At 39.0% G+C, this 256,804-nt stretch overlaps 4 protein-coding genes across 4 annotated transcripts; all 4 read right to left on the reverse strand.

The window, feature by feature from the left end:
* Positions 1-25,434: 25,434 nt before the first annotated feature.
* tent5c (terminal nucleotidyltransferase 5C) lies at positions 25,435-30,401 on the reverse strand. The gene is made up of 2 exons (XM_084724955.1): positions 30,243-30,401; positions 25,435-28,377 (listed from the first exon to the last, which is right to left on the reverse strand). Exon 2 carries the CDS (start codon positions 28,353-28,355, stop codon positions 27,204-27,206), a length of 1,152 nt encoding a protein of 383 aa, XP_084581081.1. The 5' UTR covers positions 28,356-28,377; positions 30,243-30,401; the 3' UTR covers positions 25,435-27,203.
* Positions 30,402-59,106: 28,705 nt separating this feature from the next.
* Positions 59,107-212,923, reverse strand: man1a2 (mannosidase, alpha, class 1A, member 2). The gene is made up of 14 exons (XM_084724956.1): positions 212,579-212,923; positions 209,324-209,849; positions 180,703-180,964; positions 158,104-158,200; positions 134,778-134,896; positions 121,440-121,520; positions 95,427-95,521; positions 90,550-90,673; positions 90,298-90,391; positions 76,440-76,555; positions 74,509-74,728; positions 72,097-72,269; positions 63,405-63,520; positions 59,107-60,534 (listed from the first exon to the last, which is right to left on the reverse strand). Exons 2-14 carry the CDS (start codon positions 209,635-209,637, stop codon positions 60,399-60,401), a joined length of 1,947 nt encoding a protein of 648 aa, XP_084581082.1. The 5' UTR covers positions 209,638-209,849; positions 212,579-212,923; the 3' UTR covers positions 59,107-60,398.
* A 19,296-nt stretch (positions 212,924-232,219) lies between these two features.
* Positions 232,220-245,757, reverse strand: trim45 (tripartite motif containing 45). The gene is made up of 8 exons (XM_084724067.1): positions 245,133-245,757; positions 243,339-243,627; positions 242,952-243,097; positions 240,837-241,153; positions 236,980-237,109; positions 235,295-235,409; positions 234,661-234,787; positions 232,220-233,114 (listed from the first exon to the last, which is right to left on the reverse strand). The coding sequence occupies exons 1-8, from the start codon at positions 245,609-245,611 to the stop codon at positions 232,960-232,962; spliced, it is 1,758 nt and encodes a 585-aa protein (XP_084580193.1). The 5' UTR covers positions 245,612-245,757; the 3' UTR covers positions 232,220-232,959.
* An 817-nt stretch (positions 245,758-246,574) lies between these two features.
* vtcn1 (V-set domain containing T cell activation inhibitor 1) lies at positions 246,575-251,627 on the reverse strand. Its single transcript, XM_084724068.1, has 5 exons — positions 251,408-251,627; positions 250,636-250,700; positions 249,348-249,701; positions 247,605-247,856; positions 246,575-247,249 (listed from the first exon to the last, which is right to left on the reverse strand). Exons 1-5 carry the CDS (start codon positions 251,437-251,439, stop codon positions 247,137-247,139), a joined length of 816 nt encoding a protein of 271 aa, XP_084580194.1. The 5' UTR covers positions 251,440-251,627; the 3' UTR covers positions 246,575-247,136.
* Between the last annotated feature and the right edge of the window lie 5,177 nt (positions 251,628-256,804).

Here is a 256,804-nt window from a genome sequence, read left to right on the forward strand (position 1 = left end):
AACAAACTCCTCTCCATATATTCTTGATTTGGATGCACATGCAAAGCCTCATGACTCATCTTAGCCTCTGTAAGATGGACTGGCATGCAGCTGTTTTACATGGTGATGTTTCCCATAATCCACTCTAACCTCACACCGCTGTGCACACCTGTAAGGGGGTACGGGAGGACGGGAAAGGCTGTAAATCAGAATGATTCATCTGCATGTTTTTTTTTTCTACAACAGAAGGTTCACACATTTGTACATTTCCAATATGATGCATAATAATAACAAATTCACTAAACAGTAACAAATGAGCTACAGACTTCAAAAGTGCAATTAAGGTAAAAAAAAATAAAATAAAATAACATTTTAACCACACAGTCAGCACCCATATGTTCATGACTGATATGAACTCAAAGCCATTAGGTCTCAGCTTCTCCTTTGAAGTTTAGATTTAGACAGTCGTATGTGACCCTTGGATTAATAAAACCTGCTCTGATCCCCAGATGATAAAAAATTAAAAACTGTCCATATCAGTAATTAATACCAGTACACAAAGCAAGGGGAGAATGTTAAACTGCACATGGAAGCTGTGTGACCTGTTTGTAGAGTGTGTGTTCGGTCAAAATCACGGCTGCACCCATAAAAAGTGTGTGGCCGCACTAATGAGAGAATGGAGAATGCTGAGTTGAGAAGCTTCCAGTGTCATTACTTCTAGTCCTGCTGATATTTTCACTCTTATTTATACAAAGATTTGAACACCGATAGTGCTGTTAAAAATGATTCATTTTCTTTGGTTGTTGGATTTTATTTACTGTCACCCGTCCAGCGTGGTGGTTTGTCCCTTTTAACCACTGGTAACCACAAATTCCAAACGTCTGTAACCCCAAGTAAAGTCTGGATTAGTCCAAGACGTCTGCTCCTCAACATAATAAAGGGGAAGAAGAATACACACAATTAGAAGAACTTGAATGTCTACAGAGGCAAATAGCATAAAACCAATCGGAAAATCTGCTGCATAGCAGACTGAGGTGACACAAAAGTGGAAGAACAAGCAACACAAGTCTAAAGTCATGTTATCAGTCAGTAAATCTGTGTGGCTGTACTTAGGTACTGTAGAAATTTATGGTATGCATTATGATGGAAAAATTGTAATGTTTTTGTCATAAATTAGACCAAGTAAATATCATTTGAAGAAATTTTCAGAAAATATATTTCTGTAGGTTAAAGCTTAGGATGCATTACCTTAAAGCAACACTGTTACATAACAGTCAAGAATGAAAAAACAGTTATTGTTTAAAATGTGAATAAAATGTAATACAGTAGTATTGGAAAATATGTAATTGCCTCACCAGTTAAAATTGAACTCTCCTAATAAGTTTGTCTGGACGTTACCCTCAGGTAACATTGTACCGCTGTGGAACGGCCGATAGGAATCAATGTGCTGAAGAATTCACATTTCAGTGTTTGATCATCCCTGTTATATTTAAATGCTTGTTTTCAGTTTCCTGCTGTGTGTCTTTCCTGACGTACAGTATACTGCCATCATTTGTTGTGTCGCCGCCATCTTTGACTCACTGAGTTAAAAGAAAATAAAATGCATTTTAACAGTTTTTTATCAGATAAAATACATTAAACAATGAAAAACTAAACTGCAATGACGGAAATGAAACGAAATGACAGAAAAAGATGATTTTTGTGAAAGAATATAATGGAGATGAACCATGTGAGGAAGGCGTTACCATGGCTTCCAGAGTCATGTGACTGATATTTGTTTCCTTAGAATCCTGCCTATTTTTTTAAAGCATTGCACTATAATTTGTGATGTATTGTGTGAGTGTAAAGCATCAAAGGTTACCAAAAGGCAACATTGTATGTAGAGCTTTAAGATAAATGGTCACATCAGCACGCAAACATACACAGAATGATTTTCCAGCAGGCGCAATGTTTGCTAATTAATTTGCTAAAGAAAAAGTTGTTGCCTTCACAGCCCTCCTGGCTCGCTGCCTGATACTTCTGAGGTGGAAGGAGGCCAGGAATATAGAGGTTAGCTGCTGACACACACACAAACACACACACACGACACGAAAACAAATGTCGGCCATAACTAGCTCAAAAGTCAGCGCACTTTACCCTCTGGGGACCATAAATGTCTGCACAAAATGTTGTGACAATCCAATAGTTGTCAAAATATTTCAGTCTAGAACAAAGTGGTGGACGGACATATGCTGCATTCCAAAGACAGAAGAAAGGTAACGTTGGAAAAATATCCCACATACGCAAATCACACATACTGCGCACCTGAGCTCAACATTGAAAACTATAGTTCACCTCATTGCTCCATAAAACACACATTACATATGGAAAATAAGGAAAAACAGATGTGTTCAAGCTGAGACGGCAATATTTTATCACAGATAACTACTTTAGGCAACACATGAGTTGGGAGTTCAACTGGCTCTATGCTGTCATTAGCTCTGTGTGTGAATATGCCTTGGTCAACTGAGTTGTCCGGCCTGTCTTATATCACAGCTCAGATATGTGGCAGGGTTTCAAACATGTGCTCGCTTGATTAAAACACCGCCCCGGGTCTGCATCTCTGAATTCTGTGTAATGTTGAGGACCGGGACAGAACACAGCAGAGAGATGTGGCCATGAAGAGGACAAGCCGAGTTACAGCGTGGAGTGATGGTTTCTATCTGTCACACTGAAACAGAAATACTTCAGAAAAGAAGAAAAGTAGAATTACTGCCTTGTGGTTGTATGCCTCTGCAAACCAGACAAGTTGCAGTTTACGTCTGTTTTTGTCCAGACTCATGTAATATGTGCAGTGAAGATTTTGAATGACTTAAATAAAATGTATTAAAGGAGAAACCGGTAATATATTTAGTGTAATAAATCATAAAATGACCACAGTGTGACATCAGAGACCAAGGAAACATGCTAAGCGGAATTACATGCTTCACCTGACATGAGAACTACAGCCGCAATAGTCCCCTTTGAAATTTCCATTCTGGACTGGAATCACTGTTTTGTATGTCCATTTCACATTAATCAGAGTTCAAATTAATGCTGACTTTTTTGCCGAATGAGTCAGTGTCTGTTTGAGAGTCATTAAAATCATTATTAATCTTGTTGAAAGTGTAGATGTAAATTAAGTTAAATTAAGCAAAATATTAATGGAGTTTGGCAGGCAGTGAGACAGGCAGTCATCTTGCTGTTGCAACTTTGTGCACGTCCTGCAGCCTGCCTGTCTCTGCCGTGTCTGGGGAAGATGGAGCAACAATTCATTTCAGTGACAGATGATATATTCGACAGGATTCCAGCCTGTTAAATATATGGTCTATAGCTCCACTTCGCTATTTGGACTGCAGTTCTCATTTTTCCACACGCAACGGCAACATATGTTCCCTTTGAGTGTAGTTTTTTTGGCAAAATTATCACTACATTGTGATAATGTACAATGTCCAGTGAGAAACATGCTGTCTTCACTTAAGAGACCATGTTTTAGAGGAATACAGAGGACTGACATAGAGTTGAACATTATGATGTCACTGTGAAGTTCACCTTTGACCTTCTGAATAAAAATATCATGACTACATCGTTTTGTTCTACTAAAACATGAAATGTTGTGTGATTTGTGTGTTTTGTCATAATTGGCATATTAATTCTTGAGTTACGGCCAAAAACGGTCACAGCAACCTTTGACCTCCAAATTCTAACCAGTTCAGCTTTGAGTCCAAGTGATCATTTGTGCCACATTATCACATTCACAAAAATAGGATGGACAGATGGACAGACAACTCATAATCGTAATGCCTCTGGCCACAGCGATCACCAGCACAGAGGCATAAAACGGATGAAAACGCATGTTCATTCTCACCTATTTCACTTGATTTTTTAAATTGAATTTATCATTTTATTTTACTCCGATCTATGCATTTTATAGCTTTTATGGGTTTTTGTAAATCACTCTGTACCTTTTCTCTGAAATGTACTACATAAAAGTGCTATCATCGTATTAAAAGATGTGTGGTGTTAGTGTATGAAGAAACATGTTGACTGTGGCCACATGCAGACAAGCGTTCACTCAGGATACGCAGGCATGTTGTATCTGAATGTAGCACACATACAGTAACAGTATCAATGGTGCAGATAAGCTGTTGTACTGATTATAAGAAGCTCCAGGACATCTGTGGTTTGTTGATACTAGCTGAGACACTGAGGCATGGAAGGACATTATCGCTGTTAACGTCTGCTTTTCTATCTGGAACATTTAAATAATTGTTTACAGTACATAAATATTTAAGGCAGTTTTTCTCTGATAACAAACGCAACCTTAAAACCCCTGCAGATACACTCAGGGGTCAAACTGTATTCAGTTTGTGGTGCAAACTGTTACTAATAATTTTATCTTAACATGGGCACTCAGCAATCCAGTCCACACCCACAACAAGCTATTAATTATTAATAACCAACCAACTTCCTCTTTCAGTCCCTCCAGGATCCCACAGACTGATTTTGGGATTGTTGCTGCCTAAAGTAATAAAACACTGAGTTGCTTCATTGAGACGCACATTGTTGAGGGCTGCTACGATTGGTTGAACTCACAGGAAGTTACAGTTATTGGTAAAATGTGGGAAAAAGTTGCAGTGATTGGACAAAATTGCAAGGTCGTGCAAAATTTATGGGGATTGGTTGAATTTACATTAATTGCTATGATGGAAACAAAAAAAACCCTCATGCAATTAAAGAAAATAACCCTTAATAAAAAAGGTTATAACGACACCATGGTAGCTGCAGCGTGCAGGGGAGGACTGTAATTAGGTGAATTTACACAAGTACTGCTGCAGTCTGATAAAGTTTGTACAACTCCACTTTTATGAAGAAACTATTACAAACAAAAGAGCCATACTGTTGCATTTGGGTATGAGAGAGGATGAAGATGTTTCTGCACTCCAAAACATTATTTGTAAGCATGTTAAATTATTCATTGGTGCAAACTGTGTCCCCAGCCGTTCAGGTTTTGTTTTCCCATTATGTAAATTCACGAGGGTTTTTGGGCTCAAGGGACAACTCACAGGGGACAGCAGCTGAGTTGGGGGAGCAGAGGAAACGGTGCCATTACCAGTAATGTCAGATCCAGCTGACGTTAACTTTACCAGCTGTAGAGCAGGGAGTCCCACAGTGTACAGCAGCAGATGGGCTCCAGAATGCTGCAATAAATGTCAGGTGTTATGATTTCTCAAATAAACCGTGGAGTCCCTCCTTCCTTTATCAAGAACAAATACTCACTTTCAGTCAAACTGACAGACAATATACATTTATAATACTCACTGTACTCAAACAAGCAATAAAGTTGAAAAAAAAAAAAATTTAAAGGGAAACTTCACCAGTTCTCAAGGATGGATATTTCATGCCACAGTTGGTAGGGACAAAGTTCCTCTGTTGCCTGTTGTTGGAAAGTTTCAGAGCAGATACACTGTCCCCATAAGTAACTAGTAAAGGCTCACTCCTGTGCCTGAGGATGCACAATGCAAGGGGAGACAGAAAAATGCTGTGCTGCTGCCAGAGGAATCCTGGATGAGCTTATAGCGTGCATGAGAATAAATTCCACTGTTATAGATTTATGTATATTTCTCACTTTGCCTCTGATGATCTGAGTAACTCACCAGATTTGTCTCTAGTCACTTAATACCAGAGGAAAACCTTAAGGGCCTTCTAGGCTTTCAGAGAAAGCCAAACATTTTTGTTATATTTTAATTTATCATAAACAGATTATAACATTTCTTAATATTTATTCCAGCGTAATGTGGCCAAGTGCCACAATATATTTGCACCGAACATAATGTAATGTATGTAAACATAAGGTGAAATTGGGTGATTTGGGATTTTTTTTTTTAATTAATTAATTAGTTAATTTTATTTATTGTTTTCTAACCAGACCAGAATACAGAAAGGGGACACCATACCCAGAGAACACATGCTTAGCTCATTATTACCAATCTCTAAAAAGCACTATGCAAAGATGATAAGAACAGTAAGCTGACGAAGAAAATGTACAGGCTAATTCATAAAAATGTCAAAACCTACCAAGATTTTAACTGCAACACGAAGCACATTATAGTGTGAAACATGTTTGGTGTGTACAAGGTGGACAATGAACAGTATGTCCAAACTTTATGAGAGTTTCACATATCAAGGGTTTCCTTCTAAACACAACCAACACAGAAGAACCTAGCACATAGAGCTGAGGCTCCACCAAATACCACAAGTACCAACCTTACTGAACTGCTATTGGAGCACAGAGCAAAAAGGTACCGGACTTAGAAAGGTTAAGTTTATGTCTCAAGAGGTGAACATGTGATGATCGTCTCCTGTGAATTGACTTGACTGGTGTTGCATGTGACTTATTGCATAAAAGTTTGAATTTGACAAGAATATTTATTTATTGAACCTGAAAAAATAATGTTAAGACATTTGTTTAAAGAATAAATAAACAAATAAAACCATCCTCTTTGTCCTGGTGATGTATTAATAGCCTGATAAAAGCAATCATTACATTATCTGATCTCAGTTCTCCACTCTGCAGTCCAGACAGTGTGAAAGATGTGCTGCTTGACAGAATGCACAGATAAGGCCCATTTTCTGATTGGTCTGGAAGCGGATCAGACACCCTGAAAGAGGAGGGATTTATACGAAAGGAACATAATGGGAACCGCATGTCAGAGTACGTTAAAAGTACAGAGGCAAACTCTCGGCCAAAGGCTGTTCTCAGAGTTTAGAGGAGACAAACACAAATGCAGTCAGACTGATGCAGAGGTTCTCCAGTGTTTACAGCCAAACACATTCTGTTCTTGCCTCGCTCTGCTGGAAATATGCAGGATGCAGCGCACATATGTTATGTCACATGCATCTGGTGGCGAGATATACTCGAATCCTCAGGAGAGGCAGACAAGCAGGTTTGTCCAGCCCATGATGCTTGGCGTTGGATCTATGAGGCTGTGGGTGTATATTTTACATAGATCGATGGATACAAGGACGTGTGTGTGTGTGTGTGTGTGTGTGTGTGTGTGTGTGTGTGTGTGTGTGTGTGCTGAAGGGTTTTATTGCAAATCTTTCTGGGAAACAAACCACCAGTGCGTGGAAAGGTACATGAGAACATGCTGAATCCTCTCTCTCTCTTTCTTTTTTTTTCTTTCTCTGTTTCAGCCACAGGTCAGTCACCCCTCGCTCAGCCACCACACACCACCCATCACCTGTTTCTCGGGACCTTGGCGTCCTCCTATATATGGCACTTGTCTGGGGGAAGTGGCTGTTGTTGTTTGCACAGCTTGCTTGACTCCTGAGAAGCGTGGACAGTTTACACGAGCTGCTCAACTTCTCACACTTTTTCTTTTTTTTAATGTTCATTTGTTTCTCTCGCAGGTCAAAGTCCAGGCAGCACACGGAGGAGAAGGTTTAATGGGTCTAATGGACCTTCAGGCTGTGATGGATAGTAGGTGCTGTTGCTTTTAAATCCTTGTACATTTACATAAGGGGGGCTTTTCATGCTATGTAACACGGACTGTAAGGTGTCATATATTCTGTCTCTAAAAGTAATCTGAAAAGACTAAACCTGGTTTTCTAACATGTGTTAAAGGAACAATATGTAACAACTGCACATCCAAAAATGAGTACTGCGGTCCAAATAGGGTGTTGGAGCCATAGATGGGATATTAAATACATTAATGGGTGAAGTGAGTCGTTCCCCCTTCCACCTAATCCCCAACATTACAATTTGACGATAACAAGTGACGAGGAGTCCTCCACTATAAGCTGATCAGCTGTTTATAGCTGTCAGTTGTTGGTCAATGTAAAGTTAAAGCCATTATCCTGGAAAAAAAAAAAAACCCTGCTTCAAAAAATAGGAGCTGGAATTGAGTGACTTTCTGTCTTACTGCCTGCCAGACTCCATTAACATATTGTTCAATTTGACCGTTATAAACATCTACTGTTTTTACAATATTACTGATTTCTTACAACTCATGAACAGACACTTACTCATTCTGTGAACATTTGGCATTAATTTGAACTCTAATTAACTTGAAACAGGCCAGAGTAGAAATTTCAAAGGGGGATACCACGGCTAAAGTGAGTATTTCAACTCAGCATGTTTCCTTAACATCCGATCACATATCAAAGACATTTTATGATTTTTATGATTATGATTTTTTTTTTTACAGACAGATGTGGACAGATTTTGCAGCAAAACATATTTAAGTCACTTTACAAAAGGCCCACCTAAAAAAATCAATATCAGTTTAAGTGCACACTATATTTAGAATATGTTCACAGCTTTACCTCGCCATCTTGCCTCTCTCTCTCTCTCACCCAACCCAACTCCTTTGGTAAAAATTGATCTTGATCAACTTGATCTTGATCCTTTAAGCCGTTTTCACACAGGCACTCCAAACTATACTCTGAGAATCAGTTTGGGAAATCGTCTGAATGTGTCCTTTCTTACATGCCACACACATTCGTCCTGGACAGCAGCTAGAAGGAGGAAGAGGACTCATCTGTAATTATGACTGTTTTTGCATTGACATCAATACAAACTGCATCTCAGCTGATGATGATATTGATGGCGAGCAGCTGCACACTGTGCAACATCTTCAACAGGTCCACTTGCTCGCTCTGGAATCTGAGGTGCTCAGTTAACACATGAGGCTCACCAGGACTTATCATTAGGGAACTGGCAGGGTTCAGTCTGGGCATATTAATGCAGACAGTTTTGTTCATACTTAAAGCTCCTCAGTTAGTATCTAGATAATTAGAGAGATGCAGTGTGTGTGAAAGGGGTTTCAGTTTGTTTGTGTTATTGCGTGACTTTGGTGAATCAAAACCAACCAATCAAGGCAGCAGAAGACCAGAAACTCCTGTTCTGTGAGATAAAATTACTGCTAAAGGGGTCTGGTTGCTTTGGAGACAGCGATATTTCGATCAATGATGGACTGATGGATGATGATATTGATTTTCATAGGTGGGCTAAAAATATGTCTTGCTGCTGACCCTGTCCTGTTTATTGCTTAGCTTCCACGCTGGTACTCCTCTCTGCTTCTCCTAACTGGGGATGTCCTGACCGCTATCTGCTGTAGGTTATACACTGACTATTGATAAGTACCTCAAACAACCCCACTTCAAATAATCCAAACTATCCTTTTAATGCTACAACATACGGTAATACTTTCAAAATATAGTGTTCCTTCAGCGTTGTGGAAGAACAGTTTTGGGAAGAGATTTTATTCCCACCCAGAATATTGGAGGCTGTTATTGCAGCATGTAAAATAATATTATGGAATAAGATACTCAGCAATCATATGTGGCCATATAATGTTTCTGTGTCCACATATTTTTGGCCATGTAGTCTGATAGCAAATCTAGTAAATCAAGTTGAATAAATGTGTTTGTGTTAAAAAACATCATACCTTTGGTCAACACAAAAATTAATTTAGGTTTCATTTTTTTATTATTCCAATTAAATCTACAATAAGCAGCTTCCCATGTGGACAGCTCCAAATGGCAACAGACATTAGCTTCATGTAAAGGCTTAAATTTCCTGTACCTAGGTTTTATCAACACCTATCTTATCAGACCAGCTGATCTGTGAGTCTGTTATACAACAAACGTCAGAGGCAGGTTTGTAGTTTCAATTTGTCCTTTGTCTTTTGGGCAGATCAATGCACTTTACATATCTCATCACCATTTCTTAAACTGAACACACAGTGAATCTAGGATGTCAGTTTGACGCTATTCTCTTTGCAGACTTGATGACTTGATGACTTAAAAATGATCAGAACCAGTGTGTTGGTAAGATTATTGATTGATGATTGATGCTGATAATGGCATGACATGGAATACAAGTTGAGTGAAGATGAATAAAAGTGAATGAAACTGATATCAGGACATCTTTTACATATGAAAAGGTCAAAGCTCTCAGTGGCTCGGGACCAAAATGGACAGAAAGATCCTCGGCTCTGAGTACAATAACTTGTCCTGCTTGGTCAAAAGGACGCCCGGTGTTACAGAGGTTTATCCCCTGGTGAGTAGACAGGTTTGTCAACATTTGTCTCCCGTCTGCACTACAATTCACTACCTCGCTCACATGAACACACAACACATAATCAGCAAAATCATCATCTCAGCAAACAGATGCTATCAGTGCCACAGCTCATTACTCTTGGATCGCTCGCATGGATGCTGATGAGGTTTCTCAGGGATCTACAGTACATCAGCCTTAACCGAGCCAAGTTCTAATTAATCTGCCCTGACCCTTAGGACCCCGCACGATGGTACTGAAAACAGGAAGGAACTGAGAGGATATGAAAGCATTTTTCAGCATTAATTACCACACAAATGAGTTCCATTTAACTGGTGGCAACACACTCCTCGGCTGCGAGGCCAATGTGAATGAGCAGCAGCTGCAAAAGATTTTGTGCCTGTTTGAGTGTTTCTAAACACAACACCCTGCTGAAATACTCCACTTTCTCTCCGATTCTCACTAGCTTTAGAGTACATTGGCTCACAGTCTGATGATTCCTGGAACACGAGCGGCTCTCGTAATGACTAATCATGCTAACTTTATTCTGCCACACATAGTCAAAAAGCAGTGGGCGTTGTGAAACCGAAAAAAAAAAAACACCTTCTCTGTAAATACACTCGTTTACACAAGCAAATCTTAGTCATGATCCCTGATCTTTGAGAGACACAATGAAAGAATTTCCCTCAGTAGCTGCGATGGTGCTGCACAGTAGGTCAAGCTGTGTTCACGCACTCAGGAAGTGTAGGAACTATCTGTTGTCACTTGTCCTGCTGAACTGTTTGTGAGGCACTGGTGTCCCTTTCAACTTGTGAACCAAAAGTCTGGAAATGAGTTAGCATGTTTGCACTTCTGGGCTTGAACTCAAAGGTTTGAATGAATGGGTTTTTTGGTAGGATGCCTGAAATAAGGTCTGTGGCTAATACAAGCTTAAGAGATTTTCACATTTTGTTCAATGACCTGAAATATGTCAGTGAAAACCCCACTTGAAGTTTGAAGCTTCTGTGTGTCTCAAAGACAGCAGCTGAAAACAAGTGGCTAAAAGAGATTACAGACATCAGTCACTCAGTGGGGGTGACATAAAGTTATTTGACCAACTGGCAATTGCATTTATGCCTCAAAAATAAATAAATAAGCAAATAAATAAATTATTAAATAAATAAATAAAATTTAAAAATGAGATCAAGACTTACATTTGCTTGCATTTACGTGTAGACAACAAAACTCTGATTAAAGTAAATTAAAGATTGTGGTTTAAGTTAAATTGATGATTATTTTGTCAACATTTAAGCATTGATTGTGTTGCTATTGGGGGTCTTAAGCATTTTTAACACTGAAAACCTTGTTCTTAAGTATTTTTAGCATTGATAACTTGGTTCTTAGGCATTTTTAGCATTGATAACTGGGTTCTTAGGCATTTATTGCGTTGAAAACTGGGTTCTTAATAAAGCCCACCATCTTTCCCTAACCTTAAAAGGATAGTCCACATTATTTGAAGTGGGGTTGTATGTTTGTGTTTACTTTTTTTAAAGTAATAGTGTTTGGACTGCTTGCCATTACTCTCCACCTCTGCTGGAAATGAGTTATATTCAAGGATAAACATTAAACAAGTGATAAAACCATAAATGAGTACAGTCAAACAACGAAAGAAGGACAAATTCAGATGCTATCAGAGAGCAGCAGCAGGTCATAGAAAGATGGAAGGTGACTCCCCGTCACTGATACCCTCTCTGTTGTGTGTTAACTGTCCATTGTTTATACCCTGCACACTTGTGTCAGTATTTTTCCAGAAATCATGCATTGTTTGACCCAGCCAAACACAGTGCTGGAGGGGGTTTGTGTCTGTGTGAGACAAGTGGAGTTGTGTTTGCATGTACAGAAGTGGGGGGGTTGCGTGGCTTAGATGAGGCCCTGAAACAGTTGTTACTTCATTCTGTGTTTCTGCCTCTGAAACTCAGGAAACGAGACACTCAACTGTGACTGACAGACAGTGACTACTCAATAAAATGAAATGAAAAAGAGTTGTGGAAAAACATGCATATAGTATATCACTACATTTATTTTATCAGGAAGTCCCATTGAGATAAAAAAAATCTCTTCTACAAGAGAGGATTCGGCCAAGGCAGCAAATTTATAACATATTAAAATGAAACATGATATAGACTACAAAGATCCATGATAAAACAGAGGAAAAACCCCTTCAAACACAGTGACCACAGAAAAACTACCACATCTCTCCATCACTACATTCTACATGATTCCCTTAAATTTATCAAAACATATAAATGTCTCTAATTTTAGATGTTTTTCCAAACTGTCATATGCCCAAGGTGCATAGTAGGAAAATTCAGTTTTCCTCAATCTGTCAAAACTACGGATAATATTGCTGGTTGCTGAAAAGCTAATGTTAGGTTCCCTTTTGGAAACAGTCTCAAGTTGCCATTTTAGAAACTACAGGCTATGCTTCATTTTTCAGACCAGGTGATTGCTGCTTGGTCAAAATCTGCAATACGCAATCAATAACAAAAGCCCACTTGAAGAAGCATAGCTGGTAACTACCAGACCTGCGGCAGAGATGGGTCACAGAGTTAACCTGACAATTTACGCAGTATTAGTTTATGGATAAAAAATATTGTTGTTGTCTGTGAGTAATCAATGACGTCCAACCCAAATCATAAAGGATGCAATGGTGAGTGTCAGTGTCTTTGAAATAGAAATAAAATGTAACTATGCATGCTACTCTGAATCAAACAGAGGAGGCTGTGTGCATGTACAGCATGTCAATATAATCAATCACAGACAGTAAAACAACATTTGTTTCTAAAGTAAATCAGTTTTCACTTTGAGCCTCCTATCTAGATTAACAGTATGTAACAAAATCTTGCCAGGACTCAGGCTGACCAAGCTAAGGAACAATCAGACACTACTGTGCTCACACACACAGACTCGCTGCACCACAACATCCGGGATCAAGGAATTGCAACCGACAGGCGGATCGTTCAGAGCTGACGGAGCACGAGATGATGTTTACATAGATGACCACTGGCAGTCAAACACAGCCAAAGTCAATGAACAATGTTTCCCAGATGTACCAGACGTACAGACGTACCTTGATACGTATATGAATAACTGTAAACATTGTTTTATTTTAATTTATTGTATATTTCATCCAACTCTATTCTAAATGTATATATCTGATCTAGCTATGATCTTGATTATAAAAACCAAGCAAGAACAAACACAGTTTTTACATTGTTTACAGAGTAAATATTAATAAAGTAGTTGATGCATTTACAGAGATAAACAGAAGACTCAAATATTGTATTTTCCAGATGCAGAAATGTTAATATATGATAACCATCTGAAGTGAACTGAACTGAAAAATGACCTGGCTGCCATGGGAAAAAAGTTTGCTCTGCCTAAAGAACTCAAAGTGGAAAAAACAATCTGCATGCCAGAAATACTACATGGGAAACTGACATATCAACCAGGAAGGACTGACCCGTATTTAAGATATGTTTGATGATTGTGGAAAGTTGACCTGTTGGTCAGACTTGTGACCAGCCATGCAATTATCTGGAGTGACTTTTATATTCAAACACAAAAGACTGTTTCAATAAGTATGACAGCTTGTTGGGGTAGACTGAGTTTCAGCAGTCCAACAGTTTCTTTGGCAAGGACAAAAAGATAGATAAAACACTGAATATGTTTGTGAGGCAGCAAGATCACATTATTTAAAGGAGAAATACAGTGATGGAAAGTGCCTGCAAATGGTTAACTCTGGGAAAAGTGTAAGTCATGCAATCAACATTTTACTTGAGAGGAAGGTTTGGTTATATGATCCAGAGTTCAAACATACCATGAGCAGTAAAGCTTGGAAAACACTGTACAATTTTATAAATGTTGTTCAACACTAATTCACACTTTATGAGTCAGTCATCTGTGTTGTAAAACCAAAGCTTATGATTTATGTGCTCACACTGTACATAGACAGATGTAACAAGATGAAAACGTTTTCACGTTTTCATTTTCACTTTTACTTAAGTAAAGAGGTTGAATCAGTTCTTCAGATAAGTATCTGTATTTCTACTTGGGTAAAGAATGTGTGTTCTTTTGCACCTTTGCCAGTGAACATGGACTTGCACTTGGCGAAGAAGACGTGGACAGTCAACTTGTCCATTTTGTAGAGAGAACTGGATGTGAACCAGTTACATTTTACTGTCCATGTTTTCCATCCACATGACTCTGCGTGTAGCAGAATCTGCTCAGAATCGGCTCAGGGGTCCGCTTCAAGTGTGTGAGAGCTTGATCACAGCTAACCAAAATTTGTGACAGATCAGAAATTTATTCACCCGATGAAGCTGAACTTGGTCTAAGATAAGTTGTGTGGCTCAAAAACTGGCTCAAATGGTACAGTGTATGTCTAGTTTAATTGATTTCTTCTTCTTCCTCTCCTTCTTCTTCTACTTTTCTTCAATAAAATGTATTTTCAATGAAGTCGGCTTGGCATTTTTGTGGATTATCCAGAGACAATGCTGTCAGTGCCTGTAGAAAATAGTTGGCGAAACAGAATACTCACAGGCGTGGAGTCAAGAAATCAGCCGTTGTGTGTGTGAGTCAAGGATCACACTGGCTCAAGACAAACCTGCAGGATTTATTATTAACTGATGTGAAGCAGACCAGGTGAATACAACCCACACCCCGCGTCTTCCTGACTGACTGAATTGACTGAACAACAATCATTCTGATTGTCTGGCTGCAAACAGAACTACAAGTATGGTAGCTCGCAAGGGACAAACAGAACAAATCTTTGGCCAGATGATGTACAGTGCCATAAACAAAAAATCCATTATTTTCCAGTGTATTTGTGCCATGGCACTGAATTCAGTGTGATATCTCAAAACCTGAGTAAATAAAACCAAAACTATCTGCATGATATACCACTCAGAATATGACAGAAAGGGAAAATAATGTTCACAACTACAACTATAATTACCTGAAAATAAGAATCATAATGTTTTTGTTACCTTAGAATGAGCTGCTTACATCTGGGCCCAGGTCATCTTCCATGGAGTCCACCATGTTACATCTCCGTGTTTCTACAGTAGCCCAGAGCTGTCAAAACCAACACTGGCTCTAGATACTACCTTTCGCCTTTGGTGCAAGTTTTGCAGCCACTGTAGGTTCTGCAGTCTGCAAGCTCACCACTATATGAAGAAGGGACAGAGAAAAATAAGTAGTAAATAAAAGAAAAAGACAACTATGAAAAACGAGGAACGATGATCAAAAATAAGAAAAGTGAAAGGGACAGGAGGAAGGAAAAGAAACTCAGCCAAGCCATATTTAAGTCTTGTGGTCTCAGTCAACCATGTCAACAAGTCTGTCAAGATTATGGATTCCACAAACATGACCCTCTAAACCTGAGAGACAGTAATATGTCTCACTAACAGCTTCAATCTGGGATCATGCATTTTATGTCCTATCATCAGGATTTTATTAAATGAAAATAGTGTTGATGCTGATTTGATATCGTACGCTGCTGACCCCAACCATCAGAGAGTGTTGGAGCAACTGGGCTCTTGCTCTGTAATTTCACGTGCCGGTGTGTGTGTGTGTGTGTGTGTGTGTGTGTGTGTGTGTGTGTGTGTGTGTTGCTTGTAGAACAGAGGGTCTGGGCTCACCTGACTGCTCTCACCAATTCTCCCCAAGACCTGACTCAACAGGTGTTTGAACTCACTGGTGGCTCACGTTTTACTTTGATGGTATGAAAAAAAAAAACATATCAATAACACAAGTTATGTTTTCAGTCATGACAAAATTATTAAACTCTGGATGATGAAAATACAGATTTAAAAGTCTCAGGAACCAGTTGACTAATCCACTGGTTCCGAACTTGGGGGTCTCGACGTCCCACCAGGGTTCACCAAAGCTTCATGAGGTCTTTTTGATTTTAAGGGGTGTAAAAAAAAAAAAAAAAAAAACTTACAAAAAATCAGTACACCTGCATCTCAGCATTTCATTCATTTCTGCAAAGACAACTAAATGAATTTTGCTATTTTTAGAATTTAAATGTTTTATTTAAGATACAACATTAAAAAGCAAAAACACTCACAGAATAAGAGCAGTGAAGACCTGACTTTGTCTTGTAATATAAAAGTATTAAGTTAAAACAACCAAAGGGCTAATAGAACAAGGGGAAAGCAAAAACATAATACTGATAATACTGATTTCATAAAAATATCAGACAAATATCATCTCTCTTGTAATAGTCATGGGAAAGAATCTGCAAAAAATTTAATCCAAATCATTTTATACAAATTTCCTGCAGTTACTGCGTTCACTAACTGGGTGAATTGTACAGTTTATGAGTTGCTTAGAACTGTTATTGTTATGAATTCAATATAATGTGAAATATCCATAAAATATGTCACTTAGTCTGGGGTGACAGTCTACTCAATGACAGAAAAGAGGTCCGTTAAGGAACCGCTAATCTACATTATTGCAATATTGCAGAACAATTTTTTTTTTAATCAAGAGTATATCCTAATATTGACCCCGTTTGTGAGAGGTCTGCCCCCGACATTCATGCTTTTTAGTGGGAAGTGTTTGAATCTCTACGTGAAGCACATTCATACCTAACATCCATAACGTGATCGTCCCCTCTGGGGTGCCGCCTCATACTGTTAAACTTGAGAGGGTCTGGACCTCTCAAAAAGAAGTCATCTGGCAGCAGGGCCTTTTCCGACCGTGTCCCCGACTTCCTTGCCAACATCAGACAATCAGACTTTGTTGTGGCCTTTAAATCAAAACTTAAAACACATCTATACACCTTAACTTCTAACCAGTGCATTGATCAGTTCAGGTCTCACGCCTTTTAATGTTACACTTTCAGTGGGTAAGTCTTAGTCTCAATAATATGTGTAGGTCATATTTGTCCTGCCAACAAGACTAAAACAGCAACTTTCTAACAACATGTATCTCTAACCCTAGTTTGTTTCTATAATGGCCTGTCCTCTTCTTCCATGGTGGTGAGGAGGTGGACACCTGAAGCTGTTCAACATTCTTCTGGATTTTTCTGTGCGACTGTGACTCTGGTTCTCCCTATGGTTTCTTTAGTTTTCTTTTTTCCTGTTAAAAGGGTTCATTTGGGGATAGTTTTTCCTCTTTCTACTGTCTACAGGACGGGTGGTGTCACACAATGTATGGGTTGTGAAGCTCCCTGAGGGAAACTGTGATTTGTGACTTGAACTTGAACTACTTTCTTTCTGATAGAATGAAAGTGTTGTGGTGAACAGTACCTTTAAAATGTTTTTTTCTTTGGTGATTCATTTTATAGTCCCTCAGATGCAGATTCAGATAGTGATCATGCTAGGTCACAAATTAAGTATGAAATGGAAGGCCTCCGATGCTCCCTCTGTGATTCAAGCTTAGCTTTGGCTAGCTTTAGCAAGTTGTCTTTCAGACTTATGGATAATGTAGACCCTTACATGCTGAAACTGAATAACTGGGAAACTCACATTAAAGGCTCTGACAGAAGTTCAACTCATCTAAAACTCTCTGTTATTCTGTATCATTGTAAAAACTTTTTTTTTTTCATTTTTAAATGTTTTATCTTTATTCTATTTATTTCTTTATTCCATTACTACTTATTTCTGTTGTTGGTGTTTGTTATTATTTAGGTTTTGTTTGCACTACAGGTATTTTCTCCTGCTTCCCTTTCTCTCAAAAAATATTTTTAAAGAAGGAACATAATGTATAATTTAAAGGGAAAATTTGGTTAAATTGCTAAAATTAGCTTTATGTATTGTGCATAATACAGTTCAAAATGGTAAAATGTTACATATATTTCAGTATTAATAGTGGTCTAAAAGAAAACTATGTTACTAAGAAATGTAATCCTGCTATTTGTACAATATAAACGTTCTCTAAAAACATCCAAAACTTAACTATCAGATCATTTGTTTGTGTTTTGACAAACTCAGTTGTGACAAAGAAAAAGTTGCATGTTGTGGCTCTTATGGGATAGTTTCATAAAAAACAAAAAGTGGTTGAACCACTGCAGCTTTGCCTGCAGTCACAAGCACAGAGGGGCCAGGTGCTACTTTGCAAGTTAAAGAAATAATATCTGGTTGAGAAAAGAGTGTTTTCAGGTGACTGGTCCAGCTGCAGTGTTGTTAGAGACCAGTGTGCGCTGCATTTTAAGGATTCAATTCAAATTTGTGCAGGCAAAAAGTTTGTTTTTTGACAATTAGACAAAAAAAAGGGAAGTCTTTCGAGGACGGAAGATAAGAGCCTAAATTAACATTACAGGTTTATTCACATGAAACCACAAACCACAGTGGAGAGAAGAGGTGGAGGAGGGGGAGAAAGACAAGGAGGAGGAGGGGGTGGAAGAGGAGGAGGGGGGAGGACTGAACAGAGGCTTGGCTGAAAAAATTAAAGGTTAATACAGTCTGTGAAGCAGCATCAGCACATGGACAGAGGGGAATGGAAAAAAGATGTTGGTGGGGGCACATTGCTGCGTCACTTAAGTCTATACAGTGAGTCATTCCCTGCAGATAAGTCAATGTGTTTTATGAACGGCAGCTAGTGGCTCAGGCCTGGAGGAGAGCTTCCTGTCTGAGCGGAAAATGACATAACAGACGAGGATCGACACGCTTTCAACCACACACACTTTTGTTTCACAAATACGTACTACACCAGCAAGCAAAGGGAGAAGTGAATAATTAACAAAAATAAAGATGTCAAGCCTTTTTTCAACTAAAACTTCCTTCCCTTGTTCAGTTATAAGCAGTGTGGAGTGTGTGTGGATGTTAATGTATGGTGACAGGCTTAAAAGCTTTGAAGTACTCCTAAAGCACCATGTTCACAAAAGCAATGACAAGGCTTTTATTATCCAATAAAAACTCTGGCAGGAGGACACTGGTTTCCACTCGACTCAGATCACCGAGAACAGGATTTAAAGCTCTGAATGCTGAGCTAACTGATCTTTCTGCTAACCGCTTCCCCAGTGATGGAGATGGAAAACATCTATGGTTAAAGCCACCACCGGGGTGCCCACAAGACCGGAGTGAAGAAGTCGGGGAGTCTGAACTGCACAGGATGGTGAAAGCGGGAACCAAAGCTGATCAGATCAGTTAAAGGGATTCATTGGATTGTTTAAAGTGGGGCTGTTTGAGGAACTTACCCGCAGCCAGTGTATTACTTACAATCGATGGTGGTCAGCATGCCCCCAGTTTGGACAAGCAGCAGGAGGCCCAGTGTAGGAAGCTAAGCAATGAACTGCTGCAGCAAAAAAATGTATTTTAGTCACCTAAAAAAATCAATAGTTTAAGTGGACACTCTATTTAGATTATTTTCGCTGCTTAACCTTGCTGTGAGACAGCCTTCTTTGACAGGACAACGCTGTCCTAGAGGCCAAATATTGTTCTCTCCAAACCAACCAGACTCCATTAGCAAAATCAGCAATTTTACCTCACAGGACACAGGAGTTGTTGGTCTACATCTGCCTTAATCTGTTAGATTTTTTTGTCTTATTGTGTGACTTTGGTGAACTAGAACTAACCTTTAAAACACCTAAGTCACACAATAACACAGACAAACTGACTGATTGAGGCATCAGTAGACCAGCAACGTCCTGTGATCTGTGAGGTAAAATTGCTGTTTTTGTCAAAGGAGTCTGGTTGGATTATTTGACTTATATAATGGTGGTTTGCCATCAGTAAATGGTGTCTGATGGAAAGTTTAAGCAGTGAAAATAATATATCTATCTATATATCTAAATATACTGTACATGTAAACTGATGTTTTTTGTTTATTTGTTTGTTTGTTTAGGTGGGCCTTTTTTAAAATAATTTAAATAATTTTTGCTGCCACTTAGCTTCTTACACCAGCACTCAACTTACTTTCTGTAAGTGCAATCAAAGATGAAATATTCCTACTGACTACAATAAAGCAATTAAGTTAGTGCTTCATTTTACTGTTGTAAAATTTAATACTTTAATATTTGTATGTATTTACTGATAGAATATCCTCAAGCAAGATCTGAGGGTTACTAAGTGTCACATTACCCAAATAAAAATATTTTCCCATTTACATTTATCACCACTTTCTACTGAATAAATAACACACAAAAACTCTTGACAGATTTCTTTTTAAATTACAATCAAAGATGTGAGTAACGCAAACAAAATTCCATTCATTTTCCAACAGCAAGCTTAATGAGTTGGCATTTTGTGAATACAGTATCCTGCATCATTGTGCTTGCCATTATCAATCCTCAACATGCACTTAACCAAATGAACACCACACCCCTCCAGTTCACTTACGCCAGCAGTGTACTGTACATTATCTATCCTCTGCACTCAACTCACTGCATTTTATGCTGCTCTCTGCATCTTACATTGCTGTATTCATATGGAAAGACTGTGGGCAGATGGGGCTTTGGCCCCCTGTCCCCGACATGCATAAATTATTCTTGAAGGTGTTGCGGTAACTTCTTTGTTCTGACATTTTGACAGTGAAGATGTTTTACAGCAGGACATACTGAACGCATATGGAGTGGATGATCAGAGACTGGAAATAGGGACAGGATGTGTAGGTTGATTTGATTTTTGCTGTTTTTGTTGAATGTTGATTCCTGTTTGATTAGATTGTGGTGAAAACTGGGGTTAAGAGATGAAATATTTATACTAATCACAAAGTTTATCAATGAAATATATAAAGGTCAGAATTGATAAGTATTCACTTCTTGATATCTATTCACTTCCTCCTCCTCCCTTGTGGACATTATTTATTGTGCATCTGTTGAAGTTTGTTTGTTCGTGTTTTTTTTTTTCTTATTTTTTACATTTAGTTATTTTTTACATCTTCAAAATAAAATGTAATCATGATTTAGCTCCGGGATTTTCCAACAAGAAATGTTGTAAGAGTGAATTATCACTCACTATATTCTCCAAGATATTCCTGCTGCTCTGTGTACTCAAGCCTTATTGAGTCTGTATTGTCAGTTTTTATTTTCTCATCTGCTTTCCTGTATTTATTGTATCTGATATATATTGCTGCACTGTCTCATACTTGTTGCACACTAATGTAGGACTATATGTCATGTTCCTCATAGTTGTTGCACTGTGGTCTTTGAGGTGCGAAGTATACTTCCGTTCACTGTTTACATGAACCGCCTATGAATGAGTTCCCCTTATAATCAAGTTTATCTGAAGGGACAGTTCACGCCAAAATGAAAAATGCACATTTTTCCTCTTACCTGTAGTTCTGTTTGTTCATCTAGATTGTTTTGGTGTGAGTTGCTGAATTTTGGAGAAATCAACTGTAGAGATGGAACTTTGCTTGTGGCGCTCAAATCACCAAAAAATACATTTAAAAATGTCAACACCCAGGTCTGTTTCCAAGAATCATGACTGGGTTACTCAAGATAAAATGAAACTCCTCTTAACAAGGTCTGTGGATTACCCTGAGAGACACTGGTGTAAAAATGAAACCATTAAACTACTGAAATGTTAAAACTTTAAAACTTGTTTAAACTGAATGCCTTTAGGTTTCAATACATTCAAAGACATCACCTTGGACTGGTATGGACATTTTTCAAAATGTCCTGATATTGTAGCCCTACATTCAACAGGACTTTAGTCTGTTATTTGGTAACTGCTGATAACTAAAACAACTTGAGGAGTGGTATGTTAAAACTGACTTTGAACAAGCAGATTTCTGACCAACTTGTTTGACCGGGTAGGTGAAAGGATAACTTTGAACCCCGAGGTATGTTTGAACTAAAACATTATATGCAATATTACATTTTACACATAAATCCCTTTGAAGTGCTAGTTTGGGATAAGTCTGTTGGACACATGAGATTCAAATCAGAACAGAAACAGCTGAGGCAGGTATTGCAATTAATACTCTTTATTCATTATTTCCTCTTCAAACACATTTTCCTGATGTACATGTACATTTCCATTCAAAGGAAAAACTCAAGTGAGGTAAAAGTGCTGAAAAATGAAATAGTATAATGGTTGTAACCATCAAACTAATTGTCACAATCACGAAGCTGACAAAAAAGCTCTTTTGCATTAACTATTTCAAAAAATATATAGTGCGACAAATTTCATGTTTTCCCCCACTTTTTTAACTTGTACAGCCACAGGCATCCCTTCATACACACATGCAAACAAGCACACACACCTCCACGCGTTAACGTAAACACAGATCTGCTGCAAAATAAAATTCACAACTCTTCATATAGAAACTGTAGGAGAACTTCCAGAGGACCTCCCTATGGTTTAAGACTTGTACTTCAGACAAGTGTAACCACTAAATATCTAATCCACAGCTTACTCTGCACCCCCTCCAGCAAAGAATACATCTACAGGTGTCATAAATTAAAAAAGAAAAAGAAAAGAAAAAAAAAAAGAAACACGCTGTACTAATACACAAAAGCCCAAACAAGTTGGACAACCAAAGGCAAGGTGAGTGCAAGAAGCAACAGGATCAATAACACTGACAAGTTTACAGCAGAAAAAAAAGGCAAAATACACTTCATCCTCTTATTTTTTTTTTTTTATCCACAACGTCCTTCACAATAAGTTCATACATTGACACACATACGTACATCAACCCTGACGAAGGAAGTGATTTAGCATGAGCCCTGCTGCACCCCACTCATCTACTGGGGAAGGTAAAGCTTTCATTATTAACAGCCACCAATTTTCCATCGCCAGGGAAAAAAAAAAAAAAAAAAAAAGCCACAATAACCGTAAACACGTGAAAATGTGGTGGACTGAAAAACACGCAGAGGATTTTTACATTCCAGGCTGCGTTCACCATTGACTATCCAGAAAACACGTTCATGCATTTTCTTTGACCTCGCTCACAACTACATTTCGCCAGCGACATCAACAAGAAGCCCAAGAGGAGACGAATCCTCACCCTGCTCGCCAGACTTCCACCTGTGACCGTGAACAGCAGCATAACTGGGCTGCTGGTTTTGAGTGTGGCTCCAAGCTTTGATGAACCCATTTATCATCACTCAGAAGATAAATAAACTTGGGAATGATTGAGATTTAAAGTGGTTTTAGCACTAAATGTTTTTTTTTACTCCTGGCTTTCAAGCAAAGCAATATTTGACTTTGGGATAAGAGTATGGGGATAGCTGTTAGCGCTAAACTAGGAGAGGACTATCCACTGAGTGGTGATAAGGTTTCAGAGCTAGTGGGTGCAGAGATAAAACCCAGTGCTGCTGTCAGGGTGTAACAAGCTGAAGGCTGCTAGCTACCTCCACCTTCAACCATCTACTATACTTAGAACCTGTAGTTTGGGTAAGAAGAGGAAAAACAGGGTTACAATTAATACAGGTAGAAGAAACGCAAAATGAAGGAGAGCATCAGAATGGGACGTCTCAAACTCTAGGGCAGCATTAAACCAATTTACCCTCCAAAATAAAAAAAGGGACAAAACAAAGCTCTCAAAAACACATTATGTCCCTGAGAACCAGCTCAATTCCCTCCAGCAATTGACTGAATTAGCTTATTTACATTCCTCTCTGGTGGCTGGGTTTGGAGTAAAACAAGCCCTCTTTTAAAGTGCTTCTGTTAATATGGGGTCTCTGCTGGGTGACCTCCAGCTACTGTGCCACAGTACGGCTATGTCGTGGCACTTAAGGTATTGCTTTGGTTTGGATGGGAACAAAGCTGTCAGCAAACAACAATTTAGCCAAGTTGCTTTGGAGCAGGTGGAGCTAAGACGCTAGGCAGTCCATTAAATTAAGGGTGTAAATATAATGTCTTATTTCCAAAATCTGAATAAAACAAAAGTTGGATTTCAAAGGCATAAGTCAACAGGGCTGCCAGTGAAAATGAGGCTGAAACATGTAGGAAAAGACAAAGAAGGGAATAAAACGAAATGGCTGAGAAGACAGTGACAGGAATGACTAGACAGATACAGGGAAAAGTATGGTTTGGGACTGAAACTAAATGAAAAAAATAACTAAGGGAAAAACTTACTTAGACTTAAAATACCAAAAACTCAAATTCAAACCAAAATGATTTTGTTCCCCAACCAAAAATATGTTTTCTCCAATAAACTGGTATTTAATACAGAGATTACAACTTTCACAGGGTTTACAGGGGATGGAAAAAAAAAAATTGGCCAACCCTTTCCCTTGTGATCACCATTTTTAAAAAACCCTTTAAAAAGATAAATCACTCTCCAAAAAGTCAAAGGCACTTGAATGCTACAGTTGCTGGTTGTAAAATACTTTGGTCCAGAGCGAGACAGTGTATGGCACCTCACTTGTTGTTAAAAACACTATGGCAGTTCCCATACCAAAGTTCAGCAGCTGAGCCAGCAGAACATGCCCTGACCCAGTGGGTGTGTCCTGCAGTGTGGGTTGAGCTGACCTTCCTCTAACAATTCTCAAAACCAGCCGCAAGCCGTGGGCCAGCCAGATAAGAGAATTTCCTGGTTATCTGGTATAAACACGAGCCACGGTGAGACTGAGCAGCAGCCGCGGCAGCAAGGCAGTGGGCAAGAATAAGCAAGGGTTTCTGAGGAACTGAGGGGTGAGAGGAACAGACACAGCAGCTGCCACTTACATAAGATGTTTAAAGGGATAGTTTGGATTTCTTAATGTGGGGCTGTAGGAGATAATTATCAATACTCAGTGTATTACCTAGAGTAGATGGCGGTCGACACACTACAGCAGTCATGCCAATGTAGGAAGCCAAGCAATGTACTGCTGTGGATGAGGTCAGCATATTTTAACCACTTAAAAAACAAAACAAAACAACAAACAAACAAAAAAGCATCAGCTTAAATGTATGCTATGTTTTCACCACTTTACTCTGACAGCAGACAGCCTTTTTTAACAGGACTCCACTGTTAAATAAGCCAAATGTCACTTTCTCCAAAGCCACCAGACTCCATAGGCTAAAATAGTAATTTAACCTTGCAGAAGACAGTAGTTTCTGATCTCCTGCTGCCTCCATCAGTTTCTTTGTCTTACTATGCAAGTTCAGTGTTTTGAAGGGTTAGCTGAGATTCACCAAAGTCACATAATAACACAAAATAACTAACAGAACAGCAGAGAACAGAGCAGTGGTAGACCAGCAGTCCCATGTTGTGCAAGGTAAAATTACGATTTTTGCCAAGTGAGTCTGGACAAAGCAATATTTGGCATATAACAGTGGTTTTCTGTCAGACTTGTCTGATGTCAAGGTAACCCTTTAAAACTGCTGTTGATATTTTTAGGTGGGCCTTTTTTAAGTGGCTACAATACATTTCATTGCTGACCCTGTATTCCTGCTACACCTCCAAACTAGAGGTGTGCTGACCTCAATCTACTGTAGGTAATACACTGAGTATGGTGGGCCATACAGCACCACTAAAAATAATCCGAACTATCACTTTAAGTTAGTTTTTCCTCTTCTCAAACCTGGATGCTGTGATGTCAGGAGAGATGACAGGTTTGTGTCACAGCTCAGGCCAACTGCTAGCAATACCATGCTGCAAGTGTTTAAAATTAACAGCTAATAATAGGCATGGCTAGAAATAGAAATTCATACAGTAGATTTTGGGGGGCAACTCCGTCACAACTGGTGGGGGCGTCAGTTGTAGCTTCCAGGATAAATCAAAATACACGTCTGAAAAGGGAGTGGTCTCCCACTAGCAGGCTGGTGTTTCTCTTAACATACCAGTCGCACTGCCTGGTGCCTGTCCTTCATGACCACAAAAGGGGTTCAGACACCGTGTGGTCCCAGCAGCCACCGGATAGGAGAGGACAGGAAGTGATTCAGCTCCCACACATGTAAGGTGGCAGGGCTGCTACTGCTCGCACACCCATCCCCGGTTCCCTGCTCTGAAGGTACCTCCCCCAGGAAAACAAGAAAAAAAGCATAATTATAAATGGCCTGTAGTTTGAGAGCCAGTCGCTGAGCTGCAGCACAGGAGGATCACATTTCAGGGCTGCCGTCAAGCCCGCAATGGTTGTGAGGGACAACCCTGCCGGCCCACCATGTGCTGCTCCTTTTAAGGGAAGGGACAGCCAGTCAGCCTGTCACTCCCAAGACTCCCAGCCAGCTCTTGCTCCAAGCAACGAGGCTGGCCACATTCTCTCAACAGGCCTGTGTCTGCTCCGTCCTTTCAGTCAGCCTCCAACAATAGCCAGAGGATTGTGACATCTGGAGGTCACTGGTGAGGCTTTGGAAGTGACTTAAAAATAAGGAAAATAAACTCCTCAGACACACAGGAGCTCATGGATCTGAGGCCTGAACAGTCTTGCTGCAGATGTCCACGCAAAGCCGGTCTCGACTGAAAAGTACAGACTGAGCAAGCTGGATAAAGGTAGGGGAGGGGAGCTTGTCCTACACTGAAAATTCACAGTGGAAAATAAAAATACACTTTTTTTCTTGCATTGTTTACAAATCACAGGCACTGCTGGCATATTAGGGAGAGCACAGTGTCTGAGAGATATTTACATGTCAAAATGAATTAAAACAAACTGACTCCACTTACTTCTCCTTCATCTCTGATGTGAAAAAAGTTATTAGTGTACCACCTTTCTTCCCTCACCAGTGAACTTAACTTTTTTTTTTTTTAAACACTGGTGCTTTTTTGGCCATCACCCATTATATTACCCCTTCCCCAGTAATACTATTTTTCAATATTTTCAGCTTTTTTTCTGCCTTTTCACATTTTTTTTTTAATCACAGGAGAAAACCAAATTTAAGGCTACAACATTTTTGTCTTCCCTTTCTTCAAAAAATAGCCCATACTTAAATTACTGCGGGGTAAACCTGGAGGTTAAGGCACAAAACACAACACAATTAAGAATAAGGTTGATAAACAGGGAAACAACCAAACATGATCAGGAAAAAAAAAATCTAAACACTTAAAATATCACTTTCTATTCAATGACCTAGACAATTCTGCAGATAAGGAATGAGAAATGATTCCAAAAAACAAAGCAAAACACTTGTCCACTTAAATATAATTGTGCCTCGAGAGGAACATAGCATTTTATTGCCTCAATAATTTTTAGGGGAGTTTTTTTCTTTTAAATTCCTTCTCTCTTCTCCTCCAAAGCAGCAGCAGCAGCAGCAGTGCCCTCCTGTACATCATTCCACTTGTATTGTCAGTTACACGGCAGCCATGTAGGAATGTTCTGGTTAGCCACATAGTAGTTGCTGAAGTTGTGGTCTCGGACATAAGGCGCTGGCTGATAGTAGCAGGTGACGCAGGATGCATCTGGGATTGCATTCTGCTCTGCCAGCACTCGGAAGGCCATCAGCGAGATGAGGTGGAGGGTCTGCCGCCGCTCGTGGCCCATGAGGCACACTGTGCTCTCGTTGACCACTCGCCGCAGGATCATGAGGTAGTCGTACTTGCTCTTTTCCTCACCTATGAAGTGGCTCTGGAGGTAGGCCTCCACCTTGCGCTGCTGCTCACCAATATCAGGGAAGTCAATAAAGAAGCGTGAACACATGTACCGCTCCAGGGCCTTGAACTCCTCCTCGCTGGCTGGCCGAAAGTCTCGCACCAGCAGATTACAGTATTTCAGCAGGCCGCCACCTCGTATCTCCTCGGGCCGCTTGGTGGCGATGAGCTTGTTCCGCAGGTGGCTCAGTGCCATGCTGAAGTCTCCATACATGCTCTCCCCACTCACAGTTGGATGAAAGGCCTGTGACATGGGCGTCTGCGCCAGCTCGTAGTAGGAAAGCATAGAGTCCAGCACAATCTGAAAGGAGTCCACACTGAACTCAAACTGCCGACGTATTGAGTCCACAAACTTCAGCTCCACATTGCGGCCATTATTGTTTGAGAGGGAGATGAGGCTCCAGCGATCCTGCTCGGTGTTGACCTTCACCAGCTTCTGGACATATGCCTCTTTGAGAGTCATTGGTGTAATTTTCTCTTTGTTCACACCCTCAGGCAGAAAGTCCAGCAGGGTACCCAGCACCACATCCTTACTGAGGCGGAACGTTGACTCGTGTGGCAGGTCCACCCTGAAGATGACGTCCAGATCCTTGTAACTCCAACCAATATCCTGCACCAGTACGTGGCTGGCCGTGGAGCCATTGAGCCGTACGTCCTTTACCTGGATGCCACTCAGCTCCAGGCGGGAGCGCACCCGTGCCACTATATCTTTCAGCCGTACCTCTAAGGTAGGAAAGTTCCCTCGTCCATGTACAGGCACAACCTCGGTTAGAACTTCATTCAGCCGGCTCACCTGCTCCCAGGTCAGGACACTGACGGAACAACTCTTTGATTCCTCCTTGTTATCCATCTTCTCACAAAGTTCAGATTAACTATGATGGCAGGAGAGAAACAAACGATGTTAGTTATGTAGTTATGGCTTTCAAATGGGACACAAACCTAGCAAAATCTATGAATCAGACCGTTCTAATATGTTGGTTTCCTATCACAATAATAAAAACAATTCACGCAGTACAGGCTAATTGGTAACCATGAACATCAAACAACTTTAATTAATGTTGTCAAAAGTATCAATATTTCAATACTTTTTTTGATCATAAGTATTCCTTCAAGATTTCAGTTCTGTTTAGTCTTTATTTTCTTGTTTGCCATTTGGTTTGCACCAAAAAAAATACACCATTTTGTGTGCCTTGGACTTTTTTCTTTTTGCTGTGGTATCCAAAGATGTATCAAGTATCATTTTTAGGGCTGCAACTAATGATTATTTTCATTTTCAATTAATCCATCTATAATCTTCTCGATTAAAGCTAGAGCAAGTAGTTTTCAAATGGTTATGATATGGCCTCAATTTAATACTGATGCCTCCATATGACCTACATATGCAAACAAGATTTCTATTTCTATATAGTTATTCTTAATGCCTCCTGCTTGGTCAGATTCTCAGTGAAATCAGATACAACAAGCCTGTGTTTACATTTTCCCTGGTAGAGTTACAATGAGAAGTATGTTAGCTAGTTAAAGGAAGAAAGAGGAGATTTTTGTTTTGATCATTTTATTTTTAACAATATATTTTGTGGTCATGGCAGTGGAAGCACTACTGCTTTTGTCCACAGAGGTTTCCCAAATCAAGTTCCCTTTAGTAGCTTTAATCAATTAAATGTTTGATCTGAAAAATGTCTTGTTGTCTACAGCCAAAAGATATTCAGTTTACTGTCAGAGGACTAAATAACCCAGAAAATTCTCTCATTTGAGAAGCTTAATTCAGAGACTTTGAATATTTTTTCTTTAAAAATAAGCTATACTAAACAATTGTATATATTAATATTGTACCCAAGTTTAAAACTGATACAGCGACAACCCTGATTCCGTTATCAAATCAATACTATCAGAAATAAATGGAATAACTTCAAACTACTGGCTTAGCAGCTTTAAAATATCTCATGAAACAGCAGCATCACCCATTCAGCAGCACGAGCGGAGCAGAATTGGAGCACGAGACAACCTGCGCTCTCTCTCTCTCTCTCTCTCTCTCTCTCTCACATTCTCTCTCTCTCACACACTCACACACACACACACACACACACACACACACACTCAGAGAGTAAAGGACAGAGCGCGTGAGGTTTCTAGAACAGCTCACCGCACGAGCCTGGCTTTTATTCCAGAACCGTTGAGAGACAAACACCAAAGCTAAAGCTAGCTTCAAGTGCACCGGCGTTTTCACACAGAAATAGCCGCGTCCGGAATTAACCGCAAGATACCGATAACGCTACACACGTTTCTTCGAAACATCACCAGTGATTAATTGTTCCAGCTGACTTATCAACTTACCACTGAAGATAAGGTTGAGCTAACGTTAACCGCTAACTCAACTCGGTGCTACTTAACGTTAACATTAGCTTCAACCAAGTACCAGACTGGGCTTTAAAATTAACTAGCTTAACTTGCAGTACCATCAACTGTTACGCTAAGTAGAAAACTACAAGTTTTGACTCAGTATCAATCCATATGGCGACTCCGTATATTCAGCAAAGTCATGTACCGCTAATGTTACAAGTTTGGAGCAATCAAGGAAAAAGCAACTTACGCCAAAACATCACGTTTTTGAATCATGGCTACGACTGCGTTAGATTTAAATTTAGCCTATCTTAACTTAATTAACTACTTTACTAACTACGGAGTTAAAGCAGAAGTTTGCCTTGACAGAGGTGAATGAGAAATGGAAAGCGGTACATACATGTCCAAAAGTGTGCTCGGGAAGCATTCAAAGTCGGTTAAAGATGATGTTGATTTGGACTTTGTGCAGACACCTCCACATAATCCACTGCCTGAGAGAGAGGGACACACACATGCAAAGCCGCTGCTGAAAAGTTGATATTTGAACCATTCCCCTCGTCGAAGACACGCCTGTTTTATAAAGCCGAAGTACGACCCACTGAAACAGATGCACAGCCGTGGCACGACACAGTCCCTCTGTCTGTGTTGCGTGGCTTTTACTATTTAAGGGTGCAGTTATACTAATATATGGCGTTTTATAATTAAAACAAAAAAGTAACTCTATATATTCACCTCAAGGTCCAATTTTCATTGTCAGCAGATCCCAGTCGTAAAATCGTCGATTGGATTATACCAATGCGCTCAGCAAAGCGTCTGATTGGTCAACGAGGTTTTTGTGTTGCCAAGTAACCAGAACCGTCTCCAGGCAGGCGACGTTCTCTGACTGTTGCTGAGCCACGGCTCATTTCAAAAGCAGCAGTCATCTGTCCTTATTTGAGATTCTGCTGCTTTAATTGTTCTCTAAAATGTTCTTATTGGATTATAATCATGATTCTCTGCCCAAATTTTACAAATATACAACTGTATATGAGTGAAGATTTATTTTTAAAAGGGCAAATAAAGGGACAGATCACCCCAAAATCAAAAAATGCTGGTCTGTAGTTTTATATAGTTCTGGTGCAGAGTTTTGGAGATATCGTTTGGAGTCTCTTGCCTTCTCTTGAATATTATGGAACTAGATGGCACTGGTCTTGTGGTCCTCAAAGCATGAAAACAATAAAAACATTTTGAAAAATGCAACAGCAATGTCTCTGTCCAGAATATTATGACTCAATTATTCAAGATAATCCACAGACCATGCTATGAGCAGTTTAATGTAGGATCTATTTTCTTTTGAAAATAGATCCTACATTAAGGCCTACATTAAGGCCTATATTTGATTTTGGGGTGAACTGTCCCTTCACAGTGAATACAAAATGACAAGTTTACCACCAGGCCCAAAGCCCCCAGGAAGAGTGCCAAGCTTTGAAGCCAATTTGACATGTGGCCAAACCATGTAATGAGAACGTCATGCAGTGGTGGCTCTAGACCAATTTCACTGGGGGCAGGCTGGGGGCAGTTGTTTTGTCCCATGGATATATTTGACCCTGGACAAAGACAAGACACTGTAAACTTTAAAAAAAAAAAAAAAAATAGCTCAGTATATAAGATAAGGGTGAAAACACAAAATATCATTAACCGTCCCAGACCCCACTACAGCCCAAAAAGACTTTTCACAAGAAGTGACTGTAAAAAGGTAGCTACATTTTTTTAACCATCATAACCCCCGCAAAATGAGTTGTGTCAGTATCCGGATTTGATCCACTTGGTCCAGTAACATTTAGAAAACCTAGAAGAGTTACATTATTAAATTATTTTATCTTCATTCAAGTTGGTTGAGGACTAAACCAGAAGTTAGCTGTTGAAATTTAAAGTTGGCTTCAAGCACCACAGATCATATACAGAGGCCCGCCTCAACCACTGTATCCATTTCTGCCTTATATATCCATGCCAGGCTCTCAAACAGCCGACAAGGTACCAATACCTGTGACTGATTAAGATTTTTTAAATGTTAAAAAAATAAATATGATCTCTTATGTTGCATGTATCTTCAATACATGGTGGGCAAGGTATATACCAAGTTAATGCTAAATATTAATTTATTATGAATGTTAAATGTATCTATTACAGTGAACACATTCAGTTTATTGTACTGAGATGCATTTCTAATATTCAGTCTACACCAAATATTAGAAATACCTCTATATAAGTTTGAAAGCACCACAAAGTATATTCTCAAGACTGGTCGTAATGTCAAACTGACACAGCCTTAAAACCATTTCAACCGAAACTGAACATTATAACCTATATAGACAGCATTCGTGGTGTTAGAGGTGTACCTTACAAACATGGATACTACAAAGACACATACATCTACCACAGGGAGACAAAAATGACAAAAAAAAAAGACTACAAGGAGACATGAAACTATCAGAAAGAGACATAAATATATATATATATATACTATATAAAAATACAAAACAACTACTATACATATATGCGTGTGTTGTGTGTGTGTGTGTGTGTGTGTGTGTGTACAGATTTCTCAGTTTCTCTCTTGAATAGTTCACCTGAAAAGCAATAAGCGTTGTCTTACTCATGTAGTGGAGACTCATCAAACCGATCGTCAGACAATTGTGTGCTTATGTACAACTGGTTAGGCCTGTAAAAATATTGTGGTGTGTTTTGGAAATGGAAGAACAGGCTGTTGTTTAGTAGCAGAAGAAGCCAAATACTAAGCCCTTCTCCAGTGGTCTTGACATACTTTTCTAGTACACAGGAAACATTGCAGGCAGATATGCTCTGGGTGAATGCCATTGACACAGCAGGGAGAACTTAGATTTCCCTTAAATTTCTATGGAAGAAAGCCCTTTCATGAGAAAACATAAAACTATTTCTCTCTGAATCTGTTTCTGTTATGCACATGCACATATTTTTACATTGTCTAACAGCACAGCTGCATTGTAGAACCCCCCCATGACACACTCTGGATGTCAGTTCTTCCCACACCAAGCCAGAGGTGAATTATTGTGAATGATTCAATGAAAAATGAAACCACAAAAGGTATGTGAGTGCGATGATTCTTTGGAAAGTAAAACACAGACACAGACCACAGAATCCTCCTACCACAATAAGAGCTTGGTGCCTTGTAAGGATGATGTTATTGTGAAACAGAACATTTAATAATTAACAACAGTAACAGTTAAAAGGAAAAGTTCACTCCAAATTCAAAAGTACATAATTTTCCTCTGTCCTGTAATTCTATTTATTCATCTAAATTGTTTCGGTGTGAGTTAATTATCAGCCATAGAAATATCTGCCTCCTCTCAGACATAATGGGACTAGATGGCTCGACTTGTACTGCTCAAAGCTCCCAAAAATAAAATTGAAAAGCACAAAAGCAAAGTCCTTCCAGAAATCATGACCCAGTTACTCAAGATAATCCACAGACCTTGTTGTTCACACTTTCATGTAGGAACTGCTTTTGTTCTATGCGAAACACAAAGTACTTCAGATTCCTCAAAGTCACACAATAACTCAAACTAACAAACCGATCATGGCAGTGGTAGACTTGAAACTCTCGTTTCCTGTCAAAAAAGGCTGTCTGATAGGGTAAAGTGGTGAGAATACTTTCGATACAGTGTACACATAAACTGATATTGATTTGGTTGTCCTTTTTTAAGAGGCTAAAATACATTTTACTGCTGAGCCTGTCCACAGCAGTTCATTATTCATCTTTCTTCACTGTTGCTTCTCTAAACTGGGGACGTGTCAACCACCAGCTACTGTAAGTACAACAATGACTATGGATGAGTACCTCATACAAGCACACTTAAAATAATCCAAACTATAACTTAATATAAAATATAAGTCATGGATCAAGACCTACGTTTTCTGACATAACAATTTTGAATTTTTATTTTCATTCTTTGGTGAATTCATAATATTCTCCACCTTTTGTCTTCAGCAAGAGATAAGGAATTGGAACCTTTATTGGTCAATAGTTCATTTTGCAATGAAAGAGGAAATCAGTTCTGTGACAAATGCTGTTTTCCTGCAGTGATCACATCCATCAAATGTTCATTTCTTTTTAAAAACTGTCAAATATCTCATTATCTCAGGCAAGTGTCAAAATCTTTTTCTAAAGCTGTGTAACTGGCTATGAATGTTTAAGTGTGTTTTCTGCTTGACTAAAAAATATAGTGAGATATGTTTAGATAGCTGCAGGAAACACACACACACACACACACACACACACACACACACAATAACCCTAAGTGAGTCAACGACAAAGAGAGTTGGAGGTTACAGGGAACAAATCCGACTTAAGATACAGTTTCTCGCAAAAGAGCTTTTTCCTTTTCCCTGCGGCATCATTGGTGAGACAAAGAGGAAAGAGGGGGTGAGAGGAAACCGCTGATCGACAGTGCGGAGATTGAGCCGTGTCAGCTGTACGGTTGGTGGTTGTGTGTGCTGCAGGGGAGCCCCTGAGGGAGTGGGGTTGTACATCACCTCAGTGAGTCAGCAGCAGCACTAATAGGAAACTAGAAGACCACGGAGGGGATTTCCTCCCTCTATGTGTTTGCGTGCATCATACTTTCATTACAACTGATATTTAACTGAGAAGCAGACACGTACAGCTTTTATTCTGTCATCATGAAAAACGGATGTAGAAAAAACTACGGAGAACATGAGTCAGATTTTGACTCTCCTTGAACATTTGAGGAACTGTTCAGGTTTTCATTTGAACGAAAGGGGGGAAGGTGCAGACTCTTTCAGATTCTTTACACTCAAGTATTAATGTCGGTATGCCTTAAAATCCCAGTGTGGTTCAGCCTTCAGTTTCAGGAAGATAAACAGACTCAAAAATAAGATAATGGATTGCATTGTAGTAATAAATATGGCCCTACACATGATAAAAATACACAAAACTTTAAATATTTGTTATTATACATTGAGTGCAAAATAAAATTTCCAGGATTTCCTTAGGATGTTGTCTTTAAAAACCCTTTAATCTGTAAGTGTTTGTCATAAACCACTTAAGTATCCCCTCATGCGGTACAAAAAGGCCCTTAGCGTCCATTTTCCCCAGTCCCTTAAAAGTGAAATAACTTGTGGAACATCGGTCAATGGCCAAATTCACAGTGATTGAAGAGAAGGAGGAGATACCAAGAAACAATTTTCAGGATAGGGAAAACGCACTGGCACTTTGATGTTAGCACTAGCGATGTTGCAGCTACCTAGACAACCTTAACAAAACTCTGTCTCATATATTAATCTGAGGTGTGATTGAAACTCTCCAGTTTTTTGTCTTCTCTTTCTCTTTGTTTCTCTTTGTTGTCCATTTTGGAGAAGCTGGCTACCGCAGGCTAAGTGAGTTAGCTAGGCTAGCTAACAACTGACAAAAAAGCTGTCAAGTAACACTAAACAATGATGTGAGTCAAGTCTAACCATGGTAACTTAAGTGGACATGTGCTGTACTGACTGCTGTGAAAGCCTTATTCTAAACACTCATCCTAAGAGGTTTTATCCATCATTCTTAAGTGAATCCTTTAGCTTAAGAACATATTTTGCTTTATACAATCAAACACAGACTATTTGTTAGGACGATGCTGATCTCAGGGTGTCTGGTGACCACCCGGATGAATATCGTCCTTTGCTCTGAAGCCTTGCTCTGACAGGCACAGAAAACAGAAGCAACTTTCGGTAGGTTCCTCTGACTTGTGTTCAACATATGTAACGCAGTGGAGCAACAGCGAGTGTGTGACTCCCACATTATATACACTACACCCTAAACCCTGTTCTGCTTATTTACACAATTTTCTTAGTAGTTTCTCTTGCAAAATTATTGCCCAATTTGTCTTCACTTTTTGTGGTTTAAGGAAAACAGCTGATTTTCACAAATCTTGATGCATAGCTTCAGTGGTCGTGGCCAAGTATTTTTATTGTGTTCCCTATGGGACAGAAGCTCAGTGCTGATGCAGAAAACATATGGATCTGAAGTTTAAACATTAGAAATTTAGCACAGAACTGTATAAATTTAAAGGGGCAGTCCATTATTTTTGTTTTATTTGAGGTTTTTAAAACGTTCTTTTGCTTTCCATTAACATTCCTTAGCTATCGAGATCCATCCATCCATCATCTATATTGCTTATTGTTTGGAGGGTCGCGGGGGGGCTGGAGCCAAACACAGCTGACGTTGAGCGAGACAAGTACAGTTCATGACGGAGCTGATACACAGAGACAAACAACCATTCAGGAGATTTCAGTCACCAATTACCACAGACATACATGCGAGTCCACGCAGAAAGGTCTTGGCCGGCGGGTTTGAACTCAGGACACTGTTGCTGTTAAGTGACAGCACTAACCACTGCACCACTGTGCCACATTCAAATTTTGTTCGAAGTACATATGTTTTAGTGTCAAAATGCCATTTTCCCAAGCACTTCTAAAAAAATTTTTCCTACGTGACCTGACGCAGGTTTCTGCATGATGACGTGTGGGTGGGAGTTTGAGACTGAATTTGGAAAGTGCATAAAAGAATGAAAAGGAGTTGACCTTAACAAAAACATTGCCAGTGAGCCACAACTGGAGTCACCAGGACTACGTACAGGTCAGCCAAGTACTTCCGCACCAGTTGATTTCTTAATGGACTGGCTTTGTCATGCTGGAACAGGAAATGGTCCTCACCAAACTGTAACCACACATTTGTCTAAAATATCAGTGTAAACAGTAGCATTAACATTAAGATTTGGAATAACGGATCCTTGAATGAGCCATAAACAGACCCAGACAGGACATTTTTTCGCCAAGCTCTCACACTCTCTCGAACCCCTGTGCAATATTCAACAAATAACTGTATGCAACCTTCAGAACACACAGCACACACAGACAGACACAATATTCAGCTGCAAACAATCTTTAACTGCTTTTATATTTATATGTCTTCTTCTTTTATTGTATATTTTATTCTTCTTTATCTTCTTCCTTTACTATTCCTCTGTATTTCAATTGTTATTTTTTTTTTTATCTTGAATTTTTTTATCTTTGAAGGAAATTGAAGGCATGACCTGCCTGACTCTGCCTTTGTTGGTTGGGTTGGTCAAATTTAAGCATGAGGAGCAGAAATAACTCTTTTGAAAGCAATGGTTGCAGACCCCTGGGTTATGGTTACGGTAAGAATATCAAGCAAACTGACTGAAACACTGAACTGAAACATCATGTTTGCCTTATTGAAGATATTCATGCATTCTGTCTGTGTAGGCCAAGTAATATTTGCAAACTAGCCCTGAACAAATAACATTAATTTCATAATGGAAGCACACTCTGGTCTACACTATCTGTAGCAAATCATGACTGAAAAATAGTAATAGCTAACTCAAAATGCACAAATATATAATTACCTCACTCTGTAGTCTGTGAACCAGCATTGATAGAGAAATCTGCACTGCACTAATTTCATAATGGCAGTGACTAAATACTTGCCTTTTTTTTTTTTTCCAAATATGCAAGAATAGCCATATATGTCATTGTTCATTATCGTTTGCTGGACCTCTCCAGGAACCACTACACCACTGAGTAGATGTGGTCTGATACAAAATTTGTGTACCATTAAGTTGTGGTCATGTGTGCAACAAGGTTTGATTTACAACTCGTACCAAGATTTCAGCTCTAATGAAAATTTATGCGGATAAAATTCTTCAGATATTTTTTGGTGCAACCACAACCAAATCCTCCCTATTATTGACCAAACTTGCTTACGTCAGTTGTTGCTGTTCTCTTCCAGCAATGGATATTGTGAAAAAAAAAAGCTTGTTCTTGCTGTTGCAACATCACACTCACAGCATGTAGTCTACAGGACTCATTTTATATGTTACTTGTCAGTTCACAGAAATGAAAATCAGATATATATCTCACTTACAATAGTGTTCCCTTTTGCAAACAATATCCCAGTAAAACTATTTTAATCTAAACCAGGACCTGGATCTTTATCACTGTTAATGCATAAAATTTTTTGCCACGCTGGAGGCCCACGAGATACAGCTGGTGTTTTTTTGCCCCTGCCCCTTGAATAGGGGCAGGGTCTGCCACTGTTACCCAGTTATAATCCAGGCTGTTGAAGGGAACCTTTGATTTGCAAAGCTCTCATGACACTTGTGTGCATTGTTTCTTCACTGCAAACTAATTATGTTTTAGAATTTGAGAGCACTGTGGTTAATATCTGAAAAACACCCGGTTAGGGTTAGAGAAAGATCATGGTTGGGGTTAAAATGATCACTATTGTGAGATCTTTCGCAGATCTGGGGTTCCTTCTAGACATGACTGACAATCTACAGAATATGAGAACATGGTGGTGTGTAGGGTGTTCACAGTGAGGTCTGTTGATTATCTTAATAAACATGGTCCTGGAAAGAGATGTTGGTGATGTTGGCGATTTAAAAACCTCATCAGAAAAAAACTAACCTACCTGCATGGTTACATATGACTGGAGGTTTAGTCAGGACGTATGTCTTTTTTAAATTTGTGTGAACTGATCCTTTAACGATTTTGCGACTGTAGGCACAGTGGAGTAGTAGGGGGAGGATGGATGGGGCTAAGACACAAAGATAACTAGAGATTGAGACTGAGGACGTGGTGGGCTGGGTAGTTTGTTACTGCTGACAGGAAAACACCTACACAGAAATTACAGTGTGTGGAGTCACAGACAGTTCATTATAGAGCCACTCCTCTAACACTGGGACAGACCTGCTATCTCAGCCTGAGTTATTATTTGTTCACTGCATGTGGTGAAAGAAAGCATAGGCTGGATTTCCAGTGAAACTATAACACTACCTCTCTCCACGGGGCAGTTTCCTTGGAAATGAGGCTCGACTCCACTAGTCATTGGACTTTTATTTTGGGAAGTGCTGTTTAGTTTGAAAATTAATTGGTTTTATATATTAGTGAGGACTTTGGTATTGAGCTGCAGTGATTCCAGGGATAGTCTAAAATTAATCTTGCAATAATTATCATTTTTTTGCATCTTGGTGGGACTGAAACAAGCTGCAAACAAAAAAAAAATCATTTTTTTTCTTATAAAGTTGAAACATCCAGCATGTTAGCAAACAGTTGCTTATATACGCATCATGAGATACAAAAAAAAAGTGTGCACATGGAGTCAAGTCTCTGGCCACCTGGTGATGGCTTTAAGTCCAATATTCATTAAATGCAGCCCAGTTTCACTGCAGTTTGTGGAATAGATACAAAATTTAATTTAGCAATATATATTTGTGTGCACAACACTAATTGTCCATTTTTTCCCCAACAGTCAACGCGACTTACAAACTAATAAGGACGAGAATAAGTGTGACAAAGTCCGCAAAGGGGGAAGGATGTGGACAATGAACAGTTCTTACATCAATGAAGGAAACGTGTATTACATAAGTATCCTAACTCCCCAAAATCTTCAATAAACTCCCCTAACATCTGGATAACAATTAAACTGTCTTTACCTTTATTTTTCCACCTATGGTACTAGCCAACTCACCAACTAGCTAATAGTAGCTAGTAGTAGTGTTAGTTAACAGTAGCAAATGTTTAATCCGTACAGTTGCTATTTTATTGCTTTTACCAGGGATTGTGTCTGCCGTATCCCCCAAGTTAAATTTCCCAGAAGGAACAATTTGTCTGCAGACGTTACAAAGTCAGCCTCAGTGTTAAGTGCTTTCATCCATTTTTCAATGTATGACTCAGTATGTTTCAATGAATAAAAAAATATAAACAGTTACAAAGTTGTTTAGCTAATGACAACATTAGTGTCAGCTGCTAGGTAACAGACACAAAAGTTTATAAGCGATGTTGGATCGAGTATTTAGGATTTCCTAAGATAGGATGAAGTCAAATAAAATGGGAATCCTATTTGCTTCTCTAATACTGGGAAATACTGGGAAAGTCATATTTTAGACTCTGCAACTTAAGACTTAAATCAAAATCAAATTAAATTTATTTATATAGAAAACATAAACAAAAACATTTGAACAAATGTAAAAAATAAAAAATAAGTGCAATTAAAAGTTGACTGCATGAAATAAAAGCAAGAAAGTATGTTTTAAGTTTTGTTTTAAAAAAATATATTATACTTTTGCGTCTGCACTGATCAACAAGTGATTTTGCCCATCTGCCCTTTTTGAGTCATACATTGACAATGGAAGGCCTGAAAGGCAAATAAGAAAGAAAAAAAATCTGGTGATCCATTTTCAAAGTCTGATCTAAATTGTTTTCACTCCTGTGCTTATGCAAAGCGGAATAATGCCCAACACTCCCATCTTGAATAGGCTGTATAAAATGGGCTTTTGTCCATCTTCCGTTTGGTGCTGGGATTGTAGCGTCCGTGACATGCACGCGATACGTCAGGTTCTAGAGACTGCTGAGAACAGCTGCCTGCCGCTGCTAAAAATGACGCTGATGAGAGCAGAGAGACTGAACCGCAACAGTAAAGTTGTGGGTTGGGAAACCGAAACAATGAGCTCAGAGATGCAAAAACCCTCCATAGAACAGAGGGCAGCTGCAGTCACAATTATCTACAAGGGATCCCTTTCCCATTACACCCATTACACACAGCCAAGAGATCCTTGTAAACATATATATATATGTATATGTATATATAGCCAGTCAACAGATGTTGGGCAGCTGTGTCTGCAAACAGCCAATGTCACTTTTAAACTAAGCCATATAAAAAAAAATGATAGACGTGTGTATGACTGTGTGAGTCATAAATAAATGTTAAATTATAGAAGAAGCAGTTAGTACTGTCACAGCACAGCGACTGGTAAAAAAGGCTTTTTTTATCTAGAGGATTTAATTAGCACTGAGTCTTATGTCCCAGGTACTATAGGCCACGACATACGCTAAATGTCTTGATTGATGCTCAACAAGAAAAAGGTTGCAGGTCTCACTCCGCTGGTTCCCTGCAGCGCTGCTCACTCGACTGTGTGATTGAGGCAGTCGGTTTCACTTCATTGGACTTATCAAATAGACACAGACAGAAACTAAACTGAAATACTTCAGGGATGACAGTTAGTAATTTATTGTTCCTCAGCAGCACTTCACTCCTGTAGTTCTGTTCTCTGTCCCTGTGTGTCTGCATCCACACAGGTTTACATTAGGTAAGACCTATCTTATTAAAACTGGCAACCAATCAAAAACAACAACCTGTGACTGTGACTTGCATATTGAACTTGCTAAAATTAGCACATTGGCTAGTCGGACAGGAAAATAAACAGAGCAAATGCATTTGGACAGAATCCAGGGTTAAACATACATTTACTGGTTCAGTTTAACTGCTTCTTACACAAACACATGCACCCATACTTGAAATTATTCATTTAATGCTGATTTAATGCTTATCTTCAAATAATAAGTTGATGATATTGTTTTCTCTCCAAAACAAAGCGTGTTTTCTTGTGATAATGAGGTTGTTTATGTCATCTCGAAATAAGAAAAGATAGCAAGATAATTTCTGCCTCTCAGCAGGATCACTGAAGTGCACTCACCTGTGAAGCTGCAGCCACACTAGTCCTCCCTGTAAATGACGAGGACTGAATGTTATTTTTAACCAGAAGAGAATGCAAGTTCAAGATCATGATCAAACGCACACTGATCAGTAATGGGTGCAGCTGCCCCCCCCAGCATTACCAAGTATTATTGTATTTTGTAATTAATGTGCTAACAACACAATACCTGTACACAACAATGGACCACTTTATGTTTAGCTCTGTGGAGAAATGACCAACAGCTGTTTGGAAATAAGACAGTATTAAGACAGAAATTAGATATTGTAATGATGTGCACTCTGTTGTGATAACATAGTTAGAGTAATGTTAGACTGTATTTGCACAAACAAGTAACTAGGGCAGGGGATGGTATTGGGGAGGAGGGGGGAGTAAAGTTGGGATAAAGCAGGAGAGGAAGCAAGAATTTGTTAATTAATTTAGTTTATGATGAAATTATCATTTTCCTGGGGAAAATGGTGCGCAGTTGCAGTCCAAGACAAAGTGAGGCTTACGGGGAATCACTCTAAATGTGGATGATATCATATTTCTATATTGTGCAATCAACATTTACTTCATAGTGATAGGATAAAGCAAAAAAAGTTGTCTACTTCCACTTTAATGTGTAACTGCAGCCCCAGGACTGAGTCTAACTCCACCCACTACATAATTGAAAAATGCTAAAAACTGGGCAGTGGGCTGAGGAGAGGGGCGGTGGTTCACAGGAAATCTGCTCTATAACAATGACCAGAGCGACTGAACAGCCCTCAGTGTAGACCTAATAGCTAGCAGTCGAAGATAACCGACGGTGGGCAGCTGCTGTCAGACTCTCTGTGTCTGCAGAGAAACACGGTGAAGTACTGGAGACGCAGCGGAGCCTTGACAGTCACTAGAAACACATTTGCGGTCCTTTTTGAAAAATGACTGTGTTGTAGCGAGCTGAGCTAACCCTAGCTGCTCAGAGAGGCTGCTCTCCGGTGTGCATGTGTGTGTGTGTGTCTGCGGCAGAGTGTCAATACATAGCCAAAAGTCTGTTGCTGCAGTCTGGTGGTGCTTCTACAGCTGTCGAAAGAGCCAAAATTTAAAATTACTATGGAGAGAGTTAGCAAAAAAAAAAAAAAGTGTGAACTCCTGTGAATAATAAGTCTCAATCAGCATATATTTAGGTGGCATCTTGAAAACCCATGAAATGCATAATTTATTTATTTTTTTTAACAAATTTATTAAGAAATTCCAATGTTACATCAAATCACAGTCATATGAATTAGTTTACTGCTCAAAAACATGTTTAAGTGTGCAGTACCTCTTTAAGTAGTACAATGAAAAAATTGTTTGTTGTCTCTCGATAAGAGGTTGATTATTTCGTTATCTTGAGATAAAGAAAACATTAACTTGTGCTCTTAAGATAACAGCATCAAAACATAAGTAGAAGAACGCCTGTTCTTGGCTTCCGTACAAATACACACAATCTTTTTCAGGTATGTCGGGAGTCGAGGCTAAAGACAATTCTCCTCTGGACCTCCATGATGGAACAAGATGTGTTTGCTGGCAGATTTCTATTGCAAATGCAAGGCTCTTGTTGACAGAACAAACTATCCCTGTGTCTATGCTTTAGTTGTTGTTATTTTAGCTGTCGTGCCAAGCCATCTGTGTCCTGGCTGTGAAAATATCCAGTATGTATTGTACTTGTCTCTCTGGCACACACAGACACCCTGAGTTAAGTATCTCTGAGGTGACAACAGAGTGTTATCATGATGCTCTTGTTTAGGGATGAATGACAGCAGGTTTATGAGGTGTGCGGTTTCTCTAGATGAGTACAGGGCTCAGTCTACCTGAACTGTGTGTGTGTGTATGTGTGTGTGTGTGTGTGTGTGTCATCCTGTTGTGCAGCTGGAGCTCTGCCACCTGCTTCTCTCAGGCACCGTGCCACCTGAGAAGTGACTCAGTGTGTCCAGGCCACGGATGGGTAAGCAGCCCTGGCCATTAACACATTAAACACACACTGAGTCACACACACACAAACACAATTGATTTGCATGTACCTGGATGCACATATTGTACCCATGTAAGCAAACACACACACGAGAGCGCCATTAAAGGTTCCACTACGTCTGCTGACGAAAGCATGTGCTAATCTTCTCAGAATGACTCAGTCTGAGGGTCAAAAGCCCTTCGCTTCCTCTGACATTATTAGTTGTTGTTGGTTAGCGGAGGGCACATCACTTGCCCCCGCCTCCTCTAAACGCTCATTATTACATGATTGAACCTCAGCTGAAGGTCAGATTCTGCTCCGTGACTGTATCTGGCTGGTGCACTTTAATGATGCTTTAGTCAGCAGTTAAAAAGGAAAACTTTCCCTTCTTCCTCTCCTCAACTTCCAAAATAATTGATCGGGTGCATAAGTGACCAATAAAAATAAGTCTTGGGACTGACTCCACGGTGGAAAGACAGGCCTATACAGTCTGAAGGGAAACCCTGTCTGTCTGCTGAAAGATTGTTTTCTACTGAAACCACTGCAATCCAGAGGGAAAGTTTCAATGGCTTTGGCTACATTTCACAAAGACAGCATGTGACAGACAGAAAAGCATTTGCAGGAGATACAATTTGTTGAGTGATGGACTGGAAGTCTGAGAGAAAGTGACATGAAAGAGATGATAAAGCTTTTAATGGCCTCAGCGCAAGGATGCCAGCGTTTAGAGCAGTCTGTCCAACAGACTCACTGAACTCCCAAACAATCAGTTTTTCCAACAACCTCACTCAGTCTGCCTGGACAAGCAAAGAGGCAGAGAGGCACTGAGGGGCATTTAGCACCTTGGAGTCTAAGCCAGGAGATGTGCAGTTGTTAAATATCACAGTCATTCATTCCTGTCAAGCATCAAATTTGAGGCTTAAATCTAAAGGTGACCGTGATTTTGCCATCGGGGACTTCAGCTTTGGAGCAGCTTGCCTGAGGAGATAAGGCTCGCAGAATCAATGACATCTTTTAAATCACTTCTTAAGACCCGTTTTTACAGACTGTTTTTATGTGATGTCGTCTTTTTATCGCTTTCAGTGATCAGTTTGCATATATACAGTGATTTATAATGTATTTACTTTGACATTCTGTCTATGTAACAGAATAAAAAGTGTGTGTGTGAAGAAGTGTGTCAGTGTTCATGCCAACTGGCTAAAAGGGGTTGTAGCAATGGGACTGGCTTATCACAAAAAAGTTGGTGATGAGCAAAAAGACAGTTGACAGATGTGCCCCTTGAGTTAGCCAAGCCAAAATACTTTAGCCACGCTGCCCTCCATAACTCATTTCCTGTTTGTTTCAAGCGCATGTCGATGTCATTAAGACTACACACTGGACTTAGCAGACTTCACTTTTTGTTGTTGATGGTTTACCTGGCCCCTTAGCCACACCCTCTTTATTAAGACAATGAACCTTTAACCACAGAGGGCGAGTGGGTATATGTGTGAATCTAAGTGTGGTGAGTGTGTACTGCCTTCTCAAAAAGGGCAGGGGACATGTATCCTGTGTCCACACGCTCCCGTGTTACAAATGACCTATTTCGTTTAGGTTAGATGACTTGCTGGCATCAGGGTTGGGCAATACAGTACAGAAACACCACAGCTAAATAAAACCCAAAACATCCCAATTTAATCCAGACTTTTGGGAGGCACCTCTGACTCATCACCACATCGCTGTCCCTTCACTTTCAGTGCTGCTGATTGTTCCTTTTCCTGCTGTGTGTCTTCATGTAAACAGTTCAGTTAATCCAGGATTACGATCAGCCTCTGTCTTCCTCATGCCTGCTCTGTTCTCTCTTTGTCTGAACATACTGAGGCCATTCATGTTAGCTGCTGCAGGGCCAAATAAAATAAGGCTATGAGTAATTTTATAAACAGAACAGGTCTGGTTCAGCAGGGTATAAAGTCTGGAAATAAGCCTTCATACTTTAACAAAGGGAACATGTGTTGGAATGACACATGAGGAACAGAGAGAATTACAGAGGCTTGATGACACTGATTGCAAACATGTCTGTGAACATAAAAACTTTGTTTCACCACAGACGCAGTCTGAGGTATTGCTGTCTGGCATACATCATGTCACAGCTCTCATTTAGGAAGTAAAGAAAAAGATGCTGATTATTAGCGAGGAAATAACTCATTGTGATTTTCTGACATCTAACAAATTGTGGTTAGTTTGAAAAATTTCCGGCGACTGATGGAAATGATTTGGTGGTTTTTCTGACACTTTCTGGCCGATTGAATGTTGTGGCTGTGATGTAAGTAGTAAATGTAGCGTAAGTGACACTACAATACAGTTCTGAGTAGTACAACGTAAGGTGTGTTTCAAAGTACTGCAGACGTGTTTCCCCGAACAGAATAGGAAGCTATGTTGGCAGAAACCGTCAACACACTCATGCAGCACTAAAACCTGTCGGTTGACGTACAGAAACCAAAACCTTTGACATAGATTTTTCTTTTTCATATTATAAAGTGCACCAACATGAGATGACGCAACACAGCATTTCAACATGTTGGAAGTGTGATGTAATGATTGTGATCATTCAAGCAGAAAAGTGTTTCACTGGTTACAGCGGAGACAGATGCATATTTAGAGTACATTAGTCTTCGAAACCATTGTAGTGGACACACCGTATCCACACCTGTATGTGTCTCGAAGTGACCCTTCACTAAGCCCCTCCCCCACACAGCAACTGTCCAGCCATAGCTTAGTAACAGTAACTAGGCGCCGCGGGCCTGTCATGCTTTGTATTTCTCTACATGTTGAAGCAGTGTGCATGTAGCAGAGCACATGTGTGAGGAACGGATTGAGTTTTGTCTTTATCTGCTGCATGTCCAGATGAAAGTCCAGTATACCTGTACTGTCCAGGGGTCACATATGTTGTTCATATAGGTATGACAACGTGTTATCTTTTCTTTTAATTCTGCAATATCCATATATTCTGCAATATTTATATATTCTGCAATATTTTTGTCTTGTTGGTGACTTGAAGAAGTGAAAGTGTTACAACATCTGTTTAGTATTAAGACGAATTTAAGATAAGCTTTTTTTTTTTTTTTAATCTCAGTGGGGAAATCAGGTCACTGCAGCAGCCAGATCAGTTAATGTCAGTACAGAAAATATAGAAAAAAAAAAACATTAAAGAAAGCAATAAAATAAAAATTATGAAATCATGCTATAAAACAAAACAAGGCAGTTAAAGATTGTGTTAACATATGCGGTTACGTAAATGTAAGCTGGCTTCCTATGGATGTTATTTTAATTTACATTATTTTAATTTCTCACACGATTATGGATGCGGGCGGCACGGTGGTGCAGTGGTTAACACTGCCGCCTCACAGCAAGAAGGTCCTGAGTTCGGGCCTTTCTGTGCGGAGTTTGCATGTTCTCCCCGTGTCTGCGTGGGTTCTCTCTGGGTTCTCCGGCTTCCTCCCACAGTCCAAAGACATGCATGCTAGGTTAATTGGTGACTCTAAATTGCCCGTAGGTGTGAATGTGAGTGTGAGTGGTTGTCTGTCTCTGTGTGTCAGCCCTGCAATGAACTGGCGACTTGTCCAGGGTGAACCCCGCCTCTCGCCCAGTGTCAGCTGGGATAGGCTCCAGCAGCCCGCGACCCTTACGGAATAAGCGGTTACAGAAAATGAATGAATGAATGAATTATGGATGCCTAAATTAGGAACATGTGCAGCACGTATGTAAATATGTTATAACGTAATGAAATATAAAACATAACTGTGGCAGAATATAACCACCGGAGGCAAATGGAAAAAACAGGTCAGGACAGTTACATGTACAGAAACCTGTTCAAACCTGTTCAGCTGAACATCAGATTTAATGGGTTTTCATGTTAACTTTGGCAAAATTCAAGCACTCAAAACCATAATGATAAATATTCAACCTCAGCACTTTAGTATAGTAGTATAGAGCATGCCAGTTCAATCACTTTTATAGAAGGGCCAGATTTGAAAACAGTAAAGTACCAAGGGGTTGGATGTTTAAATTTCCCACTTCTGACCTATAAACATTTGGAATTTAAATGTGTAAAACAAAGAACCGTTTTATTTTCTCTCCATTTCCACATTTGGAAAAGGAACATGTACAAAAGCACAGATTAGAAGCTTGTTGTTTTGATAAACACCGTGCCGAGCCTGAGTTAAAATTTTGTGCTTAACAACAGACCAAATCAATGGATTGACTCAGCCTGCTGATAAAATGATTACCAGTAAACTTAAAAAGTTTCCGGGTTATTTAAATAAAGTCTTAATGATTTTTCATAGACATGAATGATGAAAGCACTGGATTGAGGTTATTAAAGGACTGAATTCAGCTCATGGGCCACCAGTGTAATAAGCCTGGTATATAGTATGAACACTGTCAAATGAAAGCTGCAATTGAAAGTCTGTTTTTTTAGTTTAATTTTTTTAAAGTTCTCATATGGCTGCTTGTGTTTCGACAACATTTATTATTCAAGAAGTCTGCAGAAAAAAAAAATACCTTACTTCATAGTGAGGTATAAAAAAAAGTATTGTTTTGGGTTCTGAAGTAAAAGTTCACTTGGAAATTTTCAAACAATACCTTACTTAAAATCACATTTTGTCCTTGCTACAATTTACTCCTGATCTGAGGGCAAATTAAATTCCATCACAGACTCAAAGTACACAGAGTAGACCTAGAGATCAAAGTACACAGAGTAGACCTAGAGATCAAAGTACACAGAGTAGACCTAGAGATGGATGTGCAGCATACTGATGATATATAATGATCTTTTAATTTTCTAAAACCTTTCAGCACCCCTCAGATCTTCAGTCATAACCAAATGTGAGCCACATAATTTACTTATGTTTTACCTATGTTTGCTAACACCTGCTATATTAACACATTTGCCTGTTAACACTTCTGTGACATGCAAAAATGATGTAAAAATGGGAAAGTTAATATTGGCGTTCTGTGACTCCCTGCAGTGTGTGTGCCTGCTGCTACACTCCTTCACCTGCTGACACGAACAAAGTGCAGAGACAAACACAGGCAACAGTCTGTACAGAGTCTCACACACTGATGTAATGATCATCAGCAGTAAAGTTATCAGGGCCCGTGTGTGTGTGTGTGTGTGTACTGGCATCACAGCTTTCCAGTTCACAGCTATCTTTGTAACAGGAAGCACCTGTTGACTTTCCCTCTGACTATCTGAAACAAACACACACACACATACACACAGCAAAGTGCGCTCCAAGTGCCAGGAAAGATTTTTTAACACAAATCTGAAAGTGACCTTGACTTTTATACATCTATGTTTTTTGTTCCACAGGTAAGTTTTTTTTTTTCCACAGGTAAAAGTTTTTAAAGTTTGTGTTTTCAGGTGATCCCATTCTTGTGAATGCAGCATCTCAGGAAGGTCTTGAAGAAATTTCTTCAGACTTGGTACAAATGACCACTTGGACTAACGGATGAACTGATGACACTTTGGTGGTCAAAGGTCAAGGTCAATGCGACCTTACAAAACATACTTTTGGCCATAACTCAAGAGTTAATTTGCTAATTCTGACATAAATCCACAAAAATATTTAATAGCATAAAATGATGAGATGATGACATTTTATATACAAAAGGTCAAAGGTAAACTTCACTGTGACATCATAACGTTCAGCTCTCTATCAGTCCTCTGAACTCCTCGGTGAAAATAGCCTCAAAGCAAAGACAACATATTTCTCACTGGAAATAATTCACTCGAATCATATTGTCCATATTACAGTTACTACTCAAAATGTTGGTGATTATGCAAGAATTTCATCTGAATATTCTTTTTGGGTTGCCTTTTGGAGATCTGCAGTCTACTGAGTGACCACTTCTAGTTCACACCTAGTTTTAATACAACATATAATGAGATTTAGTCTCATTAAATCATATTATAATGCCCAACCTTCTTGCTGCGGGGTGATGGTGCTTAACACTTCACCACCACGCTGCCGTACGGTAAAACAGTTCCAATCCCTGGTTTGCATTAAAATTGTTTCATCCTTTGACATAAAATACACCAACTACTACACCTCTGTAATGAAAACACACAGGGAACGATTAACTATTTAAGCATTTAGAGGCACAGAGAGGTTTTTTTTTAAACCCTTTAACCTGAAAAAGATGTCACACAGAACAGTCCTGAGAGAAACAAAGAGTTATAAAAGTGTCTTCAAAACCCTTCTTAAAGAGACGATGTCTGATGTCAAAAATCGTGTTTGTGGGTTCCTGGGTGGAACTGACAGTTACAAAGAGACGTTACTTTGGTTTCATTATTGGTGGTGGTTGTGAAGGGAAAAATAGCCCTGCAGGGTATCTACGTTCTTCACACACACTTAAAGGAGTTAGGCTCACAGAAATACTGTGCGACGGAACGATCTGTCAAGCCAAATATTTGCCTTCATTAATGAAGAGATTCAGAGAATAAGCAGCAGTCAGCGGAGTGAAGCAGAACACAGATCTGTCACATAGAAAAACACTAAGCTGCTCTGCAGATTCAATATGTACACACTGGTATTATCAACCATAACCTGCGCATAAAAGTTTAGTTTGGAGATCTGTGTGTGACCTTCACATGATCAGAGAGTTTAATTTGCAGATTGTTTGGTAAGGAAAAGGGAAAATATCAGGGAAGAAATTTTGTTCATATTTGTTAGTTGCGCACTGACTTAAGGATGATTTCATCCAGGGACTCTTTATTATTGGTGCTACTGTATTCTTTTTAATAGCTGACTGTGGCTAACTGCAGCCTAAACTTTATCAGACAGTGAGTTAGTCCTTATTGTTTATTGGTAGTTATTGGTTCAGCCTGGGTGAAGGGGATTTGTTTTGCAATCCTCCATACTGTATATGATGACATGATGATTTATTACCTCCAAAGAAATACTTTTGTAAGATTAAGTGTTGTTTTTTTTTTTTTTGTCATTGCCGATCTAAGCTGATGTGCAGCATTTCAACATTATGTGGGTGGGGCCAAAAATACACCGCTGGACTTCCCGCGATGTTCATAATTTGACCTGCATGGCAATCATAATCAGGCCTCCAGTGTTCAGGTCACGCCATCCCATTTACATAAAACTCCAAATGACAAATGGAAAAGGGTAAATACAAAAGGGGAAAAAACAAGAACAAAAAGCAGAACACAGAGACTTGTTTCTTTCCACTTCAAAATCCAGCCTTCGATTTGAGCTCTTCCACTTAAGCTTCTCAAGTCCCATTTCAGATTATTCAGATTAAGTGTAAACATTTAAATTGTTGATATCCATAAATTAGTTCAGTGTCAGACTGATTTCCATTATTTAAAGATTTAATCAAGATTTAATCAGGATCAGAAGAGGCTTAAAATATGTGATACTGATAGTTGTTTAGAAGAATACTTTGTACTCAAGTACTTTTTAACACCAGATAGCAGGACAAAATCATGATAAAAAGGTACATGATTAACTATAAGCAGGTTCATATGAGATAATTTCTTGGATAAATAATTGTGAAATGAGATTAATCCTGCATGTAGGCTAATTTTAATTCCACAGGAACACTTAAAAGTAAATTATATGTTGCGCTGACAGTGGGAAGATTGTGTGTCAAGGGGGAACCTTAGAACGGTGATGAATATGAGCGGATGCAGCCTCAGCAGAGAAAGTATTCTGTGAATAAACAAAACCTGTCACAAAGAAAGGTGCTTATTAGTATGTGAGCTGCCAGCTTGGAAGAAGCTGCTGTGTGTTTGTCCAAATTGTTTGGCGGCTCTGTGCCAGCATCCTGGAGGGATGTGACAGCAGGCTGAGCAGCAGAGACCAGAACACATTTGCTCTTTCAAACACGTCTGAATGGCGCTGACATAGAACAACGCCTCGATTTAAAATGATGTTCAACAATTCATATAATACACGTGTCAGTGTTAAAGCAAGGTGTTCAAAGTTGTTTTTAATGGCGGTTAAATTTACGCTGTTGGTAGTTTTCAGGATGCAGTGTTTGAATCAGACTGTCTCAGTAACTGGACTGTGGTTCTCATTGGTTCCTGTTGCTAAAGAATCACTGAAAACTGTCCAATCAGGCCAGTTTGTAACTGAGCTGAGAGGGCTCAGCAGGTTTACCTTGTTTGACTCAGATGAGCCTCTGTTCTTGGCTAATCAGGTAATCAATACTATAATTTTCATATTTAACACTAGATCAGCCAAGATGCTTATTTTGACCATTTTCAAATTTGTATGTGCAAAAACTGTTGAATTAAAAAAATACAAGGTACCTGATTTTTATTAAAGGAGTCTGTATTTTCATTTTAATGTTTTTTTTTTTTTTATAAATTACACAAAAGGTAAATAAAATGTGACCATTAATTAGACTCAGTTTTTAAAAAGTAGGGGAGACCAGGGACAGTTCTAACACTTTTTGTCTCAGCACCTATAACTCACTTAATTTTTGTGTTGAAGCTCACAAATTCTGAATCAAAGTACCCGTACTTATTACAAATAACAATGTTTCCAACTTTTTTGGGTTCATTTTTGCACTTGTTTCCAGCCTTTTAGCATAGGCTTTGATTATTTTTTTTTTTTTGGTTCTTAATGGGAATTTGTTATTACTAATGTTAAAATAACATGCATGATCTTAAAAAAAATATATTTAACTGTTTCTCGCCCTGAGTAATTCTAGATTAATCTAAAATTTGAACTGGATCACTGCTGGCTATTATGCTACAGAAAATGTGAATATATGCAATCATTACAGTTTACTACACACAATGGCATGCATATTGATAAATATATAAATAAATCTTTAAAAAAATAATTTTAAATTATTATTATTTTAATTTAAACTAACAGAATAGATGCATTAATCTCTTAGTGTGGTATTTGTCCTGAGTTTGGAAGTCAAAGGTCAAAATCACCTCTTACGACCATCCTAGTCGTTATGGAACTCTGGTACTTCCAGTGTTAAAGTCATAATATGCAGCATTTTCTTCAAAAAACATTGACTCACATTAAACAAATCACTCTAAAGCCTCACTTGTGACCCAGTGTGTGTTGGTGGCTGTATCTACAGAGCCTCTGCCCAGTCTTCTCTTTTTGGTCCTGTGTTCTTGTGTTCGCCACAAACTGTTTGTTTCTGCTCTCTGTCTGTGTGAGCTGTACAAAGAGACATGGACACATACACACACACACATTCACGGGCAGAGCAGAAAATCAGAAAAATATGTTTTATTTCTCTGGTTCACAGCTAACAGTGCTCGCTCTTTTAATTCACTCTATGTCTCTCTCTCATTTGTTGGGCAGAAGGGTCTGACTTTGAATGGTGCGTTTGCAAACAATGCTACACATTTTACTTTTAACATCCAAAGACATGAACTAATGCTAAATGAGGACTAAGAGCATGTACTTCAGCTCAGCGGTACTTTGAGCTAATTGCTAATGTTAGCATGTTGATGCCAAGCAGGTACAACGTTCTTCCTTGTTCAACATGTGTCCATCCAACATTTATTAACAGCTGAGGCTGATGGGAGGGTCAGTAGTTTTCCAGATATTTACTCATAAACCAAAGTACTGGAGAAATTACAAATGTGACTGGATTGCAGCACTTGATGAAAACTGAGATCATCAAAGTGATTACAAATTATCCTGAGGTGATTTATGAATTTCAGTAAAGTTTCAATTATGAGACAACCATAAAACAAATCGACCAAAAATAGCTGGAGCGTTCTATAAACTGTGGAAACTAATTTTTTTTCAAAGCAAATATATAGTGCGACACTTCAGAAAAGCAATTCACCTGCAATCTGAGTATTCACATTAAAGAATTTGAGTGTCCTTTTTTTGTGGTTGTGCATTCTACTTATAGATCTGCTGCCAAGGTAAGATTTAAAATAAGCCTCGGTTTTATACAAATCAGGTTCATGCTCAACGTTTTGGGTTGTAACACAGAAACAAAACTCCTTACTGCTATAAAGTTAAAAAACAAAAAAACACGGAATGCACTCTTCATTTCTGATCACTTTTAATAACATCTTTATTGAATTTGTGTCTCAGTTTTAAACATATTTACAGATACTTTAATTGTATTTTTTTTAGTTCAGTAAAAATACAAATACAGAACACTCAGTTTTCAAAATCAGCGTCGCTCCCAGCGACTCGATGGCCGTCCAGGTTTTCACCTGGGCTCCCTCCCTTTCAGAAATAGGTGTTGATGTCAGCTTGATGTCAGAGATTGGGGGAACAGAGGCTGAGAGCCAAGACTGCACTGCATCAATGGACTGTAGGATGACTGCCACCAGAGTGAAAGATGAATGAGAGGTGGATGACGATGATGAAGAGATGATGGAGAGAATAAAATATGTTCAATGAGGGACTGAAGAAAAGTCTCTTGATTGATGCTGTAGAAGAGTGTTAACAAGAGGTGAACTTATTAAATATAAACTCAACATTGACATTTTTTAAACTGTCTGTAACTACTACCTGGTTTGTCAAATTAGGACGTACATATTTCTGAAATCAGGTGACTTAAAATTACTTTTTTTTTATTTATTTATTTTTTTTATATTAGATTATTGTCATCCAATCCCATGAACAGACCAGAACCAACGTGTGTTTCTATACCAGCCCCATCTCATTCTTAGGTCGTCAAATACCGGCGTTTTGTCGCACCCATCGACATCTTAGAGACCACTGACATAAATAGAGGTGGACGCCACATCTCCAATTCCTCCGGCCATACAAAACGGAAGCCAAAATATCCCACATGAGTGCTGCCACCTCGTGCTGGTGATGTCATTTGGAGCCAGTCTGCACAGTAGTGATCAACGCTGGAGCAGCGCTTTCAAGTTTCAATCCATACACTCAGCCGACTCAGTCACAAGCACGGCTCAGCTGCCACTCATGGCATTAAAACCCCATTTTAAAGCATCAAATAACTAATTATAACCAAAGTGATAAGAAAAACAAACACTTGAACAAACATCAGCCTGATGAAAACTGCATAAAATGAGAGAAACCATCTATAAATTTATTTGACATGTACTTTGATGTTTTTGGCCCATGTCTTACCTTTTAACACTGGGGAGGCAGGATTTATGACTTATACTGCAGCCAACCACTAGGGGGTGATTGAGATGCTTTGGCGTCATTTGAGGGGAGCTCTGATGTTCACTCTATATGTATGTCAATGATACAGACGCACAAGGTACCATTTAGTCTCTGTATGAGACGCAACAGGTTTTCAATTAACTTAAGTGTTGAGCCATTCGTGTCAGGTGATGTAGTATAAAGAGCAAGAAAGTCAGTGTGTAGAGGAGGTGGATGGATGGATGGATGGGTCAAACAAACAGGAGGCCTGTGTTCGTGTCCTGTGTGAAACCAAACATTAACTTTTATCAAACCTTATGTGCGTTGTGATGTATGTGACACTTATTTTAACCCAAACCATAATCTTTTTCTTAACCTAACCAAGTAGTTTTGGTGCCTAAACCTCACCAAGTTGGGACTGTTTCACTAATGTTTTGGGGAGCATCTCTGACAGATGCTAAAGTGTACATTGTGCATCAGTATGAGTTGCCGAGGAGTGTGACCAAGGCAAGTAAAATTAGATGCTTTCGGATCATTAGAAATGTTTCTTTAGAACTGCTGGAAGACCTGGTGATGGTCATACTTCTTGGGGATATTCTTTATGTCGTACTTAAGTGATTCAAGTGTACAGTGATTAGCTGAACACAAACCAATGCAGCAGCAGCAATAGCCATATTAATAAGCATGTGTAAAACGTTAGCTGTGTAAGCTAAACAGCTTGTAGCCTAAAAAAAATGGAACTAAACAAAGCCCTTGAAGGTATGTAGTTCTTGGAACAGTTTGGTCTGAAAACGCCTATCGCCAACTGCTGTAGTTTAAAACTTCTCAATCATTACATTTAATGGTTTTTTTTTCTACGGTCAGTGATATTAATTGTCACCTACAGCAGCTGACCTACTGCAGAGCAGGGGCAACTTCTGCCACGACATGAGGGGATATAGTAAGCTGATAGGAAGTCAGCATATTGATACGTTTTTAGAGAACCTTTCAGACATCTGGCTGGACAGGTTGGATAATTGAACATAGCTAGACATATCTAGCAATCACAGGATGATGGGCTGATGGTGACCGGTTGGAAAACTTTAACATATTGCCCAACCCTACTGCACAGTAAACGAGAAAAGGCTTTTTCTGTTATCTTGATGCTCTGAGCAGTTATCTTTTGATCTTGTAGTCTGGTGTTAACGGTGCTGTCAACTCTGTTTTTAATCCATCACAGTTCTGAATCTATCTGCGTGTTGGAGGACAGACGATGTTTGTGCAAACAAAAACAATAACAAGAATTCATATCATAATGATATATTAAAAAACAGAAAGCAAAAAGCGTGAAAGAGCACAGCATAGGCTGCAGCGTCACATTTGACAGTAAGGCTCGAAAAGAATCAAAGTCAGAAACAAGAAAACTTCCTGGTTTAGTGCAATTCCTTCACTTTATGCCTGCATACAAATCATCTTTAGCAGTGACCGCTGCTCAGTTTCCTCTCTTTGGCTAAACCAGTCAGTTGATACGCAGAGTTTGGACACACTGAAGATTCATACCACACAAACTGGTGTCCAACAGGCTTATTAATGAGCTCACAGAAAATGTCAGAAGATTCAAAACACACTCACTTTCTCTCTCTCACACACACAGTACAGGTTTACTGAGCCCATCATTAAGCCTATTGTTTGTATTTTTATGGACAATGTGACCTTTTTTCTTAAGAACAAAAAAAATCATAGATGGTGGATCAGAAGGACGTGAAATAAAAAAAAAAATGAAAAGCATTGGGCTAATGGAGGATGTAGTTTTAGGCACTGGTGTTACACCAACAAAACAAAGTTTATAAGTTTTTGCAGATTTTATGATGAAAGTTTGACTTCCACAAGTAAATAGTTGTTCTAATATTGGACTCTTTAACCTCAGCAGTTCTCACTTGTTAGACCAGTAAAGCTGTAATAATGTTCTCTGTATGCTGCTTGGTTTCATTTATGTATTATTTGCCTTCACTGAACATCCTGTCACCTCCTCACTGCCATATTGTCTCCTTGCTGGTTATTAACATTTCTTGCAGTTCGATCAAAATCATATTTTTTTGAGATCACATGACTGTTATTTTTGTACAGCGTCTAAAAATGATTATGTGTCTGATTCTTCTGCATCCAGTGGTGAGCTTGCAGATCTGAAACACCCTGACTATCCTTTCTGGTCCAGTTATGTAGGAGAACCTACAGTGATGTGAAACTTGCAAAAAAAAACTTGAAAGTCAGTATCTGGAGTCAGTGTTTGTTTTGTTCTGGGCTACTGTAGAAACACAGCAATGGAACATGGTGAATACCATGGAAGAGGACTCACACCCTCTCTTGATATAAACTGCTCATTATAAAACGAAATCCCGAACAAACTCCCTCCCAAAGGAACCTGTGAACTCATGGTAAGTCATACACATGACTTGTGAACTCCCATTTTCATGAGGTCATGAATACCGGAGGAGGGGGGCTTTCACATGGATTCTTCTCGTGAACATGGTAAACACAACCCCGTTTCGAGGCAGCAAATACACAAATGAAAAGACTTCTATTTCATTTTTGCCATATTCTGCCAACGAACACTTGAAAATCTTACACAATGGACATTAAAATCCACACTGGCAATTTTCATTTCTAACTTTTAAACATAAAACAAAAAATTGAGCAGGTGACTTTTGTGCACTGTAGAATATATGGAATATATTCCCATATTCTAGGGGTAGAATGAGGTCTAATAATTTTTAAATATAAATTTGATACATTTTTACCTTAAAATGGGGTTTGTACTGAACCTGCCCTGCCAGTCAACAGGAATGAGCTCCTTTCTTTTTTCTGCAGCCCCATTTTGTTTGCTTTACCAGATTTTAGCATAAAAATCTTGCCCAGAGAGTCTTAGAATAAGTGCAGGTCACATCGCATTAAGATTCAGAGTTGTTTTGGTTGTTTGCTAACATAATATATTTTTTAAACAGACTGTAGTCTCTGTTATGTGAGCAACTTGAGCAGTAAATCCCTCGTGCTGCTGGACATAACAGAGAGACAGAGCTGTGTCTGGAGTGAGAACCATGCTGGTAAGTGAGCAGACAGGCTGGTGCGACTTCTCTCAACAAGGCCAGGCTCTTGATAAATCGCAAGTAAAGTAAGTAGCAAGTAAAATATCTTACTATCAAACCCTTACAAAGAAGAGAAATTCTAACTATAGCGATGCCTTATTTAGATTTTCTCACTTTTTCCAGACCTCAATTTCTTCATAGATACTGAGGTTCTGATGTTTGATTCATGATATGATGTCGGCATTTTGCAGTTGGACAATATGATGGAAGGGTCTAATCAAAGTACAGTAGCTGGTCATGATTGTGCACTACACAATTAACACAAATTGTAAATTGACAGGAGAATGAAACATATTTCTGAGGTTGAAAACAATGTTTACACATTTTTATCCAAAATAGTTTCAAGATTCCCAAGAAAGGGAAATTAATAAGATCCAAAAGTTGGACATTATGAAGTTGAAGGGTAACTTCAATATTTTTCAACCAATTTCCACCATGTTTTTGTGTCTAAGAAAATAATGAGGACAACTTTTATAAAACTGGTACAGTGCTGAGGTGCTGCCCACAGCAGAAGCAAAACTGAGCTACAGAGTAATCCCTCCAGGCGAGTGCACTGTCGAAGTACGTCCACGAAAAGTCCTTTTTTTTTGCTACCAACAGGCTCAGATTCTTATAAATGTCAGGCAACACTATAGAAAGTATCGCTCCTGAGATATGACATACTTAAACGAAAAAAGACAACAGATAATTTTTAACCAGAAACAAATAATTTAATGCTCTTGCCATATTGACCAAACTCCCTTTGCAAAACTGTAAATCAGCTCTGGTTTGGTTGAAATGAACCATTAACTCACATCATTAGATGTGAAAATATTGGGAGATAAATTTCAACCAGAGTTGTTTATTAGTTTTAGGTTTATTTTGTTTCTGTCAAGTTTGAATGAAGCTGACAATGATAATGTTGAGTTTATAGTTTTGTAAAGGGAGTCTGTCTAGTTTGCTGAGATCCACAGAACAGCGGTTTCTGGTTAAACTTATTTTAGTCTTTGAAAAAGACGCTCTCTCTGTAGGGATCCTTTCCAAATTGTTGTCAGACACTTCAAATCTGAGCCTGTCAGTGTCAGCACTTTCAGTGGACATATTTTACTTACTTTGGTAGCTTAGTTTTGCTTCTCCTGGCTGCAGTTCCCCCCCCCCCCCCCCCCCCCCCTTCAACTCTGGACCACCTTTAAAAATTGTCCTCATTAGTCATTTAGACAAAAACGCGTTCAAGTTGAAAAACACCAGAATTACACTTTAACTTGATCAGACTTTTCAGAGTCATGTGAGTACCCTGAGACTAAAGGCCTCAGATTTGTATACTTTTTATTGTGGACAGGAGAGGTAGAGGTAAAAATGGAGGAGAGAGGAGGAGGTGTAAAAAATAAAAATAAAATCAGGAAATAAGAAAGGTGATGATGAATGATGGGAAATTTTAAAACAACAATGAGTTCAGGCAACTTAGAGACAGGTGGTCCAACTGGTGATATGAAGTTGAAAAGAGAAAATGTGGCATGAGTCTCAGCAGGGGGACACAGGAAAGTCTTCATTTATTCAGCTCTTTCAGTGCTAAACCTCTACCTTCATCTTCTTCATAGTCTTCCCATACAAAGTGCACAAATAAATGATTTACAGCAGAGGTTATTTAAAAAAAACACACACACACACACACACGCTTACACGCATTCATACATTAGCATGGTTGGGTTCTAGCCTCACAACGTATGAACTGAAAATGATGTGGAGTGATTTATGAGAAGGTGGGATGAAAAGGTGGATAAGCTAGGAAGAAACTATGTGATGGTTTGGTCAGAAAAATGTGGAAGAGGGTTTTTAAAAAAGCAGCATCCAAACAAGTAGCAGCAGAATGTTTTGGGGGGAAAAGTTGTGGCCCGGTGACATCTCTGACTGCAAGAGAAACTGGAAAGATGTCAAGAAAGATGTGTGGAGCAGTGAAGATTGGGAGGCCTGCTGCTGTCCCTGTGTAACTACTGTTCCTCTTACAATGGTCCACTTCTCTGAAAAAAAAAACGGAGGATTAGAGGAGGAGACTGTTGCCACAACCCGCCCTCGCACTGATGATGTGACGAGCTGCTAACAGCTAACAGTTCCAGGTCAGAGTTCATCGGATGAAGATTAAACAGGAAGTGGAATGGGGAGGGGTTGGGTTCAGGGAAAAGCGGAGGGCTTTGATTCAACCCTGTGTCCCCATTAATGATTTGTCCAAAAAAAAAAAAAAAAAAAAAAAAAAAAAAGCACATCCTATCAACAGACCCTGTAAAGTCCTCAAGTCTGTCTGCCTGGAAAAATGACACTTCCATCACTGCAGTGTCAAGCTGATCCTTCACAAATCCCCATATGCACTCTCAGTGCCTCAGCTTGAGTCTGTATGGGAGGAAAGTTTGGTCAAATCTCAAATAAACACTAAAAATAATAACAAAAAACTAAATCAAGCCTCTGATTTTGGAGCTCGGTCCTTCAGAGAAAAGAGTCAATTCAAGCCAGTCGTGAGGCTGAGCAGCAAACCCACCGTCTTTCCGAATTAAGCAGAGAAGACAGAGAGAGTCAAAGAGTAAAACGCAGAAGAGAGGCAGACTCGACGCCTGAGTCCTCTCCATGCTGCAGTGGTCTGTGCGGGAGGCTCTCTCTCCATCTCCTCTGGTTCATGTCTGCAGTCCAAAAGCCGTTGAGAGTCCATAGAGCTGAATGTAAGTTTGTCCAGTGTTGGTGGGTGGGTTTTTGGGCAGGCAGGCAGGAAGGCAGACAGGTGGCGCCCCCTGGTGCTGTGGTGGAGGAGGAGGGTCTGTCCGTCTACCGCTGAGCCGGCTCACTGCCAGGCAGGGTAATGTTGCCCAGGTGGAGGACAGGAAGTGGGTGAGCCTCCGTGTTGAAGACCCAACTCTCCAATGGCATCAGGTCGTCACTGGAGAACAACAGGTACAGATACCTGAAGGGGGGGTGGGTGGGGAGGGGGCAAAGAGGAATGAGGATGAGAGGGATTGGGTAAGGAAGGTGAAGGAGAAGAAAGAAGTGAATCATGAATCATGGCCACACAAACACTTTGTGCATTAAATTAAAGCAGATATGCTGTGGTGGCAAATCAAGGTCGAATGTTGGCACCATCATAAAGCCTGTTTTACACAGCCTGTTCAAAACAGCAATGTTGCGCCATTATTCCGCCTCACCATTTTGTACAAAACGTACAGACTATAAAATGGGTAGCGTAGGTAGCGATGGAACCAAACTGACGTCTGTGTAAAATGGAGGAGCCAGCAGGATTGGATACGACGCTGTTGTGTTACGTCACAGTTTTTGTCCCCCCTTTCTTTCTAAAATCACACAGTGGGGCAGCATTAATCCGGTTTCGTTTGGGTGAGTGTAAAAAAGCACAGTGTAATGACGAATCTTCAACTCTTCAAATGCCTCATACAATCTATACGACTAAATAGTTATGTAAATCAATAATCAACAACAATGATAATAATAGATCAGACACCTGCTTAAAATCTAAATCAAGTTTTCTTCACCTGATGAAATAATCTTCAAAAAAAACTACCTGTGTTTCTGATGCATTTTTGTGTACACATCCCAGTGAATTAAAACTTGAAAGATTTCAAGCTTTTATTTAAAACATGCTCACAACTCTTTAGAAAATCTAATTAACATTTAAATAAATGTGACAAACACACAAACTGCTGTAATGAAATTTCACATTTCAACAATAATCATTAAATGGTCAGGTCTATCTCAATATCCACAAAGTAGATCAACAGAAATTTGGATGCTTTTCAGTGTGACTGGCAGCCAATCAGCAGCTGTTTGACAGAGTCGCTGTATTGCTTTGATGTGATTGGCTCACAGACAGCAGGGACAAAGACTTAGAACAGATACACAGCAGAGGCTGCGTAACACCGAGGCATTCAAATGTCATCGTCTCAGAAAGTTACCAGCACAGTGTGACCTTTAACGAATTACAATCCAGAGACTAATTTTTACTGGCATTTGATGCTTTTTGGGTATTAAAGATAAAGACACATTAAAGATAAAAATGGGCAGATAAGTTGCTTCCTAGTAAAACAAAGTCTGACAAAGCAGCTAATAAGCCCCAGTTTGCTCTGTTTTATGATCATCTCTGTCGTGTCACACAGTTTGACCGACAGTAACAACTGTAAACTGAATTATATCAGGTCACTTTACATGTACAGTTTTGTCTGGAGGTGATAACATTCAAAGAGCTGCCAGCAGAGGGAATCAGAGAGCCACATTAGGCTTCACTTAACCCTCTGGGTCAAATTCTGCATTCAGAGCTTCTTCTCCCTTCATCCATCAGTGATGATGATATCTTCAAACCTTAGAGCTGCCCTTTACATAAACCAATCTTTAAAATACTTAGTGACAAGAAACAGAAGTGGAAAGAAATAACAACAGCTGCTACTGTGTTAAAGGGATAGTGCAGATTATTTGAAACGGGGTTGTGCAAGGTGCTTATCAGTGGTCAGTGTTTTAGCAACAGTAGATGCCCATCAGCACACCCGCAGTTAGGAGAAACTGAGAGAGGCACCAGTATGGAAGCTAAGCAATGTACTGCTCTTATGTGTACGCTATATTTTCGCCACTTTACCTTGCCACCAGACAACCAGGAAATGGTCATCATATAAGACAAACAGCGCTCTCTCCAAACCTGCCAGACCTCATAGCTGAAATCAGTGATTTTACCTCACAGAACACGGAAATTGCTGGTCTGCTGCTACTTCAACCTGTTAGTTTGTTTATGTTATTGCGTGAATTCAAACTATCCTTTTAAAACACAGAGGTCACACAATAACTAGTAACTGTCAAGGCAAGGTTTGAGGTGGATTTTTTTTAAGTGGTAAAAATGCCTTTGTTGCTGACCCTGTCCACAGCAGTACTTCGCTTAGCTTCCTGACCAAAACTCCTAACTGCTTGTCCAAACGGGGGACACGCTGTGTGTCATCTACTGTAGGAAATGCACTGACTGTAAGTACCTCACACAAACCCACTTCAAATAATCCAAACTATTCCTTTAACTTTGATTGCTGCCCTTAGAATATTAATGTTGATACGCAACACCTGAACAGAAAATGAGGGCTCTCAGGTGACTGGCTCTATGATAACCACTATGAAAATGTAAAAAAAAGTGAACTGAAGGTAAACATAAAATACCCAGTAATACGATTCAGAAAGCACATTTTAATTCTGACATATTGAAGGTTTTCAATTTAAATAATTTAAAACGCTGTTGTAATCTGTGTTGGACTATTTGAGCATGACAAAGGCTTCATTATGTTACTAAGTAGTTCTGATGCAGTAAAATTACAGGGAGTACGGACCAGTCAAGAGGCCACAGTGAGCTGTTAGACGTGACAGCCTGCACACCGTCAGCTCCTCAGCAACACGATCAGCTCCTCTCACTGTGCATCACTGCTGTGTGGAAAACTACTTGCACTATTTGTAGCATGAAATCAGATGGTGGTTGCTCATGTCCTGATGGAAAAGGGTCAATTATTGCCTGAGTTCTCTGTTAAAACAGATACATCAGCTGCTTTTCTATAGCATTCCTGACAAATAAGCTGCTCATCAGTCAAGCTGATTTTGCATTTGAGGCTTGTTTTTTGACACTGGAAGTCATTTTACTGCAAGTACTGGCAATCACTTTGTACCGACAGGTCCTTTAAATTAGAAAACCCACAACCCACCCACCGAACCATTGTATTAATCAAAAAAATGATTAATTAATCAATAAATGTACTGATGATTCATAAATCAAGCCAGTTAATCAACCCAATAGTGGCTTACTTGAGTGTCTCAGCCAGGAAGAAGCTCTGCTGCACATCATCATAGGTCGGGTTGGAGGAGTAGACGTCCTTCACTCCTGAGAAACCTCCACTCACCCTGCAGTACTTATCAATGGCCTGGAGGACAAGAGGAGAGAAGGAAGGAGAGAAGGTAAGGAAGAACAAATGGAGGGAAAAAGGAAAGAGGAACAGTAGTGGAAGAGGGAAGGAAGTTGGACAGAAAGAGAAAGAAAATAAAAAGGAATAGTGCAAGTGGTGGTGTGGAAATGGACAGAAATAGACAAGGAAGTCGGACAAAGGAGGCAAGAAAGAAAAGGGTAAAAGAGTGATGGGGGATCAAGTAGAGGAAGAAGAAACAAGGAGAAGCAAAAGGAAAAGGACAAAGAGAGAAAGTGGGGGAGAGTGAAGAGCACAAGTTTAATAAGCTTTCAAAAGCATGCTATAATTAATTTCTTTGCTTGTGACAGATTAGGCTGAGTCCTGGGGAGACACATACAGGAGACAGCAGCTGTAGAAAATGGGAGGAAAAGAAGATTACCACAAATGCCTCGCCCTGCCTCCCTTACATTTACATTTTATTCTCATATTTTCTTTTCGTCCCTCATCAACCAGAGGCAGCTTCATAATGAGGGAACACACTCAATTTTTTCACGTTATGCTGAATATGAAGGAGCTGCTGGGAATTTCCAAAAGTAAAACCTTTTCTTTAAACGAGGCAGAGCCTGTGCTGGTCTCTCAGGGGTCAGTTTTACAATCTCCTCATCAGGTTTCCTTTGCAATGAAAAAATGAGATTCAACTGGAAATTGTGGGATTTTCTTTTTCTAAACATGCCTTTTGTTCTCTGTTTTAAGTTGTTCTGATTTCTTTTTTTACAAGCTGTCTGAAATTTAAGGGATAGTTCAGATTATTTTTAGTGAGACTGTATGAGGTACTTATCGATCTACAGTGGATTACCTACAGTAGATGGTGGTTGACAGGCCCCCTCAGAGATGCAGTTACCAACATGGAAATTTAAGTATTGTACTGATGTGGACAGGATTGGCAGCAAAACATTTTTTTGGCCACTTAAAAATATCAATATTAACACACACAGAAACTGACCAACCAAGACAGTGGTAGACCAGCAACTCCTGTGTTCTGTGAGGTAAAGTTTCTGTTTATATAATGGTGATTTCTCATCAGAAAAAGCTATCTGATAGCCAAGTAAATCGGAGAATATATTATTATTATAGTGTGCATTTAAACTGACACAGATTATTTTAGGTGGGCTTTTTAAAGTGGCTAAAATAAAAAAAAAAACCCTGCAGCTTCTCCAAAATGGGGGCAAGCCAACTGACATCTGCTACGAGGGTAGTAAGTAATACACTGATTAAGTACCTCATACAAGCCCATCTCAAAAAACTTAACTATCCCTGTAAGAACAACAGCTTTTGAACCTTTAATGTGTGTATGCATTGATTTTAAGATACATTCAAGGCGGGGTTGAATCTGATTTGATGGGCATCAGATATATTTTCTTGAAGTCATATAAAAAGACATATGATGTCCATGCTTTTCAGGACAACTTTAAGCCACTTTTGTGGGTGGTTTGAATTGTGTTGTAAATCCTCCTCTCTGCCTATTCACTTTGGATTTCTAGGGTTTTATCTCAGATCCTCCAAACACGACAGATGTGATGTCAGTGTTTCAACAACAAACATGGGGGACAGCCAGTCAGATAACGGCAGAGCTTGGACTGCTTAAGTGGTGTGATGGCTGCATTTTCTTCTGAGACTCACAAAAACATCCAGAATAAGTAACAGTAAAACAACAGGTCTGTTGCATGCAGAGCTGTTAGTCAGAATAAATTCTGTAACCTTAGAAAAATCTAATTTAACATGTACTGTAAAATCTGATAAACTGAACAAAAATATCTATTTATTTCTGCTGATTTCCATCCTTAAATCAAAAATACATCAGAACAGCGGCTCTCCAAATGAAAGATGTATATATTAATAAATCATTTAACTGGAGTGCTGCCCTGCAGATGATTTTCACTTGGCACCAGCTACACAGTGAAGCTGAGCGTGTTGATTCTTTATCATTTCTAATAAACAGATCACACCACAGTAATCATATTCCTCAGTGCTTCTGTTAACCCAGAAGAACAGCAAATCAGCGGTGCAGCAAAACCAAGAAATTTTTCACATATACTGTAGTAATGGCACAACTGTGATGATGCTGTGCTGCAAATGTTATGCACTGCTTTGTCTGTAAGAGGTAACGGTGTATCCAGAAAAAAAGTCCAATTTGTGAGCAGATGCTCTCCTCATGTACACACACACACACAAAACACAAAACACACAATATATATGATTAAAAATGCAGCGATCGTCCAGCTGGTGATAGTGACAGTGCGCTATCACCTGTGTGCTCTATTGATTTACAATGAGGACTTGTTACAGTGAAATTGGTGCCTCCATAAAAATTCTGGCTGCATTACACTCCTGCTCATACCTTATCGACTTTCACCATTAACGCATGTAAATGAAAGCATTATCTCTGTCCTTGTCTTTCAGTCTCTCTCTCTCACGCACACAACACACACATCTTCTCCCTCCACCCTGTCCTCGAGTGACCATTTTGCTGTCAGCAGAAAATTCTGTTGCGAGGAGTTTGAATGGTAATTCCTGTTATTAATGGACTGCTGCACCCGACATGCGTTTGCCCTTCTGGATCCACACTGCAGTGTACCACAACAGTCTGTACTACACACACACACACACACACACACCAATATCAAGCCGAGTGCATCCTTCATTATGTCTAGGTGCTTAAAAAACCCTGAAGTCAAAAATACATATTTTTCCTTTTGCCTGTAGTGCTATTTATACATGTCTGCCTTCTCTCGAATATATCGGAACTAGATGAAGCACTAAAAAATATATTTGAAAAACTCAACAGCAATGTCTCTTTCCAGCAATCATGACCCGGTTACTCAACATAATCCACAAATCTTGTTGTGAGCAGTTTCATGTAGGAATTACTTTCTTTCTACCAACTGTATCAGTGCGCTAGCTATCTCAGCGGTGCTAATGTTACAACTCAGCCAAGGAAGTTGCCATTGTTTACATCCTGCGCCCTCTCGAGCACGAGCCTCTTGTCTATGAGTAGGTACATGCTCACTTCTGCTTTGTGATACAGTTGGTGGGTGTAGTTTGGTAGAAAGAAAATAATCCCAGCATGAAACTTCTCACAACAAGGTCTGTGGATTATCTTGAGTAACTGTGTCATGATTTCTGGAAAGAGACATTATTGCTGAGTTTATCAAGTGTATTTTTTTGGTGTTTGAAGCACCACAAACTGAGTGCAATTACATTCAAGAGAAGACACCTCTACAGCCAATATCTTCAAAACTTCAAAACTCACACCAAAACAATCTAGATGGTTAAATTACACTACAGGTAAGTGGAAAAAAGTCTATTTTAGATTTTGGAGTGAACTATCCCTTTAAACATGAGTCAGATTTGCACTCGAACAAATGATTTAGAGTCTGGGTACTTCAAATCTTCCTACTGAGTTTAAGTGTACCCAGGTTATCTGTAAGTGTTCCCAACGACCATCTGTGCTAAATAAATGATCTGATAAAAAGTCTACCTGTAGGAGGAGGAGGAGGAGCAGTGTGCAGCTACTAAAGACATATTTCACATCACAGCAGCTGGGCTTCACCTTCACACACTCTGACACACATGAGTAAAGCTGCGTGCACACAAATACACATGGATGAAACCCAGCCAGTGTTAATGGCTGCTGTTAGAAGAGGAAGCGTGACAAACAGAAGCAGGTTTGGTGTACCAGATGGATGTAGCTGGAGTACAGGGGGAGTGTGTGCATGAGTGTTTGTGTCAGTGTGTGTGTGAGAGACAGTGAGAGTGGAGCTACGCTTTGAGGCACCATGCAGAGAAGATCACAGGTGTTTGTGAGAAGAGTGTGTATGTGTATTTGTGGGGGATAAAGAGCCTGATAGAGAGTGGGACGTTGAGCTTCATGTGAACACAGAGAACACAGAGCCTCAGGTGTGACAAAGTTACTGCATGTGTGTGTGAAATAAGAAAGTAAGAAAAATGAAAAGAAATAAAATGATGCAGAAAGGACAAAGAAAAACATTTTAAAAGAGAGAGAAGAATAAATAAGTGGAGTAACCAAGGTGGCCTAAAGCCATACCAAACAATAATGTTAGGCAGATTCTGACTGTGTTCTCACTGGCAAAGTAAGTAATTCACAGTTGGATTCTTAAGTTGCACATGTGCTGATTTCTTACAATAACTGTACAGAACAGTATATGTGAGACACAGAAATGGAGATGCATTTCCAGAACTGGTCCAGAAATTGGAGAGATTTTTAATGGAACAGAATCAGAAATGAAGAGGATTCAGGGTTACTGATTCCCGAAAAATTTCTGCCAACTGTCCATCAGACTACACTGGTTTCATACACATCAATGCATGTCTATAGTATCTACAGTAAATTGGACTCGAGCAGCTTCATAAAAGACAAAAGACATGGATAACCAAAACATATCACCTATGATGGAAATACACTTGTAAGCATGGGAAAAGTCAATGCAGTTGGCATCCTCAACACTGTGGATCAAGTGTTGCACTTGGTGGGCAGATTGCTCTCCGAGTTGACAGGACACAGCATTCAAGTGTCTGGCAGGATGAGGGGAAGGGACTCTGTTTTTACACTGATGATGCTTGGAAACTGTCCGTAAAATTCCTTGCAAATCCATGTAAAACTGAACTAAATGCACCTGTAGACCACAGCCAGCCGCTGTCCAATAAGTCCCAATGGGCGTAAACTGGTTGAATAAATGCCTCGACTAATTAATCCAACGAAGAAAAAACGCCGCTGCCACCAGTCTGTAACCCTATTTTCTTGGTAATAAGCAGTTATAACTTCTCTTTGTGTACTTAAGCACACCCAAGTACACTCAACTTCACACTTTAGGGTTCACAGCAGGGTAAACAAAACAGTTGCACACATGGCACCACACTCATAACCTGTCCCCCCCCAAACAATGACAGGTAGGAACTAATTAGCTCTTAGACAAGAGGGACATTAAGAACAAACTTAAATACTACACATGTAAATGTGTTATTAAAACACAGTTAAAGTGCTGTAAATGATAATGAATTATCACATATAACAGCATTTGTAACAGTAAATTTAAATATATCATATACACAGTAAACTGCAGCTTAATAAGAAATTCAGAATCAGTAAAGTAACTTACTACAAAGAACCCAAAAATGTCATGTGTACAGTAGCTATGGTTACACTTGTAACAGGAACCAGCAATAATGCTCACTTTAGAAAGTGAGCATCTGATTGAAAATAAAACATGTTTTTAAAGTGATTGTAAAATGTTTAATGGCATAATTTAGTACTATCGATACTCGGTATCAGCAAGTGCCCAAATGCAAGTACTTCTACTCGGTCTGAAAAAAAGTGGTATTGATGCATCCCTAGTTTTAATTTTTTTCTCAAGTCTAGTTTTCATTGCTATTTCAGTTAAGTAAATGTTAATTCAAACCCAGTTTTAGTTTTTAGTTCAGTTCTAGAAAATATAATAACCTTGATCTGTGTTAGTATGTATGTATATGTGCAGTATTAAATAATGAAAGAGAGGCAAAGATGAGCCCTTCAGCACCAGCTCTCTTTAGTGTCACTCAAATCACACATTACAAACACACTTGCCAATGTGTCTGCTTGGCACATGGTTGCGTATGCACTTACTCCCACTCAGAAAAACAAAGAGAAGTAAATTCACTGCTTACAAATGGAGGAAAAAAGGTGACAAGCAGATTGGCAGGGGAAAGAGAAAAAAGGAGTGTATGAAAAGAGTCAGAGAAGGGGGGAAAAACGATGATGAGCAGGCCGGCTGAGATTTGGATGGAGAAAACACATCGACTGCTGTATAGAGGATGAGCTCTTTAATCCTCTGTCAGGAGGAGCAAAGCAGAGGAGGGAGAAGGAAAGGGAGAGCTTTCACTTTATGTTCAACTTTCATAAAGCTTTTTCATATCAAAACACAAAAGGAGGACTAAATAACTAATAACACCTGAAAGGCTCAGTGAAAATCTCAAATCCTCCTAAAGGTTCATGTTTCCAACACACAGAAAACAAACAAGACACTTTTTTGCTTTGTGTGTGTGAATATTACTGAAACAAATCCATATGTGCTGTATACATTGCTGGTCAAAACCTGAAGACAATACAAGAAACTGAGAGATACAAAGCCACTTTGGAGTTGGTGATTGGAGCTGCTGGAGCTCACATGAAGCTTAAAACAACTCCCTGACACAGACTGCCATAGGCGCAGGGGAAATGGCATTGAAACAGCCCTTTATTTTGCTTTTACATGCAGAGAGGAAAATGAAGGCTCATAATTACACAGCCTGACCTCAAACCTTAACTCATCTGGTGACTCAAAAGTCAACATTAAATTAGTTTGAGTTTTAACTGCAACAAAACAAGCTCATCTGACTGCTTATATATTTCCCTTTTTCTATTTTACACAAAGCACTAGTATAATCTATTGTATATTTTGGCGTTTAGATTCTTTTCTGATCAACTCCCAAATCAAATAGACAGCCCGTTTAATAGTACAGTGGTGCAAAGGAGATATTTTTTTTTTTTACGTATCTAGAACTAGGATTACTTAAAGGAAGGTTTGTAGAGTGTGAACTTGCAATTCATCTGTGATTGCGTGATTGTGCTTTAAAGCATTGGCTCATGCCACAAAGGAAACTGAATGTTCTCATATTTCTAAGTGCCTTCAACATCAGTGCCAAATTCAACCAAGCTGCCTGTACTTTCCTACCCCATTCATCTGTAATCATCACAAATGTACTCTCTGCTTTGGACCTCTAAAAACTGTGTCGTCTACTATAGAAGATGAACTGGTATAGCTGTGGTTCAGAGGTTGTGGCTCAGAGGTGGAGTGTAATACTAATCACTAACTGGAAGATCGGCGTTTGATCCCTGGTTCCTCCAGTCTGCATGCCGAACTTTCTTTGGGCAAGACACTGAAACATATATTGCTCCTGAAGGTGTTGCCTTTGGTGTGTGTGTGAATGAACATAAGATACTCCTGATGAGCAAGCTGGCACCCTGCAAAGCAGCCACTGCCATCAGTGTGTGAATGGGTGATTGTCAGCATGTAGTCTAAAGCGCTTTGAGTATTCGGATGGCCAGAAAGTCATATAAATGCAGCCCATTTACCGTTACTGTGGCTCAGTACAAACATGCATTAAAAATAAACTTTGAAAGGAAGAATGGATTTGGAAAAAGTCTGGGTGATCGAACTATGTTCAAATCATACTTAATTATTAATATGATTACAAATGCGAAGACAGTACTTTAAACTGCTCAGCATCAGCACTTCAAACCCATACACAGTCCAACAAATAATAGACAGAGCCTCCGTGATATCACTTATAGGTTTCTGAGAAGCCACTCTGAAGTGAATTATATGCAAATTCCCCCCTGTACAGTTGTCACGAAAGGAAGAAATTAGCTTTAGAGACCAAAACCATTTTTGTACCAGGCTGTAAACATGTTAATTACTGCTGTAGAGTTGGTCATTTTAATACGAGGATTTATGGGGATTGATTCACTTTTGGAACCAGACTTGAACCAGCCTTTTGGAAAATCCATGTTGGCTTCATTTTTCAGCCCTTGAGGCTGCCGCTTTGTAAAACCCCATTTAAACAATGTAACCAATTTGTTACATTTCTTACCACTGTTAAATGGGATCTTGCCATTCATAACCTCCCTCTTCTGTGATGCTCTGTCTGCAATTGTTATCAGGAGCAAGACATTAAAACAAGAGCTTATGATTCATCGAGGGAACTTCTCTATCATCCTTTCCCTGTTTCATGGCTGTCCTCCAGTTCGTGGCATCGCCAGGCCAATTCACACGTGCAAATTATTCTAGATCATCTCATTGCATTTTTTATGTCTAAGGCACATTGTCAATAGGTGCAGACCATAATGCTTTTGGAAGCAATAAGACAGAACTACAATCAATCAGAGAGAGAAAACGTGACATAGCATCGTTGTTACCAAACCTTACCAAATCCTGTCATACTACAAACACATCTTTCTTATCAACAAAAGCTTTAAGAGAAAATATACTGTCCAGATTGTTTAATACTGACACTGTGATAGTGGAGTCAACATGCAACATCAGTGGCAACCATCTTGTTTTTTTACGAAAATGCCTCAACAGCCAGTGAGGTGACATTCATCTTCATATCAAACCCACTCCATATTAGATAAACGGTCGTAACTGGCCTGACCAAATACAGGATGGATGGAAATCTGTCTGAATAGGAGGGGGACCAGACATAGCTGCCAGAGCAAATAAAACATGAGCTTGCAGATTCGTCTGATTCCCAGGTTATGTCCTCCATGTAACAATGCCAGAAACTGTTGAGCGCTTTAGCTCCTTTTTGTTTGGCAGAACAGGGTCTTATACTGTACTTGTTTTGGGCTGCAAAGCAAATCCAACAGATGTCTTATCAGGTCCTTCCTGGTGCTTCACATTGTACAAAACACTGCAGATGTCTGCAAAAACTGCTTACAGTCTTTAAAATCAAAATGAACAAAAAGCCCTAACTCATAACTTGGTATAGACATTCCTTACCTGCGCTGCCTCCCAGCCCCACTGCCGATATTTGGGATCGTGCGTGAACCTCCACATGTACCAGTAGGTTTCGATGACCTCCGGCCGCAGGATGTAGTACTTCTCATTTTGCCGTACTGCCACCGCCTCCAGGCCGCTGTCAAACTTGAAGGCTTCCGGGCCGAGCTTCAACACTTGAAGGAAGAAGAGAAAGATGGAGGTGGAGAATAACAGTGGAGAGAAAATAAAGAGAGACGGATGGGAAAGGGTAGAATAAGTGACACAGAAAGAGGGAAAAGAAAACAAAAGACAGGAGGCAACAAGAAGAGGGGTAGTAATTGGAGAGTTGGGAAGATTGGAGGAAAGTAAGGACAGTGAAACAGGAGAGAGAAGATAATCATTATCTTTTGCTCCTTGTCTGTCTTAATGGTTCAGCTGCTGGTGATTACAGGTCAGAGCTGATAGGAATTACTGCATGTGTGTGCGTGTGATGAAAAGCTGCAGACACCGCTGATTTTACAGGGTTTTCTTACAAGGCTTTTTTTTTACAAGTGTTTTTCTTGCCAATTAAGTGTGATAAGTATTAAGACTGTAACTGTGGAAAATTACTGAGAAGCTGAAGAGGTGGTGACATTACTGTCTGAAAGGATTAAAACGCACACACACACCCTCAATGGTTGCTGCGAATGACTGCTCATTAAGAACTAACAGTCCAACTTTAGACAGCCTGACCGTTGCTATCAAACTCGCTGCCACCTAACCAGAGTTTTCTCCTTTCTCTCTCCTGCCCTCCCTCTCACACTCTCTCCCTCATCTTCATTTGTTGCCAAGGCAACCTCTCCTCTTTCCCGCAGCAAGCTCGCGATTTCTGTCTACACACACACACACACACACACACACACACACACACACACACACACACACACACACACACACACACACACACACACGCAAGCACACAGACTTACACATACAATCATGATGCAAGATCACACACTATTGATCCTCTCCGGAAAACATCCCAAGCAGGTATTTTGAAAGGTCTTCTTCGAATTGCAATGATACATTTAAACTTTCAGCAACTGAAAATGTAATACCTGCTATAAAAAACGTGACCAATGGAGTTGCCAGTCTTTAAAACACACCATCATTCATAAGACAGATACAGTGGATTTTTTGTCCTTCAGGTAATTAACAGTCTCTTATTGCTTGTGGTGCTATAAATCACTGCACCTGTTCCACAGGTCTCTACAGTTTTTTAATCAAATTAATCAAAAAATAATAAAAGTCTGGTTTGACATTGAAGGACTAGTTCATTTTGTGGTCATAAGTGTGCATTTATTGAGCATGAGACCAATAATAAGGCCGTTAGGGGGTGTAAGGATCCATCCATCTGGATTGATACATTGGTTCAATGATGAACGATCCAATATGATCAATGTAAAGTGAAAACATCAGTCTATATCGCCACCTTTAAGATAGCCTTTGTTTTGAAATTCCCATGCCACACACCTGTATCACATTTCTGTCCAAGCAAACCTAAACATTATACAGTATACAGCACGCTAACATAGGTTATCTTTCACCATGTCCACTTCAGTGTTTTGTGAAGATGTAACGTCACTTCCAAAGGTTAAACAGAGTTGAGTTTCTTCGCAGACACAGCTTACAGCAACATTTCCAGCATGAGATCAGGTGGATAGAGTGTTGCTGCTGGCTAAAAGACTACCTGAGGCTAAAACTGACAATAAACAGAGTTTCATACATTCTTCTATCGCTGCGTTGTAGGCCCGTTTTAGCATCTAGTTTCCTGTTCATCAAACAAGTTAAGAGTTACAGGTATAAGTTACAACTTCTGGTAGGGCTGCACTGCTGCTGAGGGCCAGAGAGAAAGTTAATCTCAGCCACAACAACAGAAGTCTCACATCAGGGATTACATATGAGTCAGAAAAGAATTTAATCATTTCGTTGTTTGCCTTGTGTGAAGGGAGGGAGAGATCAACTAGGCAGCGAGAGTGTGAGGGAAGATTTTCTATTTAATATCAGCCCTTTTGAACTGCTGGGAACTCTCCTCTCCCTGACATTTGCCATCAAACCTGACTGCTCATTTTTGTGATTGTCAAAAGAGCTGTTACACTCAGCAATCCCATGTAATCATCACGTAACTGACTGTTAAATGGGGACATGATATAGTCTTATATAGACTGCGGACCCCTTGTGATATTGACAAATATTGTAAACGTATTGTATTGAAAACACTACTGTAATCAAATTTAAATAATATTATCTTCAGGTTGTTATCATTAATAGTTATTTCTAACACACTACTTTACAGACAAATCTGTACTGCGATATCGTGCCAGTTTTATTCATACTATAAGTATGTGTGTGCCTGTGAGTTTGTGCATGCAGTCCCCAACTCGCCCTCCTCACCCGTCCTGTCATAGGACTCGTGGCAGGTGTGTGCGATCTCAGCTCCCAGCTGCAGGTAATGTCCAGCCTTGTCGTCGGGAGAGCCGTCAGCACCCAGCGCGAACATGCCGCCGGCGAAGCAGGCCAGGTGGCCCATCTTCCTCTCCAGGTGGCCGTTTTTCCACTCACCAATGAATGTCAGACCGCCGTTGGATTTGCGTATCAGGTGGCGCTCGATGGCCTGCAGAAATAGAGTGCGCGTGTGTGAAAAAGTGGATTGAAGCAGTATGTTTTCAGTGAGAATGCGGAGTGAGGTTATACATGGAATATTAAGTGCACATATGTGAGTGCGTGGGTGTATTTGTATGCAGGCGGCGGTTGAAACGGTACACGAGGATGTGTGAAATGTATGTGTTTAGGTGAGAATGTGGACATTTGAAGATATAAGGTGAGAAGAGGGGGAATGACACAGCATTTATTATAGAGGGAGTGTGGATGGAGAATATTAAGTGAATGTGTGTGTGAATGTATTAATGGGGGTGAGTTGTGTGAATGGGGCACTGACATTGAGTGCATGCGTGAGGGTGGAGAGGATCAAACTGGAGAAAACAGAACAAAGTGGTGAGTGCGGAATTTAAAATCCAGCCACATCCCTCACCCTTCACTCTGCAGCATCTGTTCTGCTCACTCTCTGACACTCTTAATGACTGACAGACTTCTTCATCAGCTACAGACCACTAACATCTGCTTCCTGTTAAATCCAACTTTGTTTTTTGTTTTTTTTAAAAAACAAAGGACATCTCTCTTCCGTAAAGATGGACATTGAAAACTGTCAGCAGGAAGTGAGGATAATTTTATTTTGAGTCGATGTTGGTTATATTAGAGGGATTACTGGTAACAGTAATAGTTAGAGATGTTACTTTTCTTGCTGATATGTTACGCAGATCTGAAGCTGGTGGTGTTGTGGTTTTGCAGCTCAAGGATACTAGGTGAACCTTGCTTTTAAGAAAAAAGCTGGAATTTAACCACCTTAGTTTGAATTTATTCACTCTATCAAGAAAAGAAAAATTCCCACTGTACTGTTTAGGTGACCTGAGTTTTCTCACTGTCTGCACTCATTTTCTCAAAGTACACTCCATTATCAAGGAATAAGATAAAGATATTTATGAGCCAGGGCATAATTATTATGTGTTTCATGTGCTTTAATGCATTCAAGTGAAACTATTTTATTAAACATTTTATTAAACAATTATCTTATTACTTTTGAGGAAGTGTCTATTGCAAATATATATCAGTATTGATTTATTGCCCAAGTTATTTTTGTCCTTTAATAAAAATGTTAATAAAAAAAAAAAAACATGCACAAGAAACTAAACACTGAAAATGAAATTACATGTCCTACCTAACTGACACGCCATAAATAAAATGACATGCATTTGTGACAATACTTCCTGAATGAACTCTTCTTGTTGGTGTCACGACGATTTGTTGGGGAGCTGACAGAAATCAACTAAGGGTTGTCCCGAATAGCTTTTTGAGCTTCAAAGTAGCAGCAGAAACTTCAGCGCATGCTTGAGGCAGACTGACAAAACACTAGCAGCATGAGCAGTACTGAGGAAAAAAAGATATATATTTTGGCAATTGTGGCGTTCAAATGCGAACGACTGAATGAAGCTTCGAGGTATCGAGTTCAGGCCTAAATCAAGTGATGACTTTGTCTGTACTGTGGTGGTTTATCTCTCTGCAGCAGTGTTTTTATTCAGTATAAGAATAAATGGCTGCAAGTGTTATTTTCTAATGGAGGTTAACAACGTTTTTTAAGTATAAATAGATTTTTCTTGGTTCTTCAGATTATGCACACTGTTAAAATGTGTCTCTTTGGTAACTGGTCAGCAGGTGACATCTGTGGAAATAACTGTAAAACTGAAGACATATTTCTGATTGCACCATACCTCAATGGCGTCATCATAGGTCTTGCGGGCTTCTATATCCGTCTTGTCTGACATGAGCCATGCCTTCAGTAGGTACTCGTAAAAACTGTCCCCAAGTCCTCCAACTGAGGTATGATCTGGAGAAAGGGAGGGAAAAGAAAGAAAGAGTTCAACAAAGGAGGAACATGAATGGACAGTGTGACAGAGCAACAAAGAGAGAAAAAACAGTAAGACATGGACAAATGAGAAAGCCAAACAAGTATTATTCGTTTCTCGACTTTGCCTAAAAGTCTGTGGCAGAGCGCAACATATGGCATTAAAGGCATCTACTGAGGTCCTGGGTGGTTTTTCTTCTCTACACCCACAATGAATTGGCAGCACATTTCCTCTCATTTCCCATTTTGTTTATCCTTTCCCTGATGTGCTCACATTTCAATGTCCCCAATCGCCCTCATGAAAGTTTACACAGCTTTCATGGCTGTCCTAATTTCTGGGACACCACACAGAGACGATGGGACACAGCCAGCACTCATTCTGATCAGACTAAGAAAATAACTTCTTTTCTCCAGAGGGAGTTTGAAGCCCACTTCATCTAATTTTTAATGGCAAGTTGGTCTATTTCAGGGGCAATTTCACTGACACTTGAAATATTATTTAGAATATTAGCAAAGGAAAGACACTGAATATTTGCCGGAGTAGTCAATTACGGCAGGACAAATCCAAATTACTGTCAATTCTGAACTTTTATGTAACAGTAAGTCTATTATAATTTGATCATTGAAGGATCAGTCGTGTCATGGGAACCCCAGATCAACAAAAGATCTCGTGAGAGTGACTGTTTTAATCCAAACCAGTATCTTTCCCTCACCATATCTAAGTGCATTTTGTTCATGAACATAAGCATATTTCATGTCACATGAAATAAGCTGTTTGTCACATTATAAAACATTACTAGGTTGTAGAACATGTACAGTTAATCAAAGTGTAAAATTTTTGTGTCTAGACATGACTCCAAGTGTCTCTCTTGCAGGCAGAAATTATGTTCACAAACCAGGTAATGTATTAAAGTTTTCCTCATGTTAGGTTTAGTCACGTTCACCAGCCTCTTTCCTCACTCTCTGACATATCTGACATATCCTGTGTTTTCCTGGAAGTTATAGCAATTTGTGGCTATTCGGAAAACAAACCTACATACATACATATAACTTAGGTCTAGTGTTCTGAGACATTTTCATGTGGAAATGTTGAATACTATAGCTTTAATTTAATTTTGTTAATGACAACCAAATCATCTGCAATAGTACAAACATTTTGTTTGTTGAGTAGGTGTAAAGAATTACTTTGAAATTAAAAAAATAAATAAATATGTGGTTACATTCCCCAATGTCAGGGAAGAAACTTCAGCCTTTCCTTTGGATCTCCTTTTGTGGTATTATGATCTTGAAAGTCTAGTTAGGGAAGCAATTTTGGATGAAAAGAGATTTATTTAGTTCTGACTGGAATATTCTTCCTCATCTGTGTATAACTATCACTTCGGCTCTGTGTAATCACATGTGATATCTGAACAGATTGCTTTGTGTCTCATCTAAAGAGATTCTTTTCTGTATATGATTAACATGCCCCGTAGGTAAATGGAGGGATACGCAAAGACGGGGAACGAGAAAGATGAAGAAGCAATGGAAGCAATGCATTATTTATCTTTTGTCATGGAGAGAGAACAAACCTCACAAACAACCTTCGAGCCATGAGGGCAGAGTGTACTGGTGTGTTCATGTCTGAATAAACGTGGGTGACTGAATTTGTATATTTACACAGATAATGACAAGTGACTGAGCACTGGTGTGTATGACACTAAATTAAAACAAGCACATTGTGAGACAGCTTCGCACTGTTACAGATTTAATCACATTTGGGAACAAAATTAATTAATAGATGAGTTGAAATCCATTTGAAACTGTTAATCCAAAATTATGTAAATAAGTCCATTTGGAATTTGGAATAAAATCATTTACTGTTGGTGAGCCAACCAAAGAGACCCCAGCTCAATTACAAAGGTGATAGCAAGTCTGTGTGCAGTGGCATTTTGCTGCAATAGATGTTGTACTGTGCACATGTTTTATGATATCCATAACAACATTAGCAGGTGTTCATGTAGCATCAGCAGCACTAAAGCATTCACAGGGATACAGACTTTCTCTGGGGTGGTATGGCTTGTATTTGGCAGTTAATGACACGTGTGTACGAAATAAAATGTTATTTCAATAATCCCTCTGCTCCACTATTCTATCCTGGGTTGAAAATAACTACCAGACCTGGTTGAAAGCTGGTATATTTTGTATTCATCTTGAGCATTTCTACTCTGCCAGCCTCTGGCAGGTCACCAGCCCTCTTCTGGTGGCTCTGTTCCATGTCAAATTATCATACTTGGTTGGTGAAGTACTAAAAGGGGCATGTGGGTATTTTTGTGTCTGGTATCTGAAAGAAAAATACGTTCATATTCTGACTGTAACAGCATGACACCCTGGTCACCACGGCTGACAAAGAACATGCAGAGCCCCTTCAGGTTTCTAAACTGTTTCAAAAGTCAGTCTACCAACACTTTTGGTCAAGTGCACAAATTACATCTCTTGTCGTCCTTCATTTCTTTAGGGTGAACACACAGAAAGGACAGCTTCTATCAGGCAGCTTGACAGGAGATTCTGACCAACAGTATATATTCAGGAGTAGTAATGAGGATTCAGTCCTGGTTGCAGAACAGTGAACCAGCTCTTCACTCTTGTAAGCAGACACAAGTAGCTGAAAAGATTTTGTCTGGGTTCATTTTTTGGATTATTGTCAAGCAGCTCAAAAATCCCCAAAATATAAGCCTAGAACCACTGGTACTTTGCTTAGAAAGAAACCATTTGACATGGATCAGAGATCAAGACAGGAGACCACTCAGACCCTTCCATGCAAAGGTTTTCAGTGCATGTCCAATTAGGAAGAGACCCCAGGGTTAACCCAGTGCCAACAGGAGGCTGGATCTTATTTCAGCGATTGAAGGGATGATTGGCAATCGCTTCTTACATTAATATTGAGGCAGATGATATATTTAAAAAAATATTTTAGTAAAACCAGCCCAGTATCAGAATTTTTCAAAGTTCAGTACTTGTTATGGGTCAATCTTGATGTGTTCACATTTGAGAAGGCTAACAAAATAAATAAAGCCTGCTGCTATGAAAAAGCACAGACTAAGGTCATACACTGTAACAGGCCAGCAAGGAGCAAAGTGGGGAAAAACGCAGCTCTCCATGTGCTGACAGGCAGGAGGCAGAGTACACAACCAAATCAACTGATATCAATTGCAAAAAACTCAGCACCGAGTTAGTTGCTGAAAAACAGAGACATCCCACAGATCAAAGCTAATGAAAGAGCAGGAGAGGACCGAGAAGCCATCATCATTGATCTGTGCAGTCACATGTGGACATGGTATAATGCTGACGTGGGTGGTTGGGAAGAAAGACATTTGAGCTACTTTATTAAGCCTGCTGCCACTTTGAACAGATCCAGACAAGCAACAGAAATGGATGACTTCTACTGCAGTTAATGTCCATTCTGAGTAGGAGATTAACACCAGCAGTGAGCCAAGTGCAGCTCAAAGTTGAAAAGGTTAACTTCTTTTTTAGTGATGAAGCTCTCTAACTTAAGGAGGGTTTTGGAGAGGACAGATCTCCGCTCTCTTTGGATCGGAATTCAATAGCTGTCTGTTCACGTGCAGAATAATTCATTAGCAGCACAGTGACAGAAAATCCATTAAAATACAGAAAAAAATATTTCACCATCACACAGCCACATTTTCCAAAGTTGTAACTAAACTTTTAAAAACTTTCAAATGTGAGACTTACATACAACTGGATTATTGTATCATCACATTTTAGGTGAAGTCAGCAATTAAAAGGTCAGATCAAGTAGAAAACTGACACTTAAGACAAAAATTCACCCTGTGCTTTCACTTTCTCATATGATAGTTGTTTGTTTTCCAAGGTCCATCTTATATGTTAAAGTTGTGTCTTTTGTTTTGGTTTTCTCTCTTTTTGTTTCGTGACTATATGAACTAATATGACAAAATGTCACAAATAATTTGTCGAAGGTTGACTTTGTTAAAGGTCTAGAATGAAATTATTATTTATGAAGATGATATTCATAGTAACACGATCATAATTAAAACAAAGCCAATACCAGCACCGTTTGTGGGCATAACGATACAATAGGGGTGTAACAATACACTGATCTGGCTCAATAAATCAATTCAATATTCAATGAACCAATATGATCGTTGCAAAGTGAAAATATCTATCTACAGGGGCGCCCCAATAACTCAGTTAGTGGAGCATTCGCCCCATGTGCTGAGGCTGTTAGTCCTCTGCAGCATTTGCCGGTACGACTCCTGCCTGTGGCTCATTTGCTGCACGTCATTCTCTCTCTCTGTACTCGCTTTCTTAAAATAGAAAAAAAGAAAAGAAAAGGCAAAAGCCCAAAAAATAATCTTAATCTATCTGCATCATCATCAACATCATCTTTAAATATGCCTTCATTCTGAAATTCCCATGACATGTCTGTGTTACAGATGTCTGGAAGAGTTCAGTCATTAAATTGTTGGATCATAAGTTAGCTGCTTTTGTGAGTTAACATAAATGTAACGGAAGGTGACGTGATATTGTGTGATTTTGATTGCAGGCCACTGAAATGAATTAATTCAAAATTGTATGATGGCATATGATATCGGCAAATATCATATTAATGTCAATATGATATTTGCTGAAAAATCAATATATCATATTAAGACAAAACTTGTGAGTTACAGCCCTAATATTCCCTCAAAGTTGTCATGCTGTCCACAAGCTTTTTTCTATCTAAGCCTGTAAATTACCAGACTCTCGTCTATCTTAGAAACTGAATAATGTCGTGCTGTGCTCATCTTGCATTGTCTCTCTATCTGTTTGCCAATCCCCTGACTGACTGAGCCTTTGTTTGATTTCTACAATAAAATATGTGAAAACACATTTGAAGCGATGGCACATGAAAGCAAAACCACTTGTTTCAAACATGGTTCCTGATGTATCACAGGGAGCACCACACAAATAAGTAAAAGTAAAATCACAGAAATTGAAAACACAGCATCAGACTAGAATAAAGATAATACACCACCTGCAGCTCCAACTGCCCTTTTGCATAAGGCAGTTCTTGAATGGAAAGAGGAAAATTACAAGGCAATGCAGATTACAATACAAATTAGAATAGGAAATGCTCATTCAAGTTCTGTCTGATCTGTTTTGTATTCTTCCATTAACCTTCTATTTTTCCCTGTTTCACAATCACTCCCACACTCTTTCAACTTAGCATCCACCCACACACTCTCCCCAAACTCCTATCCTCTCCATTATTTTCTGCCAATCAAAGGATCAGGGTCATGCGGGGAGCGCCTGTCAATCAAAGACAGGGTCTGCTGAAGAGGCTGCTTCAAACGAACACTAAAACCCAGGCAGAAAGATGCATGTATACAAGGAGGCATTTTCACAAAGCTTCAAACACACTGTGATTTAAAACACAGGTCACAGCCACAGGCTGCTGAGGTAATATTAATAACTTCTTTGTATGTTATCAAGTGCAACAGTACAATTTGCTTCTATGCAGTACTCATCCCAATGAGGAACGGAACAGCAAAGGTCAGCCATGTTTCAGTCTCCACTCTCTAGATCATGATATGTTCAAGCACCACACAATTCATTTTGACTGATTTGACTAGTTTTTTTTTGTTTTTTTTTACAAATCTTATACAGCTACAAAATCTAGCATGGTGCACAAGGGATACTGTGTGTTTATCATTTAAAATTAATTTGAATTAACAGCCAATTTGGCCAAAAACAAAATGTTATAATCTCCACCAGATGTGAGCCTAGAGGGGATTGTGCATTTAGTCGTGTGTGTGGATCTGTCCAAAGCTAATCCTGCATACTACTAGACCCATCAGCCTAATACTTTTTGTGCACATTAATGACTGTATGCTCAAGGGCCTCTTGTGGTTGTGGTGAATCACAATTTTTGAAAAACCTCAAAAGACCTATTTTATTGACAGCTCTGTTTTATACCACAACTGATTGCAGACTCCATACTCCGGTATAAGTGGCTGGTAAGGGGCACAAATTATTAACAACTGCTTCAGTGTAGAACCTTGTTTCTGCGAAGGACAACATACATGTGGTGGTCATGTTAGGCTTGGCAGATACTTTTTTTATGTTATGGACTCACAGCTTCACACTGAAATAATATGAATAATACTGTCTGCTTTATGTATACATTGTGCCCAATGTTTGTCTCATATTGCTGTTCTAATCCATGGTAATGGTACCCATTTTCATACATTCTCTTTCATACATAGGCTCCCCTGCACTCTGTGTTCCCCACCAACATACCTCCAACACACCTGGCAGAGATCTGCACTCTACTGAGTACACTCTTTTACATTTTTACTGTTATCAACAATTGATTCAAACTGAAATGGTTTAACTGGAGAAGGGACCAACAGGAGGACAAAAAGAAAGCAAAAATGCAAAAAGAAAAGTTTTTTTTTTTTAGGTTTTGGAAGTCTGGTGTTGTGCTCACTGATCGCAGTTGGGGACAACCAAGACAAACAAAGATTTGTAGACAGGATTAAGAGTGCAGACATTACTTTCCTGTGTCAGAGTCAGTAAAGTTGCCACACAACTGGCAACAAATACAAGGTGTATGGTACAAGGACCAAGGTAAAAACAAAGAATTACAGTAAAGACAAACAGCCTGATCAGCCTGTAGCAGTGTGTCACTCATTAAGAGTGAGAAAGTCCTCGATCCATTGATTAGACTGTAAAGAGTCAATGGAGTGCAGGTGGGTCTGCTGCTGCCGGCCACTGTGTCGCTTTAAACTGATGTCACACAGCATCACCCTCAGCGCCCTCCTTGCAAACAGTGGAGTCACAAGTCAGAAATGACAGTTGTTCCCAGAATGTATAGTTTGCAAATAGTGGTGCACAAGAGTGTGCACAAGTTGGGACAGCTTAGTCCCTCATTCATCACCAGTCACCTCAACACAAGCTGGAGGAAAACATCGCCAGGATCATTAACCTCCTGGCGTGATCCAGAGAGCTGGCTGTTGCTCCCTGGTCTGTCTGACTGACTGTTTTTTCTTCAAATCGGGAGAGGCTGTTTTTGCAAATAAGGAGAGACTGTTGTGTTTTGTTTTGTTTCCAACTAAGTTCTTTTTGTCTTTTTTTTTTTCAAAGATTATTTTTTGAGCTTTTGCCTTTATTCGGATAGGGACAGCTGAAGATATGACAGGAAAAGGGGGTAGAGAGAGGGGGAATGACATGCAGTAAATGGGTCACAGGCAGGAATCGAACCAGCGATCACTGCAGAGGACCAACAGCCTCAGTACATGGGGCAAATACTCTACCAACTGAGCTATGGGAGCACCCGTTTTTGTTTTTTGTCTTTGTTCTTGTCTTTAGCAAGGAGAACTGAGTATTTTGTGTTTCTTGTAGTTTGAGAAATTGTTGTTGTTTAGTTTATTGGAAAAGCAGTGCCTCTGTTCTTGTGTTAATACATTCTTTAATTGTGAAAAGCAAAGTTGCGTCTCATTTGCAACAAATATTTACTTTATCTTCAGGTTGTATGAGTTGGTTGAGGTGCATCCTTTGTGTTGGCTGGCTTTATGTGTCTGTGACTGGGCAGCTTTTAGCTTGGTACCCTATGAATAAAATAAAAATAAGATAATAGTTGCACACAAAAGCTGTGATAGTACAAGACTAGGTTGTATAGTGGGATTAAGATGTAGTTCCAGCTATGCATTATGCACAGTGTTAGACTTGTTCGTGAAGTGAAACCAAATAGAAGTTCTGATTATTGGGCTACAAAAAGATCTATACACAACAAAAGCACACAAGGTCTGAGGCCATTTCTACTGTACACTATGTTTGTGCCAAAATGTCTGCTGTTGGGAGACAAATAATAATAATAATAATAAATAAGGAATCAACTTTCATAAGCTTTAAGGTTGTACATAAGTGGAGTTTAACTTATGTAGAACACAATGTTACAATTCTGATTAATGTCTTTTTCAGTAGTAATTAATTTTGCCATATGAAAATCCACTGATGAAAGGAGTGTTTGACAGACTGTCGGGCGTGTGTGCATATGCGTTGAGCAAAGAAAAGTGTCGGTGAGTAGGTTAAAAAGAGGGAGTGGGTGGTGTGTGTAGGCAGCAGTGTTATAGTAAGACAGAGGAGTGTGTGGTAATAAGGCTGTCAGTCACAGCAGGATCTCATTAAGAGAGAGGAGCTCAGCCTCATTCCTCATTAGTCGGGCTTAACTACTGTCTACACACCTACACTCCACAATAAGGGACACACACACACACAAATTTATACACAGTGATACATTTGCACACACTCTCCACAAATACTTCCACCCTTCAAACACTTCACACATTGTCTTGTACACAGGCACACGTTCCCATACATTTCTCACCCAGTACTCAAATGCTCATTATTCAAACATACACACAAAGCTCTCTCACTTACACTCCCACATGCACACATCATAACCATGATGAAAGACAATGTATTGCCAGCAACAAGCAGGATGGAACCAAACCAATTATACTGTTTAAGAAGATAACAAAACCAAATGGTGGTTGTTCACTTGACACAGCAGCTGATATAACAGAAAAACACTCAGGCCGCAGGCAGATCCTGGCTGGTGGTTTGTGTTCATTTTGTGCCCAGATGCCAGTACATATAAATCTAACATGAGACAGCCACACTGCCTCTGTTCAGTCCTAAAACCTCAGTCAAAGTTGTCCTGTAGTGAATTTAAATGGAGTTGATATGTTCCTGTTTGATGCTGTAGCAGCTACAGGTGCAAATAACAATCACGTTCTCACAACAATGCATATCTTATCTGGACTAAACCTTTGAATTAATTGGAAGAATAATTTGTCATATTGTATGTTAAAAAATTGTCATGAGATTACTATTAATGTGTAGTTTGTAATTATGATTCAAAGTAGCTCAAAAAGCGCTCAAAAAGCTAGAGATTTGAATATAACTAAACTACCACCCCACTGCTGTAAAATGTAGTTAAACTAGTAATACACCTACATGTAGTTAACAACATCTCAATACTACCTCATACTGCATACTGTTAACATTCCCTGGAGAATATTATGCACATTCTTGCACAAAACTGTACAGCTGCTGATTTAAATAACAGTTTGTACATATTTTTTATAATATTTTTCTAGATTTTATTGTCAACATGTAAACCTACTTGGCGAGAAATCTTATTGAGATTAATGTATTATAATTTTCTGCCTTCCTGAATCTGTGAATTATTATCATGGTATCATGCCAGTGCCATGAGCAGCGACTGTAGAGGATCTTTATTGCTGCTTTATTGATGTGTGTAATGTTCTTTCAAAAACATGACTTAGTGATGTTTGTCTTTCAAGGCTCTTCCTCTTATCAAATCTCTAATCCTAACTGTCAATATGATTCCACAAAAACAAAATTAGAGTCAAACTGAAATTCTTACAAGAAATCACAATACACAGTATGTCCTTGGAGTTTGTTTTAACTTGAGTTCTTGCTTTGTTTTAATTTTCATTTCCCAAAGAATTTTCTGCCACAATACCATCCCTTACTTTAATATTCTCAAGGAGAATTTGATTAAAAATTTGAAAGGTGAAATATCTGTATGGGCAGACATGAACAAAAAGTAACATCTAGTGGGAGTGAGTGCTACAGTGAAGTTAGCAAGTTGGGTTAACTTAACTTTCCGAGTAGAATACAAACTAAACAGTACAGTCCTCTTAAATGTTAATTAACCGTATATGGAGTTAAAAAAGGGAGTGTGTTGAAGCAAAATTTGTAGGCTATAGAGAACTAGACTAAGCACACCACAGAGGTCTATAGTGTGTCTCATAGCAGTGCCCACTATCAAATGGCAGTCAGCTGCTGCCATGGGAAATGCCCACCCAGTGGCATGAAAGATTATTCAAGTGTTAACAAATATGTCGGAAAATGTTTTCATTAATTTTTGAAAAATGTGGACAATAAATGAAGCATCTTGGTTTACATAGTCTTCACAAAAAATAGTCAGACTTCATTTTATGCAGACATTTGATCAAGATACATGGAGCACAAGAGAGAAAAAGGGGGCCTTGACTGTTCAAAGATTTGACTCACATCACAATAATGCCTGAAAGTAATTCTCAACAAATCAAGGTGACTGCTTTGTTGTGCTGCAGTATATGCAGAAGATAGATTCAATAAGACAATATTACAACATGGAATGTTTTTTTTGCTTTTTCTTTTTTTGATTCATGCAGCTATTTATGAGGATTATGCTGATAATGTAGTGTAGTGATATGTTCTCCCCTAAAAGCTTTTTTCTTCACTATAATGCACTTCAACACAGTTGTCCAGCAACAGACACCTAGAAATAATCTACAGCAGGCAAGGTAGTGGTAAAGTAGCCACATGACTACTAAACACTTCATAGCTCAGTAAATAAACTGGAAATGTGGTAGCAGTAAGAAAATTCTCATCAGTGGTATCTTACCTAATCATTTGTTTTTATTATATTTTAACCATTACATTTGCATTATATTTATTTTGCAATTATTTATCAATATTCAAGGGCGTTTTTGCTCGGAGCCCTTTCAATTTGAACATTCATTAATTACAGACCTCTCACCGTATCATGCAGCCTCTCCATGGAGCGCTCAAGGGGCACTACAACAGGTCAGGTTGGTTTGGAGAAGTGGTGAGCTTTAATTAAACTAGTGCTGCTTTGCTGCAATCAGCTGGTAGAACGGCAGCTAATTAATGTGTCCAGGCATGAGACGACATATATATATACACACACACACACACAGTAGGATGCAAGATCAACAGATAAAGATGCAGCAGACACACACTGGTGCACAAAAACAAACACATACACATTATTTTTATGATCAAATATATACTGATAGAAAGACTCGCTCCCTGACTCACACGCATACGGGGAAACAAACAAAACATCCGTCATCACATGCTGCCCAGTCATGCAGCTCGACAGCTAACCATCCATCTGTTAATGTACTCACCCATTCATCAATCAATCCACCCTCTCTCCATCTTCTGTCCATTTATTTTTCCCTGCTTTTGGCCCAAAGTCTGTGTACTTACAAATACATCAGTCTGACTGCAAGCCACCTACCCATCTATTAATGAGCCCCTCCATTTATCCATCCAACCATGGCTGCTCTCCATTTGTTTTGTCGACAAGTAAAACAAATAAAACAGAGATTTCATCTTGCTAGACCACAGTAGTTGTTAAAAAAAAAAATCTGTATTTTGCTCTAAAGGGACTGTTCACCCCAGTTTTTCCTCTTACCTGTAGTGTTGTTTATCCATCTAGGTTGTTTTGGTACGTGTTGCCATGTTTTAGAGATATTTGATTACAATAGTTTACACATGAAACAACTAGATCTGATTGATTTCTGAAAAGAGTTTTTAAGTGTGTATGAGTGAACTGTCCCTTTAAGAGTGGCAGCTTTGTTTTCTCCTCTGAGGATGGTCCATGTATGTGTACTGCAGATTTTCCATTTACTTGGTAGTGTGGAGAAACTGAAGAGACTTATATAGATATATATAGATATTCAATTTTAAACAGATTTAATCTCTTCATTTCCTTTCACTGAACTAAAGAGTAAAACCGAGCAGAGTTATATCTGATCAACAGGCAGAAATTATAGTGCTCCATTCTAAAAAACAAAAAAACAAAAAAAAACTTGAACACAAAAAAGAATATTTTTATAAACAATGTTTCAATATTCTGCTGAAATGTTATGATAACCAACGTCAATCCTCCACATATCTATAATCCAGCATCTCAGTCTCTATTAAATGCCTTTTGCAGGTTCCAAACTCTCTCTAGTGACATGTTGAAAAATAAACAAAAAGGAATACTTAAAATTCCCATGTGAATACTTGGATGATAACTTGAAATATTCCAAATAATATCCAAAGAAAAGTACAAACATCCAGACTGCATGTATGAAAGAAAATGTGGATTATTCTGAATTAATGGAAGATCAATTAAATGACTGACACACTGTAAATTAGACCAAACTCACGGAAATCAGGAGAAGAAAATCTAACTCAACAGTCCACTAAAGCAATAATCATGTAAGGATTCTGTAGGATCAATCTTTCGACTAATAATTCCAGCTTTACCTGAAACATTAAGTTTATTTATTACAAACTTCACTCTTGTGACACAGACTTGAAAAAAGTCAACCTATCCTTTAACAATTTCAACTTTCTCAGTGTGAGCACAATTACACTATTTGTCAATCACCAAGTGTCAAGCTGAGTGATGTAGGAAATGATTGCAGGTGCAGCTGACCAACATATATGGTGTCTCACCATCTTTAATTATATGTTTACTGAAACCTACTTTAACCGGAAATGGCAGGTTTCAGAGCAAGAACAGTATGCCACTGCACATTAAGCTTCACTCAGTGAACTGTTAATTTCCCTGGGCACACTGCCAAAATGTAATCAATACAACGGGAATACTGTGTTCCCCCTCTTCTTCCATCTTCCTCTACTCGCTTCAATTTGTTCTCATTAAAGAAGATCCATTCTACTCCTTTCTCCTTCACTCAGGGTTGATTTCTCCTGTTTCTCTTCATAGTGTTTCTGGTACACGATCTTCTGAAGCTCACAAGGAAACTTTGACACTTCTCTCAACTGGCTGCTTGTAAATCAGTGACCCAGGTATGTTCTTTAAATTAAATGCTGAAAACAAAAATGCCTTCACAACAACTAAACTTTCATTTCATTTTACAATTGTTGAAAAGTTTCTTTTAATTATAAAAAAACATGAAGGTACTTGCAAAGTTTTCGGGTATTAACCACTTGTATTTACTTCTGTCAGGTGAAACAGTAATTTAATGCTAAAGTGACTTATGAATAGGGCTGCACAAATATATCTGAAATGCCAATCATAATTATTTTGATCAATGTTATTTATCATGATTATTCACTGATTTTAGGGAAAAATATTTTTAATGCACTTTTACATTTAAATGAAGAGAACACTGCTTTCACTTCCATGTTTTCCTGCTGATGTGCAAATCTGTGGATCAAAAGAAGACTTTTACTGAAAATTAAATCAACAGAGCTGTCTTTATTTTTAAGTTGTGCTACATTCACACAATGACATGCTGTACAGCATCACTATTATGGATGTGAGTTTATGCTGAACAAGGACGACGGTGCAGTGAGGTGACGTTAGTGATGTTATTCTTCTTGGCCTTCATCTACTCATTATATTGCAGTTTGTGGTGTGTTTTCAGGTGGTTGAACAAGTTAGTTGTGTTGCTTTGCAGCACAGATTTAAGTCTCATGCACACTTTGCATAGGATTTGTTTTTGCTCAACATCACTCAACCTATATCTGAAATACTTCAAAACCACAAATGATGATATGTTTCAAAGTCTCCTGTCTGCTCCCAGTTATATATTACATTTCTACTCAGGACTGCAGCTGCAACATCCAGGAACTTTTGAACAGGCTGCCACTGCAGGGTGGCTGCCTGTTAGTTTGGGAAGTGCTTGATTTGATATGCAGCCGAGTTTTCTGTGAGTGGGGCTTGCAATTTAAACATCAATTTCACAGTCAATCATGTTCATTCATTTGTGGGAAGCCAAAATTGTGAACACAATTGATATTTTATTAATTGTGCATCCCTGCTCCTGAAAATAATGTTTGATGCAAACTCCATAGTTTTCTAAACCAAAAGTTGTACTTACGTTGGCCCCAGCGACCCGTGCGGGGATTCAGGTAATTTGGGTAGAGCCCGTTGGGTCTGTCCATTTTGGCTAACAGCTTCCGGATGTGCATCACCTGTGATCAGCACCAGACACAGTCTAAGTTTTAACCCAAATAGAGGATATTCACCTTTTCAAAAATGCTAGTTTTTGATATTACTATGCAAAAGATTCCTAAGCAAATGTAAGGACACCCAGATGCCACAAACACACACATAGACAACATTAATTTACCTTCTGGTAGTAGGCAGGATTCCCTGTCAGGTAGGTGAGGTGAACAAACTCCATATGGAGAGTCCCAAACTCAGCCAGGATGCTGCTGCCCGCCGATGCCCAACCCCAGTTACGACCAACACCACTGGGAGAGGGGGAAGAAGGAGGGGTAAGGTGACATGAAGAGATGGTGAGGACAGAGAGAGAAGACAAGAGGAGTGAGAACAGAGTTAGTCATAGAAGGTAAAAGATTGATATGATGAAGAGTTTGACAGTAAGAGAAAAATACAGAACTCCATACAGCCAATATAAAAGAGTAATAAAGGTTTTAAATGGCTCATAGAACAAAATGCCCATGTATCTGCCAAGGCTGACAGGTGACAAGTTTGAGTAATAATTTTGACTAATAATTCACTGGTTAATAATGACTTTGTGAAGTGAAAGGTTAAAAATCAAAACAGGAAGAAAACAACAAATATGAGCTTCTAGCAAAAAGATCAAATGCAGTGATCTTTACATACTGTAACTGTACGTCATCTTTGGCTTGACTTTCTAGTAAATAATATAAAGAAAACTTAATATCTGTAAATAACAGCCTAAATACACATTAAAATTCAATTCAAGTGCAAAATGCAATTCTCTCCAAATGTAAAAGAATTTCAGGTAGGATACTATTGCTCTTTATAACATCACCAAACCCTTGGTTTGTACATTTTCCATTTCAAAACATCCTTTTCCAGGCTTTGTTAGATTTTTCAGACTATATTTAGTCTATGTATATGCAATTCAAAATGTTGCTGCATTTTCTGTTAAACTAGATTGGTTGTGGATGTCTTGATATGGTTTAGTAATAAGGCACTTGGGGCAGAGATGTTTATTTTTTAGAAATTAAGAATTTTACATTTTAGAAAAGAGATTAAGGTAGACAGATACACATATTTTTCAACACTTTTCTTCCTTATTTTCATACTCCAGGATCTGGAAATGACTAAAATAAAAATTAATTATTTTCCATACTGCAAACCATAATATATATTTTTCATTCTAGTGAAAGAAGGAGGTGTTGGTGTTGCACTGATTGCAGTCTGTGCAACAGGTTCACTACGTTCAGGAGTTTGTCTTGGTCACAGCAGGTAAAATGACATTTACACATGACCATATGTGGCACAGGAGGCATCTCGAACCACATTAATTTTACATGAGTGCATAATAGGTTGCAATTTGTGGCTGCGCGCTTGTGTCTGAGGAGGAAGCACATGTATGAGGCACCTCGTTTGTCTGATCAAATGAAGGAAGAAAGATGTGTCACGTGTGTGTGTTTTCTGTTAAGACTGAATTCCTGTGTGTACAATTGCTCTTTGGGGCATCTGAGTGTGTTTGAACATGTGTAGCTGCATTTTCACCGCTGTGTGTTTGTCTGGTGGCAGATTAAGACAAAACACACAATGTCCGCTCTCTAACAAATCAGAATTACCTCTAGAAAAGGAGGCCCTTGCTTGTACAACACACAACAATAGGCCAATGCATGTAACAGAACACTGATTAAACACTCTCATATACACACCAAGCTAGAGTGCTTAGCAACAAAGTAGCCTGTGTGTTGATGTTGCAATTTTATTTCATTTCATTGTTTCATTCAATGAATAAGTAAATTGATAACAGAGCAGTGGGGAAGGGACTGAGATAAAAGGAGTACACACACATGCAGGCACACACACTTTCTCACTCTCTTCACAGGTACAATTACATGAAAAAAAGGCAGTAGAAACCAATACGAGGAACAGAAAGGGATGGAGATGTTAAGGTAATGTTACATTTCAGGCTCAGACTACAACAGGAAAATGGACCATTGTTACAAGCTGTAGGCTAACAGGGTGACGACAGGTCTCTAAAAGTTAAATTTAACACTTCTTTCAGAGCCTTTTCCTGCCTGTTCACAGAAGTTCCAAAAACTACCCTGAAGACTCAAAGCCCAGTTCTCACACACACATACACACACACACGCACAGTGTATTTTCAGTTATTCAAACCAGTAAGAATCCTATTCAGGTTGAAGTTGAGTGTAGCAACAATGGCAATAATACAAGGTCACCAAATTATGTACTGTTAAGAATGATGAAGACAACTTCTTCTGACAGTTTTTTTCTTTGTTCTTCTCAAATTAGTCGGAATAACTGAGATGACTGTTCTTAAGAAGAACTATTACATTTGTAGGATTGAAGGAATGTGAATTGGCTCTTTCTCATGACTGATGCTGATCATTGCAAATAGCAACTCTGCTATCAGTTTCAGATGCCTCAAAAATCTTCGCAGACATAATCACATCACATGCCCATAATTAAAGCAGCATCTGATCAGCCTGCCTATCTACAGAAATCTTAATTTCAGATCAATACCGATATTTAATTTTAAAGCCTTTATGGGAGGATACTGATGACCTGCCAATATTATCATGCATCCTTACCCCTGGCCTCAGCAAAATACAGAACTTTGCCCAGGAAATTATATCCTTTGTGTAGAGGCTCATCAACTGTCTGAGATGTTGAGTTTATTTTCTCTTTGAGAGATCTTTCATGGATTTGTGGGGGAAGAGGGTTTACTCTGGACAGATTTGAACAAACTGAATTTCTAGCTTTTGCTGTTTGTTCCCTGAGGAGTTTTTTTTTTCCTTTTCTTTTTTTTAGTTGAATAGCATCTGGACTTTTCTTTGGATTATTTGGACTTGCCTGTCAGACATTTTCTTTTGTGTGTTATTTTTTTCATTGTACCACAAATACACTGATTTATATTGAACTGTGTTTGCATTGTCACTCATATTATTGCTTTATTTATTTGCATTCTGTTTAGTGCTTTCAGTTAAAGAGAAGTGGGTTCATGGGGTAGGGATGCACCAATACTGATGCTGTCCTCATGTACTCATACTCATAAAACTACTCCGATACCCTCCACACAATACCATGTCATGTAAAGTAGCCGCTCCACACAAGCAACTTGATAAAACATCTAAAGAACCAACATGATGCAGAGTTCAAGGTATTTGCTGCTGCCCACCTATTTTTTGGTCAAGCCATTATTATCAGTGAGAGACTCTTTGTCCTCATTCACTAATGATTCCATGTAACTCCATGTAAAACTGAAACAACCTCACAGAGTGCTCCTGTTGACTGCAGCCAATAAGTCCCAGCGGGCGTAAACTAGTTGAATATAGGGCTGAAACATAGGCAAATAATTTGCCTTGAGGCTTTGTTTAAATCCGGACAGCTATACAGCACAGTGTGTTTCGCATGTAGGGATGGGTACTGAAACTCTGTATTAAATGGGCCCAGAACTTAATTATTAAAGACCAGAATATTGATAAGCTCCAACGTTTCAGGTTTGATGTAATTTATTATCACACGGCTGCATCATCTCTCCTGTCTGTGACTGTGCGGCTCCTTCATTCACACTCACACACACACATGCATGCATGCACACACACACACAAAACAAGGTCAGTGCAGTGGTCAAGAACTGTAATGGCATTATTAAATACTTGTATCTGTACTCAGTATTGGCAGTGTGCAGTAAGTACTTGTATTTGGTCTGATAAAAAGTGGTATTGGTGCATCCCTAGTTCATGGCAGGGTGTCCTGTATGGAGCAATGATTCATGTACCCATGTGGGGGGGCTGACTTAAAATCTCAAATGTTAACATTGTTGAACTAAACTTTGGCTGACGCCCCAAAAACATACAGACAATCTGAACCGATTCCTTGAGGAACCCGAAACTAAATAACTACATACAGCACAGTGCTGGGGCATCAGAACAATAGTTTGGCACAGTTGACTACATTTAAGCATCAGCATGTGAAATATAGTTTTACTGCCACTGTTACTTTTCAAACTAATAACTCCTTAAATCTTGATGCAGTGTTGCAGTGAAAAGAGCGGACAGATGCACACTGTGTTTTACTCTGAAATGCAATACTGTACGGCAGCAGAGTCTTCAAACAAAAAAAAAAAGAAAGAAAGAAATTTTAAAATTTAACATTTAAAATGTTGCTTTCATCTCAACTTGCTCAGTAGTGTAACTGGGAAAATGGGCTTGCTCATCATCACAGAAATAGATCATAAGATTGTGATTCTAACTTCAGTGAAATCTGCTGACTTCCCTATCACACAATGCTGCTCTGTCTCATTGGAGGAGCTTACACTTGCTTTGCCTGACTGTGACACAGACTTCAGTGTTGACTGGCTATTACTGTGACTTCTAACCATAATCATAGTGCTGTGGGCAGGACAGTGAGCCTACAGAGTGCAATACTGCACAGTGTATAATTAGTTGTTATATGCATTATAGCATACTATAATACAGTAGAGCACAGTATTAGTAGTATACTGTGTATTATTATAAAATATTTTTTCTAAAAAGGAAATCAGTAAGTTTTTCATTTTAAGAGACTTATTTTCTCCTTTTTATATTTACAATTGCTCTTTACTAAAAGTATTTCTTATCTGATTACTCCATTAATTGATGAAATAACCAGTAGAATACTTTATTAAATTAATGGATAGCTGTAGCCCTATCCACAATGGTTCACCCTATCAATATAAGGCAGTATGTCAGTGTTGTCTTTATAGCTAGTTTCTACTGTCCCCAAGTGGTCTAAAAAATGGGATTACTGCAGATTCAACTTTTGATAATATACAATGAAGACATTTATCTTTAGGTGAAAAATCTCTAGATTAAATAAAAATTTACAGCATTTGTGCAAGGACCAATCTGTCAAGTCACACTAGAATTTGTTCAAGGCTGCTTGGTCAACTGTTAGGAATATTGAGCGGCATATCTCTCTTTATATTCATCTCAGGGCAGCTACTGGATGAAGGGGGTGGTTTTCACTGGCAGTGTCACTGACCTCTTAAGGTTGACCATGGCCCAGGGGATTCCTGTGGGGGTGTTAAAAGCAGGAAGCAGCTTCTCAGCTAGCTGGACAGCCTTCAGCTTGAACACCTGGATAGGGAGAGGGAGGGAGGAAGGATGAGAGAGAAAGAGAAGTTTAATTTCAAGATCGATTACCTTTTATCGTGTTCACTCAGAATACTCTGCAGTCCATCAACGTTTCCTGCTTATTATTCTTCTCAAACAGCTGACAGGTACAAGCATAAAACAACTGCCAACATCCAAAACAAATGCAGGACGAAGGCAAATAAAGCAGAGCGAGGTGTCAGGAGACAAACGATTGCTAAATGATGGCCACAAAGTGTCAGAGTCAAACAGATTTATGGAAGAGACTGTCAGGATAATATATGCAAAAGCTCCCTTCAAACTGTGCTGCAGTAATATGAAATGTTGCAGAATACCACAGAGATGTCTACAATGAAAAGCTTGGAGGTCAAACTACATTGACTGAGCAGAGTGAGATACCAAAGTACACAGTCAGAGTTGGCTTTCTATTATCGTGACTGGCGTCTAATTTACACAGACTGATGGAGAGAAATGGACATGTGTTCATTTTGAGATTACACAAGTTCTTGCACTCGTCTGACAGATGAAGGGCCAGAAAAAATCTGCTGCAGCCCTTGTTCTTTGCTGCTTCATGCCAATCAAAGAGATAAAAGAAAACTAAGGTTACTCTGCTACTGAACTCACTGCAAGTGAGCATATGCTGAAAGCTGGTGTAAAACTGCTTAGAAGACTCATGCTAACACTCAAAGCAAACAGCAAAGAAGTACACAAAATAAACACACCTTACTACCACAACCATTGTCCCAATCTGAAGTTGTTTTTCCCCATTCTGAAATTGCTGCTTGTTTCAACTTTCCTTAAGATGAGTACGAAAGGTCATAGCCTACACAGTAACGCTAAATTTAACAGTGCAATTATTATTCAGACACTGCCATACACCACACATTAGATGAGATGTGAGAGGACACATGTATTGACCAACATGACCAATATGGTGCAGCTCAATTAGCACATTCAACTTTTGTGGCACAGATATAATGACAAGGCAGCCTTGCATAACACTGTACATAGACCCCTTTTCTATTGGTGAACATTCTTTATGGGTGGAGCTTAGGTGGAGGCAAAACAATTCTTTAAGCATGTTAGTTGACACTAGCTAGTAAGTGTTGTGTATTTGTTTTGACACGATGGCTGAAGAAAATATATGCTCTACTGAATATGTACAGTCGCTCAATTTGCAGGGTTGTGAGTGTTATTTTGAATATACAGGATGTCCACAAAGTCGCTTTACAATTAAAAAAAAATATTACAAAAGCAATTGATGACATATGTTAATCAGACTTCTTCTGTGTACTCAGTGGTTAGCAAAGTTTTTAATCACATTGCATTTGTGTATTTGAGGTGCCCTGTTGATGAAATAGGTTCTGTTAAATAAACCCCTAAAAATGGCTACTCCTTAAGAAAAGGCATAATGTGTATCGTGGTTTATTGAAACAAAATCGGATACGCAGACTTAGCGAAACTACAGGATTAAGTATGGAAAGCATCCACTGTCATGTCCATCAAGTGGTGCATGGCACAAGAAATGTATGGAGACAGGGACAGTGTTGGATAAAGAAAAGAAATCGAGTACCGTCTTGATGTGCTTCATGCAACTAATGGTGCCCATATAGAGGTGTATTAAATGAGGCAAAAAACTTCAATATCTACTAATTTCCACAGATTTGTCTATTCATTTGCTTTTGTAATAAATTTGTTCAAATGTAAAGAGACTTTATGGTCAATCTTTTTGTTTTACTCCCTTTAACCATAGTTGTCTTCAATCTTCTTTGACTAGCAGTGACAGCTGGTAGGCAATAAAGCTTCAATTTTGAGCCATTACTACTTCTTATTATGTGGTCTACTACTCTGAGGTGAGTTGTGTTTGCCTCCAGCTAACACCGTGATGTAATCAAAAAGGGCCTGTTAGCAATTTTACAGTGTCCAGTTTTCATAACCATTTATACAAAGTGCTAAATGTTACATATTTTGCTCTGCTCACGAAGGGTGCAACATGTGGGGAAAATAATAATCTCTGCTTGCACATGAATCTTTAGTCTTTACTAGATAATAGCTGATGGGTTCAGAGGTTGGGAAAGTACAAACTCTGCTGCCCTCAAGTCTACTGCTGCAAGCTTGATGGATTCACCTTCTCTGAGCTAAATCGGTTCCCTGATGCACATCAAAACAATACACCTTCATGAGAAACTGACCATGAATGACTAAATAAGATAAGGTCAATAATTAAATTAATACGTCCTTTTGTTATTTTTTTTTTTCAGGGAACAAAGTAAATGTTTCAATTCACAATTTCTGGTGAATTTATCCAAAAAACAATTATTTATAAATTTGTACAGATGTTTTTGTAATGGTAAGTTTCTCTACTGTCCCAAACACTGTATATTTGTGTCCCAGGAGCTATTTTTTATTGTTCCTGGGACAACAGGAGTGCTAATTTCAAGTGCTGAGAACACTTATGTAACTTACATAATTATTACCACCATTTTCAAGCAAAGAGAGGATAGAGAGCATAAATTTTCTTTCCTTATCATTTATTTGTTTGAAAACAATGAATGCATTAACACTTGTGTCCTATAAACTAAATTTTAATTTGACAGACACCTTAAGAGAGTGTAATAAACCCACAAAAATGTTTTGCCTTACAAAGGTGTCAAATCCGAACAGATGTTCAAACAAAACATGAAAGCTTACTTTAAAAAAAAACCAATTAATCACAGCATGAACTGCAAACCTTAATGGAAGTAAACAAGACATACAGAGTAGGATGTGGAATGAAAGAGCTGCATTCTGGTTTTTGACAGCTGACAAGCACACAACAGTCACACAGCTGAAAACATGGCATTCATGAACTATGTGCAGAAGATAATCCAGTGAAAACAATTAACACAAGTGGTGCAGAGAGAAAAACATAACCCCTTTACTCATGGAGCTGAATAAAAGCACAGTGCTGTATAAAAACAAAATCTTTGCTCTTTTCCAAAATGATAAAAAAAAATCGATGATTAATAATCTGTGGTATATGCAAGCTGGTATAGCGACAATTAAATTTGGCATTGCAAAGATAGTTTTAATAGAGTTCATGCTGAGTATGTTGTAACTTTCAAAGAGGTCCTACAACTTTACAACCTGCCTGTATGTCTACCTACATTTTGATCTAGGTTGTCAGAAAAGTCCAGGAGAAAAGCTGAAAAGAAAATGGCTCCAGACTGTCAATCTGTGCCTTTTTTAAGATTTGCAATGTATATTTTACGTGTGAAGGACAGTTGTGAGATAAATGCACGAAGAGGGAGTTGTACAACTTGCAGACAGCAGTCAGGCAAAGCAGCACCACAGAGGAAAGCACTTCGGCACGGGGCAGACGGAGGCTGATTCATCAACACAATCTGTCAGGGCTGAGCAGTTTTATAGAGAGACCAGATCTATGGAAAATTCCTGCTGTCTCACAAAGTAAGAGGGAGCAATAACACATGCTGGTGTTTGCAGAATATTAAGCAGCTAGTGGGACATCTTACAGAGAACTTGGAGGTCAAACTGTGGAGTTAAAGATGGTACAAATCCAGACAAAGACAAGAAGAGGGAGAGGGAGAACAATGCAGTGAAACAGATGTCGAGATAGGCCTGCATATGAGGAGGATATCAAGAACATGAATGGGAAGGGAGAAATAGTCAGGAGGATGAGACACTATTTAAAAGACTCTCCAAGGCTGGACAATAAAGCTAAAAAATAAAATATTGTCATTTTGTATTAAAGCTTAGGGACAATTCCTGATTATACTGTTTTAATGTTTATGTAAAAATGACAACATAATTTCTAAATCACAACCATTTGCCATCAGTGGTATCCAATATTTTACAGTAAAAGAATGTTGATACCAGATGTGTCAACTATTTAAACATGAGCATCTACTTTAAAGGGATATTATTATTCCTTTTTTTGGTTTTTATATCATTCTGTAGCTTCAAATTAGGCCTGTGCGGTATACCAGTTCATACCGAAAACTGGTCTTTATTTTCGTTATGATATGAATTTTTCATATACTGCCATACCGGTGAATAGCCCAAACAACGCCTGGAACGTGCGCAGCAGCCAAGTGTTTCAGCGGGGACCCATTTCACTGCTGCACACCAACACTACAGGCGTGCTTGCTTGAGCGTGTGCACTAGGGATGTTCCTGGCAACTAATTTCCCTGTTGATTAGACACAAAATATAATTTAGACTAGTCGACTAGTCTAACACTAAGAAAACACTTAGAAAGCAGTTAAATTTAGCATAATTTATTAATTTATAATGTTAAACACTGTACGAAAAAATAACGTGTGTATTAAGAGCCATTTGAAGCTGTTAATCACAGTCTACAATTGCCAAATCGTACTGTAAATGCCTCTGAAATGCATGCTACTTTGCGCTGTGCAATACAAACCTTACACATTAATGTACAAAAACATGACAACTCCTCAATATTTTAATAATAATATTTTAATACATTATAATTAATATTTTAAACGACTAGTATTTCTGGTGCTGACTAGCGTGGGATTTAAAGCCAATCAACTGCAGTAATTCTTTTCTCATTAGAAGGAAAAGTGGGTAAGAACACTGACAAAAAAAAAAAAAAAGTTAAATACCGTGAAACCGATATGAGTTTTAAAACAAACATAATATGAAAATTTTGTCATACTGCCCAGCCCTACTTCAAATCCAAACATTTATGTTCAAATAAAACAAGAAAGCTTACTTAAAAAATGAAATTTTTCACAGCATGAATTGGAAACCTTAACGGCGGTAAACAAGACACACACAGCAGGACATGGACTAAAAGAGCTGAATTCTTCTTAATCCAAATAGAACAATTAAGTCAAATGGTGCAGACATACAAAAACATGTAAACCTTTTACTCATGGAGCTGACCATAAAATACAGTGCATAACTGCCAAACTTCTGGTGCTACAGTGCTATATAAAAACAAAATTGTATGCCTCTTAACAAGACATCAGCATGGAGTCTGCAAATGGTTTGCTAGCTACCTGGTGCTTTTTAGATCCCACCCAATCCACTGTCAATCATGATGTGAAATTCCCTTCTTATAGCTTCAAATAACTAATTAAAACCAAAAAGATCAGAAAGCAACAAACAGAGTGATAAGAACCAACTAAAATGACAAAAAACATGTTTGGGAAAAATGTATTTGATGTGGACTTTAATGTTTTCGTTTGGCCCATGTCGTATTTACTAAAATGGAGGGAGTGGTATTTATGACGTATACTGTAAGCAGCCACCAGGAGGTGATCAAGATGTCCTGGCTTCAATTTTGGGGAGTTGTCATGTTGTCCATCTCTCTACATGCCAATGGTGGGGACAGAACAAAGAGAGTGGAATCTACACACAGTTTTGTCCTCTCTCATGCCTTCACTTCAGACAGGCAATGTAAGTAGAGGTTTGAAGAAGGTATCTATTTGTTATCACCGTCTACATCTCTGCTTGTAAGTTTTTATGCATCAAAGTCTGTGTGTGTGTCTGTGCATAGGGTCATGGTGTGTGTGTACTCATCTTGTCTACCCAGTCATCATAAACTCCTCCACTGATTCGTGGCCTGTCTACTGGCCACACAGGGGCCCTTAACAAACTCCACTGCATTTTATTGGCAATCCTGCTGCTGATGTCATCAAGCAGGGACTGGAGCCAAACGACCCGTCAGAGGAGGCGTCCAGTCGCCTCCACAGATAAAACTCTACAGCTTATGATAATCATCTTCTTCCACTGCTTTCATCTACAGGCAAGGATGAAAGGAAAGGCTGCACTCAGGGAAAAGCAAACAGGCCTTCTGAAGAAACAAGGGTGGTATTGTTGGTGGTTAAAGGAAGTGAGCCTTCTGAGAGAAGGAGAGGAGGGTAGAAAAGCTGATTAATTAGTGCCTGTACATGAGCCTTATCTTCTTTTTAGTACTATAGAGCATTATCACTCTTGAGACAAGTGGTGCTCTGCCTAGCTTTACCTGTGTAGCCAAACTCTGTGTTCAGCATCTGGCGTGAACAGACTCTGAGGACATGCAACAACACGCTGCCAACAAAAGCACAAAAAAGTAGGTACAAACAACATAAGTAAAGTTTGGCTGTTAATTTTCAGGTTGTCTACCATGCAATCACTCCAAAGCCTCCATAACCAGTCACCCTCCTACCTCACTGACATATTCCCACTTCCCTTCCCGCAGCTCATTTGATGCCAGCCTCCTCTCTATACCTGAGGCTATAAAGTGTTCACCATCGCTACCCCCTCCCTCTTGAAGTATGTCCTCAAACATATCTGAGACTGCTATGACCAGTCCACATTCAAATCACTGATCAAAACACACCTCTTCAGACTTGCTTTTAACTTGTGACTAATGCTGTGATTTATTCTGTGTATGATCTTTTTTATGTAAGTTTTAGCATATTGTGTTTTTGAATACTCTGAAAAGCACTCAATAAATAAAATATATCAGCACACATCTATCATTTTGGTAGAGGGAAATGGAACTTAGCCATAATATCTGTACCATTACAAAAAAAATACAATACCATGCAATAACCACGAAAAATGCAAAATCTGTACACTCTTATTTAGGTAATACAATTCACATTAATGAAAAAATGAGGGAACCAAAAGTGTATATGTTTCTTATCCCATTAGAATTTATGAGAAATATTTCAAAATTCAATCTCAGTGCTGCTTCAGATGTATTCTGGTTGCAGTCACAGGTTTTAATAGAAATAATTCAAAAACGACAACATCAGACATGGCTGGGAACAGGCTGGGGACACATTCGACCTTGTGCAGTTCAGGGAGCGTATCCTCAATTTGCAATTACAGTCTTCATGTTGAATGAAAGTTATTCAACCTTCAATTTCACATTCTGTCTTTTTCTACCAGAGACTACTGAATTGTGCAACATTCCACTGTTAAATTGCCAACAGTAAGCCCTTGACACAGTTCCAAAATCACTCCAGCAAAATAACCACATGCCTATGTATATCTATCCACTTGATGACATCATATGTATTGCAGCAAGACGACTAGACACCAGACAGTTTGTTGTCTGGCATCTCCTTTCCTATTTCTATCATTTTCCCCCAGGTCTGACAGCTTTAGAGTTCAACCTCTTAAAAGGCATTACAGCACACTTTAAAATCAATCACTGAACCGATACACACACAAATAAAGATTTGTAAGACACAATTCGGAAACAAGACAAGGTCATAGGCAATAAATTTGGTCTGACACATTTTTTGAGAGCACGCACAAACATTACATGTATGAAAAGCTGGGGTGATGCTGTCAGATAGTTGAACTTTATTACATATACATCCGTATGAGCATATATGTTGGCCAATAAGTAAGACACAGCAGTACAGAAATGTCACGATTAAGGTAAAAGTGTCACCACTATGCAATTTATTCACAAGAGAGCACTTTCAAGCTTATTTTTCATTATTTTAACAAGCAAATTTAAGGGATAAAAAAAAATAAAAAGTAAAAATTCTTGTTTTTCATGTGTTTGATAGCTGAATTTTAGCCAAGACATTTTTATCAGATGACTCAAATATAATTTCTGATGTCCATCTGTCTAAAAATCCATGATCCATTGAACCCTGGTTCTAACATTCATCAGAAAGAAAGCTGAACACATTTCTGTCTTCCACTCCTCTGCTTTTCTTCCTGTATTTTTCTTCAACCTGTTTTCCAATTATCTCTTTTCCCATCTTTCAACTATCTCTCCATTCCATCTCTTTTTTCCTATAATTCTTTTCTGCATTCTCTCCTCCTTTCAGGATTAGTTGTGCCCTGAGGCCACTCGGTTGTTTGTTTCGATGGGCCAAATTCCCAGACAGCAGATTTAGAGTATGGCAGGAGGTTAGAATGGGACACAGGCTGGTTTTGTCTCCCTTGCGGTGGAGAATGATGTTAACACCGCCTGGGTGAGAGGTTTGACTACTGGGACCAGCCATGCTAAAAACGCATGCAATGGTCCTGTAAGGAGCTTTGGATGAAATCATCTGCCAAATGGTACATCAATGTTACGTCCCAGGGACAGGGAGAGCTGTAATCCGCCACTCAAACACATCCTAAACTCAGCCAATGATCCAGTTATTACACATGAGGATATAATTTGTAAGCTGTGAGCAGCTGGGAGAGACTGAAATCGTTGTAAAGCAGAACAGTCTCTGATAAATTTGACAATGTAGACAGAAACACACACACAAGAATGAGTGCAAAAATACAGAAAATCACAAAGAGAATGTAGCCTATTGCAAACTGCATTGAAAAGGTAAATGAATTGAAAAGGTAAATTTAGATGCAGAAGTGGGAGAGCTAACACCATCAAATAAACTAGCAGTGATGGAGCTTAGTTCAAGTTCCATCAGGTCCATCCTCTCGAATGCATGCTCACATTATGTTTTAGTGCTGCCACGACACCAGCATTTTTGACTTTAAAGCCAACAGCAAGTTTAGTATCATGATCGATACTAAAACGATTCTTGGAACTGAAGAGAGACCCACAGAGTGTACAAATTACTATTTCATTTTAATTTTATACTTATCAGAGCCAGTTGCTAATCTATTTTTTATATCTATTGGGTCAAAGGTTAATATATGATGCATTATAGACCTGTCCTGCACAATGCATATGTATTAGTCTATAAACCATAAAAACAAAAAAATCCAGCACAACTCTACCAATAGAACATTTCCACTTAAATGTTCCTCCAGCAACCCAGTAACTTATTTTATATTCACTATTACAGTTACAGCTATTACACAATTTTCAGTGGGAGTCAGTGTGCCTCTTTTTCTGCCCATTCTTTCTGACACCACAGAGCCACCACAGTTTAGACATGGCATGTAGCTAGTGCTAGTAGCCTTATGCTATTAACCGTTTTAAAAAGCACCAAAACAAGACACTAAAATAACTGTAGCATAATAAAGTGTCACTAGTCCATTGTATTAAGCGTGAGTTAAAAATATTGAACTTGAGCAAAAAATAAAAAAAATTGCGTGTATCACAGGACTGTGTAAAGTGTGTGGGGAGGACTTGGCAGAACGGAGGTACAGAGCCGCCACTCGCTGTCAGACGGCTGCTGAGCACCGAGGGATTCTCTGGAAGAGTGCTGGGAGAAGAGTTAGGGCTTCTGTAGGAATAAACACAGTGACTCACACTGGATTCTGCTCATGGGGTAGATCAATCAGAGGCTGAAATGAACACAAACACACACTCTTGGTGCTTGTACGAGGCAAAAATACACTGCTTTGTGTTAACAGACATATTAATATTATTTTCAATACTGAAAAGTTTTTAACAAAACAGAATCGAAAAATTGACTAAATGTTGGTATACTGTGCAACACTGTCTAACTAGCAAGTGAATCCTGTCAGCTGTGTTTAGATGTTCCTTGTGTTCAAACTTGTATTTAATATTGCATAATCAGATTTAATCAAAGCTGCGGTTTAAACATCTTCTTTTGTTTAGCTTTTAAAAATGTTCCCTTTGCTGCTGCAGCTTCCAGTTGTCAGCTCTGTGCTGCTGTTCTACATCCCCTCTCCACCCCACCAACAGAAACCCTAGTCCAAGTATAAACAGATGAAGATGAAATACACAAAGAGATGTCTTTGTTCACCATGTTCATTTTGTTAACCAAGCCATATCTTTTGTATGCATGTGCTTTAACTCTATCTGATGAATAAATGTATTGATGTAATGTTGCTGTGAATATAAACCCTTCATAGGGTTCTTTTTTGGGTTCCATCTTCTAATGCTAATATACTTAAATATTATATTAATTTGTCATTCAATCAGTACAGGTATATTAATTATTGTTATCATTAACTCCTTATTGTCACTAATGACTGAAATGTCTACATAACAAATACACTGTAAAAAGAACAAAAACTTATTTGAAATACTTGTCTAAATGACTCAATAAGATCAGTATTTTTCACACTGGCTGCAATGAAGAATCTCCTAATACATAAGATACTGTGCACACACACACACACTCACTGCACACGAGAAGACACACAGCCCCTGGTGTAAGCAGTGGGCCACTGTTGACATGTAATGGAGCCTCCTAAAGGGATTAAGGGGTAGACTGTGAAATGTGCTGAATGCGCCTTCTTGGTAAGAAGGGCCCCGGGGGCCAGCAGGAGAGACAGGATTAAGTCACCAGTTGTGTGTGTGTGGTTACTGCATGTCATTTCCATACTTTGTCATGCCACTTCACCATCAGCTGATCCATTTGTTCATATTGTTTAGCAGTGGCAGTGGCCCTGCATCAAAGGCAGGAGGCACAAAGATGAGCTGCCATGGGAAAACTTGAAGACCATCATCAAATTAGCTCAATAATGTCTTCATCTCTCATACCATATTACACTAACTGCTGTCAGATATTTTGCATTGAGCATTTATGGACATGGTGCACTTAAGAAGACTCGAAAAGGATATGACTGATGAGTGATGGACCTTTTACACCGGCACTTCCCTCGGTGTCCAATCTTCTAACTGTGAAACAAATATAGCTAGTTGTTTAATTGTGAAACTCCCAGCTGATATGCTTATATTGCCTCTTTTGTGTTTGGTGCTTTTGTGTTTGGTTATTTTTCAGCTTAACACCCAAAAGATAAATGTTTTGCTGGATCCAAATGTCTAAAATACATCATGATTTTACCTTATCATTTATAGTCAACAAAAATACAAACAAAACCCTTTTGCTTTCCCCCCCATTTTTCATGAGTTGAAGTTAAAAAAAAAAAACAACTAAGACTCTTCTTTGCCCATAACAGACTTTTAAGTTTGAAACACATAAAGGAAGCATTGACATTGTATCAACAGCTTAATGTAGTAACTTCAAATAGGAAAACAGAAGCAGATCAAAACAGAGCTTCATACTAAAATATTGTATTTCCCCGTCATGCCTGGAATGAGCAGTTTGTTTAGTTAGCTGTTTTATGTTCCACAATGTAAATGGTACTATTTGTTTGTGTTTGTTCAGAACATGGTGATTTATGTTGGTAGCCTAAATGTTATTTTTGTTCTGGTTGGTTATTTGAACCACTAGGAAGGGGGCTGCTACATTTCTTGGGCCCAGCTGAATTCTGCTTTTTAAAAACTTCTTGATCCCTGCGTTGAATGTCATTAAAAGGTTGTCACCAGGGAGAGCTGCTCTCTGTCAGCTGCCTGACACTATTTAAGAAAAGTTGGTATACATTTTACTCTGCCAATTGGCGACCCAATAAAAACAAGTTTGGAAACCGTTTTGGGTCATGGTCTTAAGTTTGGGAAATAGCAAGTAGTAAGTAAGTAATTAAAATGTGGAACATCAGCAGAAGTAAAACAGAGGACCTCTAGAATAGTTGGAATTGGATGTTAAGTTGAAATTTATCTATGAAATTCTGTAATGCTTCATTGTTAGAGCAGAGTCTTCAGATCAACTCCTCTTGGAGATGGAGACCAAGTACAGCAATTCTTGATCAAATGAAAAGTGGTAGAAAAGTATATGAACTGTTACTGTATCCATCTGTATCTGGCTGACTATTAATGCATAAGGAAATATCATTTCTTTCATTTCCTACTCTACATCACTCTCTTCTTTCCCTCATTAACTTAATTCTCTTAGCCTCTATCCCCCCCTCTTTTCCTGTATTCAGTGTATGGTCCATTTCCCCACATCTTTCTGCTTGTCATCTCTGTTCCAAAAATCTCTCAGTCTTTTTCTGTCCTCATCCCTCTCTGTATCCATTTCTCTATGTTCTTCACACCTCTCTGCGTTAATCTCATTTGTATCGTCTTTTAACCTTGTTGTCCTTCCAGCTCTCCTCTCTATGTGAGTTTGTACTCATGCAATGAGCTTGAATCAAATTACATATTAAATAAGTGGTAAGTAAGGTCTGTATGCGCATGGTAAGTCATTTGTTTGTCGATTGGAATTCATAAAGCTGTAATGAAATTAAAATTTCTTTCCTGTTGGTTGCACCATCTTGGGCTTCCTCTTTCTCTCAGTGTATGTGTGTGGCTGCCTGCTGGCACAGCAGCAGCTAGTTACTGAGCATGTCATCACAGCAATATCTGCAAAGGGGAAAAGGATTCCCATGGGAAGCTAGACGGCTGTTGCTAGAAACAACTGGGGTGGCCTAAATATGTGCTGCTTTCCTATTGGCAAGAATAATCTAAACATAATAGCTTGCCTATTTGATGCTACTGTCCATCAACAAAGACTTTGCCCTTTTATTCATTTATATCCATTCACTTTTTTAACAATCACACAATGGTTACCCATGGTTGTCAGGCTAATGCTATAGCATACAGTGCAGTTTTAACCTTTTTGGAAACTGTTTGGGGAAGGCTTTCCTGCTTGAACATTTAAGTGTCCCCATGCACAATGCCAGGTCTATGAATATATATTTTGCCCTGTTTGGTGTGGAAGAACTTAACTGATGTGAATTAGTGACAGACAGTGGTGAAAAATATTTTTTTGGATCGACCACCTTTAACTTTGATTATGACATGCATTATCCATGGCATCGTTTTGATAAGCTTATGCAATATCACAGCATTGATTTCTGTCAAGAGTTGCATTCCTTTTTCACCAAGATCTTGTACTGATGATGGGAGAGTCGGACCACTGTGTTAAGTCTTCTCCTGCACATCCCAAAGATTCTCAATGGGATTAAGGTCTGGACTCTGTGGTGGCGAATCCATGTGTGAAAAGGATGTCTCATGCTCCCTGAACCACTCTTTCACAATTTGAGCCCAATGAATCCTGGCATTGTCATCTTGGAATATGCCTGTGCCATCAGGGAAAGAAAAAAGCCATTGATGGAAAAACCTGCTCATTCAGTAAATTCAGGTAGTGAGCTGGTCTCAGTTTTTGGGCACGTAACGTTGCTGAACCTCAACCTGATCAACTGAAGCAGCCCCAGATCATAACACTGCCCCCATAGGTTTGTACAATACACACTAGGCATGATGGGTTCATCACTTCATCCACCTCGCTTCTTACCCTGATGTGCCCATCACTCTGGAACAGGATAAATCTGGACACATCAGACCACATGACCTTTTTCCTTTGCTCCAGAGTCTTTATACTCCCTAGCAAATTGAAGCTTTTCTTTATTAATTTGCCTAACTGATATGTGGTTTTCTTAAGGCTACACAAATGTTTAGTCCCAGTCCCCTTAGTTGTTTTCTTTGTTTGATGCAGGCCAATAATTTGACCCTTTGATAGATTAATCGTTTAAAAAATAATTGTTAGGTGCAGCCCTACACAGCTTATTAATTTTGAAACTCTGTGCTGATATCAGCACAAACACACTTACTTCCGCACGCTCTGTATGTGCCACCCCTCACCTAAACCATACAGACTATTTCCAACACGTATAAATCTTGTCAGACGTGTGTAACCTCCTAATGCTATCTGAGAATGGACCCATTCAGGTGATATTCCAACCCGATTCTCGGGTTGTGGTTCAGAGTGTATATGTGAAAAATGCTTTACTCATGACTAGACCTTCAAAGCTGCCAGATCCAGAGTAGAAATTTTGAAGTTGCTGTTTGGTTGGACACCATTTATTCTACATCTCTTTGGTTTGGTTTGTTTTCCCCTGTGAAAACTTTGGCATGTTCACCTCCTTACAAGTTGTTTTCTTGCATCTAAGCGGAGAGAAACATTTAGGATCACTTCATAGCGATCACAATGCTAGCCAGTCCCACTCTTTCCTTTTATCCCACGTGTCTCTCGGCCTTCCTGCTGGGCAGTGGCGTAGTGGCAGTCAGTCAGAGGGAGTATGATGCCCTGAATTTGTTTGACAGGTTCAGTGTTTGACAAAAAATGAGTGGGAATCAAATGCTCCCTGGTGAGATCAAACAGACTGTGTGTGTGTATATACTGCAGTCTGCAGACACCAATCCCTGGACAGCAGACAGCTAAACCTCTATATCTGAGCACACAGACACAGACAGACAGGCAGTGAGAGGAAAAAAGGTAAAGTGTGGGGTAGTGAAAGTGATACATGGAGAGAGCCGAGAGGATGAGGGAGCAGACTGACAGGAATTTGAGGAAAAGAGCAAGAGAAAAATACAGGATGTCTTCGGAGAGAGGCTTCAATTCAGGTTGATGGCAGAGACAAAAGGCATGTAAACAGACTTGTTATTTTCTTGCCATTTATCACAACACTTTTGTTTCACCATTTGTCTTCTGTCATGCCTCCCTACACCTCTATATCTTTGCTGTCCATTTTTCTGTTTTGCCATCTCTTATAGTCCCCAAACTAACTTTTTCGCTTCATCTCCCTCCCCACTTGCTCTCCTCCCTCCTTGTCCCCCTTTAACCTTTTCCTCTGTTCTACCCTCTCTCCCTCTAATTTCCTCCCTTCCTCTCTGGTTTTCTTCCATCACCATCATTATCTCTGTCCCCCTGTCTCTGTACCCCTGTTCCCTTCATTTGCTGTTCCATTTCTGTCATTCTCCATCTCTTTATCTCCTCCCATCCCTCCTCCATCCGTTCCACAGGGTGCTTGTGGTGTAGCGTTTATGCCTGCAGAGTCTGCAGCTTTCCTTTCAGACGATCTCATCTCATTATCCTACATTACAGGGCTCGGCTTGCTCCCCTGACCTTCTCCCTTCTCTGTGCAATCTGCTGTTCCTTGCTCAAATCATCCCTGTCATTCTAGTCCCACTCCTTTTTTGTTTGAAGGAACAAGGACAAAAAGTCACAGTTTTGTCACAGCACAGTTTTTTTCCTTCTCCCATGCATATTGCATGTAGCCAGGAAAAGAAAACTTTAAATGAGGGGTGTCCAAACTTGGGGCCACATGGTGAAAAGAAAAGGCCTTCCTGGGCTATGAGCCTTTTAATTTAAGAAACTATCTTAATGAGGCAGTTTTGAGCACTCTGAGCTGTACACTTAACTTGAAAATAACTGTATGCCTATTAAATTCCATTCACCAGTAAATAGCACTCTGATTGGGAATAAGAACTAAAAAACTGCTGTTAATTCTTTCAAAGAAATTCACAGATGTAATAGTCTGGCTGATTTTGTTCTATATGAGAAAATGTCTGCTCACATGTATGTTTGTATATTATGTATGGAGAGTCAAATAAACGGAGCAACACTTTGGCACGGTGCCTCATCCGAGGAAATCTGGACTTTTCTCAACGTCTGTGGAACTCTGATTGTGGGAGCTGCTGGTGGCAAATATCATCTCACTGCATTTCAATAAGCTCCAGCTGCATGTGTTCCAGTGAAAGGCTTTGGGAGCAAGTTAATGTCCTTCTAAATGCAGGCAGCAAAGTCCTGAAAACACTGGTTAAATTCCCTGACCAATAATATATCCTGCAGAGTTGGGAAGTGCTGTTAGGGATGTTCCTGGCGACTAATTTCCTTGTCGATTAAATGCAAATTTTAATTTAGATTAGTCAACTAGTCTACAAGTAAGAAAATGCACAGAAAGCAGTTAAAATCGAGCATAATTCATTAATTTATAATGTTAAACACTGTCTGAAAAAATATTGTGTATATTAAGAGCCATATGAAGCTGTTAATCACAGTCTACAATCACCAAATCATGGTTTAAATGCCGCTGAAATGCGTGCCATTTTGTTCTGTACAATAGAAACACTGCACATTGACCTACAAAACATGACAACAACTCAATAAATGCTTTACCTTTTCAGACCAAAGAGAATCAGTGTCTGCGGGTAAACGACCATGAGCTGACGTTAGCTGCCAGCCTGACACACAGTGTGGTTAACTTAAGCAGTGCTAGCAGCAGCTGCTGCTGCTCTGCTTGCAAGTTAATGTCCATGTCTGCGCTTTATGTTGTCACATGTTGCTCCAGTTGAGTGATTATATACAGGTTTATTTTTTCACAGTCTACATTCAACATTACTTTGATTTCTTTTAAGATTAAAACACTGCCAAACTGCACTGGTTTTATTAGCTGTCATCTGTCCGCCTTTGTTGGAGTCCGGAGTTGCCTGGGCTTACAGCATACGGCAAGAGGGGCTGTTGTCTGATGGAGCCGCAGCCCCAACTAGTGGCGGATGGCTGCATCAGATCTTAGAGGCAGCAGTTAATGGGCATTGTGCATGAATGAAGTATTGATAAATAGTTTAAACAACTAGTATTTTCTGGTACCAACTAGCAAGGGTGGTGACGTTTAGTTGTATAGCTGACTAATCCCATTTCCACTCATCAGCCTTTGTTCAATGTGCTCAGCCGACCAGTGAGATCAATTAATAAACCTAGGCCTGCCAACCACTCAGGACTTCTCAGTTCAACAAGGCTATTTCCTTTTTTCTTTCAAGGTCAGTTTCAGATCCCCAGGAATAGAACTATTCCAGAAACTGTTCCACAACTAACCCAATGCACATCTGAGTGGTGGATTATGTCCCTGTATTGTGAATCAATTTTCATCAGGGAAGCCCAGAACTCCACGTGATTAAGCACTCTTGATCAGATGAGATTAATAGTTTTCCTCACATCACCCAGCTGAGCAGCTCTGCCACAGAGTGCTTCCTGATGTATCATACAAAGCAATTTCACGGCCCCTCCTCCAGACTCCCAAACTTTGCTGCACCGCACACCAGGGATGTCAACTAACTGATCAAGGCAGTGGTAGCCCAGCAACTCCTGTTTTCTGTGAGGCGAAATTACAGTTTTTTCCAATGGACTCATTGCTTTGAAGAGGGCGTAGATGGACATAACAACTTCAGTTCCCCGTCAGAAAAGGCTGTCTGTCAGCATGGTAAAGCAATAAAACTATTAGAAATATTGTGCATACTTAAAATGACTACTGATTTTTTTGGTGAGCCTTTTGTAAGTTTTTAAAACACATTGTTTTGCTTCTCCAAACAGGGGCCATGTCAACCGCAATCTACTGTTGGTAATTCCCTGACCATGGATACGTTATCTAATATAACCCCAATTAAAAAAACATGAACTATCTCCCTAACTGACATTAATGGCCAACATACCTGCCTGAATACAGAACACTTTCCTCCAGCCTACAATTCTCTGAGCTTCACCATAACATTTGTTTAAACAACCAGAGAAAAGTGTGTCAGTCTGAGTAGATAACACCAACCAAATGTAGGCATTCTGCATCTACAGTTTCTGTACTTGAAAATGGAAGGTAAAAACACCAGTGTACTAATGAGCTGCAGGTATTGGCAGAAAAAAACACAAGAAGAGAGAAAAAACACCAAATACCAAAATAACTGTAAGAACCAGCCATACGGACAAAACACCGCTTTTGATTAATAGAGTTTTATCGTGTTGAAGTTCTTTCTCTCTTGCCAAGTTCCTCTACCTGCCAGTGAAAACAGCTGATGACTTTATATATTCATCCATCACTGTACACAGCATAGGAAAGACATTCTGAGCCATCCTCTAACAAGCTCCCAAAAACAAAGGTATCAGTAAAGACACAAAAACATCACAAAACCTAAAACCGTTTCAACTTTGTATTTTTTCAGCTCATTCATGACCTTAAACTCTCTAAGTGTATGTTTGAATTATGCAGTGTGCTTCCAACATTTGAAAAAAATCAATGGAAAACAGAAAAGTTGCTATTCTAGGATGTTTCTAGAATAGGCAATTCCTTAAACTTTTAATATTTTACAGTGTTGTACCACTGTGAAATGTGGACTGTGAGTCACAGTTTTCCCAGAATCCCTGACAAAACCTTTCTCTCATTAATAATTTGTTTTACTGTTGACATGCAGCAGTACCCTTTGTTGAAAAATTATCAACTAGTTCTAACTCAGCTCTTGTCTAGTGTTTTTGCATCACAGAAGTTCTTAATTGGCAGAGAAACGATGCCCAAAATTGGCCAAAATTGTTAGCAAATTGGTTACTGACAATCATAAGGCACAAGGGGAACGGGGGGTGGGATACAAACAAGTGGAGAGGAGGGAAAAGGACACAGTGATAGAGTTCTCAAGTAAAAAGGGAACAGCAGAGTAGCAGAGTGACATCGATGAGAAGAGAAGAGAAAGTTGGAAAAATACTAGTGGTTAACAAAGGAGAGGAAGAGAGAGAGGTGAGACGTTTACTGTTTTTAAGATTAGAGGAGGTACTGTACAGAATTAAAAAGTGTGACGACAGATGTACTGGAGAGATGACATTACATGATAAAAGAGGGAAAAGTGGACCATACAGGAAGTGGGAAGAAGGTAGAATACTTCTTATTCTTAACTCATAGGGTCCTTTACTATTCCTATCATATTCCTATCTTTTATTTTCAATTTGTATAGTGTTCTTATTTGTATATAGTATTTTTATTTGTGCATAATTCTTGCATTTAACTTTTTTTTACCATTTGAGTTATTCCCTTTAAACTTAGCTCCTTTTACACTGCTAAGTATTTTACTTGATAACGCATCTGGATGAGAGTAAGCGAGAGTATATAGAGAAAGAAAGAGTGACGCATTACCCCTGCAACTTGTTCAAGTCAAAGTGATTCAGGGCAATGGTAAGCTGAAAGCAATCATAAGTGTGGTTGCACTTCAAAATTTGAGGCAAACTTGGTAAAATATTTATAATGTCAAGTACAAAGCTGGTGAAGGTAACACGTCTTACCTGAGGAAACACCCGGTCAAACACAATCTTAAAGCTAAACAGTACACTGTGTTTAATAGGCTGAAAGCCAACTCCCCTGCAGCAACTGCAGCTAACGCTGGCCTGCCTGCAGCTGAGTTTAAGTTAACCCTTCATGGATGACGAATCTTTAAATGAGGCATTGACAACTTCATCATAATCTTCACGTGATTAATTACCTTGCTGGATAAGTTGTTGTTGGAGATAACAAGGCAGTTTTTCACTGTCTTGTTTGGCATTTGCTTAGCAGTTATCCTCAGCCAACACTCAGCCAATGGCTGCATCCGCAATTGCTCACAAACATGCTATTTAGTATGATACAAAAGTCAGTGAGATTTATTAGCATGCCCAAAACCTTGGTATGAAATTAATACTACCTTAACTGCATACTATTTATGGGGAAATATTACAGTATTCAAGAAATGCAGTAGTGATGACAATGACAACAACAACAACAAAACAGAAGGAATCAAATGTGCTTCTTATGAGACATGCACAACAACACTATTAAACTATGTCTGTCTGGTGACACACTGATAGGCTGAAGGTTGTAGGAATGGGCGTTATGTTCTTAATAAATTAAATGTTCTAAACAATATTGTTGAAATTGAGCTAAAGTGAAAGACAAGCAAAAATGCAAATGAAAACAGGAGGTAAAAGAAAAAAACTGGAAGAAAAGTGAATTTTTAGTGGCAAAGCGGGTAAAAAAAACTTAATGCAGCAATCAGGAGAGAAGAAGAGGAAAAAATATCTGTGGAGAAAAAAACAGAAATCTGAAGAGGAGATTTAGCAAAGAAACAAGTTATGAACAACAAAAATCAACAAAGTATAAAAAGCTGGAAATAAGGGAGAAAAGAGAACAGTTAAAGAAAACGAGAGAGGGTAAGGACACTAAAAGAGAAGAAAGGTTAGAAAGACAAGGATAAGAAAATAAATACAAAGGACAGATTATAATGGGGAGGAGAATGAGGAGAAAGCACAATAGAAAACCAAAGGACAGAAGGAGGAGCGGAGGAATGATGGAAAGAAAAATATTAAAAACAAAAAGCTCAGTGGAGAAAAGGGGGAGAAACAGAAATTAAGAAAGGAGAGCCGAGAAAAAAAAAAAAACAGAAACCGAAGAGAGAAAACAGGGAGGAGAGGACAAGATGAACAATACAAGAGGGAGGAAAAAGGAGGGAGATGAGGAAGAGAGAAAGAAGACTGGAATAGAAGAGAGAGTTGGCAGAGGAAAGAGGAGATGATCTAATTAGAAGAGTGCAGACAGGTGGCCAAGAGAGCAAAATGTAAGACAGAGTGAGAAAAGAGGAGAGAAGGTGGTGAGGACATTAGAGAAAGAGGTAGAAACAGAAGGAGAGACAAAAGAATAAAGCTGGGGACAGACAGAGGAGTAAACATAATCCATCACTGCTGCTTTGCCTCGACTCTCAGACCAACACCTCCTCCTCCTGAATGCTGATCTCCAACTGTTAACTCTTTTTTTGTGAATCACAGTCTTCCCTCTTCTCAGTTTATCTGTTGCTCAGTCTGTGTTGGCCCACTCTCTGCCTGTATTTCCCTCTTTGTCTCTGTCTTTCTCCTTGTAATTGGTATTACATCACTCTCATCCTGTCTGATTGTTTCTTTTATTCAGTTTACTTGATTGTTCCCTGCCATGTTCATTGATCCCTTCTTATTTATTTATTTATTTATTTTTAACTAATTTTCAATCTGTTTTTTTCTGACTGTGTTGACTGTGACTGACAGACACAACAGAAGACATCCAGTTACTTGAACATCTCATCAGATGAGGCGGTCATTGGCTTTTTTACTTTTAAATTAGAAATTTATCTGTGTGCCTTGCCTACACCAAAGCAATATATTTTATTACTTCCATTGTTTTGTCATTTATAGCAAATTTCTTGTACTTAATCTGACAAGGGCCCCACAACCTCTTATGTGCATTCTTGAACCCCATTTGCTGATGCATAGCAAGTTCCTATTAAGTCAAATTCAATGTTTTTTGTCACATGTGTTGCACAACACATCACCTATACACTGGTATCTGGACCAGGTATTCCTACAATGGTAAGTATACCACCCCTTCTGGTATTAAGGATGCAAGTGATTACTGTAGAAAAACAAGACTATAAACTTATTCACTGATTTGTGTGAAACTGGAACATATTTTATGAGAAAATATTTTCTGGCTTCTGGTCCCCCCTGATGCCCACAAACTCTTTGTGATTTACAGAGTTTCCTGTTGGCCAGATAATGTTAGCTTTACTTCTCCTAAAGTGAGCTGGGCAGAACACAGCCTCAGAGACCAACAGGGAATATACGTGTTTTGGATAGCTTTACTTGTTGCTAAAGCAGTTAGCTGCTGCTCATTAGTTAGCTCAGTTAACCATGTAGCTAGCTGACTCAGCCCCGGGGTACCAGGAGCCAAACCTGGCAAGAAAACCATGTTGACATACCCTATCGTTAAACTGGCCTCCGGCGGTTGGAGGCTGTGTTCGGTGGGAGATCCCAGTCCAGGTAGAGTCTATTTTCTGTTTCATGACAACTTTAAGTCTTAATAAGTCTGTTATTCAATTCTGAATTGGCAGAGAAATCTGATTAAAATGAACTCAACTGCTCCTACATTCAAAACTTCTATTTCACTTCAATATTACAGAAGTGTACTATAGCAATTGAGTGACTCAACTTTATTTTATTTCATTTCAAAAGGCAATTAAGCACAGAAAGAGCACGGAAATATTAATGAAGAGGCCAAGTGAAATTGGCAGATGGTGTCTAAGTCTGGGAAGAGCAGCCAATGTGGATCACTCCAGGAACATTTTTGATGTGCGTGTGTGTGATAGACTCAAACATTTCTTGCACATTGACTGGCAGAGTAAAGATGCAGCATGTGTTTCTCATGTTATTAGATCATCAGGTCATGTAAGGTCCAGTCCAGACCTACAGCAGTACAAGTCAGACAGCTGTGGTGAACTGCAAAGTGTGGACATGAAAGCTTTGGTGCAGCTGTTGTCTGCTACAGTGACTCAATGCCACATTTACATGTACAATAAAATCCATGTTATTATTATGTTCACTATCCAGTGAAATACTGCAATTATACAACTGTTCCCAAAAAACAAAAACAAACAAACAAAAAAAATCTTGTGTTATATCCATTTCTCTGGAAATACACGGGGTCTGACTAATAATGGGAAAACAATCTGTCACGTCAGTAGAACTCCTATCTAATGAAACCTAGTTTAATACTCCAGCAAGTAGAACAGCTCTTAGTAGTGACCTAGCAACAGAGAATTTCTAGTCTCTATTAAGTCATCCGACAAAGACAAAACTGCTTTGCAGGCTCAGTCTGGTTCTTACTGAGATATCTGCTGAAAAAAGTAACTTTTACATGGAATGATTTAGCTACTACGTCAAACTACATGTGTATTTTAAAGCTAGTAGTTGTGTACCACCAACTCACCGACACACATGATGAAGGATGCCATAACGTTTGGTAAGATCAAGGCATAATAGAGCTTCTGTGTAATCCAACATTTCCAATAAGCACAGTGTTGTGAAGTCCAGAAGTCAAAACGTATTAAAATATTTTGAAATTTCAATACATTATTACAATATTTCCAAAATTCGCAACATAATTTTAACTAACAAAATATCCTGCTTCAATACATATTTGTTGGCGTTTAACCTTTCAAAAAACAGATTTTCACTGCAGTCATAAAACTGTTTGTTTGCTGCACACAAGGCAGGCACGTTCCTATTAATGAGGGAGTCTGCAGGAATCTAACAGCACCATATAATCTATTAATTAAAGAAAGTTGATTTATTTATTCTTATGTTTCTTCAACAGCTGCAAAAGACAGCAAGAAACAGGAGGCCCACTGTGGTTTGTGATTTATTTTCTTGAATATAAATCTTTCAAAAACGTCTCGTCGTCTCAAGCTTTTGTTGCAATACTCAACTAATGTCTGTCAGCTAGAGTTTCTGGGGACCAGAGAGAAAGGTGTTGTTAAAAGTCTGTGTTCAGCTCACAGAACTTGTGTATCATCTAACTGAATCTTTGTGGTTTAAAGTTTCCTTTTTCTCCTGCATCCTTGTTTCTACTTTTAGGTATCTGATTTATTTTACTGTTTCATGTTCACTGTTAGCTGGATAGGAGTCATGCTAAGTTACTGCTGATGAAAACGCAACATTGCCTGATTTTGTTGCTTCATAACAAAAGCGTTTAAACAACAAAATAATGGGAGACTTTTATGGCAAATAATGTATAGGAAATTAAGAGTTTATTCAGTGTTTTGCAGTCACTCAACTCACCGACTCACTAAGCTCGTCCTCAGTTAAGAGGCACACCTTCCAGTGGGTAGCCCTGTTATAATAGAGATACGAATCCCTGTTGTGCTGGGCCAGTGTGCCAAGTCAAACTGATTAACGCCAAGCCAGCTCATGTGTATGGAAAAGAGGTATATGTCAGATTGGGAATTCTACAGTCACTTATGTTATGCTTATTATCTAAAAGTTTTGGCTGAGAGAAGAAAAATAAGTGCATTAGTCTTGCCATCCAGGTGTTTTTCTTTCCTCATCCCTCTCTTTGTTCTCCTGTGTTTATTTCCATTTTTCACGCTGTCCTTATACCCTGCATACCATCTATCCATACATCTATTTAATTCAGTTTTATATCTGTCAATCTTTCTTCATTTTACACCTCCTTCATATCTTCTCTTCATGTTGTCTGTCTTATCTCCTTCCCTGTTTCTCTTTTGGTCTTGTTAACTAGTTCAGCTCTGCTTCTTCTCTTGGTGTCTTTTCCTACCCCTCCACACCCCCCACCACGCCCCCTCACACAAATGCAACTTCGTCCCCAACAATGTGCCAAAATCCAACTGGGACAGATGCTGATAAACTCTGAAATCATCACCCTCAATCTCCAGTTCACCCCCTGCTCTCATCTCGCATTTCCTCACCCTTAGTCTCTGACATGATCTTCTTCTCCCTATCTTTGCTTCTTTTTTTTTTAAACCTCTATTTTTGCAGGAAGGGGTCACTGCTTCACATTCACACAGTTACACACAAGTTCCCCCAGGGAACTGCCCAGTAACAACCATTTATCCTGCTGCTGGCTGACAGGAGCGGTTGAGGGGTTAAGTGCCTTGCTCAAGGACATGTCCAATGAGAGTGAAGAATGGCTCTCACTTGCTTTTCTCCTCCCTCAGCCATTCATCATCCTCATTCTCCACTCCCATCTCTTTATCTGTAACCATCACCTTCACACACCCTCCACTCATCCTCACTGTCCCATCGCAGTTGTTCCTCCACCCTCTCCTCTGTTCCCTCCATCACTGTCTCTCCTCTGAGCACTCCCATGCTCCATCTCCCTCCTTTCCCATCACCCACTGTTTCTATTATCGCTCGAGTGGGCTCTGATGAATGACTGAGTTTGATTTCAGGGGAGGAGGTGAACTTGTGTGAAGGTATGGGGGGAAAGAGTGTAGTATAAGAGTGACATCAAGTTTTGCTTAGAGGGCATTTTAGCTTATGTTGTTATTCAGAGTGATTTAGCAAAATTGCTGTTCACAAAGCCGACGCACACCTTTGAATCACTCCAGGTGGCAGGGTGAAATTTAATGGGCATCTTCAATGTTAGGGTCATTATTTGTGGGAAGAAGGCAAACTTTTATTTAGTCTATTAGACCATCTTTCACTGATTTGATTTATAATCATTTTTCATTTTTTAAATACTCAACATTATTACTGAGGTTTTGTCTTCAATAAATCTTACTTACGAATATGAGATATAGATTATTCCTTCCCATTTAGTCTCAGTTTAGCTCACCCAACAATACTCATGGTTTCAGCATTTTAAGGGGACATTTCAAGTCCCCCACAACAGCCACTGCTAAAGTTAGCATGCCTACAGTCCACACCAAAGTTTAACCCTCGATGAACAACAAAACTTAAAGAGGCATCAACAATTTCATTGATATCTTCAGGTGATTAATAGTTAGCTGGATAAGTTGTTGTTGCAGATAACTGGGCTTTTCTTCACTGTCTTGGTTGATGTTGGCTTCGCATTTTACAAGCGTTAGCCAACACTCGGCCACTTTCCTTATTCAGCTTTTTTAAAACATGCTGTTTAGCAAGCTAAAAGAGTATGTGAGAATTGTTACTATGTGCAAAACATTAGTATGAAACCAATAGTATGTGAATTTCAAACTATTAAGGAGGAAATGTTACAGTATGCAAGAACTGCTGTAGAGACAACATCAACAGAAAGGATCTCACATACTTCCTCTGAGCCATACACGACAGCACTATGTTCTGCTGACAGACTCAGGCACGAGGTTGTTTGGGAGAGGAGAGGGAGATAACGGAGGGATTTTATTTCATGAAGTGTGTAAAATGTTCTAAATAAGTAACAACATGCTCTAAATAAACAACAATGTTGAAATTGAGAAGTCAAAACTTGCTTTTTACAACTGAAATCACAAATTTGTTATTGCCGATAGAGCAAAGAATGAGAAAAGATTCCACATTCCAGGTACCAGTTCAAATGTGAACTGTCCCTAACCCTGGCAGTGATGCCCAGAAAAAAGAAACAAAGAACAGGAAATGGATTACGCTTCATAAGGCCAACCTGTCTGAAAACACATTTGGCTTAATTGAATTTTAGCATTTTGAATAAAATGTCTAACTACAAAGGTTTCCTCAGCAGTCTGTTGGCCAGTACTTAAAAAAAAAACACAACATCATAATGGAGAACATAGTGGATGTGGGCGTAGTACTGAACACATATTTAATGTATTTGTTCCCATTACAGAGGGAGTACTGCTTGGCTGGGCATGAAAGCTGAAAAAGAAAATGAAAAAGAGAGATACATGGCTGAATTCAGCTTCCACCAGCTCCTTAACCAAGAACCAAAACCTGCCTGATGTAAATGGGAACAGAGGAGAGGTGATGAGAGGAGTTAGTGTAGAGGAAAAGAAAAAAGAGGAAAAAAAGTAGGACAAGGAGGAGATGATGAACAAAAAACCTCCTTGCTTCTCCTCTAACCCTCCAGTTCAGGTAATAAAAACACAACACACACACTTTCCACAACCACCGGTATTTCTGCAACACCGTGCTTTCTGAATATAACCCCTCATGCTTTCTCTGTGCTCTTCAGCACAAACAGAACTGAAGTTCATCAAGTTGCTGTCAATTGCAAAAGACTTCTCACTCACGATCTCATAAACACACACACACTCGCACACACACACCCACAGACCGGTGAGTACTTACTTCCTGTCCAGAGAGGTAGTAGGCAGCCAACAGTCCTCCTATGAAACGAATGTTGACCTCGAACACGGATACCTCAGCATTCTGGGAAAACAAGAGAGCAAAGGGAAAAAAAACACATCAGATAGGATAACAAAATTCACTTAATAATTTATGTTTTTATATGGACATTCTGTTGGTTTTGTACCATCTTCTTTCATGGGCAATTTTAATCTCATTTGTGTCACGGTCAATCATTTAGATTTTTTACTTTCTTTTGGAGTTAGTATGTTTAATGAGCACCTTCGGGGGGTTTCTGTTCTACCAGCACAGATTTGGTTTTGTATCATCTCTTTCCCTACTGTTTGCATCAACTGGTTTGCAAACCCTTCCAAAAAATATAACATCTTTGAAAAACAAAGCTGAAAAACAGACCATCTGTGGTATTTATCTAAGAACTAAGATAAATCACAGGTAATACAACTCAGGTTTCCACAGACTGTATCCTCATAAAACCAAACAGATTATTTCAGGAAAAGGCAGGAAGTAAGCTATGACTTACAGCAATATCTAATGCAAAATACTACCCCTCAGATACCTCCTCCTAATCTCTTTAGCTACTATCAACATTTAGGTAAACTACAGGATTTGTACATTTCAGTGAAGGTGGGCAGCTTTGCTTATAATCAAGACAGCTTGTCTGAACACGTTTAGTGCCATGTATTTTACAAAATCGTATAAGTTGTGTAAGTTTTTGACTTTGGCTCTGGTGGTGGTACCAAACTAGACAGTATGGCAGACTGCAGTATAGGTGCACATGAAATCATCAGCATGCACTGATAAGATTTAATTCTGACAGGACTTAAACACTGATACACACTTATAGAATGCTCTCCATCTCTACTCCGCTAAAAATGCCAAAATGGACCAATTAACCTGCAGGCTGATTAGTTGGGCAGATCTGGCATTTTCAGATAAACAACATAGACAGATGCCTGCCATTACAAGACTGATAAAAATTGTCTGCAGACACATCTTCAGACAGCCTTGTCATTGTGGCTGCTGTGGACCGATGTTAGTGCTCCTTCTTGTGAATTGTGGGAAGGTGGTGAAAAAGTTGGTTTTGAACTGTAACTGTCATGCATCCTCCTGTAAATGCCTAACAATCTGATGATCTTTGTAGCACTGGTGTCAATCAGCAATTCTGTAACCTGCCTACAGATGGAAGTGGAATTGCAGATAATGTTTGATAGCCATTGGAGAGCCTTAAAAGTTATTCTCAGAGCTCCTGAGAATTAAAAAAGTCTAAACTAAAGCCAGAAATTTACAATAAGTCAACTATGTGTGGATAAACACTGCACTCAGGGTTTGTGAATATTTCTTGCACTAATTAAGCCCCCAGTTGTCACCCTGGGTATTAATTTGTAGCTTGGGGTGCTACAAGGGAAGGGAGAGAGTATGCTGATGCTGACCCTATTTTCTTTGTTTGCAAAGCACGACTTAATTGGGGCTAAATCTCCACAAATCTCAACAATTTTTCCACTTTCATTGCTTACCCCAAAGAATAATTACTCTTATGCTTGTCTTGCTGCTTTTTTTAGGGACCACATCAGTCTTGGGTGTGTGCATGTGTACCTCAAGCATTTTCATTAGAAAACTTGGTGCAAAAACACTTTGGCTGACAACTTACTTGATGCTATGGCAACCCTCATGCAGTAAGACCAATCACCTTGCAACTCAGTATATTAAAATGATGAGAGCTACTTGCAGATTACAATGTGACCTCAGTCTGATATTTTCACAGAAAGAAATGAAAACATACAAGAGATGAGGCTTTTACGTGCATCTCTCTCTAAAGGTCAGTCTGAATGACCTCGATTTACAGTAAATGCACTCCAGAGAGGAGAGAGCGAGTTAGAGGACGAGAACTGGAACATTATTTGAATTTTTAAAATAGGGCTTTAACATATTGAACTGTCTAATATGTTGGGGAAAAAAAATCATATTTGCAGTTTACACACTAATTGAAGTGGTCTTCTGTTACTGGATGAGGTGACTGTAGTCTCAGGAGCAGGTGTCAGCAGACAACATTCATAACTTGTCTCGATGCTAAACAGTAACACCTTCCAGTTTTGGGTCAGCAGTGGTCGGCCAAATCACTGCCTATTTCCCCTGGACTTCCAGCTATCCTCCACTAACCTACTCCATCCCATCAGCTCTCTCTGCTTGTTGCCCTTTCTGTTAGGGTCTAGAGATGTTATAAATTGATGTTGCTGCTGGTAAGAACTATATAGAAAACTGCCAGTCTTCTTGGCATCCCTCTTCCCACAAGACTACAATTTCCACCAGAATGTTTTTCTTATCTCCTGGGGACATCAGCATTAAGTCTAGGTGCAGAGTGATGTGGATCATGTGTGGAAAGTGGAGCGTCCTTCCAAAATCTTTATGATCCAGAGCCATTTGTAGTAAAAATTGGAATTTGGCCTCTTGGACATAATAGCTCTGACTCCCTACTGTACGTGCATCTTTACAAACATCTTCATACATCTTTTTCTACCTTTCATTCCTGCATCAGCAAATGACAGCATGAGTGTAGTGGCATCTTCAATCGACCTTGAGTTAAAATGGTTTTGCACACTGTCAGAGTGTGTGACAATGCAGCTGTGTCACTTGCAGCTGGGTCCTCTCTCAGATCCCATGTGTGCAGTTGCCCTGGCAAAGAAAGAGTGTTGCACACTGACTATAAAATGAGTGAGGTGAAGAATGGCTGGCATCTCCAAAGCTCCACCCATACTACTTTCTTCTTTATTATATCCCTTTGTTCAACATCCCTGAGTGTGTATCCTAACCGCACTTGCTTTTTTGCCCCTCCTCAATGTTTCCTCGTTGTTTATTTGTTTTTTATAATCTGTCTTTTGTTTGCAAACTTACTTTGCAAGCATTTCTTAGGAGGTGAGCAATATTGCAACAACAAACTTACACTGCTACATGACTTATACTGCAGGTTTTTTAAAGACAGCTAAACCCACTAACAACAGAGAATGGACCCTTTTTCCACCTTTCTGGGTTTTTTTTTCTGATGTGGACTAGCAAGAGACTGAATTTAGGTGTGCAGGAGAGTAGAAAAAATAAGTTTTTTAAGAGTCTCTGTGTGGTCAGCTCTCAATACTTTTACAGCTTCTAACTGAGTAGAAGTTTAGTTGTCTCTCTTGCGTCGCTGTTTGTCCTTTCAGACAGCTGCTTTATTTTACGGTTTCATGTTCACTTTTAGCAGGCTAGGAGTCGTGATAAGCTACTACCACTGAAAACTGAACATTTCCTTATTTTGCTGCTTCATATTAAAATCTTTTAGATAACAAATAATGTTAATAATAAACTTTTATTGTTGAGAATTTACAGGAAATAAAATATTTATCCACTGTTCAGATGTATTGCTAAAGACTAGTGTGTCATTAGTAAATATACACTTTTAAGTGTGAATCAGACCAAACAGCACATGCAAATGAATAAGGAGAGAGATGCAACAAGCCTACATTACTTCTGCCAAAAGGGGCAAAAATTAGCATGTCTACCTGGATGTTAGTTGGTGGGATTTTTGTCAAATGAAAGAAGGGTTTTATATACATTTAGACTTATTAAGAGTGCCTACCATTTCAAGCTGCCAATGGTTTCATACACTGATTGTTTCACATTTAAGTTACTTAAAATAACATTTATTGAAATGTTGGCAATATCTGTTATCTTAACTTCTACAGCTCCGCTCTGCTCACCAGTGCAGCTCTGTCTCAGCCAGTCTGTCACACAGTGTGTCTGTGTTGACTGGCTATTACTCATGACTTTCAACCAATTAGACAGTGCAGGACATTAAGCCAGACTAGGGATATTCAAAGTATAATAATAATAATAGTAGTTTTATTATACATAAAATTATTATATTTTATATATAACCAAGTGTAACTTTTTTCTTTTCTTTTTTTGCTGATCTGAAAGATGATCTGATCTGTAACTCAAAACTGTGATATTTAATACCCTGGTATACGGTAATACCTCTATACTGCCAAAGCCTAATGTCAGTTGCCATTCAAACCTCATTTCAACTTATAAGTGTTTGCTGGGCGCTAACATGTCACATACAATTTTCCTCATATCCAATGATGCCCACGTGAGAACAATGTGATTTTTTTAAGAGCATGATTAATCTGAAGAACGGAAGCAACGGCACATCAGGGAGTACACAGCAAAACAACAGGGCTGCTAGTCAATGGTGGAAGCAGCACTGAGTGTTTAACTGAGTGATGAAGGGATGGGGAGCTTTCATAAAGCTCAAGGCCAGCTTTGTTTGGCAGCATCCATCTATCTAACTCCCTGTCTGTCAGTCAGACTCACTCATTTACAACTGTAGTTCAGTAGCACGGACCCCAAAGAGCTGAAAAGCTATAACACAGCCCTGATTTAAAAATGCCTGCGGTGAGCACAGTTAGGGCGGCGAGGAATCACATAGGTTGTGCAATGACGCGTGACAGCAGCACAAAAATAGAAGTTTTGATTTAAATGAATTGTTTTGTTCTGACATTACTAAATAGGACAGCAGTCATTTCGTTCTCTCATCTTCTATCATAAGATAGTTTTAAATGGCATACTGTACTTGCTCTCCCTCGTGAATTACATCCACTTTCCAACCTTTTCTTCTTTCTCTATTAATATCTACCTCGCACACGTATAAACAGGAAATCTGTCAAACTATCTTACAAGCCATTTCTCTTTGCACAGTGTCCTGTCATAGATGATCACTGTTGTTTATTTTTAATGAATACGGTCACTTACGTAAAAGTGCCTCTTTCTGGGGATCTACACTCTGTTGTCACAGGAATATTTTGGTTGATGTATAGTCAACTGTGAGTCTTATTTTGCTTATTACTAGTTATTAAATTGCAGCTTATCTTTTGTCACTCACCTTGGTAAGAGTGGGAACTAAACATTCATTTTGCATACAACCAATTTGTCAACTGCCAGAAAAATAATCAACAGCAAATTTGATAACAGGGAAGTCACAAGAACTGATACTTCAGTACCAAGTCAATGCCAAAATTCTGAATACCTGACCAAACTAATTTTCTACAGTACTGTAGGTAACAGTGATGCAATTCATCCCGACCTGACGGGGACAGCATATATGGCGACAAGTGTTCTTGTCTGCCATTAAATGCCAAAGCAATAAGTAGAAAGCCTGCCGACACAGAAAAACTGGCAAGTGTAGTTGCAGCGACAGCTCCACCTTGAGTCTTCAAAAAGAAAAACATTAAGGTGGTGGATCATCAAGAATTAATAATCAATTCTCAGAAACGGGTATGCAAACAGTGCCAAACAATTATTTAGACAAAAGGAGGAAAAACACCAACTTAGCATGAGTAGGTTTAGCTGGCATTGCCTTGTAGCTAATATACTTCATGACATTTAGAATGGCTAACATTAAATGCTACCATGTCTGGCATAACATAATGCAACCATAGCTTGCAGTAGTAGGCTACAACAGCACACATAGTCTACCATGTAGGTATGTTTTTACTCATTGAATAAGTGAAAGGCACTTCATACAAATAACATGATTTCTTTTTTTAATTCACAGTATGTGGTGCGTATCTGTGAGCGCAAGTATGTACCCTAACACACAGTTCAGCTCAAACCTTTTCACTAGTGTGAAAAAATATGATGACAGTCTTTGAAGTCTGAAGGCAAACAATAGAAAAACATGTCATCCAGGCAACTCAGCTAAAATATTAAATTCTGCGATGACTTGACATCTAGGTGACAAGAGAGTGGAACACACAGAGCTGGGAAAGTCACTGTCAAACATCTTTCACCTTCAACAAAAGGCTAAGGGGGACAGGGAAAGGATGGGAGAGGGGGCGTCTAATCAGGAAATGACAGTTTTCAGACTGTAGAACCATAATAGATCAACAATGTCATGAAAAATAAGCAGCAAAAGACTGAACAACAACTTTTCATGTCTGTAAGAACAGTGGTACACATAACATTTAACTGCCAATGTTTACATCGTGTCAACTGCAATAAAAAATTTGGAACTTTTATAATTAAATCTGGTTAATCACACGTGACTGAGACATGCTCTTTGACAGCTAGCATTAATTCATCTTTCTATCTCAGCTGCATCAGCTCTGATAAAATCCTCAATTTAACCAGGGTAATAAATGAGTCAGTTAACTGAGTTCATTAATTTGGTGGATCTTTGAGCCTGGCGGTGGATGCAGACCTCACGCCGACACATCCATCATCTGAGGGCAAGCTGCAGTGCGGGGGCCCCACCTGGACACTGGAGACTCCAACAGTGACTCACTGCTTGGCTCAACCTGACATGGCAGCTATTTAATCATTCATTAGTGGGGGAGCTGATGGAGGCAGGTGGGTGGCTGAATTGAGAGGTGATGGAGGGAGGGTGTGACACACACAATAAAAATGTGCATATATTTGTTCAAAGCCTATCAGAGCAATAAAGGTATGATTTTAAGCAAGGACTATCTGAAACACACATGAGAAAACTAAATAAAAGACAGAACACACTTTATCACATTTATATGAAACTGAGTTGAGAGAAATTATGTCAAGACCCTGAATGCACTCATACATTCACACACACAGCTTTAGAGGATCTTACAGCTTTTAATTGTAGCTGTAATATCTATGTCGGGTTCATGGTCGGGCGCAAACTCCACCTGTAAGTCTAGCTCATAGAATTGAAGACAAAACATATGGGGACTACTTGATATCTTTGTATAATTATTTAGTTACTAATTAATGAATTAGTGCTACAACATTTTGGCTATGGGCTTATAATTGCATTATTTCATAGAGTATTCATAATTCAAAAGAACATCTGAATATGGAATCTAGATTGGTATATAAATCAGTAATGTCAATCTGATATCTGATTAGTGGATACCATCAGTATCTGCACCTGATACCAATATTGGTTCCCTGTCCTTGTTTAGTGTCTACTCAGATATCCATAACAGTGACACTGTACAGCGTATCATCATATGAATATAGCACAACAAATATTTTGTCCCTAAAAAACAGTGAATAATTGTGATAATCCTGATCTCAATATTGATCAGTATAATCATGATGATCACTTTGGCTATAATTATGTAACCTTGCAGAGAGGTCTAGAAATTCAAGCCGTCTGGTAATTATGCAGGTTGGAATACAGGTGCACTGCACAATGCATAAGACTGGCATTCTGTTTCAAGTGTGATCTACCATACTTACTATAGATTTGCAAGCACAAAATATTCCTACGCAATGACTCTTACTCACTTAGTTTTACATCCAACTATAGTGTGTCAGTTTATCTGGGTTAACTGCTGATCTGTTTACAACATGCCTGATTACTATTGGACAGTTACATTTTTGACCCATCAGTCTTTGTTGAAATGATGTTGATGTGTTCCAAGATCTCAGCAACTGAGGGGAGTACAATATTAACTTGACAGATGGGAACGATTGACAAAACTACAATAAGAGAAAGGAATTATCTTTGACGGGAAAAGGTACTTACATTATTTATCTTTTAAAATAAATTTAAACGTAATCTAGACAGTCCTGATCTTAAAATAAAAACTGATTAAATGTAAAAGGGCAAAGGAATCCTCACCATAAAGGTCAAACTGGCTCTAACAGAGATGGTACAAACAGAGAGCAGCAGTTGGATTTAAGGAACTTACACTGATACATGCAAAGGTGAGAGATTAAACTTGACTAAGAGTGATGCCTTTAATCTCCAAAATGGAAATGCAGACTATGCCCTTATTCCTGCCTTAGAGCTCTGACTCGAGAGGCCCGGCATGGCTGCACCCCTCAGGTTTAACAAATCTTTGATTTTCACAAGGGCCAAGCTTAATAACAGTTTTGCTGCCAATTACACTAGCAGGCCACTGCGGGCTTGAAATGTATTGCTTCCTATGAGCCGGGGAATTACTGGTTTTGTAAAAGGCCTAAGCAAAAGCCAGAGTAATGCCATGTCCATACTGCTAAGATTCAGCCTAAGCTTGCTTAACCTCTCATGAATGCTACAGTTCCTGAATCATTTGCCTAATGCATGCAGGTATAAGAGCATCAAACCAAGCCATTAATGAAAACATGGCAACACACCTCCCTTCTTCTCTGGCTCGTTAACAGAAGCTTCAAGTCTCATCCTCTCCACTTCTCCTCCCTTTCCACCCTCTAATCTCTTTTCTCCTTTCCCCTCCTGTGTTAGCAAACAGCTTCTCCTCTTCTCTCCTGCATCTGATTCTTATAACTCAGTTCAAACACATTTGTAATTTTTTCTCATTGTCTCGTATTCCTGTCATTGTTACTGCATTTGTTGTATGTTATAATGCTCCATCTTTCTCATAACTCACGAGTCTCAGCGTTTGCTGCTGTTACAGGTTTTATGACACTGGCTGTTGCTGCAGGTATTTTGGATATCACTGAGCTAGAAAACACACTTTGTTGCAAATTTTCCACTTGAAAAGTTGTATTTGATTAATTCAAATGGCGCACTTTCTCGTTTCTAAATGCATTGTATTAACGTTCTGCGGGGTCTGACAACTACAAAATGGCCTAAGTTCCCCTCTAATCTTCTTTCATCTTTTCCTTCCTATTCACATCTAAATGTCCATCCCTCCATTTCTGCATTTTCCTATCACCCCCTAATACACCTTATCTCTTTAATTTTCCACTCTACTGTCCTCCATCTCAGAATTTCAGAAGAATCATATGAAAAAACCAAGCCTTATAAATTTCAGTGAGACTGATTAAATCCGATATGAAAGACATTATGGATAACTTTATAAAGCTCCACAGGCAGCCTCTTTACACACCTGTTCAACAAACTTTGCTTAAAAATACAATACTGCCTATTCTTAAAGTTATAACTAAGTTAAATGTCAATATACGCATGATACACATATTTTTTAGATTCAGCTTGACTTACACTTGCCAACTTACAAAACAGATGCTCAATATACATTCAGATCTCGTCTGATAATCATTATGTTAGGAAGTTTTCTTCAGTGTCAAAAGTTACTCAGCATTGTGGAAATTTGAAAGCAACCCATAGGCTATATGGTAATGCACACCCCAGTGATGTTCACCTATCTTTGATGGAAATTTGCCATCTGTGGTGTAGAACCCAAAATACTTCACAGCTGTTTCAGAATGGTGATTAGTTTCCTCTTTTACAGGATGGATTACTACATGACCATAAGGCAGTGGACAGCCTTACTAATGTTTTGATATTAATGATCCTAAGAGGTGCATAGAATACAGCAGATAGCAGTGAAATCTCCACAATAAACATCTGCAATGGATCATAAAAAGCACAATAACTTTAAAATGTGACACTGTCACAGGATGCCATCTTTGCCACAACATTTTGTGAAATTTCTGTTGGGAGCAACGTTGGAAATCAAGTTTTTAAAATACATTATTTCATGTGTCTAAAATCTACCAGAACTTTTATATTTTACCAGCATTTGGCTGTTGGCTGGTGCTTATTTCCAACCCTGATTATCAGCTATGTAAAATGGGTTGATGCATGGACTGCAGTTACAACCACAGGTAGTGGAGTTAATCCATCAGACTGGCCAGGTCATAAAAAATAACATTCTGATTAATAGCATATGGATTATGGATGGGAAATAGGGTGCATTTCCTCAGTAAGAGAAATGCTGTGTGCGTTTCTGCATGAGGCACAGCAGCACAACTTCAATTATTTAATACTGTTTCCTCTGAAGAGTTTCCACAGTCCTGGAAACAATAAAACTGCAGTTTTTAGGTTTGCTACTTAAATGTCCAAAGATATTTGCTGCAGTGACATAATCTTATCTAATCATTAAAGTAAATCATTAAAGAAAACACTCAATACAACACAAAGGAAAATTGTGATGCTCAACATAATTTAAAAGGTAATACAGCCTCCAGGGACGATTAAGAGGTTGTGGTCTCTACATCGGAGAAAATAATCTGTGGATTTGGATAAGCTCAGAGCCCATCCACACATCGCAGCCAAGCAACTGCACACAAGCCTCACATCACCTTGTGCAATGCCAAGCGGTGATTAGAGTGGTGTAAAGTACATCCCAACTGGACTCTGGAGCAGTGGAAAGGTCTTCTTTGAAATGGTGAATAATGTGTCACTATCTAGCAGTCTCATGGACAAATGGTACATGCCAGGAGAACACTATCTGACAAAATGCATCATACCTATTGTAAAGCTTGGTGGAGGAGGGCTAATGGTCTGGGGCTGTTCTTCAGAATTGGGGCTAGGCCTCTTAGTTCCAGTGAGGGTCTTCTTAGGGGCACAGTAGCAAAGACATTTTAGCCAGTTGAGCACTTCCAAGTTAATGGCAACAATTTGACAAAGGCCCCGTTCTGTTCCAGCATCACTGTGCCCCTGTGAACAAACGGAGGCCCATCTCTCATGATATTCTACAGATCCTGGTCTCCAGAGTTAGAACAAAAATAGGTAAAAAAAAACAAAAAACCAACAACTTTTATATATGCAGTTCTTTCCTTCTGAAATAATTTACAGAGGGAACGGAAACAGAATTCACAAAATGCATTACAAAATTTGAGTCAATATGACAGGATCAAGAAAAAAGTTCCCATGGTCATTGTGATTGCTCCTAAATTTTCTATGAAATTGTACCTGCATCGTAATATTTTTTGCCCTTTTGTCCTACTCCATATAACTTAACCAGCCTGACCTCAACCCCAACAAACACCTTTACAAGGACAACTAATCACATTTAAAGGCTGTAAATTAATCAGTGTGCTACAGTCCCTTTTGTGCCCTAAAAGGTTGATATCTTCAAGCTGAGAAGCACAGTCAGCTGCATTTTGCTGGAGGATGCACAGAGATCCCTATTTCACCTTTAGGAGGAACTGTAACACTGATTGTGAGCCAGGTTCTTGTCGCCCGACATCAGTGCCTGACCTAAAAATTGCTGTTTTGGCTGAATGGTCATAAATTGACACAAATGGACACATTCCAAAATTCTGTGGAAAGCCTTCCCAGAAGAGTGGCAGCTGTTGCAGCCACACAGGGGGATCCACCTCTATACTAATACCCAGGGTTTTAGAATGGGAGGTCCAACAGACTTGAGGTATATAGGTGTGATGGTCAGGTTTTCAACTGATGTTTGGTTATATAGTGTAGGTCACATACAGTGCAAATTGTTGGCATTTCTGAGTAAATAATGTTATACTGCATGCCTGGCTAAAACATGTAGTGACTCTTTCAGTTTTTCAGTACAGGGAGCAAGGGGGAAAAAGCTGAGGGTTCAGAGGTTTAACTGAATCTTACCCCTATTGTTCACCTCACACAACCCTAAAGTGTCTTTTCATTCTTTTCTTTCCTCCTTCTCAGAGCCATCTCCACTACTCATTTGTATCCCCCTCAATCTGTCTTCACTGCTGATCTTTCTTCCTTTCTTTTTCATTGTCTGTCCATCCAAACCTCTATCCCCAAATGCGTCTTCCTCCACATTTCGTTTGCTGCTATGTCTCCCTCGTCCTCCATTAAATCTAAGCCCTTCTCTCTCCTATCAGTTCTCCATCCCTACTTCCTCCCCGTATCCCTCTGTCCACTGCTTGACCACAATGATTCCAAGGTTAATTAGCCCTCCAAGTGTCAGGCTGTTAGATCCCCTCTGCCTACCTGCTAGCTGCCCTGTGATTTCCTCAGTAGGAGGACTAACAAGCTCAAGCATCTGACATTGGAGCAGGCAGAAGGTAAGAAAAGAGAAAGAGAGAGGAGGCAGAGCAAGTAAAAGGCATAGGCAGAATAATGATTTTGAGGGAAATTTGGATGGGGGCAGATCTGTGAAAAGGGAAGAGAGTAGGGGTGACAGCTTGGCTGTAATGGGAAAGCAAAGAGAAAAGGGAAGGAAAGATAAAAGCTGAAGCAGGAAAAAAAGGATAGAGGGATATGTAAGTATAGTGAAAGGCTAAAAGAGGGAATGAGAGCTACGACAAGTGGACTGATAAATGACAAGAGGCCTAGTCAGGTATGAATAAATGTGGATAAACCAACTGAAGGATAGAAAGAAAAAAATGGCAAGAGGGAGAAATGGGATAGAAGATGGGATGATGAACAAAAGGTCAGCTGAGGAAAAAGAAGTGATAGACATGGAAGATAATAGATAGAGGGACAGATAAAAATTGCAATCATCACATGTAATGAAAGAAGGGATATTGAAGACAATAAACTGGTCAAGTCCAGAAACTACAAAGAGGTTATGAAGGAAAATGGAGGGAGTGACAGTTAAGACAAAAAAAGGTAAGAAAAAAAATAATTATAAAAAGGTAATGGACAGAATGCAGGGAATTAGGTAAAAAAAAAAAAAACAAGGGAAAAAAGGGTGAGTGACAGGTGAAAACAATTGGAAGGAGGCAAGTAATGGGAGAGGACAAATGAAACAGAGAAATAAATTAGGAGAGCTGCACTTCAAATGGACAAAAGAGACAGCAAAGAGGAGGGCTGTTGACAGAAGAGTTGGAAAAGATAGAAAGAGGGATGGAACAAGGCTGGAAATTAAGGATTTCCCGTTGTCCCAGGGGGAATACAAATAGCACCAGGGACACAAAGCTATGGTGTTTTTAGTACAAATAAAAATTATTACATGTAATCTCATGTAATGATTTTAATTGTTAAATGTTCAAATTTAAAAAAAGGGAGGTGGCGCCAGCACAAGCTCTGTACCACATGTTCTAGCCTGGAAACCAGACATTTCTATTGAAAATCATGTTTCCCTTTGCTCTGGCAGCTATGTGTGACACCCCTCCTTCCATTCAGAGAAAATTCCAGCCGTGGATCTCTTTGGGCCAATCACTACCATTTATTTACTATGGGGCGAGATCTATACTGCTATGGTTAACACAGGAGTGTCACCACATTTGAAAATTCACGTCACAGGTTTCACTGCGTGGTTTGGTTATAAATCTAACTGTGTCCAGTTAGGGCCATCCAGCACAATGCCTCAAGCTCACAAAACTCAGGTAAAACCATAAAGTGCTCATCAAGTATGGATCATGATTCTATTACTACACTGCAAATTTCTTGTCAAAATGTTTTCAGAAACATATTTTACTGTAATACAAGAAACTGTGCTGCCATTTATGTCCTGCTTGGAAATGGACCCAAAACTTCTATAGTACAAGTTTCATTGCAGAGACATTTTGGCCTGAGTTAAAGTCAAAAATGAGTGTAGAGGGTCCAGACTAATTCACTTTTGTGAATTAATGCATCTATGCCAGGCTACCAATGTTCATGTGTATAAAAGAAAGACAGATACTTACCACCCCAAAGTCCAGATTCTGTTCGATCCACTCCTGGCCGTCCTTGAACTCTTCGTGCAAGCCCATGATGTAGAGAGTGTCTAAGGCATCCACAATGGTCGCCCCTAGCTGGGAATTGCCTGCACAAGGGACATGGTAAAACAAATACGAAAAATGAGCTTCATTTGTCCAGTCACGCACTAACCAATTTGCTTAACAAAAAAAGACGTCACCTCTGGGAATTACGAGGGGAAAACTAATCAAAAACACAATGGGCCTAATTTGTGAAGGAGAAACTAAGACATTTATTGCACTGAAAAATAAGAAATTACTCTGATGAGTTTTAATATATGCATTATACCTTGGACTTAGCCACACATCCATCAGAAATACATAGATGCAAACACCTGAAGAAAATGCAACCATCACATATTAAGAGTTGTAAATTGTGTCTCATGCTTTGTTGCTGTGAGGAGAATGACTAGGTGAATCAACTGACTTGTTAAATTAATGCTAGAATGAGTAAGACGAGATGTAACATCTTACTTCCGTGCAATGTTATCCTCCAACCAGTAGAAGGCACTTTGACATGAGGTGACCAGATGAACACATACTGTAAATTAATCTGCTCAGCCCCTTTTGTACTAATCATCCCTTTTCCTTCTTACACACTCACTCTTCCTATTTCAGATTCTTCCACTCATTCATATATAATCTTGTTTATTCTTTCTTCCCCTCCCTCTTTGGCAGTACAAAGGAGGATAAAGGCACACTGGTGTAAACTACAGATGCTTCATTAAGTTACAGCTGACCAGAAAATCACTCCTCTCCCCTTATCAACCCTCAATCCAATGCTCTCAGCGTCCCTGAGGAGCAGCTGAGAGCTGATGCACGAAGAGGTTGTGGCGAGAACCAGAGAGATATATTGGTACATGATAGTGAAAATAAGAAAAAGAGAAATATGAAAGGTCCCGAGTACAAAGGCAGGTGGTAGACAGGAAGGTGAACAAGAGGGAGGACAAAAGAATGTGAAGAGAGGAGAAAAGCAGGGTTAGAAGAGTGACATGATAAGCTTCGGCAACATATAAGGAATCCTCACGACAGTGTGTGTAACTATAATTTTAGTCATCCTCCAGGCAATCCTCCCTGTAACATCAGTAATTTTCCTTTTAGTGCCATCAATACCTCAGTCACTCCATGTTAGAAAAGGGACAGAAGAAGAATATGGACCTCTCCATTTTAAAAGCAACATTTTTAAAATCTGACTCTACTACTATCATAATAATAATTGAATAATATGCAACATCTCTACTGACGACTGTCTCCTCCACTTCTCAAACCCATTACTTCTTGGTTTAAACACCAACTGAAATTTCAAGAGGCAGCTATACAACTGGGCATCCTTGAGGGTTGTTCAGTGCCTGAACAGTGTGTATCTTTATGCACTCTGTGAATGTGAAGCAACATACAACTCATATGCTAACTCTTGGATGGATCAAAGATAAAATTAATATTTGAACTGCCATTATATTATGTATGACCTCTATCAACCTGCATCTGTGGCCAGTAGGCATTCCAGTATGGTATCCCCTGAATTACAACTGACACAATTAGGTCAATTTCTTGCAGCAAAGACAGGGATTTCAGCTAATTGGAGCAGAGGTGCCATATCATCATAAAATTATCATTTGCTTCATTTACTTGAGAGTCATGGTTTGATATCCTGCACATTATGGCTTATAATAGTGTTATGATTCTGTCATAAGGCATTCAAAATTAAAGCTCAGGTCAGCTTTGAAAGCCAGACATCTCAGAAAGTAAACCCCTGCAAATGTATTATGGTTATTTAAAAAAAACAAACAAATCCATCTTTTTTCATATTTTAGTGTAATCACCTGTGAGCCATTTACATCTATCACCACTACCACACGCTTGAAAGAGGGGAGTCAGACAACGTGTTTACAATCTGAAAGCTCACCTCACCACTAAATCCTACACACTGGACTTTTAATACTCTTCAACATTGCAACATTACAACAGCTTAAGTCAGCAACTTTCTAACTCCTGCTTTGGGACTGCTGTCTCCTAATAATGTACAGCCATTAATATGCTTTTTTTTTTCATATTCTACATGCCTACTGGATATTGTCTGAATCACATCCCCTGTCCTTTAGCCACGGTGGTCCCTGAAATTTGTATTATTTTCTACTGTCCTTCAGCTGTGATGATGCTTAATAGCTGAAGAAGTGAATACAGTGAATATGACTCATTTCATCTTGCTGCTTTAAACAGTTAATCACTTTGTGCCAATCATCATTACTGTCCTCTGCTTCTCTTGTGATGGATATCTGCTTTTTGTTTCCACATTAGAGTTAACACTATTGCCGCAGATACTGTCATGTCATTACATAATTATAATGATATATTAAAAGCTTTGTTACTAAGATCACCAATTAAAGAGAGATACTTAACTTATGACAGTGACAATCAACTCTGACCAGCAGTCACACTGAACGTTGTGTTGTACTACATCAATCAGCTTCAGTCAACTACTAACAACAAGTTAAAGGCCCAATGTCTAGGATTTAGAGGCATCTAGTAGTGAGCTTGAACAAAAACACAACAATTACTATTTTCATGTAATATACAGTAATAAAAACATGCAAATATTCTATTCAATTTCCGCAATACTCTGCAAATAAATTCCCATGAATCTTACACACTGGACTTTTAATATTTTTGATGGAACAAGCACTTGGACAAATGTACAAAGTTCATAAAAAGTGTAATGGGTTCAATACATTAACCAAAACAACATACTGAGCATTGAGGAATTACAGCAGATTCAAGGAAATCTTTTTATTAATATGGAAAACAATGCAGCAAGGTGCTCTAGGATCTAGCCAGATCATCTTGATCTCCCTCTACTACAGCTCCCTGTATTTGATTTTTTGCACATACATTCACAAAATATTTCACTTGTAAGAGTCGGTGGCACTGCTCTTTAAATCCTTCCTCATTTCATATCAGCTACGGCATGTGCCGCTGGAATTCTTGAGCCTTCTGCCATCCCTTTCTTATCTATGACTCCATTCAAAGGGAGAGTGTCTGGCTTCATGCAGGAACTGCAGTGTTATTATCATTATAGACAGGAACCTCTAAATCACTCTAAAAATACACTGCAGTCAGGCGGGCAGGGCTGATAGCAAGATGCCCTGGCCGCCTGCCGGATCTTGACAGATTGGCCCGACTCTTGGTGGAGCAGAGCCCCTCTGCTGCACCACACAACCCCCACCCCCCTCCCTTCTGTCACTTTCATCACCTACAGGTACGCTTTAGGCAGTCATAGCACTGTGACACTATTGAGGGAAAGATAGAGGCCTGTCAAAGTTCTTGAGTGAGAGAATATTCCTTTGATGTCAAGGTTTTGTGTAACAGCTCCTGGATGCAGTGCTCCCTGTGCGTTCACAACAATGATACACCACAGTGAGTAATCACAGTTACTGATATGAATAAAATGAAAATGGGACACTGACGTTATGTAACTTAGTCATGTTTTCTCTTTTAAAATACCAAGAGGTGTAGTTTTCTAATTGTTTTAGAAACTCCTCTTATCACTTCTCTTAACTCTGTTAGTACATTCTTGCCAGCCAGCAGTCATAGAGTAAAACTTCTATAAACAAAAACACTGGACAAATCCTTTGAGAAGCACCAATTCCAAATTTCTCGGCCGATTCCGATTTCTGATCTTTTAAGGGTCCGACCTGCTGATTCCAATTTTCAGTCTAAGAACTATAACTGACAGCATTCACAAATTTTTTTGCGCAGCTTTTCTTGCAAAAATAAACTGTTTGTTTGTAATAAAACACTGACTACAAAATATTTGTGAAATTGTATTTTACATTTTCTCCAAAAGTCCTCCAGGTTACACCCAGGCCTTACTATAGTATTATATTAACATTATGTACTAGAGGAAATGCGATCTTGCGAGATCTCTTGGAATCTCATGGGATCTCGTGGGATCTCGTGGGACGCAGTTACACGTGATTTCATATGGAAGCAGATGTAAACTAACCTGAGACTGACACCGTGCAACAGTTTGCTGTAGTACAAATTTGCATTGAGAAAAACAGAAGGAAAAGTTAAACAACTTGGATGACAAAATGTTTGAGGAGACCATCAACACAGATTTATTCTTCAGCCAGACCTGGAGATGAGATTTAATTGTCAGTCTGTGAACAGCAGTCTGCTGCTGGCTAACATTAGCCTAAAGAGCTGGAAAGTTTATTGCTGTTTAGCGACACCATCAGCTGCTCAGCCTCTTTGTCTCCTTGTAGACTGTCTGTCCTCTCTTTATCCTGTTCTTGGAATCTTTCGCTAACACTGACTTCATGCAAGCAAGTGTCTGAGTGTGTGTGTCTGTAACTGGCGCTGTAGTGGGTAGGGATGCATGTGATTAGTCGACTATACAATTAAACGTCCCCACCCACCAGAAATACTAGTCGTTTAAAATATTTATCAATATTTAATTCATGCACGATGCCAGTTATCTGTTGCCTCTAAGATTTTAAGCAGCTGCCCACCACTAGTTGGGGCACTGTCAGACGGCAGCCCCTCTCACCAGCGCGTATGAACCAATCACCCTGGCAACTCCGGATGTTTATATCAGCAAAGTCAGACAGATGAATGTAGACTGTGACAGAATAAGCTGATATATATTCACTCGACTGGAGAAATGTGACCACATTAAGCACATACACGGACATAAACCTGCAAGTGGAGCTGCTGCTGCTGCTACTAGCACTGCTAACGTTAGCCACACTGTGTGTCAGGCTGGCAACTAACGTTAGCTCTAGGTCCTCTACCCGCAGACACTGTGACCCTCTTCGGTCTGAAAAGGTGAAGTATATATTTAGTTGTTGTCATGTTTTGTACATTAATGTGTGAGGCTTGTATTGCACAGTGCAAAGTAGCGCGCATTTCAGCTGCATTTTAAGTATGATTTGGCAATTGTAGATTGTGATTAATGGCTTCAAATGGCGTCTTGAATGTGACCAGCACAGAATCAGATATGTGATTCTGACTGGCTGTCACCGGGCACACTGAAAACCAGCCAGCTCCGGTCTCTGGCCAGTCGATCAGTGCATCCCTACAAATCCTTGCTCTGTTCTCTCTTGTTTAGGGTTAGGCTCACATCCCATCCAACACACTGATGCACACTTTGGCTATGAGTACTCCCCTACATTATAAGGGATATATAATTTTAGACCTCATCATTTACACACATACTGATACATGTTGAGGTTTACAGTCATAACATTGTTTTGATGGTACGTCTTTCAACAGATCTGATCTTCCGACATGAAAGTAACGATGTAATGATTTCAAATGTCTATCTGATACACTTTAAGATTGGGTGTACAGATGAAGAAAGAAGGCAAAGTGTACATGAGAAATAGGGCATATATCATCTTCAGAGTGTGGTCTCAAAATAGAATGTGCCTTTGCTATACTATGATAAACTTTATGATAACAATATATCTGCTCTATCTGCATTATAAAGCTTTGTAGCTGCATTAAAATGTCCTCCATTTATTACTTCACACAGTCTTGTTGATGCTAATGTTAGATGTTCCGTTTAATGTGAGATTTAAGGGTGTGTTGTCCTGTCAGAGAAAGGAAATTTGATCTCGGCATTAGAAAATAAACATTCATGATAGGGCTAGATATATATAAAAAAAGATATGACTAAAAAGAATCAAATAAAATAACAATACTGATTTAAAGATCGCTAAGTTATTTTCATTATCAATCCTGATCTGCAGACTATTTTCACAACTAATTAAATTGTGTATAAAATGTCAAAAAACTGTGAAAAATGTTCATCACAATCTCCCAGAACCCAAAAAGATGTCTTCTTATTTCTTGTGTCAAACCAACAGTCCAAATCCCAAAGACTCTTCACTTACTACCATAAATAGCAGCAAATTCTTACATTTAAATACGATGGAATCAAAAGTTTAAGATTTTTACTTGAAAAATAACTGAAACAATCAATGAAATACCAAAACAGTTGGCAACCAATTTTCTTGAATCAACTTAAAAAATTAACTGACTAATCACTGCAATCCTAAAAGATTGTTTAGTCTATGATAGAGCTGCAATGATTTATCACTTAGTCGATTATTAATCCTTTACAAAAATAACTGCCAACTTTTTTGATAATCAATTAATCAGTTTAAGTAATATTTTAAGAAAAGAAAAGTCAAAATTCTCAGTTTTCAGCTTCTTAATTGTGAACATTTTCTGGTTTCTCTTCTCCTCTATGACAGTGAATTGAATATCTTTGGGTTGTGAGTTAAACAAGACATTTGAAGATGTCATCTTATGTTTTAGGAGATAGTAACTGACATTTTTTACTTTCTCCTGACATGTAAAAAACTATTAATGGTAGGGATGCACCAATCAACCTGCCAGAGACCGGAACCGGCCGGTTTTCAGCGTGACTGGCTCTGACGGTCAATGTCGTATATCAAATTCTGTCCCCGTCATTGTCACACGTGTTCATGCGTCACATGATCTCTTGCGATTGCGTTCTCCCTATTAATAATCTTAACATAAAAATATAATAAGGTCTGGCTGTAACCTGGAGGACTGTCAAGAAAATGTAAAATAGTATAATGAATATTTAATAGTCAGTGTTTTATTATGAACATCCAACTTAATTTTTACGAGAAAAAATGCAAAAATGTATGTGAAAGCTGACAATTATAGTTCTTAAAGAGACTGAAATTCGGAATCAGACAAAATTGGAATCAGCAGTTCAGACCCATAAAAAAAAAATCAGAAATCAGAATCAGCCAAGAAAAAAAACAAAATAATCAACAATAAAAATAATCATTAGTGGCAGCCTTAGTCTATGAAATATCAAAAACTTGTAAAACAAAATGTCCATCATAAATTCTGAGAACCCATGTGGGTGTCTTCAAATGTCACAACTCAAATCTTACTTAAGCCTAATTTACAACAACCATAACGACTAAAACTCAGTTTGTAGGAATATAAGAATTTCCATGTAGTATTTAAAACACAGTTTGAGATTTTTATTTCATACAAATATTCTGAACGTTATTCAATGTCCTCAAAAATGACAAATGTTCTAGACCAATTTAGGATTATGGTTCAGCCTACATTTAATTTTTCTCTTATCTATCTGTAACAACTTGTCCTCTGACTCCTGGTTCTCATTTATCATATTTATCACCCATCCCAATTTGTAGCTTCAGCATAAACTTCAAAGAAAAAGAGAATTTAATTTGCAGCTTCTCTATATTTCTCTGACTCTGTGGGGTATGTTTTCCCAACCTTGCGAAGTACTGCTCACTTTCATGTTTGGATATAACCTTGTGATCACACCTGAACAGTCTCCCCTCTCCATTTCCTTTCTGCTCCATCACACCCTCCGTCTTTTCATCTGCCCCTCCTTCTTCTACCTAACCATCTGTTTGTTCTCATTCATCACCGTCTTGCTGTGTTTTTCCTAATCTTTCCCTGATCGCTCCATTCAAACCCTGATGCATGAATACTCCTTCATTGGGTGGATTTCCCTGTTGCCAATTCACTTTCGTTGAAAATCCTTCCCCTGCTAAATCTCCTTTCTTCCCTGTTAATCTGGATCGACCCTGCCTTTACCTGTCGTCACTCCTCATATCTGGGCTTGTATTGTTTCAATGTCATTCTTGTCAACACAACACGATGCACCATCCTCTGTGCATCTGAGTGCTGTGCAGCAACGCCAGCAACATCAAATGGAGCTGAACTGGCACTTCCAAAAGGTGGATTTAGGGTTGCCAGGCACCGCTTATCTGAGACAAATTGGCCAGGATGAGGTTTATTTATTTGGAGAATTATTGCCACAGCCTCATGCACACACACATACAGACACTCTCACACAGAGAGATTAACACGCTTGCTCAATGTATCCCTCTTCCTCTCTTAACGTAGAAACGTGTGCACCTTTTCTTTAATTGAATCCAAACCACACACCTTTTTCTACCTGAACTGAACTCTCACTCTCCAACTTCCCTCTCTCCATCTATTATGCTCCCCCACAACCCTCTCCTCTTTCACTATCTCTGTCTCTCAGACAATCACACACTCAGTCTTGGTCCCTGTGCCAGTTTCATTAGTCAACAGGTTTCAGAGTTCCCCGGCATGAATTCACACAAGGCAGGAAAACGTGATGTCATTATTCAGTCTCCATTCTTTCTGTCTTGTAAACTGTCAGCTCTGGGGGAGTGGAAGATGATGGAGAGCTAACGTGTGCTTGTGTGTGTCTGTCTGTAGGATATGTATATGTGTGTTTAGTCTGTGTATGTTGCACGATTTCATTGGTTTTGTTTGCATAAATTAAAATAAAAGAAAGTGTAGGGAGTGCTGGGTCGAGCGTAGTTTTTGTAGTACATCTTATTTTTGTGCATGAGGCTTGTGTTGTGTGTGTTTCTGTAGGATCAAAATCAGAAGCCAGACTGGAGGTGAAGGTTTTACTAAACACTGGACTGAGCTCCAGCGGACTCCCCCCTCTTGTTTTCACCTTACATCTTGCCAGAAGCCTCTCTGACTTTGCTTTCGCCCTTCTCCTGTATTCTACTCAGTCTCCAGTCTTTACTGTTGAGCTCATTCTGATACCCTCTACACAGCCTTCCACTGGCCTTTCCACATTTGATTCTCTTCCTTCTGCCTACATTCTTTCACTGTAGCATCCAATACAAGTCTGGTTGTAAAGCTGAGCAGAGGTAAGGGAGGAAATACAAACTGTTACCACATTTTAGCAGGGGTGATAACAGTGGTTATAAATCACATACAGGATGCAGGGTATTAACGGGATAGACTGAAGTAGTGTGAGTAGAACGATATGAGTATTGCTACTCAGCGTATTACCTACAGTAGATGGTAGTCGACACACTCGCAGCTTGCAGAAGCATTGGGTGTCGCAGCATAGGAGACTAAGAAATGTGCTGCTGTGGACAGGGTCAGGAGGAAAATATATTTTATTCACCTAAAAAAGGCCAATGCCAAAACAAAATTCGATTAGTTTAAGTGTACTCTATATTTAGGATATTTTCACTGCTTGATCTTGCCGTCACACAGCCTTTTCAGAGGGGAAACTGTCCCTATATAAACAAAATATTGCTCTCTCCAAACCAGTCAGTATTCAATGGCGAAATCTGTCATTTTACCTTGCAGAAGGTAAAATGGAAAGTTGCTGGTCTACTGCTGCCTCAATCTGTTTGTTTGTGTTATTGTGTCACAAAGCTTATTTGTAATAGTAATAATAGAAAAAAAAAGTTTATCTGAAAAGTGAATATTACCATTTTATTCTTTTGTATTCAGCTCTATTAGTCTTTGTTCAACCAGGTTAGCTCTTGTCAGATTAAGTCGCTGTTATAGCCTGCCACACAATTTGCTGAACATTGTATTGCAGGCGTCAGCCCCATCTCCCCCTCCTCTCTTGCTTCAGGTCCACTGTGGCATTTCAGTTTTGTAATGAGCGCAGTGGCAATAAACAAGGCCAAACCCAGGCCTATTCAGGCCAGTCTGGCTGGCAGTGGACGTCTGGTTACCAATTTATTTGGCACCAGACTGAAACATCTGCTGTGCTCTGTTTTCTGCCTCATAGGTTTACTGGTCAGACTGGGCCTTCCTCTAAACATGAGCTCCTTGTCTAAACTCTAGTCCGAATGACTGTCTCCAGGCCAGGTGCCAAAGGGCCTGCACGGGTTTTACTGTGGAGTCATTTTATCGCATTCCCTCGTCTGTACAAAAGAAGAGGAAACAAATCCCAGCAAACAGCAACACGTGAAGCTTCCTTTAAAGGTAAGTGTGAATATATGTATACATGAAATAGAGAGTCAAAGGATTACCTCAGCTGAGTTCTGCATTTCAGTGTCACATTTGGTAGACCTTCATTATATACAATATGTCCAACTAAATGCCAGCACTACAGGCCCAGCCAAGATTAGACAGAATCACACACCATGAATCCACAGGCTGTACAGACTGTGCCTAAATCCTTCTAATACCCATACAATATTTCTTCAGTTCTACAGCATATAGTTATTCACTGTGAAATCTACCTTGAACACACAGTTGTAATAACTCTTGTGGTGCGATTATCTTCTGTGATTTGGCCTGTTTATTTTATATTTAACTTATGTTAGACTGTAACTTAATTGTTACTATCTTACATTTAACTGCTAAAATAGATAACTCTTAACGCTATGACAGTCAGTGAACGCATCATTTCAGCTTTTACACAATGTTCTCAGTGAGAACCAAACATAAATGCACCAAAATCACCAAAATAAAGGTGTTTAAAACAAGGATGAATATTCAAATTGATTACCAGTCAATTTTATGCAGATGCTATTTCTGACTCTGGCCTCTTTTTGGAAGGGAGGTGTCTGTCTCACTGTCTTTCAGGTCTGCCACACCCCTTTCTGAGCACATGGATAACCCAACCTGAACTTTATTTTATCATCAGTGTGGAATCAAACCCCAGAAACTTTTAATTGTTAGGTAATCAAACAAGAAAAATAAAGAGGTGGCACCAGCGCAAACTCTGTGCTACTTCACACGTGTGCTTACACATTGTAATGATGTATAAAATAAAATAGACTAGAATAAAATAAAATAAAGTGTTTATCATGAGATATGTTTTAAGTGTGTGTATCATACACCAATCAGAAACAGGTTTGTACTTGTACTGCAGTGCATTTACTGATCAAACTGTTCAACAAATGACTAAATAAAATGAAAACTGATTGTGGGCAAACAAAGAGGGTGATTTAAGTTTTTTTATTTATATAAATAGGGCTGTGCAATATATTGATATTGTGATATGAGACTAGGTATCATCTTAGACTTTGGATACCATATGGCATAAGTGTTCTTTTCCTGGTCTTAAAGGCTGCATCACAATAAAGTGATGTGATTTTCTTAATTTACTGTTTTAGCTGTTATATATCAAAAAACTCCTGTTGCTCGTGTTAATATTTTGTGAAAGCACCAACAGTCATCCCCTACAGCATGACCACTGGTGTACGACATCATACGGTCGTAATATTGATGTTGAGGTATTTGATCAAAAATATTTTCATATTTGATTTTCTCCCTATTAACCAGATCTACCACAAGATCATCATTTGCACTGTTTGAGAATTCACAGCATGTTACTTAAGAGAAAGTCTATGAATTGAGATATATATCATACAACACAGAATAGAGATATTCGTTCTTTATCAAAGCTTTGTCTGAAAGATGGCCCACAGTCTCAGGCATTATAAAAGCCCCATGAAACTAATTGAGCTTTATTTTGTAGTTAGTGTTGTTTTTTGTTTATTATTTTGGCCTTAGAGATCCTGACATCTTATTCGCTTCAATTTCTGTCATTTTAGTTGGTATATCTTTGTTGGTCATGTTTTTGTAATAAAAAGTGTTTCAGCTGCACTTTTCTTGTTGTTCGGGTTCCATTTTGAGAAAGGGTTTTGGGTAAACAGTCAATCTATCGGCAAAACCAAGATGAGACAAATGAGACCGGCTAAACAAAGTCTGGATAAAGAAAATGACTAAGACATGTTTTTTCCTCTTCCTAATAAAACAAAAACTGTGGTACCGTTGAGCAAGGCCTACGAAATCTGCAAAGAAAAGAAGAGCTTTAAAGCAATATTGGATTCATTGATTACTTTGTATTAATGTGACAAAGTACCTTGATGTACCTTACAAAACACTATTTTTAGCCCATTGATATTGTAATAAAATTTATAAAGACATCATTCATGACAGAGGATTTTATACAATCTCTCACCAAGAGAAAAATTTTCTTTTCATTTTTCTTTCTTGGTTCTTGCACGTCATTCTTCACAGCGACATCCAAAAAGCACTTTATTGTAACACTACCAAAAACTGAAAATCATACATTGCTTCAAGGCAACACTTTATTTCAAGAACACAGGGGAAACACAGTTCTATAAAAAAAAATTTTCATCATGTACTCCATTTCCAAAAAAAAGTCATCTAAATTATCCATCTGCCTTACTGTAACAGAGAATATGTGGGCTTTGAAGTGTTAACTGGGGGAGTAATTGCCCTCGTTTCCTTTTGTGTGTTGCAATCTAATCTTTGAAATGTCCAATTTGGGTTCCCTTACATGTGCAGGGCCTCCTTATATCAAAATATCTGATGCTAGATGTTGAAAGGAACTGACCGAAGTCATTTGGAAGAAAAGTGAAAGTTGGTCAAAATGTAAAGTATGGTGCATGGTGGGAAGGAGGTGGGGTTTAATACACTCGCCAGCTTAGCCAGAGAGAAGTCAGCAAATCCTTCAAACAGTATATACACTAGGTCGTCTGACAGGTACACTCAGAACTCTGATTACATTAATTAAGTAAAGCCAAATACATATTAAAATGTTAAAAGCCAACCAAAACCAAGCTGCAAAATGGATTAATGTTGTAGTCTACCGATGTGATGGTAGATTTAGTGCTCTTCCTCATAATGTCCTTACATTTAATCTTCTATGCTGATGCTCCATGTAATTTAACTATTTTCTTTGTGTTTCTTTCTTCACAATGGTGTTTCCTTTCCCTCAACAGTTTCTGGCTTTCTCAGCACCATCTCTTGAACTAGTTTTATTATGACTGTATAAATGCTTAATTTGATTTTGCAATTTCTAAAATAAAAGATTAGTACTCGCCATCCATGGTATCCATACAATATTGACATACATAATATTGCACATCCCTAGTATGTATGTGGAAAACATAGCACTAAATTAAGTAAATATGTTGCCCAGCCCTGATCTTTAGTTTGCACATTGGTGACAAACATGCATCAGTTAGGAGGACCAAATGGACGAACAAGGGAACCACCAGCTCCCCTGAGTCTGCAAACTGGCTAGTTATATCAATATTAATAGAAACCCTAACAGCTTCAAAGTTATGTAGATTTGCATTGTGAGTAATGGTTCCAAAGAGACTAATCCAATTATTCAGTGGCACTTTGCAGACTCCAGCTTTTATCATCATCTGGTCACATAGATAGAAGACAATTAAAAAAACTAAAGCCTGTGGGTGTGAACCTACAAGGTACTGTTTTTCATGAAACTTCCCCCTTTTTCGACTCTGTTTGAAGGGCTTATGCACATTCCTGCTGGACTCAGCAGCAGGCAAATCCTCCTGTTTCCTGCTGTCCAATTTGGCACTGGCAGCCATGCTGAAAGTTTAATCTGAAAGGAAAGAGGGGAATAAGGGAGGGCCAAGATGAAGAGTTCTGAAGGAAATTTGACGTCTTGTTGGGAGCAGAATTCAATTTTCTCCCCAGTCTCTTTTTGCACTGCAAATGTGCCAGTCAAAGTCTACACACTAGAAATAATGTAATACACTCACACATCCAAATAGGAGATTTAAAAATTACGGCTAACAGTAGCAGATCTGGTCTGAACTGGACTGTGAGGTGCTGAAAACTTGAAAAATACCATAAAAGGCAAACTTACATTTAGAGATCTTCTAAGTGTCTAAACTGTCATTACAACCAACAATTCCTGATGTCACCTACAGATTTCTGAAGAGCCATTTGAAGCTCACTGTGTAGTGGCTCTGGCTGCCGCCATCTTGGCTGTGCCTGATTCATCCAACTCGGGTTAATCCAAAAATGGGCACAGATGTGGAGCAGAGGTGGCCCAATGAAGCAGCTACCCATCTTCAGCATCCACCTGTCATTCAAAGTGGACATGCCCCATCTAGAAAAAAATTACAATGTGTACTGTACTGTACTGTAACATGTGATTGGCTCACTCCTGCAGCAGCTACAACCAATACAGTCTGCAGTGTGGTCAAGTCGAGAGTGGTGTACTTGATGGAGTTGGCTGTTCAGCATGTCCAAAAGTATGACTGTACTACACACCTGTCTGATAAACATAAAATGGCATGAAATGTGGAAGTATTATTTCAGAAATTATTCCATTCACAAAAGGTATCAAATAAAGCAGAAACAAAAAGTTTTGAATGAAGTACTCTATTGATATCGGTATCACTTTCAGGGTCCTGGTACCAGTACTGGTTTCGTAATTTTTAAACACTATTAAGCCTTAAAAATATGTGGCTGCCTTTAGCTTGGCATTGTTTGAAACCAAGGACCCATTGTGGAAAAAAAACACTACAAACATCAATCAGTAATCACAATTATCTCTGTAAACTTCATGCATGCAGTGCTAGATGGGAAAGCCTGGCAACACTAACTAAGGGAGCAGGCTTAGTGAAGGGTAAATTTAATACTAGCTTTTGTAAACAACCCAACCAAACCATGGTCTCTGCTTCTCTCTCTTCCCCTTCTTATCCTCCTCTGATAGAGAAAGCAGCTTTGGGCCCTCAGGCTGACATTTTAAAATGATCATCAGTGAAACCTCATATCCTACTCTGCCCCTCCTCCATCCACAGTCATGAAGATATCCAAATCTACACATCAGGCTGAGAAGGGGGAATAAAAAGGGAAAAAAGCTTGATGTTTGTTCCTATCAAGCATGTCATTGTTTTCAGATTAGCAGCACATTACTTTGTATCTTATCCAATGAGGGAAATAACCAGTGGAATGTAATTTTGCCATTAGTTGTGAAAACATACATTTGTATAATGGGTTATTTTAATCACGGGGCTGAAGCGGGAGTTGTGGTTTTGAGCTCATGAATATGAAAGAGATTAGAAAATGTTCCTGGGGTGGAGTTGAGCTTTATCAAGCCAATATCTCCAAAGGTTGCTGGAAAAGGAATCACTTTGACCTAATAAGATCATATGGTAGCTCTTGGTAGATGGCAGACCAAAACATGTAGTTTCTTTCTGCAAATATCAAAGAAATAAATTAATGCAAAACTACTCGAGCCACACACAGCACATACAAATACTAGCTGTCAACTTGCTACCAACCTTCTACCAACAATAAATTGCTTCCTAGCTAAATCAGGTGACACAGCCACAGTCAATGACTTTGCAGACTAATGTCTTGATTGTTTATTGGATGAGTGTGTTGTATGTCTTCTTCAATGTTTTATTTTTCTCACTTCTGTTCGTGTAAAATATTGGTGGTAGGAGGACAAAATTAGCTCCAGATCCAATACTATCAGATACTGGGGGTTCATTATTACTACAGATTGCGAATTTTGCTTTTTTAACACTAGACCATGTGAAAAAGTTGAATCATACACCTCTAGAGACTGTATATAATAATTCATATTTCCAAAAACAATTCACATTACACGTCAGTCAGTCTCCATTGCTATACTGCATATAAAATTGTAAATACAATACTTTTGAAGTAAACTGCTACATTTAGCTGTTCCTGCTCAGAAAGCTAGTGGTATAATATATAAGATGATAAGCTAAAAAAATGAACAGAGGCCCTGAAAGCTACACATAGCACAAATGTGAGTTCTGACCTTTTAAGGTTGCTGTAGCTGATCAGCATGAAGTGTTGAAGCCAGAGTAGCAGATTAAGTTAACAATGTTAAGTCAGAAAAAAATGATACTTGGGAGAATTCTTTTTTTTTCTCCCACCCTCAGTAAAAACAATGTTAGAAGCTTAGAAGCATAGTCCTTACCGGAATCAACCGTATTTAATAATAAAAAAAGGTACATTATTAAGCTAGAGGGAATACATGCTGCATTCATGAACTTTAAGATAATCACAGAAAAAATACTTTAGGATGACTGAGGTTATATAGGTTATTCAATATCTTCCCTCGCAATCAATCCATCCTGACAGAACAGACAATGAGTACTTTATTTCAATATGGACAAATATACTTGAACTGGAGACAGTTGGGATAGCTTAGCTTTTAAAAATTCCACTACGCTAATTTGCAAATGAGCAAATCAACACCTCACTGTCTGCACAGTGCACACTTCATTTTTTTTTCTCTCACTTTTTGCTCCTTTCTTCTTCCACACTCTGTCCTTTTCTTCAACATAATAAGTAAGAGAAATTCCGATCTAACACCACCTCGCTCAGCCTTTCACATGTCGATTAGCCTTCAGAATAGTGTCTGAATGGTTAGGCCTGATTAAAGAGATTCTACAGAGCTTCAGAAGGGGGCTACAAACAGATCATTAAAAACACCACAACACAACTGAGGCTGCAGAAATCACAGAGCCATGACCGGACAGAAAGGCAGTCATGGAATTTTTATGTTCTGTACATCCCATCAGGATTTTTTCTGGCTGAGCAGCAGATAACACACTTACAATACACATTCTGGACTAAATGAGCAAAAGCAAAAAATAGGAAAATTTGCAATATCATCCACACAGTGGACAGAAAACAATTTTCACTGACTTAGCCATCTTTGCAGTAGTATAACTGATTTGGCAATGTATTAAGTATTTTAACTGCATTGACTTCTTGCATCCGGTACTTATCCCGCTGAAGTTTTTGGTTGTTCACAAAACTACTCTGTTTTATCGTGCAATGGGTGAACTAGTCTATTCCTCTACAGACCACAGAGTAAATACTAGGGATGTAATGAAGATCAAAAACTCAGGATATGATAATACCACAATAAAAAGTCCACATGAGATATATGTTGCTATTCAAAATCCAAAGAAAAGTGACAACTTGAAAAGATAAAATTGATATGTACAGCAATTTTTGTTCATATAAAATTTAATTTGTTTTTCTTTTAACGTGAAGTGCTCCCATTGTCCTTCTTTAATAATGTAAAATAAAACTAGCCAGCCATAATGAAGCATGTGCAAAAATTAGCATACACTGTCTTTAGTACATACGATTGCAAACCAAAAATAAGGCAGCAGTCAGTAGCAATCCCTTTATAAAATAAAATAAAATAAAACAAATAACTAGCCATTTTATATCACGGTAGATATTGTCACAGTCTGGTATGATACTGAGATGTTTATTTATTGCCATATCAGGATATTTGATATAGCTATTGTTACATTCCTGTAGTAAATACTGCACATGGTGGTGCAGGATCATTAAAAATGGTCATAGTTTATGGCACTAGAGTTGAGTTATCCATTGCCTGACTCTATAGCTACACATAAACATGTCATTTCTGTTTCACTGGTCTTCACCCATGGGTACGTTGCCATGGTGCTGCCATGCAACCTCTTTTTTTAGGATGCAATGCACTGTTTTGCCCTGGGAGCCAATCATGTGACATGACCTAGATGGGGGTAAAGCTACATGACTGTGAGCAAGAGCAGACTTGTGACTCCATTGTTATCACTGGATCCACATGAACCCTGCAGGGATATTGTAAGAAGGAACAAATATCCAATAGCTCTACAGAAGATTACACTTATCAGTGTCTATTGATTAGAAAAGCTGGAAATCAAAGCAGCATTTGATTTAGCATTGTGGTTTTATGGGATGCTGGATGAGGCATTACACCAAACAGAATCGATGTTGAGCTCCCTCCCTTGATCACCAGTATAATAAGCTTTGTGTATGATGAGAAATTGGTAAATTCTTGGCCAGAAAATAATGACTTGTGGTAATAATGGGTAACAGCATATTTCTGCTCTGATCCATTTCAGACTGTTTCAATGAGTAAAGAAACAACATTCAAAAAGAAAATAGGGAGGACATATAAAGTTCTTAATACGGTTTCTGAAAAATTTACAAAGCAGTGAAACAAGGTTTTCACCTTACAAAAGCATGTTTACATTAATACAAACAAAGTTTTAGCTGACAGATTGTCTCCATGGACAACGTGACGAACAAACAACCAAAGTAATCCTTTAATGGCCAAAGCAGAAGCCAGCCGTGTCCAAACTTCATCCTAGTTTTGCATCATCTCCATCGCCTCCTACCCTGACAGGCCTGTAGCAGCTGCATGCCTGAGGCAGTGTGTGATATCATTTACTGTGAGCATGTCAAAGTGCCTGTGGGAGAAAGCTATGTGCCTGAGAAGTGAGAGATTCTCCACTTGCAAGATTAGATTAAAATCATCAGACAGAAAGCTTTCGAGGAAACCAATAAAGCAGTAACAGTCAGTAGGTCGAGCAGGCAAGGCAGGCCTCAGACTCACCAGTGGATTCCCTTGCGTGCAGAGAAGATTAAATCCACTACAATAACTCCAATAAGGTCAACTCAAAGCCACAAATGAAATCCACAGAGAGATTTAACTCGGGAAACTTACGACACTCCTGATCCTCTATTGCTGGCTGAAAAATATTTCTTAAGCGGAGCCTTAAGTCTTGTGGTTATGGTTGCCAATTAAAGATGAGACCGTATGAAAATTTATATTACAATTATAGTGAACAAAATTATCCCAGTTGCCAGTATGGTTTAGTTTAAAGGTACTGAATATGTTCACATACTGATACAGTTTTATATCGATAAACCTCTTATTGATTTGAAATTGCATTATGTCCTTTGCAATGTCTATTAGAGATGCAACCATTAACTGATTAATCAATTATTAAATTAATCTCCAACTTTTCTGATAATCAATCTATCAGTTTGAGTAATTTTTTGAGAAAAAAGTCAACATTTTCTAATTCCAGCTTCTTAAATGTGGATCTTTTCTGGTTTCTTTCCTCCAATATACTAAATATCTTTGGGTTGAGTGCAAAAAAATACATTTGAGGATGTCATCTTGGGCTTTGGGCAACAATGATGGACATTTTTAACCATTTCCTGATGTTTTAGTGATGAAACAACAAATCAATTAATTAAAAAAATAATCAACTGATTAATCAACATTCCAAATGATCATTAGTTGTTAACTAAGTTCATAAAATAATATCACATTAAAAACAAACCTTTAAAAACAAGAAGTATCAGGATATAATGTTATCCAAAATCTATGACAATATCGGGTCTCATATCAGGATATTGACATAATGTATTATCCAGTCCTAAGCTAATTTACTGCAACTTGGAAAACGGGAGAAACCCTTGGTTTGTAAACTACTCTGACCACAGAGGGACAGAGAGACACTGGTGTGGACTTACACTCGCACTGAAATCCTGATCGATGTAAAGTGACCTGCCTCCCCTGAGAGCATTTTCCAGCAAACAATGAGGAGTGTGTTTAAAGATCAGAGCTTGTGCTCTCCATCTACAATAAACAAGGCCACATCAGGTGCTGGTGCAGCCTGACCTTTGCTTTGAATGACCCAAAATCTCAATGAGGGTCAAACGCTTTCAGGCTGAATCAATGGTGGCTGATGTTCCTTATACAATTACACATGGGTATTATTACCCTGTCTGTTTGTGTGTGTGTGTGGGGGGGGGGGGGGGGGGGGGGCAGACAGAGGAACAACAGAGGGATGAATAGAGTTGTCTGTCAAATGACTGCACAGGCTACCTGCTGAGGACAGAGTTACTATGATGAAAGCCACAAGACACAAAAAGCAACAATCATGCCACTGGCAGGTTGTTGTGATGGTTAGTTCAGACCAGGTGTGTGCAATGTTGTATCGTTCACAATATATAGTTCTAATGCTTTTAATGGTTAAAAAAAAATATATATATTGTGATAATGGCAAAATTACAAAAAATATCAAAATGGTTGCTAATTAATTTTCTTTCACTCAAGTTATTGTTGTAACAATTTAGTTTATACAAAAAAATATACAAAAGAACTGCAGTGGCATGCCAATACAATATGGTACATGGTGGAACAAATCTCAAATATGTTGAAACATTACAGGGTTAGTTCTGATTATTTGAAGTGGGGTTGTATGAGGTACTTATCCACAGTTCAGAATATTACCTACAGTAGATGGTGGTCAACAAGCCTTCAGACTAAGACTAAGAGACTAAGCAACATACTGTTGTGAGCAGGGTTAGCAGCAAAACATATTTTAATTACTTAAAAAGGTCCACTAACAATTCCAACAGGAAACCATTATCACATAATGATGATGCTCTTAAAAAAAGTCACACTATAACACAAACAAACTATCAGATTGAGGCAGCAGCAGATCCCATGTTCTGCAAGGTAAATATAATATAACAGTGGTTTCCCATCAGAAAAGGCTGTCTAACAGTAAAGTGGTAAAAATATTCTCCATACAGTGTCCTTTAAATTTACTTTAAGTGGGCCTTATTTTTTTAGATAGCTAAAATATATTTTGTTGCTTAACTTCCATGCAGGTACTCCTCTCTGCTCAAGTTTGGACTCTCAAGGGGAAGGCCAATCAACAGGCATCTATTATATGTAATACACTGGTTATGGAGAAGTTCCCCTATACAACCTCACATCAAAAACTCAGAACTATCCCTTTAAGAAGGCCTGAGCTACATTTGCGTCTTATTTATATGGTTGTAAGTAATAACATGAATGAATATGTCTTGCAAAATCAGTGATTCTCCATTCGAGAACCAAGGACCAAGAACCAAGGTGGTTTGCTGGCTGTGTCTGACACAGCTTGAACCATGGTTTTTTTTAACCCAGCTTGAACTGTGTTTCCGTTACAGGGCCATGTGTTATCCTTGCTTGAACTGCTTACCCTTAAAACAAAGGCTGTGTTTGTATCTGTACTCAAAATCAGCTCTACTCATTCTCCACAGAGGAGAAGGAAAAAAAAAAAAAAAAAAAGGACAAAACAGGGCCAAGCAGTGAACTCAAGGTTATCTGAGCCTGGTGCCACAATGAGAGCCACAGTCCTCTTGTTACCATTCTGGCCTCCTCTTCTCTCTGGACAGATTAAGACTGAGCTTTAAGACCAAGGAGCAGGCACACACAGCTTCCCCCTTTGTCTCTTTTAACAAATACATGGCAACCATTCTTAACAGAGGCAAACTGTATGCAAACTGCTGTGTGTATGTAATGCCTGTGGCAGGCAGGAAGGCATCTCAATTCTAGCCTGACGCAGGTCAATACTGTGCCAACTTGGTCAGCAAAGGGAAATCCCACAGTCCCTGTGGTCAGTTTGAAAACGGTTAAGTTAAAATGAGTATATGAGCTCCTAAATTGGCTTTCCCATCCACGTATATTGCAGTAGCGTTCACCTGAGAATAACAAAACATCAAAGTGATTTAAATCCACAATTCATAGTCAATCAGCAATCCCTGCCCTCATCCAATCATACAGCCTTTGTGCATGTGTGTGTGTCTCTTTGGTACAAGCTGTCAATGCCCCTAATTGTTACAGAAACACACCAACAAGAGTCTGTTGCATCTTTGCTTTCCCTTCCCTGTGCTACTCTCTTCAAGTGCACACACACACACACACACACACACACACACACACACACACACACACACACACACACACACATAATCAATACTGCCAAGCTCTGTAGGAAGACAGGATACGCCACATCAATAATGGACGTGTGTTTTGTGGAGAGTGTGAGGGCTGATTCTTCCTTGTGTCTCGCTTGTGTTCTACTGGCCACTCTGTGACTAATAACCTGCGAATACACAGAGTCAACCATTACAAGAAAGCAGGAGAAAATACACACTAACAGACACTGAGAAAAACACAAAGACGGGCTGCAGGTGAACAGTCAACACACACAAGAACACACAGCATCTATATACCATTTAGCAGCAGCTCATAAAATAACAGAGGCGCCTCTGGCCAATTTGCCAGACGGAACATCCCAATTTGACACAAAAGCCTCATAAGTATGCATCCTCACAATGTGCGCACGCAAACACACACACACACACACACACACACACACACACACACACACACACACACACACACACACACACACACACACACACACAAGATCCAAGGGCACAAACACACAAGCAGCAAGCAGGAAACACTCAAGTCTAACTGGCAACGCATGTACATTCATAAAAAAAGCATTAAGCAACATTCACATGCATGAATTCACACTAAGCAAAGACCACTATGAGATTTTTGATATATGTGGGACTGTCAGCACTGATTATTCAAAATTTGATTTGAATTTTCAAATTTTCAAAAAGCAATGAATGCATCTATTGATATGTATACATATTGATATAATAATTTAAAGCTATTACAAGGGGTTTTTAACTGGTTATGAAACAGTCTCAAATTAATACTCGTGCCTCTATATGACCTACATAAATTAATGAGACGTTCTGTGAGAAGATTGGTTGTTTCTATGTAGTTACTCCTTGTAATGAGTTTAATTCCAAAGTTCAAATAATTCTTTCAATCATGAAAAGAGAAGAATACAGAAAGGCAACACTTTGCACACACCATAAGCAACAATCCCCAGTAAGTGAAAAATGCTACCTGATATGATGCTACAGTTTCACAGTTCACAATCACAGAGCAGTGATTTAACTGAGTGATGATTACAAACATTGATGTTTGCAAAGCAAAGCAAAGTTATAGGATATGATTATAGGATTTTTTCCCTTTAGCATGTTTTCATTAGGCTATAATTTGATAATTTAAACACTTCTATGAAATGTAAAAACAGCTTGAGTGCAATTTCAACAAATCATAGGTCTTGATCAAAGTAACAAGAGGAGTCGTTTAAAAGTCAGTAACACTGTTACTGTTCTGAGACATATCTCAAAGGTGTTAATATTCTCCTACAGCAACAAGTGCAATCCAAGTCGTGTCTGTGTTATCACAGATGGCAGCTGCAGAGGTGGATATCAAAAAACATCCTCTAAAACACAAATCACAGATGAGAGGCTGCCTTGAATTGACCTCTCTGCTAGAAAAATGATCAATGCCAATGGCAAAGCTTCGCTCTCTACAAACAGGAATTTCCCTTATGACTGGACCCTGACAAAGACCTCTCAAATTGTTTGTGCTCCCTCTGTCTAATGCAAAGTCTAACGCTGTAAAATTTTGCCAGATGACAGATTTGTTCAGGTTTAAATAACAAATATGATTATTTTAAATTATAGGCATGTACTATGGGGACATTTTATTAAGAGCAAGAGAACAGAATGACTGTGTGCTTACAATCCAGCCCTATAGTTTAAAAAAAACTGCTCCATAGATTTATAGACTAGATAAAGACCAATAAAATGTTACCAGTACTTCAAATACATGTTCTGATCTTCTTTTATCTAGCATTGCAGTGATGTGTGTTATCTGTTGGTGGTTTCATACATACATTCATTCATACATCCTGCCAGTGGCATTATCACATGACCTTGTCCACAAGAGAAAAGACAGTGTGTGTGTGTGTGTGTGTGTGTGTGTGTGTGTGTTTGTGTGTGTATACATGTCTGCAGTGTGAGCAAGACAGAGTGTGCGTGTGCATTCATGCATGCATCCATGTGTGATTTACAACAGTGTGAGCAAACTGCCAATGGGCACAGACAGCGGTGGGAGAGAGGGGTTTGTCTGGCTTACCAAAGATATTTGTGGAATGTCCTTTCTTGGCGAGGGGCTTCAGCTCATTGTGACCCCAGCCGTACTGTCTATAGCTGTCCCAGGCATGCTTCATCATCTGAAAAAAGAAATTGACATCAAAATAGCGTATTAGGAGATGTTAAATCTTCACCAGTCAGACACAAAATCCTGCATCCTCCTCATGACTGTACCTCAAAATAACAGCTCCATAGCTATGGCTGGATAATGATGTTAAAATTTTCATCATAATTTTACTTTACATTGATATAATTAGAATTTTAGCATAATGTGATTTCAGTTACAACAGCTGTTGTCCCTGGAATAAGTTAAGCTGTCACTAAAACTATTTAAGGCACCAAAGAAATATATACACTGTAGAACAAAACATGTTTCTATACTTTTGGGTCTAAATCAGATAAACAAAAGTAAGTAATGCATGTGATAACAGATTCTTGCAAAATCACTTAGATAATACATTAAGGCATAATCATTAGACCTTGCTGGTGAGGTAGAAAAATAGCTATTTCCTCTCGTTAAAAAACACTTTACTTTGTTTTCGCTGCCATGCAAGTGAACTGTCGCCAACTCAGTCCAGCAATGTTTTTTGGGAAGTTGACATGCCTTTGAAAAAACTACCCCATACTATGGCTCACAGTTTAGCTACTTCCATCAGCTGCTCTGGAAAAAAACAATTTAATTTCTTTTTACAACTCTCTAGTAAGCTGCTAGAGGTGGTATTTCATTTGACCTGGGCAATCCTTATTTTTGAGCCCTGAAAGCCCTGGTCCTTTGCTTACTTTAAATTTTAGTTCAACCACACATTATGATGGAGCTATTAATGAATCAATCAACTGCTAATTGTCTTTTATATACACATAATAATTAGGGCCACATCTAAAGATTATTTTCATTGTCAATTAATCATTCAATTATTTTCTCATTTGATTGATTAGTAGTTTGCTTTCTAAAAATGTGTTTCCCAAAGGCCATGTCCTCAAATGTCTTGTTTTGCCCACAACTGAAAGATGATCAATTTACTGTTATACAGGAGTAAAGAAAGCCCAAAATATTCACATTTGACTTTTTTTCTTAAAAAATTTACTCAAACTGAATGGTCAATTATCAAAAAAGTTGGCGATCAATTTAACAGTTGTTTCATAATTAATTAATTGTTGTAGCTAAAAAGATAATGTAATCAAGGGCTGTTTGGAAGGGCTGAAGGGAGGACATGACCCCAAAGACTTTAATCTGGAAGATCATGCTGCTGAATCAAATACACACACACACACACACACCTTTGATGATTTGAAGAAGACTACGTACAAATGTAGGTATGATAATAAACACATTTAGCACAAACTGAGGATACATTTGCAAGCTCTCTCTTTGTTTTCTTTCCTTACTGCATTACCTTCTCTCCCCACCCCTTGTATCTGTAAACATTTGTCTACAGGATAGAACAAAATAAGATTCCATTCTTCATATGACCTTTGAAAGGAGGCTGAAAAAGATAGGCTCGGGGAGGGGGATGAGGATAAAAAGAGCAAGAGATTGTGAGATGAGCCCTGACATGGAGGCTGATGCTGAGAAGAGGCGCTCCAGGGCAAACAGAGAAGATGACACAGCCAAGGAAGGAAAAAGTGCCAGCTTTTACTGAAGCACTGCTACTCTCTTTCAATTTCAAACCTTTTTTCCTCCTCCACAGATCTAATTCAAGTGTCATCGACAAACTAAGAAAAGTACATTTCCAATCCTGTCTATGTGGCCGTGTCAGTCGCTGTCTGGTTCTATGGACAGCTGTTGATTTCTTTCTCTACATTGTCTGTCTACCTGGCAGCATTCCTATATGACCATCTGCCAGCCTCTCTGTCTCTACATGCCCATCAGCTTGTCACATCATTTCTATGACAAACTTGATGATGATGATGAAGTTGGCACTGATGCTCTGCATCATGCATCATCCATTGTATCAATATTTGTTTATTTTGCTACTGTTGGGCCCTTTCTCATGCCTGACAGTCCTGAAAGGGGTTCTCTTTCTATGAAGCTCCTGCTGAACTTTTTCAGGTCCTTCTTCCTAATAAAGCCACGGCTTATTTCTTTGCACTTAAGTTCTAATAGTTCGACTATGTCACTGATTTTGGTGAACACTTCGTAACAACACAGCTCTAAAATTTGTGCATCTGTTCCTGTGTAACTTTAATTTGCAGGATGGCAAGATCACTAAGAGGTCAGTTTAGGGGACATTCTGTGCGCATTGCACCAGGCAGGACAACAGAAACTAAACAAGCTCTCAGCAACACACACACAACTAGAGCACTGTTATCAAATACCAGGAGGTAATGTGGTCTACTGATCAGTGGCCTTGTATTTCTCTCTCTATGCCTGTTTCTAGGGTTGGGTCAGTTATCAGTTTTGCTGATCTTGGTTGAGCTCAAATTCGTTTGATTTTACACTAACCGACAGAAGGGGCATTAGTCATTATCAGACATTTAGGTCAGTTATAAGGGGACAGGATGTAGCCCCTGGCGATGTAAACTCTTTAACAATATTCGCTACAGGAATCGAGAACTTATAAAGACGTAAATTACAGCTGGACTCATGAAATGTAACAGCCACCTTGTCATGGTTAAAACTATGAAACCAGCCCAAAAACGACAATTACCAACATACCACCACAATCTCCATTACAAACACTAACAAAATGTAACATTTGCATTTTGGAATACAAAACACCAAACTTAAACTGCTAAGTAGTTTCTCAAGTTTGCTGTCGTGCTCCCACGCTGGTAGGCCTGATGGGAAATGGGGGTGGTCTCTGAGCAGACAGTGGTGCAGAGCCAAGTTGCCAACTAGCTTGTGAAATACATCGCTGGACAGATAATAAACAATCACCCCATCCTTTTTCCTTTTCAATACAACTAGGGTGTTGTCAACAAGTTTAAAGTATGTACAGATATTCTATTTATTCACAACTTTATGATACATGTGTCTCCCCTATATTAAATTATGCTTTAGGGATATGGGACTTTAAAGAATGTAAAGTAGCAGACCCCATACAGAACAGAGCTGCATGCTGTTTTTTTTAGGTATTCCTAAGTTTGTTCCTATTTTGGCTGTTCAGGGTGATATGGTTTGATTTCTGGTTCGATTTTGTTAAAACCAAAATTATTAACATATATTCAAATCTGCAGAATTTGAATTCATTCATTTATTCTAATATAACCCTGTTATTTTGGCAAACTAGCTCGCCAGTTTGTCAGTACGGTCAGTAATGTAGAAGATGGAAAGGTAAGACAAAAGCCTCATTTTGATGCACTCACATTTGCCCTGTTAAGGATACTGCATTATGCCGTTAATACAAACTCAACACTTCCTGCATGCATTTCAAATTAAAAGCCCTCTAGCATTTTAGCGGACAGAGCCCCTTTGTTTCTTAAGTCCTTTATTGTGATACATTTTCAGGAATGTGTTGTGGTAAACTTGTAACTCCAGTCTAATTCATGGGCTGTCATTATTACCCCTTACCCATTTTCCTACCTGCCAGCATGTCTGCCTGCCTAACTGCTTGCCTCCTAATGCCACCGTGTGCGGACAAGTATCCTCCTCCATCTCTCCCTCTCTCTCCTTGGAGCAGGCAAGCAGCCAAGCTAATAAAGACAAGGGCCAGGAGTTTCATTGTGTTCTTGGCCTCCTGGCTTTCCATGACGCAGTCCATGCACACACTGAGGATTATAAATCAAATTAATACACACCGTGACATGGACACACACATTGGCTGGCTCCCTGTGATCTGTGTTGATTGGATGCTTCATCAAATTTTGATTGGCCCATATGCCAAGGACAAGTGCAACAGTGCAGGGCGCTTGACAATGTTGACAAACTGCTTATTTAAAGGACCTTGGAATACTAATTGGACATTAAGCTACAAAATTCTGTGATTGATTCTGACAGCTACCTCTTGCCATCACAGCATCTTGGGAGCCACAAAGAAAGGAGGGGGAAAATTGGTTTGCATTGGCCAAAGCAGCTGGTTCATTCCACAATTAGAGCTGAACCTCATCAGCGGTGACTCTAAAATTGGCTGCAGAGATAGTATAGAAAAACCTCAACATTTCTCTGATCTTTGAAAAGTAAAGTTAAATCTGAATCAAGCAGAATTTCTAAAGCTCACACTGAAATAAATACCTCTGTATAATGTAAAAAGGTATCTACTTGTGAAAATCACAATTATCACCCATCTCTGCTTTAGCTAATTGCCTGCTGTGTGGCTTAACAGCCATTATGAAATTCTGTTAAATGATGCATATTGCTGTTAAGCACTTTGAAATACAAGCCATTAAGTGCTATCACAGTGTTACCCTGAGACAAGCTGTCGACAGAGGCAATGACAATGAGGGGATGGTTCATGGGTCACTTTATGAGTGGAGAACAAAACATGTGACACCAACACAGCAAGACGGACTTTCCAATAACATTCATTTCAATTGACAAATCACTGTGGCTCAGATTTTCTTTTCAAGTTGCTTATGTGAACTATGATTGCCAAAACCACTATATTAGGTTGTCCCACACACACACAGCTGTTGAGATCTAGATAGAACTATCTGTTGTGTATTCTTAGCAACAAATGTTAATTTCTTGACTCAAGGCAGTAAAGGTGTTTCATTATTGTGAAGAAGCATCAACAGTACCAGTGCAGGAAGATAGGCCATGTACTGAGTGAAATCAGTAATTTTGCTGCCTCAGCCAGTTAGTTTGTTTGTGCTGTGTGACTTCTGTGAATCCGAACTAATCCTTTAAAACACCTTTAGTCACACAACAACACAAACAAACTAACCAATCATGGCAGCTGTAGAGCAGCAACTTGGATGTTCTACGAGGTAAATTAAATGTTTTTGCCAAAGGTCTCTAGCAGCTTTTGGAGAGTGATATTTGGCTTATATAATAGCTGTGCCCCATTGGAAAACGGATGCTAGACAGCAAGATTAAGTGGTAAAAATATTACAAATATAGCATACACTTATGATATTTTTTTGTTGTTGTTTTTTTCAGGTGGCTAAAATATGTTTTGCTGCTGACCCTGTCAACAGCAGTACATTGCTTAGCTTCTGTGTTGGTACTCCTCTTTGTTTCTCCAAACTACCAACTGTCTTCTACTGAAGGTAATAATTTGACTATGGATGTGTACCTCACATAAACCCTCTTCATTTTCTATATTTGGTGCAGACCCCAAAAGCACAACTAAATATCCAGTATTCTGTGGAAAATGACTCACTTTGAATGGTTTCCAACCTGCCAAGGAACAGTTGTTTGAAAAATACTGCAGTTCCCGTGAGACTGTAGGCATCTCCAGCTCCACACAAGAAAAAATATTGCAAGCTACGTCTTTAAACTATCAAATACAAATCCCCTGTCCAATCAAAACCAATGCATGAAGGGTATTTGCATTTAATGGAGCATGTTCCATCCACATCATGTCAAAGGTTCTCATCCTGCATCCCTTATGTTCCCTTTATGCCCCACTGGTGTCTCTGTCACACTCAGCTGTTACTTCCAGTGAGTCCTGGTGGTGGTAAGTTCTGTTGTCACTTAGTACCCACTGTGAATTACTACATCTGGGACTGTAGAGCATGACGACACCCAGCAGCTTGTGGTGTAGGATGAGGAGAGCCTGTTCAACCCTGACAACTCTCCAAAGTAACACAGACAGACAAACACAGTCTGTTCCTTTGCATGATTCATCGTCTTTTCTGTGGCAGCCACTTGGTAAGGCTGGGAGTCGCGGTAATCCTTTCCACAAATATATACTTTATAATATATATTTTTAAAACTATATTTTTCTATTATTCCTATTATTTTAATACCGTTCCATTGATTGCATGCAATAGTGAAATACCTTCTTTTTCTCTCCAAATAAGGACTCAACAATTTGCAATGGTATGGGCTCCCATATACTGTTATGGTGTTATGTTGCAGAATATTTAATACTACACTTAAACAGTTTGGCCTTAATACTAAAATGTTACATTCTGAATAACTGATGGTAAATACTGTGTATACAGCATCCCAATATTTGCCCTCATAATTTCAATAGAGTGTCATTTATATGAGGGAGGTACGTTCTTCCTTCTTAAGCAACCATAAGTGCCACACAAATATGAGTGATGCACTTGAACTGGGGCACACCGTCAAACATTGCGCATACTCATGGACATGTTTTATTTCGAGGTGACAACACAGGTTGTTTGGATTTCCACCTCTGGCAAAATCTGTCACACTGGCAATTCTATCTGCAGTATGTATTAACTATTAACTATATAGTCCTGCTAGCCTAATTACCTTATAGTTAATAGCATAAAGACTGTCGGATTGACTTAAAAAGAGGCATGTTAATCTGTCTTTCGAAGATCATCGTTGAAATTTGACTCCAGAGTTGTGCACTCTATCATCATCAATCAGTACACTTATCTTAATCAGTCATCTCCCCAGTTCAAATACATATATATGTACACTCACAATCACATGTGGTATCTGTGTCTGAGGACCATAGGACAACTTAATAACCCATGTCCTGTCTTATCCTGTGTCTGAGAGGATTGGGAAGAGTGTTGCTGTAGATGTCCATTATCTCCTTCTAGGGTCTCCTTATTTCTATGTGGCCCAGTCTCTATATTGCTGCCGTAAATTTATTAATCATGCCACATTATACGCTCGAGCTCGCTTTGGAACGAACTGGCAGCCCAGGAGTGGCCCTGTGTTATTAAGGTCAGAGTCTGAGGGAGATTAAAAACCGCTCTTCCCCTCCCTTTCCCTATCGACTGACGAGCTTGAGAGTGAAAAGTGAAGCCTACAATATGGTGTGGGTTTTGATGAGAAAGGCAGCAGCATTTCTCATTTGATGGAGTTCCGTGGCCAGCCCACCCAAAAACATTTTTTTAATTTCCATTTCATTGCTTCAAAAATTTCCAAATGCAGTCCAAACTGCAGAATGATTTAAAAGTCTGCTAGGATGGTGCAATCAAGTGCCAATGTGAGACAGGTCATATAGCCTATTTACTGCTGCCTTGCAGAAATCTCTCAATGCTTAATGCTGCCCCGGGGTCATACACAACAAAACACTCCTGTGGTAAACACTCAAGACAGACTTCATTAACACTGCTACTGCTTTTTGACAGTATGACAATACATTCTACACACAATAACCTGTAAATGAAATTGTGCATTAATAAAAATTTACATAATGTAATAACACTGTAACTATATTATTACTGTACTGAAACACATCAATGCTGATGTTATTATTGATATTTCTTAATAATAGGGCTTGTGGTCGGTTGGTCGGTTGGATGTTATGTTCTTGTCTGACCAAATTCAAATTGATCGGACAGACGCTGGTGTTAGTTTAATAAGGGAAAAGCGCTTCTCAATTCATTATTGTTGGGAGCAGGACATATATGCAGACCTGATATATTTTATTTCTGAGTGACAGGCTAGTTACTGAAAATTTATTGGCTCTGTACTAATTGACACCACGTTAAAGAACCAGCACAAATCACTACATTGGCGCCCAACCTTAGATGACAGAGGAGTTAAGTGGATAAAAAGTTTATTTTTGACGACAAAATGTGTGTGAATTATATTCACTGACTGCTTTCTTTACGATTGCCAGTCGGTATCACTTCAAGCTCAATGATGGATAAATACCAACTGCTTGTGACCTGATTTCAAACTGGAAAGCTGCAGGTTTTGGCTGTTTTATGTTGTTTTAGTGTTTTTTTTTTTAGATTGGCCCATTGGATTTGTTGCTGTTGCTAATGTGGCTATACAGGCTGGGGCAATGTTGGAACACTGTTAAAATACTGAGGGACAGTCAAGAGAGACGTCTCAATGTTAAAGCTTATGTCAAGCCAAGCAAATAATGGGATTAGTAGGTGAGATGCCAGTAACTATTGAAGTCTGTACTGTAGGTGCATTAGCGCTGAGCTTTGTTTATATACAGAAGCCAGCACAACCCTCATCATTTTGATGTGTGCGTAATGTCTATGTGTGCATGTTGTTGCTGTATGTAGATTTACTTGACAGACAAGCCCTGAAGGTGACAATATACTGTAGCTACATGTGAAAAAGAAATGGCCAAACTGCAGTAATTCATTCGCTTTGCAATGCTGTGCAACTTCGATGAGCACCAGTATAGGCTACCAGGTAAAATTACTCTGCACTTTCAGTCAACCAAGATTTTCTTAGGTTGACTACAGCCTTACTTAATAAATTTATTTGAAAAAAATTGCATCTCATAGGTTAAGAATGCCATCTACTGTTTTAAATTACCCTGAAACTTGGAAGGTCAATGCTGACAGCCACCTTACCCCACTACCCCCGAGACTCATCAATCACAGGAGTTTACACTTTTTTTTGCTAATCTACTTAGTATTCTTCAATTTTGGTAATTCTGATAGCTGTAGAAGAACCACTGGACAGCATACATTCCTTAATAATGATTTTATCCCATTATAAACAGCAAGGCTATGGCTATTTACTGACTCCCCCTGCAGACACACACACTTAGACCAGTGAGCCTCTCAGGGCCACTAGTGTTAGCATGGCTATCCACAACACAGAAACTTTTTCAGAAAGGGGCACAAATGTGCTACTAGTGACTTTCAAAGTTCTGTTACTGCTACAGTGAGGAGGGTTACCTCCCATATTACACACTACCACAAGGCCACGACAGTGCTCATCCTGTACACCCCCAACCCATCTGTCTCCAAAACCCCTTCCCCACTTTATAGAATTTTCCAAAATTATGCAGAGGGTGGAGTTGGGCTCAGACCTGGGGGTGAAGACACATTTAAAATGAAACAATCCTTTCTTACATGTCTTTTATGCACTGTGCTCAGATCTTTAATGACTTTAAAAAATATTAGCTGATTTTCTCAGAAGAGGCAGCTTGCCCTCCCTCTTGATGTCAAACAAGACTGCACAGTCTATTAGGAGCTGTGACCTTCACAATGGCAACTATTGCTTGCTTGCTGCCTGCTCTAGAAAAGAAGCATACTCTGCCCCCAGCCATCTCTTTCCCAGAGGACCAACAGCCATGATTCATGCACCTTTATCCCAGATGTGCCATGGTCTCTCTCTCTCTCTCTCTCTCTCTCTCTCCCGTGTGCACTCACATGCAAAATTACAAGGTACGGACACAGACAACCACAGAAACATGCATAAATCCCCTTGGAGCCAGCAGCTGAGAGCAAGGCCATTACTTTTGCCATTGTTTGGGGGGAAAAAAATCAAAAATCAGCTTAGCTCCATCTGAAGAGGCACACAGTGACAAGCTTTTGGAGGTTTGGAGAGCTGGAGAGGCGAGCTGGAGTTATGTGCTGCTCTGAGTGACCTCCAGAGTCAGTCCGACTGATTTAAAGCACCTGTCTGCTTGCCCTCGTCTCTCTCATCTCCTTCCAACTCACCCCATGGAGGCTTCCTATCTGACTGAGTGGAGGGCCTCTCAGAAGATGCATGAGGGTGGCAAGACTGTGACAACTGAATTGCTTCTTGCTGTAAATACATTCATAGCACTTAGGCAGAAGGTGGCAATAAATTCCCCATGAAATCAAGACAGTAAGAGTGTAGATAGGCTGTTTTTATACAGCTCCCAAGCCAAAAGTTCAGACAGATAGTGGTTTACAATTCGGGTGTCCCAGTGTAATGTATCACACCTACACACAAATCTAGCATTTCAACTCTCTCATCATTAAGTCAGTTATATCCATATCTGGATCAAAAATGTGTTCACATTTTTATCCAAATAATTATGATTCGCAACCAAAGACATCTGTCTGACATCTTATTTAATTACCTAGTTTACATTGGTTGTGCCACTCATGACTAATGGCCTATGATTAACTGAAAAACTACAGCGCAGATATATATATATATATATATATATATATATATATATATATATATATATATATATATATATATATATATATATATATATATATGTACGTATGTACATGTCAACCTCGAGAGAGGGAAACAGGGGACCATCCAAGCTGTATATAGCAAGGATGGGACTCTGTTGACTTCAAATGAGGAGGTAATCCGGTGGTGGAAGAAGCACTTTGAGGAACTTCTGAACCCGACTATCCCACCCTCTATGGTAGAGACAGAGCTGGAGGATGATGGGGGATGAGCATCAATTTCCCTAGAGGAAGTCACTCAGGTAGTCAAACAACTCCACAGTGGCAAAGCCCCAGGGATTGATAAGATGCACCCGCAAATCTTGAAGGCTTTGGGTGTTGAGGGGCTGTTGTGGATGTCACGCCTCTTCAACATTGTGTGGAAGTCTGGGACAGTGCCTAAGGAGTGGTAGACCAGGGCGATGGTTCTCCTTTTCAAAAAGGGGAACAAGAAGGTGTGTGCCAATTATAGAGGCAGCACATTACTCAGCCTCCCTGGGAAAGTATACTCTAAGGTGCTGGAGAGGAGCATCAGGCTGAGAGTTGAACCTCGGATTGAAGAGGAACAATGCGGGTTCCGCCGTGGTCGTGGCACAACAGGAACTCGGAGTAGAGCCGTTGCTCCTTTGCATAGAAAGGAGCCAGTTGAGGTGGTTCAGGCATCTTGCAAGGATGCCACCTGGTTGCCTCCCTAGGGAGGTGTTCCAGGCACGATCAGCTGGGAGGAGGCTGCAGGGCTGCTACCTCCGCAACCCGATTTTGGTTGAAGATATATGTACATATATATACATATATAGTATATATGTGTATATATATGTGTGTACACACACACACACACACACACACACACACACACACACACACACACACACACACACACACACACACACACAAAGTAACTGTCTCAGCCAAGAGTTGGTCTGTATAAACAGGTTAAAACAAGTCATACCTTATTTTCAAAATCAGTTCCAATTCATTTTTTTTTAAATCCTATGTTCAACTCTGGTTACACTGATTGCATATTCCCACCACATAAAAGTTAGAGTATTCCCACACATGGCACATTTCTCTGTGGTTCCTGAGAACCTGCTCTTTGGCAGCCAATTCTGAAATGCCAACCATCAGAGTTACTGAGAGTATAAAACACTTTCTGCCCCGCCTGCTCGTTCTCAACAACAAAAAAAATTGCTTGATCCATGATGCCCTTGCATGCAGCTTGCTGCTTCTTTATCTCTTGCAATGTAGCACAGTTGACATGACAAAAGCTGTCAGGCAGGTCATCCTATTAATTTATAATATACAGACAATGGCGCACACACATACTCAAGCTCAGATACATACAGACATACACAGGTGGACATTTCCCAAACAGAAAAGATAAGGGGAAAAAACTGAAAACTTCTCTCCCTGTCAGTTCTGCAATCTTGATTGCTGACCAAAGTGGAGAAAGGACGACCCTGGTTTTCATTTGGTCTTTTTTATTGTATTAGTAGCTGAAAGAGAAGCAAAGCTGGAGATAGAGCGGTTCTTCTGCAGCAGTGGTGGTGGTGGCCAGAGGAACAGACCCATTGTAGAGTGATCCTGTCCTCTGCCAGCTTCACTGTCACTCCCTCTCCATCACCTGAGCTCCAATTGGTGAGACTCACTGTGCATCTCCTACGCTTAGTCAAACACAGTTAAACTGTTTGTTTTGGCTAATAACTCTGCCTTACTATCACACATTTCAAGGGGCATGACCAACCATTAAACAACCATTGTTCAACAGGGGGTAAAGAAAAGTAATCCAAAAGAAATGCTACACATAAAATAATCAGCATGTTGTTTGTCTCTATATCGTATATTTAAAATCATATTTATACTGCATAAGGTGTACTGGGCACATGCACTGTGGGAGAGAAGCAAATAAAAAACAACACCCCCATCTCAAGCTTGCATCTTGCTAACATATTTATTTGGTGACCTCATGAAAATCATCATAATATTTAATTTAATTTGTCAGTGTTTGTGATTTAAGTTATTTTATTCTCAGTGTTAATGCTACTGTCTGTTTAGTGCAAGTCTGCACTTACAGGGAACTGCTGCCTTCTCACAGACTTTTTCCACAAATCAATGTGTTGTTTGACATGGAAAAAGGCTGCAAGAAATAAAAAAATAAAATAAAATAATAATAATAATAAAACTGAGCTCAATAAGGAGTGTAAGTAAGCAGTACACATTTATAAGTCTTATGACTCATGACTGATCAGGCATTGGCCCTGAAGCAGCTACTGTAGCCTCTGCATCACTGTTAGTGAAACGGAGAAAAGATGCAAGTCAGCTGAGAACAACTCAAGCTGCAATGCAACACTCATGTGACATTCCCCACTCAATTAACTTTCTCACAGTGGACAATTTCAATGAACATTCATGATGTTAATTGTGGCTGCATTCAATGTAGGTGTTTCAGTGAGCTATATTATTTATTCATATATTTTTAACATTGTGTTAGCATGCTGTGGACTGCACTTTAAGATAAATCTTACGCAGTTTGTGGTGGTGTTAGATTGGATTGCATTGCATTGTCTGATGACTCAAAAGTCATAGTGACAAGACCTTGACACAAGTTGTAACAAAATATTCCATATTACCCTAGAATGATCATGTAATTGAGAAAGACTAGGGAAGGAAAGATGAAATGAGTCGGGTAAGTAAAAAATGGCTTGTTTTGAAGACAAAATTATTTTCAAGCAGGGACTGGATAAAGATACAGCAGAAAAAATGAGGATTTGACAAGCAAACAAATACTGTAGAATGAATCAGGGGTTTCAGTACAAAAAAGGGAACTCTCACAAAACCAGGAGAAATAACTACAGCTGAGATAAGTTTACTTTATTTTTGAAAAGAAAAATAATATACACAAGAGCAAAATTAAAGGAATTTATAATTATAAAGAAGAAGAATGCGAGGTTACCAAGTCTAGCTCCCTTTTCAGAATTCTGTACTGAAATTTTGTGTACTGAATAAGAGAAGAGAAACAGTTATTCAAACAGAGTTAAGGTCCTTCATATGTACAAATCATCTAAATAGTGTTCAGTCCTTGGTGGAAATTTGAAAAACTCAGGACAAAAGCCTTCATACTACTTGACTGTGCCACTGCTTTGAGAGATCTAGGTTATATTCTTTCTGAATGTATGCTCCACTTTTCAGCTCAGCTCCTCACATTTCTTTATTCTTTCATAACTTTCGTTCAATTTCTCTCTGGCATAAGTACGTCTATCTCTGAGAGATCACAAGAGTTGTCCCCAAATATGGCTCTGAACCCATCTATAATTCTTCTAGTTTTTGTGATATGGTGTGTCTTAGTAACACTGACAATGTCCTAATGCTGCATTTATGCAGCAGGGGCAAAATGGGAAGAATCACAAAAAGTGCAGCTAGGTATTCTAGATTGGGAGCATTCATGCATGGCTTCCTTTAATTTATCTGAATTTGTTGTTTTAGTTTTAATATTGGATTTTATTTAGATTTAAGTAGGCCTAGGTGATAAAACAATAGCCATGTACAATATAGCAACAATAAATACTTCATCGATAGCAATAAGAATTTTTCAAAACAATGTTCAATAGTTTCACTTAAATGCATAAAATGCAAATCACCATGAAAGAACATAATGAACACAGTTTGGCTCATAAACAGCCTATAATATCCCTTGGTAATGGAGTGTGCTACAAATGATGCACAAACATCCAATTACTGAATAGGTTAGTTTATCAGTTACACCATCAACATATGATACAACAACATACAGTATGTGGAGTTTAGTGTAGTTTAGTAAATGAGTGCAGATGAGGAAATCATGAATAAAAAAGGACAGGTCAGCTCGCCAAGTAGAGAAAATTTTTCTTGCCTAAAATTTTGTATTTGTCTGTGTTTTTCATTATTGTGTTAATATTAATAATATTACCTGGGTGTCTTGATAAATAAAGTGGTTAAATTCTTCTACAGTTTTTGTTTTTAGACTAAGTAAGTGAAAAATTATCAATAACTATCAACATTGACTAAAATTTAATATTTTATCACAATAAAGCCCTAAATGTAACTGACATGATTTGCTGCCATTTTGCCACAGGTTTGCTGACACTGCTTTAGTTAATCTCTGACCTGGATCATGTACATTTTTTCCCCACTGGGCAGCTCATAATTGCGGTCTGAACAATATGACTCAAACACAGCATTGCTGCTTGGACTTACATGGAGAATAATGCCTGTATTCAGCAGCTGGAGGCCCTGTTGACATATAAAACCATACATAATGTATAGCCTACATAATGTCTTCTACAGAGGGGATGGGTTATCAAATGTCACCTCCCCACACATGCTCTGGAAGTCCATCTTGCAAGACAGCATCACCAATTTTATGAACTAACGTTGCCTCACAACAAATAATTTGTAGCCCAGCCACAATCCATGTTCAAAAGGAAATTAACATTAGCAACAACAACACAACACCAGGGTATGGACATGACATATTAAACCTGCTCTTTTAGTCCTGTCACAGAATACAGTGCTATGGACAAGCAAGGCAACAACTGCAATGTTCATGGCTTTTTTTTCCTCCTTCATTTATCATAAATGAAGTAATTTAAAAAAAAAACAAACAAACAAACAAACAAACACAATGAATGTCACTAATATGTCATACTGTTACATACATACGTTGAGCCAACCTAAATACCGTGACAGCCATAGCCCATTTACAGTCTCTAGATAGGTTATTTTCCCCTGCCCTTTCTGTGAGACTGAAATAATATACAGTGTCTACGGATGAAAAGCGCTCATTGTTCAGCACAAATCAATGCAGCAATCCATATAAAAGCAGATGATTTTATAAGCCTTATAATAGTGGCTGGATAGGGGAGATTCCTTCAAGGAGCCACATAACACTGAGCTGATTTACAAAGGAAAGACAGAAGGTAAGAGACTGTTGCAAAGGCCAAGAGACGGAGGTGTGATTGTACGAATACAATATTGAGGTAAAAAGAAGAAAGACAACTGAAGAGTGATAAGAAAAAGAGCAAGTGAGAAAGAAAGAAAGAAAAGGTTAAACGTAGAGAAAAAGTAAGATGGGGAATAATTAGAGAAAGGTAAAGTGCAGGGGAATGATGAAAGCTGAGCTGTGCAACAAACACACACAAATACAGGTGGTGTGCAATAAACACACAAGGCAATATGCTAAAAACAGTAAATGCTTCAAAGAGAGTGAGAGAGGGAGGATGCCAGATAGAAAGATAGAGGGTTGCATACAAGAGATGGAGCAGGAGAACTCACCGCCATCTCTGCAGATATTCCATGTCTCCATCGGAAACTGCTCTCTCTTTATGGGCCAATGCATCTGTATAGCGGCACCATTTAGATTGCACTTAAATAGCACTGCTTTGGCCATTGACTTATCTGGGCTTTCCAGCCACAGCTCATAGCTCTGCAGGGAAAAACACATGCTCTCTCCAATGCCAGCCACAAATCTGTAACCGTTAGCTTATCACTCAACAGTCACAGCTGAGTGACTGGCAAGCCAAGTCAGCAGTAAGATCTACGACCTTCGAGCGTTGTACCGTCTCCTAATGAGCCAAAGTAGGCAGTGAGATTTAGATATGACACATTCTTCTTTTCTTTTTAAGGTTGTGTGGTGATTCTCCAATGTGATTACCAGTAATCAGCTGTCAGTCAAAGGCAGTCTGCATCATTTCACTGAGATACATTATTAACAACGTTAGATTTGCTGAAAGTGGTCCTTGCCCACATTGCATTCAGACATAGGCACTGACTGGACAGATGTGTTCTGATATAGTCACCATGCTACACACTAGTTGCAGGATTCAGCATTAATGTTTCTTTTTAACTTGGCCAATCAAGCAAGTAGGTCAGATATCTGCATGCACACAGTGAATTTTCACTTGCCCCTACACAAATTCTGTTATTTATTAGCAAGTATCAATAATGTCTTCAATAGGTATAGTCGTTGTGGTACTGCATGCCTACATCAATCCTGTTCTTCTGTTTAAGCACACTTGCACTGGAATCAGTCAGAAAGTAGTTGCTAGATTCACTTGCCTGGAGTGGCATTTTATGGTTTGGTTTGTAGTTTATGCACTATTCATAGAATAATACAAGGGCACAGTGCAGGCAAGGTGCAGGTGTAGAATACATAATATCAACACTTGATGCAATAATAACCAGATTATCAATTTTCCCTCATGTGTATTAAATTAAAATGAAATAGTTCAGATTTCACTATAAATGTTTTGTACACTCTGTGGGTCTCATGGTTTTGCATCAGCTAGATATCAAGTATCAAATTAGCATTGTTTCAGTCTCAAGTATCGTTTTAGTATGAAGTATCATGATACTAAACTGGGTATTGGTATTGACGTCACAATTTTGGTATTGTGGCAACACTAACTGATATAAAATATAAAATTTTCTAAACCATTTCTACAAATTACAAGAAGGCACTGAAGCATCAGTGAGCAATATAACCAAGCAATCAAGAAGTTACACATTTATCCAGAAGCAGAAACAACATTTACTAGATTCCAAATCATTAGAGAGGACTAAACATAAATAACTAAGTTATATTTAGATTTCTTAACTTAAAAGCAATGCAAACCTGGGGGACAACATTACCTTCTAATATTAGATTAGACAATTTTCTTCTGCATTTTGAAGTCCACAAATTGTCTCACTAACTAGCGCTTTTCCAGCATTACTGATGAACAAACTTTATTGAAAATGAACTGTGCCTTTGTACCATGGCCCATTAACTGCAACAGCCAGCTTATTTCAACAGCTCTGGGCCAACAATACCTCATGATGTGACAGGTGAATAGTATTGGAACAGTTAATAGTCATTCATTTCATTCCTTTTCTTTTATTGCCCTAAAGCTCTTTCCATCTCCAGACAAAGGTTTAATGGCCACTAATGTCCGGGTTGCGTAATTAGCAGAATAGCAAAAGAGCACAGAGATCCGAGCTAATGGAAGTGGTGGAAAAGGAGGGTTTTTGTGTTCTGTACAGTCAATGAAATATGTATTTGGAAGGCATAAAAACGAGGCTCATTTCTATTTCTGGAGGAACAAAGGGCCTGAGTGGCATGATGACTGAACCACAGAGAAGCAAAGTACCCTGCTGAATCTGACTGATTTCCCTGATTTATGACATCCACAGAAAGACTGATTAAGGTCAGAATTGTAGTTTGAACAGTTGACATTACCAGCAACCAGCAGTTATTTCACTTACAAATCCCAGAGCAGACGAAGACAGAGAAGCAAAGGTGTTGTGACAAAGTTATTAATAATCAAGACTCATAACTACTGTCACTTATCACGATCACCAGATCAAGTAAAATGTATGAGAAACAGTTGCATCAGTTTCTGAGAATCACATATTGGCAGTGTTTCCCCTATAACTGTACAGGCCTGGTTGGCCACAAAGCTAGTGGGAACCTCCACTAAGCCAAATTTGAATGCAAAAAATAATGTCAAATATCCAAATGAATGATTTGCGTTTGTGGGGACCTCTGTGCAGTGCTGTTGCAATGAATCACACAAACTGTTGCCTTCATGATATGCTAAGGTTTTACAAAGGTCATAGGTTACACAGCTTATTTTTACACTGCAAATGCAGCTTATTAAGTCTTCCTCTCCTTTTAATCACCTTGTTTGAAGTCTTGAATATTCCGAGCAAACAAAAACTTGAAGACAAATCGAATGCCATCCCACCTAACTCATCTATTAAAGTTTTTTTCCAGCACAGACAATTAGGCCTGAAATAAAAATATCTGGGGGAAACACTAACAGAGAAATACTAAGAAAACTGAAGAAGACCAATACAAATTTCTGTATTTTCCGCACCAAAATTAGCTGTTCTTCCTCTTCATTCAACGTTAACATATTTTTTACCATACTTCACTTTAAGTTTTTCCTTCAAATTCTTTTTTTGGGCAAGGCTGCCAACTAGTGTTAACACAATACTGGAATTTCTATTTTCAATACAGTACCCTGAATAGGCATGGGAATCTCTGGTACCTCACGATTCAATTACAATTCAGAGGGCAATGATTCGATGACAAAATGATTCTCGATGCATCTTGATGCATCAAAATTCTAAACTCTTAAGCCGTGGCCATGCAGTGTCAGTTGGATTTTATTTATTCTGGATTTTATTCTGCAGCTGCTCACATTCAGTCTTCTTCACCAAAACTTAAGAAGTAGCCTACTTTAGAAGGAAACATGACACATATGATACATTTGGGGGTGGGGGGGTCTTTTGTCAGATTTGACTGAGAATCTAGTTTTGACTGAAAAGAAAAGGGGACACAATTTTCAGTCTCTTGCTCCAGGTTCCCTGAATAGGAAACCTAACTGGCAATTTAATGGTCTGCAGCCAATTTTATTAAAAAACAGAACAAAACAGCATTAATCCATCAATTAATCAGTTTGAAAGAATCCTACAGTCCCCTGCCTGTATGACAATAACAAATTGAGGGGGATGCGGAGTGTTTCGCTGTGTATGTTACTAACATTATGTCTCCAGGAGTGGAGAACAGCCTCTCTGCTGCACCATCAGCTCTGAGGAAAGACCATCATGCAGAGTCCAACATGCAGAGCAGGTACAGAGTTTTTACAGTGAAACAGACTGAGTAGAGAGCGACTGTCTTAACAACAGTTTGTCACAGCTGACGTTGCTCCGCTCTGTGAATGTGAAATCTTAATGTCTCTGGGCAATTGTAAATAGTATTCACAATACACTTCACCTTTGTCTTGCAAATGCAATTATTTAGACTCTAAAATAAAACAATGATGAAAATGATTACAACTGCTGCTTTTTGAGAAGATGAAGTACATGTCCTTGTTAACTGCTGATAACTCTAGCGTGAGCTCACTATAGACTGTCCGGGTGCTGCACTGCCCTCACAACTTAGTTCCACCTTTTGTGCTCTGACAACATCATGTTAATTGACATTTAGAAAATCAATTTTTGACTTTCTGAATCTGCATCGATTCCGAGTCCACATCGTAATGCATCTAAGAATTCCAAAATATTCCCCCACCCCTAACCCTGAACATCGATATTCAATACCGTTTTCGATACCACGGGGAAAAACTGACTCAGCATCACAAGTATATTATATCTTAGATTTTTATTAAAAGATAAACATAATAAGGCTATAGCATGACAACAGATATTCAACTGAAGCAAATAAGATGAGTGATTAGAAGAAGACAGCATTGTGAGTCAGAGAGGAGGGAGGACTATGTGGGCACTGCAGGGGTGTGTGTGAAAACTCACTTTCAGAGAGGAGAGAGCAAAAAAGTGCAGCTGGTATCAGAGTATCGATACTGTGAAAAATGAGTACAGAAGGCATTTCAAATTATGTCGTATTGATTTTTATTTTTATATCATTATTTTTGACAACACAATCAACTACTGACTGCTGTCAATACAAGTGTGGGCCTAGTATGGATTTTCTAAAAAATATGGAGAAGTTGACAAAAATCAACAGCTCTGTCCAGGCAAAATAAATAACTTTTTTTTTTTTTTTTTAATTTTCACTTAATGGTCCTTTAAAAATATAATCCGTTTCATCCTTGGGTTAATTTGTATTGCCAGTGTTTTTATTGCAGATATTTAATGCCAGGAGTAGCATACAGCTACAAAACTGTGCTAACAGCTAAAAAATTGTCAAGTAAATCAGCATTGATCATTTACCTCCACTCCAATCATTACAACCAGGAGCAAAGATTGTAATCATTTACGCTTCACAGTCATGAACTGTGAACAGGACCAAATTCTGAAACAAACCAAAATAATAATAGTAATGCAGGAAGGACTGTGTCAGACAGTGTAAGACATTAGATCAGACAGGTGTTATAATCCAATGGAAAGTAACAGATTGGCTCAACAGCAACCAGTACATGAATTAGTGTTTACTGACTACAGGAAATATAAACAAAGGCAAGAAAATGGATGTTGATACTCCTTCCTGGACTTGAATTTGTAACATTAAAACACAGGCCAAATGTATGCCTGTAGCCACGATTTTAAAAACGAAAGAAAAAAAGAACTGTAGCTTTTCAGTGACAATTGTATGCAGTGTGTGATTATGATTTCTCCTTGGAATCACAAGGCAATCAGGAAAACGGGAATCTGCTGTGCCATGCTGTAGCCCATACAGCTGCTACTTTCTTGCTCATTTGGGAGTGTATGGCATTCTCTCTGAATGGTAATTATGAAGGGAACAAAAGGGGCATTTAGAGACAAAGGCGGGTTTGGAGTGAATGGGCCAGCTCCCATGCGCAGCGAGTGTTCTGACTCCAAGTGCTGTTTCAAGAGAGACGATATGAGGTAATTATGCAGGAGAACTTGCAGGGGGGAGAAGAGCAGAGAGAGGCAGATAGGCTGGGGTTGGCTTAGTGTCTATAGAGAGCACGACCAGATAGCACCATCTGCATTCAGCACAGACACTGTCCGTCTGGCTTGCTGTTGCCTTCAATAAAAGCTGGCGCCGAGACAGACATTAGGCAAAAGAAATGGATTCAGACGTACAGTATAGTCAAACACAAACTGGCCCTCGCACACACGCTAAATGAGCACCAATTCTGTGGTTGAAAGTTTTCACCCCAGTCTATTGCAAGATGATCCTCACAGGATTCAATGTGAATAGTGAGTTGAAGGCACCAATTTAGGGATGTCTGCCAAACGATCACAGGAAACTAATAGAGGCTATGCACGTGATGTCACAGTATGTGGAAATCACTGGAGTTACACCCACTGAGTAGCAAAAGGATTACTGAGTGGCAGCATGAGTGTCCAGCTGGAATGCCACATAAACATATAATGCACATCTAAAATGGGAAAGAGCTGTTGTGCAATTTTACAAATAGATTCAACAAGAGATCAAAGTGATCTTTGCATCCTGCCAAAAGCAAAAGAGAAGCAAATGGATCCCTGCAATTCACCGAAACAATTGGAATCCCGGCACTGTAATGCAGATTTGCGGGTGCCATTTGTCTCAGGTATAGGCCTGGGCAACACAGCTGAAAAGTCGGAGTAGGCCAAGCATGACATCCCTCTCATCCGCAATGCTTTCCAGCTCCACCACCTCAGCTGGCTCCTTTCAACTTGAAGAAGCAGCAGCTACTCCAAGCTCCCTCCAAATGTCTGAGCCCCTCATCCTCTGATAGTCGTTGTCCAACTTAAAAAAAAAAAAAAAACACAAAAGACTACGATACCAGTGAGCTGACCTGTCCTTTTTATCTACACGTGTAACTCCATGCTGTTTCTTGTCACACTTGTAACTCCACACTGTTTCTCGTGTGTGCTTTCATGGCAGTTTGCATTCAATGCATTTAAGTGAAACTGTTTGATATTTTATCAAACCTCTTTCTTATTGCTGTTGATGATGTGTCTACCACTGACAGATTTCACCGTTATTTTAATTGCCCAGGCCTACTCAGGTATATTGGATTTTTCGGCAAAAAACATCCCTTAAGTTATATACTGCTTAAAATAATGTTACTCATCACTTAAGTATTTAGCATCTTTCATTTATACTGCATTTATACTACTGTTGTACAAACATGCATCGCATCACATCATATATCCTCACTCCAGACATAACTGCACACACCACAGCTGCTGCATATGAAGAGGTTTCATGAATAATCTAAAAACAAAAATATCTATAACATCCATTCTTGGCTTTGGGTATTTCCCTAGCATCAAAATCAGATGCACATTAGGCTTGTGAAGCATAAAGGTATTACATTACACCAGGGTATTAAGAAATATTGAAAGTATAATTTTAATTACAGTCCTTAACACATTTGCTCTTCTTTGGATTAAACTAATAGGGATACACTAAATCGAAGTGCACAGCACAGGCCACCAGGGGTCAGTCTCTGTGTGGCAGTGCAGCTGATAAGACAAACATGCAAATAAGTATTTGTTTTACTTCCAGTTTCCAGGTTTTTTATTACTAAAGTCAGCCATGTTGCAGGACGTTTTACCATTCAGTCTGACTGCAGAAGGCGTGTTCCAGTGGGAAAGTGACATCACTGCATACCTGCTATATCCAATATTCCATGTCCCACACTGGAATACATAGACTTGTACAAAATAGCAATGGCACTTGCTTTTCTTATGGAATCGGCAAAGCATTAGTGTAACTGTCTCACCAATAAAAGCCATTAAACTCTCATCAGTTTCTCACATTAGATGTTTTGCTTAACATGCAGATACGTAAATAAGGACACACAATTAGCAATTAAGAGGTGGCATTTAAAGATTTAAAGGGTGTAAAGTTCAGATGAGTAAGCACGCCAAAGGAGGAGGTCTTCATTTTATGGCAAAATGAGGGACTCACGCTGATTTATTGATGATAATAAAATAGCTTGATATAAGAACAAGCCTCAGCTTTTGCTCTAATTTCTGTAAGTGCAGTTTTTGCACACTGTTTGAATGTTCTTGCAGCACACTATGAGCCCCTAGAGTCTGTAGCTCATGTACATGCTCCAAAATGACACCACAGATCAGTAAAAGGAACCAAACTTATTCACTGGATAGTTAAAAAGCTTTAACTGGTTAAAGGTCATCTTACCTCTCTGATCTTGTCACGTTTCTCTTTGACATCTGGCTCTGGTGGCTCGCCATCACTAACACCCACCACTTTGGGCATGGGGACGGGTGGCAAGGGTTTAGGCCCTGTATCCTTCTTTTTCAGGTCCTCCATTACTTTGTTCTTCTCTGTCTGAATCTCAGCCTGCAGCTCCTCACGTGACTTTCTCAGCTTCTCCTTTGCCTCCTGCAGTGCTCGCTCGTGGTCTGCCCGAATCTTGTCCCGCAGGCTCTCCTCCTCCTCCCTGTAGGAGGCAGGAAAAAGGCAGGTGGTAAGTTTTTTTTATTCTTCATTCTCCAGAGATTATTTTAACCAAGTCTGACACAAAAAATCTGAAACATTTGGGGAAGAAAAGGGGTGCAGAAGGCAGTTCTTTTTTAAATTAATTAAAGCTTAACTTGAAGAACAAACACTGAACCTCTGGGAAATAGATGTGATGACAGACTGTGTTAGAGATGAAAACAAGGAAAAGTTGTGTGTGTTTTCTGTATAAAAGAGCAATTTTGCCCATTTTTCACCTGGAGGTCTTATAAGGTTTTATTTAATGAAAGAATATCAAATTATTATAAATGTTGGTAGTAGGCACTGAATAAGCAGGTTAAGAAGCCCTTGCAGTAAAACAACTACAGGAAACCAGACTAAAATGCCCCTACCTCTAATTCAGATCATTATGGGAAAGACAAAACTTCAGTCTCTAATGGGGAAACAAACCCCCCACCTCACTACTCTGCAGTCACATCAGCTCCAGAAAAGGGTTCAGGTGTAAAGGAACACAATGAGGAGGCAAGCAGTGCCGGAATGAGAAACATCATCTTCGGTTTCACATGGTGGTACAAGCCCCAAGGTGTTGACACAACTCTACCCCATGAGGATGTGGGTTAGTAATGAAAAACAGACACAGCGGTGACAAGTGACAGGAGGACAATGACACTGAACTAGTCTTCTGCTGTTATGAAGGATAGTCTTTGAATCTCACTAAGCTGTTATATGGGCTGACACAAATACAACCAAATGATATACACCAGGTTTATTCTTATTTTTTATTATATCATTATTATCATTATCATTATCATCATCATCATAAATGTGCAACCACATTTGATACAGGTATGTCTGACATTAACCTGCAGGCAAAAAGGCTGCTGCTGCTAGCACTGCTAGCATCAGTCACACTGTGTGGCAGTTAATGTTCCAATGTCACATATGACATTATTTACCCACAGATGCTGTGATTCCACTCGGTCTGCAAACACAACACATTTAGTCAGTTGTTATCATGTTTTGTGGGATAATTTGCAATGTTCACAATGTACAGCACATAGTGCCACACATTTTATCAAGATTTTAAATACTGTTTGGTTACTGAAAAATGTGATTAACAGCTTAAACAGGTGATTCCACTGTTACATGAGGAGAAATGATGTTCAGCTCAGCAATGCTGTATTTTTAACTAATAAACATTACATGTATAGGTCTCACCCTTATTATCACATCCTATTCAGGTGATGGGTGCAGTGTGGGAGGAAGGATGGTGGGAGGAAGGATGAATTCAAATATGGATTTTCTTTCAAAAGAGAAGCTGTTTTGCATTTGAAATTATAATTTTGGTCTTTGCAGTAATCTTTGCATGATTATCTGATGTCTTACACTAGGCAACATTCATTACCAAACATCAATGTGATATGAACAGAATAGGGATGAAAGAAACATTTTGATAAAGGACAAACACAAGATTAATTTCCTCTGACACTTAAGTCAGTCCCTTATTTTTTCCCACCAAACCTGCTGGTTTTCTTAAGTTGTCAGTACCAAAATTACCTACACTGTGAAATATTAAAGATCAGTAAGTCTATGCATGACAGTTTGTGCTACCGTTCGTCTTAAAAGTGTTAAAACATGTTAACTATGAGATGCCAAGTGCAATAAATACAATAAACTTTGAAAATAACTGTGTCATCTTAAGGCAAGCAAGTGAGTCTGTTTATTAATGACCTTTCTTATGATAAACACAGGAAATGTGGGGGGAACTGATGACCTGCTGTGATCTGTGTGGACTCAGCTGCAAGCCTCCACAGAGCTACACAGCTAAACATCTGTGGAAAAACTAAGAATGATGTCCTGGGAATGATACTCAACAATCAACTATCCTTCTGGTATATTTACAGAGAGCTCCTACTGATTCTACCAAAAAATATAATAAAAAGTATAGTTTTGTGGTTTCTTATTTCTTTTAATATTTTGTTAATGATTTCTGGACTAACATGCAGACAAGTGGAACAATACATAGAATGTTTTAACTTTGTGGCATAGCAAGACCAAAAAAACAAACAAGTGAAATTTTGGTTCACACCCATGGTGGTTAGTATGTGTGGAAAATTTGACAAACTGTGCAGGTGTATGTAAAAACTGTATTATGCACTTGGCTAAGTATGGAGCAAAAACACTGACTCAATATTTGTTATTCATCTATTAGCCTAACTCTAACCACATGTCATGCTACACTTAGCCTGTGGTCTTGTTTTTAATCAAAGCTTTTCTTCCCGATATAGCAGGAATTCAAGGCCAGGATTTATATATTTTTCCTCCTGCTCAGGTGTTTTACATTCACATGTGTACATCCATACACAGCGTGTGACTAAAATTACTGCTGATCAGACAGAAGGTAGGAGGCAGAGGAAGGATGAGGTGCGAATCAGCCTACACAAGAGCAGATGTCTTTATTGTAGACCTGGTTGATAAGACTAGGCCTATTCGGTACTACACTGGCCAACTTCAGAAAGAGACAAAGAGCCACCAGACTGCTATACAGAGCAGTGATGAAAGAAAGAATTTGGTAGCATTTAGTCAAATAACAGAAGCAGTGGCACACTTCACATAATATACCTGCTGCCTTCAAATGACTGTAATAGGAGTTAATCAACTAAAAGCAAAAACTTTTATGCGTGCATGCATTATCAATTAATCTGTTGATTATTTTCACGATTAATTGTTTACTCTAAAAAATATCAAAATTGTAAAAAATGACCATAACTTTTCCCCAGAGCACAAAGCAACATGTTAAAATTTCTTCTTTTGTACAACCAACAGTCCAAAAACCAAAGACTCTTCCACTTTCTATAACAACCAATTGGCAAATGCTTGACATTTTTTGCTTGAAATATTACTGAAATGATTCACTGATTATCAAAATAATTAGCAACTATGTTTCTTTCGATCATCTATCTGGTTAAATGAATTGTTGCAGCTCTAACATTTTATTATTTTGATTATCTATTCATTGTTTCAATCATTTTTCAAGGAAAATGTCAAACATTTGCTTGTTCCAACTTCTTAAATGTAAGGGTTTGCTGCTGTTCTTTGTTATTTATGATTATAAATTAAGAGTTTTTGGGTTTTGGACTGAAGCAATTTGACGATGTCAACTTACAATCTGGGAAACTGTCTGAGCATTTTTCACAATTTTTTTGAAATTTTATAGACTAAACAATTAACCACGAAAATCATCTGAAATTTGATCAATGATTAAACAATCATTAGTTGCAGCCCTACGAGCAAAACAACTTTTAAGGTTTTGCTTGTAATGCTTTTTAGATTTTGCTTTGTAGATGCTCACCCCCCTTTAGAGATCTTATGGGTGGTGGGCATCTACAAATGTCATAAACATGATTGTACCATTCACAGTGCACTGTTGACCTACTTCAAGCAGGCAAACAAACATACATTTATTCTGCCCACTAAGGTGCATGGTGAGTCACCAAACTACCAAACAGGTGCAGGTGAGGAAAAGAAACCTCACTGTGGAAAAAAGTCACTTGGCTGTTCCCCCCGCCAAGTGGCAAAGCATCCTCACTAAAACAGAACCCTACGAGAGAGAGAGTATATAAGACTGCGAGAAACTTCAGGGCTGAGTGTGTCCATACATCAAGAGTGCATGTATCACTGCTGTAACAGTGACTGTGTGAAGAAATGAGAATATAAAGGACTAGAAGTAAAATTCCAAGAAGAACAGGGAAAGGAATAGAGGCAGTAGCGAGCCAAAAATGAGAAAATAAACATCTGTACAGGAGGACTGAAGATGGGTTACAAGAGGAAACGAGCCAGAACAGACTAAGTGATCAGCATGCATCAACCAACCATTTTCTTTTCTGGTTCCTGTTCAGGTTCAGTTGGGGCTGTGGCATTTCCCAGCATGCACTGAGCAGGAGACAGGGTAAACCCAGGCCACAGTGTGTGAGCAAGAGTGACAAAGAAATGTGTAAAAGATATGTAGGAGAATAATGAGGAAACAGCGATGAGATAAAGAACTGAGACTGTGACACAGAGCCAATGAGACGGAGAAATGAATGTGCAAGACAAACGGGAAAGAGACAGACGTTTTATACTAATTATCCTTCACACAACAGAATGTGCATCCATTTTATAATTCTATCGTGACGCTGAATGTGGGGCCAACAGAGACCAAAATAAACAGCTTCTGAGTTACGCAACATCGCCCTGGAAAAAACTCATAAATATTCAAATCACAACTCAGTGTGTCTGACTTTAATTGATAGAAAACAAATTTTGCAACACCAAGATGGCAATTACTCTGTATACTAGTTTCAGTGAATGCATGCATTTGTAAGAATGTTTCAAATGAGCAGTATTTATTTTGTGGGGATTTCATGTTTATGTGTAGTGCGTGTGTGTGTGTTTGTATTGTACATTCCACTTGGTGATACAGCTTTTGTGCCAATGCGTGTGCATTTAATACCTATACTATTTCGAGCTCTGTGATGGTTTCTGGGTACGAATGACTGCAATATTGCAATTTGTGTGTGTGTTGTTTGTGTGTGTGTCTACACCCAGGGGGTGTCACACCCTCTCTGTATGACATCCTCTGTGCCTCTATGAATGAACATGCCCTCAGCAACATGCATTCAAATGTGATATTTAGACGGTGCCGATGGTATTAGATGACTGCCTCATTTCTGTAGGAGTGTTCACATATATATGTGTATGCTTATGAGATGTGAGACAGCATGGCAAAAGAAAACAAGGAGGTTAAGCTGTCATCATCATCCAATGCATGCTCATTCTGCTCCATGTGTGTTGGAATTGGGCAATGTAGCTTGGCTTGGAACTGAATAAGTAATATCTCAATATTTTAAGGCTATGCAGTGATATGCAATATATATTTTGATATTAACATTGTCTTTAAAATAACATGTCATTAATGCTCACACCCCATGAAGCCTGGATACAACACCGATGATGTAACCAAGTTAGTTCATCGTAAGATATTAAAATGTAAAAAAAGAACACAAAAAAACCCCACAAAATGTCTCCATACTGCTTGTGTGGTGTAATCCAAGTGTGCCACAACATTAAAATTTGACCCAAAAAGACACCATTTACGTACACTCTTGACTGCATGGAAATCTGGCAGTTTCCCAGATGACAAAGAAGGTGAATTTAGTGTGGGACTGAACTGAAAAAAAGTCACAAATAGTCGAGTTTTCATATTGAAAAGCCAAATCCAATTTGACCGACAAAATTCTGAGTCAGGTACAACCCTAACCACAGCCTAACTGTACTTGTGTATTACCAGCCACGCCTTCCCCTTTACAGAAGGCAAAGACCTGTGTGAGTGACATTGTCTAGAGCAATTTGGTGCAAAAGTTAACTGGCTAGTTTGCAGCTACAGACTAAAGAGAATTATAATAGCCTAAAACAGAGGTTTCCCAGATACGATTCATAGCTGATAGATGATTTGTCACTTGTTACTTAACAAAATAAAAGATTTTCACAGTCTGCACAACTTCTTCTGTGAAGAGTACAAGTAGTGATGCCCTGATGGCTGAGGTAGTAAAGTGTGCGACCTATGTGCTTAACCTTGGTCCTCTGCAGCAGCCCTGGTTTGACTCCAACCTGTGGCCTTTTGCTGCTTATGGTCCCCATCTCTCTCCCTGCTTTCCAGGCATGTCTTTAGCTGTATGATCAATGAAAGAAATCCCAAAAGTCCAAAAATAATCTTAAAAAGAAGAATACAAGAAGACGCCATAGTAACGTAGTAAACAGAGACACAGCCCCCAACTATTACACTACAACCTGACCTGATCTACGCACCTTATGGTAAAGTAAAATACCGTAATTACCCCTCTGCAGCAACCAGCAGAAATACTGAAAACTTGAATATGATATAGTCATACACCAGTGAAAACTCACAAACATATATGCATTAGCATTCTGCACCCTCTTCTCTCTGCCTGTACATGCTTCTCTTCTTTAATCTTATATCACTCTTTTCTCTTCCTCCATACTCACACCAAGGATTGCCAAGGATTTGCTCTGAGTCTCATATAATGTCAAACACACAATTAAGAGCACATCAACAGCTGCCTGACTCAATTACCTTGACAAAGACAAGCGTGGGTTGCAACTATCAGGCACCCAGGTGACCACACCAAGCCTCATCTACACTCATCTTTTCAAGTACCCCACCGCCCATCCCCAACATTTTACTGATGCGAGGAGAGTCTCACCTCTCTAATTAGGCTAATTGTTTCAGTCACATCAGGCATCCAGAAATCACTTCCTCAATCTATCAGCCTTCCTGTCACTGGAATGTCTTCTTCAGTGGCATCATGAAATTTGCTACTCAGCAAAAGCTGATCCTTTACATAGCAAATGGACAGAAGCAGCAGTTGTCCGACTGCCTTGTGGGGTATCTAAGAGATGTGTTTTTTGAAGCTGTGGAAACACAAGACTCTAGGGAGAGCAGCAAAGGCTAGATGCCATGTAGTCATAGCAACAAACACACACACGCACGGGTCACAGACAGCAAGTCAAGTCAATTATGCAAGGGTATAAGACTGTTGGGCTATTAGTGACTGCAGAGTATCTGAAAGTAGTTGTACTCCAGCTGCAGGGGAAATACAAACATGGAAACTGCCTCTCAGACAAGATCTGAGTTACCAGGCAAAGTGTTAGACTCCTACAGCATTTTAAGCAACTGCATTTTTACCTTGGGAAAAGAGGTTATGCATAGAAAATGTTTATTATTCTAGTCATGTGTCCTTTGTGTGCATTGAAGTAATTAAATGCTGAAAAAGCATCCACAACAGCAACATCTGCGAACAATGGGGCCATACCTACTGAAAAAGACGTGATTTAGAATGCCAACTTAAGTTAAACCCACATTGAATCACATTCACACAACACTGCTGTCACAGGTTCACCTCTTGTCATCACTAGGGATGTGTATTGTTTTTTGGGATTTTATCATTACCAATACTTCTTATCAATATAAATTAGACTTGCACCGATTAATCGGCAATGCTCAGAATCGGGCCGGTTTTCACGTGACTGGCCTTGACCGGTGACCGGCCGGTCAGCGTCACAAATCCGGTTCTGTGCACGTCACTGTCACACACATGTTCTGCACGATGGTCACGTCATGCACGCAGCAGACAAACTGACCGTGACGTCAACACAGCGCTGATAACAGCTACACACTCTGACATGTCTGCTTGAAGCTGGTGTCAGAGACAGATTCCAAGAACAAGATAAAGAGAAGACAGACAGTCTACAACGAGACAGAGCAGCTGACAATGGCGCAGAACAGCTGTAAACTCTCTCGCACTTCAGGCTAATGCTAGCAAGCTAGCAGCAGACTGCTGTTCACAGAGGGACAGTTCAAATCTCACCTCCTGTTCTGGCTGAAGAATAAACAACCTGTGTTGATGCGTCTCCTCAAACATTTTCTCATCCAGACTCCTTTAACTTCTGTGTCTGTTTTTCTCACGGCAAAGTTTTACTTCAAACTGTTACACCGCGTTAGTCTCCGGTTTGTTTACATCTGCTTCCACAAAAGATCACATGAAATCGCGTCCCATGAAATCCCGCAAGATGATCTCGCGTTCACCCAATTCATAACCTTAATATAAAAATATAATAAGGCCTGGTTGTAATCTGGATGATTTTGGAGAAAGTATTAAATGAATATTTAATAGTCAGTGTCTTATTATGAACACATTTACAAGAAAAGTTGCAAAAATGTTTGTGAATGCTGTCAATTACAGTTATTAGAAAGACTGAAAATCGGAACCGCCCAAAATCGGAATCGGTAGGTCAGACCCCTCAAAAATCGGACATCAGAATCAGCTAAGAAAGTTGAAATCGGTGCAAGTCTAATATAAATGCTTATCAATGACCTTATCATACCACTTTCCATTATTTGATACAAAAAAATAAAAATATGCAAAGATGTGAAAACATTTACAATTGTGAAAACAGGCATTTAACTGGGATCAGTGGTAACTGGGGTTAAGCTGTGGTCATCTCCTGAGCAAAGAAAGAGCATCTTGTTACTAAAAGGTCAGTCCACTTTAAGTGAGCCAGTGTCCAAGTTTGGAGCTAACACCCTTTCAGCAGCTTGTAAGACACAGGAACTTGGCTTGCATCTTGAGGAGGTGTAGCATTTATTTACTGATAAATAGCCTAAACTGTACACACACTGCACTGCCACATTCACAGCTGAGCAAAACCTGGAGGAATGGCTTGTCACTAAAATGGGAATAGCTGGTTCACCTTAAAGGTCAATCCACCGTAATTGAGCCTGTGTCAAAGTTTTTGTTAAGTTCAGAGCCAACTCCCTTCAGCAGCTTGCAAGACACATGACCTTGCCTTGCATGAGTTGCAGCATTTATTTACTGACAAACAGAATAACTGTAAACACACTGTACTTCACTGCTATGTTCAGCTGTAACGCCAATGCGCTCTCTCTTTCTTACTTTTTCTCCGTCTGACTGTCACGACTGCACATTCATTAACAGCTCCGAGGGGTGTGTCATATTGTATCATACAAAATAATATTGGTACAATATTTTATATGATTTTAAAAAATCATATCATGATAATGGCAATGAGCTAAACTAATGACATAATGATGTTGTCATATTGAAACACATAGCAATAACAAGCATGGCTAAAAGCAAAAGTAATATACTGGCTTCTCAGTGGAGGAGGCTGCTTTACTCGTGCACAGAAAGGCAACCTCCAGGAAGAAGAAAATGAACTGTGAATGTGGAATAACTCGAAGTTCCAAATGCTGTTTATTTCACTGATAAGTGTTTACTTGTCTAACAAATGATTACTTTTGCTGTAACATTACTTTCCAGTCCTCACGTGAAGTTGCAAGATTGTTTTTCCTTTGGAGAATGGTAATTGTCAATCTGTGATGAGCATTTCTTGCATCAATGTTAACATCTACCTGGTGCTTTCTGTTATAATCAGTGTCAAGATTATCAGGAAAGCACAAAGTTTCTTGTTTAAATGCTTTGGTCTACTCACAGATGTGTGAACTGAGCTGGATATGAAATATCCCTACGAGGTGCAAAACTTTATTTTATAAAGAGATAAGACGAAGATTCTCTCCTCTCCCTTTCAAGGCTTTTCTCATAGATGTGTTAACTGACCTGGACACAAAGCGCCCTAAGTGCGAAATATCAGGCTAGTTTTAAAACAGGTAAAATAGAGCCCTCTTCACCTCCTCTTATAACAAAAAATGAAGAAATCTAGTCGAGGTGTTCGCATTTTAGGAGTGGCGTACTACCGATTCTAATTGCATGTTGGGAAAACACTGGATAGAACTACAAACCACTGTGGTCTACAGCCAGCAATGTCATTTTAACCATATCATAAAAGGTTCTTCTCAATCTGGCTCTTCAGCAGCACTTGGTCCCCTTGTTGCTTGTGACATATTTTTATCCTCCTCTTCAACCAGTCTCACAAGACAATTGAAAGACATCTTCTCTAAGGAGACAAAAACCTCTGTACATGACTGATATTGCTCACTGGCAATTTATTTAGCCTTTTTAGGCTTATGGTTTGCTCATCATTCAGAATGCATCAAAGACAGTTGTCTTGTCATATATCATGCAGGACTTGGTTATACTATCATTATCAGAGGCAATTAGACTTGCATCGATTAATCAGCAATGCTCGGAATCGGGCTGATTTTCACGTGACAGGCCCTGACCGGTGACTGGCCGGTCAGAATGGCCTTTATTATCCTTTTGTAAAAATACAGACCAGTTTAACTCCTATATTTTGATAAACGCATTCCATTAATCCACATCATCCTGTCACAACATGAGCTTTACGGAAGCACATGGAATAATGTGTTTTCTGGAGGCTTGTGTACAGGAAACAAGGCCTCTGTTGAATAATTTAAGTCAACAAACCGCCTTCCTGTCACACAAGTGTTCATCTCCTTGACAAACCTATGAAAAACTAAATCAACTTCAGATTTGTGAAAGCTCATCAGAGGCCTATGACGATCTGGGGAAGATTTGGTTAAGACTACACAAAATCATAATAGCCCTTTTCATACTGAACCTGTCTAACTAACTCTAACAGCTATTCTCTTACCAAAACTGAAAAACACAAGTTGCACAATTAATTAAACAAGAGTTGGTGTCTAACAAGGAATGGTTACCTAGCTTATTTGTCTTACAGAAGTTCTACAACCGATTGTTTTTACTTTCAGTTAATCTTATTATTTTTAGCACTTTTTCAAAAGTTTTAAATCTGAGTTTGTCAAAAATCAGCCCATTTAGTTGATGCTTTTCTTTTTGCCTGAAAATGCAGGCCACCCTGACAGCCGCCAATTAACTCACAGACAAATAATTTGTCTGTGAGTTAATTGTTGTAATTATCCTCTTGTGCCAGCCCTGCAAATATCTGCTGTGGATGTGCAACAATTGTCCTAGATGTAAGAAAATGACCAGTTATAGGATGCTTGAAAAAAGACAAAATCAAAAGCCTGGTAATATTTTTACAGGAGCAAATGTAATGTTAAAGTGATTATAGATAAAAGATACATGTTAGTGTGCGAACAAACTAAACATTTCCTTGGAGCTACTCTCTTTCCTGTTGTACTACTCTTATAGAATGACAACATCCACTGAAAAATCCAGGGCCACTTTAAGCATTCTTAGCCAAATCTGTCCTGATTAGATTGTCGACTGAGTGACTAACTTACATTCACTAATATGACAATAAGACACACAATGATTTACAAAGTAACTGGCTAATGCCCTCTTGTCACCTATAAACACAGCAATATGATGATCAAACTGCTTATGACTGCCACATGGCATGGATAATGGACTCTGCAACAAGTGACACACAAACAGCCATCAGTTAACAGGTGTGCTGTTCAGCTGCACTTGTGACATGTGACACAAGAACGGAAACAACTTGGACTGAGAAAATTAATGCAGACAGTGATGAAAATATTAATAACAAAGGAAAGGTCAGCTTGCCAGTGTTGGCTTCCATCACAGTTAGTTTTGTGGTTTGTGACAAATTTTGAGACACAGTAAAGTTTACAGCCTGCCATGCTGCTGCTCCTGCATTGCATTGCTGACAATGATGCAGCTAAAAAAAAGTGTGGAGATTAGAGTAACAAAATGTGAGTCCAGTGGGGGACTTCTCAACAAATGACCCTATATTCAAGATTAATGAAAATCCTCTGACAAACAACTTTCATTTCAATTTGTTCAGAATCATATTTCTTAAAAGTTATTTGGAACAAAAGAACATAAGGAGGTGAGGAGAGGAGTGTTGCTATCTCTTCAATTAAAAACAACTCTCTGCACTCTGCAGTACTCATGCAGAACAGATAAAGTCTTAAGTCCTCGATAGCAAACTGCAAGAACCATCATTGTACTGTATACACTCTCCAAGCAGGATAAATACATGACTAGCACTGCAACGGTATAGATACAAGTGCATGAGGGTGGACTTAGATAAATGTTTTCCCTGTGTGTGGGCAATTCAAGTCAAGAATCTTTTTCTCCTGTAAAGTGTCCCCATAGTCCATCCCTGACACAAGAGCACAAGAGTGTTTGCTTCTTTTCAACCAAGAGCTCTCATGGGATCAGTCCCCAAGTTTCAAGTGATGTGGACAAGTCTGCCTCCTGCCAGGCCATAAACACTGTAAGTGGAAAGAAGAGTTGATGGAGGTTGGTAAGGCAGCAGAGTTTGTTTTTTGTGAGTTGTAGCTCCCAGAGTTCCCTTTAACATGAACTATAAGACAGCTTCCATGTCCTGCTTTTTCCCATGACCCACTTGGACAGCTCCACTGCTGTATGTGTAACGGCTCTCCCAAGCTTGAGAGTAGGTGTGTAACAGCATCCTCTCCCTCTTATTCTTTCAATTCTCTCTCTGCCCTAACAACCTCCTCCCACTAGTTAACAACCACACGGTGACACCTTTCTCTTAAATATATTCACTGCTTCTCTCTCCTGCTTCTCCTGTTCTTCCACTTAGCTGTCTAATCCATCTTTGCATCTTTTTCCTGGCACCCCCTCCTCCTTTCTCTTTTTCCAATTATTTTTCCATGATTTCTTCTTCCCACTTGTCAAGTGTTGTGTGTATCAGTTGATGATCAGTTACTTTCTTTCTGAATACTGTCAATACAGTTTACAAATATAAAATCATCAAATCCCAAATATAAACAAAAGCAACCTTTTACTTGCCACAAAAACATCCTCAGTATCTTTAGGGCCCCACACCTGCCAGTGTTAATTTTTAGGTTTCTCAAACAGAGAATGGGGGTGTGGTTAATAGTCACATATAGTCCATTACCATAGCAACCAGACTTGTCAACATCATTATAATGGAGGGCAATAGCATGGATATTGGTTTGGATAGCAACAGTGGTCACGTCATGAGGTTATGAGGAGTTACAAGTTATGAGGTGACCTGGAAACGATGACCTCAATGAGATCGGGGTCTGCTGATGGCGAGAGGCACTCACGTGAAGGGGTATCAATCTCTCTCCCCCTTGCAGGTAAGAAAAATCAGCCTCCTCAACACGCCATTGGCTAATCAGCTGTTTATATCCCCCTGATTAAGTCAACGCTGCCCACATTGTTCCATTGTTAGCTGCCAAGCAGATGCTCAAAACAGGTGGCTCTGTCTCCCCCTCATCGGTGATGCGGATGAAAGAAAGGCGACCCCTGGTTTCCATTCTTCTCTAACTCTGATTAGCCATTGGCTGCCGTACTGGTTCTCAGTGGCTAACAAGCTACATCCCAAGCTAACTAGGAAACATTTCCACAGATACACTTGAAATGTAGCACACACTTGAGTCAAGTCAAATTGTACTTATGTAAAGAAATCACAAAAATCACAAAACAAAATTTGCCTCCAGGTGCTTTACTCTCTGGTTCATGTCATGTCACTACTCCAGCAGAGAGGGACTGGCTGAAGGATAAAGGGTGACACAGAGCCATGACAGTGTGCTTGTATAAACTGGCATGAGATGACATGTAACTTCAGCTTTTTTTTTTTTAACATTAAGCACAAATTAGGTATTTGTCAATAAACACATTTGGTGTATATATCATAAAATGTCTAAATACACTGGTGTGGGAATTTAGTAGTGACATGTTTTGTCAATGTTTGTCCCACAGAGGAGAGATGTCCTTTTTCTCTTTTGCCTAATCATTCCTGTGCACCTTTCCCTCACATTATGTGTACAAGCGCATACATAATCTGTCATATTTCTCACTGTATGTTTCAGGTAAACACCTGAGCCCTGACCGTACTCTGTATCTATGTTCACATCCAGGCCCTCTAACCTACATCATGGCTGGCTGACTAATTCCTTTATACCAAACACAGGAGTCCATCTCATTCAGCCTGCACAGGGGCTGGCCATAAAACAAATAACCGTTAAGCCTGGGAGCTTGCTGCCCAGCTAGATAAGGTTTTTCCGAGTGTGGAAAAGAGTCTGATGATAGAGGGGCTCAGTCACCAAATCTTTAGAGAAAAACATCCCTAAAGATGCTTCCATTTACACCCTGACAAAAACAATGTACAAGAGCAATTTTGTAAATTTTTTGACACAGTGTTGTGGCACTCAACTCTTTTACTCTTAGTAACCCTGTTCTTGTTTAGTACAATCACAATCAGGCAGGCATTCCTGCAGATCTCTTGACTCAAAAGGTTTCTGAAGAGTGATAACACTCAGAAGAAAAAAAAAAATCACCACAAGAACAGAGATCCCACTTCCCATCCCCAGGCCAATCATAAATCCAACAGCCGGCGTGTTACAGCTCTGGTACAAGGCACATTTATTATCAGACCCATATGGCTCTGATACAGCTTGTGTGGTTGTGCTAGTTATGGAGAAAAGGGACTGGATTTGCCTGTGAATTCAGAAAGGTTTATTTGAAATTAAAACCTTGGAAACCTGAGGGCCAATTCTTAATTTGGTGTTGAGTGATCTCACTTTGATCTCATTGCTTTAACTGACAGGGAGCCATTGTGTACCAAGGCTGCAGCTCCAGTGTTTGGCAGGGTTGGGATTTGGGTAGAAGCTTTGTAGTCAACCATGGTCACATCATCTCTGAGGACTGAAAGCCTCGCTCATTTTGTCCCCGACTCTCTGGCTCTCTTTCCACTTCCTTGTTAATTTCGTCTTTTTTGGGCAGCGGCTCTTTTTGTCCTCCTGTCCTACACTCATGCAAACCAGTTCTAAGAGGTCTTGTCACCACTGCTGCACTCCAGAGAAATGACCAATGGGAGACAGAGTGAGACACACTCCCAATGGGCAACACTAATTTGTTTCACACACACTTTCTCTCTTTAACACACAATTGGTGGCCCATGAGCCATATCCGGCCCTTTAACAACCTAAACATGGCCTTTTAATCATTTATAAATATGAAAAAAAGTATATCATCGTGATTTTTAGGAAATGTAAACCTGCCTCTAGGCACACTTTTCAGGTTTTTTTTCCAAATAGTAAGTGACAGACCTACCATAGTCTTTCACTTCCCTCTCTCTTCTCCTCTCCTTTTCATTTATCTGCCCACCTCCCTCAGTCCTTCACTTCTTTTCTATAGGTTATAGGGTAGTCAGTGGCCAGAAATGGTGCACAAATTCAGTCTTAAGAGCTGCAGTGATTATAAGGAGTGCTGATTTTAGGGTCAATTAATAATCTGGATTTGTTATTAAACTATTTGTACATTTTGTTCTCACATAAGAGAATGTGTAAAAGCCCCCGCTTTTGACTAATATCAAGGCGCTACCCATGCAACTTTTTCCTCTAAATTAGGGGAAGCCCAACTCTAAAGTAATTTTATCAGAAGCAATGATTCATTACATCTTGCTCTATCTTGTTACGCCTTGCAAAATCTGCAATTACCTACTGAATTCTCCCTCCACCCACCTCATGCCTCTTTGAGTGATCACCAAGCAGCTTCAAAGATTAAATGATATCCCAAACAGACAATTCTACATTTCTTTCACACACAGTAAAGCTGCCTACCAGAAGATGACATCACATTTGCTGCTGTCACAACAGTAAAACAGCACAACACTTGTTACATGTTCAGTCCCACATACAAAAACTCAAAATCAACTTTTACATTTTCTCTTAGCCCGGATGAGCTCATGGGAAACTACTGCAAATCTCCAGCTTTCACAGCCCAAGATTCTACCTGCCTAACTTCACTACCACTTTTTTTTACCTCAGTGCCATGTATCTCTCCTGAATACTGCTTTCAACTGTCTCAGATTTAACAACCACTGTCCAAAATTGATGTTCTTTTTTCAAGTTCTGTGTCTTCGAATAAAACATTAAACTCACACTTGGTGTTAGGCCACAATATGTTTTCGTTATTCTTTTGGTCACTGGTTGAGTTATTATTGCTTGTGTAAGTGTTTAATCAATAAGTGCATCACAGTAATCAGGGTGCAAAATTAACTTTTTTGTGCACTGGCCAAATGGCTGGTTAATGTTTGGACACCTAACAATTAAAGTGATATAAGACTTATAACCATAATAACTGAATTTGTAATGATGAGTTTCTCTATTGCCCCAGAATTGTCCCAGACACCACATCTTTGTGTCCCAGGTGCTATTTTTACTGCCCCACGGCAAAGGGGACATCCTTTATTTCGTGCCCTGCATCTACCACTTCCAAGGGTTAGATAATGTTGAATTCAAGCCCCACCCCCATTCGAAGCTCTTATTTTGAATTTTTGTTTTGTGTCATTGATCATAAATGGTGCTTCAGCTGCATGGCTTGCTGGATGATTTGAGTTTTCTTCACACAATTAAATGACAGTAGTGTGAGGAAAATTACAGTGGTAAAAATCACTTAATTGGTCCAGTGATAACATTCATTGTGTCAAGCCTAGACATGGCAATGGTCATGATTGTAGAGACTAATTTTTTAATCATGATCTTATTAAGTCAGGATTTCCTGCTAAAGTCAATTACAGGGTTGTCCTCTGTGTTGATAAGGGTTGTGTGAGTCGCAAGCTCTTAGTTTTATTTGGGTTTTCATTCTCACATCCCAGCTCTTTAATTTATTATTGTATTCCTGTATTCCAAAGTATCCAAATTTCGTCTTTTTTGGGAAAAGACCCCAAGTCTTTATAGCTGCCATCACATTCCTTGATTAATAATTTAAAAAACTGTGACACAAAATAAATAAGTGATAAAAAATACTATATTCATCTATAGTCAGGTAAAGTTTGCATGCAGGTATGTATCACAAGTCCTTTTGATCTTCTGCTGCACTGTATGGCTACTGAGCACTATGGATGTTCAAAGTTGATTTTATCAGGATAAAAACAGCTATTTACCATTCAACATCACTGACATCCTATGTAGCCAATCTAGACAAGTTTTGCCACAATCAATTTTCTTTTAAAAATTATATTTTTGTGTTTTTGTATCATGTTTCTATTTTCCAGTTATCTTGTATACCGTTGTAACATGGCTTTTGAATTTCTTTTTAACTGGCTAACATCTGATATCCTCTCTGGTGTGTGGAAAATATGGCACGACCTTGTGACTGACCGCAGATAATGAATTGTGACATGACCACACAAGAGCATAAAGTTAACAGAAAAGAATGACTTCATGGAGATATATTTGCAGTGTTTATATATTTCTGATTACTTCACTCTGTTTGGGCTCATTTTCTGCCTCATTATGTCTAAAAAATTATTTCAATGAAGCAAAATACACAGTTTGAGCTTGTAACAAACTAAAATGCACAAATCGATATTGCTTTATGCTTCACTTGTACTTCTTGATAGTATAATATTAAAATACAAGATTCAACACTAATCTTTGTCTTTCCCCATGACAGTCTCTGGGAATTTTCTGCCAATTCCCAGGAGTTTTGTGTCAAATTTTAGAGTTCACTGCCACCATTGTCATGCTTGGGAGGTGATATTCTCTAAGGCATTGTTGTATTATTAACTGTGCGCTTGACTTTATAAGCAGAGGATGCAGCCCTTGGCAGCCATTTTTAACACAGAAACACCTAGACTAACAGGCAGATGCAGTTTACGGGTTTGTTAATGTGCATCCTTAAAACAAAGATTTAAATATGTCAAGTACTGAAAGCATATTGTAACTATCATAAATTATTGTAGTTTAATTATTTAGTTGTAGATTGTAATGGGATTATATTGGCATCTAGCATCTTAAATGTCCTGCTGAGAAAGAAAAAAAAGGTTAAAAGGAAGTCAATGCCCTGATGTTGCTATACAGGATAATCACAATAATATTACAGCAGCCTACTGTGATCTAAAACTGTGATAAATAACCAAAATGTCGAAGTTATGAGTTTTCTATGGTAATTGCATAACGCTGTCTGATATTTCAATCAAAATATTTTTTGGGCTTTGATTATTTAAGGCATCAGTGATCATTTCAAACCAAACATGACCTCCAAATGTTAGCTAGTTGCTTATGAAAGCGACTGGTGAGCTTATGTGAAACCTGACAAAGGCTGATGCAGCTAGGCTCAGTTTTATCAAGACATGACAATATACCAGGTTATTTAAAATCCTGAAAGTCTGATTTTCAATACCGTCAAGAATACAGATGCTGCTATTTCCACTAAATTGATACAGAGATGCTGTATCAATTTTGGGTTTAGTCCCAAGGAAAAAGGTAAGCCAGCAAACACTTAAGACCACTGATTGATTCTGTGTAGCATACTGAGTGTGTATCTTTAGCAAGTGTGAGAGAGAGCAAGTGACAAAGAATGACAGTGAATGTGCCCTGAGAGGAGTAGTGAAGATGTCTGTCTGGCAGTGTAGGTTTTATTTGTGTGTTTGAGATGGTCAGTAAATAAAGGCTGCAGCTTCTTAAGACCAAAGCCAAGGTCCTGTGTGTCTGTTGTTTCCCAACTGCAAGAATAGCATCACTATGATGATCAGTTCCACCTACACTGAGGGCCTACTATCTGCAGCGGAGTAGAGTCAAGGTGAGCCATTTTACACGAGTTTTACAAAAAATACCATCATAATACCGTATATCCTGCTAAAATGTTGGGAAGGTATGAAGGTATATATATATATATATATATATATATATATATATATATATATATATATATGTACATATATATATATATACATATATATATATATATATATATATATATATATACATATATATATATATATATATATATATATATATATATGTATATATACTTACCACCCAAGTCTAGTTGCAATCCAAACATACTGCTTTTTACAATAAAGCTTTGCCAATCAGACTCTCAGCAAAAGTTCTTCTCACAGTTCCGTTCTTTTTTTTTTTTTCTTTATTAACAACTCAGTGAAGCAACATGAAGTGAGAAACACTCAATTTCCTCCTCAACTACTCTGTCCTTGAACAAGGTTAAGAGCCTTGTTCTAGCAAGCTAGGGCCCGTGTAAAATCTACAGCACTGACTGATATGTTTTCTGTGTGAGCATGTTGTCTCTATGGCTGTGATGGTATGGATTTTTTCTTACTGCTGTGAAAAAAAAGCACTGTATCTCTGCAGCTTGGCAGTTTACCACCAATGCCAGACACAGTTAGAAAGTAAAAGGTTAACAGTAAGTTAACAATCTGGCAGTAAATGTACAATTCAGGCTATAGTGCGTCATTTAATAAATGCTGCAGCTTCTCAAGACCAAGAAAAGTTTCATCTGTTATTCCCCCAACTGCTGGAAAGGTAAAGCGGGTTCACTCCTTACCCCTGCCTTCACTCTCTTAGTCTCCGTCCCTCTCTCTGTCTCTTGCCCTCTCCAAGATCTAAATCTTGTAACCTACTTGTTTTGACATCTCACAGAGACAAATTTCTTTTTTCTTTCATTTACATATAAAAGTCAACCCTAAGAAATGCATCAAGGTTAAACTGTATTTTACTGACTGACTTGTTCTTCCTGTTTACTTAATGGAGACTGATCAGTGAAATCAGAAACTGTATCTTTAGCATGAATGAATGAATGAAATGCTGAAAAACCTTAACCATAGCATAGCCTGTGAAACGTAAGCATGAGTAAAAACTCTGGTTCACAAACCAGACAATGACATGCACTCTATACCCTCTCTCTCACACACACACTCACATTCACTCTCACACACACACACACACACACACACACACAGAGAAGACAACATTATGATCATATGAAAACGAAAACAAGAGAAAGAAAGAAAGGAAATGAGACACAAAGAGAAGATCTGATAAAAAGCAGCAGTGTTAATGAGGAGATTATGCTTGATGGAAGTCCACTCCTCATTCTGCAGGCTGTTCGCTATAATATCAACTGTACTAGAAATCTCCTGACAACACACAAATTAATTAGGATGAGTGTTAGTGAAATTATTATGGACATGGATCTGAAAGATGGATTTATATTTGTATCTCATTCTGCATGTAGTGATATCTACTCTGAAACCACTACAACAATTTAAATGGGCACAGTAAAAAGGTCTGACAGAATTACAAAAATGTGGTAACTATACTTTTTTTTATATAATTACTCTTTAATCTCAGCAATGTTTTAGAAGTCAACTTCTTTTACACCACAATTATCGTTTAGAAGGTCATACATGATGACAGTCACTTAAACAAAAAACCTAGTTAAAACTTTTGGGTATATGTTAGTGAAGTTTGAGTCACTGGAAATCAACACACTGACCACATGTCAGAAAATACAAGATTGAACACTACTTTTGAAACATACAGTAAAACACCTGAATCAGAAAAGAAAACCTGGGCAAGCACCCAGACATCATTTGGAGGACCTACACTCATCTTAAGCTCCTCAAAAGGGGACAATGCATTTTATAATTTTCCAAACCAGTGAGGAATATAGTATATTTGTTTCATGGCTTGTCAAATGAAAAACAGTGAGGGAGTGGGTATGAAAATTAGGCCGCATTAGCATGCTGTTTAACATGACAGAGGTCAATACGATGTGTCAAGGAGAAGTACGGTGTTTTTTGAGAAATAACAGGTGACTTTTTATTTTCAGAATGGAAGGCAAGTGAAGTGAACCACTATGGTTAAACTTCTTAAATGCAATCACAGTGATGGGACAGTGCTGAAATTGCAGTGATGTTATCCTATAAAGGCCCATTTAATGTTCACAAAAATACAACACCAAGCTTGATGCATTCAGCCACAACCTGGCTTTAAACGAAAGATTTGAGTTCAATAGTGATGGACATTTCAAAAGCCTTTTTATGATAGTGAGGTACATTCACTCCTCCCTTTCCTCTGAACAACCCATTTTAAATAGGTATCTACAAACCAGTATGGATGGTCTCATGAGCTCTCTGCACCCACTGCAGCACCTTGGTATTCTTTCCAGATTGAGCTAGCTTGACAGTTTGTGTGCTTGCTCATGTACAGGCTCGTGCTCCTTTATTAGCACAGACGTTCTTACACATAGAGAAATACACACACCAGACACAAACACACCCGAGCCTAGATTTACTTTGCAGCTGACAGGCGAATGAAGCGTGAAGACACAGAAATGATATCTAAGATCACACTAAATATGATAAATAAGTGCACTTTGATGTTGGCCCAGGCCTTAAATATGATCTGTAGGGCTTTGATGCTGATTTATGGCCACATCGCAAAAGCGCAAAGCAAAGCTATGGCACTGCAACACTAACAATAACTGGCAAGGCAATAAGTAGTGAAACCAGGTTACTTGCAGTCAAAGCATGAGAGGGATGCAGTGTGAAAAGGTTGTGGTTGAACAATTCCCAACATTACAAGACTAACTTTGACAAATGCCTCTCATTACAGTTATTACAAGAAAGAAAAAAAAAGAAAAAACAAAAGCAAAGAACACAATAGTGCACACCAGCTTTCAAAATTAAGGAAATCTTGTTGTCCCAGTGACAATAAAGCACCTGAGACAAAAAGATATGGTGCCTGCGTCAATTCTGGTACAGTAGGGAAATTTATCATTACAAAAACATATCAAATTTCCAAACAGATGTTGAATAAACTGGCCACATATTTGGGAGTCTAACTGGTTACTCTCTCACCTGAAAAATTATTAAAAATGAATTAAGAGACATATTAACAGTCTACAGCAAATGTATATGACTGCTAGCTTATTCAATCATGCTTGGTCAGTCAGTATTGTTTTAATGTGCACCTGCAGCCATACACTTTGTATGGCTAAACATATGATTCAACTCATAGGTTCTCAATTTTCACTCACTGTTACAAAGCTGTTATGTCTGTGTAACATGCAAGTTAACATCATTTGATGCAGAAATGTAATGTTAGTTATTGATTCATGCTCCATGTGTAGTCAATATGTTTACATGAGTAGTTACTTTTTAAAAAAAAATATGTGCTACATTTCATTGCACCTTTGGAGAAGATCAAACAAGGTGTATCCACAAGTCTGTATTACCCAAACCTCCAAACCCATCAGCTAGTACTTTCCTCACATGGTGCACCCTTGGTAAGTGAAGCAAAGTATTCAGTCTAGTGTATGAAGGTGTCTAAATAATAACTACACTCTTACAACCCATTGCATTTGTCTTGGGGAAAGGTTCAATGAACATAAATTTGAGATTAGGGAAAAAAAAGAACTTAAATTCAGAACAATAATTTAAAACAGAATTGGAGAAAGTTGCTAAACACAAAGGAAAGAAGTTCATTTCTAGGCCTGGTGCACACACTTAAAACAATACTGACTGCATGGGTACAAGTGCTACAGAACCAGATATAGTGCTAGACCACTTGGTGTGCCAATAGCATGGATGCATAGAAAATGCAGAGGTACATTAATATAATGGCTCCAAGTGTCATCAGCCATGGTCCCACTTGTCTGTTCTGATGGTGTTGCTCACTTGCAAAAATGTTCTCTGACAGTAATTTCAAATTGTCTACTAAAGCAAAAGTGCTATCAGCTTTTATTTTTAAAATTATTTTATCTATTAACTATATTTCTAGTATGGGCTTCCTGGGTCATCTAGGCCAACAGCATGCGGAAAGAACTGATGTCAGGGGTTAAGACATGTAGGTAAGACATCTTTCTACAAAAGTTTTGTGTGGAATAACTGAAAGGTTCAGGGAAGATGGGAATCATTTGACAAAACCTTCCAGACATCAGCATCTCATTATTTTTCAGGCAGTGTATTATAACAGAAGGCAGGAAGGAGCAGAGAGGCAACTACTGCTTATTATCCTGCATGAGCAATTTATACTCATTCAGATGCCCAGGCAAGTTCACTCAGTCACCGGAAAAGCCACTGGTAGATAATCTGATTTACTGGACCACAGGGCCAAATAACCAGTCAAAAAAATGATTTTTGCAGTATAGATTTGAACATTCCCTAAACTGCAACTGCTGTTTTTCTCCTTAGATGTGAAGATGATCTAATCAGAATCCTTAAACAGGTATTTTGGTTCTGTATCAAATCCCTGGCCTACAAAGGAACTTGCACAGCAAAGGAAAAACTTAATCACAATTTACTTCATATTTCCCTGTGATTGTGAAAGAAGCGACCTTGGATAAGTGCTATCCTAACAAAGCACACATAATATGCATTTCTTCATTACTGAGCAGCACAAACTGCATATTCACTAAAACACAAACACACAGCCAAATTGTGATTAATTTTGGTGGCAGATGGCAATCCTGTCAAACCTACTGGGAACTTTGGCAAGTACCCAGCATGAATGCTCTTTCTAGTAATCTAGTAAGTATTCTAGTAATTTTCGAACCTGAACAGAATAACAGAAAACTTCACTTGACTGCTCTAAATGGACAAGTAGCAGTTCTCAGAGCACCAAGAAAGAGTGTTTTAGGCTGTATAGGATTTGGATTCATATGGTTGGAACTGATATCACTATACTACTAAAAATGTCTTTTGACTTTGATATATCAAATTATGGTTAGGGATGAAACAATTACTGATTTCATCATAAACCCTGAAAAAATGCCCAATGCTTAGTATTATGATTCAAAATATTTCCAACTGATCATCGTCAGCCCATCCACTGGCGATATCTTTGTTGTTAGTCATCACAATTTCTCACAGCCCAAAGTAATGTCTACAAGTAGCTTTGTTGTCCATCTAATCTTTGTTGTCCAAATCCAAGGATATTCAGTACAATTATGAAAAAATCAGAAAATCTAGTAAATCCTCTCACTGAAGCTGGATTTACTCAGTGTTTGGCATTTCTGCTTAAAAATGCACTGAAACTATCAATTATCAAAAAGTTAAAGCAACAAATGCACTCAAAATCACTTAAAAAAAACTTATGCAACAGAAAAAAAAAATCAACTCCTGTGAAATATAAACACTGGAAAAATGTCTCTATAACATAACATGCACTTGCCTTGGTCACTTATCACTTTGTAGTCTGCATGCATAATGATTTAGCCTATGTTTTGTTCTAAAACACAAAGCCTCTTTTGGTTTCAATAAACACATATAACAAATAAAGTGCATGCAGTGCGTATGCTTGACCATATGAAAAAGATTTTTCCCACCTTGCTTATTGCTGTTATTAACCCCCTTATGGCTAATCTGCTTCTGAGATGGTACTGCCTCAGCACATTAACTTGCCCCCCTCTCAGTTGAAGAGTACTGATCCTGGATGTCCTATATGGTTTTAGTCAGACCAACACAGAATTAATGGCCTCACAATATGTTGAGCTTGACAGAGCATTATATCCAGTGGACTTCTATCACTCAATATGCTCCATTTCAACTTACCATGTAAGTGGTTGTCTATAGTCTCTCCTATAATAATCATATGCAGCCACAAGTCCCCTTATATACATTCATTACACACCGTAGAAATGCTTACAATTCTCCCCCAATGTTGTTAAAAACAAACATCCATAACACAAAAAGATGGTCAATTACAAAATGATAACAGAGTACAATACTGCTTACGGCACATGCAAGATGTGTGAAAGGCGTTCAACCATTTTCTCAGGCATTAGAATGCTTGTCAATATCTCAAAAATTCACTAGAACAGATGGATACCCCATGGCAAATAGAATAATACCTTTTTTTCTCTCAAGAGCTTTTATAAGACTATTAACAGGGTGAACCTGTGAACGCAGAACTGGTTCTGTGGGGTATTCTGTGGCCAAATAAAGTAAAGGTGAAATTATTACGAGCCTGCCTACGCTCCTGAGGGTCTCTTTAAATGTTAGCACACCTCATTTTCCAGGGGCTGCTTGAACTCTGCTCCTCTGGAGCACAATATGATGATTTTAAGAACAGCTGAGGCAGCCATACCAAAAAGCAAATCGAACACATTTCCATAAGCTACTATAAGCAGTGCAAAAATTAAAACATATCACATCAAATGAATGCTTATGTAAGGTTAAATTCATAGGGAGCATTTTTGAGACTTTAAATTTGCATAAAACTAATTTAAGAGATCTCAAAGGTATTATTCTCCCTTCTCAAAACCTTAAATTGTCATCCCACAGACATCTCAGTCCCCCTTCCTCTATCCTCACTTTAACAAGTCACTTTGGCCCTTAACTCTTAAATTCAGTCAAACTATGTATTGCAATATTTGTTGCATTCCCAAAAACTGCATGGTCATACAAGTACATCATTATATTATTTTAATAAATCCATATTAATTTATTTGTAATTTCTAAGACTTTCATGATACCCATGTCATAAACTCCAATGAGGTGAGCTTTGGCAGCAACATGCAATTAAAAATACAGTCAAAGTAGATCAGGACGCTGAAATTTGGCTAAACAATCAGTCAGATTCAGCTGATTTAACATTATTCCTTTTATCACACAGAAAGAAATACCTTCTGCTATCTGTTGCAGCACCCTGAAGAAGACCTCCGTGCCGAGAGTAATTGGTATATCATTTAAACAAATGTGGATGTGTTAGCCAAGAACAATGACAGCTCAGTTAAGTGTAATAAGAACATTGTCTAGGATTTGCTGGACAGGGATCATGTGAAATATTCCAGCATCACACTACCACCTAAAATGCCCAGACATGCAACCTAGTCAAGTTTTGCTTCAAATGCTCCTGTATCCAATCACTGAGTCCCTTCTTATCCCTACTATAAAATTACATCTCTGGAGAAACATGAATATCTCCAAGCCTCCAACCTTTGTGATTCAAAAAATCCTTGTGGTTCCGACTATAACGCACAGCGCCACTTGAGCCCAGTACTGTCTGCTCCTTTACTGCTCGAGTCACTGGGCAGCAATAATTACATTATTTCTAGCAGGCTGAATCCCAAGCTCTAGAAGGCTTTCAGGAAGGAAAAATGAATAGGCACCAGAGGGAACGAGGAGGTAACACTCAATGGTCCACACTGTGAGAAACTGCTTTTAACACCTTGCCCAGCTTTCAGTAAAACTAATGACCTCCTACACAAGCATGGAGGAGACCTTTCCCATAAAATTATCCTTTCCACCTACCACTTAGCATTTTGTGCATTTTATTTCAACCATAAGTCTTTTGTTATCACAAAATAATAGCCTACCTATGCAAGTGCAGCATGATTCATATGTGCAAGGTTTCCACCGGTGTGTTGCAAGCCCACCAGGCCTAAGTAGGCTCCCCGCCTAGCCTAAGCATCTAGGATTTATTTTCTTGAATTGTATTTTTTGAAGATGAATCCATAATATTGGCAAGTGTGCAGGAAGAGCATGTGTGTAACAGTGAGTATGAAATTAGCTGTAACAATATAGTTGTGAACAGAGCAGTGAAGTGTGTGTATTTGTGCCTATCTGTCAGTGAAAAAATTATGAAATTCCCCAAGACTCAAGGGGGTGATGCTGCATTCCAGATAACAATAAAGGTCGAGTTGAGCTTCCAACTTCCAAACTCAAAGCTTTCCAGGTATGCCCCACCAAAAATAAAAAAAAAAAGCACAGCCGACCGTGACAAAGTAATGCGTTTCATTGGCAAGTGTACACACAGCAGAACCCTCAGCAATGCGCCCTCCTTGAAGCGATAGTTCACCCAAAAGTGAAATTTCATTCGGTATCTACTCACCCCTGTGCTGATGTGAGGATTGGTGAAGATCTCCAGTTCACAAAACACTGAAGTGAAGAATTGAAGTGAACAGTGACCAGTTTTAAAATGTAAAAAACGAACACAAAAAACCCACAAAATGTCTCCATACTGCTTGTGTGGTTTAATCCAAGTGTCCATAAGCCACGACATTAAAATCTGACCCAAAAAGACGCCATTTTAGCGTTGATGTCAACTGTAGCCTCTCAGACCTAATCAGCGTGCAGACACCTGAAGCGGGTACACAAGCTCTTCTATGTCAAAGTCCTCAGACATTTTCTTCTTAGTTGAAAGTTTACGAAGTCAACTGTACGCATATAAAGTCACTATTTCTGAGCAGATCTCTCTCTGTTGTCTGAGTCGCTTCCAGGTAGAATGTAAACACAGATGTGAAGGTATCGTGAGATCTTGTACGCTTGGGCAAGAGCTTGCGTACCCGTTTCAGGTGTGTGCAGGAGGATCAGGTCTGAGAGGCTACAGTTGACATTTAGGCTAAAAATATGGTGTAAATGGTGTCTTTTGGGGTCAATTTTTAATGTCACAGTTTACAGACACATGGATTACACCACACAAGCAGTGTGGAGACATTTTGTGTTTTTATTGTGTTCTTTTTTTACATTTTAAAACTGGTCACCATTCACTTCAACTGTACTGGATTTGGCTGCAACACTGTTTTCCACTGAAGCTCCAGGAGTGTTTTGTGAACTGGAGATCTTCACCCATTCTCAAATCAGCACAGGGGTGAGTAGATATTTAGTGAAATTTCACTTTTGGGTGAACTATCGCTTTAACGACACAGGCGGAAAAACAACGCAAGATAACACACGCCATTAAACATTTTATTTTATGGCAACTAATAAAATTGGTGAGATATTCTGACATCAACCTACCTATAGCACAGGTTTTACTATGACAGTATGTAGTGTGCCTTTCCATTATACTTTCTTTACAGTAAGAGATCAGAAATTTTAAGTTCCAAGTTTTCTGTAACCCAGCATTAACCCAAAGTTAGTGACAGCCTCAGCACAGGCTCAGTTAAGGTGGACTGACCTTTAAGGTGAGGTAAGACACTTGGCTGCTAGGCCTTGGTTATGTCAACCACAAGGTGCTGTATATGTAATTAGACGGTATTGGTAGGTAGGTAGGTTGGTAGGTAGTGAAATGCTAAAAGCTCAAGGCCCTGAAAACCTAGAAGCCTGGCATTCATATGGTATTAATCAGAAAATATAACAATGTATTTATTTTGGTGCTAAATGCCTATGTTCAACATGTCAGTTACAGTTCAACTTCACAGTTCAGACACAAATAACTTCAATTTAACTAACCAAACACCTCATGATTTCCAGATATCCCATTTTGTTAGACCATCCTGAAAATCAAATGCTGCTATTACATTACAAAATAGCCTTCAAGACTGATTTGCTGGCTTAAAGTAAATAAATGCACTATAATGTAAATGTGAATGTAACTTGAGTCAGTTGGGAATAACATTAAGTAGTTGGGCATGAAAATCATTCAGCACAGTGGATTCTAAACAGCAGAAGACACTCAGACTAGCCAAATATGGATTTGATTTAGGAGAGGGAAAAGAACTTCAAAACGATGGCTGGCTACGAGCCAAAGAGGCGGGACAAACTAAATGACAAATGTAAAGGCTGCAGCCAAAATTTACCAGCATTTGGCTCGTGGCGAGCAGTAATTTCCGAGCCTGTTTAAGCAGTTACTAAAGCTTTTCAAACAGCCTGTGTGTTCTAGCTCATCGAGTTCAACCACGCCTGCCCGTGGGACAGCACAACAACACCGTGGCCAAGGTGATAAAATTTCTCTTGTACAAGAAGTTAAACAATTACACTCAATGGAGACACAAAGGGTGAGAGTATTTAGAGCAACCTCAACTGCACAAAAGGATTAGTGGAAAAGAGAACAAGGATGAAGGAATACCTGTGCTGACGTGTATTTAAACATTCAGGGAAGTGTGTATCACCTTACAAACTCTGCAACACCCCTGGGTGTCACAACAAAAGTGATGAGAGTCAATACACCTGCTTTCATGGCCTTGAGGAAATAATAGTGTGTGACATAACTTGTGTGAGAACCCAAAAAAAAAAAAAACTAATAATTACAAAGGAATTTTGTTGCAAATGTGTCTTCTCTTTATGCTTTGTAAGAAAAAAAAATGTTGCAGTTTGTTTTACACACCAGATATACAAAAGAAACACTTCAGCTATTGGTTCCTACCTGTGTCTGTGCTCGTCATGTCCTCCCTGTCCATGTATGATCACTTGTCCAGAAGCATGCTTCCCCTCTTTGGGTGAGTCAATATGAGGGATGAGCACGTCCTCCAAGCCTAGGTCAAAGCGCTTGTGCTTGGAATTGTCCGGGAGGAAGAAGAAGGCCCCGAAGCATAAGGTGATGAAGGCACTGAGAATGAGGAGGAGGATGAACTTCTCGGAAAGCCTCAACGTAGCCCTGTGGTGTGGGAAAGAGGAGGCCCCCGGTGACAGAGTGGGTATCCTTCGGCCCGACAGTGGCAGGAGAGCCGGTGTTGTCATGTTTTTGACTGCTGAACTGAACTTTGTTTGGGGAGGAGTTGGGAGGGCAGGGTGGGGCGGGTTTACAAGTGCCACAGGTGTTGTTGTAGCAGCATGCACAAGCTGGTTGACTTTATTATCTCATCCCTGCATTGGTAAGTCCAAAAATCAGAAAGGGCTGAGGTCCCTCAGTGAAGGAGTGACTGGTCAGCAGGAAAATGGTCATGACGATTCTAGAAAAAAAAAGAGACATCACAGACAAAGAGTTGGCATTCAATACAGAGCTGCCGTGTTACCACTAAGTCGAAAGTTTACCCTTTCACAGCGTGGTTACCAGAGACTAGAAAATCTGATCTTTTAACTGCACTTCCTAAACACAAGATAAAAGAGTTGCTATACTCTATATTCTTTCCTTTAGCTGTCATTTCTCTGCTCTGGCAGCATGTCCCTTGTAACCACTAGCATCATCCCTCCTATCAAGTACTCTGGCAGCCTTGTATTGAGCCTAGCGGTGCTGAATTACGATCAAATATGTGGTGACACCTCAAGAGACTGGTATATCATATATGTGATGAAGATGAAACAGAGTAATAACAATCCTCCAAAATGCTCCTCTCAAATTTAACAACATGCCATCTTAAAACTAAATACCTCAGAACCCCTCTCTCTCACACACAAAAATAAAACTCTTCATCCTTTTGCCATGAGAAAAATGGCAAACATATTTTCAAAAGGCTTAAGGCGATGTTAATTTTGTCAATGAAATTTTTAACGACAAGTATTCATTCAAGTCCTTTTATTTCATGGCTAAATTCTGAGGGCAATATAAATGAGAGAAATATTGACAACAAAACTTAAAAAAAAAAAAAAAAAACTTAAAACACAGCATACTGCAGTGTCTGCAAAGGTAAATATCAGTTATGTAAATCAATACACTTGATCATTTTATGTTAATTCCATTTTAGGACTAAATTTTTAATTTTAGTATAGTTCAAGGTTTTGTGTTGATTCAGTGTACAATGCCTTTCTCCGTTGACACTGAAATTAAAATTAAATTAAATTTGACGGAGCTGAGATCACGGTGAACATGTACTCCTTCATAAAGATAATTTATGATTTCTTACAACTCATAAACAGACACTAACTCTTTTGGCAGACAATTAAAATAATTCTGTCCTAATTCTAGCTCCATTTAAAACGAGTAAATGTGGTATTTCACAGATAATGCTTGTCTGCTTAATGACACTGGTCATAGATTTTTACTGCTTATTTGTTTAAATAGAGTAAAACATTGCAAAACATGAGGCTAAATTTAGCAGAACTTCTCAACAATGTAATATATAAAACAGTCTGTTTTGTCAGGTAATAAACATGATCAGTGTCTAATGACTCATTAATAATGATGTATGCGTGCATTCATTTTTAAGCTACATGATATGGAAGATTCTGTCAATAACACCTTCTCAGCCCAGACGACTAAACACAGGTCAAGGTATGCCTATTACTCATTGGAATTTTTACAGTCAGAATAAATATTCTTCAGCAAAGTCCATTATAGTATCATGAACTGCCTGAGAAAATTATGACTAGAATATTGAATAAAATTAGAAAATTAGAGTTCCACTGACTAAATCTTGACCAAAGCAACAAGAAGAACAAAGCATAGAAATGTGACCTTTTCTAAATGCAATTTTGAGTTAGTGACTAAGAATGAATTTAAAATTCTTAACAAAATTAACAATGGCTTAAATTATCAAGAGGCTGTGCAATATCACTTAGACTAGACCATCACCAAACAACTGCCCTGCGCGCATACTGGTATCTATGACAAACATTGCATAGCAATGCTGTATAGCCTGTTATCATACATACAGTATGTCGTGATAAAATGACTGACAGAGATGAAGAGCAACACCAGCCACACACAAATACTCTTTCCATTCGTGTCCATCGGAGTCGACTGGAATGACAATCGACCCTTTGCTAGAGGGGCAGGACATGCAAGCTAAATACACTATTACATACACGTATCCTGTGCCGTATCACATCTTAACTTCAATCCTTCTAGCAAACACCCATGTGGCTGTACTTTAAGGCACAGGCTTAACGTGTGTAGCAAGAAGACGTGGAGCAAATGTTATTCCGCTCAGCAACTGCTCCAAGTGTTAATGTGATGGATGGTTGCCCCTTTAAACACTAACATAAGAAGTCGTATAAATGCCCGTTGGGTCAAGCCAGCTAATGTTAACACAAATGTCCATCTAAGCCTATTTATTTTATTATCCCGTAGTCTTCCATCGGTTCTGCAGAGAGATGCGATGTCTCAGCGGCCCCACACAGAATACCAAGTTCATTCTCTGACAGTGCCAGCCTGCGTGAGGTGATTAGCCGATACAAAATGCTAGCTAACAAGCGAATGAGCGGCTAACTTATCCAGCTAACGTTGGCTAGCAGAAAAAAACGGCCGTGTCTAAAGGGGAACCCCAGACCCGTGAAAATTCTCGCGAGAGGCATCATTTTAACCAAATCCATAGTTCCCACACACCACCCATGTATTATTCGCCCCGAAACCTACAGAGTTTTTAACCACAGCGTTGTCATATCACAACACATAAGACATTTGTACAGAATGCAAAACTGAGAAACTACCCGTACAAATCTCGCGAGACCTACGCAAAGCTTAGGTTCCCTTCTAGCCACGATCGAAAAAAAACCGAACAACGGAAAATAAACCGCCACGCAATGCTCAGGAAAACACATAAATAAAAAATAAAAGTATTCCGACACGTGTGTTTGGGATCGCTGGCATTTTTGCTATCGCTGTGTGGAAAAGACTAAGCTATGACACCTACATAGCCTGCTGAGGGGCTAGCTATGGCTAGCTTGCTAACGCTAGCTAGCTGGTTATCAACTGACAGAGGTAGCGTCTTGTGTAGACGCCGCTGCTGTGCTGCATCACCACCTTTCTCATTTGCTCGGTGAAAATCGATGCCAGTCAGGATTCCCGGTCCGCCTTTTAGAAGAAGTCGCTGTAGCAGGTGTCCTCATGTCCACGAATGTTAGACCGTCGTAGTAACCTGCCCCGGTTAAACCGTCCAGCGTCAGTTCAAAGCCACATAGCGTTACAGCTCCGCGGACGTTGAGAGGATGTTGATGAGTAGCCGCTCTGTCGGACTGCAGCGACGGACTGACTGACTGAGCTGCTGCTGCTGCTGCTGCTCTGTGATCCAGCATCAACTACTCAGCCTGCCCGAGTTAGGGAGCGTCTGGCAATTTCGTTAGTCACAATTACTGTATGATACGATTAATTACAGGGCAACGTTAAAATGTTAAATCCCCAACCTGCTGTGCGATCAACCTTATTTCCGTTTGAGTCAACGAAGGTAATTTGCTGGAATGCAGCATGCATAAATTTGCTCGAATTATTTACCCCTCCCTCCCCCATTTCAATTTTGTGCAATGCCAATATAGGCTATCTTGTGAAAATTATTCAGACGTGAAAAAAATATTGTTTTACTCAAGTAAAAGCGAGTACAAGAAAGAAGTCCCAGAATTACTAAATTTAGTTGTAAAGTTGTAAATTTTCTAAATTAAACTTTATTCTTTATCTTTTATCAGAACTGTATTTAATAATACACAATCTAGCATAAATGTGTAATGGTGGATCTTAGGCTATATATAGGACTGAAAGTAACAGGACTTTTTAGGATTGAATTAGCAAATACTTACTACAAATACTTAACACCTCCAAGTGGTTTACCAAAGCTATTAAATAATTTAGATAACATTACTTACAATGTAAACAAAAACAGAGAAATCAAGCAAGATTATTTACTTTTGGTTTTCCTAAGGACTTCAGGAGACTTGATTACATGACTTGTAGAATTTCCTAAATTTTTAGAGGGGGAAACAGGGACCTGATTAAGGTATATTTCTGTTTTGTTTTGTTTTGTTTTGTTTTGTTTTGTTTTGTTTTGTTTTGTTTTTGTTTTTTTTTAAGGAGTACTTAAATGGCTAAATTGGAAACAGAGTCACACAATATTACCAAAAAAAATAAGATTTCTGAAGGATTATAATCATTTTATTTCAGGTAAAATACAGTGTCAAAGACTAAAAGGCTAAAATCCTATTTTTTCAGTGATATAGAAATTTTTAATTCAAGTTCCCATGAAATCAAAATCAATATTTCAGTGTTTTTAATCATATATTTACCATGCATTTTCCATACATCAGTGTCTGGCCCAACAATGACCAAAAAGTGTTTTGTAGATATTTTCTGGTATTTTAATGGTGTTTCAGAGTTTGTATTTTCCTGGGAAATGTTTAAAAATTGTTGATGACTCATCCTGCACTTAGGGACGTTACTGAATTTTCATCCACTTACTCACTGATGACACTAGGTGCGTTCGAGATGAGCCAGGCCTGCGCAGAATCGATCACTGGTGATCGCCGGACAATGCATGCCGGTTAGATTTGTGTCCAACTTGATCCCAACTTGCTCTGACGTCATGCACACGTGGGCAATGATAACCTCATGAGATGCAAACTTCAGGTAACCTACAGGTGATCTAACAGGATGTTAGTATCTCTTCCTGTACGTTCTCAGAAGTCTGCTGGAAACTGTCCAACTTGACTGCAGCCTTTAGTCTCCACCTCCTGCTGCGGCCGTCTGATCTGTCCTGCTGTCCAGGCGAGGCGCAGTTCATCTCGAACAAGCCTACTGCTGGAGAATACATTCATGCTCCATAGCAGACTGGACTGTTTCTTGGGGACTACCTAAACAAAAGCACAACTTTGTAACTTCATTCACTGATATTCGTGAAACTGGATCATATTTTGTAGAGAAAATATTTTCTGGTTTTCCCTCTGATGCCCTCCGGTTGCTCAGCTGCAATTCTGTGATTAAATTACAGAGTTTCCTGACGGGCAGACAGAGCTTTAGCTTTGTTGCTAACTGTTAGCTGCTGTTAGCTGGCAACACAACCAGACTTAGCAGCCTACCAGTGAACACAGCTGGAACCAAACAGAGTCGTAGGTCACAGTACCAAGCTAAAATGTCATTTTGTTGTGTTTTTGGGCGCCAGAATCAAAGTAGCAATGACAGTTGCAAAAAAAGACAGTTGTGGTTAAATATGAAAAGACATAAGCTGGGAGATGGTGCAAGCTGTGACAAAATAAACATAAGGAACTCACAAAATGTCAAGAAAGGATATATTCTCACACATATTTTTGTTATTAACCATAAAAATACAAACCAGTCACAATCATTCACTCTGAATTCAATTCTCTGCCCAACCCAGCAGTTGTAGAAAGATGGTTTATCCATTAAGTGAATGTGTATGGGTCATCCAATCTGGTCCCATTGGTTCAGTTGGAACTTTTTCAAGAAGCACTTTTGGTCCCTAGAGATTGAGTAAAAATGTCATGTCCCTAAACTGCTGTGGGACCAACTGTACTTCTCCTTGAATCAGTGATGGTAATTTGCAAAGTTGGAATGCAGCAGTGTGATTTGCTCAAATTATTTACTCCCTCCTCCAGTTAAACTTTGTAAAATCCCAAATAGATATTACACATAGAAACACAACACTTTGTGAAGGCAACTGACCCACAGTCATGTAGACATCCTAATCTCAATAAACATAAGCACCAGTGCCACCTCATGTTTGTTGTATGACAAATTTGACCAATTGGACAAATTCAAAAACTAAAGACATCCCCAGTATGTATAGTTAACTTAGTACACAACATTGTTCCAGTTAGTTTTGTTTTTTCTAAAATCGATTTTTTATTTAAAATCAAAATAAAATGTTTAATGCTTAGTTTTAGTTTTTAGTTTCATTTTAGTTAACTATAATAACCTTACATCAAAGTAAAACAACTAACCGTACAAAAGAGAAACCCGTGTTGTTGCTGATATATTGTTCTAATATTGTGGAGCAACAAGTGGAGCTTGTAAAATACTCAAGTGGAGAAATGAAATAGGTGAAGTACAGCTCTGGGGGGCCTGTGTGCTCAGCCTGGCCCTTACCACAGGTTATGGGATTGTACTCAGGCACTGGAAAACGTCTGGGGCAAATGACCAAAATAGCCAATTATGAAGAATTAATTTTTAAATTGAAGAACAGATAAGAGGTATTTTTTTTGAAAATATGGGGTCCCACGCATGAATACAATGTTGAACGCCTAATAACTAGGGAGATGCTGACATTATTATGATATTTAAGATGTTATCATCATGTTTTGTGAGAGATGCCCTGTACTGTATGCCATGTTGTTATAAATGTGACAAATGTCACAGATGGTGCTACTATTAGTGAATGACAGAAGTGTGATAACAGCGATTATTTTTGCTTGGTACATTACTTACATTATAAGATGTGAATGATAACTATATGATGGTGATGTTGGCCCACTGAGGTGTTGTCAGTAGGAACTCTTCCCAGGGATGAGGAACCTTCAGAGGATTTCTGTGTTTCCACTGCAGGAACCAGGGTCTAAATAAGTTCGAGGTACATTATTTTACCCCCCAAATAGTCCCTACTCGGGGGATACTGCTTTATACAAGTACAAGAACTTTGGGGGTGGGGTTTGTAGTGCTGAACATTGCTGATTGGTAAAGTACTCACAACATTTTATTTCAGCCACTGTTTTTAAAAAATCTGCAGCCAGCTTGTCTTTAGTCCATCGTACTTCAACACATCAGCATGGAGTTGCAGAACAAAGCATACAACAGATCAACCGACTGTCGACTGTTATTTATAATTTTGTGCTGTTTTATAGGTTTGATTGGTATGAGATTTTTGTTCTGTGGGATGTCACTTCTTGAAAAGCAATAAAAATATATATAAAAAAAGAGTGAAATCAGAGTTGTGTTTTGGCAGCTACATACAGCAGCACACTGTTCTATTCACTACACTGCCTGGATCTATGTGTTATTAAATGTTCGGCGCACAACATTGAATAATCTTATCAAAGACACTCTCCTTTATTAAATGCAGCGTGAGCTGTGTCACCAGGAAAGACACAGTTTGTCATATTAGACTCCTGGTGTATGCCAAGAAGAGATCACTTTCCTTTTTTGGCCCTGACAGCGTGTGCTCTGTCTTCTTTTTCAGGAGAGAAACACGACTGAATATGAGACAGGTGTTGCTTTGCTTTCAGGAGCGTTTCTTCCAGTCTAAGGGCAGTTTTCCCTTTGCCGTAGCCAAAAACACATTCCCAGCCAAGAGCTTGCTCTGTGCTCTCCGCAAGCGAAGGGTGTAATTTGTTACAAACCTCAGCGATGACACTTCTCCTGCTGCAGAATAGCTGGCTTTCCTGTGGTGTGACTTGGGTAAGGGCCACAAACCTGGCTGAACCACAAACTCCGAAAGACATGCCACCGACAAAGGTGACCACGACTGGTTCCACTATGTCGAGTCTTAGATCACTGAACTTCAGTCCAACAGAACAAGAGTAGAGAACAAGACGACCACATAAACATACATCCCACCACTTCAACATGAGTACATATTATACAGAAACAGATGATTTAAAGCATGGGAAGGTCTGTAGGCCTTGAGCAGTGTTAAGTGGGTGTGCAACAAAGCAGAAGACCTGTTGTAGAGTCTTCAAAGAGACTATGTCTTTAATATTAAGTGATACTAGTAAAAAAAAATGTTCACAGTGACGTCTGAAGATTATCCAGAGTAATTGGAACGCTTTCTGGAATTTTCCTCTGATCCTTTAGTAAACTATGCTGGCATAGTGACTCTAGTAATCATTTGACCGCCTTGGTCTGGACTGAAATATCTCAAAGAGTATTGGATGGATTAACATAAATTTTGGTAAGACATTCATGGATGGGTGGATTAATCATACTTACACTTTTGATACAGTTAGCCATGGTGTCCAGGGGATGATTCATTAAAATCTTTATTCTGAAACTTTTGTGGATGTAAATTTGCACTCGTATTTCAGTTGTAATGCTATATCTTCTGTCAAAACTTAGTTAGGAACAGACAGACAGACAGACAGACAGACAGACAGACAGACAGATAGATAGATAGATAGATAGATAGATAGATAGATAGATAGATAGATAGATAGATAGATAGATAGATAGATAGATAGATAGATACTTGTATATAGGTATATCTCCCAATCATTCTCAGGAAATGAGACTATAACTCATGAAAATGCTCTACAGCCACTGACTTAACCGGTGGGGTCCTGTGTTTGAAAAGGAGGATTGTATTTCTTATCCCTTGGTCTTTCACTGTGAACGCTCCATATTGAAGTAGAGCTTAGCTGGCAGTTAGTCTGCACTGTGACACTGTCAGCCCACATACCAAAGTGAGCTTTTCTCTGACAGGTAATCTATCCGTGTACAAAGTTCAACCATAAAGACAGTCCCAGCGTTTTGCTGACTGTGGAGACAGCCAGGCAGTCGCTGAGTCCATCAGCTGGTCCTTGAGCTGCCACCGGCTGCAGCCTCGCTCTCAGCAGCAACAGCAGGGCCACTGGGACATCTGATTTACAGGACACCCCTCAGTGAGTGAATTAGTGGCGGTGCTGCGGCGTGCAGTGTCGTAATCATTGTGAAGTCCTCCCTTCGGAGAGGCATCACCATGAGTCACCCTCTCTGCTCAGTGACGAGGGCCGGTTGGGTTTGACGCTGGGGCCGGTGTGGGTGCGAGGAGACACACAAAAACCTAAAAGAGCTGAGCAGACACAAAAAGGCTGACAGTTTCCAAATCTCAGCCAAGTTGCAGAGAAGAAGGGTGAGCAGCAGTGAGAGAAGGGAGGGTGTCCTTTGCTTCAATGCATCTTTGATTATCATTGTCAGAGGGATGGATTGCTGGACTGCGAGGGATTCATCACACATTTCTCACCCACAAAGAACAACGCTGCAAAGACAAAACAGTCTTTCTTTGCAGAAAAGATGGAGAATAAGCAGAAATCAAAACAAAAAGAGCTCAAAATGTCTACAGGAGGCCTTGGCATGACATGAGATGCTGCATCCCAGCTGATAAACACAACCAAAAGCTGCTGGTCCTTTAGCTCCTTACTGTATACAATGAACTAGTCAGTTATGACAGTTTCCGCCCTGTGACTCATGTGCTGCACCAGAGCACCTGAGGGAACCCATCTATCAGGGCAAGGTCAACCACAATCCCTGGCTCAGGTGGACACCGGCATGTGTATGTGTGTCCATACAGGAAATGTGTGTGAAGTGTCAATCCCACGCTCTAGTGGCGATAACTGCATATAGTGCTGAGAAGGGACTCTACAACACACTCTTGATTTTTGACATTCCAGTTAATGGTGCGACACGGCGCCTTCCCACACTGCCAAGAACAGTGATCATGAGTCCCTGCAGAGAGTGTGGCATGATGGGTAGATAAACAGAGCTCTGTCCATATGACTGTGTCAAGCACGTCTCACAAGTCAGCCTCTAAGCGCTTCGCTCAATAGAGACTGCGGACACCACTCATTGGTAAAACTGTGTGGAAACACCAAGAAAGTTTAAAAAAACCTGCACTGCAGAACCATTCTTACTGGGGCAGTGACATGCAGAAGTCATGTGCTTACGTCTGAGGACAATAAAAATTTAATCAAAATGTACGGAGTGTAGGTTTGTTAGTGGCTGTACTTGCCACCATTCATGCAATTACGCCCAAAACTGTAATTGATATATTGTCCAATATTGGTAAACACTTGTGAGAAGTAATGAAAACAGGATATTTTACTATTCAACAATGAACTTTATTGTCCAAAATGATATTGGGACACTGAAACAGTAACTGTTCACTGGTACTTTTAATAATGGCACTTTTATTAATGGTAAATAATTGTAAATAATAATAATTTAAAAAAAAACACAAGTACAACTATATAATCATCAAATGAAACACCAGTAATATAAATACACACTAAAAACTGCTGGGTTAAAACTTATTATACTTTTTTAAGAAAATATATGTACAGTTATTTAAGGGCTTCATCAATTTTTGTTCTCTGAAATTAGTTTTAAAACTATTTTGTAGTTGTAAAATATCCACACATGTCAGCAGAGGAACAAGAAGAGACATTTTCTTTCCTCAGAATGCAAGTAAACTTAATTCATCTGATAAAGGATCTCATTATAACTGAACTTGAAAACTGAGGTTTGTGTACCCTTATAATATTTGTTATGAGTTTGGCTGATGGATTCAATAAACACATTACTGTATGTAAAACTGACTAACACATTAAATACTGTGTTGATATTTCATCAAACTCAGACACAAAAGACCACTTGAACCTGAGGATGAACCGATAAGGTTGTGTTGGATAAAGGTCAAAGGTCACTGTGACCTCACAAACACATTTTTGGCCATAACTCAAGTTTTCATACACTAATTGTGACAAAATGTCACACAAATGCTTAATAGGATCCTGCAAGTGCAGGAGTGCAACCATTTACATGTATCTAGTTACATGTAATTAATTCACAAAATCAATGTAACTGTAATCCTTTACAAAAACTGCAAAAGATATGTGATTAGAGGAATGATGATGCAGGTGTATATACAGAAGTAACATCTAACACTGTAGCTCAAAAATCTTTCATACAATTGTAATGTGAGGATTTGATTAATGGTGGTTGGATTACTCTCATTAAGAGGAAACAGCAGGATGAAGACAATTTCATTTACTGTTCTCCACATTTAAAAAAAAATCATATCTAGCATTAGCTCGAGGAAGATATATAAGTTAAAAAAAAAAAAAAATCAAAGCACGAACGTTTGCTGTAATACTGAAATTGTGAAGCTCAGAGCTCCAGAAAGACTTCAATAACAGTCCAAAGTGAATTGGACCTTCATATCAGCCTTTGTTTTGTTGTAGACATTTCATTTTTCAGTTGATAGCAGCCACATTTTGCAATAAAAGTCCTTCAAATGCAATCTGTGCAGAGAGACGAGACACAGAAACCCCAAAGTGGCTTGCAAACACACTTTACCCTGAAATAGAAAAAAGAGAGAACATTGAGATGGCAGGGAGCAATTCAGGAGAGCTGGGCAAAAGAAACCAAAACATCAAAATGCAACATCAATTAAGAGAGTAAGAAAACCACATGAATGCATTGTTGCATACAAAACAATATGTGGTTGAAATAAAATGAATTCAAACAGCTCTGGCACAGTGACAGTGAGAGTGTGGTCTCCTCACTTTTACACACAGTGGTGGGCTATACAGCCTGTCAGTTTTTATCATTTGTGGAACAGTGTGATGCTAATATCCAGCTCCAAACAGCAGGCTGGATCTCAATAACATTTCTGACCCTGATAACAGTATATCTCTAATCTGTCCAGGATTTACGTAGAACATTACATAGAACAGTAGCTCCTTCAAAATTTCTTACTTTTCTCTTTTAATCTGTCTTTTTTTTTTTTTTCAACTTACAATTCAGTTGGCACCTTTTGACCACACAGTCAGATCAGGCGGACGTGCTGCTGTCGACCACCCCAGGAGGAGCGGAGGTGAGCGGGGACAAGAGCCAAGCAAATGCAGCTCGATTTCAAAGCTGCTCCTGGCTAATGTCCAAAAATGAAAGGGACAGAATCTGAGTTAGGCAGGTCGAGCAACGGGAAATCAGAGACTCAAATTAAGTGTTGCACTTGAGGGGCAGACCAGTTCTGAGCCGACAAGATGCGACACACAGACTTCAGGAAGGACGAGGGGACTGTCAGACTTTTTATTTAAAATGTCAACCTTAGTATCATCATCGTGTTGCTGCCGTTTACATTCAACATGATGCAAATTCAAAAAATACTCTATATGTGTCTATATATATTTATGTAAATAATGTATTGCTTTATTTTATTTTTAATCCTGTTCTATTATGAATTTAATACAACTTAACAGCTTAAAGAAATATTTAGTAGCTTCTAATAGAAACTTTAACTTTTATATTTTACATCATCCCCAACAGTTCAAAACAAAGTCTGAGAATTTGCTGTAAAAGTCAACCGGCATAAAATGTACAAGCAGAATTTCTTTTTGTTTGAAATCTTTACAGGTTTTGTTGAAATTCTGCAGACGCAGATTCTGTGTGGGCCTTCTCATCACACACAACTCCTCTTAATGCATCGTCACTATCCGGTGTGTTTTCCAGTCCCATTACACTGGTTTGGGTCTGAAGCTGTTTTCTGACTCTGCATCCTGTCCTGCTGCTCAGAGAGTGTGATCAATCATTTCTGTTCTATTGGAAAACGATAAAAATCCATTTGAAAAGACATCCGAAACCATAATATCATCATTCAATATCTTTGAAATATTGAGGATCCAGTATGAGTTTCATGTTGTCAGTGATTTATGGCTTTATAGGCTGGCAAAGGTGGAATGACAAATTGCACTTAATCTCATTAGACTGGCTAGCTTTCTGTTTACTTGCACTTTTTGGAGTTGTTCTTCTTAAGTCAGTGAGTTTACTTTGCATTCAATGAAATATTCAAACACACATTATTTTTTGGATTTCTCCATGATTATTTCTGCTGAGACTAGCCGGTAATAAATTAACATTTGTTTCATATTTGCACATAAATTTGATGTGCAAATGGACTCCATCACTTATAATACGGGTTCAGCTGTAACATACAGTTCAAGCTGTCTCAGTATTGTTTTTAACTAAACTGTCATGCAATACTTTGTTAACCTGCCTCATCCAAGTGCCTTTACTTTTTATATAAATACAGTAGATAGAGGATGCTACCTCACAACATTTATCTTGTTTATTCTTCTTGTTATATCCTGTCTTGTGTTTTTATTCTTTATATTGTTTTTTATTGCTGCTGCGCTTTTATTGTTAAGCCTGAGATGAAGGAAAAACTGGGTTTTCCATTTCAAAAAGAGAGTTAACTTTCACTCTGTCAGTTACTTTACTAGTGACTGTGAATTCTAACTTGCTCACTGAAGGCAGCTGTTTCCCTGCACTGAAACGTTTACCACACATTACTGTACTTAGCACTGTTTAATCTGTATAAGACAGTGATCAATGAACAATCATTTGTTATATTGTGATCGGTCACACTGATGGAACATTCTTATCATAGTTATCATATTATGTGGAGATGATGTGAATATCTGTGACTGATTGTGGTGCAGCCAATGGTACCAGAACTAGAACAAAACGTATTTTAAAAGCTGCGTGATATAAGCTGCATATCATCTTAATTCGTTTGAAGCCATTTCTTGTTGAAATATTGACACACATTGAAATATACAGTACAATGCTGTTGAGCAAGATGTTAAATGTACGTCTAAAATGGATGTGTTTGGTGTTTAAAAACAGTCAGTTTGAACAAAGACACCTGCAAAGTCATTATTACTGGGTCAGAAGATCAGAGAGCTATAAATAAACAATGTCTTATCTGTTTGATCCATATTTTCATATTTAGTTAATCAGGTCATTTTTCTTTTAAGGGGCCCTATACAAAATGTTTTTTGGGGGGCAGCTTTTTGTTTAAACTATAGTGGGGGGATTCAAAACATTTATACATACATACATCAACATAATACATGGCATCAAGTGAACTCAAACATCCCTTTTCTCTCAAATTCAAATCACAATTTTCAAGCTGACCCCATCAATTTAAACCAAAGAAATTTATAGTAAATGGGAATCACTGGGGCTCCCCTTCATAAAGAAAATCATGAAAACTTATTTCAGGTTTACAGAATCTGCATTATCACATCTGACAACATGAGACAATGATGCATTTCCTTAAATTCCTTATTTTAAATGTTAAGAACAAATTTGTAATAATAAACACTGAACTAATGAATTGCAGTTGGGATACTGAGTGACAGATCAGCTACTGAACACAGATTGTCACTACATGACACTGTTTGGGGGCCCTGGTGGTTTTGGGGGCCCTATACAACTGCAAAGTCTGCATATGGCAAGAAACAGTCCTGCAGTTGATGACATTACACATGTCTACATTTTGTCCCTAACAGTTTACAGCTGATAAGAATTATTTAAAAATCAAATGAAACACATAATCAGATTTCAGCATTTATCATCCATTAAAAAAAAATCAAGTTTGGTAAATAATGAATGAATAAAATATAAAAGTGTTAACTTCTTGACTGCATTCTCCACTCCTGTTTTTTAAGATAAATATCATGGTCAGCATCAGCATGCACTCACGTTTTTGCTCTCACAGTTTTAAGGTGGAGGCTCCTCTCTTTATTTACCCATTGCCATTGTGAATCATAGTATCGGAGCTCCACTGATGATGGCTTTCATGTACGCACTTTACTCAGAGTTAACATAATCAGAGCCGATTGTACTAACTCTACTCAGCTGTTCTGGAACTGAAAACTCAGTTTCCCATCTCAGGCTTTGTCAGCTCAGAGTTCAGGGTTAGACTCAGAGTTTGTTAAGCCTGCTTTCTGAAACAGGCCACTGTGATAACATGAGATGGTCAAACCTATCAAAGGCTGACAAGACAAAAAGCCATGCACGAAGGCACAGTAGTACAGCTGTCCATGACACAGGAAACCTTGATTTACGGGGAGGAATTTATAGGTGCTGATATCCTCATAGTAACATTGCAAACAGTGTCTTATTTAAACTTCAGATCAGAAGTCTTCTGTTTGCTTTTTCAACTCTCCATGATTTGACTCCTTTATATATTTCTGATCTTTTAACCTCATATTCTGTAACAAGACTCCTCAGGTCTGACAACCAAACGCTGCTAAAGGTTCCATCGCTCAGGACAAAGGCAGGTGGTGACTGTTAGCTTCAACACTGTGAAACTAGGTCAGTGCAATTCAGGCTGAGTCAGTGCCACATTTTATAAAGCTTTTTTAAAATCCCACCTGAACCGACTGGCATTTTTACAACTTATTACTTCAGTGGTTTTAAGCTGTTTGTAGTTTATTTTGTTTTAATTCTGTATGTCTACCATTCCCAGTGATTTTGCAGGGGTTCTCAAAGTTTTGCCAATTTAGGGAGGCAGCATATGATCAAGGGCCACACAGGAAAACCCATGGTCTTAATGCTGGATTTGTGATTGGTCTAATGAAGGTTTCTAACAGTAAAATTTGAGTAAAAAAATCTGTTTGTAGATAAGGCAGATCACTTGATCTGTCTCCTTTGGTCTGATGAAGTAAGAGTTTATCTATTTTTTACTTAAACCTCCCTTTCTCCTCAACCACACAGTGTTTCTACAGTGGTGGATTTTCCATCTCACTTCAACATTAAACTGCCAAGTTGTCCATCATTAATTAAAAGGGACAGTTCACCCCAAAATCCAAAATACATATCCTTCCTCTGGCCAGTAGTGCTGTTTATTCATCTATACTGTTTTGGTGTGAGTTGCTTAGTTTTGGTGATATTGGCCTTTGACATTTTGGAGAAAGTAGTTCCTTCATGAAACTGTTCACAACAATGTCTGTGGGCAATTTAGAGCAACTTGGTCATGATTTTTTTAAGAGTGACACTGGTTTAGAATATTTCAAGCGTATTTTTTTGGTGCTTGGAGCGACACAGGACTTGTGTCATTTAGTTCAAATAAAGTGTCTTCTAAGGTGCTCTTCTATTACCCTCTAGAGTTTTTTTTAATTTAAACTAGACATTGGAACTATTTCAGCAGAAATACATCATGACTTCGTTGCACTGGTGCCTCGCCACATACAGCTGGTGCCCATTTTTATTTGTGTTGCAACTACAACTCACTCGAGTATCTTGAATTTGGAGTGAAGTCACCATTTTTGAACACAAGGATGTTAAATATTTCTACTTTAAATGTAGGCGATTGAAACAATGATCAAAATATAATTCATGCATTTCATGCCACACAAAGTATTTCTGAGGACTCGTGGGCTACACTTTCAGCATTGTCCTATTATGGTGCCATAGAAACAAAGTTTACTCATTTCTACATTTAATCAGTGAGTGTATTTGTTTCTTGAGATATCCATTTTCAAAATAGTCAAACACATCAGCATCCTAACAGCATCACCGGAGGTGAGGAGTTGTTCTGATATCACTTTTTCCTTCCTGAGACTGATTCTGAAACCTGAACTCTCTCTGCATATTGACAATACCAAGTTCCAATAAGATGCCAGCATGTACAAAACAAAAAAACAAAAAAGAAAAATATATAAAAGGTAAAAGTAAACGCAAACTTTTATTGTGACATTTACAACGATACAAAGAACAAATATACAGTCTGATACAATTTGGAGCAGAGGGCAGCATAAACGAACCACCTCCGGCTCTAAGCCAGCACCTCGGTCAGGACTCCTGACAGCAGAATTGACCTGGCGTACATGTTTTTGACGGTTGGGGAAAACAGCACCTGAAGGCAACCCATCCAGGTATGGGGAGAGCATGCAAACGCAAACCAGTTTCTTCTTATAACTGTACCACAGGTGAGCAGCTTACCTTCAGGCACTTTCACAACATTCTGTAGTACTGAGATGTCCAATCATAATTTCTAGTCATGGCTAGGTGAAGGTTATTTCCGAGGCTCTATTTATTGGATTGTGCTCTGCTGTTCAGTAGCTATATATGTAGTGATGTACTTTTTCTTCAAGTAACAAATGAAATGTGTTGCTGCTTTCTTGTGTAGCTTGTCTCCACTTTTGCAACCCATCTCTTAGAAAGCATTTACCGATTTCATGTAGCTGTAATCTTTTTAAAATGGTGTATGTCCAATTTGAAAACCATGGTCTTCATATTGCTCCGTCAGCAGCGTGTCTGTGATCTTAGACTGCAGTTGCTCCACACAAACAAGCTTCATTGGCTTTTAACAACTCCACTACTTTCCAGTGGGAGCTGGTTAGGCTCCATTTAGAGCCCAGTAAGTATATTACTGTCATGACAGTGGCCTTACCTCTCTGTCTATAATCAGGTTACACAGTGTTCAACCTGAACGACCTGCCTCTGTTCATCACAAACATGGTGTCTCTGATTTCATAAGCAGCAGTATTGAGGCCCATGCAATAGAATAAGAATATGATGGCCTTTGTCAGAGCTTCATTGCCTTTGGTGAGCAAGACTCAAGGGTGTTGGTGGGATTTGCTTCATTTGTTACATAACTCGCTCTGGAAACTAGATTCTGTGACGCCTATGAATTATTGACACCACACTAATTTTAACAAATCAAGATAAATTATTCACAGCTCAACACACAGGGACTCTCCAACAGGGAATTCTGTGACAGTGTGCTCATATTCTTAGACTGGCCTTTCCCAGAGTGCATTTCAGGCGGCCCTCATGTACAGTGTGGACGTGTGCGTGTGTGATTGTCATCTTGAAAATGATGGAAGCCAATGTTGCTCTCTTGCAGCCAGGAGATAAAGCGTCTCTCAGAGAGGGATGTCAGGTGCTGTCACGACGCTGGATCTGAGGTGACATGATGCTGCGGTGGGTTACCTGCATCTCTGTCACCTGTGGAGTCTATCACTCCTTCTGCTCTACTCTTTATATGCAGTGTGTCATTTTTTTAATGAGATGATGACAGTGTTGCTGGGTTTTTACTAACATTTTGACCACTTTTGTTTTTTTTTCAAGGATTATCAGCCAGAGTGTTAAATAAACATGCAGCACCTGGTGTCGATCAGTGACATCATCAACATGGTAAAGGTGCACCTGACCCATAATGTAGATTACTTTAACTTAAGTAAAATTTTGACGGGGCAACTTTCACTTGTAGTTGAGTAATGGTTGACATGTCCCAGTTTGGAGAAGCAGCAGGAAGCTACTCTATGTTATAGACTGACTATCAAGCCCTCCTTCAGCCTGAAGATTTGCAGAAAGTCATGCTTATCACATCACTTCCGTTAAGATTTTACTGCCTCAGCAGATCTTCTCAACTGGTCCAGTCAGGGATCTTTACCAACACAAAGTAAACATAAATCTCACATTAAAACATGTCAGTCTGTCTCTTTTATTTCTCTTGTGATTTGTTTAACTTAGTACTTGTTGAAAAGAATGAAATTTGTCTCTCTTACATATCTATCTGATTGTTAATTCAATGAGATGAGCTATTTGTTTGTTGTGCTTATGTGGCTATAGTGTGTATAAGTGTGTATGACTGTGTGTGTGACAGAATAGTTCATGTTTATGGTGATGATAAATAAACAAATTCATCCATCTTCTTCCGCTTATCCAGAATAAAGAATAAATGTAGAATATTTCATATGTGAAATGCTTTTATTTTGTTTGTTTTTTCTTTGACATATGATATAAACCTCATAGCCATTACAATCACATATGACAACTTAGGTTAATTTTATATTTTATATATTAAAGGTAGACAAAACTAACAAATAAAATAGTGCAGGGAGATCAAAAAAACCTTATTTGAAGCACCCACCTAAATATTTAAATTTCCACACAGTTATTGACAACACAAAAGTAACAGAAAATAATATAACTAAATGGCAAGCTAAACCTAACAAAATGAATGATGAACACAACAATAATAATTATTTAAAAGCAGAAAATGTGAAAGTTAAATGCTTTTTAAAGCATCCTTTGTAATTTGTTACTCCTAAATCTGATCAAAAAATTGACCTCTGCAAATGAAACATTTAGGAGAGAAGATCTAAAGAAAAGGTTTGAAATATCAGATGTCAGCTGTTGCCATTTTATTTTTTCACAGTAGACGACGTTACATGTGATAAATTCTCTTGTGCTTTATTAAAATGTATGATTCTGATTATGACTATAATTAGAATTAGATGTTGTTGTCACATAGTCCTTGCACACCTTCTTTTTGGTTACCTGTCAGGATGATGAAAGCTGAATCTCAGCTCCTCTGCAGATGAACTTTCTATAACTCTTTCTGGATAAGCGTAACTGGCAAAGCATGAAAACATAAAAAGCACCAAATGTAAAAGATTAAACATAAGAAAAGATGTCTCTCGCCTGTGAGACAATATTGTATCATGATCGTTGGTTCTCTCAATTACAAGCTACATTAGTTGAGAGCTCAATGGCGGGTGAAGGAGCTTTATGAGGTCTGGCAGAAGTCCTTCTCTCTGGGGTTCACAGCCGCGGTGAGCGTCCTGCCATTTGCAATGCACTGTCACTGTTCAGTTTGGTGTGTGTGTGTGTGTGTGTGTGTGTGTGTTAGTGGGCTTAGTTCCTACTGAACTGATTCACTCAAAGAAGGGAGAGAGTGAAGGAAGTGAGAAATCAATAATAAAGACAGATTTTGAAGCACTCCATCATCTTTAACCCAAACCTGGCCTTACCTAATGGAGGCGTTTCTGTGTGTGCGTGCGTGTGTGTGTCTTTGCCCACAGTGACCTTTACTTTCCGCATCTAACCCCTCTCCTGCTGCCGTTTGAATGGCCGTCAGTTAATCACTCATTTCCAATTTGCTGTAACTGAACAATTACTGTGTTTGATTAAGCAGTGTCACCATCGCTGACACTGCTGATGTAACTTCCTCTGTGATGGCTTTTAGTGGAACAGGTCCCCATTCATCAAACATTCATATTAAGAGAGTCAATCTTAAACCGCTTAAGACATTTTTCATGATAATGCAGTATTCATCAGGAGCCTCTTAGCTCGGAATGACTCTGGTAAAGACGGCTTTTCAGAACGCTGATTATGAATGATTTGTAGGAACAAGAGCGGAAACCTTAATGTCACAGGCAGAGGAGGGACAAGATCATTAGTTCTGGTGGAGCAGGCACAAAAATGTAGCTCTCTCCTGCCACCTAGTGGTTTGGAAAGTGTCTATCAAGCATAATAAACTAAAAGCTCTCATAAAGTGTTAAAATAGGAGGTCACTGAGGATATGAACAGTATTTTTTTTTTATCATGTAGGTAGTTTCTAATCAGTTTGATTTACTCATTGAAATCTAAAGATTATATATCCATAGAAATGTTCACCATTAGATGTAATCGTGTGCTAAGTACACTGTCATATGGAAAAGAAAGGCTATAATATCTGGAGGAAAATACTTGTATCAGTGTTGTGTAAATAATAAAATAATATTTATTATTTTGATTGATTTTTCATTCTTTCTCAATATTGATATTTTAAATGACAAATTGAATGCATGTGACTGGGACTGATGTGTTATCCTATTAAGATATTTGTGTGTAATTTTGTCATAATGAGTGAATGAATTCTTGAGATATGGCCAAAAATATCTTCAGTGAGGTCACTGTGACCTTGTCTTTTACCATCAAAATCTAATCAGTTCATCTTTGAGTCCAAACTTTTGCCAAGTTTGACTAAATTACCTCAAGGCGTTCTCGAGATATCACATTCACAAGAATAAGATGACCTAAAAACATAATGCCTGTGGCCACAGCTGAGCCATAAAAGCATTTTTAAATGTTTTTCAAAACTTCTGAATCACACCTCACAGAGGTCCTACTACAAACAGTTAAGTCTGCGCAGAAAGAAAATTAGTCTGATCAGTCCTGTAGTATTCAAGATTAGCTGCAGACAAGCTCTAGACTGAGTGATCATGCACACACACACACACACACACACACACACACACACACACACACACACACACACACACACACACACACACACACGCAAGCAACTGCATAATCTTCTCTGGGCTTACTGGCAGGGATAATAAAAGTACCTTGTGCATGATCTTGATCTCTGCCTGAGTCATGTCACAGATTTCCATCATCAGTGGACAATCCAGAAAACAACTAACATGATCCCATGCTACCTAAGGTGATCAAATTATGTCTTCTGTTATTGTTTTAATATGAGAGAGACCCCCAGCGACACAACTTAGTTATATATTGTGTATTTAAATGAAAATAAGTTACACTCACCTGGTACTGAGAAATAAGTGTGTTTATTTTGATTGTACAGACTTGAACATTTCAGTAAAAATTTGTGAGGCAGACAAAAAGTACATAATGTGAACAGCAGCAGAATAGTCAGTGTTAGAGAAGCTCTCTGTCATTATGAAAACCTTGGACCACAAATCAGATCAAGTCATTTGCATATGTCTGCTTTACTTTTCATAGCTACAATCAGCAAATCCTAAGTAAAACACATCTATCTGCACACGTAGTTGAGATATGTCATATTCAGAATACAAAAAATACACAGAGGCATCAAGTGGCTCATTATGAGTTCCAGGTTTGTGGTTTTAAGTCAGTGCTGTGACGCAGCCTCTGGAGAGGAACAACTTTGTATTCTAAGAGGAGGCTGACTGTACCTTCTAGGTCACAGTGTTTCCCAGATAAAGAAGGCACAGTGGAGTCGGGTTGCTAATGAAGGGAAAACACAATTCTGTGCAGATCTGACTGACTTTCTCCTAAAAACAGTAACAAGCTCTCAAGATTGATATGTTGAACCTTTACAGTGTTTAAAAAAAAAAACAGGACTGTTTCACATTTTTAACAGGGTCAGAATAATCCTGGGTGACTTTACAGGCACAGTGTATTCCAGCTCAGTGCTCATATTCAGGAGGAGCTGTTTGTCTGCATCTTCCCATCATTAATATGATACTGGAACCAGTAGTCTTCACAAACAGTATGTGACGTCACAATACAGACATCAACTCATCAATGGAATATAATCAAATTATAGGTATTAATTGTTATTTATTTTTCAACCAAATGTACCTAGCTGTTGTTCGTACCATGAAATAATATGATATTAGGTGCAGTAAATGCACAGCATTCATGTTTTGTGTGTAAATGGCAATTTTGGTGGGTAACATTTATTATTTGGTAATTACTACGTAACAAAAACTTAAGTACCTGTTGTTAAGACCTCTTTATTACACAGTTGTTACCAAGTTCTTACAACTTAATATCCTGTGATTATTGTTTAGAAAAGTAATTACCTGAAGGGAGCATAAACAAATAATAAATGAAAAATATGCTGAACTCATAACTGACAGAGTTTATGCCTGTAACAACTTGCTAAGTGTGTCTACAAACAAATTAGCTGCAGTAAGTATTGTGAAATAACTAGTAAATATATTTCTTGATACTCAGAACAGATATGAACAAACAAAAGTCTTTTAAGTGTAACATTACTGTTATTCTCAAAAACAAACATTTTGATAAGGTTCTCTAAATTTAGTTATTAAACAGTTGTGAGCAAGCTGTACATTTTGCTCTCAGTGCTCTCTGATAGACAAACTATTACAGCTACACTGTTTGTACAGTAGCTCAATCACAACATTACAATTTCAGTACAGTATTAACTGATAATATCTGCCTTCTGATTTATTTAGTTATTCTGTAAAAGAGATGATTTCAGAATTACTTACTTGACCACTGTCATTACTGTATTAATGATCCAAACTACAACCCAGGTTCCAAAAAAACAATGTGTCCAAGAAAGTTGGGACACTGAAAAACACACTTGTCACACATTTTACCAGTTTCTGCTTTTTCAATAATATTTTGATTAATTGTGCAACCCTATCCATTAACACATTTCAAAAAAATGTGGATGGTACATTTGCAAATGATTGCATTCTGTTTTTATTCAAGCTTTATACAGCATCCCAACTATTTTGGAATCAGGGTTGTAAAATCATAATTCATGAAAATGTAAACTCACTTAGCCTTTATGGGTTGTTGTTCGCCTCGCCTCGATCACTGTTTCACCAAACAGTGATCAGTGCAGACTGATAAATATTATTGTTCACATCCTTCAGCATCACAATCGTTTTCGAGGCACGATATTTCAACAGATACTTTTCTTGACGGAAAGATATAAAACATACAAAAGTATTAAATTCTCAGCAGTTTGGTTATTCTCAGTGTTTCTATTTTAATGAGTTCTACATTTAAGATACAAAACACTGATTTAGGCACTTTTGAAACTGACTGCAGCTTCAAGGTTAAAAAATAATCTGTTTGATGGGATGACTGGTGAAGGGAAAGTGTAACAGTGAGGAAGTGAAAATTAGCTCCTCTCTAAGGTGCCTTTCAGCAAGGCTTTAAACATATTTGATTCAGGAGGAAACAAGCTTCTGTAATTGGAGTGTTTCTTTTTCTTTCTCATCTATCTTTCCATGTGTAGGCAGAGCTTGGACAAAAAGGCACTTTACAACGTTCATTTAGAGACTTTAGCTCACACTGTGGTATTTGTCTTAATGGTGAGCTGGCTGCTGTTTCACAATGAGGCCGAGGCACAGCTGAGTGCTCCCAAGACACGGTGACTTTGATGTCCTGCCTCTGTCACGGTGTCTTTACAGCTTCACTTTTCTTGTCTGACCTTATCAATTCTGCGCAGGATTTACACCAGCAACCCTGAGATTACTCCCCCAGCTGCTCTGACCTTTTGGTTGCTGTCATCTGTTATTAACTTGCATCATCCTGACAGGTCTTGTCTCTGTGTCACCTCATAGCTCCACAGTTCGCAGGTGTCCGCGGGGGGAGACTGCAGCCAACACACTCTGAGGCAAACACTCCGACTGCTCCACGGTGCTGCCACAACAAGACCAGTGGGGCTTCCCGGGGTGTCCTTTATGACTGTGGCCACAACCTTTAAATCCTCCTGCAGTCACACAGACAGGTAAGAAGACAGACGGACACGGGATCGGGGGGGTTATTAGTCCTTCCAGAGTCGCACAATGTTGAGATAAAACTTGAATCTCTGAAATCATGGCTCAATGATGCATTGGAGCTGTAGTGTCCCGTAAGACTAGAGCACATTTAGCATTTAGCCCAGCAGTTACTGCTCAGGGCCCCGTTTCCCAGAGCCTTCATAGTGCTACGTGCGTCGTAAGTTGTATTTTAAGGTCTCCCTTAAGGTTGTCCCAACAGCCCGTAACCTTAAGGGAGACCTTAAAATACAACTTACAACGCATGTAGTGCTACGAAGGCTCTGGGAAACGGGGCCCTGTTCAGTTGCAACAAACAGACACTGAAGAAAAAAGTATTTTTTGCAGTCTGAGAGGAGAAAGGTTGATTCTCTGGGAGGTCACCATCCTCCAGCTCTGGTGCCTCAAACATGTTTGTCTGTACATGTCCAATAAAGCTGCTAGAGGGAGCATGAATTTTTCAAGTCGTAGTGGTATTTGACAGCAGCTGTGGCTCATTTTTACTTCTTTTTTTTTTAAAGATTAATTTTGGGCTTTTGCCTTATTAATTGGATAGGGACAGCTGAAGATATGACAGGAAAGGGGGAAGAGAGAGGGGGAATGACACGCAGCAAATGGGTCACGGGATTCGAAACAGTGACTGCTGCAGAGGACCAACAGCCTCAGTACACGGGACGAACGCTCTACCAACCCCGGCTCATTTTTACTTTTATATTTCGAGTACATTTCAGAGCCTCTACCTTTTCACTTTAATTTGAGGAAAGTGGTTGAGTTAGTACTTTTACCAAAGTCTTTTTTACACAAGTATCTGTAATTGAGTAAAGAATGTGTGCACTTTTGCCAGCTCTCACTATATATTATTTAGCCATGTCCAGTGCATAGCAATGCCCAGGAACACGTACCACATTTTTCTCTTTTAGAGGTGGACAAGGAGCAAAATGAAGGCAGATGTGAACAGAGTTACTTCTACAGTCGAGTTGCAACACCTTAAGGGAAACATTTCCCTCAAATATTTGTACAGTTTTGTATATCATCAATATCTGAATGATTATGTTTCTGATGCTAAGAGTTTCTTATTGAGAGAATTGTGCTTCCTTTCTCAAAATAAAACATGTCTTGTGATGGCGTGATTCATATAATGTGCACAAAAAAACTTATGTGACTAACTGCGAGTTATTAACGATTAATCGTATCTTAATCTGATGTTTGGATAAATAAGATGAGCTTAAATATGATTGCACAGGAAAGATCAAATGAATGCATTACAACAAAATTTGTTTCTCCTGAAAACAGAAGTCATTCCACCCAAAAAGGCACAGATGATTGTGTCATCTAATAATGTCATAAGCCCCAGTTCCAACCTGTCCCTCCATCTGTTCTCTCTCCATGTCCAACTTGAAAACACAGTGTGCCACTGTGAACCATTGTTTCTGTCCACTGTGAAAAACTGAATGAAAACTGTCCCTCTGACCAGACATTTTAATGATCTCTTGTGTGTACCTGGCATGGTTCCTGGGCAGCCACAGCGAGCCTCTTTGGCTCCTCCACTGGAGCAGAAGGAGCAGCAGTGAAACGTCCCACTGTGACGCCTCAGCTTCCTCTTCACATTCAGAACAAACGGAGAACCCTGCACAGCGAGACAGGATAGAGTCAGTCAGTCGGTATGTCTGAGTTGACACAGCCAACATTACAGTGTCTACAAGGAACTGTCATATTGTGTTAGACAAAGGCGGAAGTGTTTCCACCGCCATAACCACAACATAACAGATAAAAACTACTACTACTACTACTACTACTAATAATAATGATAATAACAAGGCGTCAATATTTCTCCATTGCAGGGGGCAAATTTAACAGTCACATGCAGCCTATTTAATGAGTTTTTGCCAGCAGAGGATTTTGTCCATATTGATTTAATTTGTCGTGATGATGTTAACAGCCCTGAGGTGGTACGCTGTGAGCTGCTGGGAACACCATGGCTCAATTCAACTCTGTGTTTAACTATTTTGACATGCCATTCTCAGATACAAAACATAATAATTAAGAAATAAGGAAGACAAAAAAAGAACTGTTTCTATCAAATTCCTTGCATTCTTATATTTTGCTGTGACAAACTATGTAAGCTGGTTTTTACCTTGACATGCTGGGCTTTGACACAAACCCACACTGAATAGAGTCCTGCCTCATTAGGTGTGTATGAAACGCCGTAGGATCCGTCGCTGTTGTCAACCACTGTCGTCTCCACTGTGCTGAAGGAAAGAAAACAAATCAACGAAAATGCAAATGATAAACAATTCTGTTTTACAAAAATAAGTCGGCAGCATTGATTTCTTCAGTTTTTATCTCCTCTCATCAAATTTCCTTCTGACAGTTAAATTGTGTCACAACAGCAGCACTGGGCAGAGCACATAAACAATAAACAGTTCTTCAGCATGCAAAGTTTGCTTCTTGTTTCATTCAAATCATCACCGATATCTGATCGTGAATTAAGTGATTCTTCCATGGAGGTTGGCCTATTTCATTCATCAACACATTGTCACTGTCTGTTACACTGCTGATCAGTTATGAGAGTCTTGTGATTACTGAGGTGTAACCGACAAGTTTGATGTGTAAAAAAACCTGTGCCTGGCATGTGTGTGAGTTGCACTGTTCAAGTGGGCTGTGTGGACGCTCTAACTGGTCAATATGGCCACCGAAATGAAAACCAGCAGGTAATGCCACGCACACACACTGCTCCAGTGTGTAGTGTGACCCAGCTGTTATCTCTGTAGGAATTCTTTCCATAATGTTGTCAGGCATTTAAGGCACAGAATGAATATGTGAGTCTGTCAGTGGCAAAACAAGCACTTTTTGTGGACATGCATTGAAAGCGCACAATTGCCCATAAGAAACTATGAAGACAGGCGTTCATAAATGCATCTTATCTGTTGCAGATAAGGAATGATGGTAAAAATCAGATATTAATCACATGATTCTTCCTGGCCGTTAATGAAATATGGAATGGAAGAACATTTGAAACAGACCAGCAAAACATGATCCACAATTATCTGTGTAATTTTGGAGAGGTTTATATGGACGCTGCTTCTCCTGTTAAAGAGTCAAAAATAGCACAGAACACAGGTGCAGAGTGCTCTGCTGACCTGCTCTGAGCAGCTGGGTGCCAGATGGTGAAAAATCTGATCACGCCGACATCTAAACTGCACTAATGGGCTGATAATGAGAGCAGTCTTACTGAGAGCCAGTCAATGCATGGCTTCAGAACATTCAAGCTGCATGAGTTGTTGCAGTGTTTTGCAGCATTTCCATCCAAAGTGCCCAGAACCTTTAGTCCCAGGAACCACTTTTAAGGAAACGAAATGGTTAATTCAGCCTGTTGTGCGTGTTTCCAACTTGCTCTAAATATCTTTGAAAATGAGGCGAACTAATCTGCTGACATATGAAAAAGCAAACGCTGTTTCTGCATATCACCTGGACCTTGTCGTTATTCCATCTGTCTAATGCTTTCTTTTGTAACTCTATGTAGATTTTGAAGCACACTGAACAAAAGGCAACCTTATTTGTGGCTGCAACTTTTTTAAAATGGTTGATTAAAAAAATAGTGAGTGCTTGATCAGTCAGAAATGTTCAGTACTGCACCACTAAAGTTGCTGTGCTTCTGTAAATGACTATCCCCTTTTTAAGGGGGTTAAAATAATTTCCCCAGAACTTAACTTAGAGTCCCTGGACCCTTCGGTGGAAACACAACCTTTCTTAGTGAATCAGAAAGGTCACAGAAGCCTGAATGTTGACACAGTGGGTCACACTCTCTCTTACACTGACCAGTTCTTCTTCTCCTTGTGGACGATGCTGACCAGGACATGCTCTCCACCTCGTGTCATCTGCTCCCCAGCTGAGTCTCGGCACACCAGGGTGAAGTGGCCCTGCTGCCCCTCCCTGCCCCTCTGCAGACCTGTGACCAGGGGGTTAGACGTTAGAGACCATAATGACACAAACACACTAACACAACACATATACAATATGTATGTCAATCTTAGATATTGTTAACTGAATGTAAACTGTCTCTGAATTTTTTTTTACAATGATGGAAAAATCTGAAGGCCATTTGTTGACTGTAACAAGTAGTGAGATCCACACACACACACACACACACACACACACACACACACACACACACACACACACACACACACACACACACACACACACACACACACACACACACAGAAAAAAAGATTATCTGTTACACAATCAATCTTTTTACACAAATATAAACACAGAGAGTCTAAACAACAGGCAGAAAGACAATCACACACATACACACACACAAACTTAGAAGGACTTTCTGTCTCCCCAAGGTGTACAAGTGATCCTGCATGGGGAAATCACATTAAAACAGGCACTTCATCATTGAGACACAGCAAAAAATGGAGACACTTAAGACATTTGTCTTGTTCCTCTAAAGACTTCAGTCACACACACACACACACCGTCTCACCCAAAAAAACGACCCCCAACTGAATGCTTGTGTAAGACGCTTTCCTCCTGAACATATGGTGGTTGCAGTCAGTTTTAAGTGCAACTCCAGGCACAGCTGTGCTTAAGTACTGCTGACCAGAGTTTTCCTCACATCATTATTTAGTGTTTCATTAACTTGCTCTGCTGTGCTCTGGCTCAAGATATTCATCAGATGTTGGGCGTTGTTGCCGTGTAAAACCCAACCAATCATTCATTCATATGAATGATGAATGTTGCTTTACATTTCCTTGCCAGACTCTATTAGCCACTCGATAACTAATTATCCTACACCGTGTATATCGTCTGTCAGTATTCAGTGTTTTCTGGTAGCTGCCGGGGGATCAGTCTGGATGCTGTTTAAGTTGATACTGTTGCTAATCAAACTACTTCTGCTAATATGTGTATAAAGAAACCTTTCATGCTTATTCACTTTCTTTCTGAGATTGACATGACAATTTATAACAGTCTTTTGTCAGCGATAAGCAGAGCTGCAGTTGGAATGTGTTTAGCATGGTTTAACATAAAGACAGGAAGCTGGAGGAAGCAGCTAGCATGACCTTACAGCCAAATTAAATGTTATTGAACCTGTTAGGATGGGGCATACAATACTTTTATAATTTTAATTGGCATATGGAATCCACTGACGCCATATTATTCCTACATGGACACCCATAGACATATATAAGTAGATGCCACATTGGCCTTCGGATTGTACATCAATTTTGCCGTTACAACAGACAAGTCAAGACTGACCTGTGAACAAATACATGTAAACAGCTGTGACTTTGCTGGATAAAAAGCACTTTAATGTTCATTTCTCAATCGAGTTCCATGAACTGTGTTAAATTCATGGGTTCACGATCTACGTAGAGTAAGAAAAAGAAGTTTTGTTCCTTTTTCTGACTTACTCCATGTAGATCATGAAGCCGAAGTGGTAACAGCGTCTACATATAATCTACCTATGGCTTCACTCACATTCAACCTCAGCAGCCTGAGGTCTGATAGTAACTGAAAAACAGCTGGGTGGGTGTGGAGGGCCTGTTAGATTTGAAATGAATAACTTTTATAAATAAAGGAGGATATTTCCTTCAAATTCTGGATAGTTGTATTCAGTCTGAGTGCAGTAATTACTACCACCGCCATCGTTCAACTCCTTCTGCTACTACAACAATTACTATCATCTGGAACACTAGTTCTATTACTACTATCACTGCTGCTGCTAATGGGTGTGAATTATCTGTGAATTTATATGTGTGCCTGCTAAGCCGAGTACCCAGCAGCTGTCACCATTACAGACGCAGCTGTTCTGGCCCACATTTCACCTGTGCTGTACAGCCTGTACAAGTTCAAATCCACCACTTCAAACCCTCTTATCACACAGAGAGGGGATAATCGTCAGTAAGCCGCTATGATTCAGCTTTCTAATAGTCAACACAGAAATCTAGCCTTTATCTGCCCCCTTAAATTAAAGTGTCACACTGCGTGAAGCTGATCAAAGTTAAGTTGGGAGGCACAAACAACTCAAAGGTAGGAAAAGCTGGTTTAGCCGATGTAGAGATACTACGGATTTATGCAGCCCAGAGCCGGATAAAAAAAGAGAGGCTTTAACCACACATTCAGATACAAAAAGGAAGTGTGAATAAATCGACAGGTCACCGCTTGTGTGCTTTATATGGCCCCAGACCAAACAAAGTGCACACAGTATAATACAGCCACAAGCAAGTGCCCACACAAATGCTTGACATAATACATGGACTGATCTTTTGGCAAACGCTAAACACAATACAACAACACACTTCCTCTTTTACACTTAGAGGACACAGCATAGAAGTCTTTATTTGCCAAGGTTTTCCCATTTCCCACACAGGTAAACACTATTTAAAGCTGAGCCTTTCATAGAAACAAGCTGCAACAAATCTCTGCTGGCTGCATGTGTGTGTGTGTGTGTGTGTGTGTGTGTGTGTACTGGAGAGCTCTTGTGAGTCTTAGGGCTGAAACTTTCATTATCATTAAATCTGTGAATTATTAGAATTTTGAACAAGGGGGGATCACACCAGCCGCGACCCTGTCAACCCATCTTCAAATTCAGCCTTCATTCTGATGTCACCTAGACATCTGTTAAGTATCATGACTGCATCCTGCACAGTTGTGACCCTACTGCGCTGACACAATCTGTCCACCGACACATGAGGGCAGTGCAGCACCGAGACAGGCAACACATGCCAAAATACTCAAATCCAAAGTGAAAACAATACAGGCCACACACTGTCACAGCCGGTGATAATCAAGTTATTGTTCAATCTATTGTCAGGTTTCCATTAACTTATTTTAATGCCCATTTTGACATATTGAAAAAACAACCTGAGTTTCACCAAAGTTTTTACACTTGCTTGAGGTGTCTGTTACAGCCACGTGTAACGTACCTTATACGGCCAACTTCAGACGAAACTATGCTTTGTGTATTCAGTATACAGTTATATGGTAACATCATATAATATCGTCAGTTCCACTAAAAAATGTCAAAAAATGCCTTTCACAGTTTCTTACAGCCCAGTGTTATGTCTTCATGTTGCCTGTTTTGTCCAAGTTCCAAAAATATTCAATTTACAATATAAAAAAAAAATAGTAAAGGAGTATCAGTATCAATATCAACCACTGATAAGCTGGAATTAACAAATGTTTATAAAACTCTGTCACTTGCAATATCACTTGTTGACTTTTGTTTCCCTCTTTTACAGTGTGTGTGTGTGTGTGTGTGTGTGTGTGTGTGTGTGTGTGTGTGTGTGTGTGTGTGTGTGTATGTGTGTGTGTGTGCATGCTATGTTTGTGTGTAAACATCTCATCAGTGCACTGACTTCAGGCCTGTTGAGTCACCTCAACATTCCTTCAGTCCACAGGAATTCCTGTCTTTGAGCTTTAAGCACCCAGGAAGGTAACAATAGTCTTTAACTGCTCCAGGCCAACCCAGTGACCCCCCCCACCCCAAATCCTTAACCAGACCCCTCCACATCCCCACCAGCCTGCCTGCAACTTGTCCCACAAAACAAAAACATGGGATGAACAGTTGAAACATCAATAAAAAACATGGCTGTTGTTACGATTAGGAAAGGAGACATTACTCTTACTAAACAAAATACATATTTGCATTGTGAGTGGTTTACCTTCGCCTTCGATGGTGCACTTGCTGACGTCCACCGTCTTAGAGTTGATCACCCCGACCACCGGGTAGCCCTCCACCTCCCCTGCTGGCTCCCTGGGCATGAAGCTGATGCTGCTACCATCGTCGGGGACGACAGTTGCCGGGTGGGGGTCGTAGCTGCTCTCTGCCAGGCTGGTCAGTCTTCTCAGGGTGACACCTTTGGCGCTGAGGATCTCAGCGTCTGAGCCGCAGCTCAGCAATCTCTCTGCAAACTCCACACTGCCTCGGACATCCAACAAAGCCTGCTGCAGCTGTGCCCTCTGCAGGTGGAGCTGGTTCCTGTTGGATAAAGACACTGTGAATAACAAGCAGCATCTCCCATGCACACCATGACAAAGGTTTCTGTCCTGCCAGTTTAGCTCCCTACACAATATTCCCTTTAAAAACATCATTACTTTCAATAAACCATTAATTCCTTGATTAAATTATAGGTTTTTTATTTAAAGATCTATATGTAAGGGTTAGGGTTATTGTCCAAAGTCCCACCCCCTTTTGCTCTATAACAGCTGAGCAATTTGATACCTTGGTCAACTTACTCCCTTCCTGTAAAATGGATTACCTAATGTTAGCAAAACATGAGATAAATAGCTAGCTAACGATTGATATAGATTACATAGGTAGTTATTTGCTAACATTACTCAATTTAGGAAGTGAATATACAGTATTTTACAGGTCCCCAAGTAACATCTTTGACCATCTCCAATATGTATATTTTCCTTTCAACATAGATGAGCCTAGCATATAGCATATCTGACTACTGGAACTGTTATTGGAGCAGAACCAGAACAAAAGCAGAGAAATAGCTTAAGAACGGTCAGGTGGCCACTGGTTGCATTCATACTCCAAACAAATAGGGCAACGCGTATCACCAGACAGTTAAGCTTATGTAACCACTAACTGATGCTAACTGTTCCTGTAGCTGCTGCTAGCTAGTTAGCTCAGTTAGCCGTGCAGCAAGCAGTCCTATTAGCTGACCCTGACCAGGCTGGGAGCGGGACAGACATGAAATGTGAGAGGAGCAAGAGGGATTAACTAATTAAATTAACTAATTTGAAAGCATCTCATGCACTCTTCTGCCTATATGAGAATAACAAAGTGTGGAGTGCTCTGTTGTGTTGTTGTGTCTTCTCGAGTGGAGAGCAACCTCTCTGCTCCACTGTTCAGGGAAAAGTCATTGCAGAGCAGCCGCAGGGTTTTTGAGGGTTTAAGTTCTTTAATGCTGCAGTGTGTGTCGGTCAGCCGGTTTTGTTTACTACTGCCGACTGCTTCTCCGTTAACGTCTCTGGGTGACGGTATAGAAAGTATTCACAATATACTTCATATTCGTCTCACAAAGGTCATTATGTGGACAATAAATCAAAACATGCTTGCAACTGCTGTCTTCTGTGATGATGAATTACAAGGTAACTCTAGCACGTGCATGCAGCAGACTGGCTGGGTGCTGGACCGCCCTTGCAATTGAGTTCTGCCTTTTTTGCTCCACCAACACCATGTTATTAACCAACATTTAGGAAATCGATTTCTGACATTTGTGAATCAACGCAGAATCGTTCACCTGTGTGTTGTGATGCATCCAAGAATGTATTTTTCCTCCTACCACTAGAATCCATTGCTCAGCTTTTTATGGTATTTATAACAGCACAAATTACCACTGACTGAGAAATCTGTAATGATACACTATGTCATTAAGTATGTGTGCCACAGCTGTTCCACAGATTTTGTGACATCTGCTGATAAATAAACATTTTTTTTTCTTTCCTTCCTCCACAGGGAGGTTAGAGGTCAGGAAAACAATCCAGGACTTGATGTGGAGCAAGACTCAGAATCAATAAAAACTACACAGACCTTGACTTGTTGTTAGTCACAGTGTGAGTGGGGAGCTTTATGAATAACTCTGAGGTATTATTTTTTGTCTTCGTTTGACATTCAGCAAAATTCCTTGGAGTGATTTTGAGATGCTTAATACTGCTCTGTGCTGACTTCTAAACTCTTCTTCTTCTATTTCATTAATTTCCCAAAAGAATATTGACAATGTTACTTGGCCTACTCCACAGTAACTGTGTTGGTTGTTCCATACCTGCGTTGAACACGAAGCTCCTCCAGGCGATGCAGCAGAGACAGGCAGTGGGCTTCCACAGCACTGGCGTAGCCTCGTGCAAATGCCCTGACCTCATTCGCTGTTGCATCCACCCGTGCCTGCAAAGCCTCCTGGGATGCATCCACCTGTAACAGAGAGGACAGAAAGAACTTTGTTGTGAAATAAGATATATGAAAACATGTCTTACAACAGGTCTTAAGAAAGATTTAGTGTCCTCAAAACCTTAAGAAGGAGGTGGTTTGTGAGTTAATATGTTGAATCTCAGTATGTAGCTTTAAGCTAAACAATAACAGGCACTTGAGTGTGATCTTAAGTCTTAATATCTTCTCAACAGAACAATGATTTTTAGAAAAGATTCTGTTGCACCTTCTGCAGGGAGTCCTTCAGGCGCTCCAGGCGAGGTCGCAGGCACGCCGTGACCAGCTCTCGGATGCGGTCCCCATGACGATCGATGACATCACCAGTGGGGCAGCAGCGGTGGTCGCGGTGCAACACGGCTGCACACTCCAGGCAGACGGGCAGGTCACAGGGCTGACAGAAGAGCCGCAGCTCCTGGCCGGGGTGGAGGGAGCAGAGGACTGGGCGGCAGAGACGACCGCGAGACTTCAGCTCCTCCAGACACTGAACAGAGTGAGACGCTGTTCGCTTCTGCCGCCTGCAGACAGGACAGAGGACAGATACAGAACAGATACAGCATTACATGTCTGTGTGTCAGAATAAAGATCCAGTTACCTCTGAACTTGACAGCAGACAATAATTAAGTAGAACCAAAGATAATAACCTTATTAGTTTGTTAAATCTCAAAACAGAACAGAATAAAACCATAAAATACTAAGCTAGCTGTTTTGAACTTCTCAGACTTGAAGATTTGAAGTGTTTCTTTCTCATATGTGATAGTAAACAATGTCACTGGCTTGTAGATAACTGGATATCCTTCACAGGCTGAGAAGATTCTCCTCCTTCTTAAGGGAAATAAAAGCATTAAAAGATTTAACTATCCAATAGTAAAGCACACACATTAATGCAGCAGTAACATTAATCCAAAAAACATCAGATATAAAAACAGAACAGTGACTGGGACCAATTTACAGCAAAATGAGTACTTTTACTTTTGATAACTCTGAGTAAACTTTGCGAATAATACTTTTACCTAAAAAATCTTGCAGAACTTTTCTTGTAGTGGAGTATTTCACAGTGCATTATTAGTACTTGTGCTTAAGTTAAAGATGTGAATACTTCCTCCACCACAGCCTATTACCTTGGTAGCAGAGTATAATGCAATCTCACACAGATTAGGGCTGAGCAACGTATTGATATTATATCGATATCTTGATATCAGACTAGATATCGTCTCAGATTTTGGATATCTGAATTTCGTTACATGGTTTAAGTGTTGTCGTTTCCTGGTTTTATAGGCTGTATTATGGTGAAGTGATGTCATTTTCTGATTTCCAGATTATTCTATCTGCTCTATTATTATTACATTTCCCAACTTAGTCATTTTAGCCACATTAGGGCTGTGTGATTTGGTAAAAATGTCACATCATGATTATTGCGACTGAATTTGCTATTGTGATATGCAATACGATTAATGGAAATGATCACTTCTGTATTACAATTTCCATTGTTTTCTAAAAAAAAACAAAAAAAAAAAAAAAAAAAACAAACCTTCAAATTGAGATGATATGATATTTGTTGGTATCTGTACCAAATAAACATGTTTTCTTGCATCTGGACAGCAGCTTTTTAGGCCAGGACAGCAGCACTACAATCCCTCATTATCATGTTGTTTTCTCAGTGATTTTTCCTTTTTTTCCAAAAAAAAAACTGATTTTGTTCTGGTTCTGCTATTTGCATATTGCATATGGATGACTTTGATCAAAAATCTCATTGTTTTAATATTTTGTGAAAGCACCAATGGTCATCCCTACAATATTTTCACAATATCGAGGTATTTGGTAGAAAAAAAAAAATCCACTATTTTAGAACTTGCGGTATTTTATTTTTGGGAAAATGAGTATCGAGATGATTATTGTATACCGCAGCATTGCCTGAAAATATCCAGACATGTAGCCCAGACCTTACATAGGTGAGGCGTCGCTTATACATGAGAGCAGAATATAAGATACTATATTAGAACAGAGTAGAGTCGGACTCTACCTGTGAGCCTGGCAGCAGAACTCGCACAGGTTGACGCAGCAGACCTCGCAGCGCTTCTCTGCGCCTCCTTCGCCGCACAGGTCGCATCCCAGCGGGCCGTCGGTCACCAGGGTCTCCAGGAAGACTTCGTCCAGCGCCAGGTGGTCGGTGCTCAGCCCGTCCGGTCCCGACGGTGGGACGTCCACCTCGGAGTCGCAGTCGGGACAGAGCACCGTGACGGTAGGTCGGTCCTCCTGCACCGCTTCGCCCCGGCTGTCCTCCACACCGTCCCGGCGACAGCGCGAGGACACCGAGAAGGGCTCCAGCTGGCCGATGCAGTCGGAGCAGAAGGTGTGCAGACACGGGAGGATTTTAGGGTCCCGGTACAAGCGTTTACACACGTTACAAACCGCTCTCGGGTTCACCATGCTTCCGTTTTGTTCTTGGTCCGACGTTAACACCGGCTGCTCCGCGTTTTCCTTCTGTTCACACTGAGCCATTTTCAGTGTTTTTTGTGACTTTTGGTGTCAAAAACAAAGCAGTGAATAACTCACCACCCTGAAACCACCGGCTGCACCAACCTGCCACGACTGAAGGAAAACTTCTCTTGAACCTTTCTTTTGCAAAACAACCACTCATGTGCAACTAAAACTAAAACTATCTACACTGTGATAACAACAACAACAAAAAAAATCATATCGTTAGTTAAAATCCCATAGGAAAGTCCCACTTTTCTCCGGGAGTAGTAGGCTGCGTTCACGGCTCCCTGGGAAATATGACACCTCACTCGCTGTCAAACCAATGGGAAGCCTCTCACGGACTATTAGGGGTGGTCCGAAGACTTTCTGGAACTCTTTAACACTGGGACTCTGACTGTCCCCATCTACTGGCAGGACTGACCACTATGTTTTTAACAGGGTGGATGGACAGATTTTTGACACTTTTTGTGTGTAGGAGACACGCCTGTCTTTAGTGGTAGAAATAATCTCTAATTTTATGCACTAAAGCTAAGATGAGTCTTAGACATTTTCCCCGACTGTGTTCGACCTGAACCTCAATTAGTATCACTGGGATCACCTGTGTTTATAAGGCTGCATTATCTATCTTTGACATTACAAACATGTAAACAAATCCACCCATTTCAGAACAACTAAAATCCACTGTATTTATTGATTAATCCAATACACACAATACATATAATAATGATAGGGTGCTTATTTGATAAGATGCATCCTCTGTATGGATCTCAATCATTATATGCTTAAATTTAATATACTATTTCATTTCTTTACAATTCTTCTTATTTCTCTTCTCCACAAGGATCAATTCTATTTCATGATATACAGACAGAGAAATAAAAAAATCACAAGCTAATTGGAATTTAAAAATGTTTACTGACAAATAATGTAGTTGGAGCCTTAAACATACATATGTTTGAGAATGTAAAAAGAAAATGTAAATGTCAACTGAGAAAATGTACCTCAGAGTTAAATGCTGTTACATGGTAACAAAACCCAGTGAAATAAATTAAAAACCAAAATAACATCACCTTCAGCAATAACTGCTTTTATGTACAAAGTATTTTTGATTCATCAACCCATCAAAACCCCGCCCCTTTTTGCTCTGGCTCCAGTAACAATTGAGCAAACTTGGTGCCCTGGTCAACCTTCTCCTTTTCATGCAAAATCGACATAAAGGATCATATCTAATGTTATCTAATGTTAGCAAAATGCTAGATAACTAGCTGGCTAAATATTGATACAGATTAGCGAGCTGGTAAAGTAGCAGTTTGCAAACATTAGCCAGTTTAAGCCTGATTATATGTCACTTTTAGTGACAATGCAGCGTCCTCTAACCATCGTCTTTAAAATGTGTTTTTCTTTTAAATATGGACAAGCCTAACAAATAGCATATTTACATAAACAAACAGGAAAGGTGAGAGTTGCAGAGGTATCGAGCTTGCCTAATGTCACTGAACTGCAGAAAAAACAAAACCAAAAAGGGGTAGGACTTAGGAAAGATCAATTAGGTCAGATAATAGATGCTGAGGACACTGGTCATAATGCTGAAGTAAGCTGACTCCAGCAGGGATGATGCCGTGTTGTAGGTGAAGTATGTGTTCCCCGAAACTTGAGCGCCTGGAAAATATGAAAGACCTTTGTTTGCCAAATGTAATACAGTTTGTTTTGCTCTGTTTTTATTATGTCTTTTATTTTAATTTCCTCTAGGTTTTTTGTTTTGCAACAAACTAATAACAAATCTGAAAATAATCTTGAAAATATTATTATTATTAATTATATGACTGTTACATCAGGCTGAGTAGTACTCATTGTGATGAGTCAGCTGAACTTAATGTGTAAATCAGCAAGGTGTATATCCTTGTTTGGACTGTGCCAGTAATCAGCAGTTAACTTATGACACAATAACAAAGAGATTTTGGAATTCACAGACATCCTTTTACAAACATGATAAGAAATAATTAGACAAGAATACCTGTTATAGTTGCCTTAGAGGTGGCCATCACCATCTTATTTTCAATCCTGCAGGTGTAAGTGTCGCTGATGTTGACTGGCTGCAGCGTGGTCATTACACTGAATATCCCGGCTGAGTTTTGTTTGAAGCTCGTGTTTCCCTGTAGGACGTTCCCCACATAGTCCGACCATGTCACATTGGGTTTAGGGAACCACCTGCTTGCCTCAGCAGCCAGGACACCACTTGAGAATTTAAACGTGGGGGCTGAAAAGGCTGAGAGATAGAGATTCCCTATATAAAGTAAGTGCAAGATGTACCATTTAAAGACAATAGTGAGGGAGGAACGATGTAGTCTGACACAACCATATACTGTATAAAAGAAGTGGGGTCCCTGGACCACCATTTGTAAAACCACTGGCCTAGCATGTGATACCAGTGGGAGAGGGGAGGTTGTGAGAGGACTGCACACCATGGCTCATAAAATCTTTGGAAATCCTCTGGACATTACAAAGGTGGACTCTTAGATCAATTATCTAAGTTGTCAAGAAGCAAAATCATAACCATTTCCAATGCAATGCAATTAATTAGCACATTATGCTAATTACTCAAATTGCCCAACAAGCAACTCTGAGCAACCAAGTTGAATTTCAGGCCAATAGATGACATTGCAATCAAGTCAGCTGTTCACATTCTGTTTTAAGACAGTTATTTCTAGCCAAAATTAGCATCCCAATCAATATTACAGTTAATGTGGATCACCTTGCAACCAAGCTAGCTAGCTAGCATTAGTGGATAACTTAGCGTTCTTATGCCAGTGGTACCTGGCTACACTGGGCTGGTACCTGTGTTAACCATAGATACTGACAGGCCAAATGCTAAACTCAAGGCACAAACCAATGGATGACATCACAGTGGCTACGTTAACTTCTTTAATTCAGTCTATGGCAGGGATGTCAAACTCAAATAAGTTTGGGTTAAAAGAAAAAAACCCAAAACAAAACAAAACAAATTTGCTGGGCTGAACTCCATTTGAGCTCTCTGGTGTACCACTGAATTCAACAGATGAGCAGCAGACTGTATAAAATGATTATGTACTGCTTATAAATGTTGAATATGGTAAAAATGGTATGGTAAAAAAAAAAAAATTCTCAAACTGTTTAAAACATGCCACAATGAAGTTGTATGCAGATCTAAGGACATTTTAAAACCACTGTTAGTACAGTATTTTTAAACAGCTAAGTGGACATACAGTATATGGACATATATAAAAAGTGTATGAACAGATAATTTAAGACAACTTTGTAAAACACAGTAATAATTTGAAATATATCTTCATATGATAACTTGTAATTTTAACAAATACTGTACAATAATAAACTCTTAAAATGCCATATTTTATTATAACTATTATACTGTTGTGAAACATTTATCAAATGCTTAAATACTGATTGTAAATGCTGAATAAAGCTAGCAGACCTTTTTCATGGCAACCATATTGATATGAAGTGAAAGGGTAAAACACAAGATGATGCTAATGAAGGTTTAGTGTTGCAGAGCCTTTCCAGTGAGACAACAGGCACAACAGCAGCACCCTGACACTGTTTGACCTAAATCTAACAGGAACTTAATTAGTATCAATGGTAACACCAGTGTTTACGATACTATTTCATGTCAGAATGGCTGCTGTGAAAAAGTTCTACATACCCAGAGAGATTCTTTTCCAAAGCAAACACACAGTGAAACAGGAAAGACGAGTCATCCTACCTGCTGTTCTCAGGTTAATGTTGACCCTTCCTCCGCCGGCAGAGGAGCTGATGCTGCAGGTGTACTCCCCCGCGTCACTACTCCTCACATCCCTCAGCAGCAGGGAGGCGTTCCCTGTGGCTGCAGCATCAGAGAAGAGCTGAGCTCGCCCTTTGAACTGTGAGTTCTGGTCCCTAAGATTCGGAGCTCCATTTTCATACTGGTAAACAAGTCCCTTCAGCCCCGTCTTCTCCCAGGTGACTGACACTTGGCTGATTCTGGCTTGGTCAGCTTGAAGATAACAGCTGAGGAGCTTATCCTCGCCGAGGTTGGCAATGGGCATTGTGTTGCTGCTCGTCACCTCGGACAGGGAGTCTGTGGGACGAGGACACAGACACAAACTCATAATAGAGAATATATACCTATTATTAGCTTCAACATGGGAGTTCCATTGTTTTAGTCCCACTTGTTTGTCTGTGAGGTTGAATATGTTGAAAACAGGTTACAGTGATCTAAGTAATTAAAAGATTTATTAAAGGATAGGTTTAACATTTTTATTAACATCTGTTATAAAAACAATTCACATGCCCATAGAAGTATTTGTCACCAACCCAACCAATGAATGCCAAGTACTAGCAAAAAAAGGGCAGGGCTTAGGAAGGGTCAGCTGTGTGGTGTGTTGTCAACCACAAGATTTAACAGTTTTTTAGTTTAGACAAACAGAGCATGTGCTGAACACACCCATGTACAGAACAGGTGCACAGAGAAGTCTTTATCTGTTTCTGTTCAGTCAAAAAGAATTGTCCGTCTCTGTATTGGTATTCGGATAGAAGACCAGAAGTGGGCAAATATTGGAGCAGATATTGTATTTTCTAACCTAATATGCACTGGTAATGTAAGTGCTATGCCTTACAGGTCAGCATTCTCATATTGTACTTTTCATTGTTTTCTCTCTCTCTCTCTTTTTTTTTAATCTAAAGTAAGTCTGAAGCCCACCACCACCTCCCTTTTAACTGAGGGGTATTAAGAAATAAGAAACTAAAAGAAGTGTTTTAGAAAACCAAAAGATTCTCTTTTGCATCAGAAAGAGAAACCCTACTGTAAAGACAATACAAGTATATAAAAGTAATCCCATTAAATCATCATAATGCATTAAATCAGTGATTAATTAAGGTAGGTGCAACCTTTCTTTTTAAAACTATGTGGAGTAATCATGGAGCTGACATTTTCCATGTGCACCTTTGAATAGAAGAAATATCTGTTTCCATCACATTATTTGTGTTTGTTGTTTTATTTTGTGTTTTCTTACTTGAGAAGGTCAAGGCTAAGATGAGGATGATGATGGCCGAGAATAAGATGATGAGGGTAATCATGCTGCACACAGAGAAACACAGACATAAGAAAAAAAATGTAAGGAAACCGACACTGCAAACATAGGCTAACATTAACTATACATACCTACATATACATATACATACATATATATAATAGTAGTAGTTTATAGGTAGTTTCTATATGAAGCTGCTCACAACAAGATCTGTAGGTAACTGGATCATGATTTCTGGAAAGAGACACTGGTTTTGAATTTTTCAGATGTATTGTCTGGCGTTGACTGACTACCACACAACTTCTGCCATTTAATCCCATTATACTGGAGAGAAGACAGACACCTCTACAGCCAATATCTCCAAAACTCTGCAACTCACACCAAAAATATCTAGATGGATTAACAGCACCACAGGCCAAGTGAAAAATATGTACTTTTGATTTTGAGGTGAACTGCCCCTTTAGATTTCTACGCATGCATTAACACGTAGGAAGCATTTTTTTTGTTGTTGTATCTGGTCAAGGTGGAGGTAGCTTTAACTACTACTAAATTTGAGATTCATATTTAACAAACCACTGTATTTTATAATCTTAAATCAGTAACTAAAGCTGTCTAATAAAAGTTCAATAAGTAACTCAAAATTGCACTTAAGAACAGTATTTGACTACACTGTAACTTTTGAACTTTGTGGACCTAAATACTTCTGGAACTGAAGTACCATCAGTCGTAACGCATTCAAACCTTATAGTCATACCTGTAGAAGATAATCTGGCCGAGGGTAGCCATGGCTGCTGACAAAACCTCTTGAGAAAAAGGAATGATTTAATCCTATTGTTTAAGTCAGAGGTCCAGTCATACCACTCCTCTTAAATATCCACCATTCCACTAAAAATCATTTATACACACCACATACTCTACTGCCAAACAGTCTTCTGCTACTTCCACAGAATGACAGCCTGCTGTTTTTGCCTGTTTGCCACCCCTCACAGCACTTTAAACACAACACCATGAGTAAATATTACCTTTAAGGTGTGTGCTTCATGGTTGTTGACATATATTATTGGCTGCTGCTGGTGAACATTTTGTTAAGCTAATCAGTATGCGTAAAGGCAAAAGAATGATAAGTACCCTGGGTTTCATCCAACAATTTACTCAAGGTGGAGCAAATTTCAGTGTGTCAAGGTGGAAAAGCCTCTGCAACAGCAGAAATGCATGCTGCATTTGATACTTCAAATTTTCACTGGAACACAAAATAATGATCTGCAACATTTTCCTAAAGAAAACAATGTATTGATTCTTATAAATTCATATAACAATTTATTATTTAAGGTTGCAGACTTCCTTCTATTATACTTTCTTTTCTTTTAAATGGAAGATCTTTCTATAAGGCTGCTTTATTCAGTTCAGCTTGACTTCCTCACTGTCCAGAGACTGGTCCTTCAGTCTCTGTTTGAACTGAACAGAAACATTATTGTTGTGGCAAGACTAGTGGACAGTGACAGTTCAGTTCTGTGAGCCTGCACCATTGACATATATAAAGATAGACATGGACATGAACATGAGAGCACCCCACAAGTAAAGCCAGAACATGTGGATCGCCTCCTGGTGGCTGGCTGCCAGTAACCCCCCCTAATTTCTCAGATAAATTTGGTTTTAATCAGTTATCTGATGGGGTGGTGGGGGGTGGGGTGGTGGTATTAATTTACTGTAAACAGGCTGCACAGTGGTGCTTTGAGCTAAATGCTAACATTATCAGTACAACGGGAATGTTACATTAAGTACTATGGGAATGTTTAGTAGGTATGTGTGGTGTTTGGATGTACACTGTACTTTACTATGTAAGGTGCAATTTTTTTTGCATTGCAAAATTTAAAAAGACCGTGGTAGAAAGCAATGCATGCTGCTAACCTCTTCAAGATAAAAAATGATACACAGAAACTAAAATATCAAAATGCAAGTAATCTTTAAGTACCTGCTGCAAGATTGCATCCTGCATGTCTGTGTGATTTTGTCAGCATCACCTTCACCACCTGCTTCTGCACCTTAATGTCTGGGATAGTAACTTTATAATGATTATAGCTTAATGTAGTAAACTGGAAAATGAAAAGCCATGTCACAAACATGTTGTGTTGACTCATGACTTAGAGCATAATTGTACATCATAACACACCACTGCTGCAGACAAAAGGATATTTGGTTTTGCAAAGCCATGCATTCCATTTACTGTGAGTTGTAGCAGCACAGTATTGTATGATTTTGTGCCATGTGCCAGTTGCTGAATGAAGTCATCTTCAATCGCTGACCATCTGACCACCTCCATGAGTTTCTGTACATGCCTATCCATGCAGTCATCCACAAGCATCCTGATCTTCTCATACTCAGTTGTGTTCCTTTCACTGGCAAGGCCTGTGTAGTGATCCCTGCAGTAGCTCTGACATCGGTCCAATTCATGCGTGTTTTCACATAAAAAAACACTCAATTCAACATAAATTATACTCATATAATAACCAAGAATGCTACTTTACTTTGGCACAGTGCTGTCTTGAGCCGACTACTAATGTTTCTTAGTATTTCATGTTTCTAAAGAGAGGGCTAACATGCTGATGAAACATATGACGCCCTAGTGTTCAAAAATGGATACTGCAGGTTGCCTACAGGCTGCAGGGACACTGACCTCCAAGCAAAGAATTGTAATCAACTAAACACACATGTCAAACTCAAGGCCCGCAGGCCGGATATACGGCCCTATGTGTCTGTTATGAATGGCCTGCCGGTAAATAGCACTCCCACCACTCATACTACAAATCCCACAATACACTGCAACTACTAGCGCAAAATTCAAGACCTGCGCACCAATCCCTTCTCCTTCTGTTTTAATGACACACTGATCAGTGGTCAGCTGATGAATGCATCGGTCAGGCAGGTGGGAAGCAGAGTGCCTGTTTGTTGACATCGGAGGTAAACCTGCGTGCCTTCTTTGTGGAGCTAACGTGGCCGTAATTAAAGAATAAATCATAATCATATCATAAGACTGCAGTATGAGACATAACATCAGGAAAAGTACAAAGACTTGGACACACAGCAGAAGCTACAGAGGGCAGAAGAGTTTAAAAAGAGTCCAGTGTCACCGCAGGTTATGTTGATATCTTAATTGTTTGACTTCCTCCATCAGATCAAGTGGCACAGTCTGCTGTTTAGCTACTTTGCTGACCTCACTGGACCTGAAGTTTAGAGGTTTTCTGATATCCTCCAACTCTTCCTCAACTGCACTGCTTTTCTTTGCTGGCATCTTGATTATGTTGTTGTTTCCTTGCGTTTAGTTGAGTTTCTTTTCTTTTCACATAGATTCAGAAGCTCTGAGTCAAAGATCATCTTCATCATAATGTTCAGGTCTCTATCAGTCCTCCGTCCTCCTCTGTAAAAACAGCCTTTAAGTGAAGACAGCATGTTTCTCCCTGGAAATTATTCACTGAAATCAAACATGTCCATATAGTGATAATTTACATTTATCCCAGAAATACTCATAATACATTTTATTCAATTTCTTCAAAGTTACAGGTCAATATGGTGGTAAATTCCTTCAAAGTCTTTACTACATACATTACATGAGTCTGGACAGACATGGATGTAAACAACAACCGTGAGGCAGTAATTCTGTTTTTTGACTGCTTTGTTTTATATAACCACTAACAACTGACTTTTCACTCTTTTTAACCGTCCTCTAGGGAAGTGGTCAAAAATTGTTTCAGTGTGAAATCTTGTTTCAGCTAGAGATGACGTCCTGTTAATGCTTGCAGAACTTTGCAACTCTAGACTGGTTAAATCTGGCATTTGTGGTGACGTTGCTTTCGATGTTTCACCATCTGTTGCCTGGAGGGGATCTGCTCTCTACTAAGTTTCTAGTTTCAAAATGTATTAACAGAGATAGTGCTGAGACTCTATCCCAGCAGATCAGACAATATGTCCAACAGCTCTCCTCCTGGGAAAAATAACGTGAGACAATTTATTTTCATTGTGAATTGGAAAAATGTCGGAAGGCCATGTGCCACCCAACTGGAGGCCAGATTTAGCCCCCAGTCTCTGTTGTAAATACTGTATGTCATATATGTTGTATTGCTGGTTTAATGGCTGACAAAGGTATAGTGATATGTTACTTTATTGTTGTTTCTTATTACTTATGCATATTTTCTCAAATGCTGTTGCAGTTATCAAAACACAAAGTGAAATCACCCCATAATTTTACACGGTGTTATTGTCTTTATAGAGTTCATTTGTCCTGCAAAAGGTCAAAAGTACAACATCAACAAAGCAATTATCTTCTGCGTCACTGACACAAAAGTGGTTTTGCTCTTTATCATTTATCAAGTGAAGACAGTCAGACATCTAAAGAACGGTATCAGTATAACGCAAGATATTAAAACTGCTTCCTCATATCATGTCTCAGTGAGACTTTGATACAGCCCCACAATAATTAAGTCAAATATTAAAGTCAGCCAACTAATAAACTCATTCAAACACAAATTTCATACATTTCTCACTTTCAATAAATCCTCTATTCATAATAAAAAAAATTAATACAAAAATAAAGTACTGTAAAGAAAAAAATGACTCAACACAGCACATTTATGTAAATAAGGAACTATTTAGATGTTAGATGACAGTTTGCAGTTTCTGTTGTTTCTTTTTCTGTGTCCACTTCTCCCTCTGACCAAACACACCATATACTGATTACTGATCACTTCTGTGGGAGAAAGCCTGTTGTCCTTCACTGACTACACAAAACCCAGTTTAAGTCCTTGTGGTGTCAGTGTATTTGGGAAATGATTACGAAGAACCTAAAACCTGAGGATGAACATGTTACTACAGTCACTGAACTTAAAGATTTGTCTATTTTCAGCTCTTTTTGTGAAACTACTGACGTGTGAAAAAGAGAGTCGGTGTTACACAGCTGCAAAAATTGTGATGACAGGTCAGGAGAATTAATGACTTCTCCTTTTGTTATTACCCAATTTTAACCAAAGTTTAGGTTCCATGTACAGTTTTTCCACTTACCACAGAAAGAAACATCATTTTCCAATGTAGAGTAGTTGCTTAAGAGCAAACTTTGTAGAAGACAAGACTGGTCAGATAAGATAAGAAAACTTCTTTTTCATTTCCCTTTTTTTGTTTGAACAGCATTTTATTTTATTTCACCAATACTGAAAGACACTAAAATACACACTTATGAGAATTATTTTAAATGAAGCATATCAGCAGGCAGGAGAATCTCATATTATGGATACTGGGTTAAGATTTTCTTGTCAAATTGTTTCATAATGAAACTCCCACTCCAAGAGGCTTCATAAGATATAACATCAATGTGTTGACTTCTGTATCAAATTTTTAGTAACCTGTAAAGTAAAATATTCCTGGAAATGACCTCTTTCCTTTATACTTCTCATACTTAGTTGCTGTTCCTGTTTCAAGTGAGATAGCGGAAGTTATTTCTAGCATGTAACAGACCACAACAACTTCATTTATGTGAAGAGAAACTTGTGCTGCACTGCTGACCCTTACTCGACATCCTTGTGAGTGATGGAGATGGAAATCTACGAAAATCTTGACTCAAAAACATCACAAAATCAGAGAGGTAAGAATGGTGAACCAGTCAGACTGAGCTCAGAAGAAATTCGTATCATTATCATCCATCATTAATATTGTTGTATCATTAATGCATTCACGCATCTTTTCTGTGTTCAGGTCACGGTGGCTCAGAAAGGAGATTTCAGAGAGTTGCTGTTGTTTGTCTGGGGCTAATCAGTGTTTTCCTGCTGGCTGGACTCATCAGCCTCTTTGTCTACTGTGAGTCTAAATCACATTCAGAAGTTAAAACAACTACTACAAGGAATATTTTGTTGATTTTTTTTAGGCCATTGCGAACAAAAGTTTTAGTGTCTCCTCTGCCTGAAATCTCCTCCTGCTTCTTCTTAACTTTTGTTGGAGAAAATGTAAACAGTCTTCTCACTGATGGTCTCGTTAGCTTCTGTACATCATATAGAACTGTCAGTATTAAATTGTGACTGTTTTATAACCAGGTAAAAAAAAAAATCCTTTTTGAAGCTTTAAAGTCATCTGGACACATCATTATAGGAGCCTCATTATACTCTTATAC

The sequence above is a fragment of the Lutjanus erythropterus genome, chromosome 8 (genome assembly GCF_056507025.1).
Source record: "Lutjanus erythropterus isolate fLutEry1 chromosome 8, fLutEry1.hap2, whole genome shotgun sequence".
Taxonomy (NCBI): Eukaryota; Metazoa; Chordata; class Actinopteri; order Lutjaniformes; family Lutjanidae; genus Lutjanus; species Lutjanus erythropterus.

Bases quoted from the DNA above. Each gene is read 5' to 3' on its own strand.
- trim45 (XM_084724067.1), bottom strand. From the start codon at position 245,611: ATGGCTCAGTGTGAACAGAAGGAAAACGCGGAGCAGCCGGTGTTAACG. The intron at 243,098-243,338 runs GTGCAACAGAAT...TCTCTGTTACAG, and splicing joins TGAAGGACTCCCTGCAGAAG to GTGGATGCATCCCAGGAGGC. The intron at 235,410-236,979 runs GTCAGTGTAAGA...TCTTTCCTTCAG, and splicing joins CACAAGGAGAAGAAGAACTG to CACAGTGGAGACGACAGTGG.
- man1a2 (XM_084724956.1), bottom strand. From the start codon at position 209,637: ATGACAACACCGGCTCTCCTGCCACTGTCGGGCCGAAGGATACCCACT. The intron at 158,201-180,702 runs GTAAGATGACCT...TTCTTTTTTCAG, and splicing joins AACGTGACAAGATCAGAGAG to ATGATGAAGCATGCCTGGGA. The intron at 74,729-76,439 runs GTATGGTGCAAT...CTATTTCTGCAG, and splicing joins CCTATGATGACGCCATTGAG to GCCATCGAGCGCCACCTGAT.
- tent5c (XM_084724955.1), bottom strand. From the start codon at position 28,355: ATGGATAACAAGGAGGAATCAAAGAGTTGTTCCGTCAGTGTCCTGACC.
- vtcn1 (XM_084724068.1), bottom strand. From the start codon at position 251,439: ATGGCTACCCTCGGCCAGATTATCTTCTACAG. The intron at 249,702-250,635 runs GTAAGAAAACAC...CTCGTCCCACAG, and splicing joins CTTAGCCTTGACCTTCTCAA to ACTCCCTGTCCGAGGTGACG. The intron at 247,250-247,604 runs GTATTCTTGTCT...CATATTTTCCAG, and splicing joins CTCTAAGGCAACTATAACAG to GCGCTCAAGTTTCGGGGAAC.